The sequence below is a fragment of the Haliotis rubra genome, unplaced genomic scaffold, assembly GCF_003918875.1.
Source record: "Haliotis rubra isolate DU_JTF1 unplaced genomic scaffold, ASM391887v1 Scf332, whole genome shotgun sequence".
NCBI lineage: Eukaryota > Metazoa > Mollusca > Gastropoda > Lepetellida > Haliotidae > Haliotis > Haliotis rubra.
In genome coordinates, this window is record NW_025767005.1 from 131,038 (window position 1) to 419,395 (window position 288,358).

Sequence of the window (288,358 nt, forward strand, 5' to 3'; positions counted from 1 at the left end):
GTAAACATCCACTTTTTATAGAAGTACCTGTGCGGTATGATTATCTTGCTACTGCCCATACTGATGTTGGAATCACTGTTGACGCAAAGCAGTATCCGACGGCAAAAAAGAAGTGTGACAGCCAGGAAGGTACGAATAAATTACATGAAATAAAACCAAATATTGGTTACACTTACTTGGCTTGTCAGTCCAGATTTGACGAAGCCATTCTGCATTGGCCATGCACGATACACTCATGACCTGTTAAAAGGTGAGGATCCCCCGTGTTTTTATCCCTTGTGATGAAAGAGTTACGGTCAAGCATGGCCTTAGATGTGTTAGGCGAATGTGGTTCTCATTCTGACGGTCCGAGGCAAATCTCTCGGGATATGTTGAAAACGTCTCCACAGATATGTGATCGAAGGACACTAAAATGTCCGGCCACTTCATTTTGGGCAATTCCAGCCCCTTGCATACCCTCGTCGCGGAGATGCTAATTTACTTTAAGTCGTGGCATGGCGTGAGCTCAGTTTAGGTTCAAATTAACATGTTTTCCACAACATTCAGAGGAGTGAAAATGATCAATCGTTCTCCAATTTTCAATAGCATGTTTGTGAACTTCATGTGCCAAAAAGCATGCAAAACGTGAGTAAGTTAATTGTGCACGCGGCACGCGCGATCCGTGGCATCAAATTTCATGAAAAGTGCTTTGCTATATTTTTGTTTGTTAAGAGTTATTTTTACAACTATTCCAATAACTCTTATTTTATGCCAACTGTCTTATATACCACATATAGAGGCACTTATAACAACGTGTTTAAATGCATGTTGTGTCCAGTTCCAGCTGGGGTTCTGATTGCAATTCCCTTCTTCATCTACATAGATCATTGATTAGATCAAATTGGACTATGGGTGTGCTGTTTATGGTTCCGCTCGGAAGATCTACTTCAAGATGCTTGATACAATACATAATCAAGGCCAACGACTTAGTCTTGGCGCCTTCATAACACCACCTGTTGAAAGCTTGAATGCAGAAACTAATGGGTCTTCTCTCCCTGACAGACGTGTGAGTGAGTTTAAGTTTTACGCCGCTTTTAGCAATATTACAGCAATATCAAGTCGGGGGACTACTGAACAAACATAGGTTGCAGTAGATAAGTAAACTGGGTTTGAACCAATCTAACCCAGGTTTTGAGGGTGTTTTCAATTCACTCTATACAGACATTTATGAAATAAATAAAACAGCTATCCCATCACTAGGAATACGGATGAAGTCCCAACTTAAAAATGCTGATATTCACGAAAACAAAATGTGCAACTATCAACATTCAAGCAAGTCTCCATGGCTGTATAAAAGTAACAAAAGTCATTCTGGATTTGACACGACAAGTATAATGCTTATATGTATATATACTGATGGTGCGAAAAACACTAACGTGGTTGTAGCATGCCGACAGGCCAGCATACACATTCTGTACGATTTCCAAAAATAGTGCAATATACAGTGCGGAAGCAAAGACCTTTCTCTTAGCATAACAACATATAGACAACTTAAATATTAAAAAAGCCATGATTTTCTTTGGTACCTTGTCATGCTTACAAGCTATTAATTCCTTGAAATTTGATAATCCGTTTGTTTCTGACATTTTGAGCTTCTCAATATTTTTGCTACTCATTATCATGATGTAGCTTGCTTATTGCCTAGTCTTGCATGTGTTTTGTTAACATCAGAGCTGATACTGCAGCCTACACTGCACTTAATCAAACGGTTTCAGATTGCCAACTACTATACTCTGATTTTAAGAACTCTATTATTCGATATGTATCTGCTCAATGGCAGCATTGACAGAATAAAATTGCAGGAAACAAACTTCACACCATATGGGAATAGATCTAGTCATTTGTTTGCTTGTCGCAGGATTTTTACCAGATGTCATATTGGACATTCATATTTTACTCTTTCATATCTCTAAAGGGCGAAGATGCACCCATGCATATTCCTTGTCCTTGTCAAACATCTTTTGTTGGAACATATTGATTCGTCGACGTTTTTATACTGTTCAAACTATTTACGAACCTTTTCACTAAGGTTTCGAAACACTTAGTTTTTTAAGGAAATATACCCGAATGACAAGATGCAGATTTCATGTTTTGAATTTCAGCTTACATTGTTCACTGTGATATATGTTTTGAATTTCAGCTTACATTGTTCACTGTGATATATGTTTTGAATTTCAGCTTACATTGTTCACTGTGATATATGTTTTGAATTTCAGCTTACATTGTTCACTGTGATATATGTTTTGAATTTCAGCTTACATTGTACACTGTGATATATGTTTTGAATTTCAGCTTACATTGTACACTGTGATATATGTTTTGAATTTCAGCTTACATTGTTCACTGTGATATATGTTTTGAATTTCAGCTTACATTGTTCACTGTGATATATGTTTTGAATTTCAGCTTACATTGTTCACTGTGATATATGTTTTGAATTTCAGCTTACATTGTTCACTGTGATAACGGACTGCAGTTTCATCGATCTTCGTCGTCACTTTAGATATTACATAGGAAAAAATATTTGCTTTTCTAGCCACGAATAAGGAACATTTACGCACTCACTCGCCCAAAATTGCTAAAATACTGCCGATATAACTTTAAACTTAAACTCACTCACTTACTCACTCACTCACTCACTCACTCACTCAATCTGTGATAACCTAGTTATTGTATTGCCCTTTGTCATCAAGCTTTTATCTTGTCTAAGTATATCTTTTATTAATATACAACTCTCATAGGCATGCTTTGGCTGAAGCACTGTCGATCTGGCTTTAAATATTAACTCACTAGCGATAGCGTGAGTGTAACAAATTGACACTGTCAGATTCTCTCGCCACGATATGACTGAAAAACTGCCTCTTTTTAACTCTCTCACTCAGCATCGACGAAATATGTACTATCTTTAAAGTAATAAATTACTGGTTGGAACATTATAGCTTATTTTCTCTAAAAACAAACACTTGTCATATCCCCTAAGTCTACGTATTTCACGATATAGAATATCTCCAGACGAATGTATATTATTTTTTAAGTGGCATTTATCATAATGACACAACAACTAAAAACATTATCCATTTGATCATATCAAATGTATGAACATTTGGCAGATGAAGACGAAAATATATATCTTCTGTTGAAGTACTCATTTAATCTTGCTAACATAAGTTTCCCAAAAATGGGATGGTTTCCCATTACAGATATATTTTGCTCCTATTTATCTGTCGAACACACTATTACTCATTTGAAATGAAGACAACAATGGGCAATCATTTTGCACTGACATATTCAGAGTCAAACCAGTTATGTCTTTTCAGAACATAACAATTAGATTTCAGGGACTTCTTAAAGTCATCGATACTTGTTCCAGTTACCCAATAAAAAGTAACATGTGATTTTTTATAGGCATTTGATTTGCAGACTCATTGTTCATCTTTTGTGAACGGTTTTCGCCTGTCTTTAGCAAGCATGCGTTTTCGGGGTCACCCAGCAAAAGTCGTTTTCTAGTACGTAAGTCTTTCCTCAAAGTTTATCAAAAGAACTACAGCCATACACCCCAAATGGGGTTATAGTATTGTAAAATCATTGTTCTCCTGAGTGGATAGGCAAGCCCCAAAACTTTCATAGTATATATAATCTTACCGCGTTTTTTAATTGCAGAATATGTGTTCTTATATTTTTGGATAGATCTGTCTAAATTGCTAACAGCTGATGTGGTATGTAAATCCATCTTCGGTTCATGGAGGAAGTAAATGTACTGTAAGTCTCCATAGTCCTTAGTATGGCGATCTACCTTCAGTTACTGGCGATCTATAGCCTGTTTTATATTATATTGTCTTCTCTGATTAAAAGTTTTAGATTTTTATACTTGTTAAACATCTATATCTCTGGCCTTCTAGTTGTGTTACTGTCCTTCGTTGATAGGAAATATTGCCGATGTGATTTCGTTTTTATATCACTTTAATTTTGTTTTGATCTGGGTACAGCATTTCTGTCTGTTTCGTTTTCAATCCATTCTACTAGATCTTGCCACAGCTTTTTGAATGAATGATCGATTCTGTTTCAACATCACAAAATGTACAAAGTGGTGATTCTATTAGTTTGTGTTTGTATAAATCTTAACTCGCTCACTCAATTCCCCATGTTATGGAGTTCGTCACTACGGAGGGCAAGGGGTTGTTTCCATGTTATGTGAGCGAGCAAGTTAACATTTAGAGTCCCATCGGCAGTATTTCAGCCATACCGTGACTAGAAAGGTTTTGCATACATAATCTATAAATTGCTGTTAAAAATCCAGTCATCAAAGGACTGTAAGTATCTAGACTGCCACAGATGGTGTTTGCAACTCGCATGTTAATCAAAAACTATTTTACTATTGAAGATAAAAACAGGCTATCCGAACCAACGAGCGTCGTAGTTCGCCAACAACTGAAGGCAGATCACCACTCCTGGGACCATGGGGGAGATACAGTTCTTTTGCTGCGTGATAGAGACCCTAACTGTGTTTATTAAGTGAGTGAGTGAGGGTAAATTGTAAGTCACATCGGCAATATTTCAGCCATATCGTGACTAGAAACAAGTTGTGAATTCACCATAAATACATATAAATTATAAAAACCTGACGACGAAGGACAGTAAAATCAACTAGAATATCACAGTATCAAGGAATAAAACTAGCAACTCTCTCTAAAATTGGATTTCAAGTTAGGACAACACAGTATTAAAATGGGCTATAGGTCGCCAACAACTGAAGGCAGATCACCACTCCTGGGACCATGGGGGACATACACAAGTAACATATGTCAACGTCTTTTGATATGACGCGGCCGGGGATCGATCCCGCGAACTTCCGGGCGACGCTCTAACCATTACACTACGGAGGCGGTCAAATACACTTTGAAAGGTCTTATGGTTTTATGGACCCTCCGGTAATTTATTGATACCTTGCTGGTTGTCTGACTTCTTTTTCGTTATTTTGAATATGTTATATAGTGTGTATATACTAGACGTCCACTGCCTTGTTGTCGTTGATCTCTCGTTAATCTAGCCATAGCTGCTGTGTTCAGAAAGCAAGTGAACGATTGCCACTGAAGCCGGCACTTTATGCCTGAATGCATGAATGATGCACGTGCATCTAGATTTCAGTGTTGTGTTTGTGCGAACAGTTCCCTTTCCACAAACAAGAACATTTCTAACCTCAATCTCAAACAATATTTTATTGAGCAAAATATGTTTTTCTCAAACTTGACTTTCAGTGCATATTTAAAAAAAAATAGGTTCAAATAGACAATTTGATGTATATTTAGACAGATTCGCAGCTGCCTCTTGATGGTATGGATAATTCACCATAAGAAACATTAAAATCATCTATCAATTGAATCTTTCGAAATATAGACTAGTCAAATTTCTTAGAAATGTGGATTTTAAGGATGCATGAGGCATTTTTGAGTAAAAGCAAGCAAACAACATTTTATGGGGTAGTTTTTCGTGCTGAATACGAATCTGTTGTTTGCTAAGCTCAAAAATGCCTAATTAGGTCACAAATTGGGTTCAAAGGTCAATGAGTGCAAAATTCAAATTTTTTGAAAAGTGTTTTATTTATCATTCTCAATCCATACAATGAACTCAGTTTACAATATATTGATTAATAATGGTACCACAGGATTTCAAAATGTTGGATTTCATGGAAATGCTGAAGGAAAAATTTCGTATTTTTGCAAATATCTCCCTTATGGAGCCACTTTTAGTTTTTGCGTGAAGAGCTACTTTTTACAAGCTTTTTTGCTCAAAGTGCAAAGCAAGGCTGAATCTTTTCCTTTTGTTGACATAATTTTATTCCAGGCAAACTGTTTAGGTCACAAAAATCGCATATTAAGCGCATAATTACTTCAAAGGTTAATGAGTGTGACAGGATGCGATAGGCATTTTACATGTATGCCACACGAATGCTTTTATACTGCTTCACATGCATGTCAAATGAAACTGCTTTCATTCATGCAGTGAGTTTGATTAATGATTTTAGCAACATTATTACCCACAGAACAGTTCAGGAAATCACAGGAACAGGTGGGAACCCTATCTGATAATGCCATCGATGGCACAGCTCTATGCTAGTTCAAGTCTTATTTGTCGTCCCGTCACCAGCATGTACTGATAGAGTATCATTACTCTAACCCAGCTCATCTATTTCGTGGTGTCCCACAAGGATCGATCTTAGGTCCGGTCTTGTTCAGTCTTTACATCAAAGATCTTGGGAAAATCATGGAAGCCCACCATGTTGATCGCCATCACTTTGCTGATGATTCCTAAAATGTACAAAGTCTTTTTACCTACTATGGATCAAGCAACACCCGCCTTGAACGACCTACAACAGTGCTGTGAGGAAACCAAGAGCTGGCTGTTTTACTACATGCTGAAATTGAACAGCTCAAAGACAGAGTGCATTCTACTGGGTCCTGCAAAACGTTGCTCCCAGTGCTCATTTAATGCTCTTGATTTTGATGGAGAAAGTATTCCATTCTCACAGAAAGTAAGAAATCTTGGTGTCATCCTTGACTCTGACCTCTCTTTGGATGATCACATACCACATCTCTCTAGGATCTGTTTTGCAGCTCTACGCAATATCTGTTCCATTAGGCAATACCTGACTATAGATTCGGCAAATACTCTCACCTTATGCCATGTTATGACCTGCCTGGACTGTTGTAACTGTCTCCTAGCCGGTGCAAACAAATCACAACTCCAGAGACTTCAACGAATCCAAAATGCTGCGGCACGTGTCGTGACTAGATCGAAGAAGTTTGACCACATCTCTCAATTTCTTCATTGGCTTCCAATCGAGAACCGAATCCGCTTTTAACTCCTCTGCCTCACCTACCGCTGCCTGTCTGGATGCGCTCCTGCTTATCTCTCCAATCTTCTTATGCCATTTAAACCAGCTAGATCCCTTCGTTCTCAGGTTAAGCCCATTTCTGGTGTCCCCCGCCGTGATATTGCTGGAATATTGCTAAAAGCGGCGTAAAACTAAACTCAGTCAGTCAGTCAGTCGTTCTCAGGACAAAAACCTGCTGCTTGTTTCTATAGCAAACAGTGTTCGCTACTGCAGCAGATCATTCGCCTACGCAGCTTCAACAGCGTGGAATGATCTTCTCCTCTCTCTCCGGAACACCAGTGACTTCTCTAGCTTCCAATCAAAACTGAAAACTCACCTTTTCCTGATGTCTTTCCAACTTTGCTGAACTCTGAGCATACTTCAGTATGGATATATGCACGTTAGAAATGACCTATTATTTCTATTATTATTATAATGTTTCAAATACATAGTATGAAGATGAAGGCGAAAGTGGAACATAAATGCATACAAGCCATGTGCTATGACTGAAGGATCGAGGCTGTACTAAAAGACTTTGCTATCACATGTTTGGTTTTAGGAATCTTTGTGCCGGAGGATTTTGTTAGTTGATGCACTGCTTGTACTTTTTTATTCAAATGGTGCAGTGTGTGTGTACCAGGAGAGGTCATCAGTGGCGGTATATACGTAGCACTGGTGTAAGTTTCTTTCTATTCACAGGCCGAGGTTTATCATTTGAGCTTTGTATCATATGTCAGGAAACCAGTCAGTCTAAAAATACCCTCTACAACCAGACAGAACTGGGCATCTAATCCATTCTTGAGGCCACCCAGTTGAGGCACAAATTGAAACATTGCAAAGTTCGGTCATCTGTAGACAGGCTTTCGTTCCTCTTTGAAGAATCTCTTAATGGCAACCCTAATCTAAAATGGCACAAACTCTGTTATTCAGCATACACACATTAGGGAAAAATAAATGAAAGGCTTGCCAAGGAACAGTCCAATGCTTCACAAGGCAATGAACAGACTGGTGTTTCAGATGAAGGATACCGATTTTTACGCAGGGGTACTTCAACAGTGAACTTGACGTTGTGTATATTCTGTCACAGCTCCGAAAGGAAGCAGAAGACGAGCCATGTTTCTACCATAATAATACATTCTAAAGTGTGCACAAATGCAAAATATGCACACAAGGTCTTTGAACGTATTATAGACGTGATTGATTTAATAGCAGCCGAATCATGCTATCACATCTAAGTTAATTTCTGTTGGATGCCAAAAGGGCAGAAACTGACAGCAAATGAGCTGATATGACCATGACTTGGTTGTGTCAGGAGTTATGTCACCGTGCAGAGAATGGACACATATTTGAATTGTCTGCTGTGTTCATGAGGTACAAAGAATTAGCCAATGATCATCATATCATCACATTTCAGTAGACAGGGGACTTCAAGGACCCTTATCAAAGTGCATTGGGGTCACTTATGAATTTGTTGTTCATGTCACTGGAGCACGTTGCTCTGGGACTCTGCAGTGATATGTCAGATCCGAGATTCAAATGTTGTGACGTGAGTGAAGAAGTAGAGTTGACCAGTGTACCTCCTTCTGAAGAACGTGAAATAGGCGTGTATCTGATGTTGAACAGATTAGGAACACAGGTGTTTTTAGTATGGGGCAAGACATGGTCTACAGTGTTTGCGGGGACAAGGAAGCATCACCTAAACATGTTGGTATGGGTATGACCCTTCACCAATCAACATGCACAGTCAAGAAAACTAGTTGAACTATACCATATAGAATGCTTGGCACATCATCAGTTACACCCGGGTTCTCCAAGCACTAGATCCACACACTGGGGCAGTGTTTTCAAGGAACTTGGTCTTTGGGAGATTTTTTTTTCATTTTTCTTGGGGGCAGGACACACTTTTTGTGAGAACATCAAACAAGATGGACTTGGTACCTTGGTGCGAAGTGCCCTGTACTTCTAACCCTTTTGTTCTTAACCCGTTCAACATCAGATGGGCCTATTTCACCTTCTTCAGACTCATTATAAACATGACTTTGGCCACCAAGTAAGATGTTCAGAAGCATGTACACTAGCCTACTCTGCTTCTTCACTCACGTCACAACATGTGTCATGATCTCACTGTGGAGTCTCAAAGCAACGTGCACCTGGGACAAGAGTCCACAATGCACTTGTTTCCTTAGGCATTTATTTTTCCCTAATGTGTGTATGCTGAATAACAGAGTTTGTGCCATTTTAGATTAGGGTTGCCGTTAAGAGATTCTTCAAAGAGGAACGAAAGCCTGTCTACAGATGACCGAACTTTGCAATGTTTCAATTTGTGCCTCAACTGGGTGGCCTCAAGAATGGATTAGATGCCCAGTTCTGTCTGGTTGTAGAGGGTATTTTTAGACTGACTGGTTTCCTGACATATGATACAAAGCTCAAATGATAAACCTCGGCCTGTGAATAGAAAGAAACTTACACCAGTGCTACTTATATACCGCCACTGATGACCTCTCCTGGTACACACACACTGCACCATTTGAATAAAAAAGTACAAGCAGTGCATCAACTAACAAAATCCTCCGGCACAAAGATTCCTAAAACCAAACATGTGATAGCAAAGTCTTTTAGTACAGCCTCGATCCTTCAGTCATAGCACATAACATGGCTTGTATGCATTTATTTTCCACTTTCGCCTTCGTCTTCATACTATGTATTTGACACATTATCGGATAGGGTTCACAACTGTTCTTGTGATTTCCTGAACTGTTCTGTGGGTAATTATGTTACGTAATTATGTGGGTAATTATGTGAAAGCAGTTTCATTTGACATGCATGTGAAGCAGTATAAAAGCATTCGTGTGGCATACATTAACCTTTGAAGTAATTATGCGCTTAATATGCGATTTTTGTTACCTAAACAGTTTGCCTGGAATATAATTCTGTCAACAAAAGGAAAAGATTCAGCCTTGCTTTGCATTTTGAGCAAAAATGCTTGTAAAAAGTAGCTCTTCACGCAAATACTAAAAGTGGCTCCATAAGGGAGATATTTGCAAAAATACGACATTTTTCCTTCAGCATTTCCATGAAATCCAACATTTCGAAATCCTGTGGTACCATTATTAATCAATATATTGTAAACTGAGTTCATTGTATGGATTGAGAATGATAAATAAAACACTTTTCAAAAAATTTGAATTTTGCACTCATTGACCTTTGAACCCAATTTGTGACCTAATTAGGCATTTTTGAGCTTAGCAAACAACAGATTCGTATTCAGCACGAAAAACTACCCCAGAAAATGTTGTTTGCTTGCTTTTACTCACAAATGCCTCATGCATTCACATTTCTGATAAATTTGACTAGTCTAATACTCTTTATTGTAATGCTAAACAATGTAATTAGGAGCTATGCGTTCGGTTTTAAATGAAATTTAGAGCTATTATATTTTCGTTATATACCTCTGATTTTCCTACACAGTAGGTTTATCTCCATTCTACCATGACAATTTTATGAACAATTTCAGTTGGAGCTCTTTCTTTGGTTACGAGTCAATACGTGAAGAGGCCTCGCATTCCAATCTCAAGTGGCATCGCCCGAAACGGGGTGATTGGTGGCAAACCGTCAATGACTAACAAACTCCAGATTCAGTAATAACAAATCACGTTTTGTTTTTTCAATGCATCAATCACCAATCATTAACTGATAAGTTGGAAAACATATATCAAACAAGTTTTAAAAGCTTGGTTCACATTTGAAAATTCCACAGTAGACCCTTTCCTCACCAGAATAATGGCAGCAACCTCATGGCCTTGACCTTTTCTCGGAAGTCATTGTTTACATTTACGTGCAAATTTGGAAAGATGCGACAGGAGAGCCCCTGACAGTTTGCGCAAGGTTAACCTGATTGTATGACTGAGATAGTCTTTGATATCTTATTACTGGTACTGGTACAAAATTTAAGAGTAGAGGCGCTTTTGCTGTACATAACGAGAAGTCCGTGTTGTACCGAATTTAGATACTGTTGAATTTTGCGCCCTTTCAACTTGACGATTTCACGCACCTCTACGTCTGCGTGCGACAGCTGTGGTGACTCTTACACACTCATGTGTGTACTTTGTGCTCAAATTCGATTCTACCGATATCATTTTCTACATTTTGGAAAGTGTTTTGTGACCTAGTGGCTTCAAAGTGTAGTGAATTCAAATTGAATCGGATTCGCTTTGTCTGTTGACAAAGAGCCAGATTTGTGGTGATATTTCCGAAAAGATGGATCAGGACATGAGGGTGTACCTCTGGCATAAACACGGTAAGGTAATTAATTATACTTTAATAGACTATTTTAGCTCAAGCTGTGTAATGGATAAGAGGGATCATGACTAAGCTAACTAACTTTTTCTACGATATTATATCCTTTTAGAAAAAAAATATGTTGGGCTAAACAGAACGGTTTGCAGATTCTGTAGTTGTGTTTTACTACCGCTAAATTTGAAACAGTACAAATTATAAAATATCATTTTGTTTGAATTGATAACCCAACTGTTTATTTATGTGGACGGAAGGCATTAAAATTTCTTCGGCGTTCGACGTTAATGCATCCTCCGTTACCGGATCAAGATCAGTGGCGATAGACCATTCTTAGCCAATATGCATGACCTCGAGGTCAAATCAAAAGCGAGGCTTAAATAGGTTGACCCAACCTTGAAAATGGCGACCTCGAAAAGGAAATATTACTGCTGTGTGTCTTTGCGTTGGAGTGATGCCCTTAAGGATTTTACGGTATCTTTTCACCATATTTCCAAGAATAAGATCAGAAGAAGGCAGTGGTTGACGAAAATACAGAGAGATCATGGAAAATGATTCATAGTAAGTACAAAATAATTACGACACATGGCATAGTCTAGATCTGCCGTGTAATGTACAAACTGTTCACTATGCAAGGTTTTAATATCAGGGGCACATGTACAATGTGAATGTCACACACACACAGACACATTCAAACCCCTCAAAGCAAATCAAAGTAACATTTCAAGTACATATACATTTGTATATGCAGGACATACGCATGCTGTTAAAAAATCTTAAATATGTATCTACTTTCAAAAATTACTGCATACTGACCAGTACTTCAGGGATACAGGACATATTACTGGACAATCTAATTACACCAACTGAAATATATTTTAGTGTTTAAATATCCATTTCAGATGCTGCTAATTAAGAGTCAGAGAGCATGTCACCAGCTCAGGAACGTCCCATAAGGAATCTACCACAGTCACCATCTCAGATACAGTAAGAATGTCAGATCGTATTAAGTTAATTTTGCCAACTGACATGGTTTTTAAAGAATTTAATACAACTGAACTTTGACCTATATGCTATGTTATTTACATATAAAAATATTGATTGCCCATACTGTCTAAAATATGAAATGATGTTAGCCTCTATTCCTTGATGTATACTTGTAATTCCAGAGATATATTTATTGTTTGTGGTGTCGAAGAGATAATACTGATGCTTTACAATGCTTATATTACAGTGAAGCAGAGAGTGATACAGCAGCCACTGACCCCAGTCCTACATAGAACAACTCCAGGCAACTCAAGGAAAAGGTTGACAAAATAGAAAAATTGAGCAGAAAACTTGAACTTGAAAAGTTTGGAGTTTGTAAATTCATGTATGATGATAAAAATTGATTGAAAATTTTACATTATTCCATCATTTCAAACACTGGCACTGATTAGCTGGAACTTTTTCATTTGTTGAATATCTTCCCAGGTTTTGTGAAGTACCCTGCCCAAACAGCACAAAAATTGACAGACATGAATGTAAATGAAATTGTTTGGTGCTTTTGTGTTGTGTAAATGATGGATGAAAAAAGAGACAGCTGTAATACATACACGTTGATGGATTTAACTGAATAATAGAAAGGTCTTTCATAATGGCATAGTTGTAGATGTAACTCATTTGCTTCTGTTTAATTAATAACTGATGAAAAAGAATGTATTTCATCCTGTTTGAAAAGAGTTAGTTGGGAATCAGAAAAAAACATCACTGATAGGTAAGAGATTATGATAATGTATAAGGGGAGATAACTATGATAAATTATGAATTGATCCAGCTGTAACTGTTGCCATTTATGTCAGACTAATCTAAAAGGATACTTCTATCAACATAAATATTGCACCCAATATATTTTCAATTTGCATCCTCTGAAAATTTTATTGTTATTCATCAGTATTACAGTTGGAAGCTATTGTGAATGTGTCTATTGTTATTGGACTTTTAAGACACCATTTCAAAATAAATTATTATTAACTGCACTCCAGGTGTTCGTTATTTAATTGGGTTAATCGTTTGCTGTAGTGTGAATCCTGTTATGTTAATCTGATAATATGTTCTTCTTAAAAATCTATTCAGTTACAGTGGTACAGAATAAATACACCTGATCTACAATAAATCAGTTTTATGGTATAGTAACACAGTATTAAAAAATTGGTTAAATTATTAAACAATTATTAAACAATAAAGGTACCACTTGTCCATTTAGGTAAATTAATTATTCAAATCAGTCAAGAAAAAACTTGAAAAAAATCATCCAGTTTTGTCTTGCACATTGTGTCCCACCAGAGACCATATAACAGATATGGTCTCTGGTCCCACTCATGTTGTTTGAAATAAATAGTTTCTACATGATGATGTGGCGATTCGTTTTTCCTCTGCGATTGTAACATGCAGCTACGCGCACATCGCCATCACCACTTGTCCTGTACAACTGTAAATATATGCGTGAATAAATACCCAATATCTATAAAACAGAGTCGAAAGGACAAAACATTTTAAACAGAAAATAATATCAAACAAATAATTTCATCACATGAATAATACAAACAAATTTGTTTGGTCCAGATCCACTCGAGGAGAGCTATCTTGATCTACATATTACTTATAATCTCGATTATCCAGCTCAAGAATTAACAACACTACTCCCATGTGGAAGTGGATGATTTGAATTCAGGTCAGAAAATACGTTGAGTCTTTTGCTTTGTTCATATGTTGATAAAGTAAACGTAATTGACTTCCCTTGGTAATATTTCCACTATTGTGACTTTAGAGTAGCTTCCCTTCATAAATGCTGCGCAACATGGTAAACGTTACCTAGATATCTAGGTCATATGACTTATCGTGATGTATCGTGATGTACAGTAATTATTCACCCTTCAATCCGTGGATATGCTACAGAAACATTTGTGTAGCCCTTTCCCATTTCTCTGCGATTTCCCAGAACTACTGGACAGTTTCGTAATGTACCGTTCAAGGGAAATTTGAAACCAGGAAGTATACATTGAGATTTGTCGCCATTATGCGATTGTGTCCTTGCCCCATTTAGTCTCGTTTTGGTACAGATATGAATATTCATGAGGCCTCATTAAGAATGGTCTATACCGTTGACGAAAGCTGATGTAACGTTATACATACATGCATGCATGCACACACACACACACACACACACACACACACACACACACACACACAATTGCTCGGTCATTGGATGTCCATCACAACGGTACATCGTATTTTCAACCTCAACTCCCTGGGGATCATACAACTCTTGCTGTCTACTAGGCGCACCGAGTTAACGTGGCTTTCCCATCCTTACGAGGTACCCATTCACAGCTGGGTGGACTGGGACAAAAGTCCCAGCACTTTGTCCAAGTTTACTGCACGTTGCTGTACCCGCAACTAGGTGTTTGCACGTATTCATGTGGCCACATCGGAGATCTGGTCATCTACCAACGGATTCGTGGGTTCTTTGAAGTGCACAGGGTTGTGTAATGTACACTAGGGGTTGTGACAACACTGACAGAATCTGCACACAAAGTTGATTCCAAGGTTTTTTACACCCGGTCACACGTGGGCTCGATCCCGGCACCACCAAGCTCGCTGGAATACTAGCCTGACGCCTTAGACAGCTCGCCCACTGCGCCCCCGATATAACTAAATTGCGGTATATAATATCCAACGGTATACCTCCCCAATTCGTCAAACACAGTTCCGTTATCTCCATTCTAATTCAAGAATTTCGCGTCGCCGATATAACTAAATTTAGGGTATATAACCACCGGTATACCTCCCCAATTCGTCAAACACAGTACCGTTATCCCCATTCTAATTCAACTCGTTTCACTAGGTCAAAGGTTGAACTTGAACCTATACCATCGCCCGAAAAAATAGTTCCCTTTTCAAACTTCAACACGTCTATCATGTGTACACTGACTCTGACAATGAGGAATAAATCATAGTATCATAGCTAAAATGGACGGAAACCGCCCTCTAGTTATCAGAAATGAGTCCATGCAGGAAGCAAATGTACTGTAAGTCCCCATGGTCCCTAGTATGGTGATCTACCTTCAGTTGTTGGCGATCAATAGCCTGTTTTTTATATTGTATCGTCTTGTATAGTTCAAATGTTTTAGATTTTGTTACTAGTTTCATATCTATATCTGTGATAATGTAGTTATTTTACTGTCCTTCGTTGGCAGAATTTTATAATTTCACTTAAATTGTTGATATGTTTAGAACTTGCTTTAGTCACGATATGGCTGAAATATTGCCGATGTGACTTTTAATCTTAACTCACTCACTCACTCACTCACTATCAGAAATGAGCGGGCCACTGCAGATGATAACGACGGGCCATTATCAGTTCTGATGTCAAATGACGTCAGAACGGGTGACGTCACGCTACATGATGACGTCATACATCTTGTTTCATGACCTATCAGTGTTGGGTCAACAGCTCGTTGCGAGTTGTGTGAAGTTAACTTAGAATTAACTTTATGATGCTGTTTAGTCTTTTTTAACACCAGTTCCGTCCATTTTAGCGGGATAGGGGAGTTAATTGAGCTAGGGCTTTTGCAAATGATAATAACCTGGGCCCGGTTGTTCAAAACTCGGTTATCTTAAAAACTCGGTTAACTCTTAACCGACTGTTAACCCCCTTGATGCCATTTGGACATATATGTCCCTACACAAAACGCAGTTGGTGTGCCAGAGGGACATATATGTCCTTTTGTAACAACATGGTAAAAGAAGTTAAATTATTAGAAATAAAGACAACCCCAAGTCCAAAACAATGCAACATTTAAAAATTATTGCTTAAAAGTTGGAAAGAATCAAATGTCTACAGTTCTATATAAGAATAAGCTTCTGGAACCAACAAATACCTTGTATATCGATGGTGTAATGTGCGTAATGTTTCTCCTCAATGTTTTCATGCTATGCATCGTTTTTCACTTCGCGTCTCAACGTATATTTGAAATCATGCAGACAGTAATACATACCCATTGACATCTGTTAAGAACATTACTTGTGGATCACTGCCACTTTTCATAATGGTGTGTATACTCAGATATTCCATTATGTCCCCTCATACCTCATATTTAGGAAAAATACGGAAAGGGTACCGAAACTCATTCGCCGGAAGTTTACACAAAATGGCGACCGAAGTTGAAGGTCGCTGACAGTACTTTCCACGAGAAGAAATAACGGAACCTACGGTTCTCAGATGACAAAAGAAATGCAGGCAAGATAGCCTGTGATATCTCCTAGTGGGGACTGTGTTGTTTATTTCTTCGGAACGACCGCGTGTTAGTAATTGGTTTTAGATAATTATAGATGTTTAACTTTCTGAATAGACGTTGAAAAGTACACATTGGTAACAACACCAAAAGCTTACATTTAATACGTGCTAATCGCTGTTATGATTATCCTGAATTAATAGGTTATTTCTCATTTCAACACGAACTTCGAACTTAGTGTAAGTGTGATTTACCACGGAATGAATACGTTTTGTTTTGTAATGATATACATCATAAGTTGTAGCACGGTTGCTCATTCGCTGACTATCATAAAGCTTATCATCTAATTGTTGTTGTTTCTGTTTCAGTGCGTAAAAAATACACTCATACTGGCTGTATGCATTTGTTGGATACCCTGTTATTATTTAGATTCCTATTTCTTATTTTGAAGAATATGTGTGTATCTGTTTCTATTGACACTTTCTAAATTTCCACCGCGTACCGCTTCCATATTGGCGAGGTGGGCGCGGTTAATTTGCGATTGTTCGTCTGGAACAAAATACCGTGACACGCGACCTTTGACATGCCACGTCTAGTCACAGAGGTTACCACTGCCCGAGTCAAAACAATAAAGTTCTACGTTTCAATCGCTAACGTTGATACGTAGATGAATGAAATGTAATTAAAGATACTAATGGCGCTACAATAGTTCATCCTTGTTTTGTATGAGAAATCAGCACAAGGGATGCTCACGGAAATATATAAAAAGGTTGCTTCCCGCCAAGAGTATGAATATTCATGAGTGTAAAAATAGCCCCATGTGACAGACGACAACATATCATCGTTGGAGTGAGTGAGTGAGTTAATATTTAACGTCACATCGGCAATATTTCAGCCATATCGTGACGAGAACATTTGATATACATGTATATTACAAAAAACCTGCCGACGAAGGACAGCAAAACAACCAGAATATCACAGATATATATGTAAAACTAGTAACTGAATCTAAAACATTTAAACTATAGGGGACAACACAATATAAAAATGGGCTATAGATCGCTAACAACTGAAGGTAGATCACCATACTAGGGACCATGGGGACTTACAGTACATTTGCTTCCTGCATAGACCCCAGCTGGATTTACATCATCCCTCAGCTGTTAGCAATTGAGATATACCTAGCCATACATAAAATTACACATATTCTACGATTAAAAACGGAAAGTTGAAATTTACTTTGAATGTTTTGGGACTTACGTACCCTCTCAGGAGGACAATAATTTTACAGTACTTCAACCCCCTCGAGGATACAGCCACTAACAATCTCAGTTACTAATTCAAACTTCCAATCAAAAATATTTAGCTATTTACAAATCAGTCAACAAGTCTAATTCTTTTAAAAAAAGTCAACTATCAAATGATAACCAACATTATAAAAAGATCCTTCAATGTTTTGACATTAAAAAAAACCTATCCTTGTGATGGAATATTCAACACAGTCAAGCAGGACATGCTTGACTGTGATTCTTTCGTCACAAGGGATGCAAAACGGAGGATCCTCGCCTTTCAGTAAATATTCGTGAGTATATCTAGTGTGGCCAATGCGACATCGTCGCATAATGACCTCTTCATATCTGGACTGACAACCCAAGTAGGTGTAACCAATGTAGGGTTTTATTTCATGTAATTTATTAATACCTACTTGGGTGTCCCACTTCTTCTGCATTAGATCGCGAATGTATGTTCTAATGCTTGCTTTATAATCAGAGTATGGGATAAGAATTGTTGTCACAGATTTGTTAAGGGCTGCCTTGGCAGCAAGATCAGCCATTGTGTTCCCAGAAATGCCAACGTGGCTGGGTAACCAACAAAAGACGATGTCGCATTGGCCAGTAGCAAGCTCATTATACAATTCAATAATTTCTACTAAAAGTGGATGTTTACAAGAAATACTTTTAATAGCCTGAAGACACGAAAGAGAATCGGAAAAGATTATGTACTGTTTATGTTTAGGATGTCGTTGAATATATTTAAGAGCCGTTAATATGGCGTTTGCTTCTGCTGTAAAAAATGGAGCTGTTATCTGGTATTCTAGAAGATATTGTTCTGGATCCAATGACAGTGGCACATGACACCGCGCCACCGTCCTTGGACCCATCTGTAAATAAGGATTTGTGTGTATTATATTTAGTTTTTAGTTGATTATATTCTTGTTTATATTGTAATTCATTAGTTTCCGAACATGACGGCAGTAGGAGTAGGTGATGATTACGATTTGGGGGGAGTCGGACTTTGAGTCGGACATATCCGTCGATTCTCTCGATTCCGACTCAGAGTCTGACTCCCAATCAGGAGAAATGAGCGGTAAGTAAAATTATCTGTCATTTTCAAGTCCAATAGACTAAACTGAGGATCGTGTATGGCTATTGTCAGTGACAATGTACATAGCGGGAATATATGAATTATGACTGATTTGCAAGTTTAGTAATTTTAACATATTGGTGCCATTTTGACTTTTCAAATGTTAGACATTTTTACCATGCAATTATTGATACCGCAGAAACAATACATTCCTACATGAATTTTTATTTGAAATAAATAAATCCTCATTTGACTGTGAAGTACAAATATTGTGCAAATTGAAAATTTCAACATGTCCATATGTGGGCAACACTTATTTTTAATAAATCGTAGGAATTGTAGCACTATTCACACAGTAAACAAAGAGAATGTGTATTCTGAAATAGTGTCAACATAAGTACTCAATGTAATAAAAATAACATGTGAATTTTTCATATCAATATTGTCTTTGAATGTAATTATGTACTTTTGACATAGAAGAAAATATGTTTTATGTCAATGAGTACAATTATACAAAAAGGCCTTCTTAATTATTAGTACAAGCATTTTGTGACACAGAGAACATACAGCATATTGACACATATTACAAAATTGAGTAAAGTCCAGTTTTGATAAATTTGGCAACGCTAGAGTTTAGTGATGAATAATAATATGGTGCTTGGTTTCATATGTTTGGTAGGTACATGTATATAAATTATTGTATTTGATGATATTCACAAGTAGATGTGATCTGGGAAATAGATGTTGATGTACATATGTGTTGATGCAATATGTCTGAATTTAAAAATCATAATTAATTACTTGAATTGATGAAACTATAGTTAATACCTAATGTTGTTTTTTTATCTGAGCACATACCATTATTAACAAGGGTTGAGCTTCATTAAGCCTTATGCAACCAACCATAACATGTTGTTGTTTTAAGAGGTCCGTCTGTTGGGGGTCTTTATTATGGGAAGATACCTGTACAATTAATGTGTACTAATTAACTCATCTCTGAATATACTAGCCTCATATAAATATTTACCTAAGTACTCTAACATTGTTAATACAAATGTTACTGATGGACATTTGTAATTATATTGTTAATTAATAAAAACAGTATCTATATCTATGATATGATGGACAATATAACATGAAATGCAATTCATCTTAAATATCATCTTTACTCATAAAACCCTTTCGATTAACAAAAGTTATGTTTTGGTGTTTGCCATTTTCTACTGCGAAGTTATGGAAGCACATTCACAATTTTCATACATACTTCCTACATAGAGATATGGAATAGCTTTATGTACATAATATATAAAGCGAACATTGCTTGATATTCAAAAACCTATGTTTACACTGTTTACTGTGCAATATAATGCCTTGAGTTACTTCACAGAGTAATCATATCAAGTAGGGTTAGCAGGATTAATTACTCCACTCTGCCTAGTAATTTATGTTATTGTAGGGCACAACCAATAAAGTATAATTAACCAAACATAATTTTTTTTATCGTTTCATTAATTATTTTAAATGAATACTTAGAAAATTAAAGTGTTATAAAGTGGGGTATAAACTCAGGGCTCCCACAGGTCAGGCAAAAAGTCAGGGAAATCTGGCATTTCTCTGAAAGTCAGGGAAAATTCAGGGAATTTTGAAATTTCTATGAAGCACAATTGGTTCGATTTCTGAATTAAACAGTATGACACATATTTTCCGGGTTAATATAAAAAAAATTCTTGGAAACAGACATAAATTTGACAAAAGCCTTCTTAGCATGTGATTTCAGATGTAATGCGGGGGGATATAGTCAACGTCTTGTCTGTCTGTCCGTCCGTACGTAATCATATTGTTTCCGGAGCATAACTCGAAAACGGTTCAATATTTTCAACAAAACTTTGCAGATATATCAAACAGAAAATAAAGTGGTGCCTTTGAATATTTACAGATTGTTGTCATTTTATTTTTCTTGGTTGCCATGGAAACGTTTTAGACTTTGTCTAAAAAAATGAAGTTCAACTTTAAGTAACTGTCAGATGATTTGCTGTTTCATATTTGTAGGGGCTGGGGGATTTGTCATATTTTGATGACTCTTGTTTAGCATGGAAAAACACTAGTCCGAGATAGGCATAGTGATTAACAATAGATAATTGTTTGCCATTCAAAACATTTTTCTTTATAGGTCCACCTCGTCTAAAGATAATTATGTTAACTGATAATTTTCCATTCATTTGTATACTGTTCCAAAATATTATAAATAGTATGATGGCTATGGTGGTTTCTTGCAAATTGTGAAAGCCCATTTTGGCCAAAAATACCCATATAAGTTTCTTTGTTAAAGTACAGTCTAGGTTTACAGGGTTCAAAATACCCCATATATTAGTGTGCCATGGCACAGTAAATATTGAAATGGCACGGCTGAAAAATGCTCTCGGTGCCCTTTTGACACGCCTAATGTTTTAGAGACATAACTCACATTTAGTCATTTAATCCCGCAAACAATTATATTTTCCAAACTGAATAATACCATACATATTTGAATGCCAATAAACCCATTTCTTTATTTAACAATAAATTTCAAATGATCATCATCATTGTCATGTATCTAAAAACATGTGGGCATACTTGATTTCTGAAAGGCACACCTAAAATATTTGTCTGGTGCCATAAGGCACACTTAGAAAAAAACGTATTTCTATCCCTGGTTTATAATGTGCCCTATGTTCAGACATTTGCTGTTTATTCACAAAGTTGAAAGTGGTTGAATGGTGTTCATACTCTAGTTGTCATGGTTGTACTGAATGTAAAGTGACATCTTGCATGTTTATTCTTTCCAAATACGCCTTTGATAATTACAACATTTTGTGATAATGAAGAAATGTGTTCCTGACTTTGAATGAAACAATTCAATTAAATCATTAGTTTCACATTTATGCTCTTTGTCAAATGCCCTTGATATACAATACAAAGTTTTCAGATGATATATTACTGACATCAAGTGAGAATATATATTTCATGGTCACAGTCAAATGTATCTAATAGTATTATGTTACATTATGGCAGGAGAGTCAAGGAAAAAATTCTTCATCCCTAATATCAATGTTTTGGTTAATGTAATAAATTAACAAATACTATGTGTATTTATGATATGTGTGAAGGAAATATCTTAACACGCAAACACGGTGGTTAGGACTGACTGAAAGGGAGGGAGGAGGCCAGTTTTTACACTTACATGGTCAGGGAAAATCTATACTTGTCAGGGTAAAGTCAGGGAATTTTTACCTGCCATGCCTGTGGGAACCCGGAAACTACCTAAAACAGAATAGCTGTAGGCCACAGCCCAGATGGTTTTAATAACTATGAGGTCATACCCTTTTTTATTTTTTGTAAATATTTAAGACAATATACTTCTGGTGAATTCAGACTCTTTGCTGAGCTAATTCTCCACTATGACCATCACAACATCATATTAGAAAATCATTAGAAACCACACTGGTGCCATACAGTAGCATCATGATACATCTTTCAGATAATCTGCCAATATAATTTGTATATCTAAGGGAGGTAATACAGTACACAAAGAATTGCATTATCTCCCCTCTAACAGTATGAAAATCCATCATCCAACACTTGTTGAGCTTTAATTCTCACTGTATGAAGCACTGAGCAATAAATGCTGCAGTATTCAGTACAGTCAAGTTATTTTTTCAACGAGGAATGACTAGGGTGAGTAAAGAATGATAATATTTTTCCCAATGATATTAGGATATGTAATCTGAAAAATCAAAATGGTGTCACATCATATATAGGGTGTATTACCTGCCCCATTAAGAAAGTATTATGAACAATCTGGGAAATGCTTTATATGAGCATGTGTCATAAGCCCATTAATATATTTTCCTGTGTTACTTGCATGAAAACACTCTCTAAATGAAAATAAATCTTTCCTTTAATATTTAATTGAGAACACTGGTACATATTACATTTTTTTGTACCCCACTGATGCAAAAAATGATCACAACTTTCAGATGAAGAACTTCAAGAAGATGGAGAAGAAACAGGGGCACAACCAATGGTTCGTGGCCCCTGGCTGCCTGTGCTGGACACAGACAGCTTTGACCTCGGCAATGACATTGACTTTGCCGGGGACTGTGGCCCTGTCAACCCTCCAGGTAGTCATGTCAACAGTACATTAAACAAATAAATGACATACTAACATACATGATTTATCATAAAATGAATGTATTCATTAATGAACATAGGCAATACAATTCATAAGAAATAACTTAATTGTTATATTCTTCAATTTGGTACGTGGCAAAGTTACACATGTTCAGGTATAAATCTGGATATCAATTGAATACTATTGACATTATGCTTGTATCTATCAAAGATATAGGTATGTATGAATGTTTATGAAAGATTTTGATTGTAGGCAAAATGCGAAGATATGATCAATAATGGTTTGTAATAATGATACAGGTTTAGATACAAATAATGATATATTTTTCAGGTGAAGATGCCCCTCCTATCAAATATTTTGATCAACGACTGGGATGAGGGGATGGAGGTGTTGATTTGTTCGACCTGCTGGTCAGGGAGACAAACAGGTATGCAGAGCAGTACATGCAGGGCCGCACTCTAACGCCGCAGAGCAGGGCTCGGGCTTGGAGACCCGATGACCGAGAAGAAATGCGGGCATTTCTTGGACTCTTGTTGGGCATGGGTGTCGTCAGGAAGCCAACCATTTCATCCTACTGGAATGAGGGGGACAAGAACTGGCTGGCATCAACACCTTCCTTCGGGGCAACCATGTCGAGGAACCACTTCAGAATCATCATGCGGTTCCTCCACTGCAATGACAATTCTGCTGCAGTGCCCTGAGGGCAGCCAGGTCATGACCCCCTCCACAAGATAAGGCCGGTCCTTGATCTTGTGAATGGATCCTTCGCAAACACTCACCGGTAAGCTATTTTAAATTTTCCAGTTTAAATTTAACAATTTTTAGGATGAAATGTATGACATGGTGTCTAGACAGTCAATATATCCATTAAAGCCCATCTAAGTAAACGACTAAATGAAATTTAATGATGACATTAACCTTATATTGCATAAATATTGAAATGTTTTCATCAAGATCTTTCACATTATTCAGGCTGGCCCAGAGTGTTTGCGTGGATGAAAGGATGGTTGGCTTTAAGGGACGACATCATCTTGTTCAATACATGGCCAACAAGAAAGCACACAGATGGGGAGTGAAGTTGTGGATCCTTGCCGAGGCGGGTACTGGATACACCCATCAAGTCCGGATCTACAAGGGCAGCAACCTTGGAGGACCACCACCCAGGGCAGGCCTTGGGCACAGTGTGGTCATGGACTTGTTGGAACCGCATCTCGACAAGGGACACCACGTCATCTGTGACAACTTCTTCAGCAGCCCGTCTCTCTGCCATGATCTCTTTGACAGGAAGACGTTCTGCACAGGAGTTGTCGCCGTCCGGAGGAAGGGAATGCCGAGCTCCTTTGTTGGGAAAAGACCACCCAGGGGCTCGACAATTGTGAGAAGACAGGGTCCGCTGCTGGCAGTGCTCTTTTCAGACAGGAGGGTCTTCACAATTTTATCTACCATGGGTAGTCCAAGGTATATAGTATCTTAAACTTTTCAATATCCTGTTTGGCAGTTTAGTCAGTATGATTTCTATTACTTGTGGTTATCTTTCAAGCACATAATATCATGATACAGTTTTATGAGTGTGAAATACCTCAATTTTATTGTGAAGATGTTTTGAATTTACTGACATGATTATTGAATTCTTAACATGTAATGTTTTCTTTACAGAATGGAAGATGGGCTTAACTCACGGGCCGGTCTGTCACTCTCCCTCAGTCGTAAGACTACACAATACCTTGATGGGGGGAGTTGACCTTGGGGATCAACTCATTGCTGTATATGATCCCCAAGTCCGCTCCGTGAAGCTGTGGAAGAAAATTTTAATCAACTTTCTTCTCACAGCTTCAGGTAAGAAACTTTTTTCCCATAGAACTCATAATCATCACTCATTTGTATTATACTGTAGTGTCTGCTTATCATCAGTAAGGTAATAATGGATCTGTTCATATAATTATTGCTATTGCTCTCAAAGTGTACTTGCTGATGACACAATTTAAAAAAAATAGAGTTATTGAATATTAATTGGTACCACTTCCGATATATTTTGATTATAGTGATTCATCAAGAATGAGCTTTTCTGGTGATTATTCGCTATAATTCTTCAATGTTTCTTATCTTTACGTTACAGTTAATGCCTATCAGACCTTCATGAACACCCATGGTAGGACGACCCCCCGTCTGGACTTCCACATGTCCCTTCTCCACTCACTCGTCGGGAACAGTCATGTGACTAGGAGGACTGGCAGACCAAGGACCCAGCCTCCTTCCCGACGACTGACCGGACGCCACTTCATCGAAGTGCTGCCTGAAGGAAGAGGAAACAGTGTGTCCTCTGTAGAAAACGACGGAGGACCACAGATGGCTCTGCAGGGAAGGTCAGGACTTGGTGTCCTGACTGCACTGTAGGCCTCTGTGCCCGCTTTTTCAGCCAGTATCACACAGCCGCTCACATTGAAGAGTGAACGGCTGTATGTACTTGCATATCATCCCTTCAGGCAGTTTCCCCATCTGTCTGCTTAAGTCCACTGTATATAAATTTTTGAGAGCATCACTTACGCCGTTAATTTGCAATATTACAGCAAAATCATTTGATTTTGAGGTTATTGTATAAATCACTAACTATTATTGTCTGTAAATATCCTTCATATTATTTGATTGCGAGTGTATGACTTACGCCATATTTGCAATATTAGAGCAAAATCATGGCGAATTATTGTATATAAATATTTTGATTGTAAATATTCTTGATGTGATTTGAGTGTGAGAGTATGACTTACGCTGTAAATGGTATTATGCAAGAGCACGAACTAAAGCAAAGTCGCGGCGAATTATTGTATATAAATATATTGATTGTAAATATTCTTGATGTGATTTGAGTGTGAGAGTATGACTTAGTATCTAATTATACCAAATGTCTTTCATGTAAATAAATATGTATTATATAATGAGAGATTTCTTTTCATTGTCTTATACATCTGATTAGAACTAAAGTTACAAGTTGTGAGAACTTTACTTTTGAATGAACCAGAAAACACATGCCAATCTCAACTGTTACTAAAACATACTTTTAACCCCTGAAGGTCTTGGATAGAATGAGCCTTCTGAAACCTATCCTGATGTAAGAGGCGACTAACAGGATCGGGTGGTCAGGCTCGCTGGCTTGGATGGCACATGTCATCGTAGCCCAATTGCGTAGATCAATGCTCATGCTGTTGATCACTGGATTGTCTGGTCCAGACTCGATTATTTACAAACCGTCACCATATAGCTGGAATATTGCTGAGTGCGGCATAAAACAACAAACAATAACAATAGACATTAGTCATTATTGGAAAATACTTATTGTAATGGATACTTTGTGACAATACATGTAACTTATATTGTTTTTTTAAATATACTTTGAAAATTGTACTTTACACACAATTTTTTATTATTTATAATTACATTTAAATAACAACCTCATGCAAAGTTTCAAATTACTCAAAAAACAGGAGTCTCGAACACCCTCAATTACTAATTCCTTGTTCAGTAATGAAATGTTGTTTTTATCTGTAATATAACAAGTAATATATCTACCCTAATTACATTTCATGTTTGAAACATATACTTATATCAGTGTAGGAAAGATGTAGTAAAGCCTGTCCAAGTCAATGATATTAGTATATTCCAATTTATCTGATTAAACATGTTTGTATTATGCTTCAAAAGGTTATAATCAATAATATAACAATTTTATATACAGGAATAGGAATAAATACAGTTCGGAAGGTGGACGGGCTATCTTCCTAACACTGCTTATATAACCTGACAAGTCAATGATATCAGTATATTCCAATGTTGAAACATTCACTGGATGCTTGGAAGTGCACAAGATATAACATGATGTATTCAATATACAATAAATAGTTAACAAGTGTAAATGAAACAAAACCATAACCCTTTATTTTGTTGAAAATATAGGATGATGAGAGGATGTTTATTTATATATTAACAAGTGGATTAATACAATTTCTTAAAACATATTTGACAGATTTTAGTCTTATTTCATGGAGTGTCTAAGATATATTTCACTTTTGACCTTGATACCAAGATTTTCTTGTACCAATGACTGAAATGTTGTTTAATTGCCTTATATTTATTTCCATAATACATAACAACTAATACACATCACTTGTGGGATTAATAAAGCTGAAGTTTTGTATAAATCTTTACTCACCTATATACGCATTCGTATTTGTTAATTTTTTTGATAACAAATACTCAGTAATAGTTATTGGTTTTCATCAGTTTTACCATAACCTATCTAAAGTTCACTTTTGAAACTGGAATAACGTAACCAAAATCCATTTGTGCGGTAAATGTCACGAGCAGGCGCGGACCTAAGAGAAGACATCTAGTTCGCGGCGAACTATTTTCACGCCCGTTTTTTCAGCCTATCAAATCATTCAAACATTAACACGTATGCATAGTTAAACAATAATTTAAATTGATATTACCCGCTGAAATGATGTCACCATGTAAATGTAAGATGGACATAAACAGGTCACAACACGACCATGGATTGAAAGAAATATATCAACAAAATGTTTCACACTGTTCAGACTCAGATCTTCATTTCGACCAAATGTTCAACATTCACGAAATACAAAATCACAATTAAATCAAATTTACTGTGCACATATCAGGTAATACAATAACATTGCGATGTATGCCTTTCTTACTGCATGATAGCAACACAAAGTGACGGGAATTGAAAACTGGAAACATAACCTAAGCATAACGTCTAGAACGTTAAGGTCACTGCGTTTATCGTGTACAAAGTACCACAGTATGGCAGATTCCATGCATTACCCAGCCAAATCCCTCACATTTACCCCACGATTACGACATAAGGTTCTGGCACTTACCTTCTCGGTTGCTGTCGAACTGAATAAAACACTACAGGACCAAATAAAGTAAATCCGAATTCCGACACACCGCTGAACATTGTCGGCGACATTTTTAAATATGCAAAGCTGTCGACAAGACAATTGCACATTTGAAGCATTTCTGCTTCAAGTATTTGTTTATTTGTTGTGACATTTCTACTTGTATTTACCATAATGGTTGTAAATGAAAATGAAAACATAAACACGTCTTTCACTAATCATACAGATACGAGTCTAACTCTTTCATTCGTCTGTATGCAAATTTCGTCGACGTGTCCGCCATCGCACGGTAGGAGTGTTTTGAGCAACGACTTAATTGAATGGGACCGTAATAAATGCTTTTGGGTGCCAAAGAAGTAAAAGGAAAACTATTCATTGGGGCATGATTGTTTCAACATTTTCTGAAATACCCATTTTAAACATTCAAGTGAATAATGGCCGCTAATAATATAGATTTACTGCACTGAAAAAAATCCAGCAGTGTGTTCAGTTTAGATTCCGAGTTGTTGATTTGTTTCCCTCTTTCTTGAAAAACGTCAATACTGCTCTTACAGACTATGTTTTACGTCAAATTGTATATGAGAACGAAGGCAATTAACTGCAGATTTCAAGTATAAAATTTCATTCATATATCACGAAAAGTTTTTCCATTCATAAGCGTTTTCCGACAAGACATCCATGGGAAAACATTGCAGTGTAACCAATTTACGGGCCAAATGGCGTCATACAAACTTCAACGAATTTGTAATCGACGATTTCGCTGGCTTTATTTCCGCTACATATTTCATTTTCAACATGGTAATTGTGAATCAAACGAGCTTCCATAACATGTTTTCGTTTTGTTTATTACTGCAAATTTACAAGCTAACGAGACGCACGAATGATCCGATGCGCAATGCACAAAAAATGGCTGCCGTGGAAATTCTGGAAAAAATACATATTCTACATTTTTGACAAGCTATTTCTTACGCATAATGAAGCCAATGCCATAAAATATTTACATAGACATAACGGGAAATAAATGAACTTTTACAGTGTGGATTTTTAACATTGTGAGTAACGCCGATGCTGTTTGACGTACATTTAAGACGAATGTATGCAATTTTCATAACGTCTCGCTCAAATGAACTCGGCACAGCGACAACACACGGCTATTTCTATGTGGCAGCCAGGGGGTAAATCCTTAACCCGCCGTTAGCTAACCGAACGTTAAAAAAGCGTTGAAAAGTCCATGTTTAACACTGCCGTTTACTGACGTCATGGTTATCTTTAACATCATGGTTAAAGTCGTGGTTAAAGTTCTATCAATCCCATAATGCAATAGTTTGTTTACTTCCGTCAATGTCAGAAATGGAGGCACCAAACGAGATATCACCGCCTAAACACCTAAAAACCAAGAAAGAAAAGAAGTAGGAATATTTCGGTGGAGGAAGAAAACACTTTTCAAAGCTGGATGGAGGACAATTCGAAAATATTAAATGAAAAGCACAGTAACGAGGTTACTAGAAAAAAGAAAAATCAAATTTAGATGCAAATTACCAATGAAGTCAATACGAGAGGCGTTGCTTCAAGAACCGTCGACGAGGTAAAAGAAAAATGGACAAATATGGCCCGTAAGGCAAAGAAAGTATTTACAGACTTTCGTATGCAGGCAAGGAAGACGGGAGGTGGCCCGCCTCCACCAGAGCCCAGCCAGGCGACTACTCGAATAATCGAGATCATTCGGGACACAGCCGGCTTCAGCGGAGTGTTCGGTGGAGTCGAAACGGGGTTTAATGAAAGTAAGTTTCCATGGAAGTTTAACATAGTTGACGCATTCTTTTCATGACCGACAATTGTTTTATAATATTTTTAATGAATAGATCTAGCTCAGAATCCGATCTCTTTATCAAGCCTTATATCACTTGTGTCGTCTGTCAGTGCCCGCTGTGTTTACACTCTATTTTTAGTAAATGGCGACCTTGAACTTGGTGTATTTGGGGTGAGAGATGTTGTCAATGTTCAATCGTGAGAAGCTGCATTTGAAATCGAAAGGTTACAATCTGCACTGTGGGGAATATAATATAGATTTGTTAAACAAATTCAATCTTTGAGACACTGTGAGTAGCTTCTAATATCCTATCTGGAACGATTATTGTGTACCTCACTGGTACAACGAGCCCATTAATTGTAACAATTTTATTAGTCCTTCGACAACACAAGATCATAGATGTAATTGGTGCATACAATTTTCTCAGCAAGCGGTCGATCCAAAGTTTTTTGTCGATATTGCTAGAGTATCCATATAATTACCTGGCGTAACCAAAACTCAGTCATTCGTGTCAGTGGTTGCTGCGTGGTGAGTACCCAAAAGACGAAGAAACAAGATTGCATACATTTTACGTATTGTAATTAGACTTAAATATGTAGGGTACAATTACATGTTCAAAAAATACTTATCATTAACGTGTTTCTGTTTAAATTAAACTGAAATTTAATCCCTATAGGTCATGCTTGTATACATTATTTTCATTATCTCTACCAAATTTAAAATGGTATTTTAATTAAAGTTGAAAAAACATATAGATCCTATCATTCAACATTTCAGTTTGCATTACATTTAACAATGAAATACAAATAAATGACGAAGTAATCATATATATGTTAAATTTAATTTGAATCACTAAATTTAGATTTGCCTTAATTTCAAAATTGATATAAAGTTCTGAAATTTAACAAAAATTGAAACATTTTCAGGCAATGAAGAAAGCACATACAACAATCTGCTAGAGGCTGATATTCCTCCAGAATCAAGGATCGTAACACCACCTCACATTATCAACCCTGAGGAAGCTGCACAGCCATCAACATCAGCATCGACATTAGCACCGATGTCAGCACAGACGTCATCATCGACATCAGCATCGACATCAACATCAGCACCGACGTCAGCATCGACATCAACATCAAGCCATCGAACATGTGGTAAATCCTCAAAATCAAGATCTAAAATGTTCAGCAAGAAAGAGCATGGCGTTGATAAAGTATACCAGCTCCAGCAACAAGTGCTGACAGGGGAACTTGAACTTCAAGCAATGAAAAAAAGAAAACTTGTATTACAGATTACACTCTTGGAAAAAAGTCTTGACAGTACTAGTGATATTATGGACAGCCCATCAAAGCTTCTCATGTCCATGTTGAAATAGTTAGTTCCATATTGAAGTAAAATAGGTAAAATCACATAGGTGATAGCTATCAGTGTATTTAATACTTTAGTCATTTTATAGGAAAGGATTACAAACAACACATAACATTTCTTCTCACTATTTTACTTTTTGTATGTCATTTTTCAGTAATACTTAGGTAAATTCATGAACATTTGAGCTTCGTAATGAATTATTGAATATTTAATTTTAGTGTTGGCATAGCAAGCAACATAGACCAGCATGACATATACAGTAGGTAGTGTGTAGTACACTCACAAGAGAAAGTATATTCAGACTACATGCTTTTTTATGGTGAATGTTATAGTGGTGGTCTGATTAATTGAAATAATCGAAGATTGGTTGCATTGAAAAAATGACTAAGCAATTGATCATGTTTTCTCATAATCGAACACAAACAATTCTTGCACACTTGTTTGCATTCACAACATTTTTCACAAGGTTGGTTTAGTATGTTACATTTCATAACTGCTACATGAATTTATCATAAAGATTCCAGGAAAGTTATGTTCCTAGCATACTAGTCATCCTTTAAATATGTAAAATTTGTAAATGGATTTTGTGCAATTTGCCAAAAAAACCAAAAGAACTACATGGTTTTTTCTATATTTTCTTCGATGATTGATCGGTTGTAATGAACCAATCATCCATTGTGAGATTTTAACCATTTCCCAACACTATAATGTAATACAATGAAATATCAATGATGGCATAGCAAACATTATAGTCTAGCTAACCGATACAACATTAAAGTAGTGCATAATACACTTATAAGAGAAGGTATAGTCAGGCTAAGGATATTCCTTGGGCCATTACCTCTGGGACTTTGACGTGTTGTTATTTTTCCAGTGTTCAATGTGATATAATGAAATAACAACTAAATTTTTCAATAAATTGTTATGATGTCTTATATTGCAATATATATTTTTCCTAACAAAAAGAAGGAATGTGTGATATTGAGCTTAAAGCTATTACATTTAGAAGGAGGAGTCGACATAAGGTTTACTGCAAATCCTTTTTACTGTTCAATGAAAAGGAAATATGTTGAATTTAATATTAGTGATTTTTTTTACATGAAATAATAAAGATATGTTTTCACTATCAGACTGTGATAACTTTTTTCATTGAAATATTAATTGTTGGAATTTATGGGGTAATACACGAGAAGAAAATTATGGAGGGTGAACTTGCAGAAAGGTTGATATCTACACTCACTTACCTACTGTTAGAGTGTAATTTAGATCTTGGGTATTTATCATTCTTTATCTTTATATCGTTATTATTTGATAATCTGTTAAAATTGCATTATTTTGTGTTGTATTGAATAAATTATATGTAACAAGTACATTTGTGTTGTTTTGTCCTTTAGATATTGATTGTTCCTAGGCATGTCTATTCCTGTTGCAATAATAATGAGATGCATTCCCACAATATTATATATACACACATATGTACATGTATGTATGTATGTATGTATGTGTGTGTGTGCACGTATATGTTATATATGTGTTTGTGTGTATATATATATATAATATTATTATGTAATAATAATATTTTCCTTCATAATTTAATGTGTGAGAATATTCTTAGGATTGAAACATATCTTTACTCAGTATCAATATTACCTCAGAGTGTAGGACATGGAAACGTCGTTTCCACCTGCCGAATGTCCTCTCAAGTGTCACACGTGTCGCGCATGGGCTGTCATTGTATCTCTGTTCTGGTTGTCCATGGGGGTTAAAGTAGGGCGTGAGGAGGAAAGGCCTACACGGGTATCCGTTGTCTCCTAAAATGAAACCGTCAGCAATCCTTGTGTGATGTTGCTCAAGATGATGACAGAGTGCAGATGTCCGGAATATGTGGCTGTCGTGAGGGGCACCTGGCCACTTGGCACACACGTTTGTTAACCTTCCCGCAAAGCAGGTGTATATACAAGCTTAAAAAAGTCACATTTTAGGTGTGCTTCATTTCACTAAAATACATCAAATTAAGTGTACTTGTCAATCTTTACGATCATTAAATTGATTACAGTTATTCCTCACAATTTATGATTCATATATGTTGATATGAAATGAACTTTAGACAAAAAATACATAAATAGACTGAACACATTCTGGAATGGTCACGTATTGCGTATTTTTTTCAGAAATGGATTTTATATAAACCAAGGGACGTCACTCTCAGGTATATTGCCATACTATAGATCTACCTTCGTGATCACATACAGCTTGAACGTTGATACTGTGGTAACCTTTTCTGTTCACATAAGCAGGTTCATCTCTTGTTGGAGCTTGGATTCTTACGTGTGTACCATCTTTCAGCCTATTACGTTAGGAAACCCACCGAGTTGGTAGAATCCACTCTGAATAGTACGCAGGTGCTCGGCGTCGGTTGGCCAAGTAATGTAAGCGTCCTTGCGTGCAACGAGGGCATCAGTGACATCTCTAACCACTCGTGAAACACAACTCTTGTCCACACCCAAGGTATCCCCAACCACTTGGAGAAAACTCCCACTCGCATAAAATCGCAAGGCAATTAAAACTTGTTGCTCAACTGTAAGTGCGTATCCGCGATTTGTTGGTCTTTTAAGATCGTCTCTCAAAGTATCCACCAAATACTCGATAGACCTCCTTCCAAACCTGTAACGCCGACGCAGTTCACTGTCCGAATAGCCTAGAATGTTTAAATCGTAAGCTCTATAAACCTTCTCTTGTCCTTGGTCCTTTAACGGCACCATGAACGCCGCATTCGGTTGAATGATCAACGCCATCTTGCCGATGTTAAACAACCCGGTTAACTATTTAGCGGCGGTCCGTAGGTATGATAACTTTAACGCCAAGATAAGGAAGGGTTAAAGATAACCGGGTTTTGAGAAACACTTTAGCCACTTGGTTAATTTTAACGGCCGGTTAAGAGTATTTAACCAGTGGCTAAAAGATAATCGAGTTTTGAACAACCGGCCCCTGGATCAAATGACAGTGGCACAAGCAACTGCGCCACCATCCTTAGACCCATCTGTAAATAAGGTTTTGTATGTATTATATTTACTTTTTAATTGATTATATTCTTTTTTATATTGTAATTCATTAGTTTCAGCTTTTTTAAATGCTGTTAATGTTAGGTCAACCTTTGGCCTAACCAACTGCCAAGGAGGAGAAGAAAGAAGACGGGAAGGAGATATATTTTCCAGCTCAATGCCGACAGCATAAATGAATGGTTTAATTCTCAAACCAAGAGGCGGACTAACATAGTCACTCAGTGCTCCTTGAAATAAGATAATTTCGTACCTTGAATAAATATGTTTCTGTTCAATAATGTGAATTTGTATCGACACAAAGTAATGCAGATAACTAACATTGTATTGAATGAGTGATTTAATATTGTACTTCGCCATTGAGATTTTGCAGCCATATAGCAATGAGAACAAGGTGGCTGTTTGTATTAATGCCTGTCTACAAAGGATAGTAAAACAGTAAGGATGGTATCACAGTTTAGTAAAAAACAAATATATAAATAATAAGACAAACAATGTATCGGTATATAATTCAGGAGGAATTTAAACTACTGGCCACAAGCAAACAAACAAGACCACCTTACTGGGATCACTGGGAGTTACTGTGCTTCTGCTTCCTGCATGATTCCGATCTGTATTCTCTTTGGTCACAAGTGGTTGTATGTAATGCCAACCAATATTAAAGGACACATATTATGATCTAGGAATTAAAACACTGGTTGATGTTGATGTAGATTCCTAAGATGAAACTATAAAGTTAGCCAGGAATCAGTCCGTAACAAACTAGATGGGAAACAAACAGACAACTCAGAAATATGCTGTAATTTACAATTCTATTCTAAAATTAACAAAGCAATACAAAACAATGTACAGGTATCACTTTGGCAGTATAATACAAGTGATTATAGCAATAGAGACAATGATTGCAATATTCACCTCTCACGTTAACGGTAATGTAACTTGGAAGAAATGCCTAGAAGGTGTGTCCCGATGTAAAGAATGATCACACAGCAATACTGGTTTTCTTGGGGCTTGAGTTGTAATATGGCATCAGGAGCAATCACTGTCTCCCCTTATACACCCTAGAATCCGTCCAGAAACGTCTTATTCTCAGTGTCTGGAAATGCCTATACGGTTGGATCACAAGTCAAAATGAAGATTTCGCCACTAGATCCGTCGACGTTGATGTAGTCGTTGCAGCACAGGGCCGAAATAGGGTCTCCTGACTCGAAGTTGAGCTACTCGTAAACGGATACGAATGGTTTGCTCCAACACTCTCCTCAAACCTATCGGTCCAATTCACTAATAATTGTACTCCGGTCGACATTTGATCTGTGTGCATTTAGACTGGTTATTGACGTACCTGTTAATATATTTGTTAATATGGCATATTTCTGCTTTTAAAATGGAATTGTCATTTAGCAATATTGAAGATGTTGTTACCGTACCACAATCCTAGGGTCAATCTGTGGAGATTGATTTCTTAACCCATCTATGCATATTGTCCCTTTTTGTGATGGGTACGTAAAAGAGCATTGCCCTCGTATTGTTCAAGATAGAGACTTGCGGTATAGAAGTGAATGAAGCTGAGTAAATTGCTTAGTGGTTGAACCATTCACTTTACTTGTAGAGTCACGTCCCTTTAAGCCACCTCCAGTAGCAAGGCAGATCCCCTGTTAATTCGGTGAAGTGTGAGGTTATGTGGGTTTTTTCTTGGTCCCAATCTTAGCTATGTGAGTTCATTAGAATGTGTTTCAATATTTCGCTATTCAAATGGTAAAATAAAATGAAAATGGTTTACATTGTTTTCCATACTCAACTTTTGGTCAAAATGCCGTCACAAAAACGGGACAATCTGCTGATTCGTGTACGCATTTTAGGTAATTGGTTAGGATCTGTATGAACAACTTCCAAAACCATGTGTCACCATGGGCGATCTGAACGGGCACAGTCCGCTTTGGGTAAGTGTCCATACTAACAATAAAGGTAAAATCCTTGAGGAATTTAACGATGAATCCCAACATGTATCTACATCCAGCTACTGGAACATATTCTGCCCTCGATCTGACACTGACGGATTAAACCTTGTATAATGAATTTGGATGGCCTTGGCCGTGATGACCTACATTGTATCTGGAAGTGATCACTTCCACACTTCTCATTCGTAAAACTCTTAACCTTGTGATGATCCTCCTTTATCAAGAAGGAACTTCATCCAAGGATGATTGGTCATTATATAAGACTCTAAGTATTGAACACGTGACACATGACCTTTTGATCAACAGTGAGGATCCCATACAGCCGTTTTCGAGTATACGTAACAACATTGCTGACAAAATCAATTGCACAGTCCTCTGCAAGTCCACATATTCGTAAACCATGGTTCAAAAAATGAATGCAAACAGGCCAGAATGTGCAGGACCAAATCCTAAAAGTATGGTCGATGACATCCTACCGTGCATAGTTTGAATAAAGTTAAAATCTTAAATGTCAAGGCTCGACGCGTATTTAACGGAATATGAGTCTGTCGTGGAGAAATTATGTTTCTAACATATTTTGACGCACACCAATTTCAAAGGTGTGGAACATGGTACAAAATATAAAGGGCAAAGGTTCGAAATCTACCGTCCACCATTTCAAGGACGGTGATAATCTATTAACTGCTAGAGCTGGCATTGCCACCAAACTTTGTGACACTCTCGCCCAGCAATCGTCTTCATCCAATGTCCCTGAGTTTCAGTACCACCAGAAACAACCTTTGTGATGTACTCTGAGTAAAAATTACTATTTAATATAGCAAACTAAATCTATCATTGTATCAACATATAATACTTACTATGACGTACCAAGAAATTCTTAATCAAGGTCCTTCACTTTCTGGGGGCGGTGGGGTAGCTTAATGGTTAAAGCGTTGGCTCGTCGCGCCGAAGACCCGGGTTCGAATCCCCACATGGGCACAATGTGTGAAGCCCATTTCTGCCGTCCCCCGCCGTGATGTTGCTGGAATATTGCTAAAAGCGGCGTAAAACCAAACTCAGTCAGTCAGTCAGTTCTTCACTTTCTCCACGAAAGATGCATACACTGATACTGCCATTTTATCGAGCTCGTGAATGCACCTACCCAACACTGGAAAATAACCCTGTACCTATCTGTGCATATCGTCTTATTTTAGGACGCACTTTTGCAGTGTAAAGAGTGAGTCAGTGAGTTAAGATTTAAAGTCACATCGGCAATATTTCAGCCATATCGTGACTAAAACTAGTTCTAAATGCAGAATACATACATATAATATATAAAACCCTGTCAACAAAGGACAGTAAAAGTACTAGATTATCACAAAATGATTTACAACTAGCTAGCATATATCTGTTAAAAATAGAAAACTATATTTGGACAATACAATGTAAACATGGGCTATAGATCGCCAACAACTAAAGGTAGATCATCATACTAGGGCCCATGGGTACTTATGCAGTGTAAAGAAAGTACGGAAAATGTATTTACTTGTAAAATGACACCCCATTGCTTTCATTGCTTGCCAATAGAAACTAGCTCACATGTCCCTATTCATTTTTTTCTGTTGTTGGAACAGTGGTAGTGAGTAGGTTTGTTTCAGATTCTTTCAGTTCAGATAATGTTCTAGGTCCACCACTGGCTTTACTAATTGCGATGGGGGAGAAGAGAGTAGGGGCCATGTTTACTGTCAGTACTAATATTGGCTGAAAAATATCTGGTTGTAGTCTTATTCAAGCTGGAGGGATAAGTGTAATTTGTTATTGTATGATGAAGCGACAGTCACATACAGAAATACATTTAGTAGAACATAGTGGAGAAATATACAGTAAAGAAATGGAATGGGACAGAAATTCACAAGATAGGCACCCCTTGAAGAGCAACCTCCTCGTGGTGGGTGCTGGGTAACGCCAATGGCTCTTCGCCCCCGTGTGGACCCGGGGTCGAATAGGTCCACAGCACCCCATTGCTGGTTGTAAGAGGCGACCAAATTGGGCAACCCGTTTGCCGTGGGTTGCATCCCTGTGTCGGCAGAGGAAGGGAGTCTGGTGGTTGAGGATGACGGAACCGGCAATAGTGTTCAATAATCCAACACACCACTTCGACCCTAACTTTGCCTAGACGGGTGGTAGAATAGGCCCGATTCTACCAATCGGCTGGTCACGCCTTGCCCTGTGCATGGAATGTCTATACAAAACGTGGTATCACATAACACTTTTGACCATGTTCAAAATGTTAACAAATATTCCACCAAAACAAACTAGCCTCGCAGACCCATGCACAGAAGGCGGTGGCTCATGGGGCCAATCTGGTGATGCTGACCTCCGATTTCTGTACGTCTCCAATTGATTGTCATGGACAGAACCATCCTGACCTTTAATCTGGTAGGCAGCTACTGGCATTTCATGTCAAATTCGCTGGAGTATAACACCCCCTTATCCCTGGTCTTTGCAGCTTGGAGACTCGCTGCAATATAAGATCGTCCTTGTTGACACTCCACGGTGGGTGGGGAGAGGGGATGCTGAACCACATTACTAACAACATGGCTTCTCAATACCCCGGTTCAAAACGAAGACACATGGATGATGACAATTCCTCGTCTGACGAGAGTACGCCCCTCCGACCTGACTATGGGCCACGTTTCCTGATCATTGAGGCTTGTGACAAGCAACCTTTGCAATTGAACCCTTTCGCAATCTCCAAAGGTATCGCTGGTATCTGCGGAGAGGTTGCCAATGTTACAAAGCTCCGATCTGGCTCTCTCCTGATAGAATGCACCCGGAAACACCAATCCTTGAATCTCCTCAAAATAAAAGAATTTGTCAACATCAAGGTCGCTGTCTCAGCACACAAAACCCTTAACTCGTGTAGAGGCATTGTACGGGACAGAGCTCGATGCCTGTCTGACATGACTGAAGAACAAATTGTCAGGGAACTCTCTCAGCAATCCGTCACAGCCGTCAAACGATTCACCTTCAAAAAGGATGGTGTTGTTCAACCAACGAACACCTATCTCTTCACGTTCGCGCGAGCAAACATTCCTGACTCGATTAAAGCTGGTTATTGTAGCATTGGTGTGGAGGTGTATGTCCCTAATCCCACTCCGGTGCTACAACTGCCAAAGTTTGGACATGGATCCAAGTCCTGTCGTTCCTCTGCTGTCTGTTACGCTGTGGTGACAAGCATGAGGGCCGCGACTGTACTAAGAAGTGAAGTGCACAAACTGCGGTGGTAACCATATGGCCTCTTCCAAGTTCTGTCCAGTATGGAAACGCGAATCTGAGATACTAAAGATCAAGCACAAAGAAAATATCTCCTTTCACGAAGCAAAGAAGGGTTGCAAGTCTAACTGCAGCCCTTCAGCCATCACCTACTCTGCTGCTGTCTCCCGTCCTACCATCACTACTGCAACCATCTCATGTCAGACCGACCTGACATGGGTCACGTCTCCTCAGCCAACTGAACTCAACACAACTCAGCCTATCTCAGCCACTCCATCTCCAACGCCAAAAGTCAAAACTTCTGAATCACAAACGCCAGAACAAATGCCAAAACCAGAGACAGAAACTGCAGCAGAAAAGGGAAAAAAAGAGGCTAGAGACTAGCAAGCTCGAACAACCGCCAAACACAAAACCAAAGGCCACCTCTCCTCAGAGGTCCCCATCGAGTCCATAACTCCTTTGGCACTCTGGATATGGAGGTAACTCCATCTCCACCAGACACCAATAGAGTTCATCAAACGCTTTCTCACGTTCACGTGACATGTCACCAGTGGAAGCACCATGAATCCACAAAACATTATCAATGGAATTGCAGAGGACTTAAGAATAATTATAATGAATTACAGTTATTGATTCAAGACTTCAAACCATCTGCGTTTTTGTCTCCAAGAAACCTACCTAAAAGGACCGATAAATTTGACATCCGTCGGTACAGTTCCTACCACTCCTTTTCTCCCCGGTGTAAAAGCTGCAGGAGGCACTTCTATCCTGGTGAGGCAGGGCACCCTCCATAGCCCTGTTCCACTTAACACCAACCTACAAACTGTTGCTGTCCGCATAACTCTGAACATAGGGTTTACACTATGTTCCCTCTATCTCCCTCCCACCTCAACTGTCCGCCTATCAGATCTTCAGAACTTATCACGATCAACTCCCAAAGCCCTACATAATCATGGGCGACTTCAACGGCCATAACCCCCTATGGGGGAGTAATGATACAAATAGTAAGGGAAAGATCCTGGAAGAGTTTCTCTCAAATAATGATGTATGCATCTTCAACGATGGATCAAACACCTACCTCCATCCTGCCACTGGATCATACTCTGCTCTCGATCTATCACTTACAGATTCTAATCTTTTAAATGAGTTCGAATGGTCGGTCCATGACGACCTTTGTGGAAGCGACCACTTCCCAACAATTCTTACTCCTATCAACCCCACGGATGAACCACCATCAACAAGATGGAATTTTACTAAGGCCAGCTGGCCCTTATTCCAAACCCTATGTTCAGAAAAACTTAAGCCGGACAACTTCAGGAATGTTCCTGACCCCATGGAACTATTTTCAGACGTCCTAAATGCCATCAGAGACAAAAGTATTCCTAAGTCCTCTGCAAACCCGCACATACGCAAACCATGGTTTGATACAAACTGCAAACAAGCTAGGAAAAATAGGAAGAAGGCGGAAAAATATTTCCGACAACATCCTACAGTGCATAACCTGAATGCTGTTAAAATGACAAATGCCAGGGCAAAACGTACCTTCAAACAAACTAAACGCCGGTCATGGAGGAAATATGTGTCCAAAATCAACTCCCGCACACCCATGTCCAAGGTGTGGAACATGATTCAAAAGATCAAGGGCAAAGGGTCAAAATCAGGAGTTCACCACCTTAAAGATGGTGACTCCCTCCTAACAAATAAATCTGAAATTGCAAACAAACTCGGCGAAACTTTGGCAAACCACTCCTCCTCATCAAATTATAACCCTCAGTTCCAGAAATATAAAACCAAACAAGAAAAGAAACCAGTCAATTTTAACTCTGATAATGGGAAGGATTACAACAAAACGTTTTCCCTCCATGAATTACGTACTGCCCTAGGACAAACTCACGATACTGCGGCAGGAGCTGATGAAATCCATTATCAGCTTCTGAAACACCTCCCTGACACAGGCCTGGAAACACTCCTAAATATATTTGATGACATCTGGACATCCGGACACTTTCCCCCTTCATGGCACAATGCCATTATCATCCCTATACCAAAACCCGGTCGCGATCATACTGATCCCTCAAACTACCGTCCTATATCACTAACTAGCTGCGTTTGCAAAACCATGGAGCGCATGGTCAACAATCGATTAATCTGGTACCTGGAGACCAATAACCTCCTCAGTGACCTCCAATGTGGTTTCCGAAAAAACCGAAGTACCATTGACCATCTGGTGCGTCTGGAATCATTCATCAAAAACTCCATTGTCAACAAACAACATGCAGTATCTATCTTTTTCGACTTAGAAAAAGCATATGATACAACATGGAAACATGGTATCCTAAAAGATTTTACACGAGTTTGGATTGAGGGGTAGACTACCTCAATTCATATCTCGGTTTTAAATAACAGACAATTTCAAGTTCGGGATTGGGTTCAACACTGTCTGACTATTTCCACCAAGATCAGGGGCGTCCCCAAGGCAGCATCCTGTCTGTCACACTTTTAGCATCAAAATTAACAGCCTCACTAACGTCCTGAACCGTTACGTTGATGGGTCCCTTTTCGTAGATGACTTCAATATCTCATGTCGTGGTAAGAACATGCATGCAATAGAAAGGCAGCTACAACTCTGCCTTAACAAAATCCAAAAATGGGCCAATGAAAATGGTTTTAAGTTTTCAAAATCCAAAACAAATTGTATTCACTTTTGTCGTAAATACAAACCACACAAGGATCAGACCTAACTTTAGATGGTACTCCCATCAAAAGGTAGTAGAAGAGGCCAAATTCCTTGGACTCATATTCGACCGCCACCTGACATTCTTACCACACATAAAATATTTGAAAACAAAGTGCTTGAAGGCTCTAGACTTGCTAAAAGTAGTTTCAAATACAGAGTGGGGAGGGATCAGACCACCCTCCTTCACTTGTACAGATCATTAGTTCGCAGTAAACTAGATTATGGCTCCATTGTCTACGGTCGAGCCTGCAAAAGCAATTTAGAAAAATTAGACTCTATCCACCACCAAGGACTGAGGCTCTGCCTGGGAGCTTTTAGGACCTCTCCGGTAGACAGTCTATATGCAGAGGCCAATGAACCTTCCTTGAACAACGCCGCATTAAACTCTCACTGCAGTATATCACTAAATTACGTTCAAATGAGTCCAATCCAGCATACAATTGTGTTTTCAACCCGGCTCTATGAAAACTTATTTCCTAAACTGCCAAGCCTGGTTCCACCACTTGGAATCAGGATCAAACCACATAACTGCAGCTAAAATTGATCTCGACATCATTGCACCATACCGACTTCTATCCTCACCACCATGGCAAATGGGTGAAACCACAGGTCGATCTCACCCTCACCAAACTCAAAAGTCTGAAACAAATCCCTTGGTGTTCCAACAGGAATACAACCAGTTACTTTCTAAGTATAACACTCACAGATCCATTTTCACAGACGGATCCAAGGACGATGGCCAAGTTGCCAGCGCTACAGTCATTGGAGCCAAGACTGTCTCCTCTAGGATCCCCGACAACAGTTCCATTTTCACCGCTGAAGCCAAAGCTATCTTCTCAGCTTTGACCTACATTCAACAGCAAAATCAGTCCAAAACTTCATCGTATTTACAGATTCATTATCCTGCCTTCAAGCACTTCTAAATGTGACTTCAAGTCACCCAATCATCCTGGACATATTAGAACTGTACAACGACCTTTCTACTGGCCAATATGACATCATCCTCTGCTGGTTGCCGGGTCACGTCGGCATAGCAGGTAACACTAAGGCCGATGCTGCAGCAAAAGCAGCTCTTGAAAAGCCCCTATCTCCACTGCTAATCCCATACAGTGACTTCAAACCCACTATCAAAAGCTATACTCGGGACCTGATGCAAAAAAGGTGGGACACTCAAGTAGGAAGAAACAAACTCCATGAATTGAAGCCAACAATCGGTTATACCTACTTGGGTTGTCAGTCAAGACGCGATGAGGTAATTTTGCGACGATGTCGTATTGGCCACAGTCGATTTACACATGGCTATCTGCTGAAAACGGATGGGGATGGATCCCCCATGTGTGTCTCTTGCGATGAGGTGTTCACCGTCAAGCATATTCTGCTTGAATGCGTGGACTTGTCGCCTGCAAGGGACTCACATTATGAAGCAACAAACCTAAAAGATCTGTTCTCACGCGTGAGCGCCCATCTGATACTGAACTACCTGAGGGAAGTTGATCTGTATCATAAATTGTAACTGTGAAATGTAACAACCATAAATTGTAACTATGAAATGTAACAAACCGCCTGCCTTTAAATTTGATGCTATGACTTTTTCTGCTTTTGAATGACAATGTAATCAATAAATGTCTTTGAAACAAAACTCATTCCGAGTATGTACTTACAATATTTACTAATGCAGACTTGTTCTCGTCACTATATGGCTGGAAAAATGCCGATGTGACGTAAAGCTCAACTCAACTCAACTCACAAGATAGAATTCCACAAGGTCGAAACAGATTAGCTCACCGTGGCCACAACAGATATAGGAGATAACTTCTAACACGGAACGGCCGACTTATTGAACTCTTTTTAAGTTAAAGATGTTTCACGGACTGCTCAACAGAACCCACATGCGAACAGTTTTGAAGGTTTCAGGGCAAAGCATTTAGTCTTGGTTATGACAGAATCTAATAATTTTAATTTTCCATAAATGACGGAGTCTTAATCAAGTTTAGAACGAATCAAAGCTCTGAGGAGGTTTTTCTGATTGCCTACGCACTTCGAGTTTGAGACAAACTTTAATATATCCAGCACCCATAGGCATATAATTTCTATTTTAGATGAGACCCAAAGGTCAAATGCTGATAGAAAATCTTTCCCAGGACTTTAGCTTCCTTTACAACTTAAATAGTGCTGCCATTCAGTATGAATACATGGTAATGTATTGTGGATCATGTGTATCATGGTTTTACAAACGCAGCTTGTCAATGAAATTTGTCCATAATGTGAGGGATCGGTATGATTACATCCAGGTTTTAGAATGGGTACATCGACGGATTCAAGATTGTCTTTTATTAACATGCACTTTGAATCAGGTATTTCCAATGTTTGACGAACAGTTTTGAATTATCTTCCTTCTTGAAATCATATTTCTTCAAAACTCTTTCCGATAGATAATAGCAATAATGGCATGTGGATTTGTCACATTGTAATGAATGCTCGACCTATTTTATGTTTAACGTGAATAAAGGTTCCATCATTTTGTCCTCTATATATTACTCTTCTTTAGGTCGTCTTGTCACAAGCTGCTAATAGAAACTTGGACATGAAATACAATTCCGTGGCATGAACGTTTGTACAAATATTGGAGATGGAATTCGACAATATTTTCAAATATACATGTATCAATTGCCAAATTGAAATTTACATTCCAAAACACTATCCAGACATATCAGCTCCATTATTTAAATGCCATACGTTTTCTGCTAAGAATTTGTACATTTGTTACCACTATAATGAAAAGTTAAAAAAATGGTTAACCGCTCTCTGTAAAATACTGCTGACACCTCATAAGCCAACACAGGAGGCCTTAGAGAAATAGAGTGCTGTTCTGCTCTGTTGATGAATGTAGATATTTGTAATGAAAATGCAAAAGAGGGAAATCCGTGGAATTCTCACCCCCGAGCAGATCATGATGCATATTTCACGCGCTGGTCCGCCTCCGACATTGTTGTCCTGTCTGTATGGGGTTTTGAAAGCAAAAGCATTGCGTACGTGCCACAATACGTTCAACGTGTTGCTGGAGTTAGAATAGCGCGAAGCGTAGGCTCATTGGTTCGTAATCATCATTTGGCCTCGTAGAACGTTTGACAAATCCCCTAAGCTGGCCCAGCCTTCTGACTGGCACACATTGCGCCAGTTTCGTTTGACAGACTTGGTCGGTCTATTTTAATACATAATGAGAGACACCTGGGTTTTTTTCAAATGGTACTGGAAACATTGGACAAAATAGCAATCATGAATGTATTGTTCCATTCATAATTAATGAACATTTTGTGCTCGGCAAATAGATGAGCTGTCACTTCCAGGTAATGGAGTTGATGGTGGAGATGTCTTTGACTGGTTCGTGTTCGATTATACTCTTCATTAATTACGAACTTTTATGTTCGAAATACCATCATACTTTGAAAATATTATATGTATCGTTTACAATTGATATATCTTCCTGTGAATATATATATATCAACAATTTAAAGGGTGTATTGACAGACACATCGACTTTACGCAGCACTTACAGATCACTTCGTCCAAACAGTTCTGATACAACCTGAGACTGTAGTACACGTGAATCTAAAAATCTTTGAAAGGATGCTTCGCCTAGTTATATTACTCATTCACATGTTCCTCCACAACGGACATTCGGAAGAACACGAAGTAATACATGGTTTAGGGATCAAGCTTTGCAAACTTAAATGCAGCGAAAGAGGCTCATGTATGAGTATTGCTTACGACGCTGACAGACTAGAGTGCCATCTTTCTCACAAGGATCCAAGCCATTGGGAAAAGGGAGATTTGTTAATTTCCCCCGAATCACTGACCAAGTAAGTACTTTTTCTTATGTGTTGAACATGGCAAAATTGAGATGAACAATTTTTTGCATGATTTAAAATACAATTTTAGACTTTCAGAATGTGATTTTATCCTTGAATTTAGAAACTTGAGTGGTAGTTTAGCAACTGGGTTCTATTAGGCTTATTATTGGTTTGGGGATAGTTTGAAGATAAGTATGAGCTGTTGAACGAAACGTATTCAAGTGAACTGTAAGAGCTCTCGTACAGAGCGGGGGCGGGGGAGGTGGGGGAGGAGGGTGTTCATAGTATGGCCATATGTACCCATCATTTTGTGATACATTTAGGGTGCACCTGTGATCTATATTCGCGCTATTGGCTCTATTCCGCTTGAGAGTATCAACAATAGTATAGTGGTTACATTCAACCCGTAAGCCAGGCCCAGATTGAAATAATTATTATTACATGGTCCGTCGTTTTGGTGTAAAAAACTATGACATGGTCCGTGGACTTAATACTGTTGCATATTATTATTATGTTTTACAGATTAAAGATAATATGCAGCAGAGAGGTTCGGGTGATCCTGGCACAGTCAGGCTGGTAAGGCTCATCATCAGCTCAGGGCCCTTGCCCCCTCTACACACAGCCCAGACAGCGAATGGGACTTCTCCCAGGAAACGCTGCCTAGTCGAACCCACCAAGAACTTTCCGGAGAATATGAAGGCTCCCCAACACTGCAGCCTTCTGCATTACCCAGAGTGTCAGAAGGGCTGTACTCCCGGTGGAGAACCCGGGCACTCTCCTGATCTGCGCCAAGAGATCAGGAGGTACCAAACCAAGGGCACCGAGAACAATGGGGAGCCTGACGACAGTGTACTTGGGATGCAAGCGAGACATTTCAAAGGCGAGGTCCGCATATTTATCATGCTTTTCCTGAATCTTGTCAATCACATTCCTGTCAAAAGGGACAGAAAATTCAATGATATATAAATTCATTGGCTTTATCAAAAAGGACAAGATCAGGTTTGTTGGCAGGAATTCTTCTGAGGCTGTATATGGGCCTATTCCACAGAAGTTTGAAAGCATCATTTTCCATGACGCCCTGGACATGTTCAGGGTCGTACCATGGATGGACCACGGAGTCAAAGCCACAGGCATGGCGGAGACGGTAGTAAAAGCAGCGAGCCCTGCCATCATGTCGTTTAAGATATGCTGTTTGTGCCAAGGAAGGGCATCCACTGACAAGGTGTTGGACAGTCTCTGTGAATTCATTGCAAAGTCGACATTTCATGTTAATATTCTCTTTAAGAATCACATTTAAGCGATTACGAGTGGGAAGTGACTGGTCCTGAGCAGCAAAAAGGAAGCCCTCAGTTTCACATTTAAGACCAGCTGACTTCATCCAGGCGAAGGAGTCGGAGGGATTACTATTCTGTTCCACTCACTGCATGTACACACGATGCAATGGCTTCTCAGAAAGCTTCTCCACAAAAGACCGACTCTGGGCAGACTTGGTGAAGAACTTCACCTGGTTTACTCCCATCGCTGTACCGTCCAGCAGTTCATCGCCGTCAGCAAAGTCAACCTCAAATTTCAGATTCTGTCCAACAACCTTGGCACGCTTAAAATAGCTGTGGAATTCCTTGCTTTCATCATGAGTCTTCACATGCATCACCAGAGGATCATCCGATAAATAAATATGTGCAAAAGTACACAATAAAATTCTGTCATGAAGAGCCTCCACATTAATCAAACCCCGACCTCCAGAATTGATTGGCATATATACACGGTTAAGAGAGGAACGAGGGTGGTGGGCTCTGTTATCAGACATGATCCGGTTAAGAGAGGAACGAGGGTGGTGGGCTCTGTTATCAGACATGATCCTATTATTATTATTATTATTATTATTATTAGATACGTATATAGCTGACATATCCACGCAACTAGTACATGTTCAAGGCGCTGGTATTTTTTCCCTCGGTCATTGGATGTCAATCTCAACGGCACATCGTATTATCAATCTCAACTCCCTGGGGAACATACAACTCTTGCAGCAACTAGGCACACCGAGTTATTGCGGCTTCCTCATCCTTACGAGGTACCCATGGACTGGGACGCATAGTCACAGTACTTTGTCCAAGTTAACTGCGCGTTGCTGTACCCGCAACTAGGTATTTGCACGTATTCATGTGGCCACCATCAGTTGAACTGAACTGAACTTTATTTCTCTCTCAAGGCCACTTACATAGTATAATGAGGGTTTACAGAGGTCATGCAAAGTAAGTAATGGCGACATAAAGTTTATTTAAAATTGCATAATATAGTGCGACCAAAAGTTGATAGTTTTATCAAATCCGAGACATTTTTACTTTGAAATAAAGTAGTTTCTTTCTCAGATCGTTGAAATAATTACAATTAAACAAGTAGTGGTATTCATCTCCAATATAATTTGAAACACATAGGGTACATTTCCTATCAAAAATATCAATTTTGTACCATCTACCAGTCTCAAGCGTACATGATAATCTAAACAATGTTAAAGCAAGTTTATGTTTATCAGGTAAATGTTGTAGATTGAATTGAATATCAGTATTAAGTTTAATAGTTTTATAGAATCTACCCTTAGATGATACTTCTAAATCAGAGTGCCATTTCTGTATAAACAAATCAATGATACTATTCTGTACCTTATGCTTTATCCATGCTTTTATTGTGTATCAATTTATGTTTCAAATGTTCCTTAACAGTTGCAAAAATACCACCAGACCGATTAGCACCCTTTGTTCAGTGATGAAGGTTGAAAGATGAAAGATGAAACAGTATATCCAAGTATATCAATTACATCAATTTTGTCAAGTTCTGACCGACATATACCAACGGATTCGTGGGTTCTTGTCAGTGCACAGGGTTGTGTACAGTACACTAGGGGTTGTGACAACACGAAAAGGGTCTGCACACAAAGCTGACTCCAAGGTTTTTACACCCGGTAACAGGTGGGCTCGATCCGACACCTTAAGATCGCTGGATCACTAGCCTGGTCCCTTAGATAGCTCGCCCACCATGCCCCACCATTACTGTACGAAGTGTGAACCGGATAAATCAAACACCCACAACTTTCTTTATTCTAGGTTTCCAGTCACCATCATTCATCCATCCACCCATCCATAAAATATATGTGATATGTGCATGTTACATGCGATATGTTTGAGTATAAAACTAGTTCTTTCAAAATGCAACTAACAGAATAGAACGTTTACAGAGATTCTCGGTTCCTCGACGAATTTTCAGAAAGTCAATTGGTGATTTGATCAAACATCAACAAAAACAACAATTGAATTATGATATACACTAATTTACGTGGTTTAGTAATGTATCAAAACTGGCGCAATTTCCGATGTATGTGAATTTCATTAAATTTGCCCTCCCTACAATAAGCGGATATGATATCAAACATGCGAAGTGCATTTATCTTCGTGATGTATTTGAATATGGTTTGAACATCAATATGAGGGTTGAAGGGGAGGGACATATGCTGTACTATTTATGTAGAAATTAAGTAGCAAATTAAACTTCGAATGCCATTCACATTCACCGATGGCTAACTAGATGTAGTGCATATATACGTTTTAGTTTTGCTGAAAGAAGATACTCTTGGAAAGGCCACAGACTCTGGTTGAATGTTATACAATTTGGTTATGTGGTAACCAAATTTTGTACAATCATTATCCAGCTGTGACTCCACCCACTCTGACACCACGCACTGTGAGTGAGTGAGTGAGTTAAAATTTATCGTCACATCGGCAATATTTCAGCCATATCGTGACGAGAACAATTAATTGGTACACATAGGAAGTAATAGTAAATTATAAAAGCCTGCCTACGAAGGACAGTAAAATAACTAGATCATCACAAAGAATAATTTAAAAACTAGTAATTATATCTAAAACAGTTTAAGTATCCACGCACTGTAAAACCGTCTTGGTGTGACACCACCCAGTTCTGACATCACCCACTGTAGCACCACCCACTATGACGCCATCCACTATAACACTATCCAGCTGTGACACCACCCACTGTGACACCATCCAGCTGTGACACCACCCTCTGTAAAACTATCCAGCTGCGACACAACACACTGTGACACCGTCCAGGTGTGACACCACCAAGTTCTGACATCACCAACCGTGGCACCACCTACTATGACACCAAGCCTAGGAGATGGGAAGCACTTAAATTTTAGGATAAATCACTCAAGGCTGGTACTTGGGTGTAGCCATATTGAATTATTATAATTACGTATATATATGTATTTCAATATGTACGTCACGCTCCCGGGAATCACGAATGGCGAACCTGTTCTGCTGCTGCATGCGTTTGATAACACATCGGGGGAACTCGAAGTAGCGCTCTGCGATCTCACCTACTACCCGCGCTGGTCGAATATCAGCAATAAGAGAAACAACAACAAGCTGTTTATCGATAATAGCTGCCACCTGTTGACCGACGGTTATTATAGCGTGTGTATGCTGGATGACAAACTTTTTAAACCCGTCGGAGCCAGTCTTAAACTCAACGAGTCGGATGGCACGCTCAAGTTGACGAATGGAGACCAACACATCAAACTGGGCTGACCCTTTGCGAGAACACTCGGGTTGACGACTTACGAGATAGCACCTCGAGACACCGTCACTGGCTCGAAATTGCCGAGCCTTGTCCCCTACCGCGAACTGTGCATTCACCTCTATCAGCTGAGCACGACGGACAAAGTTCAAGCAGAATGATCTTCGGCGCTGCTGAGAGCTGTGCCGGTGAAAACGGAAAAGTACAACGACGGCAGAACTGAATCGTTTTTGACCTTGCAGGACAAGAAATTAACGGAAGGCAGCATCACGGAATTGAAACTATCAGTTTTAGGCATAAAATATGAACCCGTTCATATAGGATACGTCAGTGCGACGCTGCACATCAAACAACGATGACTGAATCTTCGGGTCCGGGAATGCAACCGAGAAAATGTGCCAAACTGGCGATCTCCGACCTCGGGGACATGTGTGGTTACGACGAGCCCGGCATCGACAGCAGACTGTATGCTTTGCAACTCAAAAACAACATTTACAAACGCGTCGAAGTGAGCGGCAGATCTGGTGGCGGTGGTAACCTAGGAGATTTAGACGATGTCGAGACCGGAAGTTTCTTAAAAAACATGCAGTACAATTTCGTTCGCAACACCAATAACACATGGGTGATGGTTCCAGCCTTCAGCGGCAAACTGTTCGACCTGGACCTCATCGCTCGAAACACATCGTACACCTGTCTTTACCAGCAACAACCAATGGGTGTTCGTACACCCTCACGAATCGACTGGACTCTCAACATCACGCTAGACTCTCCCCACCTGTTCAAGGAAAACAAAGACCACTACCTCACGAAAGTCGTGAACAACGGAACACTGATCGTGGCTTACGTCCCGATGTAAAGACGCAGCATCATAGTCAGCACGCTGTTGCAACCCATACCTCACATCCTATCGAGTGAACCCGGGACGTCAAACGCGACATTGCAGTTAGTGTCAGAATTCGACAGCACGGTCGACATACTGCAAAATCTGCCGGTGCAATTCACGTTGATCCACCTCGGCGACCCACGTGTTGGTATCATCGAAATCGTCAAAGGCATCAAACTCCAGTGGACCCAACAACACCAATACCACATTGATCCGTTTACTTACAGGTGGGCGTCGATGCCTTCACCAGTCAGCAGGGAGTCAACGTCACTGTGGAAGACACAATATCGCTCACGAAATTTTCCTACATGATAACATACATCTGATGGGTTTGAAATGCACGGCCGAAAAATTATCCGAAAACCAATTAAAATTTCTCTAATATTTCTCCTTCTTCTTTTTCTAATATAAACCATGACAGACGTGACTCCGCAAGCCACCATCGCGTTCTCTGATCTCGGGGACACGCGAGGATTCGACGAACCTGGTATGGAAAATGCCTTGTACGTCCTGCACTTACAAAACAACATGTACCAACGTCGAGAAGTCATCGTCGAATTGAACTGGATCATCAATATCATCCTGACCTACCCACTCTCGTCATGGATCAGCATCGTAATATCCTCGAACTCAAAAACAATACGATTTTACTGGGAATTTTTATTCCGTGTCATAAAAAGGGAATGTACGCATCACAATTACCAGATCAAACGGGTTATATGCTAGTCCCTCACTCGGAAGACGCAACGAAATGGCTCTATTGCAAACGACATAGTGAAGTCCCAGCCTCGTGGATTACTGTGATACCAGGTTCTACCCTTATTATCGACGTTGTTCTTGGAAATGCCTCCGAACAACGGGTGGGACTTCTGTCTGGGTAAAACATACGATGGCACGATCGCCATAAAAAAAAACGCTGACGTATTTATGTACAACTTGGAACAGCTTCCACCACAAGCCTGGAGGGAGTCGAGATTTTCATTGGAGATGAAATTTTACTCAACCAAACTTATGCACCCGAACATGTGTCCCTCATCAGCTTAAAGTATATTCATCAATGATTGATGGAGAACCAATTAAATATCATTTCGTAAACTATATATATATATATATATAGTGCAAGATGGGATTGTATCCGGCCACGGATGACGTGGCTCAAACACTCGAAACCGTGGATGGATTTCGTTTGCGACAGATCAGGGACATTAATCGCAAACTGGAACAAGAATGCAACATGCAACTCGGATTGCACAAAAAATACCATCGACGGTGTGGACACATCTCTCGTGTTTGAAGCGGAACAAGGATCTCATAAAATATTCACCTTAAACTGTAGATTTTCACAACAATTTATAGATCAACGCGACCCTAGACAGTCAGGTGATATGAATGCACATCAAGCCACGTGGCTCACAATAGATTTTGTATAGTACTTGCAGCACAACTATTCACCAATAAACTCTCAATCCCAAACCGTACGCAATTATTTATCGCAATGCAGAAATGTTTGCAATCTTTCATCATTAGAAAATGCCACCCGTTTTTTCAATGTAAAGCTCATGTGATTTCTGGTCATAGTTTTAACTAAAAAATTCCTCCTGAATTTCATTTATAACTGATTGTTTTCGAGAAACTAGCATCATTTCCCGGTCACGTGTGGTGTGTGGAACATTCCACACACACGCCATTACTGGATAGAGCGTGTGGGCCGAGAACGTAAGTGTTAAGTATTTTTTTCCATTACATAATGTCCGATATTGGTGAACCAGGGTATTTGAATGAAGATCAGAAAACAGTATTACGTTCTCATCGCAAATTTTATGTAACCATGATCAAATTCACAGGCGAACTTGAGCGGGAAGGCCCCGAGGGAAAAACATTCCTAGAAAAACCGAATGGAGGTCGTAACAGGACCAAAAACATTCTGACTGGTCAAGATCTTCATGATTAGTTAGCCAGAAATATTACATCATCGGATTCAGTCACATGCCCTTCAGTCTCCGAAGTGGGTGTGTTTAAAAACCTGGATGATATGATAGAAAATCTCAAATCAGGATATAAACTGTTATCAAAACAGAACATATGTTCTTTATCATCCTCTATTGATTATGGAGAATGGATGAACGTAGCGTATGAAATGCACAGACACAATAAAAGGAAAAGTCAACGGTGCATGGAAAGACGGGCTAAAAACTTAAATCGGCATTGATGAAAGGTATGCTGGCAAACTATGGGAAATTTCAGATTATTAGGCAAATATCCTCGTTTCAGGAAAGTTGGGCTTTCATTTTCGGAAATATATCAACGGAGGAAAAACATTTATAGTATGCTCGTTACAGACAGTACTGTGGCCCGATTCTGGCAGCAGGCTAACTGATATAGTTAGTTGCTTACTCTCATTCCTACATAAAGGGATTCTCTCCATGTGCTGCTATGGCCATACAGGGCCGCCGTTGTTAGGCCGCCATCTTGATTGGTGATTCATCAATCGATTGGTGCATTCCATGCATAGACGCTGTGCTGCAGTTATTGCCGCTCGTGGTGGGCACACTAGATACTGAAGTCAAGAGTCTGAATGGACTGCAAACGTTCACGTAATGTCTTGAAATTGTGCTGAGTTATTCATTGATGATTTAAAATATTGTACACAAACATGTTTTGATCCGCTTATTATGTCCATTTCTGTAATGATTTGATTACAGTGCCTATCTTATTTTGAATTCGTACCGACGTTTTTGGGTATATTAAACGTGACATTGGCAATATCTCAGCCATATCGTCACGAAAACAATTTATACAATAAAAAAAGAAAACATTTTGGAGAGTAAACCCTGTCGACGGTGGACAGTAAAAATACTAGAGTATCACATTAAAGAAAACAATACAATATAAAATACTAGGGACACTGTGACATCACCCAGTTGTGTGACACCGTCCAGCTGTGACACTACCAACTGTGACATCACTCAGCTGTTACACCGTCTAGTTGTGACGCTAACCACTGACACCATCCACTGTGACACCACCCACTGTAACACCATCCACTGTGACACCGTCCAACTGTGTCACCATCCACTGTGACACAACCTAGCTTAGACACCATCCACTGTGACGACATCCAGTTGTGACTACTTCCCCTGTGACATCACCCAGCGGGGACACCACACACTGTGACACCATCCAGCTGTGACACCACCCATTGTGACACCGTTCACTGTGACACCACCCAGCTGCGACACAATCCACAGTGACACCACCTATTATGACACCATCCACTGTGACACCACCCAGCTGCGACACAATCCACAGTGACACCATTTACGGTGACACCACCTACTATCACACCACCCACTTTGACACCACCCAGCTGTGACCCCATCCACTGTGACACTATCCATTGAGACAACATCCAACTGTGTCACCATCCACTGTGTCACAACATAGCTGTGACATCACCCAGCTTTCACACCGTCCAGCTGTGACACAACACGCTGTGACCCCATGCAGCTGTGACCCCACACACTGTGACAACACCCAGCTGTGACACCGTCCAGCTGTGACACCACCCACTGTGACATCACCCAGCTGCGACACCGTCCAGCTGTGACAACACCCACTGTGACATCACCCAGCTGCGACACCGTCCAGCTGTGACAACACCCACTGTGACATCACCCAGCTGTGACACCGTTCAGCTGTGACACCACACACTGTGACGCCATGCAGCTGTGACACCACAGACTGTGACATATCCCAGCTGTGACACCGTCCAGCTGTAACACCACACACTGTGACGCCATCCAGCTGTGATACCCCGAAGTGTGACATAACCCAGCTGTGACACCGTCCAGCTGTTACACCACACACTGTGACACCGTCCAGCTGTGACACTACCCACTGTGACATCACTCAGCTGTTACACCGTCTAGTTGTGACGCTAACCACTGTGGTACCATCCACTGTGACACCACCCACTGTGACACCATCCACTGTGGCGCCGTCCAACTGTGTCACCATGCACTGTGACCCCATCCACTGTGACACCGTCCAACTGTGTGACCATCCACTGTGATACCATCCACTGTGTCACAACATAGCTGTGACACCACCCACTGTGACATCACCCAGCTGTGACACCGTCCAGCTGTGACACAACACACTGTGACGCCATGCAGCTGTGACCCCACATACGGTGACAACACCCAGCTGTGACACCGCCCAGCTGTGAGACAACGCACCGTGACACCGTCCAGCTGTGACACCACCCACTGACATCACCCAGCTGCGACACCGTCCAGCTGTGACACCATCCACTGCGAGACCATCCAGCCGTGACACCGTCCACTCTGACACCACCTATCTGCGACAAAATCCACAGTGACACCATTTACGTTCACACCACCTATTATGACACCATCCACTGTGACACCATTCAGCTGCGACGCCAACCACTGTGACACCACCCAGCTGTGACACCACCCACCGTGACGCCATCAACTGTGACACCATCCAGCTGTGACACCATCCACTGTGACACCATCCAGCTGTGACACTGCCCAAATTGACACCATCCAGCTGTGACACCATCCAGTGCAATACCAGCCACAGTGACACCATCTACTGTGACATCACCCACTGTAACACTACCCAGCTGTGACACCATCCAGTCGTGACACCATCTACTGTTTCGCCATCCACTGTGAAACCACGCACTATGACACCATCCTCTGTGACACCATCCAGCTGTGTGACATCATCCACTGTGACGCCATCCAGCTGACACTACCCACTGTGACTTCGCCCAGATGTGACAGCATTCACTGTGACACCAGCCACTGTGATAGCATCCAGCTGCGACGCCACCCACTGTGACACCACCAAGCTGTGACACCGTCCAGCTGTGACACCACACACTGTATGCCATCAAACTGTGACACCACCAACTGTGACATCACCCAGCTGTGACACCGTCCAGCTGTGACACCACCCACTGTGACGCCATCCAGCTGATACCATCCACTGTTACATCACCTAGCTGTGACACCGTCCAGCTGTGACACCACGCACTGTGACACCATCTGGCTGTGACACCATCAACTGTGACAACATCCAGCTGTGACACCACCCACAGTGACACCATCCACTGTGACAACATCCAGCTGTGACACCAACCACAGTGACACCATCCACAGTGACACCATCCACTGTGAAACCATCCACCTGTGACACCACCCACTGTTACATCACCCACTGTAACACTACCAAACTGTGACACCATCCAGTCGCGACACTATCTACTGTTACGCCATCCACTGTGACACCACTCACTATGACACCATCCTCTGTGACACCATCCAGCTGTGTGACACCATCCGGTTGTAACACTTTCCCTAATAATGAACAATAGGAAGTAGATCCTTCGTTGTTTTGACATTGAAATATTGGTCCCTTGTGATGGAAAGCTCAATACAGTCAAGCAGAACATGTTTGACCGTGATTCTTTCATCACAAGGGATACAAAACGGAGGATCCTCACCTTTTGATAAATATTCGTGAGTATATCTTGTGTGGCATATGCGGCGATGATGCATAATGACCTATTCAAATCTTAGACTAACAACTAGTCTCTGAAATGAACATATTTTACAAAAAGAAATGTTCATAGTAAAAAAAGAATAAAATACAATGAAAAGGAGCCCTGAGACTTTCTGAAGCTGTGGAAATCTAGACTTGCCTCATTTTCTAGACTTGCGTGGGCTTGCTTATACATATTTGCTTCAGGGTCTTTATGACAGACTAATCTGGACTGACAGTTCAAGTGAGTATAACCGATCGTTGGTTAAATTGCATGTAATGTATTGAAACCTATGTGAGTGTCAGACTTCATTTGCATTAGATGTCGGATGTTTAATAACAGGTGTATGGTCACTCTATGGCATTAGACGCAGTTTGTTTTAAACATTTTATATTCCTGAAAAAAGTATTGAGTACAAGTTATACAACTAAGAACACCCTCTCCTTAGTATTTACATAATATTATACTTTCCGATGTTTTTTTACATGTTTTAATAGCCTGCAGGCACAAAAGAGAATCTGAGAATATTATGTATTGTTTATGTTTAAACAGTTTATTGATATGTTTAAGAGCTGATAAAAAGGCGCATGCCCAGGCTGTGAACATGGAGCTGCTGTGTGACCTTGGGGAATTTGTTTTGGATCCAGTGACAGTGGCACTAGCCATCACTCTTAGTTTTCGGGGGATGGGTAAATATTCTGTACAAGGAATATACAGTCATGTGTACATATGTTCATTCCTAATACGGGATATTTATCATTAAAAACACACTCTCAGGACGTATTAAATTCTTTACAGCATCGCGTTTCGTTTCCGATATAAACAATAGCATTGCTGGGAGCGGTTTAAGAAACATATGTTTTAGTTTTCAGCAGATGCGTGCTCCCTCCTGAACTGTAAATCAAAGACCCGGTGCGTGGTGAGACGTCGTGGTGACGCAGTATGTGTTGAAGGTAAGATTTACAACCAAACCAAAACAATATTAAAATCTGTATGCCATAATATGAGAGTGAGTGAGTGAGTTAAGACTTGTAGTCACATACGCAATATTTCAGCCGTATTGTGAATAAACAAATCATGTATGATATTAAATAGAAATTGATTGTCAAAAAAATCAACAAAGGACAGTAAAACAACAACTATGTCAGAGATGGAGATATTAAAACTAGCATTTAATTTTTTTTTTTTAAACTATTCAGGACAATACAATGTACAAATGAGATGTAAATTGACATCTACAAACGAGCTGTAAATTGACATCAAGTGAAATAAGAAAACGACTTTGACTTACAGTTCTTAATAAGAAATAACTGTAAACATTCACAGATCACACGGTCATTAGCATCCTTGAAATGAGATGCACAAGAATGTCTGATTGTCCAGAAGCAAGAAGGTTCGTGTGCTTCAAGTAGACCTGCAAGTGTGTACCAGGGTACAACTTCAACCCTGCCAGTAACAGATGTGTCAGACGTAAGTCACTTTAGGAAAGGCAGGTTTTATACAGCACTCTTGTCTGAAGGGTCTCACGTAAATACAGACAGTCAAGCTGTATGACTATTACATATTCAAATTTACTATCTAAGAGGGCGAAAATATCGGGGTTCATATTTCATACGATGCCCTGTGGCAAAATATCACTTTGTCATGGTGACATGACGTCATGAACAAATGCTATGACGTCACGTTTCTTCTATAAGGTTGCGTTCTACATGCGGCCATGGCGGGTAGCCAACCTATGATTGAAAGTAGATTTGGGTGTATTTTCCTCAATTTGACTATTTCGGTATTGAATAGAACATTATATTCGTGTCCATATCATAAGTATTATGTCTACGACACTTGTCGGAAAATACCAACATTTAGGCAAAACCTAATTTTTGGAAGCAGATTAAAAAACATTGTGCCACCTTTCCATGTTTTCCAGAATAAAATTAGACATTGTTACAATTATTATGATAACAAAGTGATCTTCTTTAATGGAGTGTAATATCAGCGCCTTTTATAAGTTTTGTTCTGCATGTCATGAACTGTTCACATAATTTGTACATCATATGCTTGTTGTATTGTAACCTGAATGTCCTTTGCTGAGTTTTCAGAATAGACTGTAAAACATCTCCAAAAACAATAAATTTTTAAAAAAAAACATTTAGGCACTCGTGTCGAAAACACAGTATAACATGGGCACTCATATAATATCCTCTATGTAATCTTAGCATTACGTTCACTAGTAGGTTAGTTATCGGATACCAGTGGTACACTGAAAACGAAAACAATACAAATATATGAGGGAGTATGTATCCCCGTGTTTTACAGTAGCACAATTTCTTTTTGTACAAATCGAGTACATTTTTCCCATGTGTTTCAATGATAACGCATTCTCAACGGTACAACATTGTATTCCCCAGGCTACAAAAAGTATGGTGACGGATTCACGACTTACGCAGGCCTGGGTATCAAAGGACACAACGATGGAACCGGACATGATACAACTGTAAAGGAATGTTTTGACATGTGCATTAGAATGAAGAAGTTTACTTGTCTTACATTGGATTATATGCTAAGGAGCAGGGGCTGCAGACTTTCTCAATCCGGGTACCTGGATGTGTTGGCATTGCAGAGAGAGAAGGGAAACCCAGACTGGGGTCTTGCAGTGAGAAACTGCGCATAACAACATAGAATGTGCTTCAGCGGGATAGAAATGTTCTCGTGACACATGTGAGACGAAATATTCATCCAGTATTCTGCAGAGTGACTTTCGTATGTGTAAAGGCGGCTACCTGACGAACTAAACGTTGTTCATATATATTTCATTTCTTTAAACATGTCGGTAGATGAGTTACCACAGTGTTGGTTCAAATGTCCATGTTACATAAGAATGACACACCCAATGTTTCCATGAAATGCAAAGACAATTTCGTACCTTGCATAGATACGTTTTGTAATTGTACAAAAAAAGCTACTTTGTATCGAAAACACGGTAATGCAGATAACTAACACTGTACTGAATGAGTGACTTAAAATTGTACTTCGCCTCGGAGATCTTGCAGCCATTTAGCAACGAGAACAAGATGGCTATTTGTTTTAATACCTGTCTACAAAGGACAGTAAAATAGTAAGGATGGTATCACAGTTTAGTTATGAAACAAACCATATCAGTAATAAGACAAGCAATGTTTCGGTATATTATTCAGGAGGAATTTACACTATAGGCCACAAGCAAATAAACAAGACGCCCTTACTGGGACCATTGGGAGTTACCGTGCTTCTGCTTCCTTCATGATTCCCAGAGGGATTTTCTTTGGTCGCAAGCGGTTGTATGTAATGCTATCCAATATTAAACGACCAAAATTATTATCTAAGAATTAAAACACTGGTTGATGTTGATGTAGATTCCCAAGATGAAAGTAAAAAAGACTTCTCGGTATATTATTCAGGAGGCCAGAAGCACATAAACAAGACCACCTTATTGGGGATCATTGGGAGTTACTCTGCTTCTGCTTCCTGCATGATTCCCAGCTGAATTATCTTTGGCTACAAGTGGTTGTATGTAATGCTCACCAATATTAAAGGGTTTTTTCCATCACAAGGGATAAATATTTCAATGTCATTGAATGTTTAATAATTACCAGATAAAGTTTGATAAATGGTTTGTAAATAGATTTATATTATATTATTGGTGTTTTAGATAAGTAACTCATTAAGGCCGAGAGCCGCATATATGGGGCAAATTAATCAGCGAGTGACGTGTTTATGGGGCAGGTTATTGTCAGTTTTTCACAGCGAGAGCAACATATATTCGTCACCAGAAAGCACCTCTTATTCAGCGAGAGACGCACATGTGTGTCGTACTTTTAAAAATCGCACGGTACCTATTATTTCAACCAATTTACTACTACTGAGTAAATATTAGCTTTTTTACGAGAGATGCTGCCTTTAGTGTCAATCAGAAGTATTTAAAATGTTTTGATACCAATTGCTAATCATTATCATAGGCTTGTACAGCGTTTGGCAAATGAACACATGTCGGCGAGAAAGGGGATTATGATGTTTTTACAGAGGGGAGTGTCTGGTACTCTTCATTGGGAATGGATACTAAAATACTTCGTACGCACATTGATTGAATTAGATGTAATGGTTTAGAGGTTACTGCAGATTGTATTTTCTTCAACTTCCTAAATAAATAGGAAACAATATACGAAATTTCAAGGACATACCAAAGGTTCAAACACAATAGAATAGTTTGATTTTACTTTTTAGGTATTATTACGCTGTCATGTTTCATATAATAAAACATAATGTATAAACACAAATAATTATACATCCAAGCTCGAATAGATTAGACATAATTGAACCTACTATTTTGAAGCTTACTGAATTGTAACTAGTTATTTTCCATAATCTAAAGTTGATAATGTTACCTAAAGTCATAAGCCTTTGCATCGAATCATGTCAGTGATTACAACAATGAACTCTTTTACTACGTTTGTTACAAAACACAGTAAGTTGGTAATTCAAAAATTGTAACACCTAAACGGGAGTAATATCAAAAGTTATTACATGTAACCACACACAGGTATTTCAAGCTGTTGAAAGCTTCATGTTGATTTGAATTGTCAGTTTCAAATCCGGTGTATTTATCACGTGTATCTATGAACTCAGTCTCTATTGATCCATCGTCACTAAAAGCTGGATAGTATATCAGTTACGGTATCGATACACATGCGTATAATCATTCAATCAGATTACAGTAATGAGATAATTGAACACCTCTGTCGACCTTGAAATAACAGCCTCCGGTAGAGTGCATATGTAGTTACGTCCTTGTTGAAAGGTTTGTACCGTGACAAGTGTAAAATAAACAGATGCGCTGTTATCATTGGACAACTTGCTTTATGGAGGCACGCCCCCTCTCTGTAATGTTTATGCATGCATGCACATCTGTAATCATATGAACCTCGTTTGCATTCAGTATAAATATAGGCACGCCCACCTTCATAAATATTGCGACCTGCAACTTTATACACTATAATAATTCAGTATAGTGTCACCTGGTGAATTCTGTAATACGTGTACTTTAGTTTCGATATTCATTCGTATCAAGGTGAAGATTATATTTTCATGTACAACAAACCACTATGTTTTATGTACTAGTTGTGTGCGTAAAATGTATATGGAAATAAATACTATCTCTACTCAATGGTTGGATTTCAATCGCTTTGTTTCACTTATCGAAATACACTAAAATGAGGACAAAAAAAACCTCGCCAAAGTGTCTATCTATTCCTATTTGTCTTATGTGTCTATTTCATAATCGTTACCAGTGTGTATGTTTACAATACACAAACTGTTACATGATAGCTTGAGTTGATAAAGACGAAACCCAGCAAATCGACTGGTCAGCGATATAGCCAATAATCAATCTCTATCCAAGCTGCTGAGTGACAAAACGCGCTCTTCAGAAATTTCGCCCACGCCCCATCACCTGTCCTTTCCTCTGTGACAGGTATCTCATGAGACGATTGGTCACAGATAACATATGACCAGCCACTATATTGAACAGTTGAGATACCGAACGTTCTATTCGGGAAATTTGATGATGCTCCATCACGTGACTCTTTGTTTTATGTCTGTGCAAGGAATATGTAATATACAATTTCTATATGTATGTTCGTATGATCACGTATGTTTTCTGCATTAAATCTAGATGAAACAAAGTGCCAAGCTATGAATGTGGTCTATGTTAGTCACAGACTAGCGTAATAGTACTTTCATTAAAATAATTCGTATATACTAGAAATGTATCGGCAAAAACGCTATTTTCGTCGAAGATTATAAAGTATGTAAGAAAATTCTCCTTTACAGTATGTCATTGTCATAGATGTTTTGTAAAATTAAACTTCATACAATGATATCAGAGAGATAATTGGTTTATGTGCGTCTCATCTCTTACATACAAAGAATACATGCATATTGTGATAAAATATAAATGTACAAGCCCCCAAAGGTCTACAAGAGAAACTTGCAATCAAATTACATAAAACTTTGCAATACACGATGTGTATTTACACCTGCTTTCTTTCAACATATATCTTTACGACACAATTAAACAATCAGGACTTGTTTGTACGACTAGACAGTTTCCTGTCATCCCCGAAACCTGCCAGGGAAATCAGGTGTGATTAGCACTAATTAGTCTCGGCACAGCGAGTGGGCAATCAGCGAGGGCTTCCAGGTGTTGAGTAGTGAGGTGGCTCTCGGGCTTAATGGGTTAGAAACTGAGATTGTTAGTGGTTGTCCCCTTAAAGTAAGTGAGTGAGTGAGTGAGTTTGGTTTTACGCCGCTTTTAGCAATATTCCAGCAATATCACGGCGGGGGACACCAGAAATGGCCTTAACACATTGCACCCATGTGGGGAATCGAACCCAGGTCTTCGGCGTGACGAGCGAACGCCTTAACCACTAGGCTACCCCTCCGCCCCTACCCTTAAAAGGGGTTGAAGTATTGTAAAATTATTGTCCTCCGGTGCGTAAGTCCCAAAACTTACAAAGTAAATATAAACTTACCAGGATTCTTTAAACGTAGTATTTGGGTGATTTTAACTTTTTGCTAAATTTTACTACAACCACCAGGGGCTGAAGGGACGGTGAAAATCCAGCTAGGGTCCATGCAGGTAGAAAATGTATTGTAAGTCCCCATGGTCCCTAGTATAGTGATCTACCTTCAGTTGTTGGCGATCTATTGCCTGTTTTTATATTGTATCGTCCTCTACATTCTCTTCCCACAGAGGTTACTTGTCATATCTTCCTACGAACCTCTGTTTTAATACGGCCATATTTCCCGGTTCTCCCCTAGCGGAAAAAGATCGCAACACGAATTATCTCCCTTTTTTCTATCCAATCAGAACACGCGTTACATCGACATAGATTCAACTGGACTAACACAAGCAAATGTGGGGCCACACATATCCCCCATCTGCCGGGGACTTGTGTTGATTTTACACACAAGACGTTTAATGGCTAGCTTGTCCGTTGTCAACGAGGGCGAAGGAGACGCCACTGATCCGCCAAAACAGCTCTATCTAGAAGAAACGTTTGCGCATCGCGCAGGGGGAAGAAGTTTGCTTTTCTCGAAGCATACGGAAATTACCGAGGCCTTGCGAATGATCACTTTTGAAACAACGTCGCTGATTGCACAACTAAATCTGATTGCCTCCAATCACGAGTCTTGAACGCTCACACCATGAAAGGGCCGTATTAGAACAGAGGTTACGTAGGAAGATATGACAGGAGTAACCTCTGAGGGAAGAGAATGCGTCCTCTATAGTGAAATTGTTTTAGATTTAGTTACTAGTTTTCAAGATATATCTGTGACAGTCTAGTTGTTTTACTGTCCTTCGTTGACAGGTGTTGATATTTATTTTTTAAGCGTTATAAATCTATAACTTGTTTTAGTCACGATATTGCTGAAATATTAACTCACTCACTCCATATTAAAGGACGAAAATTATTTTCTAGGAATTAAAACACTAGTTGATGTTGCTGTAGATTCCGAAGATGGAACTATAAAGTTAGCCAGGAATCAGCCCATGACAAACTAGATACGAAAGCAACAGACAACATAGAAATGTGCTGTAATTGACTATTCTATTCTATAATTAACAAGGCAATACAAAGCAATGTACAGGTATCACTTTGGCATTATAGCAATAGAGACAATGATTGCACTATTCACCGTTACAGTAATATAACTTGGACGAAAGGCCGAGAAGGTGTGTCCCAGTGAAGAAAATGATCACACAGCAATACTGGTTTTCTTGTGGCTTGAGCTGTACGCTAATATTAGATCAGAAGCACTCACTGTCCCCCCATATACACCCTAGAATCCGTCCAGAAACATTAGCTTAATCTGGAAATGCTTACATGGTTGGATCGGGATTTAGTCAATTTCCCACCCGCACAATACCCCACCACTATGTATATTATTGGTTGGGTATTGTCCGGGTGGGGAATTGACTTGGTGGATAAATGACCAGGTGGGGAATTGACTTGCATATTGGATGGGAAAATGGCAGATGGGGAAAAGACCAGGTGGGTTTGGATAACAAGTTGAAATGAAGCATACCACTGTATCTCACCGGTTCGACAGGGACAGGGGTGGCGGGTTGGAAGAAGTTTTACATTACTTTGACCCCACTGAGTGGCACCGACGTCAATGATCTCAGTGAGATATAATATCTTCATACATTCAAAATTCATCAAACAACTCTATTTCTTGTGAAATGCCACAAAAGAAATGAGCTCTAACATTCAAAGAAGGGCAATGGCTGATATTATACACCTATATACACAATCAAGCCATGCATTACAATAACATGTTATACGATTAAAGACAATGGTATGTCTACATTTACTTTGAATGTTTCGGGATTTACATACACTCTACCTATCATAGAATAACTTACATCTATTTACACAATATATGAATCAACAATTTAAAAAACTATTTATTATAAATAATCAGTAATTAAATGAAAATGAACATTAGTGAAAAGATCCTTGACTGTTGAAATATTTATCCTTTATAACGGAAAAATCCACACAGTCAGGCAGGACATACTTAACCGTGATTGTGTCATTGTCACATACCAAAGTAACCACAATAGAAGATATAATTAAACCCCAATAACTCTACAGATATCTTTCTAACTTCTGCATTGCCCATAAAATGGCTAAACACTCTTTTTCTATTGTAGAATGCGCTCTCTCAAGATCTACCAACTTCCGACTCACAAACAATATTGGAAATCGCTCACCCTCCTGTTCTTGTAGCAGTCCAGCTCCGATTCCAACATCAGAAGCATCTGTCCTTACCAAGAATTGCTTCTCCAAGTCGGGCAGTTTCAAGATAGGAAAACCTGACATGTGTGTTTCAACGTCCTGACAGCTAAATTCCTGACTTTCTGTCCATATTAAATTGCTTTGCTTTCCTTTCTTTGTAAGGGCAGTTAGAGGAACTATGGCTGCATAGTTTAGGATAAATATACCCGGCCAGTCCTAGCAAAGCTCTTACTTGTTTCTTGGTTTGAGGTCGCCGAACATTTACGATTTTTGTCCACGTTCTTACCTTCTGGTTGAATTTGAGCACTATCCACCTTGGGCTAAACACATCCAGATGTTTGTATCCCACTTTTACCTTTAAAGGTCGAACTGTAAGGTTGAATTGTCTTAACCTTGTAAATATGGCTCTCAGACTCACCATATGGAGTGACCAATCCTCTGTTCCATCTATGATGTCGTCTATGAAGTTGTCCGTATTAGGTATGCTGTGTAATACTTGCCTCATCAGTCGGGAAAATACTGCTGGTGCGTTGACTTCACCGAATGGCATCACTTTCAATTGGTATAATCCAACCGGGGTTATAAACGCCGTCAGTTCTTTGCTACTCTCTTCCATTGGAATCTGCCAATATGCCCTGCTTACATCAATTTTGGTAAGATACTTACAGTTTCGCAATCTTGCAAAGATAGAAACAGCTAATGGAATTGCTTCGGCATCAAAGAGTGTCACCTGATTCAATTTGCGAAAATCTGTAAGTCGAGTCAGGCGATGGTTTCCCTCGCGGAGTAGTAGGTGCCAGTCTAGTCCCCTTACTAGGCAGCGGAGACCCTTTGTCTCCTTACGGGCAGAGATATTTCACCTCTCCTTACTCTGAGGATAACCGGCAAGTTCGGGGACACCACAATACAAAACAGGTAACTACAGTTACTCATAAAGGCATGTGTCATTACCTTATACTTCACACATTACTCCGATTTACATTTTTGAAAGTGGAACTGTTTACGTGGAACGGTAATTTCATCTTTATTACGTGGCTATATAAGGTTACATTATATGCATACATATATCTAGAAATAATCCATCAATTAAAAGGTCTCTTGCTACATGTACTAAATCTGTACAAAAGTAATAATAATAATAATAAAAACATACGCCAGCCAGCGTGAGATGTAACACAATATGAATACTTAAACCCATGCAGATTAACACCATGGTGATTCTGGCAGACTGTACAAATTACTACCCTCTCCCACTTTATACTAACCTCACATACTCAAGCCACTCTACACCTCCCTGTTGTTTATCAATGAACTCCCCAGCTCTCTAGACATACCTGGTCACGCTTCCCCGAATACAACCCTGTTCCCATGGTATTACCGGATATAATCTAACACCAAACCCTCCAAGTGTAATAACCCACTTAAACAAAACCATATTACATCTATTTTAAGTACCACAAGCTGATAAATATAGACACAATCATCTGTGATCTTGACAGTCATCACCAAGGATACAAAATAGAGGATAAATATTTATGCATATTTATATGTGTATCTATAGTGGCTAATTATTCGACATAGTTATACGATGACCTCTTAAAATCTGGACTGATTGGCCAAGTAGGTGTAACAGATAGTTGCTTTCATTGCTTGTTATTTAATAATACCTACTTGTGTGTCCCACTTTTGTTGCATTAAATCACGGATATGATTTTTAATAACAGGTCTATAGTCACTACACGGTATCAGAAATGGTGTTACAGACTTATTGGGTGCTGCCTCAGCAGCATAGTCAGCCTTTGTGTTACCAGTGATTCTAACATGGCTGGGCTATCAACAAAAGAAAATGTCATATTGGCCAGTAGCAAGATCTGTACATATACTCTCCCCATGAAGTTGTATTATCACGAGTTTCATCTGCTAACTTTAGAGTGACATGCACATGCAATTCTGGACCAGTTGCAGACGCATTTCAAAGTATAAAGGATAATATGTTTGTAAGCATGTATAGTTTATAAAAGTTCAATATGTGGAGGCGTCCGTTCCCAGCGTTTGGTCTTTGTGAGGAACAGAATATAATAATTTTAATTTAAATGACGTAGTCGTAATCAATTTAGAACGGATCAAGCCTCTGATGAGGTTTTTCTGATTGCCAACCCACTTTGAGTTTGAGACAAACTTTAATATAGCCACCACTCACAGGCATTTATATGTTAGATGCCATGGTTTAAGCCCTTTGTTAGATGAGGCCCAAAGGTCAAGTGCTGATAGAAAATATGTTCAAGGACTTTATGTTCCTTTACAACTTAAATAGTGCTGCCATTTAATACGAATACGTGGTAATGTATTATAGATCATGCGTATCATGGTTTTACAAACGCAGCTTTCTAAGAAATTGATCTATAATTTGAGGGATCGGTATGATTATGTCCAGGTTTTAGAATGGGTACAAGAATGGATCCAATATTTCAATGTTTTTCCTTTTCTTTATTACACTCAGTGAGTTACATACCTTCAAAATAAGATACAGTATAAATCAGAACAGAAACAACTCTAGCTGATGAATCGGCACTCATATCAAGATAAACATTAACACTGGTAGTAACCGCTGATCGGTTAAAACAACTGATCTAAACATATACGAATGGCAATAGAGGAGGACGAGGGGATAAAAAGGTCAAATGCTTGTCAAAAACCAGTCCCCAAAACTTGACTTCCTTTACAACGTTAACTGGAGAGCCATCCAAGTACAGATCGGGATCTTTATGAGGCTTATATTTCCGACAGAAATGTATACATTTGGTCTTTATCTGTGAAACTTTAAAGCCATTCTCAAGTGACCATTTATGAATATTATTTAAGCACATCTGTAATTGTCTCTCGATGGTATGCATATTTTTACCACGACATGAAACGTTAAAATCATCCACAAACAATGACCCATTTATTGAGTCATTTAATACTTTTGAGAGAATATTGATCTTTATGCTAAACAAAGTAACGGACAAAATACCGCCTTGTGGATCCCCCTGATCCTGATTATAATGGTCAGACAGGGTTGATCCAACACGAACTTGAAATTGTCTGTCAGCTAAAAACTGTTATATAAAATGAGGCAAACGGCCTCTCACACCAAAGTCATGTAAATCTCTTGCAATGTCAATTTTATCAGTTAACAGATCGTGGCCATCTTTCAGATGATGAACACTAGAATTTCTACCTTTGCCCTTGATTCTCTGTATCATGTTCCATACCTTCGTCATTGGTGTACGAGAATTAATCTTTGATACAAAGTTCTTCCAAGACTGACGTTTACTTTGTTTAAATGTACGTCGAGCCTTGGCTTTATTCATTTTTAAATTATTGAAATTGTGGACTGTAGGATGGCGGCGAAAGTATTTCTCTGCCTTCTTCCTACACTTTTCTAGCTTGTTTACAATCGTCAGTAAACCATGGTTTACGAATGTGTGGATTATCAGAAGCCTTAGGAATAGTTTCATCGGCAATATTATTCAGTTTGTCAGAGAACAGCTGAATCAAATCTGGAGCATTGACAAACAATTCTGCTTTCAAGTTGTCAGCACATAGTGTCTGAAATAATGGCCAGTTGGCCTTATTAAAATTCCACCTTGTTGCAGATGGGTCATCAGTCGGGATTATAGCTGAAAGTATTGTGGAAAATGGTCACTTCCACAGAGGTCATCATGAACTGACCATTCGAATTCGTTATAAATACTTGGATCTGTGAGCGACAGATCGAGTGCAGAATAAGTTCCCGAACCAGGGTGTAAATATGTGACAGATCCATCATTAAATATGCATAAATTATTGTTTGAAATGAAGTCCTCAAGAATTTTTCCTTTAGTGTTGGTATCGGTACTTCCCCACAAAGGGTTATGTCCGTTAAGATCACCCATGATTATAAATGGTTGAGGAAGCTGTTCAAAAGATCCTGGAGGTCAGACTGCTGAAGAGTTGAAGACGGAGAAGACAAAGTGTAAAGGTTGTCTGTAAAGTAAGACGGACATCAACAGCTTGAAGACTGCTCTTAAGAGTAACCGGGCTATGGATAACACCCTGCCTCACTAGAATAGAAGCGCCGCCAGTTGCTTTATCACCTGGAGGAGAGAATGAATGAAAGGAATTGTATTGACGCAATTCAAATTTATCAGTACTTTTCAGGTATGTCTCTTGTAAACTAAAAGCCGATGGTTTAATATCTTGCGATAGTAATTGTAGATCATTAAAATTGTTCCTAAGGCCTCCGCAATTCCATTGTAGTAATTTCATAAAACAAATTTAAGGAGGTTCGACTGGAGATCGTGAGTGCATGGAAGTGCAACTCCTACACCCTGTATGTGAGTGAGTGATCTCCATATCAAGTGGTTCAAATGGATTTTGAACCATCACAGGAGGTGTCGACGAAGGAGAATCTTCCAAATGATGAAGAGCTCTGGTCTTTCTTCTCAATGTTTTCTTTTTCCTTATTCGACAGTTGGACAACGCTCTCTGTTGCCTGTGTTGAATTAATATCATTTGGCTGTGATTTCTCAGTCTAGGATGCTGATGAGCGTTGACTTTCTTGTGATATTGAAGTATTGTCAATCAGTCTGACAGGAAGTTGAAACTGTTTTTTTAATAGATGGCGAAACAGAAGAAGAAACTGTGGCCGAATATGTTTGACCAAAAGAAGATTTTGACAGAGCGTTAACTAATTTCTTAGCCTCAAAGTACGAGATGTTATTCATGCATTTGATTTTAAGAATTTGGCTTTCATATTCAAACTTTGGGCAAGATTTAGACGAAGCCAGATGCCAACCACTGCAATTTGCGCACTTGATGTTACCAGTGCAATCGGTACTGTCTTGGGTTCCACTGCAGCGTGAGCAGATAGACTTGCCAGTACATGATCTTGCACCATGGCCAAACTTTTGGCATTCATAACACCGGAGTGGATTGGGTACATATACCTCCATTCCGATATTACAGTATCCAACCTTAATAAATTGAGGAAGTATAGTCAGACCAAAAGTGAAGAGGTAAGTGTTTGCTTTTATCACGTTTGAATCCTGTTTCCGGGTGAAACGCTTCACAGAAATAACACCTTCATCCGTCAACTCTGCCACAATATCTTCTTCAGATATGTCTGGTAAACAGCACGACCTGTCTCTAACAATACCTCTACAAGTGTTCAGTGTCTTGTGAACCGAGACAACGACCTGTCTATTCACAAACTGCTGCAATCCCAGCAGATTGACAGATTGCTGTCGTCGTATACATTTTACCAAAAGTGAACCGTTTCGGAGGCGAGTGACATTCTTTACCTCTCCGCAGACACCTTGGATGCCCTTGGAGACGGCAAAAGGATTAATATTCAATGGACTTCCATCATCAATAGAAACAACCACAAATCTTGGCCAAGAATCTTTCATGAAAGGGGATACTTCTTCGTCAGATGATGAAGAAAGATGTCTCCGCTTATTTGTCTTTGATGAACCAGATTGAGTGTTTTTAACCATGGTGTAATAATATAATTCAGCAACCCTGCCCCCCACCCGCCATCGAGTGTCAACAAGGACGGTATTGCAGTGGAAACCGGACAACAATACCAGGGTTACAGGGATGCCATACTCCAGAAAATACAGACTTGAAAAGCCATGATATCTTAAAGAAGAAGTGCCAGGCTGGTTTGGCCCATGACGCTTTTCTAAAGAACAGGGAATTCAGAGGTCTATATAACCAAATTGGCCCATGAGCCACCGCCTTCTGGCATAGGAATCTAGGCAATTAGATACATTCATAATTTATACACTGAAAGTTTAAACGACCAAATACCCAATAATAGAAATGTGCAAAAATATTCACCATGCACAGGGCTTGGCGTGACCAGCCGATTGATTGAACCGGGCCAGTTCAACCACCCGTCTAGGTGAAGTAAGGGGCGAAGTGGTGTGTTGGCCAAGGAACACTGTTCCTGGATTCAGTGCCCTCAACCACCAGCCTCCCGTCCTCCACCGACACAGGGGGGCAACCCACGGCAAACGGGTTGGTGGATCAAACATACGCCCGGGTCCACAACGGGGGGTCGAAGAGCACTTAGCGTTACCCAGCACCCACCAGGAGGAGGTGGCTCTTCATGGGTGCCTTACAGTCCGTCGATGACTGGTTATTTAACTACTTGTATGTATAGTGTATGTAAAACATTTCTCGTCACTATATGGCAGCAAAATTGCCGAGGTGATGTTACATTTTAACTCACTCACTCACTCACTCACCCATAAAAACACATAACCCCGGCGAGGTCTCATTACGTCAAACATTTTCTTTTCTAGGTTATGTTATTTGTAATGATACACAAACCATCGATGCCCCTGGAAACATTAGACAATACAGAAAACGTGAATACATGGTTCCATGCATAATTAATGATCAGCTTGTGCTCATATCACCACAGGCAAATAGATCAGCTCTATCTTCGAGGTAATGGAGTTGATGGTGGAGATATATTTGACTGGTTTGTAATGTACAGATTATGTTCTGTTATAATGGCTCATGTTCGATCATACTACTCATGAATAACAAACATTTATGTTATGAAAGGCTATCACAAAATAATATATGTATCGTGTACAATTGATATCATCCTGTGAATATATGTAGAGGGTTTCTTAACAGACACAATCTCTTGCATGTACGTAGCACCTACTGATCACTTCGCCCAAAGAGTTCAGATAGACACTGAGACTGTAATACACGCAAAGCTTAGGCTCCTTTGAAAGGATGTTCCACCTGGTTCTGCTACTCATTCACATGTACCTCCACAACGGACACTCGGCAGAAGACGAAGTAATACATGGTGTAGGAATCAAGCTTTGCAAACTTAAATGCAGCCAAAGAGGCTCATGTATGAGTATTGCCTACGACGCTGACAGACTAGAGTGCCATCTTTCTCACAAGGATCCAAGCCATTGGGAAAAGGGGAGATTTGTTAATTTCCCCAAAATCATTGACCAAGTAAGTAGGTTTTTTCATTGATGAAAATGGCAAAATTGCAATATTTTTTGCACGAAGCAAAATACAATTTTGGACTATTTTAAAGAGATTTATTCATATGGATTTGCATTTGTGAATGGGATTTTTGAAATTTTGAATTATGATGCTATTTTGAATTTGTGTACAGTTTTACTGTCGTTGAATATAAAGTTCACGAGAAGGGTGTTGTGTTGCGATTATCAGGTCCGCAGAGTAATTGCCGGTAGGGTGTGAGTGAAGGAGTGTGACAGATTTGCTTTATGCATGAGATTAGGGGGTGTGTGTGTGTGTGTGTGTGTGTGTGTGTGTGTGTGTGTGTGTGTGTGTGTGTGTGTGTGTGTGTGTGTGTGTGTGTGTGTGTGTGTGTGTGTGTGTGTGTGTGTGTGTGTGTGTGTGTGTGTGTGTGTGTGTGTGTGTGTGTGTGTGTGTGTGTGTGTGTGTGTGTGATATTGGGTTGTGATACATGTAAAGTGTCTTCTAGATTGTTGTTGTGAAGGACACATCCCGGGTTAGTTATACTGAACCTGAATTTAGTTACATGAGTATTAGTTGGTTTAGTTATATTTGTTTAATAATTCTTTATAAATGTACTTGCGTTGTGTCCAAGTCGGGTGCCAGGTCTTCCTCTCATGGCTATTGTAAGGACTTTATACTTTATACTAGCATTGCTAGTTTAGGGGCGTGGTGGCCGAGCTGTCTGAGGCGCCAGGATAGTGATCCAGCCTACTTGATGGATCGAGACCACCTGTGACCGGTGTAAAAACCTTGGATTCAACCTTGTGTACAGACACTTTCAGTGTTGTCACAACCCCTAGTGCACAGTACACAACCCTGTACATTTAAAAGAACCCTCGGATCGGTTGGTCAATGACCAGGTGGTGGCCACATGAATACGTGCAAACGCTATTTGCGGGTACAGCAACGCGCAGTAAACTGTGTGTCTCAGTCCACCCAGCTGTGAATGGGTACTTCGTAAGGATGGGAATCACACGTTAACTTGGTGCGCCATGTGGCTGCTAGAGTTGTATGCTCCCAGGTAGTTGAAAATTGATAATACCACATGCCTTTGAGACTGACTTCCAATGATCGAGGGTAGAACAAAGAAGCCCTTTGAGCATGCATGTAGATGGAATGGACTATGGCGCTATATATTTTATATATATACATTGCTGAGATCTGTGTGATGTACTCGATACACTGACAGTGCCATAATCAGTTCCATTAGGCTACACCGCTGTTCCAAAACATGGGTATACAGAATGTCAAGTCACACGAATAAAAATGCGAAATCTCCCAGTTCAATATCGTGCATGGCCGCCCCGCGCATTCACCACTGCCAAACACCATCTCCTCATCGACTGCCTGATGCTTGTAAACACGTGGTTGGGGATTCTGCGCCATTGCTCTTGCAAGGCAGCGCCAAGTTCCTGCAAATTCTGAGGTTGGTTCCTAAGACCACGAAGTGCATCCCAAATGTGCTCTATTGGATTAAGGTCAGGGGACCTCGATGGCCAGTCCATGACGTTGATTCCAGCGTTTCGAAGGAAATTTCGTGTCAACATCGCAGTATGCGGCCGAGCATTATCATGCTGAAACTGTAGACCTGGGCCATGAGCCACCATGAAAGGAACGAGTTCAGGGGTGAGCACCTGATCGCGGTAAGCAGCAGCTTTGAGGTTTCCACGGATGACCAGAAGTCGGGAACGGTTGTTCCCACAGAAAGCACCCCACACCATGCAACTTCCGCCCCCGAATCTGTCGACTTCCTGTACACAACATTGGGCATACCGTTCACGATGTCGTCTCCAGACTCTATGCCTGTCGTCCGCGAATCTGAGAGTAAACCTGGATTCATCGCTAAAGACGACTCGATTCCAGTCTCTCTGGGTCCATCGGAGGTGACGTTGGGCCCACAGCAGACGTTGACGTTGATGAAACCGCGTCAATATTGGCCCACGATATGGACGTCGAGAAGGGAGATTGGCAGCCCGCAACCAATTTCGAATGGTCTGTGAGAACAGTCCACCTCTAAACATCTCAATCCTGGTTCGTGTAGCTGGCAGAAATCTGTCACGTAGGTGAAGTAGGACGATTTGACGGTCTTCTGCTCGTGACGTCAAACGTGGACGACCCGACCTTGGGCTATCAGAAGTCGTGCCAGTTTGTTGTAGACGACCTCGCAAGTCATACACAGTACGACGGCTGCATCCCATTGCTCTTATGAAGTCAATAACTGATCTTCCCGCTTGCAACATGCCAACGGCACGTTCACGTTGCACATTGGACAATCGTGGCATTTCAATTACTGTTAGAACTGTGGTTTAAAAGTGTTTTTTCAATTCTTGAGGCCAATGCAAACACGTGCATATGAAGAAAACTTCGATGCGAGAATCACGTGATCGACTGCTCGTGGCACCCATGAAGGGCCACCTCCTCGTGGTGGGTGCTGGGTCACGCTAAGCGCCCTTCAACCCCCCGTTGTGGACCCGGGGGGATATTAGGTCCACCAACCCGTTTGCCGTGGGTTGCGCCCCTGTGTCGGTGGAGGATGGGATTCTGGTGGTTGAGGGCAAGGGCTCCAGGAACAGCGTTCCTTTGCCCAATACACCACTTCGACCCTTACTTCACCTAGACGGGTGGTTGAATTGGCCCGGTTCAACCAATCGGCTGGTCACGCCAAGCCCTGTGCATGGAGTATATAATTATCTTTGTAATTGCACAAATTTGATTTGGAATTGTTTCAATTTGGGTCTTGACTCTCGTTGTTCATTTAATATTTTGCCTAGAGTCTTATGCCCAGAAGGCGGTGGCTCATGGGCCAATCTAGTGGATTAATTATTTATAATTCTTCTGCAGGAGTATATCATCTGAGTATCCTTGGTGCTGCAAGTCGGAAGCCCACTTGTTTTTAGCATTGTCCTTGTGATACTCCATGGTGGGTGGGGAGCTCAGATGATGAACCAAATTAAACTAACTATGGACTACACAACCCCCCTTAAAAGAAACAAACGTCAGCTTGACAGTACTGATGATGAACCACGACCGTCCACGTCAATCGAATATTGGCCACGATTTCTCATGATCGAGACTCTTGACAAGTCACCCATAAATTAAAACCCTTTGCCGTATCAAAAGGTATACATGGTATTGCAGGTGACGTAAAGAATAATCAAAAGATTGCGTTCAGGCTCCCTTCTTATAGAATGTAACAGGAAACAGCAATCAACCAACCTGTTGTCAACCGAGTTGTTTGTTGGAGTTCAGGTTTCCGTTACTCCACACAGAACTCTGAATACCAGCAAAGGGATTGTCAGAGATCGAGATCGATTGTTTACTGATATGACTGAACTTGACATCGTATCAGAAATGAAAGAGCAAGGAGTGACTTTCGTTAAAAGATTTACAACCCGGATTCATTCTGAAACAAAACCTACTAACACCTATCTCTTCCACTTTTCTTCTCCAGTCATTCCAAGATCAGTTAGAGCAGGATATTGCAATATTAGTGTTGATACCTATATTCCAAATCCATTGAGATGTTTCAAGTGCCAACAGTACGGCCACGGTGTCAATACCTGCACAAACGCTGTAACATGTGCCCATTGTAGTGAGAAACCCATGTTACTGAGGACTGCACTAACAACATTAAAAAATGCACGAACTGCTCTGGAACACATTCATCTTTTTCTAAACAATGTCCACTCTGGAAGCAACAAATGGAAATTAACAAAATTAAATTCACACAGAATATCAGTTTTGCTGATGCTAAGAAACTTGTTGTTCCAATAACAGAACCAACTGCATCGTATGCCTCAGTTACGAGAACACCCTCTGTACTTAGCCACAAAGAAACTAATATTACTGTGTCCAAGTCATCAACACTGTGCCAAACTGATCTGACATGGGTGGATACAGCTAACCCTGAAGTATACTCTCCCAACCAGTCCACTCAGACTGCTGAATCACTCCCTCAAGTTCAGTCTCAATCATCGACACAGGAACAATCATCATCAGCAGCAGACTCACAGTCCATACCAAAACATCAATGTCAAAAAAATGGGAAACATCAGTCCAAAGGTAAAATCAAAACTAGTAATGATTCGCACAAATGTCAAAGTGACAGAGCCTCCAAAGGTTCAAATGACAAAATCCAACTGTTTAACAAGTTTGGATCATTAGAGGACATGGATGTGTCCGAAAACATCCACATTAGGGCACACAGCTCGTCGCCCTCAAGGAAAGCAAGGGGTAGATCCCCGATAAACCCACCGAAGAAACAGGTTCTTCACATATTATTCAGTGGAATTGCAGAGGCCTGAAGACTAATCTTCATGAACTCCAGCTATTAGTCCAGGATTTAACGCCATCAGCATTCTGTCTTCAAGAGACGTATCTGAAACAGACAGATAATTTTAACTTACGTCAGTTTGAAGCCTATAATTATTTTTCCCCTCCAGGTGATAGAGCCACTGGAGGTTCTACTATCCTTATACGACAGAATGTTATTCACAGCCCTGTTACTCTTAACACTAATCTCCAAGCTGTTGCAGTGCGACTTACTCTGGGTGTAGCATTTACGTTATGCTCTCTGTATATTCCGCCGTCATCGACACTTCAACAGACTGATCTTCAATCACTCTATGATCAACTCCCGAAGCCATGTGTTATCATGGGTGACCTAAACGGTCACAATCCACTCTGGGGCAGTACTAACATTAATACTAAAGGTAAAATAATTGAAGACTTCATTTCCAAATCTGTGCATATTTAATGATGATTCAAGCACCTATCTGCATCCTGCAACTGGCACTTATTCCTCTCTGGATTTGTCTCTTGCAGATTCTAACCTCCTGAATGAATTTGATTGGGCTGCTCATAATGATCTTTGTGGAAGTGACCACTTCCCAACTATCCTTTCAGAAATAACTCCATCTGATTCTCCATCGTACACAAGATGGAACTTTTCGAAGGCTAACTGGTCTTCATTTCAAACTAACTGTAAATCGATACTGCGACCTGATTATTTCAGTGATATAACTGATCCCATTCAAACCTTTTCTGATGTTTTAAATGAAATAGCTGATGAGTGTATACCCAAGTCCTCTACGACTCCACATGTACGAAAACCATTGTTTAATACAGATTGTAGACAAGCCAGAAAAGCGAGGAAAAAGGCAGAACATTATTTCCGCCATCATCCAACTGTCCATAACTTAAATAAATTTAAAATACTCAATGAAAAGGCGCGTCGTACCTTTAAACAAAACAAACGACAATCTTGGAGAAAATATGTCTCCAAAATTAATTCACGCACGCCAATGTCTAAGGTTTGGAACATGGTTCAGCGAATAAAAGGCAAAGGTTCAAAATCAGCTGTACACCATCTTAAAGATGGTGATAACTTGATAACTGATAAATCTGACATTGCAAATAAACTTGGCGAAACCCTTGCCAAAAATTCATCATCGGCAAATTATGTCCCTGAGTTTCAGAGATATCAGAAACAACAGGAAAAGACCAAACTTAATTTCGACTCAAATAACGGTGAAGATTATAATGAAGTGTTTTCATTACATGAGCTACATACTGCTCTTGAGCAAGCTCATGACACTGCAGCGGGTGATGACAATATACATTACCAGCTACTGAAACACTTACCGGAACCATGTCTGATGACACTTTTAGATATATTTGACAAAATATGGACGTCTGGAGAATTTCCTCCTTCATGGCGTAATGCCATTGTAGTCCCAATACCAAAACCTGGCAAAGGATCATACAGATCCGTCTAATTACAGACCGATCTCTTTAACTAGCTGTGTTTGTAAAACCATGGAACGTATGGTGAATAATAGACTAACTTGGTATCTTGAAACCAATAACCTTATAACCAATATTCAATGTGGTTTCAGGAAAATCGTAGTACCATTGATCATTTGGTACGCTTGGAATCCTTTGTTAAGAATGCTATAGTAAGTAAACAACATGCTGTATCAATTTTCTTTGATCTTGAAAGCTTATGATACGACCTGGAAGCATGGCATTTTGAGGGATTTACATGACTTTGGTTTAAGAGGCCGTTTGCCTCTTTTTATATCACGGTTTTTGAAAGACAGACAATTTCAAGTCCGAGTGGGTTCATCCCTGTCTGATCATTACAATCAGGATCAGGGTGTCCCTCAAGGCAGCATTTTGTCTGTCACTTTATTTAGTATCAAGATTAACAGTTTATCCAAGGTTTTAAACGATTCAATTGATGGATCACTTTTTGTGGATGATTTTAACATTTCTTGTCGTGGTAAAAATATGCATACTATTGAACGGCAATTGCAGTTGTGTTTAAATAAAATAAATACATGGTGTCTTGAAAACGGTTTTAAATTTTCCAAATCCAAAACTAATTGTCTACACTTTTGTAGAAAATATAAACCGCATAAAGATCCAGAACTATCTATAAATGGCACTCCCATCAAAGTTGTTAAGGAGGCCAAATTCTTGGGTCTAATCTTCGACTCCCATTTAACCTTTTTGCCACATATTAAATCACTTAAAGCCAAATGCCTGAAGGCACTTGATTTGTTGAAAGTTGTTTCCAACTCAAGATGGGGAGGGGATCAAGCTACCCTGCTCCACCTATATCGATCATTGGTCCGCTCGAAGCTTGATTATGGCTCCATCGTATACGGTGGAGCCTGCAAAAGCAACTTAAAACTTCTTGATTCTGTCCACCACCAAGGCCTAAGACTTTGTCTTGGGTCCTTTAGAACCTCTCCTATTGATAGTCTCTATGTTGAGGCTGATGAGCCATCCCTTACCCAACGTCGTATCAAACTATCTTTACAGTATATAACAAAACTCTATTCTAACGACTCTAATCCTGCATTTAACTGTGTTTTCAATCCTCTTTATGAGGAGTTGTACAACAAAAAGCCTTCTCTTGTTCCGCCTCTTGGTTTAAGAATTAAACCATTTCTTTCTGCTGCCGGCATTGAGCTGGAAAATATATCTCCTTCCCGTCTTCTTTCTTCTCCTCCTTGGCAATTGGTTAGGCCACAAGTCGACCAAACATTAACAGCATTTAAAAAAGCAGAAACTAATGAATTACAATATAAACAAGAATATCATCAATTAAAAAGTAAATATAATACATATAAATCCTTATTTACAGATGGATCCAAGGATGGTGGCGCGGTGGCATGTGCCACTGTCATTGGATCCAGAACCATATCTTCTCGTTTACCAGATAACAGCTCTATTTTTACAGCAGAAGCAAACGCCATATTAACAGCCTTAAAATATATTAAAAAACACCCTAAATATCAACAATATATCATCTTTTCTGACTCACTTTCTTGCCTTCAGGCTATTAAAAATATTTCTTGTAAACATCCACTTTTATTAGAAATTATTTAATTGTATAATGAGCTTGCAACTGGCCAATGCGACATCGTCTTTTGTTGGTTACCCAGCCACGTTGGCATTTCTGGGAATACAATGGCCGATCTTGCTGCTAAGGCAGCACTCAACAAATCTGTGACACCACTTCTTATTCCTTACTCTGATTACAAAGCCAGCATTAGAGCATACATCCGCGATCTAATGCAGAAGAAGTGGGACACCCAAGTAGGTATTAATAAATTACATGCAATAAAACCCTACATTGGTTACACTTACTTGGGTTGTCAGTCCAGATTTGAAGAGGTCATTATGCGACGATGTCGCATTGGCCACACCAGATATACTCCTGAATATTTATTGAAAGGCGAAGATCCTCCGTTTTGCATCCCTTGTGATGAAAGGATCACAGTCAAGCATGTCTTGCTTGACTGCATTGAATATTCCATCACAAGGGATATCTATTTCACATCCAAAACTCTGAAGGATCTTTTTAATAATGTCAGTCCTCATTTAATTATCGCATTTTAAAAAAAATTAGATTTGTTGACTGATTTGTAAATAGTTAAATATTTTATTATTGGTAATTTATATTAGTAACTGAGATTGTTAGTGGCTGTACCTCAAAGGGGTTGACGTAGCGTAAAATTATTGTCCTCCTGAGGGGTACGTGAGTCCCAAACTTTCAAAGTCAATTTAAGAGTACCAGGTTTTTAATCGTAGCATTCTTGTAATTTTAATTGTAGCTAACATTCCTTACAATCGCCAGCAGCTGAAGGGATGGTGTAAATCCAACTAGGGTCCATGCAGGTAGCCAAGGTACTATAAGTCCCCATGGTCCCTAGTTTGGTGATCTACCTTCTGGTGTTGGCGATCTATAGCCCATTTTTACATTGTATTGTCTTCTTTCATTGGACTATTTTAGCTTTGTTTGCTAGTTTTATATTTTCATATCTGTGATTATCTAGTATTTCTACTGTCCTTCGTCGGCAGGTTTTTATAATATCTATATATATATTCTATTTCTTACTGTCAAATGTTCTCGTCACGATATGGCTGAAATATTGCCGATGTGACGTTAAATATTAACTCACTCACTCACTCACATAGATGTATCATCAGAGACAAATTATTCATTATTTTTCAAATTACATTTTGTGAAGTTTCTTTTTGACTCAGTATATATATATATCTATATATATCCCTCTCTCTATATATAAATATATCTATCTATCTATCTATATATATATATATACACACACATATATACTCAGCAGCAAAAATAAACGTCAGTATGAATCAAAATTAGACAGGCACTGTAATCAAATCATTACTGAAATGATTGATGAAAGCCATTGGCACCTGGAAGCACACTATGAAAAAAAGGCCTGGCGCATTAAATCGGCTGTGTTCGGCCTTGGTATGACATTATTCAGTCTCCTCTGAATTTCATCCCAAAGATGTGCAATTGGGTTTAATCAGGACTAAGGGGTGGCCACTGCATAATGTTGACACCGTTCTGATGTAGGAAGTTCTGTGTAGCTCTACCAGTATGGGCCCGGGCGTTATCATTCCGGTGACGTGCGAAATGTGGTATGATGTGGGGTCTGAGAGCTTGGTCGATGTAACGCACCGCTGTGTTGCTGCCTCCTCTCCCTGGACCAAGGTTCTGGAACACCACAGGACCCACTCTCTGGTTCAGGTCTATTCCACCCCATGCCATGATGCTTGCACCTCCCCATGAGTCTCTTTCCGTAACACATTGGTCTGAGTTAGGCTGGCCACGTAGTCTCCATATTCTTGTTCTGTCATCTGCAGTTGATACGCAGTACCGACTATCATCTGTGATAAGAACAGGTCTCCATTGCCTTTATCGCCAGTTTTGGTGTTATAGGGCAAACTGTAGACGTTCACGCCGATGACGAGGGGTAAGGATAGGTCAAGGGTAATGTCTACGGCAATGGAAGTTCCCGCTCATTAAGACATTGGCGTACTGTATCAGTACTGATTGGTCTGCCGTGTGTTCCCACTGTCTGGCATGTTGCTTCGGATGCCTGCATGAAGGGATTCTGTACATGCTGTCGCACAACATGGTGGTGTTGTCGTCTTGTGGTCACCATTGGTCTGCCAGTACGGCGGCGATTATTTGTGGTGTTGGTGGCCCGGAAACTTAGTTGCAGCCTGTAGATGGTCCGAAAATTGACCTGGAAATGATTGGCAAGGGCTTGTGCAGTGTGACCAGCTTCAAGTCTTCCTAGCGCCTGGTTCCCCTGGGCTGTCGTGCGTCGCGGCATCCTGCTGATGTTGTAGTGTGAATGTTTCAACCAAATTTGGGGGTGCATTTTATAGGGCTGGTCCTTGCGAACAGCACGTGCAGCATGAAAAACATGGAAAACACCGTACCATCTCTGAGATCAGGTTGCTTTTTTGAGACCATTTCCTGGGTTCCATTCTGAGTTTGGGAAGTAATGTTTTTGCTAAGGTAAAGTTGCAGATTTTGTAAAATAAAATACACAATCAAAACATTAAATGAGCTTACAGTTATTCGTTTCTGCGAAGGAAAATTCCAAATTGACGTTTCTTTTGCTGCTTAGTATATATAGCTAGCATTTAGGACCGGAGCAGGTATACTATTGGTTGTACTAGTGTTTTGTAGATATGGTGGAGGGTTTGTTTGTCATCTCCACAGTTTGACCCACGAATAGAGATGTGGAGGCCTGATGTAAGGTGTTTGGCCAAATGATACGCCTGAGACTGTGTCCTTTTTTAAAATGCAATTTGCTCGTCATTTAGGTAAGTTTGGGATTGTGATTTGGCATGCATGTTTCTTTAAATCAAAAGGCAGTGGTTGTTCTACTATTAATTCTGAAGCCCCACTTGGAATCCCAGAATTCTCTTTTCAATTGGTGTTGGGGGATTTGAAAGTGGTCCAATGTCAAAAGGAAATGTAGCAGTGGTTAGATTTTGGATATCTTTATGGAAAATGTCATCAACTATGAAGTTACCTAATGTGGGGAGAGGATGTTTCCTTGTGAGGTGACATTTTCAAAGAGGATTTTGTCTGAGAGTGACTGGTTGAATGTTACTGTGATATTCGTGTCTGTTTAGAAAGAATGAAATTTATATTTCTTCCTTTTATGGCATTATTTTGTAGCGTTTTTAAGAGGCCATTGTGCAAAACAATATCAAAGTTTTACTAAAATCTATGAAGATATGGTATATAGTTCGACGAGTGTGGCGGTTGTGTTTGAACGTTTGAACTTGAACCTGTTTTTAATATTAGCTTCAATGACATTGTAGACATGAGGCGTTAATTACATTGGATTAAAAGTAAGGCTCGTTGAGGGGCTTCCCTCGTATCATGACCGGCACCACTAGAGCTGATTTCTAGGAGATAGGGATTGGGGAGTAGTAGTAGTTCATGAAGGAAAAGTGTCTGGTTGTAGGGTATATGTGCTTGTGCCGGCTTGTGGGTGTATTTGGGGTAGTTATGGTTTTGTTTCTGAATACGGTTGTGTGCTTTGTAGAGGTACTTGTTTCCGAGAATATTTGGTGGTGGTGGTGGTGTAGACGATGATGATGATGATGATGATGATGATGATGATGATGATGATGATGATGATGATTTTAGTATTCGCTTTGTGGCTTCGAATGTTTCTGCAGGATTATTGACTTACGTTTTACTAAATTAAAGGTTGCTACTCAATGAATGTCAATGGTTGGATTTGGCTGCCCTTATAGATTCTTTTTCTTCAGAGTTGTATAGCAAAATATAAGTTGTAATGGCCTCTCTAAGATTGGTTTGGACTCCTTTTTCTAGCATTGCTTGCCTAAATAATTTAAGTCCATCAGTGTATGCTGGGATTGTATAAATGTGACATATAAGTAATCAGAAACAACCTGACAATCTGCGTATTGTCATTTGTTCTAATAGGGAATACTCATAGAATCCGGTGAGTAGGGTCCTCCTTGAGCCCGTCACTTTCAGGTCCGTTTCTAACATTCTGATTACAACCTGAAGGTTGTAAATCTTGAATCAAAAATAGTCAACTGGGTACAAACAAACTTCATGAGATAAGACCTACTTCGGTCGTTTAACGATGATTAACGATGACCGTCCACTGTTACGCCATTCAGTTGTGACACCATCCAGCTGTGACACCATTCAAATTGACACCAGCAACCGTGACACCATCCAGATGTGACACCACCCACATTGACACCTGACACCACTGTGACACCACTCACGGTGACATCATTCGGCTGCGATACCACCAGCTGTGACACCATCCAGCTGTGACACCACCATTCTGACACCATCCAGCTGTGACATCATCCAAATTGAGACCACCCACCGTGACACGATCCAGATGCGACACCACACACTGTGACACCATCCAGCTGTGACACCATCCATTGTGACACCATCCAGCTGTGACCCCACAAACTGCGACACCATCCACTGTGACACCACCCACTGACACCACCCAGCTGTGACACCACCCACATTGACACCATCCAGCTGTGACACCACCCACTGTGACAACACTCACTGTGACATCACCCGGCTGCGATACCACCCACTGTGACACCACCCAATTGTGACACCATCCAGCTGGGACACCACTCACTGTGACTTCACCCAGCTGCGATACCATCCAGCTGTGACACCACCCACTGTGACACCATCCAGCTTTGACACCATCCAGCTGTGACACCACCCAGTTGCGATACCATCCACTGTGACACCATCCAAATTGACACCATTCAGCTGCTACACCAGGCACTGTGTCACCATCAACTGTGACACCACCCAGCTGCGATACCATCCACTGTGACACCATCCACTGTCACATCATCCAGCTTTGACATCGTCAACTGTGACACCACCCAGCTGTGACACCATCCAGCTGTGACAGCACACAATGTTCAACCATCCAGCTGTGACACAATCCACTGTGACACCACCCAGCTGCGATATCATCCACTGTGACACCATCCAGCTTTGTCACCATCAACTGTGACACCACCCAGATGCGATACCATCCACTGTGACACCATCCACTGTAACACCATCAAGCTGTGACACCACCCACTGACACCAACCCGCTGTGACACCATCCAGCTTTGACACCATCAACTGTGACACGACCAAGCTGCGATACCATCCACTGTGACACCACCCCCTGTGACACAATCCACTGTGACACCACCCTGCTGTGACACCATCCACTGTGACACCATCCAGCTGCGATACCATCCACTGTGACACCATCTAGCCGACACCATCCGCTGTGACACCATCCAGCTGTCACACCATCCAAATTGACACCATCCAGCTGCTACACCAGACACTGTGACACAATCAACTGTGACACCACCCAGCTGCGATACCATCCACTGTCACACCATCCACTGTCACACCATCCAGCTTTGACATCGTCAACTGTGACACCACCCAGCTGTGACACCATCCAGCTGTGACACAATCCGCTGTGACACCACCCAGCTGCGTTACAATCCACTGTGAAACCATCTAGCTGACACCACTGAGCTGCAGCATCATCCACATTGACACCATCCAGCTGCTACAACAGCCACTGTGACACCATCCAGCTGTGACACCACACACTGTGACACCACCTAGCTGTGACACCATCCATCTGTGGCAACATCCACATTGACATCACCCAGGTGCGACACTACCCACTGTGACACCAACCAGCTGTGACACCACCCACTGTGACATCATCCAGCTGCTACACCACCCACTGTGACACCATCCACCTGCGACAACACCCACTGTGACACCACCTACTGTGACACCACCCACTGTGACACCATCCTTACTGATTAAATGAGTACTAACCATAGTAAGAAGATTCTTCGTTGTTTTGACATTGAAATATTGGTCCCTTGTGATGGTAAAATAAGTACAGTCAAGCAGAATATGCATGACCGTGATTCTTTCAACGCAAGGGATAAAAACGGAGGATCCTCACCTTTTGAGAAATATTCGTGAGTATGCTTTGTGTCGCCAATTGGCGATGTCGCATAATGACTTATTCAAATCTGGACTGACAGCTCTAGTAGGTAAAGCGCTTTGAGCATGTAGATGGGATAGGCTACAACGTTATATAACCTACTTGAGTATCCCACTTCTTTTGCACCAGATCTAGGATGTAACTTCTAATAACAGGTGTATGGTCACTGTAGGGTATTAGACATGTTGTCACAGCTCATTAGCAGCAGAATCGGCCAGTGTGTATCCGACATCCCAAAAAGGCTGGGTAGCTAACAATAGACTGCCGTATTGACCTTAGCAAGGCAATGGTGTATTTCGATTAAAGGTTGATGGTTTTTTTACATGCTTATAATGGACTGCAGGCATCAAAGTGAGTGAGTTTAGTTTTACGCTACTCAACAAAATTCCACCTATATGGCGGCGGTCTGTAAATAATCGAGCCTGGGCCAGACAATCCAGTATGCGCAATTGATGACATGTGTCAACCAAGCCAGCGAGCCTGACCACCCGATCCCGTTAGTCAAGCATGGGTTACTGAAGATCAACCCGGACCGTCACGGGAAGCAGGCAAGAAAGAGAATCTGAGAATATTATGTGTTGTTATATTCAAACTGTTTATTGATATATTTAAGAGCTGATAAAAAGGCGCATGCCCAGGCTGTGAACATGGAGCTGCTGTGTGACCTTGAAGAATTTGTTTGGGATCCAGCGACAGTGACCCAAACCATTACGCTTGGTTCTTGAGGCGGGTAAATATTCTGTACTGGGAATATACACTCATGTATACATAATGTTCATTCCTATTACAGGGTATTTATCATCAAACACACACTCTCGTGATACCCCTTCGAAAAAAATCAGGAGGTATTATATCTGAAGAGAGTGCCTCTTCCTCACATGCATCGCTTTTCATCTTCGATAAAAACAATAGCATTGTTTGGAGCAGTTAAGGAAATAAATGTTTTAGTTCTCAGCAGATGCGTGCTCCTTCCTGAACTGTAAACCAAAGACTCAGTGCGTGGCGAGACGTCGTGGCGACGCAGTATGTGTTGAAGGTAAGATTTATGACCAAACCATAGCAATTTTAAAATCTGTATGCCGTAATATGAGAGTGAGTGAGTTAAGACTTGCAGTCACACACGCAATATTTCAGCCATATCGGGACAAAAACAGATCATATAATGATATTTAATAGAGTTTCATTCGAAACATAATTCAACAAAGGACAGTAAAACAACAAGAATGTCACTGACAGATTTTAAAACTAGTATTTAACGTTAAAAGAAAACACTATTCAGGACAATACAATCCTCAAACGAGCTCTAGATCGCCATCAAGTGAAAGTAGAAAACAATATTATAGACAGCTGGGCGTTACAGTAATCTAAGTAAAAAATAACTGTGAACATTCACAGATCACACTGTCGATAGCATCCTTGAGATGAGATGTACAAGGCCGTCTGATTGTCCTGCAGCAAGGAAGTTCGTGTGCTTCAACAAGACCTGCAAGTGTGTACCAGGGTACAGCTTCAACCCTGCAAGTAACAGCTGCGTCAGACGTGAGTCAGTCACGCTCTTGTCCGTGGGACTCACGAAAATACAGACAGGTTATTTAGGAGATAATCCTATTCTGTTTACATTTTGGAAGTGATTATAGTTGGTTGAACGCTGCTAAATGAAACATTTAGCAGCGTTCAACACACTATATATAATCACTTCCAAAATGTAAATACAATAGGATTACCTCCATTATACCATGACATATGCACCATGATTAAAGCGCGTTTTAAATATGCACTCATTACCCTTAGACTAGTCAAATTTCTCAGAAATGTGAATGCATGAGGCATTTGTGAGTAAAAGCAAGCAAACAACATTTTCTGGGGTAGTTTTTCGTGCTGAATACGAATCTGTTGTTTGCTAAGCTCAAAAATGCCTAATTAGGTCACAAATTGGGTTCAAAGGTCAATGAGTGCAAAATTCAAATTTTTTGAAAAGTGTTTTATTTATCATTCTCAATCCATACAATGAACTCAGTTTACAATATATTGATTAATAATGGTACCACAGGATTTCAAAATGTTGGATTTCATGGAAATGCTGAAGGAAAAATTTCGTATTTTTGCAAATATCTCCCTTATGGAGCCACTTTTAGTATTTGCGTGAAGAGCTACTTTTTACAAGCATTTTGGCTCAAAATGCAAAGCAAGGCTGAATCTTTTCCTTTTGTTGACAGAATTATATTCCAGGCAAACTGTTTAGGTAACAAAAATCGCATATTAAGCGCATAATTACTTCAAAGGTTAATGTATGCCACACGAATGCTTTTATACTGCTTCACATGCATGTCAAATGAAACTGCTTTCACATAATTACCCACATAATTACGTAACATAATTACCCACAGAACAGTTCAGGAAATCACAAGAACAGTTGTGAACCCTATCCGATAATGTGTCAAATACATAGTATGAAGATGAAGGCGAAAGTGGAAAATAAATGCATACAAGCCATGTTATGTGCTATGACTGAAGGATCGAGGCTGTACTAAAAGACTTTGCTATCACATGTTTGGTTTTAGGAATCTTTGTGCTGGAGGATTTTGGTAGTTGATGCACTGCACTACTTTTCTATTCAAATGGTGCAGTGTGTGTGTACCAGGAGAGGTCATCAGTGGCGGTATATAAGTAGCACTGGTGTAAGTTTCTTTCTATTCACAGGCCGAGGTTTATCATTTGAGCTTTGTATCATATGTCAGGAAACCAGTCAGTCTAAAAATACTCTTTACAACCAGACAGAACTGGGCATCTAATCCATTCTTGAGGCCACCCAGTTGAGGCACAAATTGAAACATTGCAAAGTTCGGTCATCTGTAGACAGGCTTTCGTTCCTCTTTGAAGAATCTCTTAACGGCAACCCTAATCTAAAATGGCACAAACTCTGTTATTCAGCATACACACATTAGGGAAAAATAAATGCCTAAGGAAACAAGTGCATTGTGGACTCTTGTCCCAGGTGCACGTTGCTTTGAGACTCCACAGTGAGATCATGACACATGTTATGACGTGAGTGAAGAAGCAGAGTAGGCTAGTGTACATGCTTCTGAACATCTTACTTGGTGGCCAAAGTCATGTTTATAATGAGTCTGAAGAAGGTGAAATAGGCCCATCTAATGTTGAACGGGTTAAGAACAAAAGGGTTAGAAGTACAGGGCACTTCGCACCAAGGTACCAAGTCCATCTTGTTTGATGTTCTCACAAAAAGTGTGTCCTGCCCCCAAGAAAAATGAAAAAAAAATCTCCCAAAGACCAAGTTCCTTGAAAACACTGCCCCAGTGTGTGGATCTAGTGCTTGGAGAACCCGGGTGTAACTGATGATGTGCCAAGCATTCTATATGGTATAGTTCAACTAGTTTTCTTGACTGTGCATGTTGTTGATTGGTGAAGGGTCATACCCATACCAACATGTTTAGGTGATGCTCCTTGTCCCCGCAAACACTGTGTAGACCATGTCTTGCCCATACTAAAAACACCTGTGTTCCTAATCTGTTCAACATCAGATACACGCCTATTTCACGTTCTTCAGAAGGAGGTACACTGGTCAATCCCTACTTCTTCACTCACGTCACAACATTTGAATCTCGGATCTGACATATATCACTGCAGAGTCCCAGAGCAACGTGCTCCAGTGACATGAACAACAAATTCATAAGTGACCCTAATGCACTTTGAATAGGGTCCTTGAAGTCCCCTGTCTACTGAAATGTGATGATATGATGACCATTGGCTACATTTCTTTGTACCTCATGAACACAGCAGACAATTCAAATATGTGTCCATTCTCTGCACGGTGACATAACTCCTGACACAACCAAGTCATGGTCATATCAGCTCATTTGCTGTCAGTTTCTGCCCTTGGCATCCAACAGAAATTAACTTAGATGTGATAGCATGATTCGGCTGCTATTAAATCAATCACGTCTATAATACGTTCAAAGACCTTTGTGTGCATATTTTGCATTTGTGCACACTTTAGAATGTATTATTATGGTAGAAACATATGGCTCGTCTTCTGCTTGTTTTCGAGCTGTGACAGAATATACACAACGTCAAGTTCACTGTTGAAGTACCCTGCGTAAAAATCGGTATCCTTCATCTGAAACACCAGTCTGTTCATTTGCCTGTGAAGCATTGACTGTTCCTTGGCAAGCCTTTCATTTATTTTTCCCTAATGTGTGTATGCTGAATAACAGAGTTTGTGCCATTTTAGATAAGGGTTGCCATTAAGAGATTCTTCAAAGAGGAACGAAAGCCTGTCTACAGATGACCGAACTTTGCAATGTTTCAATTTGTGCCTCAACTGGGTGGCCTCAAGAATGGATTAGATGCCCAGTTCTGTCTGGTTGTAGAGGGTATTTTTAGACTGGACTGGTTTCCTGACATATGATACAAAGCTCAAATGATAAACCTCGCCTGTGAATAGAAAGAAACTTACCCAGTGCTACGTATATACTGCCACTGATGACTCTCCTGGTACAACACACACACTGCACCATTTGAATAAAAAGTACAAGCAGTGCATCAACTACCACTAATCCTCCAGCACAAAGATTCCTAAACCAAATATGTGATAGCAAAGTCTTTTAGTACAGCCTCGATCCTTCAGTCATAGCACATGGCTTGTATGCATTTATTTTCCACTTTCGCCTTCATCTTCATACTATGTATTTTGAAACATTATAATAATAATAGAAATAATAGGTCATTTCTAACGTGCATATATCCATACTGAAGTATGCTCAGAGTTCAGCAAAGTTGGAAAGACATCAGAAAAGTGTGAGTTTTCAGTTTTGATTGAAGCTAGAGAAGTCACTGGTGTTCCGGAGAGAGAGGGGAAGATCATTCCACGCTGTTGAAGCTGCGTAGCGCTGCCAGAATGATCTGCCGTAGAAGAACACTGCTCTGCCATAGAAACAAGCAGCAGGTTTTGTCCTGAGAACGACTGACTGACTGACCGAGTTTAGATTTTACGCCGCTTTTAGCAATATTCCAGCAATATCACGGCAGGGGACACCAGAAATGGGCTTTAACCTGAGAACGTCAGCGAAATCACCAGGATCTAGTCGCTGGTTTGGAAATGGCATAAGAAGATTGGAGAGATAAGCAGGAGCGCATCCAGACAGGCAGCGGTAGGTGAGGCAGAGGAGTTTAAAGCGGATTCGGTTCTCGATTGGAAGCCAATGAAGAAATTGAAGAATGGGAGAGATGTGGTCAAACTTCTTCGATCTAGTCACGACACGTGCCGCAGCATTTTGGATTCGTTGAAGTCTCTGGAGTTGTGATTTGTTTGCACCGGCTAGGAGACAGTTACAACAGTCCAGGCAGGTCATAACATGGCATAAGGTGAGAGTATTTGCCGAATCTATAGTCAGGTATTGCCTAATGGAACAGATATTGCGTAGAGCTGCAAAACAGATCCTAGAGAGATGTGGTATGTGATCATCCAAAGAGAGGTCAGAGTCAAGGATGACACCAAGATTTCTTACTTTCTGTGAGAATGGAATACTTTCTCCATCAAAATCAAGAGCATTAAATGAGCACTGGGAGCAACGTTTTGCAGGACCCAGTAGAATGCACTCTGTCTTTGAGCTGTTCAATTTCAGCATGTAGTAAAACAGCCAGCTCTTGGTTTCCTCACAGCACTGTTGTAGGTCGTTCAAGGCTGCGGTGTTGCTTGATCCATAGTAGGTAAAAAGACTTTGTACATTTTAGGAATCATCAGCAAAGTGATGGCGATCAACATGGTGGGCTTCCATGATTTTCCCAAGATCTTTGATGTAAAGACTGAACAAGACCGGACCTAAGATCGATCCTTGTGGGACACCACGAAATAGATGAGCTGGTTAGAGTAATGATACTCATCAGTACATGCTGGTGACGGGACGACAAATAAGACTTGAACTAGCATAGAGCTGTGCCATCGATGGCATTATCAGATAGGGTTCCCACCTGTTCCTGTGATTTCCTGGAACTGTTCTGTGGGTAATAATGTTGCTAAAATCATTAATCAAACTCACTGCATGAATGAAAGCAGTTTCATTTGACATGCATGTGAAGCAGTATAAAAGCATTCGTGTGGCATACATGTAAAATGCCTATCGCATCCTGTCACACTCATTAACCTTTGAAGTAATTATGCGCTTAATATGCGATTTTTGTGACCTAAAACAGTTTGCCTGGAATAAAATTATGTCAACAAAAGGAAAAGATTCAGCCTTGCTTTGCATTTTGAGCAAAATGCTTGTAAAAGTAGCTCTTCACGCAAATACTAAAAGTGGCTCCATAAGGGAGATATTTGCAAAATACGAAATTTTTCCTTCAGCATTTCCATGAAATCCAACATTTTGAAACTCTGTGGTACCATTATTAATCAATATATTGTAAACTGGAGTTCATTGTATGGATTGAGAATGATAAATAAAACACTTTCAAAAAAATTTGAATTTTGCACCCATTGACCTTGGAACCCAATTTGTGACCTAATTACGCATCTTTTTGAGCTTAGCAAACAACAGATTCGTATTCAGCACGAAAACTACCCCAGAAAATGTTGTTTGCTGTTTGCTTTTACTCAAAAATGCCTCATGCATCCTTAAAATCCACATTTCTTGTGAAATTTGACGAGTCTACCTTATGTAGAGTAAAGAGTGCAAAATATTCCTACGCGCAGTGGGATCCTGCCTCTAAAAAATATTTCACTTTGATAGGCTCTTTTTTCAGTCATAAAACATGAGCCCTTCTCAAAATTAGAATATTTTCAGTTCATTGCCCAATCCTCCAGATGACTCTTTTATTAAATAACCTCCTGAAAAAGATATTATTTTACAAATTAATTTGGAATGATAAAAAATGATGGAAATAAAAAGAACTCATAATGAAAAAAGACTGAAGGGGAAGTGGGTATGGTTGATATTTAAAACATTTATTGAAGCTCTAAAATTATCAATCCTTAGACTCTACTGTACTGCGATCATCCTTGTAATATACCTTATAATGATATCTCAAGTATGGAGCAAATATTGACTTTAATATTCAACATTGAAAACCTTTATTATTGGCCAAATATTGCAAACAGTTTAAAGCTGATTCTGACAATATTGATCACATTATGGCTCAATCATAATTATAAAACCCTGCCATGTTATTAGACACTGGGCGGATAAGGCTTTATTGACAGTAAAAATATTTCATGTGGGATGGACATGGATTTATGCCTTCGATAAGCTAAACATAAAAATACAAAAGAAGAGGGACACTATTAGACTATAATCATCTACTCTAACATCTTACCTGATATATGGAAATGCTGGAGTAATCGGATACCAGTGCTACACTTAAAACAAAACAACAATGATAACATATGAGAAAACTTTTACAAGAGAGTATTATATCATCAAATCCAAAGCAAATCGAGCACATGTTTCCTCATGCTCAACAATGATCGCGACATTCTCAACGGTAAAAACATTGTATTCCCCCTAGGCTGCAAAAGGTAATGGTGGACGGATTCACGACTTACTCCAGGCCTGTGCATCAAAAGACATTGAACGATAAAACCGTATATGAAAAAAAAATGTAAAGGAATGTTCTGAAATGTGCATTAAAATGAAAGAACCTTTTGTTTGCATTACATAATGACTTTTCCCTTTACCACATCGACCATTGTCAGCTTTCAAAGTCCTGGCAATCTGGATGTTCTACATATTACAGAGACAGAGGAGAGAGTTCCAGACTGGGGTCTTGCAGGAGAAATCTCGTGCATGACAACATGGGTGTGGAAACAGGGAATTTGCTTCAGCAGGGATAGAAAATGATCTCGTGACACGTCAGGACGAAATAACATCCATCCGATATGCTGCAAAAGTAGTTTTCTTTTGTGTAAATGCTGCTGTCTAACGAAATAAATAAGCTTTTATCTTCATTTCTACGATCTTTAACCAAGTCTTTCTTGTAGATGAGTAAAACCTACAATTATGGGTTAAATGTCCATGTTACTTACATAGGAATGCTACACTCAGTAAGTTCTTTGAAATGCATAACCGTACCTGAATAGATGTGTTTCTAGTTCAACGTGAATCCGAATTGTAACAAAACACAATAATGCAGATAACTAAACTGTATTGAAAGAGTGATTTAAAATTGTACCGCCTCGAGATTTTGCAGGCATATAGCAATGAAAACAAGTAGACTATCTGTTTTAATACCTGCCTACAAAGGATATTAAAACAGTAAAGGTGGTATCACAGTTTAGTAATAAAAAAATATATAAATAAAATAAGACAAACAATTTCTTAAAGGCTATTCAGGAGGAATTTAAATCCAGGCCACAAGCAAAACAAAACAAGGAGCACCCTTTACTGGAGATCATTGGGAGTTACCCGGTTCTTGCTTCCTGCATGATTCCAGATGATTTCATCGCAAGTGGTTGTATGTAATGCTAACCAATATTAAAGGACAGAAATTATTATTCAGGAATTAAAACACTGGTTGATGTTGATGTAGATTTCTAAGATGAAACCATAGAGTTAGCCAGGAATCAGTCTGTTACAAGCTAGTAGGTAGTAGCAATAACAGATAGTCCTGGGACCAAGTCCAACAAAGTTTCCGCGTGCTTCTTTATTTCACAAATAAAAGCTCTTTGTTGGCCCCTTAGATCTAACCCACCATTGCCTACTACCGTTTGAATCCCTGCTAACTTCCTGGCCACACGCGGCACTCAATGTGCTGCCATGCCAATCACAGGAGGTAACATTGTACCGTACGGTATGATCAATACCTCTCTAACGAACCTCTTACCTGGCCCATCTCTCAAATAGTACAAGTTCGGCTCGTCGGCTTTGATGGTCCACTTTATCTATGCTGTAAGCCTTGACTGACCATATCGGATCGGGTGGCTCGCTTACAGCGCTATCACCCTCGCGGTTCCTCGGCTGGTATAGGTACCTCGGCCAGGGCCCTATCTGCATCTGTTTCTCCTTCCCATGCAGGGGAAAGAGCAGACCAGCCACTATTGATTTCAGTTTGATAGCGTCTGCCGGGTTTTGCCGTGAGCCGAGTGGTTTACATGGTTGATGCTCTTTAATCTTGAGGTAGCCACGCTTACCCATTCAGTCACCGATCGCTTCCTGGGTTGGCCATCTCTTGCATTACCGATGCCCGAATAAGTGCTCAGCCAAAGTCCCATTCAATCACTAACCATGGCTTATTACATGGCTCCCGCCTGCGCCACGCCCGACCTTGATATCTGTCTGTCCATAGGTGACACGGCACCCATGAACTCCTGCTCAGTCAACTTACAGTTCTGTGAGCCACGTCAGCCGGCTGCGCTTGTATATGCGTTCGAATCATGGCTACCTGGGCTGAGCTCCGCGTCAAGGGTTCGCTTCCTTGTAGCGACTGGCCATGTCCACGCACGGTTAAGACATACTTGTACCTTTATCGTATTAGAACAGGAGGCAGGTCAGCCTGGTGAATGCTATTGGGTATGTTAATTTAACTTCCTTCTAGGCACGGTAGCGTGGTGCCGGTAAATAGATCTGCTACAGGGCTTGTTTTTCCTTCCTCCGGGGGTAATGGCGCCATTTTAGCCAGCTTATAAAATGGCGCTAGTTCTTTTCCAGTGCCAACACAGGCTGTAGTAAATAGGTTCAAACTTTCTTTTGGTTCCGCGGACATGTCGCCTATATACACCTGGCGTTCTTGGTTCAATTTTTCTTTAGCGCCCGTACGCGTACGTGTTTAACCCATCAATAGCTTTCATCCAACGTTTAGTAACCATGTATGACAGGGACGTCTTGTTTATAGTCAGTCCGTATATCCTATGCCTATCACTTCTAAGCGTGTTCATTTGCGCCTAAAGGTACCGGTCTTGAACAGGGGCCTTTGAATCTGGCGTGTTTGATGTGTTGTTTCACCACGTAAATTTTTTAACACCCTCTTCGCCTTCCGGATCTCGCCATTGTCGGTTTCAGGATGGAGTACATCTTGGGTCTCAAACTCCATGTACTCGGCTATGGGCGTAAAGCAGCACACCTGTCCTTCATCTTATCGACCTTTTTATTTACCGCGGTTGTGTATGGCATGGTCCTTGGGGTAGTCACTGGTGTCATACAAATCAAGGTATTTTTCATGTCCTCGTACACGTCCTCAGTTCGAATCTCCATCAGCAGGGAATCTGTGTCAGTGTACAGCAGACTTCACACCTATCGCCCCTACTGTTTCTTCAAGCAGCTTGTTAAAGTCATTAATCAGGTGTTTCACAAATCGAGGATGCTCATCCCCACGTAAACAGGCCGGCTTGAATTTGATGTGGCTTTTCTTCTCGTGTAGGGCAACCAGGGTCGTGAGGGTGATTATTTTCGTTACCGCTGAACGTCGGGTTGACATCAGCCTCCTGAGCTTGTCTTCCCATTCAACCGAACCAGCTTCATGGTCACGTGTTTCCTCAGGTTCTCCATAGTCTTACCAAACACCGAGTTGTTCGCGAGCTTGTAGAGGTTTTTCTCCAAAGTCACCGTGGCAAGCTTCGAGGTCTGTGTTCATTCCTGATGTATCAAAGCTCCATCCAGGGGCTCTGGCTGAACACCTATAACTTGTGTATTTTGGTCAGCCCCATACCCAACCATTACGCAGGTACAGCTGTAGGTTGCTTATAGTGAACGATGTACTTGGTCTCATTCATTAAGTTGGGCATGAGTTTTTCAACGTCTTCCACCCGCCCAATCTAACAAGTTATGTTATACTCAGACATCCATCTGGGTTAACCCTTCATACGTCTAGGGCCAGGGGGTAGCTATTGTGTGATGTACGTCTGGGGGTATTCCAAGTCAGCCTTGAGGATACATCCGCTATCTTAACGTAAGGAAGAAGCGGGACACTCCAAGTGTGGTATCACTGAATTACATGCAATAAAACCTGCCATTGGTTACACCCACGGCTAGTTTTGTCAGTCCAGATTTTGAATAGATCACTCGCTGCGATCGATGTCGCATTGGCCATACCAGATATGCTCATGAAGGCGTGTTTTGAGCTGAGGTGCTTTTAAGATCCTCTGAGTTTATCCCTTTTGCTTGATGAAAGGATAAAATTAAAGCATGTCTTGTTGAATGTGCGGAATATTCTATCACAAGTATATCTGTTTCATGAGCAAACTCTGAAGGGATAGCTTTTTAATAATAATAGGTCCTCATTTACCTTATGTATTTTCAGTATCGGATTTTGTCACTGATTTGTAAAATAGTTGCGTAAATATTTTATTATTGGTAATTTGCGTAAATAGCTACAGCAGGATGCCAGTGGCTGTACTTCCTCAAGGGGGGTTGACGTAGAGCAAAATTATTGTCATCCCGAAAGGGGGTACGTGAGTCCCCAAAACTTCAAAAAGTCAATTTTAAGAGTACCAGGTTTTTAATCGTAGTTATTCTCTTGTAATTTTAATTGAAGCTAACATTCCTTACAATCGCCAGCAGCTGAAGGGATGGTATATGTAACCAACTAGGTCCATGCAGGTAGGTAAGGTACTGTAAGTCCCCATGGTCCTAGTTTAAGTGATCTACCTTCTGGTATTTGGCGATCTATAGCCCATTTTACATTGTATTGTCTTCTTTCATTGGACTATTTTAGCTTTGTTTGCTAGTTTTATATTTTCATATCTGTGATTATCTAGGTATTTCTACTGTCCTTCGTCGGCGGGTTTTATAATATCCATATATATATTCTATTTCTTACTGTCGTAAATGTTCTCGTCACGATATGGCTGGAAATATTGCCGATATAGCGGTTAAATATTAACTCACTCACTCACTCACATACCAGATGTATCATCAGAGGCAAATTATTCATTATTTTTTCAAATTACATTTCAGGAACATTCTTGACTCGAGTATACACCGCCATATATATACAACCATACATAATAATATATCTATCTATCTATCTATCTATATATATATATACACACGCATATATACTCAGCAGCAAAAATAAGCGTCAGTATGAACTGTAACCTAGACAGGCACTTTGATCAAATCATTGCTGACAATGATTGATAGAAAGCCATTGGCACTTTCAGGCACACTATGAAAAAAAGGCCTGGCGCATTAAATCGGCAATGTTCGGCCTTGGTATGATATTATTACTCAGTCTCCTCTCAATTTCATCCCGGGCTCATGCGAATTGGGTTTAATCAGGACTGGAATTGGCCGCTGCATAAATGTTGACACCGTTCCGATGTACGGTAGTTCTTTAGCTCTCACCGGTATGGGCTGGAGCGTTATCATTCCGGTGGGCGGTGCGAAATGTGTGGTATGATGTGGGTCTGAGAGCTTGGTCGATGTAACGCACCACCTTTAATGTTGCTGCCTCCCCTCTCCCTGGACCAAGGTTCTGGAACACCACAGGACCCACTCTCTTTCGGTTCAGGTCTATTCCACCCCATGCCATGATGCTTGCACCTCCCATGAGTCTCTTTCCAAAACACATTGGTCTGAGTTAGGCTGGCCACGTAGTCTCCATATTCTTGTTCTGCCACATCTGCAGTTGATAATGCGCAGTAACCGACTATCATCTGTGATAAGAAACAGTTCTCCATTGCCTTGTATCGCCAGTTTTGGTGTTATAGGGCAAACTGTAGACGTTCACGCCGATGACGAGGGGTAAGGATATAGGTCAAGGGTAAGGTCTACGGCAATGGAAGTTCCCGCTCATTAAGACTTTATTGGCGTACTGTATCAGTACTGATTGGTCTACCGTGTGTTCCCACTGTCTGGCTGTGTTGCTTCGATGCCTGCATGAAGGGATTCTGTACATGCTGTCGCACAACATGGCGGTCTTGTCGTCTTTGTGGTCACCATTGGTCTGCAGGTACGGCGGCGATTATTTCAGCGTGGTGTTGGTGGCCCGGAAACTTGGATTTGCAGCCTGTAGATGGTCCGAAAAATTGACCTGGAAATGATTGGCAAGGGCTTGTGCAGTGTGACCAACTTCAAGTCTTCCTAGCGCCTGGTTCCTGGGCTGTCGTGCGTCGCGGCATCAGCGCTGATGTTGTAATGTGAATGTTTCTAACCAAATTTGGGGTGCAATTTATAGGGCTGGTCCTTGCGAACGGCACGTGCAGCATGAGTTGCATGAAAACATGGAAAACACTGTACCATCTCTGAGATCAGGTTGCTTTTGAGACCACTACTGGGTTCCATTCTGAGTTTGGGAAGCAATGTTTTTGCTGAGGTAAAGTTGCAGATTTTGTAAAATAAAATACACAATAAAAAAACATTAAATGAAGTTTACAGTTATTCGTTTCTGCGAAGGAAAATTCCAAATTGACGTTTCGTTGCTGCAGTATAGCTAGCTAGCATTTAGGACCGGGAGCAGGTATGCTATTGGTTGTACCTGGTGTTTTGTCGATAGATGGGTTTGTTTGTCATCTCCACCAGTTTGACCTAATGAATAGAGATGTGGAGGCCTGATGTAAGGGTAAGTCAATAAATGATACGCCTGAGACTGTGTCCTTTTTAAAATGCAAATTTGCTCGTCATTTAGGGTAAGTTTGGGATTGTGATTTGGCATGCATTTTTCGTTTCTTTCAAAATCAAAAAGGCTGAGTGGTTGTTCTACTAATAATTCTGAACATTTACTTGGAATCCTAGAATCTCTTTCAATTGGTGTTGGGGAACCGGTGCGGTTGAAGTGGTCAAAGGAAAATGCAGCGTGGAAGGATTTTGGATATCTTTATGGAAAATGTGTCATCAACTTTAAGGGTACCCTAATGTGAGAGAGGATGTAAACTTTGTGAGGTGACATTTTCAAAGAGGATTTTGTCGAGAGCGACTGGTTGAATGTTACTGTGATATTCGTGTCTGTTTAGAAAGAATGAAATTTATATTTCTTCCTTTTATGGCATTTATTTTGTAGCGTTTTAGAGGCCGTTGTAGCGAAACAACATCAAAGTTTTACTAAAATCTATGAGAGATATAATTGGTATAGTTCGGCAATTCTGTGGCGGTTGTGTTTGAACGTTTGAACTTGAACCTGTTTTTAATAATGGCTTCAATGACATTGTAGACATGAAACCGGCCATTTGGATTAAAAATGCGTAATTCGTTGAGGGGCTTCCCTCGTATCATGACCGGAAACACTAGAGCTGATTTCTAGGAGATAGGGATTGGGGAGTAGTAGTAATCTGCGAGAGGAAAAGTGTCTATTGTAGAATTTATATTGCTTGTGCTGCCGGCTTGTGGAATTGTATTTTAGAGTAGATATGGTTTTGTTCACAGAATACGGACATGTGCTTCGCCGAGGTACTTTGTTTCCGAGAATATTTGGAGTAAGTGGTGGTATGGGCGATGATGATGATGATGATGATGATGATGATGATGATGATGATGATGATGATGATTTTTAGTATTATTCACTTTGTGGCTTCGAATGTTTCACGGGATTATTGACTTACGTTTTACTAAATTAAAGGTTGCTACTCAATAGATATCAATGGATTTGAAGTTTGGCTGCCCTTATAGATTCTTTTCTTCAGAGGTGTAGCGCAGCCTATAGGTTGTAATGGCCTCTAAGATTGGTTTGGACTCCTTTTCTAGCATTGCGCTTTTTCAATAATTTAAGATGCATCAGTGTATGCGAAGTTGTATAAATGTGACATACCAAAAGTAATCCAAGAAACAAACTGACAATCTGCGTATTGTCATTTTGTCTCTAATATGGGAATACTCATAGAATCCGGTGAGCCAGGGTCCTCCTTTGAGCCATGTCACTTTCAGGTCTGCGTTCTAACATTCTGATTACAACCTGAAGGTTGTAAATCTTGAATCAAAATAGTCAACTGGGTACAAACAAACTTGCGGGATACAAAGACCTACCATTTCGGTCGTTTTGCTGATGATTAACGATGACCGTCACTGTTACGCCATTCAGTTGTGGACACCATCCAGCCAGGACACCATTCAAATTATTTTCCAGCAACCGTGAAAATTCATCCAGATGTGACACCACCCATTGATTTATGACACCACTCAGACACCACTCACGGGTGACATGATTCGGTCAGTGATACGCGCTGTGACACCATCCAGCTGTGACACCGCCATTCTGGACACCATCCAGCTGTGACATCATCCAAATTGAGACCACTCCACCCTGCGACATCGATCCAGACAAGTGGACACCTGCTATTGACTCAGACACCATCCAGCTGTGACAATTCATCCATTGTGGCGACTTTCATCAATGACCCCACAAACTGCGACATTGACCCATACGCTGTGACACTCCACCCGCTGGCACCCTCACCCGAAAACGACACCACCCACATTGACAACTACATCCAGCTGTGACACCACCCACTGTGACAACACTCACCTTGTGACATCACTTACGTTGCGATACACTTGCTGTGACACCACCCACCAGACACCATCGAACGGGGACGCTGCTGTGACTTCACCCAGCTTTGCGATGCACCATCCGGCTGTGACACCACCCACTGTGACACCATCCAGCTTTTGATGTCCATCCAGCTGGTGACACCACCCAGTTGGCGATACCATCCATAATGACACCATCCAAATTGACGCCATTCAGCTGCCACACTCCAGGCACTGTGTCACCATCAGCTGTGACACCACCCGGCTGCGATACCATCCACTGTGGCACCCATCCGCAGCCACATCATCCAGCTTTGACATAGTCGCTTATTTCACCAATCTAACATTAATTCGTCCAACCGCGACGGCACACAATGTTCAACCATCCAGCACAATGACTTCCGTCCACTGTGACGCCACCCAGCCAGCGACATCATCCACTGTGACACCCCATCCAGCTTTGTCACCGTAAGCTGTGACACCACCCAGATCACGGAACCACCATCCGCTGTGACTGCCATCCACTAAAACACCATCCCGAGCTGCTGACGCCACCCACTGACCGCAACCTGCTGTGACACCATCCGGCTTTGACACCATCGGCTGTTACACGTGAGCTGGTGATACCACCATCACTGTTGACACCTGCACCTGTGACATAAATCCGCGGCGACACCACCCCTGCTGTGACAATTCATCCCGCTGTGACACCATCCAGCTGCGATACCATCCACCGTGACGCCATCTGGCCGATAACATCCGTAAACGGTACCATCCAGCTGTCCGCACCATCCAAATTGACACCATCCAGCTGCTGCACTGGAACACTGTGGCACAACGAACCGTGACACCACGCAGCTGCGATACCATCCACTATCACACCATCCGCTGTCACACCATCCAGCTTTGACATCGTCAATCGTGACACCACCCAGCTGTGACACCATCCAGCTGTGACACAATCCGCTGTGACACCACCCAACTGCGTTGATATCCACTGCCGAAACCATCTAGCTGACACCACCGGGCTGCAGCATCATCATCCATTGACACCATCCAGCTGGGCTACAACAGCCACTGTGACCTGCCATCCAGCTGTGCCCGGGCACACACACTGTGACACCACCTGGCTGTGACACCATCCATCTGTGGCAACATCCACATTGACATCACCCCAGGTGCGACACTACCCACTGTGACACCAACCAGCTGTGACACCACCCACTGTGACATCATCCAGCTGCTACACCACCCACTGTGACACCATCCACCTGCGACAACACCCACTGTGACACCACCTACTGTGACACCACACCACTGTGACACCATCCTTACTGGATCGAAAAGAGTACTAACCATAGTAAGAAGATTCTTCGTTGTTTTGACATTTGAAATATTGGTCCCTTGTGATGGTAAAATAAGTACAGTCAAGCAGAATATGCGACCGTGATTCTTTCAACGCAAGGGATAAAAACGGAGGATCCTCACCTTTGAGAGAAATATTCGTGAGTATAGCTTTGTGTCGCCAATTGGCGATGTCGCATAATCGACTTATTCAAATCTGGACTGACTTAGCTCTAGTGGGTAAAGCGCTTTTGAGCATGTAGATGGGATAGGCTACAACGTTATATAACCTACTTGAGTATCCCAAAAATCTTTTGCACCAGATCTAGGATGTAACTTCTAATAACAGGTGTATGGTCACTGTAGGGTATTAGACATGCTGTCACAGCTCATTAGCAGCTAGAATCGGCCAGTGTGTATCCGACATCCCCAAAAGGCTGGGTAGCTAACAATAGACTGCCGTATTGACCTTTAACAAGGCAATGGTGTATTTCGATTAAAGGTTGATGGTTTTTACGCTTATAATGGACTGCAGGCATCAAAGTGAGTGAGTTTAGTTTTACGCTACTCAACAAAATTCCACCTATATGGCGGCGGTCTGTAAATAATCGAGCCTGGGCCAGGATAATCCAGTATGCGCAATTGATGACATGTGTCCACCAAGCCAGCGAGCCTGATTCACCCGATCCCGTTAGTCAAGCATGGGTTACTGAAGATCAACCCGGACCGTCACGGGAAGCAGGCAAGAAAGAGAATCTGAGAATATTATGTGTTGTTATATTCAAAACTGTTTATTGATATATTTAAGAGCTGATAAAAGGCGCATGCCCAGGCTGAGAATATGGAGCTGCTGTGTGACGCTTGAAGAATTTGTTTGGGATCCAGCGACAGTGACCCAAACCATTACGCTTGGTTCTTGGGGCGGGTAAATATTCTGTACTGAGAATATACACTCATGGTATACATAATGTTCATTCCTATTACAGGGTATTTATCATCAAACACACATTTCGTGATACCCCTTCGAAAAATCAGAGGTATTATATCTGAAGAGAGTGTCTCTTCCTCACATGCATCGCTTTTCATCTTCGATAAAAACAATAGCATTGTTTGGAGCAGTTAAGGAAATAAATGTTTTAGTTCTCAGCAGATGCGTGCTCCTTCCTGGAACTGTAAAAACCAAAGACTCAGTGCAGGTGGCGAGACGTCGTGGCGACGCAGTATGTGTTGAAGGTAAGATTTATGACCAAACCATAGCAATTTTAAAAATCTGCATATGCCGTAATATGAGAGTGAGTAGTTAAGACTTGCAGTCACACACGCAATATTTCAGCCATATCGGGACAAAAACAGATCATATAATGATATTTAATAGAGTTTCATTCGAAACATAATTCAACAAAGGACAGCAAAACAACAAATGTGTCACTGACAGGATTTTAAAACTAAGCATTTAACGTTGAGCGCTGAAAACACCATTGAGGACAATGCACAATCCTCAAACGAGCTCTAGATCGCCATCAAGTGAAAGTAGAAAACAATATTATAGACAGCTACGTTACAGTAATCTAAGTAAAAATAACTGTGAACATTCACAGATCACACTGTCGATAGCATCCCTTGAGATGAGATGTACAAGGCCGTCTGATTGTCCTGCAGCAAGGAAGTTCGTGATACTTCAACAAGACCTGCAAGTGTGTACCAGGGTACAGCTTCAACCCTGCAAGTAACAGCTGCGTCAGACGTGAGTCAGTCACGCGCTCTTGTCCGTGGACTCAATGAAAATACAGACAGGTTATTTAGGAGATAATCCTATTCTGTTTACATTTTGAAGTGATTATAGTTGGGTTGAACGCTGCTAAATGAAACATTTAGCAGCGTTCAAACACTATATATATATATATATAATCACTCCTCCAAAATGTAAATACAATAGGATTACCTCCATTATACCACGCCGACATATGCACCATGATTAAAGCGCGTTTTAAATATGCACTCATTACCCTTAGACTAGTCAAATTTCTCAGAAATGTGAATGCATGAGGCATTTGTGAGTAAAAGCAAGCAAACAACATTTTCTGGGGTAGTTTTTCGTGCTGAATACGAATCTGTTGTTTGCTAAGCTCAAAAATGCCTAATTAGGTCACAAATTGGGTTCAAAGGTCAATGAGTGCAAAATTCAAATTTTTTGAAAAGTGTTTTATTTATCATTCTCAATCCATACAATGAACTCAGTTTACAATATATTGATTAATAATGGTACCACAGGATTTCAAAATGTTGGATTTCATGGAAATGCTGAAGGAAAAAATTTCGTATTTTTGCAAATATCTCCCTTAATAGAGCCACTTTTAGTATTTGCGTGAAGAGCTACTTTTTACAAGCATTTTTGCTCAAAATGCAAAGCAAGGCTGAATCTTTTCCTTTTGTTGACAGAATTATATTCCAGGCAAACTGTTTAGGTAACAAAAATCGCATATTAAGCGCATAATTACTTTAAAGGTTAATGTATGCCACACGAATGCTTTTATACTGCGCTTCACATGCATGTCAAATGAAACTGCTTTCACATAATTACCCACATAATTACGTAACATAATTACCCACAGAACAGTTCAGGAAATCACAAGAACAGTTGTGAACCCCTATCCGATAATGTGTCAAATACATAGTATGAAGATGAAGGCGAAAGTGGAAAATAAATGCATACAAGCCATGTTGTATTGCTATGACTGAAGGATCGAGGCTGTACTAAAAGACTTTGCTATCACATGTTTGGTTTTAGGAATCTTTGTGCTGGAGGATTTTGTAGTTGATGCACTGCACTACTTTTCTATTCAAATGGTGCAGTGTGTGTGTACCAGGAGAGGTCATCAGTGGCGGTATATAAGTAGCACTGGTGTAAGTTTCTTTCTATTCACAGGCCGAGGTTTATCATTTGAGCTTTGTATCATATGTCAGGAAACCAGTCAGTCTAAAAATACTCTTTACAACCAGACAGAACTGGGCATCTAATCCATTCTTGAGGCCACCCAGTTGAGGCACAAATTGAAACATTGCAAAGTTCGGTCATCTGTAGACAGGCTTTCGTTCCTCTTTGAAGAATCTCTTAACGGCAACCCTAATCTAAAATGGCACAAACTCTGTTATTCAGCATACACACATTGGGAAAAATAAATGCCTAAGGAAACAAGTGCATTGTGGACTCTTGTCCCAGGTGCACGTTGCTTTGAGACTCCACAGTGAGATCATGACACATGTTATGACGTGAGTGAAGAAGCAGAGTAGGCTAGAGTGTACATGCTTCTGAACATCTTACTTGGTGGCCAAAGTCATGTTTATAATGAGTCTGAAGAAGGTGAAACAGGCCCATCTAATGTTGAACGGGTTAAGAACAAAGGGTTAGAAGTACAGGGCACTTCGCACCAAGGTACCAAGTCCATCTTGTTTGATGTTCTCTACAAAAAAGTGTGTCCTGCCCCCAAGAAAAATGAAAAAAATCTCCCAAAGACCAAGTTCCTTGAAAAGCACTGCCCCAGTGTGTGGATCTAGTGCTTGGAGAACCCGGGTGTAATCAGCTGATGATGTGCCAAGCATTCTATATGGTATAGTTCAACTAGTTTTCTTGACTGGTGCATGTTGATTGGTGAAGGGTCATACCCATACCAACATGTTTAGGTGATGCTCCCTTGTCCCCGCAAAACACTGTAGACCATGTCTTGCCCCATACTAAAACACCTGTGTTCCTAATCTGTTCAACATCAGATACACGCCTATTTCACGTTCTTCAGAAGGAGGTACACTGGTCAACTCTACTCTTCCTCACGTCACAACATTTGGAATCTCGGATCTGACATATCACTGCAGGAGTCCCAGAGCAACGTGCTCCAGTGACATGAACAACAAATTCATAAGTGACCCAATAATGCACTTTGAATAGGGTCCTTGAAGTCCCCTGTCTACTGAAATGTGATGATATGATGACCATTGGCTAGCTGTCTTTGTACCTCATGAACACAGCAGACAATTCAAATATGTCCATTCTCTCACGCGGTGACATAACTCCTGACACAACCAAGTCATGGTCATATCAGCTCATTTGCTGTCAGTTTCTGCCCTTTTGGCATCCAACAGAAATTAACTTAGATGTGATAGCATGATTCGGCTGCTGGGAATAAATCAATCACGTCTATAATACGTTCAAAGACCTTGTGTGCATATTTTGCATTTGTGCACACTTTTAGGAATGTATTATTATGGTAGAAACATGGCTCGTCTTCTGCTTCCTTCGAGCTGTGACAGAATATACACAACGTCAAGTTCACTGTTGAAGTACCCTGCGTAAAAATCGGTATCCTTCATCTGAAACACCAGTCTGTTCATTGCCTTGTGAAGCATTGGACTGTTCCCTGGCAAGCCTTTCATTTATTTTTCCCTAATGTGTGCATGCTGAATAACAGAGTTTGTGCCATTTTAGATAAGGGTTGCCATTAAGAGATTCTTCAAAGAGGAACGAAAAGCCTGTCTACAGATGACCGAACTTTGCAATGTTTCAATTTGTGCCTCAACTGGGTGGCCTCAAGAATGGATTAGATGCCCAGTTCTGTCTGGTTGTAGAGGGTATTTTTAGACTGACTGGTTTCCTGACATATGATACAAAGCTCAAATGATAAACCTCGGCCTGTGAATAGAAAGAAACTTACCCCAGTGCTACGTATATACCGCCACTGATGACCTCTCCTGGTACACACACACTGCACCATTTGAATAAAAAAGTACAAGCAGTGCATCAACTACCACAATCCTCCAGCACAAAGATTCCTAAAACCAAATATGTGATAGCAAAGTCTTTTAGTACAGCCTCGATCCTTCAGTCATAGCACATGGCTTGTATGCATTTATTTTCCACTTTCGCCTTCATCTTCATACTATGTATTTGAAACATTATAATAATAATAGAAATAATAGGTCATTTCTAACGTGCATATATCCATACTGAAGTATGCTCAGAGTTCAGCAAAGTTGGAAAGACATCAGGAAAAGGTGAGTTTTCAGTTTTGATTGGAAGCTAGAGAAGTCACTGGTGTTCCGGAGAGAGAGGGGAAGATCATTCCACGCTGTTGAAGCTGCGTAGGCGAATGATCTGCTGCAGTAGCGAACACTGTTTGCTATAGAAACAAGCAGCAGGTTTTTGTCCTGAGAACGACTGACTGACTGACCGAGTTTAGTTTTACGCCGCTTTTAGCAATATTCCAGCAATATCACGGCGGGGGACACCAGAAATGGGCTTAACCTGAGAACGAAGGGATCTAGCTGGTTTAAATGGCATAAGAAGATTGGAGAGATAAGCAGGAGCGCATCCAGACAGGCAGCGGTAGGTGAGGCAGAGGAGTTTAAAGCGGATTCGGTTCTCGATTGGAAGCCAATGAAGAAATTGAAGAATGGGAGAGATGTGGTCAAACTTCTTCGATCTAGTCACGACACGTGCCGCAGCATTTTGGATTCGTTGAAGTCTCTGGAGTTGTGATTTGTTTGCACCGGCTAGGAGACAGTTACAACAGTCCAGGCAGGTCATAACATGGCATAAGGTGAGAGTATTTGCCGAATCTATAGTCAGGTATTGCCTAATGGAACAGATATTGCGTAGAGCTGCAAAACAGATCCTAGAGAGATGTGGTATGTGATCATCCAAAGAGAGGTCAGAGTCAAGGATGACACCAAGATTTCTTACTTTCTGTGAGAATGGAATACTTTCTCCATCAAAATCAAGAGCATTAAATGAGCACTGGGAGCAACGTTTTGCAGGACCCAGTAGAATGCACTCTGTCTTTGAGCTGTTCAATTTCAGCATGTAGTAAAACAGCCAGCTCTTGGTTTCCTCACAGCACTGTTGTAGGTCGTTCAAGGCGGGTGTTGCTTGATCCATAGTAGGTAAAAAGACTTTGTACATTTTAGGAATCATCAGCAAAGTGATGGCGATCAACATGGTGGGCTTCCATGATTTTCCCAAGATCTTTGATGTAAAGACTGAACAAGACCGGACCTAAGATCGATCCTTGTGGGACACCACGAAATAGATGAGCTGGGTTAGAGTAATGATACTCTATCAGTACATGCTGGTGACGGGACGACAAATAAGACTTGAACTAGCATAGAGCTGTGCCATCGATGGCATTATCAGATAGGGTTCCCACCTGTTCCTGTGATTTCCTGAACTGTTCTGTGGGTAATAATGTTGCTAAAATCATTAATCAAACTCACTGCATGAATGAAAGCAGTTTCATTTGACATGCATGTGAAGCAGTATAAAAGCATTCGTGTGGCATACATGTAAAAATGCCTATCGCATCCTGTCACACTCATTAACCTTTGAAGTAATTATGCGCTTAATATGCGATTTTTGTGACCTAAACAGTTTGCCTGGAATAAAATTATGTCAACAAAAGGAAAAGATTCAGCCTTGCTTTGCATTTTGAGCAAAAATGCTTGTAAAAAAGTAGCTCTTCACGCAAATACTAAAAGTGGCTCCATAAGGGAGATATTTGCAAAAATACGAAATTTTTCCTTCAGCATTTCCATGAAATCCAACATTTTGAAATCCTGTGGTACCATTATTAATCAATATATTGTAAACTGAGTTCATTGTATGGATTGAGAATGATAAATAAAACACTTTTCAAAAAATTTGAATTTTGCACTCATTGACCTTTGAACCCAATTTGTGACCTAATTACGCACTTTTTGAGCTTAGCAAACAACAGATTCGTATTCAGCACGAAAAAACTACCCCAGAAAATGTTGTTTGCTTGCTTTTACTCAAAAATGCCTCATGCATCCTTAAAATCCACATTTCTTAGAAATTTGACTAGTCTACCTTGCGTAGAGTAAAGAGTGCAAAATATTCCTACGCGCAGTGGACCGGCTCTAAAAAACATTTCACTTTGATAGGCTCTTTTTTCAGTCATAAAAACATGAGCCCTCTCAAAATTAGATATTTTCAGTTCATTGCCCAATCCTCCAGATGACTTTATTAAATACCCTGAAAAGATATTTTACAAATTAATTTGGAATGATAAAAATGATGAAATAAAAAGAATCATAATGAAAAAGACTGAAGGGGAAGTGGGTATGGTTGATATTTAAACATTTATTGAAGCTCTAAAATTATCAACTCTTAGACTCTACTGTAAAAATATCATCCTTGTAATATACCTTATAATGATATCTTCAAGTATGGAGCAAATATTGACAAAATATTCAACATTGAAAACCTTTATTATTAACAATTATTGCAAACAGTTTAAAGCTGATTCTGACAATATTGATCACATTATGGCTCAATCATAATTATAAAAAACCCTTGCCATGTTATTAGACACTGGGCGGATAAGGCTTTATTGACAGTAAAATATTTATGTGATGGACATGGATTTATGCCTTTCGATAAGCTAAACATAAAATACAAAAGAAGAGGGACACTATTAGACTATAATCATCTACTTCACATCTTACCTGATATATGGAAATGCTGAGTAATCGGATACCAGTGCTACACTTAAAACAAAACAATGATAACATATGAGAAAACTTTAAGCAAGAGAGTATTAAGTATCATAAATTCAGCAAATCGAGCACATGTTTCCTCATGCTTCAATGATCGCACATTCTCAACGGTAAAACATTGTATTCCCCAGGCTGCAAAAGGTATGGTGACGGATTCACGACTTACCCAGGCCTGTGCATCAAAAGACACAACGATAAAACCGGACATGAAAAAAATGTAAAGGAATGTTCTGAAATGTGCATTAAAGAAAGAACCTTTGCTTGCATTACATACGACTTTTCCCTTACCATCGACCATTGTCAGCTTTCAAAGTCCGGGTACCTGGATGTTCCCATATATTACAGACAGAGGAGAGTTCCAGACTGGGGTCTTGCAGTGAGAAACTGTGCATGACAACATGGGTGTGGAAACAGGAATTTGCTTCAGCAGGATAGAAATGATCTCGTGACACGTCAGACGAAATATCCATCCGATATGCTGCAAAGTAGTTTTCTTTTGTGTAAATGCTGCTGTCTAACGAAATAAATGTTTTTATCTTCATTTCTACGATCTTTAACCAAGTCTTTCTGTAGATGAGTAACCACAATTATGGGTTAAATGTCCATGTTACTTACATAGGAATGCTACACTCAGTGTTCCTTGAAATAAGATAACTTCGTACCTTGAATAGATGTGTTTCTGTTCAACGAATCCGAATTGTAACAAAACACAATAATGCAGATAACTAAAACTGTATTGAAAGAGTGATTTAAAATTGTACTTCGCCTCGGAGATTTTGCAGGCATATAGCAATGAAAACAAGGTGACTATCTGTTTTAATACCTGCCTACAAAGGATATTAAAACAGTAAAGGTGGTATCACAGTTTAGTAATAAAAAAAATATATAAATAAAATAAGACAAACAATTTCTTGGTATATTATTCAGGAGGAATTTAAACTATAGGCCACAAGCAAACAAAACAAGAGCACCTTACTGGAGATCATTGGGAGTTACTCCGGTTCTGCTTCCTGCATGATTCCCAGAAGGATTTTCTTTGGTCGCAAGTGGTTGTATGTAATGCTAACCAATATTAAAGGACAGAAATTATTATCTAGGAATTAAAACACTGGTTGATGTTGATGTAGATTTCTAAGATGAAACTATAGAGTTAGCCAGGAATCAGTCTGTTACAAGCTAGTAGTAGTAGTAATGATAGTCCTGGACCAAGTCCAACAAAAGCCTCTGCAAAGCTTTATTTCACAAATAAAGCTTTTGTTGGCCCCTTAGATCTAACCCACCATTGCCTACTACTGTTTGAATCCCCAGTTAACTTCCCGGCCACACGTGGCACTAATGTGCCGCTATGCCACGTTCACAGGAGGTAACATTGTACCGTACGGTATGATCAATAATTCCTCTCTAACGAACCCTCTACCTGGCCCATCTCTCAAATAGTACAAGTTCGGCTCGTCGGCTTTGATGTCCACTTTATCTATGTTGTAAGTTTTGACTGACCATATCGGATCGGTGGCTCGCTTACAGCTATCACCCTCGTGCTCCCCCGGCTGGTATAGGTACCTCGCTAGGGCCCTATCTGGTATCTGTTTCTCCTTCCCATGCAGTGGTGCAGCAGACTCAGCCACTATTGATTTCAGTTTGATAGCGTCTGCTGGTTTCTTGCCGGTGAGCCGAGTGGCTTCATGGTTGATGGCCGACACCACCTGAGGTAGCCACGCTACCCATTCAGTCGATCGTTTCCCTGGGTTGGCCATCTCTCTTGCATACTGATGCCCGAATAAGTGCTCAGCCAAAGTCCTATTCAATCTCTCAACTATGGCTTGGCTGCGATGGGCTCCGGCCGTGCCACGCCTGACCTTGATATCTTGTCTGTCCAGCAGGTGTGACACGGCACCCATGAACTCCTGCCTGGGGTCAACTTGCAGTTCTGTGAGCCACGTCAGCCGGCTGCGTTTGTATATGCGTTCGAATCCGCGGGCTACCTGGGCCGAGTCTTTCGCGGTCAAGGGTTCGGCTTCCTTGTAGCGACTGGCCATGTCCACGACGGTTAAGACATACTTGTACCTCTTATCGTGGGCTAGGAACAGGAGGTCAGCCTGGTGAATGCTATTGGGTATGTTAATACCGAACTTCCTTCTAGGCACGTAGCGTGGTGCCGGTAAATAGATCTGCCACAGGGCTTGTTTTTCCTCCTCCGGGGGTACTGGCGCCATTTTAGCCAGCTTATGTACGGCGCTAGCTCCTTTCCAGTGCCAACACAGGCTGTAGTAAATAGGTTCAAACTTTCTTTGGTTCCGTGACATGTTCGCCTATATACACCTATGTTCTTGGTTCAATTTTCTCATGCCCGTACGCGTACGTGTTTATCCCATCAATAGCTATCCAACGTTTAGTGTCCATAGGCGACAGGGACGTCTTGTTTATAGTCAGTCCGTATATCCTATGCCCATCACTTCTAAGCGTGTTCATTTTATGCCTAAAGGTACGGGTCTTGAACAGGGCTTCCTTGAATCTGGCGTGTTTGATGTGTTGTTTCACCACGTACTTCTTAACACCCTTCGCCTTCCGGATCTCGCCATTGTCGGCCTTCAGGATGGAGTACATCTTGGGTCTCAAACCTATGTACTCGGCTATGGGCGTGCCAGCACACTCGTCCTTCATCTTACCTAGGACCTTTTTATTTACCGTGCTGTGTATGGCATGGTCCTTGGGGTAGTCACTGGTGTCATACAAATCAAGGTATTTTTTCATGTCCTCGTACACGTCCTCAGTTCGAATCTCCATCAGCAGGGAATCCGTGTCAGTGTACAGCACTTCACACCTATCGTCCTACTGTTTCTTCAGCTTGTTGTAGTAAAAGTCGTACATCAGGTGTTTGGATAAATCGAGGATGCTCATCCCCACGTAAACAGGCCGGTTGAATTTGATGTGGCTTTTCTTCATGTGTAGGGCAACTAGGTCGTAGGTGATTATTTTGCTACCGTTGAATGCCGGGCTGGCTATCAGCCTCCTGAGCTTGTCTTCCTCATTCAACCGAACCAGCTTCATGGTCACGTGTTTCCTCAGGTTCTCCATAGTCTTACCAAACACCGAGTTGTTCATGAGCTTGTAGAGGTTTTTCTCAAAGTCACTGGTGGCAAGCTTTCGGAGGTCTGTGTTCATTCTGATGTAATGCTCCATCCAGGGGCTCTGGTTGAACACGAGCACCCTGTGTATTTTGGTCAGCCCCATACCCAACGACAGGTACAGCTGTAGGTTGCGATAGTGAACGATGTACTTGGTCTTATTCATTAAGTTGGGCATGAGTTTTTCAACGTCTTCCACCCGCCCACCTAACAAGTTATGTTGGTACTCAGACATCCAGTCTGGGTTAACCTTCATACGTTCAGGGGCCAGGGGGGTAGCTGTTGTGTGATGTGTGTAATGCCTTGGGGTATTCCAAGTCAGCCTTGAGGATATAACCTTTGTTCGAATCTGGTGCGATGCTCATAACATAGACCTCGTGCGATGCCCATTCGAATCCCCCTGTGGGTACATACTGGCTCATGGCCCAGCCGTACAGGTTGTTGGCGTCGAGGTAGAGAATATGATTGGTTGGCTTGCTCGGGTCGTAGCCATTCACGTATTGATTATTTGCTTTCGCGTATCGTTTGGTTGCCATGGAAATCCCGCCTCGCAAGCCTTTCTCAATGAATAGGTGCACGTCGTAATCGGTGAGCAATTCCAACTTAACTCCGGTCTTTTTCAGCAAGGCATCCCACGACAGACCTGGGCTGGTGTAGTACCATGCCGGGTCGAGTTGATACTGCTTGAAACATGTCTGCCTAAACGTCTCAAATACATCGGCTAACAGCAGTACATCTGTCCTCAAGTACAGGTCGTGGCAGTCACCCAGATTCTTACAGCCCAGTTTATTCCATACGTTAATCGCGTGCGAGTCATCGTCTTGGGATATTGTCGAGTCAGTCAGGTTGCTGTAAAATTCTCTGATGGGAGGCAGTCTGGTCTCGGTGAACTTGGCCCAGCCATCCATGTACTCGTATGGGTACACACCCTTCCTCATCAGCAGGGGTCGAATCTCGGCATCGGTATATCGATCAGTGATGGGGAAGGTATCGTTGGCCTTGACCAGACTGTCGAGTGAAGACAGGAGGAACTGAACCGAGTCGATGAACCTCAGGCCATTCAAGCTGAAGGAGATGTATCTCTCCATGTTGTTCGGGATGCACGTCAGGTTGCCGTCCACTTTCGCGATGGCCTGCATGATCAAGTGAGAGTCGTACCCTCAAGTTGTGGGAGACCACAGGGATGTTTATTGTCTTGGGGGTGATTCTAAGCTTGAGGTTACACAAGCTGTGAGCGGCGCCTCTATACCTACCGGTGACGTGGCAGTGATCTCTCACCGAATCACCGTTCAGTGGTGAGTCACACACGTGGCAGTTAGTGCTACAGGCGTGAGCTAGCCGGTCGGCTTGGGTCATACGCATGGGAGCGACAGTGTACAGCGCATTCCTGATAGTTTTTTCTTCCTCCTGCAAACACTTTAGAAACTTTTCAGCCGCGTCGGGACCCCTATACACTACCGGAGCTTTCCTTTCCCCATCACATCGGACGACCACGTATCCAAACCCACAGGACTCATGCTCTTGTGTTTTGTGTTTCAGGCTCTCGCCTGTGGGGGTACCCCCGGAAACCTCAACGGGTTTGACCAAGGCTTCAAAGCAACAGCCGACTGAGATGTTTTATCCACGCATATTTGTACTTATCACCTCACTGGATCATGAATATACTGATAACGAGGCGACCCTCCTCCCCCAACACTGGGCTGACCCTGATCACTATTGTTGTGTTACCTTCATGCCCAAAGACGTTTATGGCTAGATTATTCTGTTTTTCTACTTTAGTGATCTGAGATAGGGGGGTTGGTTCATCTATACCCTCCCAGTTAAGCCCATCGTCTTGGGGATAGCTCGAAAGCCTGTCCTAATGAGTGTCAGCTGGAAACTTGGCTGACCTGATAGCTAACCTTAGGCAATCGTCTCCTCTGTTCTTGACGTTGACCATGGCATGTTTTGCTTTGTAGTAGGGGGGCAAGTCTAGGTATGACCCGCCTCTGAACGGCACGTAGTTAGCTATGTCTAGATAGACATTATCGATTTTATCTACGGCCCACCCGGACCCCATGTGTGTGTAGCGTTCTAGGTATTCTCGTATCTGCTGAAAACTGGTATCGATTGATGCGTTTATAGTCTCTGTATGAGTCACGACCTCTTGTTTACCTCCGAAGTAAGGCTGAACGTACTCAGTGACCCCAGTGGGGGTTCCCCCCGCCTGCCTGACCATCGAGTGACATTTTCACTGTGATTTGAAACTTTATACTTCCCAGATTGTTTAGTTCCTGGTTGACTTTATCAGTGATTAGAGGCTTGATATCGGAGATGTCTATGTTCCTATCAACATGCATGCGCCAGCCTCTCAAATAGTTACCTACAGCGTGCTCAGTGGGTATGAACTGTAGATCAATAGCTCTATTCTGCCGTAATAGTTCTACAAGCTGTGGCTTCCTCATACGGGAATAACCACCAAACCCCAAATCGCTTGCCTGAACTTTTAGTTGTTTTACAGTGGGGGGCTTTGCTACGCAGTCATGTGATAATAATGCGACTAACCCGGCTCTCCCCAGGTGGGAATAACCCGTCAACCCTAGCTCTTTTGCTTGGAGTTTTAGTTGTTTTACCGTGCGGAGGGGCTTGCAAAACTAAGTAACCGCAACAAGGCTGGTTTCCTCATTCTAGAGTAACCAATCACACCCGCTGCTGGCGATCTGCTTGAGCTTATGAGTAGTAGACATAGCTGTTGATTTGCACACACCTAAGCATATCAATCTCTAATTGGCCCGCCGGCAAGGGAGGTAACTCTTCCAACCTTGATAAAAAAATAGTGAGGCGCCCATAAAATCAGAGGGTTATATCCTCTCCTTCACCCCAATCAGCCATATACTTAGATGGGTCAAGCTTCGATCCAGTACTTACACTGGTGGATATTGTATTCCTTGAAGTTGTGCAGATATTCCTGTATACTTGTAAAACAATTCTATCTGGTATTGACCGTGATGCCCTCCCACATGTGAAGGAGAGTATACTTAACACCCTCTTTAATCCATGCCACTTCCAATATGACCTGAAATCTGAAGCGTCCCCATAAGTTCAGTTGATCTTTGAGTATGTTTTTGACTAGAGATTCGATGGCGGGTATACTTTCCCTGGGCTCAATTTCCACAAACATAGTTATACCTAGGTGTGCACAGTCTCTGATTGGGGACTTATCCTAAGAAGGTGCCTACGTTCTTTGATGTAGGCCTTTTTATTCTCGTAGATGAGATGATGTCTGCTCCGTGAGCTTTGCATAAGCAGTAGTGCCCTTTCACCCTGATACCACACACAGAACACGTGTAGTTAGGGCTTCCCATGTGGAAACAACAGTACCCCTCAGTCCTGCATCTTCTACCACAGGCTTCTTTCTTCCCCATAAGTATGTATTCGCATCGTTACGGAGCAGGTCTCATCTTTGGCATACTTATATGAGTACTTAGTCTAATTGTTTTGCAACCAACGCAGTTGCTGCTACACCCAGCGCGATGAAGACCAGTACCCGGTCCATTTGCCCCGGGATGGTGTGTAGTACTGAGCGAGTGTGGGCTTATGGAGTGGTTCTAGCTGTTTACCTGTTAGTAGGTAGTATTCTCTCGATGCGTTGTCGACATCGTGGAATGTTTTAACGGCATGGTTCTCACGCCTGAGTTGTTCGTTAATGTAATCGATCCTCTGGACACGTTTTTTCGCATACTTGGATTGTGCAGCTTGTAATCGTTCCACAGCAACGTCATGGCGTTTCCTCTCTGCCTTATCTCAGCCGCGAGTGACTCTCGTAGTTTCGAGAAGAGGAAATTACTCCCTGAAAATGCCAGGGCATTTACTAACGCCCCGTCGACCATCATGGCGATCATAGCCATCCTATATATAATGACATTTACTTCATAAAATTTTCTTGTAGGATCCCTTGTTTTACTAGGGTCTCCTTTGTGGCCATCGTCATACCAAGGTTCATTATGAGCATACCCATATCCTGCAGGTTGAAATCTAGCTTGATAGTCGGTTGTTTAAGCACCATTTTGGTCAATCGAGTGTACCCTACAGCTAGACTGGCGACCACGGTGGCGTAGTTTGCATCGTTGACTAACGTTTTCCCCTCAGACATTATGTATATGATATAAAAATATATATTTTATAACATGATATGTGGGTTGACCTCTAATTGCGGGGGTTCCTCCAGGGGCTCCCTGGGCCATGTATATAACCATGAGATAGCCACGGCAGCAATTGCGCCTGCAATCAACAAGAGTGGAGCCGCGTTCCACGTGATACTTTTATGTTGATTACACCACCTTTTTTTACCGGCAGCTACTCTCTTAGGGTTCTTCTGCCTGGTGACTGTAGGAGGGTTCACCTCGGGAGGGTTCACCTTCCTGGGGGTCTCCCCCATTTGGGGTTCTCCCAACGTGGGGGTTTGGGGTGGGGTCTCCTCTGGAGGGTTCTCCTGTGCAGTATCCATCTATACTATTATTATTATTTTTCCCCTCCTTAAATTGGCAATGCTTTGCCGTGATAATCGCTGCCGTCACCGGGGCTAAAACATACCATATTTGTGGTACAGCATGCAGCTGATAGAGCTCAAGGCATGTTCAATAAAAGGGTCTTTATCGAGGGCCTCCCACAGGTAAAGTCGGCGTTCCTGGGGAATGGGAAGAAAGTACGATGCAATACTAGTGTATATCTGGGTCATAGCCGATCCTATGGTCTTTGTCATCTCGGCCCCGAGTCTAGCCTCGTATCTCACGTACAGCTTATCGATTTCTTCGGCTGACATTTTGTGAATTTTATCTGGAGTGTAGTCCCCAAAGTAATGTTTGGCTTTGCCACCAACAGCCAACGCCACCAGTCTCTCTCGTTTATCATCGCCCCCTCGCTTATCATCGTCCCCTGGCACCAACAGTTGTTCGAGCAGTTCATCACACTCCATCTTATAATTTTACAAGCAAGTTTTAGTTTTAACAATATAATACCCGATGCAGGCAAAACACAGAGAAATGAAGGTTAAGTTGCACATGACGAACACTTCAAAAACCATAGGTTAGCTTTGCTTAGCTTTGCTTAGCTTTTACTTAGCATTGCTAAGCTAAAACACCCTATAGGCCATGGGTTGGTCGGTCTTGAGCACAAGCTTAGCATGCTTAGTTTCAGCGAGCTTTTCTTCACCCGTTCCCATTCTAAATTACTCATCACATCGTTCTCTCTCAAACACTCCTCAAACGAATCCCTGTCCTTGCAGTGGAATCAGGCCACCCATCGCGTCTGCTCCCTGAGGTCTTTCAACACCGAGTTGAACTTCTGCGTTAGCACCCAGACGCTGTGATTTGCATGTCGGACGGAGAAGGCCAGGTACGATAGCATGTCTCTCTTTTTTGTTATCTCGATTAGCTTCTGCAGTCGTCCAGCATTAACAGCATCGACTACGCTTTAAATTTGTTGTGATAAGCTTTCAACCAGTCCTGCAGACGCAGACGCAGTTACCCCGCTGTTGTTGTCGATGCGTAAGCGACCGCTACCGCAGTTTATCGCCATCCCGTGGATTGCGATGTCCAACCACAGCGCTGCGATTGGTGGTCAGGTATTCACCGATCTGCACGGAGGATAGGTCCAAGTCTTTGGTTATGTATGGTTATGCCGGTAGCTTTTTATCTCATCCCACTGCTGGTATGCCCTCATACCATGACTGAACAGTTGGTTAGGCACCCTCGATGGTCACCTCCACCTTTTCAATCTCTGGGTTGTAAACTCTCTCGCTGTCCCTCTGAACGCTCAGTAATCCTCCCACGGGACGCACCAGGATGCCTTTCATCGATCGCTACGCACGCTCAGGTTGATATTCCACCACAGTGTCGCCTCTTATCCGCGCACGACAGATCTATGCCACAGTATCGCATCGCGACAGGATGGCTACCTTCCCAGAGTACTGGCTTCGAACCTGCCTGGCCAGCTCCGGGCTAGTGACAATGTCGAACTCCAAAAGTATGGTCAATGTCACCCTACCGTGCATAATTTGAATAAAATTAAAATTTTAAATGTCAAGGCTCGACGCGCATTTAACAGAATATGAGTCTGTCTTGGAGAAATTATGTTTCCAAAATATTTTGACGCACACCAATTTCAAAGTTGTGGTGCATGGTACAAAATATAAAGGGCAAAGGTTCAAAATCTACCGTTCACCATTTGAAAGACGGTGATAATCTATTAACTGCTAGAGCTGGCATTGCCACCAAACTTTGTGACACTTTCGCCCACCATTCGTCTTCATCCAATGTCCCTGAGTTTCAGTATTATCAGAAACAACAGGTAGTTCACAACTTCCAAAACCTTTGTGATGTACTCTGAGTAAAAATTACCATTTAATCAAGCAAACTTAATCTATCATTGTATCAACATATACTACTTACTATGTCGTACCAAGAAATTCTTAATCAAGGTCCTTCACTTTCTCCATGACAGATGTATACACTGATGCTGCCATTTTATCGTGCTTGTGAATGCACCTACCCAACACTGGAAAATAACCCCTTCACCTATCTGTGCATATTGTCCTATTTTAGGACGCACTTTTGCAGTGTAAAGAAAGTACGGAAAAATGTATTTACTTGTAAAATGACACCCCATTCCTTTCATTGCTTGCTAGCTCACATGTCCCTGTGCATTTTTGGGTTAATTCATTGTTTTCTGTTGTTGGTACAGTGGTAGTGAGTAGGTTTGTTTCAGATTCTTTCAGTTCAGATAATGTTATAATATAATGGCTTTACTAATTGCCATGGGGGAGAAGAGAGTAGGGGCTATGTTTTCCCTCAGTACTAATATTGGCTGAAATATATCTGGCTGTAGTCTTAGTCAAGCTGGAGGGATAAATGATGATTTGTTATTGTATGATGAAGCGATAGTCACATACAGAAATGCATTTAGTAGAACATAGTGGAGAAATATACAGTAAAGAAATGGAATTTCACAAAAAAGAATTCACAAGCTCTAAACAGAACAGCTCATGGTGGCCACTACAGATATTGAAGACAGCTTCCAACTGGGAACGGCCGTCTTCATTTATGGAACATTTTTTAAGTTATACATGTTTCACGGACGGCTCAACAAAATCCACATGCGAACAGTTCTGAAGGCTTCAGGGCAAAGCATTTGGTCTTGGTGATGAACAGAATCTATTAATTTTAATTTGCCATAAATGACGGAGTCTTAATCAAGTTTAGAACGAATCAAAGCTCTGAGGATATTTTCTGATTGCCTACGCACTTCGAGTTTGAGACAAACTTTAATATATCCAGCACCCATAGGCATATCATTTATATTTTAGATGAGACCCAAAAGTCAAATGCTGATAGAAAATCTTTCCCGGGACTTTAGCGTCCTTTACAACTTAAATAGTGCTGCCATTCAGTATGAATACATGGTGATGTATTCTGGATCATGTGTATCATGGTTTTACAAACGCAGCTTGTCAATGAAATTGGTCTATAATGTGAGGGATCGGTATGATTACATCCAGGTTTTAGAATGGGTACATCGACGGATTCAAGATTGTCTTTTATTAACATGCACTTTGAATCTGGTATTTCCAATGTTTGACGAACAGTTTTGAATTATCTTCCTTCTTGAAATCATATTTCTCCAAAACTCTTTCCGATAGATAATAGCAATAATGGCATGTGGATTTGTCATATTGTAATGAATGCTCGACCTATTGTATGTTTAACGTGAATAAAGGTTCCATCCTTTTGTCCTTTAAATTACTCTTCTTTAGGACATCCTGTCATCAGCTGCCAATAGAATCTTGGACAAGAAATAGAATTCCGTGGCATGAACGTTCATACAAATATTGGATATCAATTCGACAATATTTCAAATATACATGTATCAATTGCCAAATGGAAATTTACATTCCAAAACACTATCCAGAAAGATCAGCTCCATTATTTAAATGTCATACGGTTTCTGCTAAGAAATTGTACATTTGATACCACTATAATGAAAAGTTAAAAAAATGGTTAACCGCTCTCTGTAAATTACTGCTGACACCTCATAAGCCCAACACAGGAGGCCTTAGAGAAATAGAGTGCTGTTCTGATCTGTGGATGAATGTAGATATTTGTAATGAAAATGCATATGTGCAAAAGTGTGAAATCCGTGGAATTTCTCACCTTCGAGCAGATCACGATGCATATTTCACACGCTGGTCCGCCTCCGACATTATTTTCCCGTCTGTATGGGGTTTTGAAAGGAAAAGCATTGCGTACGTACCAAAATACGTACAACGTGTTGCTGGAGTTAGAATAGCGCGAAGCGTAGGCTCATTGGTTTGTAATCATCATTTGACCTCGTAGAACGTTTGACAAATCCGCCAAGCTGGCCCAGCCTTCTGACTGGCACACATTGCGCCAGTTTCGATTGACAGACTTGGTCGGTCTATTGTATTACATAATGAGTGACAACTGTTTGTTTTTTCTAACACGAACAGTGCATGGTACTTGAAACATTGGACAATATCGCAATCATGAATGTATTGTTCAATGCATAATTAATGATCATCTTGTGCTCGGCAAATAGATCAGCTGTCTCTTCGAGGTAGTGGAGTTAATGATGGAGATGTTTTTGACTGTTGTGTAATGTACAGATCATGTTCTGTTACAATGGCTGATGTTCGATCAAACTCTTCATCAATTACGAACTTTTATGTTACGAAAGGCCATCATACTTTGAAATTATTTTTTGCATCGTGTACAATTGATATATCTTCCTGTGCATATATATGTCAACAATTTAAAGGGTGTATTGACAGACACATCGATTTCTATTTACGCAGCACTTACAGACCACTTCGTCCAAACTGTCCTGATACACCCTGAGACTGTAATACACGTAGTCTAAGAAACTTTGAAAGGATGCTTCGCCTACTTTTGCTACTCATTCACATGTTCCTCCACAACGGACACTCGGCAGAACACGAAGTAATACATGGTGTAGGAATCAAGCTTTGCAAACTAAAATGCAGCCAAAGAGGCTCATGTATGAGTATTGCCTACGACGCTGACAGACTAGAGTGCCATCTTTCTCACAAGGATCTAAGTCACTGGGAACAGGGGATATTTATTAATTTCCCCCGATTCACTGACCAACTAAGTGCTTCTTTTTCATGTGATAAACATGACAAAATTGCCTTGAATGGGGTTTTTTTTGGCATGATTTAAAATACATATTTAGACTTTTAGAATGTGATTTTATCCATGAATGAGAGTTGAGGTTTTGAACTTGAATTTAGTTACTTGAGTGGTAGTTTAGCAGTTGCGTTGTAGCAACCCACTATGTAATAACAACGCACTATGTAATAAAATTTTCAGAGTCCAAAAACATTTCGGACTTAGGCGATTTTATTACATAACGGGTTATTACAAACTGCGTTACACCAGTAGCAACCCACTATGTAATAACAACGCACTATGTAATAAAATTTTCAGAGTCCAAAAACATTTCGGACTTAGTTGATTTTATTACAAAGCGAGTTGGTACTTTTGCCTAAGGCTGGAAAATGACTGAAAATCAAAGTTGAAGATATTCCTTCCGGTCAGGACAATATGTGTTCTACCCCCTTAATTAAGTGTAAACTTCAGCTTAAACCCGTTCCATCTTATGAACTGTTAATATTTCGGAGTTTTCTGATGGTTTATTACAAACCGGGTTGAGTAGCGAAATGTAATAAGATTTTGCACATCTTAACGCACTATGTAATAAAATTTTCAGAGTCCAAAAACATTTCGGACTTAGGCGATTTTATTACATAACGGGTTATTACAAACTGCGTTACACCAGTAGCAACCCACTATGTAATAACGACGCACTATGTAATAAAATTTTCAGAGTCCAAAAACATTTCGGACTTAGTTGATTTTATTACAAAGCGAGTTGGTACTTTTGCCTAAGGCTGGAAAATGACTGAAAATCAAAGTTGAAGATATTCCTTCCGGTCAGGACAATATGTGTTCTACCCCCTTAATTAAGTGTAAACTTCAGCTTAAACCCGTTCCATCTTATGAACTGTTAATATTTCGGAGTTTTCTGATGGTTTATTACAAACCGGGTTGAGTAGCGAAATGTAATAAGATTTTGCACATCTTAACGCACTATGTAATAAAATTTTCAGAGTCCAAAAACATTTCGGACTTAGTTGATTTTATTACAAAGCGAGTTGGTACTTTTGCCTAAGGCTGGAAAATGACTGAAAATCAAAGTTGAAGATATTCCTTCCGGTCAGGACAATATGTGTTCTACCCCCTTAATTAAGTGTAAACTTCAGCTTAAACCCGTTCCATCTTATGAACTGTTGATATTTCGGAGTTTTCTGATGGTTTATTACAAACCGGGTTGAGTAGCGAAATGTAATAAGATTTTGCACATCTTAACGCACTATGTAATAAAATTTTCAGAGTCCAAAACATTTCGGACTTAGGCGATTTTATTACAAAGCGAGTTGGTACTTTTGCCTAAGGCTGGAAAATGACTGAAAATCAAAGTTGAAGATATTCCTTCCGGTCAGGACAATATGTGTTCTACCCCTTAATTAAGTGTAAACTTCAGCTTAAACCCGTTCCATCTTATGAACTGTTAATATTTCGGAGTTTTCTGATGGTTTATTACAAACCGGGTTGAGTAGCGAAATGTAATAAGATTTTGCACATCTTAACGCACTATGTAATAAAATTTTCAGAGTCCAAAACATTTCGGACTTAGGCGATTTTATTACAAAGCGAGTTGGTACTTTTGCCTAAGGCTGAAAAATGACTGAAAATCAAAGTTGAAGATATTCCTTCCGGTCAGGACAATATGTGTTCTACCCCCTTAATTAAGTGTAAACTTCAGCTTAAACCCGTTCCATCTTATGAACTGTTAATATTTCGGAGTTTTCTGATGGTTTATTACAAACCGGGTTGAGTAGCGAAATGTAATAAGATTTTGCACATCTTAACGCACTATGTAATAAAATTTTCAGAGTCCAAAAACATTTCGGACTTAGGCGATTTTATTACAAAGCGAGTTGGTACTTTTGCCTAAGGCTGGAAAATGACTGAAAATCAAAGTTGAAGATATTCCTTCCGGTCAGGACAATATGTGTTCTACCCCCTTAATTAAGTGTAAACTTCAGCTTAAACCCGTTCCATCTTATGAACTGTTAATATTTCGGAGTTTTCTGATGGTTTATTACAAACCGGGTTGAGTAGCGAAATGTAATAAGATTTTGCACATCTTAACGCACTATGTAATAAAATTTTCAGAGTCCAAAACATTTCGGACTTAGGCGATTTTATTACAAAGCGAGTTGGTACTTTTGCCTAAGGCTTGAAAATGACTGAAAATCAAAGTTGAAGATATTCCTTCCGGTCAGGACAATATGTGTTCTACCCCTTAATTAAGTGTAAACTTCAGCTTAAACCCGTTCCATCTTATGAACTGTTAATATTTCGGAGTTTTCTGATGGTTTATTACAAACCGGGTTGAGTAGCGAAATGTAATAAGATTTTGCACATCTTAACGCACTATGTAATAAAAATTTCAGAGTCCAAAAACATTTCGGACTTAGGCGATTTTATTACATAACGGGTTATTACAAACTGCGTTACACCAGTAGCAACCCACTATGTAATAACGACGCACTATGTAATAAAATTTTCAGAGTCCAAAAACATTTCGGACTTAGGCGATTTTATTACAAAGCGAGTTGGTACTTTTGCCTAAGGCTGGAAAATGACTGAAAATCAAAGTTGAAGATATTCCTTCCGGTCAGGACAATATGTGTTCTACCCCCTTAATTAAGTGTAAACTTCAGCTTAAACCCGTTCCATCTTATGAACTGTTAATATTTCGGAGTTTTCTGATGGTTTATTACAAACCGGGTTGAGTAGCGAAATGTAATAAGAATTTGCACATCTTAACGCATTATGTAATAAAACTTACAAAGTGCCAAACGTCACCCTTAAGAAGATATTCCTTCAGGTGTTTTCTGATAGTTAATTGGTTGGACCGAACGCACTTGCCGCCCCGCCAATAAAAAAACCATACCGTACATAAAAGTGGTGTTTATTTTTCTTTGTGGGCGTTGTTACGCCGCATAGAGCTTAGGCCGTATAGAGCTTACGTACGTAAGCTGTATTCGGTGGTTGACAACGTATAGAGCTTACGGTGAGCTATATTCGTTGGTTGAAAACGCATACCAGAACGGCATGCAGGGTTCACGTAACACCTAATGACGTCGTAAATGACGTCAAAGTGTATGTCATTTCAGCATAATCAGTCATTTTCAAGTAAAGAAACATACCATATAATGTCATAAACGACGTCATAAGACGTTACGATAACGTCACATCACTTTTTGGCATACTTTACACAAAACCTTTCAGCTTCAAACTGATATATAGGACATGATACACTTAATCTCTAACTATTACAATATTTTTCTTTATTAGCGGGACATATATTTTTGGACACTGTACAACTTACTTAAGCTCTATACGTTGGATATATGCATACATATTTTAAATAACGTATAGAGAGTTCACATCGTGGGTGAACAGTATCGTAGCAGTAGTAAAAGAATATATGATGGCAGTAACAGTAGTAGACGTAGTAGCCTTAACAGTAGTAGAGCAGTAGCAGCAACAGCAGTAGCTGTAGCAGTAGAAGTTGCAGCAGTGGCAACAGTAGTGCTGGTGGTGTTGGCTGGTGGTCGTCGTCGTAGTAATAGTAGCAGTAGGGATATTTGTAGTTGTCGTCGTCGTAGTAGTCGTAGCGGTAGTCGTAATCGGTCTAGTAATAATTGGTTTATTCCATTAAGGGGCCACAGGCCAATTATACAGTTACATGAGTCATATCATGAAAGTGGAAATCTGGAGCATCATAACACTGTACAAGGTCAATAAACATACACTTAATGGGTTGTACAAGTTTTGTTAAGGTAATTGTTACGTTGTTTGAATGCAAGGAACAGAAACTTCGCTAAACGATTTATAATACCTAAATCGTGTGATGTGCAAAGTAATACCAGTTTATCATAAGAAGGATGAGTACAATAGAACTCAGGCAAAATTGTACGTCTGAGATTATAGTAAAATTGACATTCCAAACACAGGTGTTCGAGAACGGATGGAGACGGCACGGCACAGGTTAATGAATAAATAACGTCTGTGAACGTGCTTCTCGAACACCTGGCTGTTGGTATGATGTTTTGATTATGATCAGCGTTTCATTGAGTATGTTATGTTTATTAGTTTTCGAGTTAGATTGCAATTCATCGGTCCGCTTTTGAGCCAAGCGGACTGTAGTCGTGGTAGAAGTCGCGGTGGTCTTACTGGTGGCCGTAGTGGTAGTCTAAGTGGTAGAAATTGTAGTGAGGCGAGGTGAAATTGGGTTTAACGTCGCACTGTAGAATATTTCAATCATATGACGACGTGCATGCGTGTGTATGTGTAGGTGCGGTTGCTTGTACTAGCCCTGACTGAAGCTGGTTTTATAGTGCCAAAACGTCTTTGGGTCCCTAGCGACTGTTTTTTGCGCCGCTATTAACTTATGCCCTTCCCATTAAATGTATCTAGTTATTTAATATACAGTACTTGAAGAATTCTAGATGTTTTCCGCCATATAGCTGGAATATTGCTGAGTGCGGCGTAAAATTAAACTCATTCACTCACTCACTCACGAGATGTGTTCATCTCATTTAGAGCTTACCTCTTTCCGAACAATTGGTAAGATCATCTATATAACCCGACCATAAAATGACCCGAACCATACTTGGACTTACAAGTGTTTATCTTTATTGGGATCGCTTATTTTTGTCTTCGTTACATGTCAATTTCTCTCTGCTTGTTGTTGCCTGGGTGCTGTGCTGTGCTAAAGTGTTATTACAAGGGTGCTCAGATTGGTGCTTGGGAATTATGGGAATTTGAAATTAGCCAATTAAAAGCTAGGAATTAGAGTCATGTGATAAACAATAATCCAGAATGAGACCATACTTTAGATCCAGCATATTTTGTGAATCCTAAACATAATAAGAACGTTTCAGATGAATGAAATTCATTTGAAATACTTGACAAATACAACCAAATATCAATATGATTGACATATGCATAAAACCACAAACTTTAGAACACTACCACCAACCTTCAATATTTTTAGTGACCTTTTTTATGACTTATATAATATTTTAATTCTTATTTTACTTGCAAACAATAAAACACTATAACACCATTTTATATTCAATAATTGTTAAATAGTTCTATACACCCAAACCAAGCTGACTTATTAAAAACATGAAAAATGTCTCTGCTACATAAAACGTATGACATAAGCAAGGTCCTTGTGTAACAGCTCGTCTGGAAAGACTTTACTTAGGGTAAGTAATTATACCTGATGTCGAATGTTTACATTTTCTTAATGCAGACGTACTTGTTTAACTAGGTTCTGAAAGAGCCTACACTGAACGTTGTTTGCTGTTTAGTTTAAATGGATGGTTGAGTCCGTTCTATAACATGAACATAAAATTTTCGAGTCAAAAACGTATGTCATAGGCAACCTCCTTTTTGAACATCACTTCAATCGAATGAACTTGGCTCAGAAAATATGCATTTTGTCAAAGGTTTACATTTTTTGTTAATTCTGGCGTACTTTCGTAATTTGTTCAAGTTGAAGCTACACTGAACATTTGTTGATGCTTGACTTGCTGGTTTTTATGTAGGTACACAACAACAGTGAGAAATGAGGCCTCTAGACATCGACACATACAGTGTAATTGTACAGCTTGTAAAGGGTACTTATCAAAAGCCGGTGAAAGAGAGATCAAAGAATGAAAGAAGTGCAATTGTTCGGTTTTGGCGGAACCGAGAGAGTCTTACTTTGAAGACTGTAAAAGGAGAAGATGTTTTGTTTCACGAAAACAAACGTGTATTGACAAAGGGCACTTTTGAAAAGCAGGTTCAAAAAAAGGTTCAACAGACAAAGGGTGCAGGGCCAGAGTAGTAGCATATGTTCTAAAGAGAAAATTCGGAGGATGTAGTGAACGGAAGGTCTTGAGTGTTCTGAAAAGAGACAAAATCATGGTTATTTACATGCCCGGTTTACAAACCGGGCACCAATTAAAGCTGTTACTGCCAAATGCATATTTGATAGGGTTCAGATCGATCTGATTACGATGAAGGAACAAGCTGTTGTACACAATTCGAAAACGTACAGGTACATTTTAACGGTTGTAGATGTATTTTCAAGGTTTCTGTTCTTACGGGCATTAGAACGTAAAACGGCGGACGATGTCGCTAAAGCGTTACAGTCTATCTTCATAGAACACGGGTTTCCGAGGATTGTACAGTCGGACAATGGGCCAGAATTCAGAGGGGAGGTTCAAAGGTTGTTAGACCGCAATGGAGTCAAGGTAGTGAAGGGAAGGCCCTACCACCCCCAGTCACAGGGCAAGGTTGAGAGGCAAAACCGCCTTGTCAAAAGTAAATTAAGATATGATTCACTAAGGAAGGGTAGCCGCGGTTACAACTGGGTGGAGGCCTTACCCAGCATAGCCAGATCCCTCAACAAACAACCGAAAGAAGTACTTGCATACCAGTCACCATTTTGCGTTTACTTCGGTGGTCGAGGTCCGGTATCAGCAGATGAGATAAGACGAAAAGCTACGCTGTCATCTGACAGATGTGTTCTCAGAGCATCGCTTCAATTTGCAAAACGACACGGCTGTTCCATTTATAAGAAGGGTGACAGGGTCCTTGTGAAATACCCAGACAAGGATAGAGTGCCACACAAAAGGCAAGTACTGAAAGGGACAGTGCTGAAAAGGAGCAAACTTTTTTGACAGGTATCTTGTACATGTGAGAAAATGCAATGGGGACTTGGTGAAACAATGGATAGGCGTGCAATCCATAACAAGTAGGACCGTTGAAGAAGAGGCTATTCGTAGAGAAAATTCTAAACGCAGGTTTGAGAGAATGCATAGAAGGCGTTTGCACCGAGACAAATACTATATATTGCAAAATGAGTTTGAAACAGAACAAGAGATACTCGAGACTCGACGAGTTGAAAACAATCAACAAAGAGAAGTGATCACAAAGCAGCCACAACATCTGAAGAGATCTGCACAGCGGTTCTTCTGTGAGAACAGAAATGTAATGGTTTCAAAAGACCCAAAAGGATCTGGCAACTGCCAGTTCGAGGCAGTCGCAGACCAAATAAAAAAAAATTGGAATTTGCCAGGATCCTAAAACTCTACGAAGAACAGCTTGTGAGCATATACAACTACACTCTGAACATTATCAGAACTTTGTTCCTCAAGATTTCAACACTTACGTAAGAAACATGAGAAAAGAATCAACTTATGGTGATAACATTACCTTGCAGGCTCTTGCGCGGACATACAATTGCCAGTTTCTGGTATTTCATGCCCAAGGCGATCTCTACCACTGTGTGGTTTCGAACACAAACACTTACGACGAAAATGTCCCAGTACTCACTTTAGGATACTTTCCAGAGGAGCAAGGTGAACACTATGTGTCTGTCGAAATACAACACGCTTATCTCTTGCGCTTATTGCGAACCTTTCTACAAACGTTGTCCAGTGAATCTGAAGCCAGTTGTGAAATTGATGGCACGAGGAAACACGTAGAGAGCAGCTGTGGAGAAGCAAGGTACACAGACAACAATGAGGATAGAGAATATTTGAGAGATAGCCTCGGACAACGAGTTGGATTATCAGAAACGGAATGGGATGATGACGCACATGCAGGTGAGTACAGTGATCGAGACATCGAAAGATATAGCAAAAAAGAAATGCTGGACGAAATATAGACAGACACAGGCACACTGATCACGATGCAAGTACAGATGGAAATACAGATGAAGATAGAGAAACTGAGCTAACTACAGATGAAAATAGAGACACAGATCAAAGCTCATATGGAGATAGAGACATAACTCAAAAAAGAGACGAAGACACAGACATAGATCGCGATACAGATGATGATGTAAACATAGATAGAAGTTCAGACTCGGTTCGAAAAACTGATGAAGATAGAGACATAGATCGGAATACAGAGGAAAACAGCGACTCAGATCATGATACAGATGGAGATAGAGACACAGATCAAAGTACAGATGAGGACAGTGAAATAGATCAAGGTACAGATGAGGACACAGACTCAGGGACAGATAAGTATAGGGCCATAAATCAAAGTACAGATGAAGACAGAGACTCGGATCAAGATACAGATGTAAATAGAGAAATAGATCTATGTAGAGATGAGGACAGAGACACAGGTACAGATAATGATAGAGACATAAATCAAAGTACAGATGAGGACAGAGACTCAGATCAAGATACAGATGAGGACAGAGACTCAGATCAAGATACAGATGAGGATAGAGACTCAGATCAAGATGCAGATGAAGACAGAGACTCAGATCAAAACACGGACAAATATAAAGTTGCAGATCGAAATATAGTCGAGGAAAGAAACACTGATCGAAAACCTGATGAAGAAAGAGACTCAGAGCAAAACACAGACGAAGATAAAGACCAATATCGAAATGCAGATGAAAACGGTGGCGACGAAGGTAAAGATTCAAACAGCGACAGCGCACACGATCGAGCAGATACGAACGGCGCAAGACAAGTAGATGAATTAGATTCAATGGAGTCGGGTAATGGAAACAGTGGGGAGGATTACCCTTTTCTTCCTGATTTAGTTCTAGATAGAATTATCAGGACAACTGTTCAAAGGTATCCTTTTATGGTATTTACATTGAGGCAAGTGTGCACTTTCTTCAGAAATACAGTAGAAGCAATAGGATACCCAATGATCCACTTGAATCCCGCTGTAATTGGTCACGTTCCTGGACATATAAGTGTACGTAGATTGTACGTCAGATATGGCAGAGGAAGTGGATTAGTCATGTATGTCAGAAGTGTCTGTTCTGGTTCAAATAGACCATGGATTCATGCATGGCTTACACTTCGCCACCTTAACCATGACTGGTACGAAATAACGGCAATTCATTGGCGCTGATTGCATTCCCTCGAGACACTGAAACTTACTTACAGACTAGACGAGTTCATTCATGGGAATTTGTGTTTGGGATCTTAGTTTTGTTGCAAGGCAGCAACAGTAGAGAACTTTGATGTAAATTAACATTTGAAATACCCTGTATTCTTGAAACAATTTTCACACATGAACATGTACATTAAATTTCGTTGACTCGGTTTCTTCCACATAACACGCACTCATACTGTTGAAAAGCAAAACATATTTTGGTAATTATTCAGCTTGACTTTAGACGTCTTCTTCATATTTTCAAATGACACCAAGTATTTAAACAGTAGAACACATCACCATGCTGACTGCTGAGAAGAAAGCTGTGTCTGGACAAAAGACAAATCTCTTACATTCTCGAAAATGAAGTTAATATATCTGCCCAAACAAGGCGATGCCTGGCTGAAAACTTTCAAAGTTGCATAAAAACAACACCACCTTTAGTCGAGTATATTTGATTAGATGTTGCAAAATCCAATAAAGGTATATATGTGCTATTTAAAATTCATAGATATAATATTATGCTTGTATTGTAACTTTCATATGTTTGTGATAAACGTTATTATCTGTGTTCTATACTGTGACATAATTTTAAGGTTTGTCTCTTTCCGAACAATTGATAAGATCATTTATATAACACAATCGGGGCTATATGACCTTTTCGGTGTCGATGCGCCGTAAAATTCAACAAACAAAGACATAATTTTTCGCTTTCCCCCTCTTGTTTATGTGGGAAAGAATGGCATAGTACTGGTTAGGAATTCCAGGAACAGTGTTAGGATATCTGATCGTCTTTACGTAACTTAAAACCCATTGGAAAGGGCATTAAATGCAACAAAGAAATAAATAAAATGAAGGAATATGAGAAGTAAAATGAAGGAAGATGTTATATAAACAGACCGTCCCTAATGTCGTCCAAGTTTTTAACATTACTGACTGACTGAGTTTGGTTTTACGCCGCTTTCAGCAATATTCCAGCAACATCACGGCAGGGACACCAGAAATGGGCTTCACACATAGTACCCATGTGGGGATTCGAACCTGGGTCTTCGGCGTGACGAGCCAACGCTTTAACCATTAGGCTACCCCACGGCCCCTTTTTAACATTAAATCAGATCCTTTATCACATATCTTGAAAACATACCCGTAGCTGCTATTATAACATATTCATATCCATGCTCAGCATGCAATACAAGATATCAATGTGAACAATGCACACATAACTTTACCACATTAAAACTAGATTCAACAATATAGTTATTGGATATGTGATATCCTAGTGTTAGGCACACGTGTTTTCCTTTTTAAAAATTAAATAAAAAATAATAAATGAAAAGAAATAAAAAAAAAGAAGAAAAAAATACAAAACAAAACAAAAAGCAAACACAACAACAAAAAACAAAAACAAAAACAAACCTGCCACATAGTTCTCGACCTTGCCGCGGTTGGTAGGCTTTTACTAACGGAAAACATTGCCAGCTGGTAAGTTCTATTATAGCAGTATGGGTTTAGGGAACGTTACGGGTGAGCCACAACACATATATATCAACACGGAAACACAAATGCATACACAGGTACTAATACACAAACACACCAACATACCCGAGTGGATACGGGATAGAATGGATCCACGGCAAAGCCCACTTGTCGTACCTGTCACAATAGGCGGATAACGCCGTTACAGGGTAGGATGGCACTTACAGCATCGTAAAAGGCGATCCAAGGGGCACATAGTGCATAGTGCTTTGTAATAAAATCAACTAAGTCCGAAATGTTTTTGGACTCTGAAAATTGTATTACATAGTGCGTTAAGAAAATCTTATTACATTTCGCTACTCAACCCGGTTTGTAATAAACCATCAGAAAACTCCGAAATATCAACAGTTCATAAGATGGAACGGGTTTAAGCTGAAGTTTACACTTAATTAAGGGGGTAGAACACATATTGACCTGACCGGAAGGAATATCTTCATCTTTGATTTTCAGTCATTTTCCAGCCTTAGGCAAAAGTACCAACTCGCTTTGTAATAAAATCAACTAAGTCCGAAATGTTTTGGTCTCTGAAAATTTTATTACATAGTGCGTTAAGATGTGCAAAATCTTATTACATTTCGCTACTCAACCCGGTTTGTAATAAACCATCAGAAAACTCCGAAATATCAACAGTTCATAAGATGGAACGGGTTTTAAGCTGAAGTTTACACTTAATTAAGGGGTAGAACACATATTGTCCTGACCGGAAGGAATATCTTCATCTTTGATTTTCAGTCATTTTCCAGCCTTAGGCAAAAGTACCAACTCGCTTCGTAATAAAATCAACTAAGTCCGAAATGTTTTTGGACTCTGAAAATTATATTACAATGTGCGTCGTTATTGCATAGTGGGTTGCTACTGGTGTAACGCAGTTTGTAATAACCCGTTATGTAATAAAATCGCCTAAGTGCGAAATGTTTTTGGACTCTGAAAATTTTATTACATAGTGCGTTAAGATGTGCAAAATCTTATTACATTTCGCTACTCAACCCGGTTTGTAATAAACCATCAGAAAACTCCGAAATATTAACAGTTCATAAGATGGAACGGGTTTAAGCTGAAGTTTACACTTAATTAAGGGGGTAGAACACATATTGTCCTGACCGGAAGGAATATCTTCAACTTTGATTTTCAGTCATTTTCCAGCCTTAGGCAAAAGTACCAACTCGCTTTGTAATAAAATCAACTACTGTAAACGTATTATATTTCGCGCAGGTTTTATTTTCGCGCTTTTCGCGCAAAACATTTTAGCGCGAAAATTTATACACCGCGAATAAACCTGTCATTCATTCAGTCTAGCCACGCTCGCCCCTGAGTTGTTACCATAACACATCACGTTTGAAGACAGAAATCAACGGGAATCTTAAAATGACGACTGATCATACTTAACTGTCGCTGTAATGGATTTCTCAAAACATAATTAAATAATGAGCCAAATCCCATTGCCGAATTAGCGAAAACAGCAATGTGTGTTGTGGCCGCCATGGAAATTGGTCACATGACATGGTTTGATACAAAACAGATTACCGTGAAACGACTCGGAAAGAAATAATACAGCAGTATTTTATTTATTCATTAAGATTTTATTCACCAGTACATCATGAAGTGAATAGTCACTAACACTCAATCATCTCATTCACAACAACCCGGCTTGTTTGAAATCACAAAGAGCTTCATATACAGTATACTAGTAAGTTAATTCGTCAAATCGTCAGAATTCGGAACATAAGACTGATGTGTTTTTCATCTCTTCCGGGAGTAAACGGATTACTGTGTACTAGTATATCGCACAGATAGGGATTTCCTGTGATCAAGCAATAAACGCCGCCTGACAGGTTAAGCCACTCTGTTTGTTTTCACTGCTATTAGTGGCAGCCAAAGAGACAGCCGGCACATACTGATTGCGCGAATAATTGACCGCGCGAAGTAGTCTAAACTGTCAATTCCGCGAAAATTGCACCACGCGAAAATAAGTACGTTTACAGTAAGTCCGAAATGATTTTGGACTCTGAAAATTTTATTACATAGTGCGTTAAGATGTGCAAAATCTTATTACATTTCGCTACTCAACCCGGTTTGTAATAAACCATCAGAAAACTCCGAAATATCAACAGTTCATAAGATGGAACGGGTTTAAGCTGAAGTTTACACTTAATTAAGGGGGTAGAACACATATTGACCTGACCGGAAGGAATATCTTCATCTTTGATTTTCAGTCATTTTCCAGCCTTAGGCAAAAGTACCAACTCGCTTCGTAATAAAATCAACTAAGTCCGAAATGTTTTTGGACTCTGAAAATTATCTTACAATGTGCGTCGTTATTGCATAGTGGGTTGCTACTGGTGTAACGCAGTTTGTAATAACCCGTTATGTAATAAAATCGCCTAAGTCCGAAATGTTTTTGGACTCTGAAAATTTTATTACATAGTGCGTTAAGATGTGCAAAATATTATTACATTTCGCTACTCAACCCGGTTTGTAATAAACCATCAGAAAACTCCGAAATATCAACAGTTCATAAGATGGAACGGGTTTAAGCTGAAGTTTACACTTAATTAAGGGGGTAGAACACATATTGACCTGACCGGAAGGAATATCTTCATCTTTGATTTTCAGTCATTTTCCAGCCTTAGGCAAAAGTACCAACTCGCTTTGTAATAAAATCAACTAAGTCCGAAATGTTTTTGGACTCTGAAAATTATATTACAATGTGCGTCGTTATTGCATAGTGGGTTGCTACTGGTGTAACGCAGTTTGTAATAACCCGTTATGTAATAAAATCGCCTAAGTCCGAAATGTTTTTGGACTCTGAAAATTTTATTACATAGTGCGTTAAGATGTGCAAAATATTATTACATTTTGCTACTCAACCCGGTTTGTAATAAACCATCAGAAAACTCCGAAATATTAACAGTTCATAAGATGGAACGGGTTTAAGCTGAAGTTTACACTTAATTAAGGGGGTAGAACACATATTGACCTGACCGGAAGGAATATCTTCATCTTTGATTTTCAGTCATTTTCCAGCCTTAGGCAAAAGTACCAACTCGCTTTGTAATAAAATCAACTAAGTCCGAAATGTTTTTGGACTCTGAAAATTATATTACAATGTGCGTCGTTATTGCATAGTGGGTTGCTACTGGTGTAACGCAGTTTTGTAATAACCCGTTATGTAATAAAATCGCCTAAGTCCGAAATGTTTTGGACTCTGAAAATTTTATTACATAGTGCGTTAAGATGTGCAAAATATTATTACATTTTGCTACTCAACCCGGTTTGTAATAAACCATCAGAAAAACTCCGAAATATTAACAGTTCATAAGATGGAACGGGTTTAAGCTGAAGTTTACACTTAATTAAGGGGTAGAACACATATTGACCTGACCGGAAGGAATATCTTCATCTTTGATTTTCAGTCATTTTCCAGCCTTAGGCAAAAGTACCAACTCGCTTTGTAATAAAATCAACTAAGTCCGAAATGTTTTGGACTCTGAAAATTGTATTACATAGTGCGTTAAGATGTGCAAAATCTTATTACATTTCGCTACTCAACCCGGTTTGTAATAAACCATCAGAAAACTCCGAAATATTAACAGTTCATAAGATGGAACGGGTTTAAGCCGAAGTTTACACTTAATTAAAGGGTAGAACACATATTGTCCTGACCGGAAGGAATATCTTCAACTTTGATTTTCAGTCATTTTCCAGCCTTAGGCAAAAGTACCAACTCGCTTTGTAATAAAATCAACTAAGTCCGAAATGTTTTTGGACTCTGAAAATTGTATTACATAGTGCGTTAAGATGTGCAAAATCTTATTACATTTCGCTACTCAACCCGGTTTGTAATAAACCATCAGAAAACTCCGAAATATCAACAGTTCATAAGATGGAACGGGTTTAAGCTGAAGTTTACACTTAATTAAGGGGGTAGAACACATATTGACCTGACCGGAAGGAATATCTTCATCTTTGATTTTCAGTCATTTTCCAGCCTTAGGCAAAAGTACCAACTCGCTTCGTAATAAAATCAACTAAGTCCGAAATGTTTTTGGACTCTGAAAATTATATTACAATGTGCGTCGTTATTGCATAGTGGGTTGCTACTGGTGTAACGCAGTTTGTAATAACCCGTTATGTAATAAAATCGCCTTAAGATGCGAAATGTTTTGGACTCTGAAAATTTTATTACATAGTGCGTTAAGATGTGCAAAATCTTATTACATTTCCGCTACTCATACTGTAAACGTATTATATTTCGCGCAGGTTTTATTTTCGCGCTTTTCGCGCAAAACATTTTAGCGCGAAAATTTATACACCGCGAATAAACCTGTCATTCATTCAGTCTAGCCACGCTCGCCCCTGAGTTGTTACCATAACACATCACGTTTGAAGACAGAAATCAACGGGAATCTTAAAATGACGACTGATCATACTTAACTGTCGCTGTAATGGATTTCTCAAAACATAATTAAATAATGAGCCAAATCCCATTGCCGAATTAGCGAAAACAGCAATGTGTGTTGTGGCCGCCATGGAAATTGGTCACATGACATGGTTTGATACAAAACAGATTACCGTGAAACGACTCGGAAAGAAATAATACAGCAGTATTTTATTTATTCATTAAGATTTTATTCACCAGTACATCATGAAGCGAATAGTCACTAACACTCAATCATCTCATTCACAACAACCCGGCTTGTTTGAAATCACAAAGAGCTTCATATACAGTATAAGTTAATTCGTCAAATCGTCAGAATTCGGAACATAAGACTGATGTGTTTTTCATCTCTTCCGGGAGTAAACGGATTACTGTGTACTAGTATATCGCACAGATAGGGATTTCCTGTGAGTAAGCAATAAACGCCGCCTGACAGGTTAAGCCACTCTGTTTGTTTTCACTGCTATTAGTGGCGGCCAAAGAGACAGCTGGCAGTTCCGGCAATTACTGATTGCGCGAATAATTGACCGCGCGAAGTAGTCTAAACTGTCAATTCCGCGAAAATTGCACCACGCGAAAATAAGTACGTTTACAGTAATCCGAAATGATTTTGGACTCTGAAAATTTTATTACATAGTGCGTTAAGATGTGTAAAATCTTATTACATTTCGCTACTCAACCCGGTTTGTAATAAACCATCAGAAAACTCCGAAATATTAACAGTTCATAAGATGGAACGGGTTTAAGCTGAAGTTTACACTTAATTAAGGGGGTAGAACACATATTGTCCTGACCGGAAGGAATATCTTCAACTTTGATTTTCAGTCATTTTCCAGCCTTAGGCAAAAGTACCAACTCGCTTTGTAATAAAATCAACTAAGTCCGAAATGATTTTGGACTCTGAAAATTGTATTACATAGTGCGTTAAGATGTGCAAAATCTTATTACATTTCGCTACTCAACCCGGTTTGTAATAAACCATCAGAAAACTCCGAAATATTAACAGTTCATAAGATGGAACGGGTTTAAGCTGAAGTTTACACTTAATTAAGGGGGTAGAACACATATTGACCTGACCGGAAGGAATATCTTCATCTTTGATTTTCAGTCATTTTCCAGCCTTGGGCAAAAGTACCAACTCGCTTTGTAATAAAATCAACTAAGTCCGAAATGTTTTTGGACTCTGAAAATTTTATTACATAGTGCGTTAAGATGTGCAAAATCTTATTACATTTCGCTACTCAACCCGGTTTGTAATAAACCATCAGAAAACTCCGAAATATTAACAGTTCATAAGATGGAACGGGTTCAAGCTGAAGTTTACACTTAATTAAGGGGGTAGAACACATATTGACCTGACCGGAAGGAATATCTTCATCTTTGATTTTCAGTCATTTTCCAGCCTTAGGCAAAAGTACCAACTCGCTTTGTAATAAAATCAACTAAGTCCGAAATGTTTTTGGACTCTGAAAATTGTATTACATAGTGCGTTAAGATGTGCAAAATCTTATTACATTTCGCTACTCAACCCGGTTTGTAATAAACCATCAGAAAACTCCGAAATATCAACAGTTCATAAGATGGAACGGGTTTAAGCTGAAGTTTACACTTAATTAAGGGGTAGAACACATATTGACCTGACCGGAAGGAATATCTTCATCTTTGATTTTCAGTCATTTTCCAGCCTTAGCAAAAGTACCAACTCGCTTTGTAATACAATCAACTAAGTCCGAAATGATTTTGGACTCTGAAAATTTTATTACATAGTGCGTTAAGATGTGCAAAATCTTATTACATTTCGCTACTCAACCCGGTTTGTAATAAACCATCAGAAAACTCGAAATATTAACAGTTCATAAGATGGAACGGGTTTAAGCTGAAGTTTACACTTAATTAAGGGGTAGAACACATATTGACCTGGACCGGAAGGAATATCTTCATCTTTGATTTTCAGTCATTTTTCCAGCCTTGGGCAAAAGTACCAACTCGCTTTGTAATAAAATCAACTAAGTCCGAAATGTTTTGGACTCTGAAAATTTTATTACATAGTGCGTTAAGATGTGCAAAATCTTACTACATTTCGCTACTCAACCCGGTTTGTAATAAACCATCAGAAAACTCCGAAATATTAACAGTTCATAAGATGGAACGGGTTCAAGCTGAAGTTTACACTTAATTAAGGGGTAGAACACATATTGACCCGACCGGAAGGAATATCTTCATCTTTGATTTTCAGTCATTTTTCAGCCTTAGGCAAAAGTACCAACTCGCTTTGTAATAAAATCAACTAAGTCCGAAATGTTTTGGACTCTGAAAATTTTATTACATAGTGCGTTAAGATGTGCAAAATCTTATTACATTTCGCTACTCAACCCGGTTTGTAATAAACCATCAGAAAACTCGAAATATCAACAGTTCATAAGATGGAACGGGGTTTAAGCTGAAGTTTACACTTAATTAAGGGGTAGAACACATATTGACCTGACCGGAAGGAATATCTTCATCTTTGATTTTCAGTCATTTTCCAGCCTTGAGCAAAAGTACCAACTCGCTTCGTAATAAAATCAACTAAGTCCGAAATGTTTTTGGACTCTGAAAATTATATTACAATGTGCGTCGTTATTGCATAGTGGGTTGCTACTGGTGTAACGCCAGTTTGTAATAACCCGTTATGTAATAAAATCGCCTAAGTCCGAAATGTTTTGGACTCTGAAAATTTTATTACATAGTGCGTTAAGATGTGCAAAATATTATTACATTTCGCTACTCAACCCGGTTTGTAATAAACCATCAGAAAACTCCGAAATATTAACAGTTCATAAGATGGAACGGGTTTAAGCTGAAGTTTACACTTAATTAAGGGGTAGAACACATATTGTCCCTGACCGGAAGGAATATCTTCAACTTTGATTTTCAGTCATTTTCCAGCCTTAGGCAAAGTACCAACTCGCTTTGTAATAAAATCAACTAAGTCCGAAATGATTTTGGACTCTGAAAATTTTATTACATAGTGCGTTAAGATGTGCAAAATCTTATTACATTTCGCTACTCAACCCGGTTTGTAATAAACCATCAGAAAACTCCGAAATATTAACAGTTCATAAGATGGAACGGTTTTAAGCTGAAGTTTACACTTAATTAAGGGGGTAGAACACATATTGACCTGACCGGAAGGAATATCTTCATCTTTGATTTTCAGTCATTTTCCAGCCTTGGGCAAAAGTACCAACTCGCTTTGTAATAAAATCAACTAAGTCCGAAATGTTTTTGGACTCTGACAATTTTATTACATAGTGCGTTAAGATGTGCAAAATCTTATTACATTTCGCTACTCAACCCGGTTTGTAATAAACCATCAGAAAACTCCGAAATATTAACAGTTCATAAGACGGAACGGGTTCAAGCTGAAGTTTACACTTAATTAAGGGGGTAGAACACATATTGACCTGACCGGAAGGAATATCTTCATCTTTGATTTTCAGTCATTTTCCAGCCTTAGGCAAAAAGTACCAACTCGCTTTGTAATAAAATCAACTAAGTCCGAAATGTTTTGGACTCTGAAAATTATATTACATAGTGCGTTAAGATGTGCAAAATATTATTACATTTCGCTACTCAACCCGGTTTTGTAATAAACCATCAGAAAACTCCGAAATATTAACAGTTCATAAGATGGAACGGGTTTAAGCTGAAGTTTACACTTAAGTGGGGGGTAGAACACATATTGTCTGACCGGAAGGAATATCTTCAACTTTAAACCATCCGGATTTTCATAGTCATTTTCCAGCCTTAGGCAAAAGTACCAACTCGCTTTGTAATAAAATCAACTAAGTCCGAAATGTTTTGGACTCTGAAAATTGTATTACATAGTGCGTTAAGATGTGCAAAATCTTATTACATTTCGCTACTCAACCCGGTTTGTAATAAAACCATCAGAAAACCCGAAATATCAACAGTTCATAAGATGGAACGGGTTTAAGCTGAAGTTTACACTTAATTAAGGTAGAACACATATTGACCTGACCGGAAGGAATATCTTCATCTTTGATTTTCAGTCATTTTCCAGCCTTAGGCAAAAGTACCAACTCGCTTCGTAATAAAATCAACTAAGTCCGAAATGTTTTTGGACTCTGAAAATTTTATTACAATGCGTCGTTATTACATAGTGGGTTGCTACTGGTGTAACGCAGTTGTAATAACCCGTTATGTAATAAAATCATAAAATAGAAGTCCTAAATGTTTTTGGACTCTGAAAATTTTATTACATAGTGCGTTAAGATGTGCAAAATCTTATTACATTTCGCTACTTCTCAACCCGGTTTGTAATAAACCATCAGAAAACTCCGAAATATTAACAGTTCATAAGATGGAACGGGTTTAAGCTGAAGTTTTACACTTAATTAAGGGGGTAGAACACATATTGTCCTGACCGGAAGGAATATCTTCAACTTTGATTTTCAGTCATTTTCCAGCCTTAGGCAAAAGTACCAACTCCTTTGTAATAAAATCAACTAAGTCCGAAATGTTTTTGGACTCTGAAAATTTTATTACATAGCGTTAAGATGTGCAAAATGTTATTACATTTCGCTACTCAACCCGGTTTGTAATAAACCATCAGAAAACTCCGAAATATTAACAGTTCATAAGATGGAACGGGTTTTAAGCTGAAGTTTACACTTAATTAAGGGGTAGAACACATATTGTCCTGACCGGAAGGAATATCTTCAACTTTGATTTTCAGTCATTTTCCAGCCTTAGGCAAAAAAAGTACCAACTCGCTTTGTAATAAAATCAACTAAGTCCGAAATGTTTTTGGACTCTGAAAATTTTATTACATAGTGCGTTAAGATGTGCAAAATCTTATTACATTTCGCTACTCAACCCGGTTTGTAATAAACCATCAGAAAACTCCGAAATATTAACAGTTCATAAGATGGAACGGGTTTAAGCTGAAGTTTACACTTAATTAAGGGGGTAGAACACATATTGTCCTGACCGGAAGGAATATCTTCAACTTTGATTTTCAGTCATTTTCCAGCCTTAGGCAAAAGTACCAACTCGCTTTGTAATAAAATCGCCTAGGGTGCGAAATGTTTTGGACTCTGAAATTGTATTACATAGTGCGTTAAGATGTGCAAAATCTTATTACATTTCGCTACTCAACCCGGTTTGTAATAAACCATCAGAAAACTCCGAAATATTAACAGTTCATAAGATGGAACGGGTTTAAGCTGAAGTTTACACTTAATTAAGGGTAGAACACATATTGACCTGACCGGAAGGAATATCTTCATCTTTGATTTTCAGTCATTTTCCAGCCTTAGGCAAAAGTACCAACTCGCTTTGTAATAAAATCAACTAAGTCCGAAATGTTTTTGGACTCTGAAAATTTTATTACATAGTGCGTTAAGATGTGCAAAATCTTATTACATTTCGCTACTCAACCCGGTTTGTAATAAACCATCAGAAAACTCCGAAATATTAACAGTTCATAAGATGGAACGGGTTTAAGCTGAAGTTTACACTTAATTAAGGGGGTAGAACACATATTGTCCTGACCGGAAGGAATATCTTCAACTTTGATTTTCAGTCATTTTCCAGCCTTAGGCAAAAGTACCAACTCGCTTTGTAATAAAATCAACTAAGTCCGAAATGTTTTTGGACTCTGAAAATTTTATTACATAGTGCGTCGTTATTACATAGTGGGTTGCTACTGGTGTAACGCAGTTTGTAATAACCCGTTATGTAATAAAATCGCCTAAGTCCGAAAAGTTTTTGGACTCTGAAAATTTTATTACATAGTGCGTTGTTATTACATAGTGGGTTGCTACACAGCTCGCCCACTATGCCCCTTATTACTGTACGTGGTGTGAACCGGATAAATCACTTATTACTGTACGTAGTGTGAACCCGATAAATCACGTATTACTGTACGTGGTGTGAACCGGATAAATCACTTATTACTGTACGTAGTGTGTACCCGATAAATCACGTATTACTGTACGTGGTGTGAACCCGATAAATCACGTATTACTGTACGTGGTGTGAACCCGATGAATCACGTATTACTGTACGTGGTGTGAACCCGATAAATCACTTATTACTGTACGTGGTGTGAACCGGATAAATCAATTATTACTGTACGTAGTGAGAACCGGATAAATCACGTATTACTATACGTGGTGTGAACCGGATAAATCACGTATTACTGTACGTGGTGTGAACCCGATAAATCACGTATTACTGTACGTAGTGTGAACCTGATAAATCAATTATTACTGTACGTGGTGAGAACCGGATAAATCACTTATTACTGTAGGTGGTGAGAACCGGATAAATCACACATTCACAACTTTCTTTATTCTAGTTTTCCAGTCATCTTCATTCATCCGTCCACCCATCCATAAAATAATTGTGATATGTGCATGTTACATGCGATATGTTTGAGTAGAAAGACTAGTTATTTCTTTATACAACTAACCGAATAGAACATTTGCAGAGATTCTCGGTTCATTGACAAATTTTCAGAAAGTCAATTGGTGATTTGATCAAACAACAACAAAAAAAACACTTGAATTACGATATACACTAATTTACGTAATTTAGTAATGTGTCAAAACTGGCGCGATTTTCGATGTATGTTATTCTCAGTAAATTTGCCCTCCCTACAATAAGCGGATATGATATCATAGAAAAGCGAATTTCAAAATTCCGAAGTGCATTTATCTTCGTGGTGTATTTGAATATGGTTTCAGTTGAGTTGAGTTGAGTTGGGCTTTACGTCACATCGGCATTATTCTAGCCATATAGTGACGAGAACAAGTCTGCATTAATATAGATTGTAAGTAAAAAGTGGTTTCATTTCAAAGACACACTTTCATTACATTGTCATTTTGGAACAGAGAATGTCATAGCACTAAATTGAAAAGCAGGTAAATTCGTTAGGGACATTACACAGTTACAATTTATGATATAGATCAACTTCCCTCAGGTAGTTCAGTATCAGATGAGCGCTCACGCGGGAGAACAGATCTTTCAGATTGGTTGTATGATAATGCGAGTCCCTTGCAGATGTAAAATCCACAAAGTCCACACAGTCAAGCAGAATATGTTTGACGGTGAAAGCCTCATCGCAGGAGAGACATATGGGGGGTCCATCCCCATCCGTTTTTAACAGATAGTCATGTGTAAATCGACTGTGGCCAATACGACATCGTCGTAAAATTACTTCATCACGTCTTGACTGGCAACCCAAGTACGTATAACCGCTTGTTGGCTTCGATTCATGGAGTTTGTTTCTTCCCACTTGAGTGTCCCACCTTTTTTGCATCAGGTCCCGAGTATAGCTTTTGATAGTGGGTTTGAAATCACTGTACGGGATTAGCAGTGGAGATAGGGGCTTTTCAAGAGCTGCTTTTGCTGCAGCATCGGCCTTAGTGTTACCTGCTATGCTGACGTGACCCGGCAACAAGCAGAGGACGATGTCATATTGGCCAGTAGAAAGGTCGTTGTACAGTTCTAGTATGTCCAGGATGATTGGGTGACTTGAAGTCACGTTTAGAAGTGCTTGAAGGCAGGATAATGGATCTGTAAAAACGATGAAGGTTTTGGACTGATTTTGCTGTTGAATGTAGGTCAAAGCTGAGAAGATAGCTTTGGCTTCAGCGGTGAAAATGGAACTGTTGTCGGGGATCCTAGAGGAGACAGCCTTGGCTCCAATGACTGTAGCGCTGGCAACTTGGCCATCGTCCTTGGATCCGTCTGTGAAAATGGATCTGTGAGTGTTATACTTAGAACGTAACTGGTTGTATTCCTGTTGGAACACCAAGGGATTTGTTTCAGACTTTTTGAGTTTGGTAAGGGTGAGATCGACCTGTGGTTTCACCATTTGCCATGGTGGTGGGGACAGAAGTCGGTATGGTGCATTGATGTTGAGATCAATTTTAGCTGCAGATATGTGTGGTTTGATCCTGGTTCCAAGTGGTGGAACCAGGCTTGGCAGTTTAGGAAATAAGTTTTCATAGGGCGGGTTGAAGACACAATTGTATGCTGGATTGGACTCATTTGAACGTAATTTAGTGATATACTGCAGTGAGAGTTTAATGCGGCGTTGCTCAAGGGAAGGTTCATTGGCCTCCGCATATAGACTGTATTCCGGAGAGGTCCTAAAAGCTCCCAGGCAGAGCCTGGCTAGCAGGCTCCACCGTAGACAATGGAGCCATAATCTAGTTTACTGCGAACTAATGATCTGTACAAGTGAAGGAGGGTGGTCTTATCCCCTCCCCACTCTGTATTTGAGATTACTTTTAGCAAGCTAGAGCCTTCAAGCACTTTGTTTTCAAATATTTTATGTGTGGTAAGAATGTCAGGTGGCGGTCGAATATGAGTCCAAGGAATTTGGTCTCTTCTACTACCTTGATGGGAGTACCATCTACAGTTAGGTCTGGATCCTTGTGTGGTTTGTATTTACGACAAAAGTGAATACAATTTGTTTTAGATTTTGAAAACTTAAAACCATTTTCATTTCAACGTTAGTGAGGCTGTTAATTTTGATGCTAAAAAGTGTGACAGACAGGATGCTGCCTTGGGGGACGCCCTGATCTTGGTGGAAATAGTCAGACAGTGTGGAACCCACCCGAACTTGAAAATGTCTGTTATCTAAAAACTGAGATATGAATTGAGGTAGTCTACCCCTCAATCCAAACTCGTGTAAATCTTTTAGTATACCATGTTTCCACGTTGTATCGTATGCTTTTTCTAAGTCGAAAAAGATAGATACTGTATGTTGTTTGTTGACAATGGAGTTTTTGATGAATGATTCCAGACGCACCAGATGGTCAATGGTACTTCGGGTTTTTCCGAAACCACATTGGAGGTCACTAAGGAGGTTATTGGTCTCCAAGTACCAGATAAATCGATTGTTGACCATGCGCTTCATGGTTTTGCAAACGCAGCTAGTTAGTGATATAGGACGGTACTTTGAGGGATCAGTATGATCGCGGCCGGGTTTTGGTATAGGGATAATAATGGCATTGTGCCAGGAAGGGGGGAAGTGTCCGGATGTCCAGATGTCCAGATGTCCAGATGTCATCAAATGCCTGTGTCGGGGAGGTGTTTCAGAAGCTGATAATGGATTTCATCAGCTCCTGCCGCAGTGTCGTGAGCCTGTCCTAGGGCAGTACATAATTCATGGAGGGAAAACGTTTCGTTGTAATCCTCCCCATTATCAGAGTTAAAATTGACTGGTTTCTTTTCTTGTTGGGTTTGGTATTTCTGGAACTGAGGATTATAATTTGATGAGGAGGCGTGGTTTGCCAAAGTTTCGCCAAGTTTGTTTGCAATTTCAGATTTATTTGTTAGGAGGGAGTCACCATCTTTCAGGTGGTGAACTCCTGATTTTGACCCTTGCCCTTAATCTTTTGAATCATGTTCCACACCTTGGACATGGGTGTGCGGGAGTTGATTTTTGACACATATTTCCTCCATGACCGGCGTTTAGTTTGTTTGAAGGTACGTTTTGCCCTGGCATTTGTCATTTTAACAGCATTCAGGTTATGCACTGTAGGATGTTGTCGGAAATATTTTTCCGCCTTCTTCCTATTTTTCCTAGCTTGTTTGCAGTTTGTATCAAACCATGGTTTGCGTATGTGCGGGTTTGCAGAGGACTTTGGAATGGTTTTGTCTCCGATGGCATTTAGGACGTCTGAAAATAGTTCCATGGGGACAGGAACATTCCTGAAGTTGTCCGGCTTTTTTTCTGAACATGGGGTTTGGAATAAAGGCCAATTGGCCTTAGTAAAATTCCATCTTGTTGATGGTGGTTCATCTGTGGGGTTGATAGGAGTAAGAATTGTTGGGAAGTGGTCGTTTCCACAAAGGTCGTCATGGACCGACCATTCGAACTCATTTAAAAGATTAGAGTCTGTAAGTGATAGATCAAGAGCAGAGTATGATCCAGTGGCAGGATGGAGGTAGGTGTTTGATCCATCGTTGAAGATGCATACATCATTATTTGAGAGAAACTCTTCAAGGACCTTTCCTTTACTATTTGTATCAGTATTCCCCCATAGGGGGTTATGGCCGTTGAAGTCGCCCATGAATATGCAGGGCTTCGGGAGTTGATCATATAAGTTCTGAAGATCTGATAGGCGGACAGTTGAGGTGGGAGGGAGATAGAGGGAACATAATGTAAACCCTATGTTCAGAATTATGCGGACAGCAAAACTTTGTAGGTTGGTGTTAAGTGGAACAGGGCTATGGAGGATGCCCTGCCTCACCAGGATAGAAGTGCCTCCTGTAGCTTTTACGTCGGGAGGAGAAAAGGAGTGGTAGGAACTGTACCGACGGATGTCAAATTTATCAGTCCTTTTTAGGTAGGTTTCTTGGAGACAAAACGCGGATGGTTTGAAGTCTTGAATCAATAACTGTAATTCATTATAATTATTCTTTAGTCCTCTGCAATTCCATTGGATCATGTTTTGTGGATTCATGGTGCTTCCACTGGTGACATGTCTCGTGAACGTGAGAAAGCGTTTGATGAACTCCTATTGGTGTCTGGTGGAGATGGAGTTACCTCCATATCCAGAGGGCCAAAGGAGTTATGGACCTCGATGGGGACCTCTGAGGGAGAGGTGGCCTTTGGTTTTGTGTTTGGCGGTTGTTCGAGTTGCTTTAGTCTCTCTAGCCTCTTTCTTTCCCTTTTTCTGCGCGCAGTTTCTGTCTCTGGCTTTGGCATTTGCTCTGGTGTTTGTCATTCAGAGGTTTTGCCTTTTGGCGTTTGAGATGGAGTTGCTGGGCTTAGTTGCGTTGAGTTGAGTTGGCTGAGAAGACATGATCCATGTCAGGTCGGTCTGACATGAGATGGTTGCAGTAGTGATAGTAGGACGGGAGACAGCAGAAGAGTAGGTGATGGTTGAAGGGGCTGCAGTTAAACTTGCAACCCTCTTCTTTGCTTCGTGAAAGGAGATATTTTCTTTGTGCTTGATCTTTAGTATCTCGGATTCGCGTTTCCACACTGGACAGAACTTGGAAGAGGCCATATGGTTACCATCGAAGTTTGTGCGCTTCACTTCCTTAGTACAGTCGTTGCCTTCATGCTTGTCACCACAGCGGTAACAAACAGCAGAGGAACGACAGGACTTGGATCCGTGTCCAAACTTTTGGCAGTTGTAGCACCGTAGTGGATTGGGGACATACACCTCCACACCAATGCTACAATAACCAGCTTTAATCGAGTCAGGGATGTTTGCTCGCGCGAATGTGAAGAGATAGGTGTTCGTTGGTTGAACAACACCATCCTTTTTGAAGGTGAATCGTTTTACAGCTGTGACGGATTGCTGAGAGAGTTCCTTGACAATTTGTTCTTCAGTCATGTCAGACAGGCATCGAGCTCTGTCCCGTACAATGCCTCTACACGCGTTAAGGTTTTTTTGTGCTGAGACAGCAACCTTGATATTGACAAATTCTTTTATTTTGAGGAGATTCAAGGATTGTTGTTTCCGGGTACATTCTATCAGGAGAGAGCCAGATCGGAGCTTTGTAACATTGGCAACCTCTCCGCAGATACCAGCGATACCTTTGGAGATTGCAAAAGGATTCAATTAGAAAGGTTGCTTGTCACAAGCCTCAATGATCAGGAAGCGTTGCCAGTAGTCAGGTCGGGGGGGCGTGGTCTCGTCAGACGAGGAATTGTCGGTATCCATGTGTCTTCGTTTTGAACCGGGGTATTGGGAAGCCATGTCATTAGTAATGTGGTTCAGCATCCCCTCTCCCCACCCACCTTGGAGTGTCAACAAGGACGATCTTATATTGCAGCGGATCTCCAAGATGCAAAGACCAGGGATAAGGGGGTGTTATACTCCAGCGAATTTGACATGAAATGCTGTAGCTACCTACCAGATTAAAGGTCAGGATGGTTCTGTCCATGACAATCAATTGGAGACGTACAGAAATCGGAGGTCAGCATCACCAGATTGGCCCATGAGCCACCGCCTTCTGTGCAGGGGCCTGCGAGGCTAATTTGTCTTGGTAGGATATTAGTTAACATTTTGAACATGGTCAAAAGTGTTATGTAATACCAAATTTTGTATAGACATTCCATGCATAGGGCAAGGCGTGACGGCAAACGGGTTGCCCAATTTGGTCGCCTCTTACAGCAATGGGGTGCTGTGGACCTATTCGACCCCGGGTCCACACGGGGGCGAAGAGCCATTGACGTTACCCAGCACCCACCACGAGGAGGTTGCTCTTCAAGGGTGCCGAATATGGTTTCAACATCAATATGAGGGCTGAAGGGGAGGGACATATACTGTACTGTACTGTAGAAATTAAGTAGCAAATTAAACTTCGAATGCCATTCACATTCACCGATGGCAAGCCAGATGTAGGGCATATATACGTTTTAGTTTTGCTGAAAGAAGATACTATTGGAAAGGCCACAGACTCTGGTTGAATGTTATACAATTTGGTTACGTGGTAACCAAATTTTGTACAATGTAAATGTGTTTTCAAACTGCAACATCATCACAGTTTGGAACTGATCGGTACACAAAGCCAGCTGACGGTGAGACAACAAGAGGGTTAAAACAGTAGGGTGCTCATCGAGACACACGAACCACACCTATACCTGCACCACGTGAAATGGGTCTAATAGGGTCTAATGACGTCATTTGTTTATCTGTTTGGCACCAAAGACGTCATTTGCAAGGGGCAGACGCCATGGCGCGTTTTATGTGTCCAGTTAATCCATCCATTAATCCATCAGATGATCTGTTTATTTGTATCTGTTCAAATTTGTTTATGGTTAACCTCAGGTTACCTAAATAGATTCAGGGCCAATGTTATTGTTTTAACATACTTGATAGGAAAGCAGGGAAGTATAACACCTTCATCTTGATAAACCAACGCCTATAGTAAGTCTACCGTACTTTCCATGAAAAATCGTCACCTCAATGACAATATCAAACATGTACAGCAGTATTGACGTTGGCAGCGACAGGTGTTCACAAAATGGCATCTTAACCTACATGAATATGCATGGTTTACGAAACGGCTTTTCGTTAATGCTGGGATTGTATGAGCATGAATTTGACATGTAAGTAATTGGAAACATTTTGACAATCTGCGGATTGTTATTTGCTCTTACACGGAAAAATCATAAAATCCGGTAAATAGGATCCGTCAGCTATAAATTCTGTTCTAACAATATGATTACACACTGCGGTTATGAATCTTGGATCAAAAATAATATTCAACAATTAGGGCAAAGAAACTGGAACACCCAAGTGGCTATAAACAAACTTCATGAGATAAAACCTACTTAAGTGGTTAAACGATGATAATGCCAAAAACCCACGGTGACACCATCCACCTATGACACAACCCACTGTGACACCACCCACTGAACTGTGACACCACCCACTGTGACACCACCCACCTGTGACACAACCCACCCACTGTTACACCACCCACTGTGACACCACCCACTGTGACACAACCCAGGGTGACACCATCCAACTGTGACATCACCCACTGTGACACCACCCACTGTACTGTGACACCACCACCTGTGACACCACCCATTGTGACACAACCCACGATGACACTATCCACCTGTGAAGACACCCACTGTGACACCACCCACTGTGACACCACCCACAGTGACATTACCCACAGTACTGTGACATCACCCACTGTACTGTGACGTCATCACCTGTGACACCAACCACTGTACTGTGACACCAACCACTGTACTGTGACGCCACCACCTGTGACACCACCCTCTGTGACACAACCAACGGAGACACTTTGCACCTGTGAAGACACCCACTGTTACACCACCCACTGTGACACCACTCACAGTGACACCACCCTCAGTGACACCACCAACTGTACTGTGACACCACCCACAGTGACACCACCAACGGTGACACTACCCACTGTACTGTGACACCACCCACTCTACTGTGACACCACAAACTGTACTGTGACACCACCCACAGTGACACAACCCAGAGTGACACCACCCACTGTGACACCAGCCACTGTGACACCACCCACAGCGACACCACCCACTGGGACACCACCCACAGTGACACCACCCACTGTACTGTGACACCACCCACTGTACTGTAACACCACCCACATTACTGTGACACCACACACAGTGACACCACCCACTGTGACACCACACACAGTGACACTACCTACAGTGACACTACCCACAGTGACACTACCCACAGTGACACTACCCACAGTGACACCACCCACAGTGACACCACCTACAGTGACACCACCCACTGTGACACAAACCACTGAGACACAACCCACAGTGACACTACCCACTGTGACACAACCCACAGTGACACTAACCACTGTGACACTACCCACAGTGACACTACCCACAGTGACACTACCAACTGTGACACCACCCACAGTGACACTACCCACTGTTACACTACCCACAGTGACACCACCCACATTGACACCGTCCACTATGACACCACCCACTGTGACACTAACCACTGTGACACCACCCACAGTGACACCACCCACAGTGACACCACCCACAGTGACACTACCCACAGTGACACTACCTACAGTGACACCACCCACAGTGACACTACCCACAGTGACACCACCCACAGTGACACTACCTACTGTGACACCACCCACAGTGACACTACCCACTGTGACACGACCCACAGTGACACTACCCACAGTGACACCACCCACTGTGACACCACCCACTGTGACACTAACCACAGTGACACCACCCACAGTGACACCGCCCACTGTACTGTGACGCCACCACCTGTGACACCACCCACTGTACTGCGACACCAACCACTGTACTGTGACACCACCTCCTGTGACACCACCCACTGGGACACAACCCACTGGGACATCACCCACAGTGAAACAACCCACAGTGACACTACCGACAGTGACACCACCTACAGTCACACCACCCACTGTGACACTACCCACTGTGACACAACCCACAGTGACACTACCCACTGTGACACAACCCACTGTGACACTACCCACTGTGACACTACCCACAGTGACACTACCCACAGTGACACCACCCACAGTGACACTACCCACTGTGACACCACCCAGAGTGACACTACCCACTGTGACACTACCCACAGTAACACCACCCACAGTGACATCACCCACTGTGACACCACCCACTGTGACACTAACCACAGTGACACCACCCACAGTGACACCGCCCACTGTACTGTGACGCCACCACCTGTGACACCACCCACTGTACTGTGACACCACCCACTGTACTGTGACACCACCACCTGTGACACCACCCACTGTGACACAACCAACGGAGACACTTTCCATCTGTGAAGACACCCACTGTGACACCACCCACTGTGACACCACCCTCAGTGACACCACCCTCAGTGACACCACCCACTGTACTGTGACACCAGCCACAGTGACACTACGCACTGTACTGTGACACCACAAACTGTACTGTGGCACCACCCAGTGACACCACCCAGAGTGACACCACCCACTGTGACACCATCCACTGTGACACCACCCACAGCGACATCACCCACTGTGACACCACCCACAGTGACATCACCCACAGTGACACCACCCACTGTACTGTGACACCACCCACTGTACTGTGACACCACTCACTTTACTGTGACACCACACACAGTTACAAACACCCACTGTGACACCACCCACAGTGACACTACCTACAGTGCCACTACCCACTGTGACACTACCCACAGTGACACTACCCACAGTGACACCACCCACTGTGACACCACCTACAGTGACACCACCAACTGTGACACGAACCACTGTGACACAACCCACAGTGACACTACCCACTGTGACACAACCCACAGTGACACTACCCACTGTGACACTACCCATTGTGACACTACCGACAGTGACACTACCCACAGTGACACTACCCACAGTGACACCACCCACAGCGACACCACCCACTGTGACACCACCCACTGTGACACCACCCACAGTGACACTACCCACAGCATTGTGACATCACCCACAGTGACACTACCCACTGTGACACCACCCACAGTGACAGTACCCACAGTGACAGTACCCACTGTGACACTACCCACAGTGACACTTCCCACTGTGACACTACCCACAGTGACACTTCCCACTGTGACACTACCCACAGTGACACTACCCACAGTGACACCACCCACAGTGACACTACCCACAGTGACAGTACCCACTGTGACACTATCCACAGTGACACTTTCCACAGTGACACCACCCACAGTGACAATACCCACATTGACACTACCCGCAGTGACACCACCTGTGACACCACCCACTGTACTGTGACACCATCCACTGTACTGTGACACCACCCACTGTACTGTGACACCACCCACTGTACTGTGACACCACCATCTGTGACACCACCCACTGTACTGTGACACCCTCAATCTGCGACACCATCCACTGTGACACCACCCACTGTGACACCATCAAGCTGTGACACATTCCACCTGTTACACCACGCACTGTGACGCCATCAAGCTGTGACACCACCCACTGTGACATCACCCACCTGCGACACCGTCAACCTGTGACACCACGCACTATGACACCACCCACTGTGACACCATCCAACTGTGTGACCATCCTCTGTGTCAATATCCAGCTGTGTGACCATCCTCTGTGACACCATCCAGCTGTGTGACCATCCTCTGTGACACCATCCAACTGTGTGACCATCCTCTGTGACACCATCCCGCTGTGACACCATCCTCTGTGACACCATCTAGCTGTGTGACCATCCTCTGTGACACCATCCAACTGTGTGACCATCCTTTGTGACACCATTCCGCTGTGACACCATCCAGCTGTGACACTATGCAGCTGTGTGACCATCCTCTGTGACACTATCCGTAATAATGGACTATAGTAAGAAGATCCTCCGTTGTTTTGACATTGAAATATTGGTCCCTTGTGATGCAAAACTCGATACAGTCAAGCAGAACATGCTTGACCGTGATTCTTTCATCACAAGGGATACAAAACGGAGGATCCTCACCTTTTGATAAACATTCGTGAATATATCTTTTGTGGCCAATGCGGTGATGTTGCATAATGACCTATTCGAATCTGGACTTAAAGTAGTCTCAACTAGTCTCTGAAATGACCATATTTGACAGAAATGTTCATAGTAAAACAAAATATAATATAATGAATAGGAGCCCTGAGACTTTCTGAAGCTGTGGAAATCTAGACTTGCCTCATTTTCTAGACTTGCGCGGGCTTTCTTGTATATAGTGTCAGACTTCTTTTGCATTAGATCTCGAATGTTTAATAACAGGTGTGTGGTCGCTCTAGGGTATAAGACGTTGTTTGTTTTGAACATATTATATTCATGAGAAAAGTATTGGGTACAAGTTATACAACTAATAACACCCTCTCCTTAGTATTTACATAATATGATTTACATTCATTATACAAGACGGACAGGTCCATGTTTCTGTGTATTTGAGCAACTTTCCGATGTCATTTCCGATGGGTTTTTTTAAAAATGTTTTAATAGCCTGCGGGCACAAAAGAGAACCTGAGAATATTATGTATTGTTTATGTTTAAACTGTTTATTGATATGTTTAAGAGCTGATAAAAAGGCGCATGCCCAGGCTGTGAACATGGAGCTGCTGTGTGACCTTGAAGAATTTGTTTTGGATCCAGTGACAGTGACAGTAAATATTCTGTACAAAGAATATACAGTCATGTATATATATGTTCATTCCTAACACGGGATATTTATCATTAAAACACACTCACAGGACGTATTAAATTCTTTACACGCATCGCTTATCATCTTCGACAAATACACTGACATTGCTCGGAGCGGTTTAGGAAGTACAGTGAAGCCCCGTTAGTCCGGACCCCGATAATCCGGATGTCTCGCCTCCCGGACGATTTCAGCTTGTTACCAACCTATGCCTATTTATGTTTAGTTTTCAGCAGATGCGTGCTCCTTCCTGAACTGTAAACCAAAGACCCGGTGCGTTGTAAGACGTCGTGGTGACGCAGTGTGTTGAAGGTAAGATTTTTCATGCAAACCATAGCAATATTAAAATCTGAATGCCATAATATGAGAGTGAGTAAGTGAGTTAAGACTTGTACTCACATGTGAAGTATTTCAGCCATATTGTGACTAAACCAAACCATGTAATGATATTAGATAGAGATTGATTAAAAAATATTTCAACAAAAGACAGTACAACAACAAAAATGTCACAGATGGAGATTTTAAAACTAGCATTTAATATTTTAAAAGAAAACACTATTCAGGACAATATAATGTACAAACGAGCGGTAAACTGACATCAAGAGAAAGAATAAAACGACTTTGACAGTACTTACTTAAGAAATAACTGTGAACATTCACAGATCACACGGTCGACAGCATCCTTGAGATGAGATGTACAAGGCCATCTGATTGTCCAGAAGCAAGGAAGTTCGTGTGCTTCAACAAGACCTGCAAGTGTGTACCAGGGTACAGCTTCAACCCTGCCAGTAACAGCTGTGTCAGACGTAAGTCACTTTTGGAAAGGCAGGTTTTTTTAAACGCTTTTGTCTGTAGGGTCTCACGTAAATACAGACAGGATATTATCAGTTATAAGTCAAGCTGTATGACTATTACATATTAAAACTTATTACCTACGAGGGTGAAATATAAGGGTTCATAGTTTTCATACCATGTCCTAGGGCAAAATATCACTTTGTCATGGTGACATTACGTCAGGAACAATGCTATGACCTCACGTTTCTTCTATAACGTGGCGTTCTACATGCCGCGATAGCGGATAGTCAGCCTGTTTGAAAGTAGATTTGGGTTTATTTTTCTCAGTTTGACTGCTTCGGTATTGAATAGAACATTATATTCGTGCCCATATTATAATTATTATGTTTACTACACTTGTCGGGAAATATCAGGCACTCGTGTCGTAAACATGGTATAACATGTGCACTTATATAATATCCTCTATGTAATCTTAGCATTAAGTTGAATGTACACATATCACTTCATTAGTAGGTGAGTTATCGGATACCAGTGGTACACTAAAAACGAAAACAATGAAAATATATGAGAAAGCATTAAGCCAGAGAGTATGAATCCCCGTGTATTACAGTAGCATAATTTCTTTTTGTATAAACAGAGCACATGATTTCCCGCATATTTCAATGATATCGCATTCTCAACGAAGCCAGACATTATTAAACTTTAAAGGACTGTTTTCAAATGTGCGTTAGAATGAAGAAGTTTACTTGTCTTACATTTGATTTCATGCTAAGGAGCAGGGGTTGCCCGCTTTCTAAATCCGGGTACCTGGATGTGTTCGTATGGCAGAGAGAGAAGGGAAACCCAGACTGGGGTCTTGCAGTGAGAAACTGCGCATGACAACATGGATGTGGAAACAGGAATTTGCCTCAGCGGGATAGAAATGTTCTCGTGACACATATCAGACGAAATATTCATCCAGTATGCTACAGATTGAGTTTCGTATGTGTAAATGCTGCTACCTGACAATATAAACGTTGTTCATATATTTGATTTCTTTAAACATGTCGGTAGATGAGTTACCACAGTGATGGTTCAAAAGTCCATGTTACATAAGAATGACACACCCAGTGTTTCCATGAAATGAAAAGACGATTTCGTACTTTGGATAGATACATTGCTGTTCAAAGAAAGCTACTTTGTATCCAAACACACGGCACAGTAGATAATTAAAACTGTATTGAATGAGTGATTTAAAATTGTACTTCGCCACATAGCAATGAGAACAATGTAGCTATTTGTTTTAATACCTGTCTATAAAGGACAGTAAAATAGTTCGGTTGGTATCACAGTTTAGTTATGAAACAAACCATATCAGAAACAAGACAAACAATTTCTCGGTATATATACAGTGCTTATGCTTCCTGCATGATTCGTAAAAGGAGCCTCTTCAGTCACAAGTGGTTGTATGTAATGCTTACCAATACCAAAGGACAATAATGAATATCTAGGAATTAAAACACTGGTTCATGTTGATGTAGATTCCCAAGATGTAAGTAAAACCAATTTCTCGGTATATCATTCAGGCCAGAAGCAAACAAACAAGACCACCGATCATTGGGTGTTACTGTACTTCTGCTCCCTGCATGAACCCCAGCTGGACTCTCTTTATTTATTTATAATATTTTTGTATTATTATTTATTGATTAGCCACAAGCAAGCAAAACAAAACAAGACTACCTTACTGGGTAGTTACTGTGAGTTACTGCTTCCTGCTTCCTGCATGGACGGATTTACGCCATCACTTTCGTCACAAGGGGTTGTATGTAATGCTTAACAATATTAAAAGGCCAAATATATTATCTGGGAATTAAAGCACAGGTACAAGTGATGTATGACGTACAAATGATGTATAAGGTACAAGTGATGTATAAGGCATAAGTGATGTATGAGGTACCAGTGATGTATGATGTACAAGTGATGTATAAGGTACAAGTGATTGAAGTAATGTATAAGGTACAAGTGGTGTATCAGGTACAAGTGGTTAAAGTGATGTATAAGGTACAAGTGATGCATATGATACACGTGATTGAAGTGATGTATAAGGTACAAGTGATGTATGAGGTACAACTGATGTAACAGGTACAAGTGATGTGTGAGGTACACATGATTGAAGTGGTATATGAGGTACAAGTGATTGATATGATGTATAAGGTACAAGTGATATATAAGGCACACGTGATTAAAGTAATGCATAAGGTACAAGTGGTGTATCAGGTACAAGTGGTTAACATGATGTATAAGGTATAAGTGATGAATATGATACAAGTGATTGAAGTGATGTATGAGGTACAAGTGATGTTTGAGGTACAAATGATTGAAGTGATGCATGAGGTACAAGTGATTGATGTGATGTATAAGGCACAAGTGATGCATATGATACAAGTGATTGAAGTAGTGTATAAGGCACAAGTGATGTATAAGGTACAAGTGATGTATAAGGTACAAGTGATGTATAAGGCACAAGTAATACATAAGGTACAAGTGATGTATAAGGTACAAGTGATGTATGAGGTACAAGTGGTGTATGAGGTACAAGTGATCTATCAAGTACAAGTGATTGAAGTAATGTATAAGGTACAAGTGGTGTATCAGGTACAAGTGATATATAAGGCACAAGTGATGTATAAGGCACAAGTGACGTATGGGGTACAAGTGACGTATAGTTGAGTTGAGTTGGGCTTTACGTCACGTCGGCATTATTCCAGCCATATAGTGACGAGTTTGCATTAGTAAACATTGCAAGTACATACTCGGAATGAGTTTTATTTCAAAGACATATATTGATTACATTGTCATTTAAAAGCAGCGAAAGTCATAGCATCAAATTTAAAAGCAGGCAATTTGTTAGTCACATTTCATAGTTACAATTTATGGTTGTTACATTTCATAGTTACAATTTATGTTACAGATCAACTTCCCTCAGGTAGTTCACTATGAGATGAGCGCTCACGCGGGAGAAGAGATCTTTTAGGTTTGCTGCATCACAATGTTAGTCCCTTGCAGACGATAAGTCCACGCATTCAAGCAGAATATGCTTGATGGTGAAAACCTCATCGCAAGAGACACACATGGGGGGTCCTTCCCCATCCGTTTTCAGCAGATAGTCATGTGTAAATCGACTGTGGCCAATACGACATCGTCGTAAGATTACCTCATCACGTCTTGACTGACAACCCAAGTAGGTATAACCGATTGTTGGCTTCAATTCATGGAGTTTGTTTCTTCCTACTTGAGTGTCCCACCTTTTTTGCATCAGGTCCCGAGTATAGCTTTTGATAGTGGGTTTGAAGTCACTGTACGGGATTAGCAGTGGAGATAGGGGCTTGTAAAGAGCTGCTTTTGCTGCAGCATCGGCCTTGGTGTTACCTGCTATGCCGACGTGACCCGGCAACCAGCAGAGGACGATGTTACATTGGCCAGTAGAAAGGTCGTTGTAAAGTTCTAATATGTCCAGGATGATTGGGTGACTTGAAGTCACAGTTTGTAGTGCTTGAAGGCAGGATAATGGATCTGTAAAAACGATGAAGTTTTTGGAATGTTTTTGCTGTTGAATGTAGGTCAAAGCTGAGAAGATAGCTTTGGCTTCAGCGGTGAAAATGGAACTGTTGTCGGGGATCCTAGAGGAGACAGTCTTGGCTCCAATGACTGTAGCGCTGGCAACTTGGCCATCGTCCTTGGATCCGTCTGTGAAAATGGATCTGTGAGTGTTATACTTCGAACGTAACTGGATGTATTCCTGTTGGAACACCAAAGGATTTGTTTCAGACTTTTTGAGTTTGGTGAGGGTAAGATCGACCTGTGGTTTCACCATTTGCCATGGTGTTGATGGTGCATTGATGTTGAGATCAATTTTAGCTGCAGATATGTGTGGTTTGATCCTGATTCCAAGTGGTGGAACCAGGCTTGGCAGTTTAGGCAACACGTTTTCAAAGAGCGGGTTGAAAACACAATTGTATGCTGGATTGGACTCATTTGAACGTAATTAGTGATATAAGGCAGGGAGAGTTTAATGCGGCGTTGTTCAAGGGAAGGTTCATTGGCCTCCGCATATAGACTGTCTACCGGAGGATCCTAAAAGCTCCCAGGCAGAGCCTCAGCCCTTGGTGGTGGATAGAGTCTAATTTTTCTAAATTGCTTTAGCAGGCTGCATCGTAGACAATAATATAGTTTACCATTAAAGTAAACCATAATATAGTTTACTGCGAACTAATGATCTGTACAAGTGAAGGAGGGTGGTCTGATCCCCTCCCCACTCAGTATTTGAGACTACTTTTAGCAAGTCTAGAGCCTTCAAGCACTTTGTTTTCAAATATTTTATGTGTGGTAAGAATGTCAGGTGGCGGTCGAATATGAGTCCAAGGAATTTGGCCTCTTCTACTACCTTGATGGGAGTACCATCTAAAGATACGTCTGGATCCTTGTGTGGTTTGTATTTAAGACAAAAGTGAATACAATTTGTTTTAGATTTTGAAAACTTAAAACCATTTTCATTGGCCCATTTTTGGATTTTGTTAAGGCAGAGTTGTAGCTGCCTTTCTATTGTGTGCATGTTCTTACCACGACATTAAATATTGAAGTCATCCACGAAAAGGACCGTCAACGCAACTGTTCAGAACGTTAGTGAGGCTGTTAATTTTGATGCTAAAAAGTGTGACAGACAGGATGCTGCCCTGAGGGACGCCCTGATCTTGGTGGAAATAGTCAGACAGTGTGGAACCCACCCGAACTTGAAATTGTCTGTTATTTAAAAACTGAGATATGGATTGAGGTAGTCTACCCCTCCATTCAAACTCGTGTAAGTCTTTTAGGATACCATGTTTCCACGTTGTATCGTATGCTTTTTCTAAGTCGAAAAAGATAGATACTGTATGTTGTTTGTTGACTATGGAGTTTTTGATGAATGATTCCAGACGCACCAGATGGTCAATGTTACTTCGGTTTTTTCGGAAACCACATTGGTGGTCACTGAGGAGGTTATTGCTCTCCAAGTACCAGATTAATCGATTGTCGACCATGCGCTTCATGGTTTTGCAAACGCAGCTAGTTAGTGATATAGGACGGTACTTTGAGGGATCAGTATGATCGCGGCCGGGTTTTGGTATAGGGATGATAATGGCATTGTGCCACGAAGGGGGGAAGTGTCCGGATGTCCGGATGTCATCAAATATCTTTAGGAGTGTTTCCAAGCCTGTGTCGGGGAGGTGTTTCAGAAGCTGATAATGGATTTCATCAGCTCCTGCCGCAGTGTCGTGAGCCTGTCCTAGGGCAGTACATAATTCATGGAGGGAAAACGTTTCGTTGTAATCCTCCCCATTATCAGAGTTAAAATTGACTGGTTTCTTTTCTTGTTGGGTTTGGTATTTCTGGAACTGAGGGTTATAATTTGAGGAGGAGGAGTGGTTTGCCAAAGTTTCGCCAAGTTTGTTTGCAATTTCAGATTTATTTGTTAGGAGGGAGTCACCATCTTTCAGGTGGTGAACTCCTGATTTTGACCCTTTGCCCTTAATCTTTTGAATCATGTTCCACACCTTGGACATGGGTGTGCGGGAGTTGATTTTTGACACATATTTCCTCCATGACCGGCGTTTAGTTTGTTTGAAGGTACGTTTTGCCCTGGCATTTGTCATTTTAACAGCATTCAGGTTATGCACTGTAGGATGTTGTCGGAAATATTTTTCCGCCTTCTTCCTATTTTTCCTAGCTTGTTTGCAGTTTGTATCAAACCATGGTTTGCGTATGTGCGGGTTTGCAGAGGACTTTGGAATGGTTTTGTCTCCGATGGCATTTAGGACGTCTGAAAATAGTTCCATGGGGTCAGGGACATTCCTGGAGTTGTCCGGCTTAAGTTTTTCTGAACATGGGGTTTGGAATAAAGGCCAATTGGCCTTAGTAAAATTCCATCTTGTTGATCTTGGTTCATCTGTGGGGTTGATAGGTGTAAGAATTGTTGGGAAGTGGTCGCTTCCACAAAGGTCGTCATGGACCGACCATTCGAACTCATTTAAAAGATTAGAATCTGTAAGTGATAGATCGAGAGCAGAGTATGATCCAGTGGCAGGATGGAGGTAGGTGTTTGATCCATCGTTGAAGATGCATACATCATTATTGGAGAGAAACTCTTCAAGGACCTTTCCCTTACTATTTGTATCAGTACTCCCCCATAGGGGGTTATGGCCGTTGAAGTCGCCCATGATTATGCAGGGCTTCGGGAGTTGATCATATAAGTTCTAAAGATCTGATAGGCGGACAGTTGAGGTGGGAGGGAGATAGAGGGAACATAGTGTAAACCCTATGTTCAGAGTTATGCGGACAGCAACAGTTTGTAGGTTGGTGTTAAGTGGAACAGGGCTGTGGAGGATGCCCTGCCTTACCAGTATAGAAGTGCCTCCTGTAGCTTTTACGCGGGGAGAGAACAGGAGTGGTAGGAACTGTACCGACGGATGTCAAATTTATCAGTCCTTTTTAGGTAGGTTTCTTGGAGACAAAACGCGGATGGTTTGAAGTCTTGAATTAATAACTGTAATTCATTATAATTATTCTTTAGTCCTCTGCAATTCCATTGGATCATGTTTTGTGGATTCACGGCGCTTTCACTGGTGACATGTCACGTGAACGTGAGAAAGCGTTTGATGAACTCCTATTGGTGTCTGGTGGAGATGGAGTTACCTCCATATCCAGAGGGCCAAAGGAGTTATGGACCTCGATGGGGACCGCTGAGGGAGAGGTGGCCTTTGGTTTTGTGTTTGGCGGTTGTTCGAGTTGCTTAGTCTCTCTAGCCTCTTTTTTTCCCTTTTTCTGCCCGCAGTTTCTGTCTCTGGTTTTGGCATTTGCTCTGGTGTTTGTGATTCACAGGTTCAGACGGGAGACAGCAGAAGAGTAGGTGATGGTTGAAGGGGCTGTAGTTAAACTTGCAACCCTCTTCTTTGCTTCATGAAAGGAGATATTTTCTTTGTGCTTGATCTTTAGGATCTCGGATTCGCGTTTCCACACTGGGCAAAACTTGGAAGACGAGGAATTGTCAGTATCCATGTGTCTTCGTTTTGAACCGGGGTATTGGGAAGCCATGTCATTAGTAATGTGGTTCAGCATCCCCTCTCCCCACCCACCGTGGAGTGTCAACAAGGACGATTTTATATTGCAGCGGATCTCCAAGATGCAAAGACCAGGGATAAGGCGGTGTTATACTCCAGCGAATTTGACATGAAATGCTGTAGCTGCCTACCAGATTAAAGGTCAGGATGGTTCTGTCCATGACAATCAATTGGAGACGTACAGAAATCGGAGGTCAGCATCACCAGATTGGCCCATGAGCCACCGCCTTCTGTGCAGGGGTCTGCGAGGCTAATTTGTTTTGGTAGAATATTAGTTAACATTTTGAACATGGCTAAAAGTGTTATGTAATACCAAATTGTGTATAGACATTCCATGCATAGGGCAAGGCGTGACCAGCCGATTGGTAGAATCGGGCCTATTCTACCACCCGTCAAGGCAAAGTTAGGGTCGAAGTGGTGTTTATGATTATTGAACACTATTGCCGGTTCCGTCATCCTCAACGACTCCCTTCCTCTGCCGACACAGGGATGCAAGCCACAGCAAACGGGTTGCCCAATTTGGTCGCCTCTTACGACCAGCACCGGGGTGCTGTGGACCTATTCGACCCCGGGTCCACACGGGGAAGTGATGTATAAGGCACAAGTGATGTATAAAGTACAAGTGATGTATAAGGCAAAAGTGATGTATAAGGCACAAGTGATGTATAAGGGACAAGTGATGTATAAGGCACAAGTGATGTATAAGGGACAAGTGATGTATAAGGTACAAGTGATGTATAAGGTACAAGTAATGTATGAGGTACAAGTGATGTATGGGGTACAAGTGATGTATAAGGTGCAAATGATTGAAGTGATATATGAGGCACAAGTGATTGATGTGATGTATAAGGTACAAGTGATGTATGAGGTACAAGTGATGTATGAGGTACAAGTGATGTATAAGGCACAAGTGATATTTGAGGTACAATTGATGTATGAGGTATAAGATACACGTGATGTATGAGGTACAAGTGATGTATCGGGTACAAATGATTGAAGTGATCTATGAGGTACAAGTGATGTATAAGGTACAAGTGATGCATAAGTTACCAGTGATGTATGAGGTACAAATGATATATAGGGTACAAATGACGTATAAGGTACAGATGATTGAAGTGATGTATAAGGTACAAGTGATGTATAAGGCACAAGTGATGTATGAGGTACAAGTGATGTATAAGGTACTTGTGATGTATGAGGTACAAATGATTGAAGTGAAGTATGTGGTACAAGTGATTGGTGTGATGTATAAGGTACAAGTTATGTATGAGGTACAACTGATGTATAAGGTACAAGTGATGTATGAGGTACAAGTGATGTATGAGGTAACAAGTGATGTATAAGACACAAGTGATGTATAAGGTACAAGTGATGTATAAGGTACAAGTGACGTATGAGGTACAAGTGATGTATGAGGTGGAAATGATTGAAGTGGTGTATGAGGTACAACTGATTTATGTGATGTATAAGGTACAAGTGATGTATGAGGTACAAGTGATGTATATGGCCCAACTGATTGAAGTGATGTATGAGGTACAAGTGATGTATAAGGTACACGTGAAGAATAAGATACAAGTGATGTATAAGGTACAAGTGATGTATGGGAACAAGTGATGTATATGGTGCAAATGATTGAAGTGATGTGTGAGGTACAAGTGATTGATGTGATGTATAAGGTACAAGTGATGTATGAGGTACAAGTGATGTATAAGGTACAAGTGATATTTGAGGTACAATTGATGTATGAGGTATAAGATACACGTGATGTATGAGGTACAAGTGATGTATCGGGTACAAATGATTGAAGTGATCTATGAGGTACAAGTGATGTATAAGGTACAAGTGATGCATAAGTTACCAGTGATGTATGAGGTACAAATGATATATAGGGTACAAATGACGTATAAGGTACAGATGATTGAAGTGATGTATAAGGTACAAGTGATGTATAAGGCACAAGTGATGTATGAGGTACAAGTGATGTATAAGGTACAAGTGATATTTGAGGTACAATTGATGTATGAGGTATAAGATACACGTGATGTATGAGGTACAAGTGATGTATCGGGTACAAATGATTGAAGTGATCTATGAGGTACAAGTGATGTATAAGGTACAAGTGATGCATAAGTTACCAGTGATGTATGAGGTACAAATGATATATAGGGTACAAATGACGTATAAGGTACAGATGATTGAAGTGATGTATAAGGTACAAGTGATGTATAAGGCACAAGTGATGTATGAGGTACAAGTGATGTATAAGGTACTTGTGATGTATGAGGTACAAATGATTGAAGTGAAGTATGTGGTACAAGTGATTGGTGTGATGTATAAGGTACAAGTTATGTATGAGGTACAACTGATGTATAAGGTACAAGTGATGTATGAGGTACAAGTGATGTATGAGGTACAAGTGATGTATAAGACACAAGTGATGTATAAGGTACAAGTGATGTATAAGGTACAAGTGACGTATGAGGTACAAGTGATGTATGAGGTGCAAATGATTGAAGTGGTGTATGAGGTACAACTGATTTATGTGATGTATAAGGTACAAGTGATGTATGAGGTACAAGTGATGTATATGGCCCAACTGATTGAAGTGATGTATGAGGTACAAGTGATGTATAAGGTACACGTGAAGAATAAGATACAAGTGATGTATAAGGTACAAGTGATGTATGGGAACAAGTGATGTATATGGTGCAAATGATTGAAGTGATGTGTGAGGTACAAGTGATTGATGTGATGTATAAGGTACAAGTGATGTATGAGGTACAAGTGCATGAAGTGTACTGGAGGGCAAGAAATCATGAATTGATCTCATATCCGGTTTCCTCTGAGGGAGGATCTCTTGGAAACAGCCGAGGCGAATATCTCGGGGTCATGTACCTATCAAGTAGTCATGGAGAAGAAATAACATGATGTAGCTGAGCTGTTGTGAGGCCAATTCTTAAAACAAGTAGTGTTCTGGAATCTGCAGGACCTGAGCATTAAACTTCCTTGGAATAGACCCATATACAGTCAACAAAGCTGATCCTGTCCTTTTTGATAAAGCCAATGAATGTATTTACATCATTGAATTTTCTGTCCCTTTTGACACCAAAGTGAATGGCAAGATTTAGGAAAAGCATGGATTTCCTTCGTATGAATAACAGAAGCTGATCATTTTATGAAAAGCTACATGCTTCCTTGTGTTCTTTTTAACACAGGCAAATACATCATATGATAATAGCTTCTAAGTAATGGAGATGTCTTTGAATGACAGAGCGACATAAATCGTATACTTTGATAACACTAATTCCATGTGGTAATATACTGAGTCAAAAAAGAAACTTCACATTCTTTCTTCAGGGCACTATAAAATGAACAAAAGATGGTAAGATGGTTAAATTATTATTATTTCATTGCTGAGATCTGTGTGATGTACTCGATACACTGACAGTGCCATAATCAGTTCCATTAAGCTACACCGCAGTTCCAAAACATGGGTATACAGAATATCAAGTCACAAGAATAAAACATGCGAAATTTCTCAGTTCAATATCGTGTTTGGCCGCCCCGCCAAACACCGTGTCCTCATCGACTGCCTGATGCTTGTGAACACGTGGTTGGGGATTCTGCGCCATTGACTCTTGCAAGGCAGCGCCAAGTTCCTGCAAATTCTGAGGTTGGTTCCTAAGACCACGAAGCCTTCTTCCAAGTGCATGCCAAACGTGCTCTATTGGATTAAGGCCAGGGGACCTCGATGGCAAGTCCATGACGTTGATTCCAACGCTTTGAAGGAAATTTCGTGTCAACATCGCGGTATTCGGCCGAGCATTATCATGCTGGAACTGTAGACAGCCATGAAAGGAACGAGTTCAGAAAGCACCCCACACCATGCAACTTCCGCCCCCGAATCCTTCGACTTCCTGTACACAACATTAGGCACACCGTTTACGACGTCGTCTCCAGACCCTATGCCTGCCGTCCGCGAATCTGAGGGTAAACCTGGATTCATCGCTAAAGACGACTCGATTCCAGTCTCTCTGGGTCCATCGGAGGTGACGTTGGGCCCACAGCAGACGTTGACGTTGATGAAACGGCGTCAATATTGGCTCACGATATGGACGTCGAGAAAGGAGATTGGCAGCCCGCAACCGATTTCGAATGGTCTGTGAGGACAATCGACCTCTAAACATCTCAACCCTGGTTCGTGTAGCCGGCAGAAATCTGTCACGTAGGTGACGTAGGACGATTTGACGGTCTTCTGCTCGTGACGTCACACGTGGACGACCCGATCTCGGGGGATCAAAAGTGGTGCCAGTTTGTTGTAGACGACCTCGCAAGTCATACACAGTACGACGGCTGCATCACGTTGCTCTTGTGACGTCAATAACTGATCTTCCCACTTGCAACATGCCAACGGCACGTTCACGTTGCACATTTGACAATCGTGGCATTTCAAGTACCGTTAGAACTGTGGTTTAAAAGTGTTTCAATTCTTGAGGCCAATGCAAACACGTGCATATGAAGAAAACTTCGATGCGAAGATCACGTGATCGATTGCACGCGCAAAACCTGATTTGGCACGACGAATGGATGGTTTTGAGTGGGTTTTGCCATATTTTTCTAGAGTCGAAAGATAGGGATCCCATTTCGGATACATAGATTTATCATCAGAGAAAAATTATTCATTATTTTTCAAATTACATTTTGTGAAGTTTCTTTTTTGACTCATAAGTTTAATATTTAATGTGCTACTGAATGCAGACGTCAACATTTAGAGTGGTATTTTGCCAGTTGCATTAGCAGAACACGTTTACACTGCACAAGGGCCATTATAACTGACACTGAGGTATTTGTAATGAGCACACAAGAGAACGGTGATACACTCTGAGAAGACTTATCTGCTTCGATGGCAACGCTGTGGTGCAACTAATAAGAGACGTTCAAAACATTCTGAGACAGTACAACTTAAGCCTGGACTAATTCTACTGTTCATATGTACCGTTGCCATATACAATCGCCAGAACAGAAGTGGTGTGTGGTATTGGAATCATGCATTGTATCCAGAGACTCATTTTTGTGCTTTGCACAAAACATTTTGTTGACTTTACGTGCAATCTATCGCCCAAGGATTCAAGGCGGGGGTCTGTTCTGTTTCCAAAGAAAAACGAACATGTAATTTTCTCTGTCGTCAATAAAAAAAATAGATGTCATGTTTGTTTAAATAGAACAGGAATAGTAAATTCAAAGACATTTTACATTAGGTGCTTTAGGAACTGAAGAAAAATAAAACACTCACATACATACCATTACAAAGAAGAAGTATCTCTGCCCTGAAAAACAGTACCCTACATATAATTACCCCTATTAGGCCAGTCAAATTAGCAAAAAGGTCGGAAAAAATGATGAAGAAAGGAAACTTGGCAGATATGTTCTACAAACCTTCCTACATACTAAATAGTCCCCTAAAATCCCACTTGAGGTAAATCCATAGTTCACGTGCAAACATGGCTACCCTATGGAACCTTTTGCTAACCAAGAAGATCAATTGTGCTTGATAGAATATCACATAAGTACATAAATATTTGACGACTGAGGGTGAAGGTGTAGATGAGGGTGAGGTTGTAAATGAGACTGAGGGTGTAGATGAGGGTGAAGGTGTAGATGAGCGTGATGGTGTAGATGAGGGTAATGGTGTAGATGTGGGTGAGGTTGTAAATGAGGGTGAGGGTGTAGATGAGTGTGAAGGTGTAGATGAAGTTGAAGGTGTAGATGAGGGTGAAAGTGTAGATGAGGGTGAGGGTGTAGATGAGGTTGAGGATGTAGATGAGGGTGAAGGTGTAGATGAGGGTGAGTGTGTAGATGAGGGTGAGTGTGTAGATGAGGTTAAGAGTGTAGATGAGGGTGAAGGTGTAGATGAGGTTGAGGGTGAAGGTGTAGATGAGGATGAGGGCGATGGTGTAGATGAGGGTGAAGGTGTAGATGAAGGTGACGGTGTAGATGAGGGTGACGGTGTAGACGAGGGTGATGGTGTAGATGAGGGTGAGGCTGTAGATGAAGGTGAGGTTGTAGGTGAGGGTGAAGGTGTAGATGAGGTTGAGGGTGTAGATGAAGTTGAAGGTGTAGATGAGGGTGAAGGTGTAGATGAGGTTGAGGGTGTAGATTAGGGTGAAGGTGTAGATGAGGTTGAGGGTGTAGATGAGGGTGTAGATGAGGGTGAGGTTGTAGATGAGGGTGAGGGCGTAGATGATGGTGAAGGTGTAGATGAGGTTGAAGTGTAGATGAGGGTGAGGGTGTAGATGAGGTTGGGGGCGATGGTGTAGATGAGGGTGAAGGTGTAGATGAAGGTGACGGTGTAGATGAGGGTGACGGTGTAGACGAGGGTGATGGTGTAGATGAGGGTGAGGCTGTAGATGAAGGTGAGGTTGTAGGTGAGGTTGAAGGTGTAGATGAGATTGAGGGTGTAGATGAAGTTGAAGGTGTAGATGATGGTGAAGGTGTAGATGAGGTTGAGGGTGTAGATTAGGGTGAAGGTGTAGATGAGGTTGAGGGTGTAGATGAGAAGGTGTAGATGAGGGTGAAGGTGTAGATGAGGGTGAGGTTGTAGATGAGGGTGAGGGCGTAGATGATGGTGAAGGTGTAGATGAGGTTGAAGTGTAGATGAGGGTGAGGGTGTTGATGAGGTTGAAGGTGTAGATGAGGCTGAGGGTTAATATGAGATTGAGGGTGTAAATAGGGGTGAGTGTGCAGATGAAAATGACGGTGTAGATGATGTTGAAAGTTACATGCTGTTCTTAATGTTAATCTGATGTTTTTCGCAACATACCATGTACATATACTTTTCATCATTGGCTTGTGATATGCTAACAAAACCTTAACAGTGCACAACATAAAAGTACAAACTAAGAGTTATTTGAAAAGTTAATGAAAGTTAATGATGTCACCGCGCGTGGCATGTGGACTTTGTGCACAATGAACTAACTCACTTTGTGCATGCTTTTTGGCAACTCAAGTTGGTACCAGATATTTGCAGCCTTTCATTCAAGGACAGAGGAGTAAGCTTCTGCAAGATAATGCCCGTCCACATGTCGCTCGTGTTGTGACAGATTTCCTGAGTCAGCAGAACATTCCGGTAACCCCCTGGCCAGCGTTTCTCCGGGCCTGTCCCCTGTCGAGCACACTTGGGATGAAAGTGAACAACATTTACTTCAAGCCAAGCATCAGCCATTGATGTCAGCTGAATTGGGTCAAGCGTTGATTTTAGACATGGAACAACTTTCCCCAAGCTTTCCTCAATCGCTTAGTGTCGTCTGTGCGAACTGACTTTTTACACCGCATCTTTTCAGCCTCGTGTCGGGATGCCTAGTGTCATATCATACAGATTTCTGATATTATCATGTCAACAGATAAACAGTGATTAAGGAAAACACCACAAATCATTTTATTACCTTTTTGCATAACTAAAATGGCACAACATCAAATAATGTATAGTTACTTAATACCAGTAGTACCGAAATGTTGCTCAGTGCAATAATCAGGAAGTTGTTATCCATTAAGTCGTATGCTTTATTTTACTACAGTTTATCTTATTATACAAATACGTAAATACACAATGACCCCGTCACAAAGAACATGGAGCAGATATGAGCATCAGCTGGAAATGCTTGTTCCAAAGATTTGTGAAACAAAGCTACACATCATTAAAGAAATGAAAAGGAAACATGTCCTTCTCCCCTTTTTTAACATCCAGGTTCAATACAGACAAACTTTGTGGATAACAACTTCCCTTTTTCGTGACGGGGACGTTTTGACGGCGACGGTGACGGCGACGTTACCAAGCGGCACAAAAATCTGTATCAAAACGTCGCACCTATGAGTTGAGTTGAGTTGAGCTTTACGTCACATCGGCATTTTTCCAGCCATATAGTGACGAGAACAAGTTTGCATTAGTAAATATTGTAAGTACATACTCGGAATGAGTTTTATTTCAAAGACATTTATTTATTGCATTGTCATTCGAAAGCAGAAAAAATCATAGCATCAAATTTAAAGGCAGGCGGTTTGTTTCATTTCATAGTTACAATTTATGGTTGTTACATTTCACAGTTACAGTTTATGATACAGATTAACTTCCCTCAGGTAGTTCAGTATCAGATGGGCGCTCACGCGTGAGAACAGATCTTTTAGGTTTGTTGCATCATAATGTGAGTCCCTTGCAGGCGATAAGTCCACGCATTCAAGCAGAATATGCTTGATGGTGAACACCTCATCGCAAGAGACACACATGGGGGGTCCATCCCCATCCGTTTTCAGCAGATAGTCATGTGTAAATCGACTGTGGCCAATACGACATCGTCGTAAAAATACCTCATCGCGTCTTGACTGACAACCCAAGTAGGTATAACCGATTGTTGGCTTCAATTCATGGAGTTTGTTTCTTCCTACTTGAGTGTCCCACCTTTTTTGCATCAGGTCCCGAGTATAGCTTTTGATAGTGGGTTTGAAGTCACTGTACAGGATTAGCAGTGGAGATAGGGGCTTTTCGAGAGCTGCTTTTGCTGCAGCATCGGCCTTAGTGTTACCTGCTATGCCGACGTGACCCGGCAACCAGCAGAGGATGATGTCATATTGGCTAGTAGAAAGGTCGTTGTACAGTTCTAATATGTCCAGGATGATTGGGTGACTTGAAGTCACGTTTAGAAGTGCTTGAAGGCAGGATAATGAATCTGTAAATATGAAGAAGTTTTTGGACTGATTTTGCTGTTGAATGTAGGTCAAAGCTGAGAAGATAGCTTTGGCTTCAGCGGTGAAAATGGAACTGTTGTCGGGGATCCTAGAGGAGACAGTCTTGGCTCCAATGATTGTAGCGCTGGCAACTTGGCCATCGTCCTTGGATCCGTCTGTGAAAATGGATCTGTGAGTGTTATACTTAGAACGTAACTGGTTGTATTCCTGTTGGAACACCAAAGGATTTGTTTCAGACTTTTTGAGTTTGGTGAGTTTCACCATTTGCCATGGTGGTGAGGACAGAAGTCGGTATGGTGCAATGATGTCGAGATCAATTTTAGCTGCAGATATGTGGGGTTTGATCCTGATTCCAAGTGGTGGAACCAGGCTTGGCAGTTTAGGAAATAAGTTTTCATAGAGCGGGTTGTCGCACCTATGAAATATAGAGGTCGTTATCCATAAAGTTTGACTGTATTGCACTTCCCAACTTCTCAAATGACACTCTAAGAAGACATATAGGTTGCTATGAACAGTTTCTCACTGACAAGTTCCATCCTCGCACATCCACCATTCTGAGGAAAGAGAATACATCGAGATACCCGGATTTTGAAAGATCGCAAGATCCGAACTCGCTATGCTCGTATGTGACACAAGTAAATGTCTTTTCTGTAATGCACATTTTTGAACATTCTTTTGCAGTTGTATTTTTCGCTATTCTATTGTTGTGTCCTTTGATACCCAGTCCTTGGTACGTCGTGAATCCGTCACCATACGTTTTGCAACCTGAGGAATACAGTGTTCCGCCGTTCATATTGAGTTTAATATTGAAGAATAGATTACTGGATTTGTAAGAAAAGATATTGAATTTTCGAACATGTCGTATTTACTTGTTGCGTAATTTAATATAAGTTTAGATATTCTTCTAGTGCACAGTAATTAGCTGAACGTTTGACAGCATTCCACTTTAGGGTGGGAACCACACGTGTTCAGCAGATATACACCCCATACCAGCAAGTCACATTTCGCCTAGAAGCAATTTATGACTACGCCCAACAAGATGATACGAGCTAGAGATCTGTAAAATGCCTGTCCCTACTAAGTGAGAAAAATACCATTTAATACTAAAACTAGCTTTGCCTACGTTTATTGAGACAATACGTAACCACATATCAAACAACATACCGTGATTACTGCCAAAAACGTATCTGCATTTTCTGACTTCGATTTATACAACCTATATTTCCAAAACTGACTCACGTCTGACGCAGCTGTTATTGGAAGGGTTGAAGCTGTACCCTGGTACACACTTGCAGGTCTTGATGAAGCACTCAAACATTACTGGGCAGTCGGTGTTGATTGTGCATCTCATTTCAAGGGTGCTGCTGACGGTATGACCTGCGGGTGTTTTTAGAAAATCAAGGCTGCATTGCATATGAGCGATACAGGACACAGTTACACTCTCTCCGTTAACTACTTACATTGTGTGGAGCAATTTTCAGGTCTCGAGCTAAATGAATCAAAACATCCAAGTTTTCATTATCTGATCCCGTGTCTGTGTGCAAACTCACACTTAGTTTCATCGTCACCCTCATGATTAACTTTAATTTCCAAATCAGTTTCACTCAAATTCCATTCACACCCTCAACTTCTAAACATTTACTCCCACTTGCAACTTCACAACACCACCACAACTTTACCCATCAGCCATCTACACTAAATAAGTAGGCAATACTTTTTGCAGATGACTGTTTATTCACGATCGATCATAAATGATGGAGATCTGCAATGAGAATAAACACATCATGTATAACATGGATAATTAAATAACATATAATCCTCTATCCCTCCCCAAGTCATTGTCGGATCTTGACAAAGTTGTGGCAAGGACTGAAAGAAACAGTTCTGACTAGAACTCACGTTTGAGTTAAATGTAGCATAATGTCTTGAATTGTCCTCAAGTGATTGGGAAAAGTCTAAACGTTTGGAACAAACTGAAATAAAGAGAGAAACTGGCAATAAAACATTCAGGGCTTTCAATGGGTAGACTGTCCTTTGGCCCAGGGATTATTCTGATTCAACCACATGCACGTAATCAGACAGCCAGTTCGGCTTTTTCTTGGTGTGGGTAGAACGTCGTGGGTGGATCACACTTGTGTCTACTGTTAGGGTCGGTGAAGGATCGATGCTTGGTGACTCTTTCAGGACAGTGGGTTCTCTGATCACAGGACAGAGTGGACAGAATCTATCAGGTGAGGGTGGTGGGGATTGTGAGACATTAGGTGTAGCAGCTGGTCTGGTCGGCACTGGCTGTTGATGCGGAGTGCGCTGTTCGTCACCGGTAAAGACTGTTGTAGGTGTGGTCAAGTGTTCTGATGTTGACTGAGCCGGATGTGGACTAAGTATGGGGGGGGGTGGGGGTGGGGGTGGTGGGGGTGGTGGTGGTATTGTCAAGGGTTTGTTTGTGCCCTTGGCAAGACATCAGCGATTTAGCGTCTGGATGGAGGTTGGAAAGCAGGGGTGTACTTCCTCAGAAACTTGACCCCAATTTGAAGGGTCACTCTACCTGATCCGTCTACCCGTAAAACATACTGGTCGAATTGACGAACTTCGACAACACATCCTGTTTTGTCCCATTTGAGCGGGTGAGGCCCTGTCTGGTTCTGGATTCTGACAAAGTCACCAAGTGCGAGAGGTGGGAGCTGTTTGGTGTGCTGAGTGAGACGTTCTGCCATCTTCATATGTCGGTTTCTGAGTGCCTCCTCCCTCAGTAATAGTTTATCGCTCCATGTCTCATGAGGTTTGTACCGGCCAGGTAGGATGGAGATGAAGTCCTTTATGGCTCTGCCAAAAACACACATAACAGGATATAACTTTGTGTCTCTGTCTGGGGTGTTCCTGTACTGAAGCATTGCCCGCTGGAAAGCATCCGTGTCAAGTTCACCCCGGGGTCCAGTGTTCTCAGTGATCATGCGTTTGACTGTCTTCAGGTCAATTTCTGCTCTGCAGTTGCTGTGGGGGAGGGCGACAGAAGATAGGCGATGATGTACTGACCATGTGTGAAGGAACTCTCTGGTTGCAGAGGCTGTGAACTCGGGTCCCCCATCAGAGGAAAGTTCATCAGGTATGCCAAATGTGACAAATGTGCGTCGTAAGCAGTTGATGAGTCAAGGTGAACCTCCAGCAGTTCTCTCAACTATTGGCCAGTTAGAGTATCTGTCGACCAGCACCAGGTAGTTGACACCCTTGTAATGAAAGAAGTCAGCGCATAGACATTGGATGGGGTAGGATGGGGATACTAGTGGTGTTGGTGGGGCTGATGGTTGTGATGGAGCCATCCGACTGCAGTGAGCACAGTTGGTTCGGAGGGTTGTGACGGCCAGTGTGAGTCCGGGCCATAAGTTAGATGCTTCGGCTCTGGACATCATTGACACGCCTTGGTGTGCAGAATGGGGGGCAGTAAGGGCATCTTCACGTAGTGCTGGTGGGATCACAATCCGGTCCTTGTATAGCACAACTCCGTCTACCATGTGGAGATGCTCTCTGAACTGATGATATTCACGTAGTGCAGTAGGAAGTTCAAGGCGGTATTCTGGCATCCCAGTTTCGAGTTTGGCCATGGATACATCGCTAGTGGTGGCAACTTTCACCTTGTTCCACGTGATGGGTTCCCACGAGCTGATTGCAGACGCAGCAGACTGGAGAGTGGCATCCTCTATACTGTGGTCAGGTTCTGCAACTGATGGAGGCGAGGATGTTATGACAAACATCCAGAAAAGTGGAAAGTTCAGTACAGTCCATGGCTGCAATATCATCCACTGGAACTATCCTCTCAGGGTTACCAGTTGGGTGACGAGATACAGCATCAGCAGCTCTGTGTTTGGCTCCAGGGATGTGAACCATGTGGAATTTGTACCGCAGGGTCTTTTCCTTCAGGTTATTTAGTCGAGCATTCGAGATGCATTCAAGAGATCGATCCCCAAAGATCTTCAGTAGAGGTTTGTGGTCAACTGCAATGGTCAAATCACCACATAACCTTGCTTTCTCCAGGGCACCAACCACTGCTAGTGCTTCCCCTCGACCGGTGCATAGCAGGATTCCGCAGCGTGGGTGAAACGACTTTCCATCAGAGTGACTTTCCATCCATCTCTACAGCAAAATGGCAGGGTCTTTGGGCATTGACAGTGTTTCTGGAAGAGCCAAAATCCAATTCCGTGTTTCGACCAGTCTGTTGCAAGACAGGTTGGTTTGTTTGCGTCAAAGATGCGCACACCTTTCTCAATTTCATTGACAATGATGGTCTTGGATTCTTGAAACAAGCGGTCCAGATTGCCATCCCAACGAAATGGTGTCCCAGGCTTTAGGAGTTGGTGGAAAGGCTGCATCCTCTCAGCCATGCTGAATGCATATGCCACTTGATTGACGAGTCCAAACCAAGAACGCATGTCCGTTATGTTCTTTGGTGTAGGAAAGTCCATGCTGGCTTGAAAGTACTTTGAGCAAGGTCGAACACTGGTATGAGTAATCTCAAAGCCTGCAAACTCCACGCTGTCTTGTTCAAAAGTGAACTTTTCAGGGTTTTTGCCATTCCTTCCACAGATGTTAAGCCAATTGCATGCCTGGAAGAAGGATATCTCAATGTCATCAGCCCACAGGAGTGCGTCATCCACACACTGGTTTTGTTTGGCACATCGGATACAATCTCGTCAAAGCGTCTTGTGTATCCATCTCCAGAGGCGATATATCCTTGTGGAGCAGTGTGATATCTATATCGGCCCCATCGGGTGATAAATGTGGTTAGGTGTTTGTCCTCATCTCGAATGGGGACACTGTGGTAGCCATTCCATGCATCGAAGACAGTTTTCTTCTTATTCTGTGGCACTGATCTGGCTTGGTGGAAGGGGGATTGTGTGTGATGTGTGTCTCTCTACTGATATGGGCATTGAGTGCCTGAAAGTCAACAGTGCGTCGCGGCTTGCCATTCTTCTTTGGATAGACGACCATTCTGTGGCACCATATACCTGGTTCTCCAATTGGGACTGGCTCCAGCACACCAAGTCTGACATCCTGTTCCAGTCCGGCTGTGACGTCTTTCTGCCAGTGAAGTGGGACAAGGACAGGAGTGTGGTGAGGAACAGGCTTGGCGTCCAGATCGACCATCAGTTTCATGGGAGGTCCATCCATGACAGGGAGAGGCTGGTGCTCGCAGATGTTGAATGTGCTGGAGTTAAAGAGGTCAAGTAGGTATTCCTACAATTTACTGCGGTTCTCTTCTGTTGCGGGGAAAGGTCGTTTGGTTGGCACTTTAGGAGGTGGTCGACACTTTGGGCAGTCACATTTCACATCATTTATCTGTGAAGCATCGTTTAGTGTAGAATCGTCATTGAAGCTGTCATTTCTGGGCACTTCCCCAATTGTGGGAAAATTTCCTGTGATCATCCCCAGTGAGATACACGCCTCACCGAGGAAGAACTTGTCAGAGTTGTCTGTGATATAAACTACCTGTTTGGTTTCAATTGTTTTCCCTGCTGGACTCCTGCCAGACATCCGTGAGATGAGGGCATCAAGGATATTGATACCCCTGTTATTGGCAGTACGCATCTTGAGAGTCGCTGGAATGAGATTCTGTGTTTTCAGTCCAAATTTGTGTACGACCTTAATACCAACAAGGCAACTCTAACAACCTGTGTCTGCCATGACAACAACAGAGGCTCTTCTTGGTCTTGAGGATAACATTGAGCCGAAGCCTAGTCTGTCATAGTCTTCTGCATGGACAGCCATCGATAGGTTGAGGAAGGGCTGGGGCCGGGAGGCTTGTTTAGTCCAGGTGTCCATCAGCTGATCATATAGGTGGTGATCAAGGTGAAGTGTCTTCTTTCCTTGGCGCCAGTTGATGTTAGTGACTGAGCAAAGCATGTCAAAGACGGCACTTTCATCTCCCTCAACCGTCCTTGAAGGCTTCTCAGCTCACAATTTCACTTTGCTCTGGCACACTGTGTCAAAGTGATTGTAGCGGTTACAGGATGAACACATGCAACAGAAGGCGGGACAATGCTTTTTCCTGATTTTCCATGACCCTTTCTTCCACAGTAGCAGCATGACTCGGACGTATCCAGTTTCATGGATGCATTAACAGCTGCGTTCTTGCTTCTTCGGTACCCACTGCTAACAGCTTCAACAGACTGGGAGTCTAGAAGTCGAGATGCCGAGCGTTAATGATTCCTTGGCTTCCACAAATTGAAACACCTGTTCGAGATTCATGTCTTGGTTCTTGTCTCCGAGGAGATCTAACTTGATTTCAGAATCATTTAGTCCACGGGTGAGTACATCGCGAAGGATCGTCTCAGTGTAATTCAGCCCCCGATGGCACCCTGTTGAATTTGCAGACGCCAGCCTGACCTCTTAGCCTTGCACCGAAGGAACGAACAGTTTCATCTCGATCCTGAGTCATGCTGTGGAGGGTAACGCGAGCTACCATGGTGTTCTCCTCTCTGACAGCAACGAGTCTAATGGCCTTCAGGACATCTTCCTCGTTTTTTCTGTGGGGGATCCTCCGGACGAACGTGTGAGATCTCTGCGCAGTGTCTCGTCACAGCATTCAAGAAGATGTACAACGAGGTCCTTTCCTTTGACCTTGGTCGCTGGACATAGTCTTCCATTCTGGATGACCAATCTTCGCTTGTTCTAGCAGATGATATGCTTGGTCGTTTCACTGTTTCTACTTTTGCAGAGATTGCAGGTCCTGTAGTGTGGGCTGTTAAGAGTGCTGCTACCACCACAGAATCCGGGTCTTCTGTCACAAAGCCACAAGGCGGAATAGGGCATCCAACGACTGGCATGTTTGTGTCTTGAAACTGTAGCTTAGATTCTCTGATGAACCAAGTTGTAGAGGTGAAAGATATCCATCATAAATAAGTAGGCAATACTGTTTACAGATAACTGTTTATTCACGATCGATCATAAATGACGGAGACATGCAGCTGCAATGAGAATAAACACATCATGTATAACATGGATAATTAAATAACATATAATTCACTATACACCTGCACTCCCAAAATAGCCTAGATCGATATTCATGTTGTTGATCACTGGATTGTCTGAACGTGATTATTTACACACCGCCGCCATATAGCGGGAATATTGCTGTGTGCACTCACTCCCTCATCCTCACAGCTTCACCCATCAACTTCACTCATCAACCGTCAAACCCTTCACAAACCCTCACCCTTATCAACACCCTTAACCCCCTTTACAGCCTGACTCTCATCTACAAGCTCACCCCAATCTACACTGTCCGTCGTCTATGCTCTGACCCCCATCTACAACCTTATGTCCATCTGTACCATAACCATCATCTACATTCATCCACATGAACACCATCACATTCAATTGTCATACAGTGAATGTTTCACAAACATAACAAAATGACCTTATCTGGATAAAAGTAGGAATCTTACCATCAACACAGAGTGCACCACCATGGCGTTTCTCGACACACGAGGTGTTAGATTTACAGTTCCTGAAGGGGCACGCACCTGTTGAAATCTAAAACAAACATAATAAATAATACCACTTAAATTAGAGATTATTTTTGTCAAGGGTGTGATGTGAAAAAGACAATGTGTGGCAAAAGGTTTATCTGTATCACCTTCCCGTTCTAAAATTCTCAATTGCTTCGAGGGGGTCAACCAAATAAAATTTCAAGCTGGTTCGGCTAATAACAAGAAAGTGGAGACATAGAGAATTCAGAGGTCTACATTACCGAGAATTGGGGTCCCGATAACAATGCAGCTGTCTGATGGGAAAGCTATCAACAATATTGTGTTACCAGTACCCATTGCTTTGATAATCATTTCCTGTGTATACTTTTGTTTAAATATATTTGATATTACGGTGGTTCCTTGTTTTATGCACATATTCAGACATGTATACACAATGACACATCGTAAGTCCCGAAACATTCAAGGTCAATTTAAACTTGCCAGATGTTTTAATCGTAGCATTTTTGTGATTTTAAATTCTGGCTATCTTTGACTACAATCGTCAGCGGCTGAAGTGATGGTGCAAAACCAATATAGGGTCCATGCAGGTAGCAAAGGCACTGTACGTCCCCATGGTCCTTGATAAACTTCCTCTAGGTGCTGGTGATCATTAGCCCGTATGTAGAAAGTAATGTTTCTCTAGTGATAATTTTTTTATAATAACTTTCAAGTTTTACCTTACTGTCTGTTATACTCTAGTAGTTTTACTGTCCTTCGTCGACGGGTTTTAGTCTTCAAACTATATTCATCTTTAATTTATAAAATGTCCTCGTCATGATATGGCTGAAATATTGCCAAAGTGACGATAGATATTGTTACGGTTAATAATTTGCCGTGACGTACGGTTTAAGAGTCCCCTTTGAACAAGCAAGATAGAACACAGACAAGTCTAAAATATTCAATAATATATTGAACAAACAATGAGCAAGCTACAATGAATGACAATACAGATTTCTAGTACAATGCAGTTGAGTCAAAATCTGAAATATTAGGTCACAAATATAAAATATCCTGACATTTACAGTGAGAGCAGATATACTGATTGAAGGTTGTTTACAATGACAGTAGTTGATTAGACAAGCATAGTCTTGAAATGTTGTCAGACTCGACGATGTAGGTCAGCTGTGTATCAGCTTGATGACGGGAGACAGATGTGTATAACTCCAGTCATGTGATAAATCCGACGCACAACACAACAACCAGCCCTTATATAGCTCTTACACAGTTCTCGAGCATTCTAGCAAAGCTAGGTTGTATCATTATTCTCTCAGAACGTTATGGAATCATGTGGAACACGCGACATGACTGAACAAAATAAATAAGCCAAGGGAGGCAACTCTGGAGCGCTATCAAATTCTATTGCCATTGAAAATATATGATGAGAGATGCAAGTCAAAACCCACACTCAAAACTTTAAACACTGTGACCCATAATAATTATCACTTAATCAATGTGATATTTTGTTTGAGTGGCATTTTAGAAGTTGAGACGTACAATATATAACAAGTTTTATGGATAACAACTTCTTTATTTTCGTGAGTGCGACGTTTCGATACAGATTCTTGTACCGTTGTCAAGCAAGAGTGATACATGAAGTGTAGGAGCTGCATATATATACTGTATATAACAATGAAACAACATAATAGACAAAGGAAACAACATAATTGCCATGATTGGCTAAGCAGTAAGCTGATGAAGCCAGTAAGTACATAAAGGATAGTGAGTGGAAGCCAGAGATGTAGTTACAATGAGATGTTTATACAATGGATGCGATGTTTATACAATAGACTGGGCTTGGTGGAGGAGTGGATCATAAGCAGATGGAATGAAGTATCCTTGGTCACAGTTGATGGTAGGCTTGTGGCGTTTGATGTGAATGGCTTCTGTGAGCTTGCGTTTAGTGAAGTCCGTTTGGTTGTTGGCGAGAATGGTGATGTCGGACCACTCTATTTGATGATTGGGGTTGGCTTTGATGTGGTCAGAGATAGCTGATTTGGTGTCGGAATTAGCAACAGAGGTGCGATGTTCTTTGACTCGGGTGTTGATGGGTCGGGATGTTTCACCTATGTAGCATTGTCCACAATCACAGTCTATTTTGTAAATAACACATTTCGGGTTGTTGTTGTTGACGGTGGGTTGTTTTCTTCCGTTGGCATGGAGGAGGTTGTTGAGGCTGGAGGACGCTGAGAAGGTAGTGTCTATTCCTGCCTGTTGTTTCAGGAGTCGGCTGATTTGGTGTGATGGTTTACCAATGTAGGGAATGGATATCTTGATGGGGGCTGATTCTGGTTTAGACCTTTGGCAGGAGGTGAAAGCGTTGCTTCGATGGTTCTGTTGACTATTTCAGGTGGGTGGGTAGTGGTTGCGTTCCACAAAGACTTTCCTCAGGTGTTCATTTCCTCCTGTAGGTTTGTTGAGCAGATGTTTTGGCTCTTCTGGTCAATGTAGAGATGACGCCGGTCTTGACTTTAGGTGGGTGGTTGGAGTTGTAGTGGATGTATTGATCCGTATGGAGTTGGTTTTCTGTACACGGAGGTCTGGAGTTGGTTGCAGGAGGTGCGGGACACAAGGACATCAAGGAAAGGTAGTTGGTTGTTCTGCTCTGTTTCAATGGTGAATTTGATGCGGGGATGTTGGCTGTTGAGATGGGCGAGGAGCTGCTTTGGATCTTGCTGAGGTTGGAGGACGACGAAGGTGTCATCCACTTTGCGGTACCAGCAGGACGGTTTGAAGGGTGCAGTTTCTAGGGCCTTCTCTTCCAGGTCGGCCATGTAAATTTCTGTAAGGATGGGGGATAGTGGGGAGCCCATGGGAAGTCCGTGGATTTGCTCATAGATGGCATCGCCCCAGGTGAAGCCAACCCCAATCATCAAATAGAGTGGTCCGACATCACCATTCTCGCCAACAACCAAACGGACTTCAATGTGATATTACCAAATTACAAAAACACAAGCCTCTCATGAACAATATTAACTCTTACTCCACTCCTCACAACGCATCCGTTGGTCCTGGTTAGAAGATTGATCTTCTGGCTTCCAACCCAACTGGCTTCATCAGTAAGAGGCGACTAACTTTGTCTATTATGGATTGTTATATACAGTGGTCATGCAGCTCCTACACTTGGCTTGGTTGACACATGTCATCGGTTCCCAATTGCGTAGATCGATGCTCATGATGTTGATCACTGGATTGTCACTGGTCACAACGAGTCGATTATTTACGGACCAGCAACCCCGCAGTAAGATATAACGGATCGAGTGGTCAGGCTCGCTGGCTTGGTTGACACATGTCATCGGTTCCCAATTGCGTAGATCGATGCTCATGATGTTGATCACTGGATTGTCTGGTCCAGAGTCGATTATTTACGGACCGCCGCAATATAGCTGGAATACTGCTGAGTGTGGCGTAAAACTAAACACTGGATCCATCCGTCTCCTCGATGCTCTTAGGGCCATCACGTGTTCTATGGCAGGAAGCAAACATGAAGAAATCTTCAACACATTCAGTCTGGCAAAACGTCATGTCTATGTTTCTAAAAACGACAGACCTGCCTCTCATTTCCTCAGTTATCTGAAGTCCACATTCCTCTGCGCTGCATGTCGAAAGTACAATCAAGAAGTAAACAGCTCCTGCTGAAGCAGTCAGCAGACTGATTGAACAAAGTGGCATCATAATGAAGTTTTTCACAGAAGATTGCCTGCACCACACACTGGTAAGAGCTCTACCAGAGTCTGTGCCCCGATAAAGAGATTAGCTTCTGGCAGACCGAATAGTGATTCTAAGCGGTGTTTTGTGACACCAGTGGGCTACATATTATATATATTTCATACAGTCATTTGGATATGGTATGGCATGTATTTAGAAAGGGTGGGCTATTACGGGAATATGAAAAGTGGTTCTATAATTGTAATCCTATTGAAACTGTATCCTTATATAAATATCTAGGACTCGTATTTACACCAAAACTTGTTTGGAATAAAGCTTAGAGCTGTCTGGTATCTCAAGCCAACAAGGCAATATTTTCTATAAATGGTTTTCAAAAAAAGATGTGAAGAGTAAATTGTAAAGAGTTGTTTAAGATTTTTGACTGTATGGTTTCATCTATTTTGTTTTATGGGTCAGAGATTTGGGGTACTAACTATTGTAGCATCATTGAGTCTGTGCAGGTAATATTTTGTAAATATTTCTTAAAAGTTGGTAAATCTACCTGTAATAACATGGCTCTTGGTGATTGTGGCAGTCTCCTCTACAAATTACCTATATGACTAAAGTAATTAAACACTGGTGTCACTTATTGTATATGCCTGATAATAGACTGACAAAACATTGTTATATTATGCTCAAATCCTTAGATGATGTTGGCCTCACTACTTGGACAACTTGTGTCAGAAATATTTTATTCAAGTATGGTTTTGGCTATGCATGGATCAGTCAGGATGTTGGCAATGTTGATTATTTCATATCCTTGTTAAAGCAGATACTTTCGGATAACCTTAAACAATGTTGGTTCATTAATAAATGTTTTTATTACTCCCAATTTAAGACATTTTTAAATGTGGACAGATATTTAAATTCTGATATTCCATCTCAGATCTGCACTCTCGAAATTTAGATGTGGTAAGTTTAATTTAGCAGTTGAAACGGGACGATACAATAAAGTTAATTACAATGAGAGATCATGTTTATTTGTAAATTGGATGACAAAAATATTATTGAAGATGAATTTCATGTACTCCTTAAGGGTGAACGTTTTTCTGATTTTAGGTTAAGATATATTCAGAAATATTTGACTGCTTTTGATCCAAATGCCAATCCTATTAACATTATGAAAACACGTTATGAGTGTATCATAAAAGATGTCAGTATTCTTCTGTATCATATACTTCAGTGCATTAGAAATGTTCCTCTTACACGGCATGTGGGGGCGGTGGGGTAGCCTAGTGGTTCAAGCGTTGGCTCGTCACGCCGAAGACCCGGGTTCGATTCCCCACATGGGCACAATGTGTGAAGCCCATTTCTGGTGTTCCCCGCCGTGATATTGCTGGAATATTGCTAAAAGCGGCGTAAAACTAAACTCAGTCAGTCAGTACACGGCATGTAAGTAAACTAGCTAAACCTTTTACATGGATCTCCTACAAATGTTGTAAAAGACACAACATTTATGAGACTTTTATTTGATAGCAAACTGACTTTTAGACCACATACAAAGGAACAAAGTGTTTAAAAGCATTAGATCGATATTTTAAAAGTTGTGTCCAATCAATTTTAGCTTGGGTGCTGACTGTAGTCCCCTTCTTCATCTATACAGATCATTAATTAGATAAAACTATGGGTGTGTTCGGAAACCTACACACAAAAGGACTAGGACGTACTCTTGGCGCCTTCAGAACACCACATGTTGGACGCTTGTGTGTTGAAGCTTCTGAATCTCTTCTCACGCTGACAGACGAACTAATCTTAGGTTGCAGTACACTAGTAAACTTGGTTCAAACCAATCAAACCTAGCCTTTAAGAGTGTTTTCCATCCACGCTATACAGACTTTTATGAAAGAAATAAAACAGCCATCCCATTACCAGGAATACAGATGAAGACCCAACACAAAGATGCTGATCTTCACCCAAACCAAAGTTTGTAGCTATCAAATTACGTTCCATGGTTATATAGAAACCCAAAGTCATTCTGGATTTGACACAGCACGGAAAGTGTAATGCTTGGTACTTCAACAACATCACAGTGAAATTATATCTACATACTTCTCTGACATCTGAATATATACTGATGATGGCACGCCAGCATACTTATTCCTATTAAGCAAAGGCATTTGTATTTCCATCTGTGTTACATTGTGATAAACATGGCCATTATACAACTTGAATACAAATCTTGTACTCTACGTTAACGTAACTCTACCATATCTATATAGAAATTTAGAAAAAATTACTGGTGAAATGTTACTGTTCCATTACACAGAGTTAGATTAAAAGATACAAAAGAGATTAACTGTTTCTTCCTTCCATTCATCATTTAAAGTACAGACAGTGCATAAGCACAGTGAAACTTCATCTAAACTGTAATCACGTTTAGTTTGATGTAGAATTATATCAACAATAATTAGCCAATTAAAAGTAAATAATTATTTAACGTTTAGAAGGGTTCATTCCTTACCTTTAGATCCGTAAAACGGTTTTACCTGAGTAGCGCAGACAGTGTTTGATCAGCTGTACTCAGGTAAGACAGTCACTGGGCAATCGTGCACATTTCAATCACGCTACTAAACAAACTGTCCGTCATGCCATGTGCTTTTGACTCCGCCTATACTACTTCTGAAACCAGTGGACGGTCAGTGCCAAAGGTACATAACTATTGTGTGCAATCCGAGAAAATGATGATGCTCCTTTGGAAATGAGGTCACGTAGATTACATAACGTAGATTACACAGACGCCCTTCAGCCCCCACTAAACGTTAAAGTGTAATGGAGGAGCATCTATTACTACTGAATAGGCCCGTTAATTTTAAAACTCTTTGGGTCACACTGGATTACAGTTTTTATCTTATGGTGGTCACGTAGATTACATCCTTATTTATTTTTTTTACCTGAGTCACATACGGGAATAACAGATCATTAACAATTTCTATGTCTCGAGTACCTACTAAGCCTGTAGCCTAATATAAACATGAAATGAACAAGTCAAATCAGTAAAAGGTTGTTTGTAATGCGGAGACGCGTAAAATTACAAATGGGGCACATTTCGTGAGAATATGTGGTTAGATTGTTTCTGTTTAGAATAGTAGAACCTCATCGCGTACTAATCATAATTGTCCTCAATCCATTACTATCTAATGTAAGCAGTGTGAGTGACTATAGTTTGAGACTTTTCAAGTCATGTGTAATCTAGGAACCCTTCGGAACAGCAAAATACTAATCCATCATATTACGAAACTTACTTGAAGAGTTTCACACAGAGTGCGTAAGTGAACAGGCGTATGCCCCCGCTCATATAACATGACATCAAGAGTATGTACAACATTTCTATATGGCTGAAATATTGCCGAGGTGACGTTCAATTTTAACTCACTCACTCACATGACATCAAAAGATTTAACCGTGAAAATCCAAGTTAGAATTGATCTTCAGAAACGCATGCTTGTTGTAAGAGATTGTTGTGAGGAAGAAACTTTTGGAAAGGTTAGTGAGCAGCACCTCTATCTGACTGACATATTTTCCGAATAATATCAACCAAGTTGTGGTGGTTAGGCCCGCTAATTTGGTTGACATGCCATCGCATCCCAATTGCGTAGATCATGCTATTGAACACTGGATTGATTTGCAGACCACCACTATGCAGCTGGAATATTGCCGATTGCGGAGAACAAACAAACAAACATCAAGAGACAATATCGTCACCCTGGACATTCAGCATTTATCTATTTAGTCCAGGTTTGCTGCGTCCGTTGCTCTTACCACTGCTATATATATACGACAGCAGTAAAAACAATTATTTGTACCCCATGATAAGTGTGCATTTACATAGCAATCAGTTAAACCTACAGGTCAGATTGTAATAACAGTGTAGACATGTTGGACCATAAAATAATTGGGCCAATTACATTCAGTAGGGTATTGCATTTTCTCTTGAGATGTGTACGCACTGGCACACAGAACAGTGAGCCAGTGCACTCCGTCGCGGAGACCAACGATGGTGTTGACGAAGCACCTACACACCATCTTAATGGAGACGGTGCTGTCAGCGTAGATATCTGTCCGCCGTACCAGACAAGGCACCTAAACGCCAACCTGCTGTAGACGGTGTTGTAAACGTAGATTATCTGTACGCCGTAAACCAGATTATCTGTACGCCGTACCAGACAAGGCACCTAAACACCAACCTGCTCTAGGCGGTGTTGTAAACGTACATTATCTGTACGCCGTACCAGACAAGACACCTAAACACCAACCTGCTGTAGACGGTGTTGTAAACGTAGATTATCTGTACGCCGTAACAGACAAGACACCTAAACACCAACCTGCTCTAGACGGTGTTGTAAACGTAGATATCTGTACGCCGTACCAGACAAGACACCTAAACACCAACCTGCTCTAGACGGTGTTGTAAACGTAGATATCTGTACACCGTACCAGACAAGACACCTAAACACCATCTGCTGTAGACGGTGTTGTAAACGTTGCCGAATTTTATGCTGTACCAGACAAGACACCTCAACACCAACCTGCTGTAGACGGTGTTGTAAACGTTGCCGAACTGTATGCTGTACAAGACAAGTCAAACGAAATACAGAAGGGCACATGTAAGTAAGTTTGACGAAAGTATGGAGTACTGTTTGTCGGTAGGCCACAGAAATGTTTGACCGGGGTTTGTTTGTTATACAGTGTATATATGGGGCTGTGGGGTAGCTCAGTGGTTAAAGCGTTAGCTCGTCACTCCGAAGACCCGGGTTCGATTCCCCCGATGGGTACAATGTGAAGCCCATTTCTGGTGTCTCCCGCCGTGATATTGCTATAAGCGGCGTAAAATCACACTCACTCACTCACTCAATCACTCTATATGGCTCGGCTGGTCTTGTTCGGTGACTTGCATCATTTGGCAACGGAAATTTGAGTGGCCAGGCTCGGTAGCAGGAATCGTTGGGTTACCCTAGTGGTTAAAGCGTTCCCTCGTCACGCAAATGACCCGGGTTCGATGCCCTACATGTGTACAATGTGTGAAACCCATTTCTTGTGTTCCCCGATATGATATTGCCGGAATAATGCTGCAAAAACAGCGTAAAACCAAACTCACTCAATCTGTGACATGGTTGATGGTGCATAATGTCGCATTCAGATCGCGCAGATCGAGGTTTTGCATGGCAATCACTAGAATGTTTCACATTTAAGGTTATTCGTGACCTCTCCGTAAAGCAGGTATGGAAATGAAGTATTTAGAAGAAACATGACATGATCGATTGTGTATAATTGTACATGAGGGGCGTTAAACGGTTTTCATAACATTAACCATTGGTCGAGGGTCACACTCGACTATTTCTAGGCTGCTACCAGGACTATTCCTGACTGTGATGTAAAACAGCAAGTATATCACAAGGATTGAGGGATGTGTGCTGGAAAGAAAATGTGGAATGTTGGACTTAATGTGTATGGATTGTGAAACATATTGGTGTTGCAGATAGTGTAGGAATCTACAGTGAATTTGTATAGATGATAAAACATATTAGTGTTGCAGATAGTGTAGGAATGTGTGCTGGAAAGAAAATGTGGAATGTTGGACTTAACGTGTATGGATTGTGAAACACATTGGTGTTGCAGATAGTGTAGAAATCCACAGTGAATTTGTATAGATGATAAAACATATTGGTGTTGCAGATACTGTAGAAATCCACAGTGAATTTGTATAGATGGTAAAACATATTGGTATTGCAGATAGTGTAGGAATCGTTTATGTTTGAAAGGTACTGACAGTAACGATAAAATACAATCGAAGCACAAATAAAAAGTGAGTGAGTGAGTTTAGTTTTCCGCCGCACTCAGCAATATTCCAGCTATATGGCGGCTGTCTGTAAATAATCGAGTCTGGGCCAGACAATCCAGTGATCAACGGCATGAATATCTTGTTGAGTGGCATGTTTAGAAGTTGGTGAATCAGATAAGGAACAAAATGTATGGATGAACAATGAAGAAGTTGTTCATCCATAAAGTTTGTTCCTTATCTGGCATGAGCATCGATCTACGCAATTGGGAACCGATGACATATGTCAACCACGTCACCGCGCTTTGACCACCCGATCCCGCTAGTCGCCTCTTACCAAAGATAAAAAGTGCGCTTAAAATTACTTTTTTGCTACAAAATTGCACCGATGTAAATAAAGGTAAAGGGGCAGTATTGAGTGACTGTCCACGATTTGGCCACTTGCTACAAACCCAGCTCACAAACATGACCATTATGACATTTCATCGTTTAATTCCTATATAGTACATTTTACCATAGTGATGCACAGTGCTCAATCTAGGAACGATCGGTCGTTAGGATGATGATAACATCCAGCTCATACGAGGAAGATGAGTGTTCCATCTTCATCGGGGATATAGAAAGAATTATTTTTAGCAGTACACAACGTTATGCATAAGCTTATGAAGGTACCGGAAAGTATGTCATCTGTAATGAACTAGTTTCATTTTGGTCTTCATCAGTGTATGCAGTGACATCCAGGATATATTGCCCCCTGCGTTGCTGTATAGGCCGTTCAGGTTAACCTTGCTGCAGGATCCGAACCACCAGCCGCCTCCGCTAAGATCCGTACAGTGTGAGGAGTTTGCATCGAGGTCAGTGTCACAGACCGAGAAGGGCAGACCCATGAGACATTCCAATCCATTCCCTTAAATCAAAGAAGAAGATATATGCATTACGCCGCTTTTAGCAATATTCTAGCAATATCACGGCGGGTGACACCAGAAATGGGCTATAAGCATCGATCTACGCAATTGGGAACCGATGACATATGTCAACCACGTCACCGCGCTTTGACCACCCGATCCCGCTAGTCGCCTCTTACCAAAGATGAAAAGTGCGCTTAAAATTACTTTTTTGCTACAAAATTGCACCGATGTAAATAAAGGTAAAGTGGCAGTATTGAGTGACTGTCCACTATTTGGCCACTTGCTACAAACCCAGCTCACAAACATGACCATTATGACATTTCATCGTTTAATTCCTATATAGTACATTTTACCATAGTGATGCACAGTGCTCAATCTAGGAACGATCGGTCGTTAGGATGATGATAATTTCCAGCTCATTTGAGGAAGATGGGTGTTCCATCTTCATCGGGGATATAGAAAGAATTATTTTTAGCAGTACACAACGTTATGCATAAGCTTATGAAGGTACCGGAAAGTATGTCATCTGTAATGAACTAGTTTCATTTTGGTCTTCATCAGTGTATGCAGTGACATCCAGGATATATTGCCCCCTGCGTTGCTGTATAGGCCGTTCAGGTTAACCTTGCTGCAGGATCCGAACCACCAGCCGCCTCCGCTAAGATCCGTACAGTGTGAGGAGTTTGCATCGAGGTCAGTGTCACAGACCGAGAAGGGCAGACCCTTGAGACATTCCAATCCATTCCCTTAAATCAAAGAAGAAGATATATGCATTACGCCGCTTTTAGCAATATTCTAGCAATATCACGGCGGGTGACACCAGAAATGGGCTTCACACATTGTACCCATGTGGGGAATCGAACCCGGTGACGAGCGGACGCATTAACCACTAGGCTACCCCACCTCACAATACACAACGGAAGAGTGTTGAGTTTATCAATCAATCACACTTCGCTACATTTAGCTGTAATCACTAGTTTAATAAATGCCGACAGGTATCCCAGTTCCGTTTATGATAGTTAACGTTGCAGTGTGCAATATCCTAGTAGCTGTCTGGAAATAATCGAGTCTGGACCAGACAGTCCAGTGATCAACATCATAAGCATCGATCTACCCGGTTGGGATACGATGACATGTGTCAACCAAGTGGGGCGGTGGGGTAGCCTAGTGGTTAAAGCGTTGGCTCGTCACGCCGAAGACCCGGGTTCGATTCCCCACATGGGCACGATGTGTGAAGCCCATTACTGGTGTCCCCCGCCGTGATATTGCTGGAATATTGCTAAAAGCGGCGTAAAACTAAACTCAGTCAGTCAGTCAGTCAACCAAGTCAGCCAGACTGACCACCCGGTCGCGTCAGTCGCCTCTTACCAATTCTATCCTGGATCTTTACGGGTTCAGCCTGCTACATGCGGGTTAAATACTTTGAATCTGTACTCTGGCCTATTCATCCCTTAGTTCCTGGGTCAACTATAACACAACATAATACTACTGCCTATTCTATTCTGCAAACTGTAAACAAGACAAGCTTTAATGTTCCATGTTAGCTACCTGCAGTACCGGTGTACCACCCTGTCTGCAAAGCGTAGTTCATGGACGAGTTCCCTATGGAGAAATCCTTGTAAAACGCCTTCCATCTTGTTTTTTTGAGAGTCCCATATCTGTATGAGTAATGAAGTACTTCCTTCTTCGGTCAAACGCCATATCTTCTCATTCCCTGCAACATAAAATCAAATTGTGCCTGGTGCTATCCTTCTTCAGTGGGCGGTTGTATTAATAAAATGTCAGTACCCAGGTGAGACGTATATGCTGCTTTGTTTTAACGTCCAATTTTGGTTTGGTGAATGAGCGAGTTAAAATTTAAATTCAATATTTCAGCTTTATTGTGACAATAGTAACACCAGTACTCACTACGAATACATCAATCAGATTATTAAAAACATCAGCATTCTGTCCTCTAAATATAGACGGGAGTTCAGCATCAATGTCATTTAGAATGGTCTAGACATCAGTGATCCAGTTAATTGCCGTTGGGCATCCATGATCAACCTTCCAAAGTGAAGAAGAAACTGCAGGGGAATGGATGAGTTCTCCTCTACTACTTCCTTTGCTTCTATAAAAGAAGTACTTGGCTGTAAGAATTTTATTTTGCTTCACGTATCAGGGGCATGAGCTTGACAAGAACATGTGGTCACCTTCTACCAAAAGAAATCGTGGCCGTGATCAGTATATGTACCTTCTCTTAGGTTTAGATCGAGAACCAGCTTATTGTGGGGTAGCCATATTGAGAGAACAGGCCTTCCCCCACCTGCCATGGAGTGTCAACAGGGACGGTGCTGTAGTGGAAACCAACCATAAACACTAGCGCTACAGGGATGCTGAACTCCAGCAAAATGGACACAGGTGTCCAGCTAACAATTTCGCGTTGTCATTACGTTATGTTACCATTGTTGAAACATTATGATATTACGTCTGCACAACGTAATGGACTCCGATTTATGTTGTCACAACGTTATGACATGACGTTGTGATACGTCATTTTCACAATGTTATGGGAACGTTATAAGTACGTTGTGATAACGTTGCATTTTAAGTTGTGGGGACGTAATGATAGTACGTCCATACAACGTTATTCTGTGGATACATATTAACGTTGTCACGTCACTGACGCCTGACGTTGTGAAACCCCAGATACCATTCTGACGTTGACCAACGATGTTTAGACAATGGTTTCTGGGGTATCCCAAGATTAGGCCAAAACAGTGTGACAACATAAATACGAATCCACAGAACTCGTTGGCCTAATGTTGGATAAACGTCTGTTTGTACAAATCCAACAATGCTATCTCATAACAAGCGATACATTCTTCAAATTGTATTCACTTTGGGCTCTATCCATGAAACAGCCACACAACTAAATGCGCTCTCCCTGTCTTGGCTTGACACCTCTGGATGGCTTGATGTTGGCTCGAGAAAAATGAATGCAATTAGTTAATGAGTGAGTGAGTGAGTTAATATTTAACGTCACATCGGCAATGTCTCAGCCATATCGTGACGAGAACATATTTGACATTGAAATGGAATATATGTATATGATAAAAACCTGTCGACGAAGGACAGTAAAACAACTAGAATATCACAATTAGAACTAAAACTAGTGTGGGAAGTTAAAACTGATAGCACTAAGTGGACAATACAATATAAAAACAGGCTATAGATCGCCAACAACTGAAGGTAGATCACCATACTAGGGACCATGGGGACTTACAGTACCCTTGCTATCTTGCATGGACCCTAGCTGGATTTACACCATCCCTTCAGCCGCTGGCGATTGTAGGATAATTGAGCCCAAAATTTACAAGAAAAAATACTACGTTTAAAAACTTGGTTTGCGAAAATTTTACTTTGAAAGCTTTTTGGACTTACGTACCCTCTCAGTAATAAGTTAATGTATTATTCATATTTCAAAACAATTTTCAAGGCATAATTGATTTATACCAATCAGACACCAGGCCCTACAAAAAAGCCCAACACAGTGTTGTGAGACATGTTTTTTCCTGACCTTACCCCAGAAAGTTCACACTGAGGGCAAGAGTGGGAGCTGCAAAATAATCTATGCATCTGATGTCCCACAATCCATTTTCTGGATCAGTTAAACTTTGATTGTAACAGCCACATAATGAACAACATATAATTCTGGTTCAGATTACCTTTATTTATTTATTAAATTACAAGTTAGAAATTGGACTGAGTGGCAGGGGATTATTATATTTTCAGTCCTCAAATAATGACGGGGAAGAAATAATTAAAGGAGATCTTCATCTGAAACCAAGGTCTGTCTTTGTGCCTTGGCCTCTGAAAAAACAATAACATAAACATCTAATGACATGGGCATCTAATTTTTATATAAACAGACATTGGTAATAATGAGATGTCTGGTGTCATTGGATCGTAGGAGCATAAAAACCCACTGATTTGAATTAAAAAAAAGTATATATTTCGACATTTTCATTCCGGAAGATGTTTCTATTTATTATTGTATTGTGCATACCCTTATTGTGGGTACGGTCGTTGGAATCTTCACTTTTCTCTGTTCTGTACTTCAAGTAAGCATCACCTGCACAGAAACCACAAGCGATCACATTCTTAATTTAACGAATAATTATAAATCCCATTTACTAACAGTATGTCACTGGTGTCAGTTGTAGAAAATAGTATCTAAAGCAGTACATTTAGCTTTTTATTGTGTGTCACTTTCTAATGAAACTGGTTTTTCAAATATAGAATACAATATTAAAGAAACTAGATAAAGCTTGGTGTTGAATATGAAGAAAATCCAGTGAACGGTTCTTAAGATATCTCGCTGACAAGGGTAAAACGTTAAAGTCCCCTTGTGACCTTGAAATGAAGGTCAAGGTCACCAAACCTGACTGGGGCCTTTCTTGTACTGTGTTGAACCTAGATACCAAATATGAACAGAATCCAGCCAACGGTTCTTAAGATATTCCAATTCGGACGGACGTACCTACGTACGTACGGACGGACGGAGCCTAATACTATATCCCCCGCTTCGCGCTTAACGCGCGGCGGGGGATAAATATACATGTATTGTAATGATTTGGATGTTGGGGAAATCTTAAAAATATGATATCTTAGATAACATCAGGAAAAGTCGAAACAACAATACAGTCGTGTTAACTGAATATATTTCCCATAACTGAACATGATTCCATAACCACATTGTACCCAGTTTAATTAATCCAATGTTATGCGCAACGTTTGTGTTAACCATCGCTCACACTGTTGATCATAAATTGCTTCGTATACACAATAACGCACCCCACGTCCACTCTTCGGTGATCAAAAGATGAACTCGCGGTTCGGCTTTTAGCAGTGAATTTTCACCCAGGCGGAAAAGCATAATTTTAATATTTCCCGCAATAATTGCACACGTGGAAATAATCGGGCTGCCTGGTTTTCGATGAGGTTTTTAGCATCGGGAGTGTCACCCCTTGTGTATTTCATACAATAGTGTAGCAGTAGAATTTTATTAAAATCTATATTTCTTCGTCGATTTCGTTCAAATTTGAAATTTGAAATATACCTTATTCATAACATATAAAAACAATATATGATTGCAACAGTCTATAGTTTCATTTAAAAAAATAAATATAGTTCAAACAGTGATTCGAACCCATGTGTACACTGCAACGTATTTACGCGCGGCGCAGCGAGCATCACGTGGAACTTACATCTCTCCCGATCACGACCAACTAAATGAGTGGGCACAGTTCGGAAATAAAGTTGAACATAATAAAAACATAAAATGAAACACTTACCGCTATATATTCGAGGAGACCTGTACCCCGAAGGCCAAGCTTGTGATCATGTCGCCGCGTCTGCTTGAAGAGAGGTGTACACACCACAGAGCGCTCTATGAAAGGCTACCAGTTTGGAGTAGCGTCCCTTGAATAAAATTTCCGCGACGCCACCAGAGGTTTTGCCAACAACGGGCCAAATGGTAAAGTTGCGTAATATACGCGGTCGGAACGTATTTTGTTTTATCGTTCTGTTTAACGTTCATAGTTGAATAGTTTCCTCAGTAGAGAACACTACATAAGAAACAAAGCAGAAATTCACTTCAATGTGCGTGTTGTTTGGTCGTGTGTTTTCTGGTGCTGTAGCTGAATAGTGAAGAAAGAATTTCTAAATGAAAAGTTTTAATGAAAACTCCGTCGTGACACCAAATTATAAGAAACGCTGTTATAAGGAGCCCAAAGCATAACGTTTACTCTACGTAAATTTGCAAATTTGTTATTACGTTTTGACATGACGTTGCACAGTGACGTGATATTAACGTTGTCAGAAAGAATGGAAATTACGTTACTGTGATTTCAGTATATTTATGGGATGGAAATCACAAAGTGTAATATGATAGGTAATAATGCACTATGGTCTTGTTTTCCGCAGAAAGTAAGAATAATTCGATAAACACGTTTGTTCTTACAATTTTCGGAAATGAGACAGTTTACGTCGCAACAACGTTTCAGAAACGATGAAACAACGTTGTGTCAATGTCGATACACGATGTGTAATATTGCTGTAACTAATGTTGTGACAACGTTGTATCATGACGTTACCAATGTACAACCATCCCACGTTGTGATATAACGTTATGAAATGACGTATTACTAATGTTGTGACAACGTTGTATCATGACGTTAACAGTGTACAACCACCCCACGTTATGAAATAACGTTATGAAATGAAGTATTGCTAATGTTGTGACAACGTTGTATCATGACGTTAACAGTGTACAACCATCCCACGTTGTGATATAACGTTATGAAATGACGTATTACTAATGTTGTGACAACGTTGTATCATGACGTTACCAATGTACAACCATCCCACGTTGTGATATAACGTTATGAAATGACGTATTACTAATGTTGTGACAATGTTGTATCATGACGTTAACAGTGTACAACCACCCCACGTTGTGATATAACGTTATGAAATGACGTATTACTAATGTTGTGACAAAGTTGTATCATGACGTTAACAGTGTACAACCACCCACGTTGTGATATAACGTTATGAAATGACGTATTACTAATGTTGTGACAACGTTGTATCATGACGTTACCAATGTACAACCATCCCACGTTGTGATATAACGTTATGAAATGACGTATTACTAATGTTGTGACAACGTTGTATCATGACGTTAACAGTGTACAACCATCCCACGTTGTGATATAACGTTATGAAATGACGTATTACTAATGTTGTGACAACGTTGTATCATGACGTTACCAATGTACAACCATCCCACGTTGTGATATAACGTTATGAAATGACGTATTACTAATGTTGTGACAACGTTGTATCATGACGTTACCAATGTACAACCATCCCACGTTGTGATATAACGTTATGAAATGACGTATTACTAATGTTGTGACAACGTTGTATCATGACGTTAACAGTGTTAGGTGGGTAGCCATTATTGCCAAACAGGTTACAAGTCAGACTGGTTCTGCCCTAGACAGATCCCTGAAGACAAATGAACCGGAGGGCAAACTTGACAGGTTGGCCCAAGAGGCGCCGCCCTCTGGTATAGGACTCAAGGCTCAAAATGGATGAAAAAGGACTATTTTATGGTCGTAACAAATGGTATGTTTAGACTTTCAAGTTGATCATTTCAAGTTGATGCCCCTACGTGGTAGCAGCTACACGAAGGCCTGATGCAATGCCCTGCACTGTTGTCGTCAGCAGGCCAACAAGTATTTAGTGTCTGGAACAACACATATCGGCCCCACGTGGTATTTTGGCTTGGCAGCTACACGAAGGCCTAAAGGAAGGTTGCAATGCATGCTGCACTGTTGTCGAAACGTCAGCAGGCCAACAAGTATTTAGTGTCTGGAACAACACATATCGGCACCTAAAAGAATCATCGACAACGAAGACTACTTCGTCAAAAATACCCTCACCTCCTGGAATATGACCATCACAGTCAACTTAAACCAAATCGGTGACAATGTGCAAAGCCACCTGCAGTTGTAATTGATAAGTATATGACATTGGGGGTGATATCCTTAAAATGATTCAAAGCCAACAGTCCACTACACAATGACGACCACAAGATAGGGTTCAGTCGTGCTAAAGGCACCATTTGCACAGTCTGCTGTGGTGCTAGTAGCATCGTGCAGAGACCACTAACTAACTTCTTTGCCATGCAATAGATGTTGACAGCCTTATGAAAACAACAATGATCAAAATCATGGTGCAGACAGGAAATAGTAATAACTGTGATTTGAACACTCGATGGGTTTATTCTGGAGTGCGCTAATATGCAATGTGATAAAGTGATCTACACTTCCGAAAAATGTCAAGATCTAACAATGATATTATAATCGTGTTTCCTGGTTATTGTGATACCCGTCCTCACTGACGTATTTTGTCATAGAAAACACCACCAAACACCCACTAAATTCTGCATATGGTTATCGAATTGACTACAAACATATTGATTCCGGCTGCTTCTTACCTAACCAAAACTCCTTGTTAAGGTCACCAAATCCTTCTTTGTACTCGTCCCAGGTGCGATCGAATCCTTCCGACCCATCGTACCGGTATTGAATCACCTGCAAATAAATATATGCGACTGAATATATACTGGCTGTCCAACAGTTTAACCAGCTGAATAATATTACTCTTCATAACACCATCCGCGTCATTGTATCCTCCACGACGACCTCACCATTGGGAACCAGGGTACAGTAGTCAGCTGTATTTAAGCACAACTCTGGAAGCTACTACAGAGTAGTAGAAAGTTAAGGGCATCTCCGCTATATTCTGATTAGGGAGTTGGAGAATCTCCTGGAGTCTTTTTCACTGATATGTAAAAGGAGCAAAATCTTGCCTATCCTCATATCACATGAAGTTCAGTGACAATAATCATAAATAATTGATTTCTGTGGTGCCTGATATCCAACTCGAAGCTGTTCAACGGCGCATAACAAAGGCTGATTATTATTACCCCAGATAACCGGAGTTGCATCTGAGGCGCTAGAAGGTTCATGGCCACATGACTTATCCCACCGGGTACCCATTTTCTGATTGGTGAACAACAATTCTGTGGAGATCAATATTACCCTGGATACTTGGGCAGTACAGTTAGGTGACAATTACAATCATTGTATTTATTGTTATAATCACTGCTTTTGTATCATACTGCTGTAATACCTCTGTTGTTAATAATGTATAAACTATAGACGGTTGTTAATTAAATTACATTGCTTTGTTCTCTCTAGGTGTCACACTGACTTCATTATGGACAGATTCCTGGTCAGCTGTAAGTCCCAACTTGAGAATCAAAGTGTAACATTCTTCAGTGTGAGGTGCTGAACATTGTTCCTGATGCAGCAGAGATGACAGCGGGTAATGATAAGTACAAGGGTAATTCCGTACCATAGAATAAATGAGCAAATAGTAATAATAATAATTGATTTATAGAGCGCCTATTTCCAAAACATATTGCTCAATGGCGCTATGATGAGAAAAGATTGTAAACAATATCTATGGAAAAGAGAGTTTGAACAGATGAGTTTTGAGGGCAGTTTTGAAAGCGTTAGCAGATTCTATTTCTTTTAGGGCGAGTGGTAGAATGAGATAGGGGTCTGCAGCAGAGAACGCTCTTGATCCCATGGCTGTTTTGACGTGAGGCTGTGTAAGCAGTAGGGAGTTTGACGAGCGGAGCAATCGGCTTCGAACATGGAGATGAATGCGGCTTTTACGATATTGAGAAAACATGTTTTCATAGATGCAGCTGTGTGTAAGAAGAAGAAGTTTGTATTGATATTCTGCTTGATACAGGAAGCCAGTGAAGAGTTTGGAGGATAGGTGTCACAGTTTGGTAGCGTGGTACTTATCAATAATACTCCTTGGCATGATTATACACAACTTCTAATCAAATGTCATATAGAACCGATCTGATCGAGATAACCCAAACAGATGAATCGCAAGGGACTAAAATATCATATTCATTCTATTAGGGATTGATCAATGGAGAAGTGAAAAGTCAAATGGGTCCGTACCGTCCATGCGTAGTTGTTGATGTTGTCAGGAAAATTACAGTAGGCCTGAAATGGTCCTTGTGGATGGTTGATAGTGTAGACTCCGTTATGTGATGGTTCGTAGTTGTAGTAGGCTCCGATTTCTGCACAGTTGGATAAACCTTGAAATGAAACAGTTTCGAAAAGAAAATCAAAATGAAAACATACATTTATAGACACTGGTCACTCTTGACTTGTGAAATCTAAAAACACGAAAATGTGTTTTCAAAACACATATATGTCCACAATGTAAACTGGTAACACGTGTTAATGAATTCATAGTTTGCTTTACTAATGACTAAGGTTACGTCTATTTCTGGTCCGCTGATATCTCCACTGCACTGTCGATACACACGACTGCGCCATTGCTCACAAGTACTTAACTCTTCTAAGGCAGCGTTTCAAGGACGTTTCTTAAGAACCGTACAACACTAGTTTAAAAAACTCTTGCTTAACTCTCTTCTCAGATCCAATTTATATTCTCTGAATTTATAGATTGTATATTTTACACCACTATCCCTTTTGAAAAACTGAAGTAAAAACTGAATTCCATCATGCATGGGGCATTCGATAATGAAGATGGTGACCATGTGAAAGTTATCTACAGGATTTCAAGGAAATTTTACAAAAGTAAAACAAAGTAATTTTTCTACGAAATATATTAATGATGGTTGGTGGGTTTGTTGTTTAAAGCCGCACTATTCGAGCTATATGGCGGCGTTCTGTAAATATTCGAGCCTAGACCATACAATCCTGTGATCAACATCAGGAGCATCGTTCCTCGAAATTGTCAGCGAGCCTGACCACCCGATCCCGTTAGTCGCCTCTTACGACAAGCATGGGTTTCTGAAGACCAGTTTTAACCCGGATCTTCACGGGTAAACTATGAATGAAATGCTGGTCTTCTTCATGGATACGATGTATGTAAACTAAGGGGTAAGACATTAAGGCAAGATGTGCGCATATCCATGGGAAAGAGTTGTGGTCCTCTTCTCGCCCACGTGTTTCCTGAAGAATATGAGTCGGGCAATCTCCTCGCATTGCTAACGATAAACACAAGCATGTGTCTATTACGTTTTACTGAGCCTTGCGTGTATCGATAATATGTAATTCACTTCAGTTGACTTACGAACTATAATGGAAAGACTCGCTTCGATTTGTTTCAGATGAATGACGTATGCATATCAGGCATATCCTGAGTAAAGCTTTCAAAGAGTGTAATGGTTGATATGATGAGGACAGTTACAAATTTAATGCATAAATATCAAGATACGCTCACTGTGTTTTGCACTTTCTCTCGTCAACATGTGATTCACGTGTAATTGTGACATCGACTGCAGGGTACTTTGCCGGCAACTGGAATATGTCTCAAATTGCCAAATCGTGCTTAACGCCGCACTGTCTGATGCCACGAGGATTGTATGTGACAATCTTGAAAATGGCAGTGCCTGTTAACGCCATAAAACCAGCACTACATGTTAGCTTCTATGAATAAGCTGCTTTTGTGTGTTCTTTTTGCGTTGAGATTTGCCATTTTGGTATTTCTTAAAGGTCAAAGTATCCACATAGTGTGTAAAGTTGAGGAAGTGAGTTTAGTTTTACGCCGCACTCAGCAATATTCCAGCTATATGGCACTGACCTGTAACTTATCAAGTCTAGACCAGACAATCCAGTCATCAACAACATGTGCATCGATCTACACAATTGGTATACGATGACATGTGTCAACCAAGTTAGCGAGCCTGACCACCCGATCCTGTTAGTCGCCTCTTACGACAAGCATGGGTTGCTGAAGACCAGTTCTAAACGGGATCTTCACTGGTTTCATAATGATACAGTAAACGTCATTACTCCAGATTACTACTGGTTCAAAGCGACCAAACCCTGTGAATAACAGACACTTCTCTTATTAGAACGATGAACGATGTTTCAGTCTATGTAAAAGCAATACTTACGAAATCCCTCTGGGTAGAACCTGAAGTACTGAAATCCATCGTTCCGGGTCACCCTACTCGGATTCGTATATAAGAAAGCATGGGCTTGACATGATCCAGTAAACTCGTTGTGGAAAAAGGACATGCAGTGTTCATCGTCTGAGCACAGCTTCGCGCATTTGGCAGCAATGAATTCTTCTCTTTTTTCCCACATAGGCGGGTCTTTGGCAATGTGACCTTTGAACAATTTGATCCGGCGATATTCATGTGCTTCACACTGCGGTTGTTCATCCGCAGCATAGACCTCAACCAGGATTGCCAGGCTGAGAACCATGCACCACATCACAAAAGACGTCATGCTCTGAGTAGAGGCTAATAGCAGAGTGAAGCTTCACTTTGGTCTTTGTAATACATTGGATTTGAGTAAACGTTCAGGGTGGTCAATAATATTTATTAAGGATAGTTGATTGTGTTTACATTTCCATCAACTCAATACTGAAGTAAACATGCCTTTTTGGCGTGTGTAATGGATGCATGTTTAACAACAACACTCTGTGTTTGCCCTTAAGAGCTTTTACGTTCCTGAAGAGTCTGGAAGAGACTTCCAAACCGCTGGTCCATTAATGACTGTATAGTGGGTTTTAGATTACTTCAATCCATAGTTTCCAGAGTTTGGTTTCTGTTTGAGAACTGTTGTGCATGAAAGTACTGTAAGTTCAGAAACATTTACTTTATTACATGTGTAAATCATTCAGTCTTACTCGGATGAACGTCCATCCACTGTATATATGACATTTGTCATTTCCTGTGAAAAAAATAGATCTTCATCTTTTTTGAAATAACAAATAGTAGTGTCCTATTGATTACGATTTTAATGATCGTTTTCCATCACTCACTAAATATGTTTTCGTAATACATATAGATCGACATGAACTGATACTAAACACACCAAATTAAGCAAACATAACCGAGTTCCACATCAATACAGATACCACATCTGTGGAAATTTGAAAATACCTGAAAACATGAAAAATTTCACAGGAAGGATTCACCCTTTTGCAGAAGCACAAGACTACATTCTTTAATGTTCAGTGGCGTGATAAAAATAGAAATGGTTTTCATATCGCCGCATGTCCAATAGAACGGACCTAAAATCAGTCGCGTATAGAGCCCGACCTATCAGGTGTCCGGAGAGCACAAAGCACGGAGCACGTTTAGGACATTATGTCAGTGAGATTGCTGATCACAAAATCTTGAACTATTGAAAGATAATCCAACATCCAATAATGGAACGCAATACATCAACGTCAAATTCACGTATGGTACAGCCAATGAGGTGTGTGAGTTTAGTTTTAGACCGCTTTTAGCAAAATTCCAGCAATATCAAGGCAGGGGACACCAGAAATGTGATAACTCGTACTTATTCTATATCTTCACGTTTATTTTGTCTTTGGTTGAGCCATCGACGGATGTTGAAGTACTATAAACGTTTGGTACCTGATAGTTTACGTAAGCCCATGCCATGTACATAAAAGGGGCATACAACAATCTACCTGCCAGGTTTCACATGAGGTTTGAAAATTACACAAGAGTTTCATCGCGTGTGCATCTACAGATTCACAAGCTGTATACACGTGTTCGTGTGAGATCATTTTCTAGAGATGGGGTGGTATTGTGATTTAAATATGTTTAAAACCTTCAGGATCTTTGCTCCCATTTGTAATATAGATGTTTCGTACCAACTGCCTCAACTTCTAAATGCCTCTCAAAAATGTAATTCGTTTAAAGTCCTCAGTCTTGTTACACGAAGATACCGAACAAGTACGTGCTAGAGAACGCCATCTTACGCTTAACTGGCAGATCTCGCCATTCAGTATTGGTTTTTGTAAGGTACGTTCTATTTTCAAATACGTAATCACAATTGCTAGAAAACACGTCTTCTTTATGAATTTGATTTGATTTTTTTTTCATTTGATGGTTAACGTCATGACCGGAATCCGGAAGTCTGATGCCTTTTAGTTAGTTTTGGTATCTTGGTCTAAATTAAGTATCAAGATCAAGTATCTAGAAAGACCAAAACTGATATAAGCTAAAACAGATATAAAGCCTCTATACTGAACGATCTGTCAATCAGTAGGTTCTCCTATACAGTTCTTGATCTCCAACAGCAACTTGATGTATTGTACAACTTTTGTAACAAATTTGGGACTTCGTGTCAATTTGAAAAAAAAAGACAAATATTATTGTATTTCGAAATGGTGGTGTATTGAAACGTAAATGAAAAATGTTACTATATGGGTTCTCAATTGAAGTCAGTTATTTACTATAAATACTTAGGTATCATGTTGTCATCTAGACTAAACTGGCCTATGGCTTGTAAATTATTAGCATCTCAAGCAAGTACAGCATTACATTATACTTTCAGTCTGTTTAGAAAAACTCCATATACAGTGAAGCCTCGTTAATCCGGACAGTTGCGTTTCTCAGTAAATTCGTCCGGATTGCGAATAGTCCGGACTACTGAATCAAGACCCAAGTTGCTTCCCTAAGAATTACAAAAACGACACGAATCTGGATAAAACAAATAAGCATTGTCTTTCAACACTGCATGTAATATATTTGACAGAAACATAGCCCCAATATTATTATATGGAGCTGAAGTATGGGGAGTAGAATACTATAGTGACATTGAAAACGTTCAAACTGCTTGCTTCAAACGTTTTCTTTCTACTGGTAAACATGCTTCAAATAAGGCAGGAGAAACTGGTCGTTGCAATGTTTGTAAGCAGTAAAATACGAGCTGTTAAATACTGGATACAAATTTTACATATGTGTCCTTCTAGGTAACCATACCAGTGCTATATAATGCTTAAGTCAATGGTTGAGAGTGGTAAGCATAGCTGGGTTTCTCAAATTCGCTCTTTATTTTTTGATTGTGGTTTCTCATTCGTATATTTTTGCCAAGATGTTGTGAATGAAAATCTATGTATACATAATCTACAACAACGTTTATCAGGATTGGCAAAATAATATTTTTCTCATCCAAATATCTGTCATTTGATGCAAGTGTTAAATCTGTGTTACAACCTGAGTACTACCTGTTCATCATAAGTGATAAATCTTTAAGAAGAAGATTATGTAAATTCAGAATGTCATTATATGTTTTAAAGATTAATGGATATCGTAAATTAAAATCATGTGACGGCAATATTGTGGATATAATTTTGCAAATTGTGATTTACTTGAAATTGAAGATGAGTACCATGTATTCTTTGTTTGCCCAAAATATACTCATATTCGGGAGAAAAGTATCATGTGAAGTATGAGATGACTAAGAATCCGCCTGACACTTTCCAAATTCTGAGGGTTCAGTTTCGGTTTTCTAGCTAATTGGACAAATGACATTTTTGCGGCAAACAAGGGTGAACCAAATTGTCGAAGACACAGCATAATACATACGCATAAGTGTTAAAATGTCTTCTACTGTGATTTTATTTGTCGAAAATATGCGTTCATGAATCAGAAAGATCAGATTGAGGTGATTATATATACTCACAAAGAGACAAAGGGCACGAATATCTTGTCATACCATTTCACACGCGTACGTCACAAAACACGTGAGAGGTCATCTGATTGTCACGGGGAAATAACCATCAACGTGTACGTAATATATTTGAACATGTAGTGACAACTGGAAACATACATCAAATCCCATAGTTAAAAAAGCACACAATGTCATTTTGTTTCATCTTTATGAAACATTATACTGAATGTGGTCATGTGTTCATATTGATGTGTTTGATGTTGGAGCCTTACCACGTATCCATTCTTCACCAAGTGCTGTACTGGTGTGTTTGATGTTGGAACCTTACCACGTATCCATTCTTCACCAAGTGCTGTATTGATGTTGGAGCCTTACCATGTATCCATTCTTCACCAAGTGCTGTATTGATGTGTTTGATGTTGGAGCCTTACCACGTATCCATTCTTCACCAAGTGCTGTATTGATGTTGGAGCCTTACCAAGTATCCATTCTTCACCAAGTGCTGTACTGGTGTGTTTGATGTTGGAGCTAACCACGTATCCATTCTTCACCAAGTGCTGTATTGATGTTGGAGCCTTACCAAGTATCCATTCTTCACCAAGTGCTGTATTGATGTTGGAGCCTTACCAAGTATCCATTCTTCACCAAGTGCTGTATTGATGTGTTTGATGTTGGAGCCTTACCACGTATCCATTCTTCACCAAGTGCTGTATTGATGTTGGAGCCTTACCAAGTATCCATTCTTCACCAAGTGCTGTATTGATGTTGGAGCCTTACCAAGTATCCATTCTTCACCAAGTGCTGTATTGATGTGTTTGATGTTGGAGCCTTACCAAGTATCCATTCTTCACCAAGTGCTGTACTGGTGTGTTTGATGTTGGAGCCTTACCATGTATCCATTCTTCACCAAGTGCTGTATCCATTCTTCACCAAGTGCTGTATTGATGTGTTTGATGTTGGAGCCTTACCATGTATCCATTCTTCACCAAGTGCTGTATTGATGTGTTTGATGTTGGAGCCTTACCACGTATCCATTCTTCACCAAGTGCTGTATTGATGTTGGAGCCTTACCATGTATCCATTCTTCACCAAGTGCTGTATTGATGTGTTTGATGTTGGAGCCTTACCAAGTATCCATTCTTCACCAAGTGCTGTATTGATGTGTTTGATGTTGGAGCCTTACCATGTATCCATTCTTCACCAAGTGCTGTACTGGTGTGTTTGATGTTGGAGCCTTACCAAGTATCCATTCTTCACCAAGTGCTGTATTGATGTGTTTGATGTTGGAGCCTTACCATGTATCCATTCTTCACCAAGTGCTGTATTGATGTTGGAGCCTTACCATGTATCCATTCTTCACCAAGTGCTGTACTGGTGTGTTTGATGTTGGAGCCTTACCATGTATCCATTCTTCACCAAGTGCTGTATTGATGTGTTTGATGTTGGAGCCTTACCATGTATCCATTCTTCACCAAGTGCTGTATTGCTGTGTTTGATGTTGGAACCTTACCATGTATCCATTCTTCACCAAGTGCTGCATTGATGTGTTTGATGTTGGAACCTTACCATGTATCCATTCTTCACCAAGTGCTGTACTGGTGTGTTTGATGTTGGAGCCTTACCATGTATCCATTCTTCACCAAGTGCTGTATTGGTGTGTTTGATGTTGGAGCCTTACCATGTATCCATTCTTCACCAAGTGCTGTATTGGTGTGTTTGATGTTGGAGCCTTACCATGTATCCATTCTTCACCAAGTGCTGCATTGATGTGTTTGATGTTGGAACCTTACCATGTATCCATTCTTCACCAAGTGCTGTATTGCTGTGTTTGATGTTGGAACCTTACCATGTATCCATTCTTCACCAAGTGCTGTATTGATGTGTTTGATGTTGGAACCTTACCATGTATCCATTCTTCACCAAGTGCTGTACTGGTGTGTTTGATGTTGGAGCCTTACCATGTATCCATTCTTCACCAAGTGCTGTACTGGTGTGTTTGATGTTGGAGCCTTACCATGTATCCATTCTTCACCAAGTGCTGTACTGGTGTGTTTGATGTTGGAGCCTTACCATGTATCCATTCTTCACCAAGTGCTGTACTGGTGTGTTTGATGTTGGAGCCTTACCATGTATCCATTCTTCGACAAGTGCTGTACTGGTGTGTTTGATGTTGGAGCCTTACCATGTATCCATTCTTCACCAAGTGCTGTACTGGTGTGTTTGATGTTGGAGCCTTACCATGTATCCATTCTTCACCAAGTGCTGTACTGGTGTGTTTGATGTTGGAACCTTACCATGTATCCATTCTTCACCAAGTGCTGTACTGGTGTGTTTGATGTTGGAGCTAACCATGTATCCATTCTTCACCAAGTGCTGTACTTGGTGTGTTTGATGTTGGAGCCTTACCATGTATCCATTCTTCACCAAGTGCTGTACTGGTGTGTTTGATGTTGGAGCCTAACCATGTATCCATTCTTCACCAAGTGCTGTACTGGTGTGTTTGATGTTGGAGCCTTACCATGTATCCATTCTTCACCAAGTGCTGTACTGGTGTGTTTGATGTTGGAGCTAACCATGTATCCATTCTTCACCAAGTGCTGTACTGGTGTGTTTGATGTTGGAGCCTTACCATGTATCCATTCTTCACCAAGTGCTGCATTGATGTGTTTGATGTTGGAGCCTCCATTCTTCACCATGTATCCATTCTTCACCAAGTGCTGTATCCATCACCAAGTGCTGTACCAGTGTGTTTGATGTTGTTTGAGCCTTACCATGTATCCATTCTTCACCAAGTGCTGCATTGATGTGTTTGATGTTGGAGCCTTACCATGTATCCATTCTTCACCAAGTGCTGTACTGGTGTGTTTGATGTTGGAGCCTTACCATGTATCCATTCTTCACCAAGTGCTGTACTGGTGTGTTTGATGTTGGAGCCTTACCATGTATCCATTCTTCACCAAGTGCTGCATTGATGTGTTTGATGTTGGAGCCTTACCATGTATCCATTCTTCACCAAGTGCTGTACTGGTGTGTTTGATGTTGGAGCTAACCATGTATCCATTCTTCACCAAGTGCTGTACTGGTGTGTTTGATGTTGGAGCCTTACCATGTATCCATTCTTCACCAAGTGCTGTATTGGTGTGTTTGATGTTGGAGCTAACCATGTATCCATTCTTCACCAAGTGCTGTACTGGTGTGTTTGATGTTGGAGCCTTACCATGTATCCATTCTTCACCAAGTGCTGTATGTTCTTCGCTCCATTCTTACTGGTGTGTTTGATGTTGGAGCCTAACCATGTATCCATTCTTCACCAAGTGCTGTATTAATGTGTTTGATGTTGGAGCCTTACCATGTATCCATTCTTCACCAAGTGCTGTATTAATGTGTTTGATGTTGGAGCCTTACCATTTATCCATTCTTCACCAAGTGCTGTATTAATGTGTTTGATGTTGGAGCCTTACCATGTATCTATTCTTCACCCAGTGCTGTACTGGTGTGTTTGATGTTGGAGCCTTGCCATGTATCTATTCTTCACCAAGTGCTGTACTGGTGTGTTTGATGTTGGAGTCTTACCATGTATCCATTCTTCACCAAGTGCTGTATTGATGTGTCTGATGTTGGAGCCTTACCATGTATCCATTCTTCACCAAGTGCTGTATTGATGTGTCTGATGTTGGAGCCTTACCATGTATCTATTCTTCAGCAAGTGCTGTACTGGTGTGTTTGATGTTGGAGCCTTACCATGTATCTATTCTTCACCAAGTGCTCTATTGATGTGTTTGATGTTGGAGCCTTACCACGTATCCATTCTTCACCAAGTGCTGTACTGGTGTGTCTGATGTTGGAGCCTTACCATGTATCCATTCTTCACCAAGTGCTGTACTGGTGTGTTTGATGTTGGAGCCTTACCATGTATCCATTCTTCACCAAGTGCTGTACTGGTGTGTTTGATGTTGGAGCCTTACCATGTATCCATTCTTCACCAAGTGCTGTATTGATGTGTTTGATGTTGGAGCCTTACCACGTATCCATTCTTCACCAAGTGCTGTATTGATGTGTCTGATGTTGGAGCCTTACCATGTATCCATTCTTCACCAAGTGCTGCATTGATGTGTTTGATGTTGGAGCCTTACCATGTATCCATTCTTCACCAAGTGCTGTACTGGTGTGTTTGATGTTGGAGCCTTACCATGTATCCATTCTTCACCAAGTGCTGTACTGGTGTGTTTGATGTTGGAGCCTTACCATGTATCCATTCTTCAGCAAGTGCTGGTGTGTTTGATGTACCATGTATCCATTCTTCACCAAGTGCTGTATTGGTGTGTTTGATGTTGGAGCCTTACCATTTATCCATTCTTCACCAAGTGCTGTATTGATGTGTTTGATGTTGGAGCCTTACCATGTATCCATTCTTCACCAAGTGCTGTACTGGTGTGTTTGATGTTGGAGCCTTACCATGTATCCATTCTTCACCAAGTGCTGTATTGGTGTGTTTGATGTTGGAGCCTTACCATGTATCCATTCTTCACCAAGTGCTGTATTGATGTGTTTGATGTTGAGCCTTACCATGTATCCATTCTTCACCAAGTGCTGTATTGATGTGTTTGATGTTGGAGCCTTACCATGTATCTATTCTTCACCAAGTCTGTGTTTGATGTTGGAGCCTTACCATGTATCCATTCTTCACCAAGTACTGGTGTGATTGATGTTGGAGCCTTGCCATGTATCTATTCTTCAGCAAGTGCTGTATTGATGTGTCCTTACCATGTATCCATTCTTCACCAAGTGCTGTACTGGTGTGTTTGATGTTGGAGCCTTACCATGTATCCATTCTTCACCAAGTGCTGTACTGGTGTGTTTGATGTTGGAGCCTTGCCATGTATCTATTCTTCACCAAGTGCTGCAATTGCTGTATTTGATGTTGGAGCCTTACCATGTATCCATTCTTCACCAAGTGCTGTATTGATGTGTTTGATGTTGGAGCCTTACCATGTATCCATTCTTCACCAAGTGCTGTATTGATGTGTTTGATGTTGGAGCCTTACCATGTATCCATTCTTCACCAAGTGCTGTATTGATGTGTTTGATGTTGGAACCTTACCATGTATCTATTCTTCACCAAGTGCTGTACTGGTGTGTTTGATGTTGAGTGCTGCCTTACCATGTATCCATTCTTCACCAAGTGCTGTGATGTTGATGTGTTTGATGTTGGAGCTGCCTTACCATGTTGCTATCCATTCTTCACCAAGTGCTGTATTGATGTGTTTGATGTTGGAGCCTTACCATGTATCCATTCTTCACCAAGTGCTGTACTAATGTGTTTGATGTTGGAGCCTTACCATTGTATCCATTCTTCACCAAGTGCTGTACTGGTGTGTTTGATGTTGGAGCCTTACCATGTATCCATTCTTCACCAAGTGCTGTACTGGTGTGTTTGATGTTGGAGCCTTACCATGTATCCATTCTTCACCAAGTGCTGTAATTGGTGTGTTTGATGTTGGAGCCTTACCATGTATCCATTCTTCACCAAGTGCTGTAATTGTGTGTGTTTGATGTTGGAGCCTTACCATGTATCCATTCTTCACCAAGTGCTGTACTGGTGTGTTTGATGTTGGAGCCTTACCATGTATCCATTCTTCACCAAGTGCTGTATTGATGTGTTTGATGTTGGAACCTTACCATGTATCCATTCTTCACCAAGTGCTGTACTGGTGTGTTTGATGTTGGAGCCTTACCATGTATCCATTCTTCACCAAGTGCTGCATACTGGTGTGTTTGATGTTGGAGCCTTACCATGTATCCATTCTTCACCAAGTGCTGTACTGGTGTGTTTGATGTTGGAGCCTTACCATGTATCCATTCTTCACCAAGTGCTGTACTGGTGTGTTTGATGTTGGAGCCTTACCATGTATCCATTCTTCACCAAGTGCTGTATTGATGTGTTTGATGTTGGAGCCTTACCATGTATCCATTCTTCACTAAGTGCTGTATTGATGTGTCTGATGTTGGAGCCTTACCATGTATCCATTCTTCACCAAGTGCTGTACTGGTGTGTTTGATGTTGGAGCCTTACCATGTATCCATTCTTCACCAAGTGCTGTATTGATGTGTCTGATGTTGGAGCCTTACCATGTATCTATTCTTCACCAAGTGCTGTACTGGTGTGTTTGATGTTGGAGCCTTACCATTTATCCATTCTTCACCAAGTGCTGTATTGATGTGTTTGATGTTGGAGCCTTACCATGTATCTATTCTTCACCAAGTGCTGTATTGATGTGTCTGATGTTGGAGCCTTGCCATTTATCCATTCTTCACCAAGTGCTGTATTGATGTGTCTGATGTTGGAGCCTTACCATGTATCTATTCTTCACCAAGTGCTGTACTGGTGTGTTTGATGTTGGAGCCTTGCCATTTATCCATTCTTCACCAAGTGCTGTATTAATGTGTTTGATGTTGGAGCCTTACCATGTATCTATTCTTCAGCAAGTGCTGTATTGATGTGTCTGATGTTGGAGCCTTGCCATTTATCCATTCTTCACTAAGTGCTGTATTGGTGTGTTGATCATGCATTTTTCAATTGATGCATGATAAAAGTATTATAGATTATATTTACGAACGTTATATACATACTTCACAAAAACAGTATTGATTTGTTGAAACTTTTCTTATTCTTCCAAATATAGAAAACCGATGTACAAATTGTGAAAGCTTTCAAGAAACCCAGTTTATCATCCAGTCAATAAGAAATGCCTAATCTCTTCATTATGATCTCTATTGTTTACTTTTGTTAAAACGCAAGGTTGAATGCAACAGAGTTGAGAGAGCACATACAAGCTTCTTCTCCTACACACATTTATTTGGGTCTTTGTACGAATCAATAATGACGTATCAAGGACAGCCCTTGAAACATAACACCAGTACCGTATTGAACAAACATTTCAAAACTGCCATAGATAATGGACCTACAGGTCGGTTGATGTGGTCACGTCAGTGTTGAGTACCACCTTGATAAAGCATATTGTCTGACATAACGTGTAAGTATCATTAGGAGAAAATCCATCAAGTATAACAGTAAAGTTTTTACAATTAGAACTTAAAGATACGCCATTTTTAACCAATTGTGACTTTTTAAACCGAACTTGTCAGGTGAAGAGAAACGTTTGTTTCAAATGTTTAAGTAGGTAATGCAACATTAAACACTTGACTTAATTCCAAGGAACCATGCGCCCGTTCAGTAACACAACTACTGCTTCAAGGTGGCTGTGACTAGGCTATCCTGCAAATGCAACAAATTGGGAACTGGATTGTGCCTTGACACAGACCTCACTGCAGAAATACATTCTTCTCGAACAGGAGTAAAGAGAATCATGCTACTGTAAAACTAGGTTCATTCATTTCTTCCGTACACAGAGATATATATTGCTGAGTCCAGCATATGTCGCACAAACTCCCTCTCTCAGTGATTAGCTAGGAAGCAAAAGTACTGTAAGTCCCCATGGCCTTCAATATGGTGATCTACCTTCGGTTGTTGGCAATCTCTATAGACTGTTCTTATATTGTATTGTCAACTATAGTTATATGTTTTAGATTTAATTAGTGGTTTTAAATTCATATCTGTGATAATCTAGTTGTTTTATTGTACTTCGTTGGCATTTTAAAAACAAACAAACATTAAATTACTATAAATCTTTAATTTGATTTAGTCACGAGATGGCTGAAATACTGCCGATGTGACTTAAAATCTTAACTCTCTCACTCACTTACTCAGAGATTAGCTATAATCCTCAAGACTATCAGGGAAGGACGTTCTTGATATTCGCAGAACGTATTTGAGCCAAGCGGAATGAGATATACCTCTCCACAGGGCTGTATGGCGCAAGGGATGGTTTCAAGTTTCCAATAGTCAACTTTACTTTGATTCGAGCAATATTTCAACAGCTCCAACCCAGTGTTTGCCCTTAACCCTGAAAGCTGCAGGCCTTAAGGACCCAGAACCATACAATGATGTGGGTCCTGATCAGAATGTGTAGGCCCTATATTTCAATATGGAAATTATAGTTATTGGGGATTTATAAGCTGTCTGACATAAGGACCTGCAGAAAGCCAACGCTGTTGATCCGAATGGTTTTCAGTCGGTTTCGGGCCTAAGGACCAACGTTGATATCGAACGCTGCTCCATCCTTTGATGTTATCTCACAATTTCCAGGTACAATCGAGCACGCTCTTTTTACCGACTTGACTTCCGTATGTTTAAGACGGTACTACCGACCGAGCAGCATACGTTCACCTTATCGCGAACACCTGGTATCATCATTATTTGATAGTGACACCTGTTCTTTCATCATGTCACGTGGTGACATTCACTGGATTGTCTGGTCCTGACTAGATTGTTTACAAACAAAATCGTACAGTTGTAATACTTCTGAAACGAGTACGTGCTCCTGACATATTCAGAATTGTACAATCGACTCTGCTTTTAACAGATTTCTTCTGGATGCGGACGGATTTTGTCGCAAGAGAAGTGGAGTCATGGCAGATAGATCCGAAAGACATTAAACTTGTTTCCTGTCACAGTTTATTTATTTCGGCCTCACAAAAACGCGGTAACTTAAAATGTAAATTTAACACGTTCTATATTAAACAGAAATATCCACTGAGGACACTGTCCGCTTGTCGATTCTGATTATATAATAGGGGGGGTGTTTATGAATCACTGATGTGGAACACAACTATTCTATGTATATTTTGCCCTTCTCTGATGGTAACTTTGGCGAGAAAAGTGATAAAAACTGTTTCTTACTGACAAGAAACATCCGCTAAAACGACAGCCTATTTAACGATTCCATAAATATCATGAGCAGGAGCGCTGTACATATATCGGAAGGCATCCATTAGACATTTTATCCGACCAGTCAGGGCAGAGCGTTCTCTAACGATAAACCCCTCACAAGGTTGACACGGAGATACTCCGAACGACAGTTATTGGCTGTCTACGTCAAAATGCTCATATATCGCGCTACAGTGAGATGGACACACACAGAATACCTTCCATGGTACAGACTGTCGATCATAGATGAGAATTCTACAATTCAAACTTGAATATGGAAAAATGTGACAACATAACTCCCAAATCGTTGTGTGGAATACAAGACCTCAGACTGAACCAAATACCGTGCAGTTCGAAAACAGTTGCCATATGATTTGCATATGTCACCTAAGTGGTAGCCTTTCATTGATCTGTCAAGATTTGCAAAAGTATATCTGCTGTAACCTGTAATGGGATGTCCTCAGAAATGCGTGCGCGGTAGCAAACACTTCAACGTGATTATAGTGACACAAGCTACGTCTTAACGATGGGATAAATTTGTAGAAGGAAAATCAATGTTAGAACGCATTTCCTTTTGAGGACAACGAGACAACTCCTTTGAAGCATAATATAGGAAAGTTTGGGTGAGTAAGTGAGTTAATATTTATCGTCACATCGGCAATATTTCAGCCATATCGTGATGAGAACAATTATTGTATTATAGAAAAATAAAATTTGAAAGTAAAAGCCTGTTGACGTAGTACAGTAAAACAGATACCACAGATATTAGAGTAAAACATGAGGACTTTCAGTACACAATCGACGGCAACATACGATAGATATATCAAAAAACAAAACGCTGTTTCGAATTTCACATTTTGTATCGCTGAAAGCTTATAATATACTTCATGTTGTGTTACATTATGTTACTTGTAACCGATTTCATGTGGCGGGTATAACACTGCGATCATACTCTTCGAACTGAACAGTGGAAGTCTTCTTCAAAGTTCTGTATTGTATATACACTCAACAAAGAGGTCCAGTAAGTAGGGAACTGCTGCCCCTCCATTATCAGAAGAAATCATATATAACGTGAAACACACAACGGCAACTTATCCCACAAAACACACTGCCAACACGAGTTATAATTTTCTTAAAGTGGTCTACTTTGCAACCATGTTTTACATGGAATGTTTGAGAACACAAACTTGACCGCCTGCGTGATACTTTTAAATATAACATACATTACTATAGTGCGTTTGGCTGAAAAGCAGACCGATGAATTGCAATCTAACTCGAAAACTAATAAACATATAATACTCAATGAAACGCTGATCATAATCAAAACATCAGACCAACTCTGTGATTTGTTTGCAGAATTTATGTCCTACAAATAAAAAAAGTTGTTTAACAAACTATCATTGAAATATTGACACAGTTCACTATTTGTTACAAGGGAGGAGTGCAGGGAAAGGGACAGCCAGGTGTTAGAGACGCACGCGCACAAGTGCCGACAAAGTTATTGATCAATGAACCTGTGCTGTGCCGTCTCCATCCTTTCTCGCACACCTAGCTGTCCCTTTATCTGCACTCCTCCCTCGTAACAAATAGTGAACTATCTGTATGTTCATGCATGATTATTTTACCATCCCGGCACACAATACATTGATATTAGATATACACGCGCGCGACCAAATTCGAGCATCACGTGCAATACATGTACCATTCATTAACCAAATATCAAGTTTCAGTAAACTGCTATTCCAGATCGATAACTTGAAAAATCGATTGTTTTCGTTGTTGATAAGAAAACATGGTGTCTCTTCAATTGACAACTGTTTAAAGATAGATAGTTATTAGTATGCGGGAAGCTGGTTGTCATTGAGGCCTATTGCGAGAGATGCTGGTTGTCATTGAGGCCTATTGCAAGAGAAGCCGGTTGTTATTGAGGCCTGTTGCAAGAGATGCTGGTTGTCATTGAGGCCTATTGCAAGAGATGCTGGTTGTCATTTATTAACTAAAAGCGGATTGGCCAGAAAACATCAGCAAAGTAAGAGCCCTCAGTGTTCAGGTTGACAACGGGTGACGAGTAAGGATGCAGTCCTTCTCAGAATCACAGGACTTCATCCATTGATCATCCATTCATGTCAGTTGACGTGTTAAACACATTGTCGCTTGTCCATCTTGTCCAACGCGTGGACTGCCTAAAACTGTCTAAAATCGGTCTGTGATACAGCCGAACGACCTATCAGAGGTCCATTGTTATCCTCACCCGGATTCGATCCTTCACATCGGTACAATGTGTGAAGCCAACTTCTGGTTTTCCCCACTATGATATTGCTGGAATATGGCTAAAAGCACGGTAAAACTAAACTCAGTCAAACCCGACGTCAGTGGAAGCTGACACCATAGATGCACTGGTTGTTGTACCACACTTTGATTACCATCCCCTGATCATAGGGCCAGTCTTCGTGCACGACAACGCTAGGCCACATTAATTGTCCACGTGTCGTTGGTTAAATCTGACGGAAGCATCTCTACCTTGACCCACCACGAGTCCAGACCTAAATCGGATAAAACCATCCTCTAGTTCAAAGTCTTGATGTACTGGAACAGCCCCAAATCATGAATGAAACACAATGAGTCAACGTCAAATCAAACGTCTGATGTCACCAGGGAGAAGGAGGTTCAGGGATGTTATTGCAGCTGGCGGAGGTTACATCAGAGATTGACATTATGCTCGGTTACCGACACTTGTAGGATGCTACGAGGATTGTATGTGACAATCTTGAAATTGGCAGTGCCTGTTAACGCCATACAACCACGGTTAACAGCACTACATTTTAGCTTCTATGAAAAAACTGCATTTGTGTGTTCTTTTTGCTTTGAGATTTGCCATTTTAGTATTTCTTGCAGGTCAACGTATCCACATAGTATGGAAAGTTGAGTGAGTGAGTTTAGTTTTACGCCGCACTCAGCAGTATTCCAGCTGTATGGTGGCGTTCTGTAAATAATCGAGTCTTGACCAGACAATCCAGTGATCAACAGCATGATCATCGAGCTACGCTATTGGTAACCGATGACATATGTCAACTGAGTCAGCGAGCTTGACCACCCGATCCCGTTAGTGGCCTCTTGCGACAAGCATGGGTTACTGAAGATCACTATTCTAACCCGAATCTTCACGGATTGTGTTAAATTGAGGTTTGGATAGGTACCTGCCTGTGCTATGGTTAATAAAAAATTGTAACATCTGTCCATCTCAGCACCCCTTGCAAAATGACAGATGGATTGTCTTGACTGAAGGCAACACAACGGCGACATTTTGTACGAAGGTTCTCATTCACAGATTTGCTCAATATATTTGGTACAATATTTACAATTTTGTGAGGATTTTACGTCATATGTTGAATATTTACGCCACTTCCAACGACGATAACTAGCATTTTGATTTTACACTCAACGTTTTCATGTGCTGTGAAGTGAAGATGCAGGCTAGAATTGGTCTACAGCAACCCATACGTGTCGTAAAAGGCGACTAACGGGAACGGGTGGTCAGGCTCGCTGACTTGGTTAACACATGTCATCGTATCCCAGTTGCGTGGATCGATGCTCATGCTGTTGAATTGTAAACAATGTCTATTTCGTGAATTCCTATCTGACCATTATTCTTTTTTCCTTACATACCACATTCAACAGGTACTGTTCAAATTTTAAATATACCTTATGCCTAGGTCACATATACCTAATTTTTCAATGGTCGTCGGCTGATGCGGGGCCATCGGTGCGTTTTACCGATGTTTTGACGTGCCACAGATTTTTGCCCACATCTGCGTCACATCGGAGCAGTAGTCACAAAACCAAAGATGATCGGAAGATACCCTTCCAGTCACCAGCAGGTGGCTGGCAGGGTATCTGAAGTACTTTGGATAAAATGGAACCTTTAATCGTCAAGTGTCTGACGGGTCATCCGGCAGGAATCGGCAGGCCATCTCCTAGTACCCGGACGATATCTGATGCAAATCGTTCGGTTCCCGAACAATATCGCCCGGTTTCCACTCGCTAGAACAGGGGCCCGCTCAGTGCCCGGTCAATCAAATTTGGTGTTCGACTGCAAGTTATGTCTCACAATCTACAGTCCAGTAATAATGCGTGCTGTTGTGAATTTGAACAAGGGGAGAAAAGGGGAAAGAGGAAGAGGGGCCGGTGGAGGAGGTGCCCCCGTTGACGCTGCACTAGTCTTGCCACCTCAATGGAATGAATCATGGGTAATATTTAGGTGAATCCCCAACTTCATGAATGTTTTCCTATGTCACCTTCTGAAGAGCTCTCTATCCTAGCTAGGATCGGTAGCTCAAGTTAGGACAGGGATAGGATCGTTTTGAGAATGGGTTTTATCCTAACGGTAAGATGCCCTAATTCCTGTTCTAACTAGTTAGGATCTGCCTTAGCTGGGACACTTTCGAGGATAGGCATCCAGGCTAACAGGCCAGCACACACATTCTGTTCGATTTCCAAAAATAGTGCAATATACAGTGCGGAAGCAAAGTCCTTTCTCTTAGCATTAAAACATATAGACAACTTAAATATTTAAAAAGTCATGATTATCTCTGGTACCTTGTCACGCTTACAAGCTATTTATTCCTTGAAACTTGATAATCCATTTGTTTCTGACATTCTGAGTTTCTCAATATTTTTGCTACACATTATCATGATGTTGCTTGCTTATTGCCTGGTCTTGCAGGTATTTTGTTAACACCAGAGCTTATACTGCAGCCTAAACTGCACTTAATCAAACGGTTTCAGATTGCAAGCTACTATTCTCTGATTTTAAGACCTCTAGTATCGAATATGTAGCTGGTCAATGGCAGGATAGATAGAATGCAAATGGCAGGAAACAAACTCCATGCCATTCAAGTTGGGAACAGCTGTAGTCATATATAAATATATAAGCTTGCCATATGGTTTTTTACCAGATGTCATATTGGACATTCATATTTTACTCTTTCATATACCTTAAAGGGCGAAGATGCAGCCATGCATATTCCTTGTCCTTGTCAAACATCTTTTGTTGGAACATATTGATTTTGCTCTAATTCGTCGACGTTTTTATACTGTTCAAACTATTTACGAACCTTTCACTAAGGTTTCAAAACACTTAGTTACATAATATTTTTAAGGAAATATACCTGCATGACAAGATGCAGATTTCATGTTTTGAGTGAGTGAGTGAGTTAAAATTTAAAGTCACATCGGCAATATCTCAGCAATATCGTGACTAAAACTAGTTCTACATTCATAATACATACATATAATATATAAAACCCTGTCAACGAAGGACAGTAAAGGTACTAGATTATCACAAAATGAGTTAAAAATAGCTAGCATATATCTTTTAAAGTAGAAAACTATTTTTGGACAATACAATGTAAAAACGGGCTAGTAATCGCCAACAACTGAAGGTAGATCACCATTCTAGGGACCATGGGGACTTACAGTGCCTTTGCTACCTGCATGGACCCTAAATGGATTTACACCATCCCTTAAGTCATTAGCGTTCATGCTGAGATTTAGCCATACATTAAAATGACAAAAATACTACGATTAAAAACCTGGTATACTTAAATTTACTTGAAATGTTTTGGGACTTACGTACCCTCTCAGGAGGACAATATTTTTACGTTACGTCAACCCCTTTCTAAGGCACAGCCACTCACAAATTCAGTTTTCCATTTAAATCACCAATACTAAAAAAGCATGTGTGTACAAAAGATATGAATCAAAATTCATCTATGAGTTCTATTTCTTTTAAAAATTCGATAATAAAATGATAATTGCCATTATTAAAAAGATCTTTAACAGTTTTTACTTTGAAATATTTATCCCTTATGATGGAAAATTCAACACAGTCAAGCAGAACATGCTTAACCGTGGTTCTCTCATCACAAGGGATACAAAATGGAGGATCTTCACCTTTTAACAGGTATTTGTGAGTATAACGCGTATGGCCAATGCGACATCGTCGCATAATGACCTCCTCAAATCTGGACTGACAAACCAAGTAGGTGTAACCAAAATATGGTTTTATTTCATGTAAGTTATTAATACCTACTTGGGTGTCCCACTTTTTTTGCATCAGATCACGGATGTAAGTTCTAATGCTAGGTTTGTAATCAGAGTAAGGAATAAGAAGTGGTGTCACAGATTTGTTGAGTGCTGCCTTAGCAGCAAGATCGGTCATTGTGTTCCCAGAAATGCCAACGTGGCTGGGTAACCAACAAAAGACGATGTCGTATTGGCCAGCAGCAAGATCATTATACAATTCAATTATTTCAATTAAAAGTGGATGTTTACAAGAGAGATTTTTTATAGCCTGAAGGCAAGAAAGAGAATCTGAAAATATGATATACTGTTTATATTTGGGGTGTCCAGTAATATATTTAAGAGCTGTTAGTAGTGTCAAGTTTTGAATTTCAGTTTACATTGTTCACAGTTTCAGTGATCTTCGTCGTCGCTTTTAAATATACTGAGTCAAAAAAGAAACTTCACAAAATGTAATTTGAAAAACAATGAATAATTTTTCTCTGATGATACATCTATGTATCCGAAATGGGATCGACCTATCGTTAGCAAACCCACTCAAACCTATCCATTCGTCGTGCAAATGACGTTAGTGCCAAATCAGGTTTTGCACGTGCAGTCAATCACGTGATCTTCGCATCGAAGTTTTCTTCATATGCACGTGTTTGCATTGGCCTCAAGAATTGAAAAAAAAACTTTAAACCACAGTTCTAACGGTACTTGAAATGCCACGATTGTCAAATGTGCAACGTGAACGTGCCGTTGGCATGTTGCAAGCGGGAAGATCAGTTATTGACGTCGCAAGAGCAATGGGACGCAGCCAGTCACGAGCAGAAGACCGTCAAATGGTCCTACGTCACCTACGTGAAAGATTTGTGCCGGCTACACGAACCAGGGCTGAGATGTTTAGAGGTCGACTGTCCTCACAGACCATTCGAAATCGGTTGCGGGCTGCCAATCTCCATTCTCGACGTCCATATCGTGGGCCAATATTGACGCCGTTTCATCAACGTCAACGTCTGCTGTGGGCCCAACGTCACCTCCGATGGACCCAGAGAGACTGGAATCGAGTCGTCTTTAGCGATGAATCCAGGTTTACCCTCAGATTCGCGGACGGCAGGCATAGAGTCTGGAGACGACGTCGTGAACGGTATAATGCAATGTTGTTGTGTACAGGAAGTCGACAGATTCGGGGCTGGAAGTTGCATGGTGTGGTGTGCTTTCTGTGGGGAACAACCGTTCCTGACTTCTGGTTATCTGTGGAAACCTCACAGCTGCTGCTTACCGCGACCGGGTACTCACCCCTGAACTCGTTCCTTTCTATGGCGGCTCATGGCCCAGGTCTACAGTTCCAGCATGATAATGCTCGGCCGCATACCGTGATGTTGACACGAAATTTCCTTCAAAACGCTGGAATCAACGTCATGGACTGGCCATCGAGGAGTCCCCTAACCTTAATCCAATAGAGCACGCTGGGGATGCACACTTGGGAGAAAGCTTCGTGGTCTTAGGAACCAGCCTCAGAATTTGCAGGAACTTGGCGCTGCCTTGCAAGAGCAATTGCGCAGAATCCCCAACCACGTGTTCACAAGCATCAGGCAGTCGATGAGGGGAGACGGTGTTTGGCAGTGGTGAATGCGCGGGGGCGGCCACATACACGATATTGAACTGAGAAATTTCGCATTTTTTATTCTTGCGACTTGACATTCTGTATACCCATGTTTTTGGAACGGCGGTGTAGCCTAATGGAACTGATTATGGCACTGTCAGTGTATCTAGTACATCCGCACCAGATCTCAGCAATGAAATAATAACAATTTAACCATCTTACCATCTCTTGTTCTTTATAGAGTGCCCCTCAGTATATTACACTTAGCAAAAATATTTGGTTTTCAAGCCGCGAATAAGGAAGTTTACGCACTCATTCAATCAATATGGCTAAAAATGCTGCCGATATAACTTTAAATTTAAAGCTCACTCCACTCACTCACGAAATCTGTGATAACCTAGTTATTGTATTGCCCTTTGTCAGCATGCATTTATCTTGTCTAAGTTTATCTTTTTATTAATATACAACTCTCATAGGTATGCTTTGGCTGAAGCACTGTCGTTCTGGCTTTTAAATATTAACTCACTAGCGATAGCGAGTGTGACAAATTGACACTGTCAAATTCTCACGCCACAATATGACTGAAAACTACCTCTTTTTTAACTCTCTCACTCGGCATCGACAGAAATATGTATTATCTTTTAAAGTAATAAATGTACTGGTCGGTACATTATAGCTAATTTTTGCTCTAAAACAACCACGTGTCATATCCCTTTAAGTCCTCGTATTCCACGATATAGAAAATCTCCAGACAAATGTATATTATTTTTTAATTGGCATTTATCATAAAGACATATAACAACTAAATGCATTATCCATTTTGATCATATAAAATGTATGAACATTTGGCAGATGCAGACGAAAATATATATCTTCTGTTGAAGTACTCATTTAATCTTGCTAACATAAGTTTCCAAAGATGGGATGGTTTCACATTCGAATATCTTTTTCTCCCATTTATCTGTCGAACTCACTATTACTCATTTGAAATGAAGACAACAATGGGCAATCATTTTGCACTGACATATTCAGAGACAAACCAGTTATCTCCTTTCAGAAGATAACAATTAGATTTCGGAGACTTCTTAAAGTCATCAATATTTGTTCCAGTTACACAATTAAAAGTAACATGTGATTTTTGATAGTCATTTGATTTGCAGACTCATTGTTCATCTTGAGGTGCAGCTCCAGTTTGCTGGACTATTTGTAAACGGTTTTCACCTGTCTTTAGCAAGCATGTGTTTTCGTGGGTCATCCCGCCTAAAATCCTCTTTAGTACGTAAGTCTTTTTCCTCAAAGTTTATCAAAAGAACTACAGCCGTGCACCTCAAATGGGGTTATAGCATTGTAAAATCAGTGTCCTCCTGAGGAGGATACGCAAGTCCCAAAACCTTCAACGTATATTTAACCTTACCACGTCTTTAATCGCAGAATATGTGTTCTTATATTTTGGCTAGATCTGTCTAAATTGCTAACAGTTCAAGGGGTGTGTAAATCCATCTTGGGTTCTGTGGATGTCACGCACTGACATCTAAGATTTGATGTAAAGCTTAACTAGATTTGCTTCCCCTTAGATTGAGGTTGATTACCTCCCTTGGCCAGCCATGTTGTACCATTGTGCTCGTCAGCCACAAAGTGTGGCTCTCAAGCTGTTGTGAAGTGTTTTTCCTTTGCATTAAGCCCTCGCACCAAGACGTTAGTTTATTTTACAGTGTTAAAGGATTCGTTCCTGGTATTTTTGTGATAATTATTCCATGGTATCTTCTGTATTTATGCATTTAGATAGAAACATACATCTCTGTACTTTGTGAGGCTCTCTATGCAAGTGGGCTTAACATTCGTATTATATATTTTATGGAATTTATCATTGTTTATGGAAACAACTTAGAACTGTCATGGCATTTTGATATCGCAAAATGTTTTTAGTGAACCAAGTAAATTAGGCTCAATGTCTGGTATTGGTGTTTTTTACACAATTTAGTATAATTTAGCTAAAGTGTGTGATTACACTCATCCAATGTGCAGGAATATCACACTTATAGTTCCTTTGTTATTTTACAGCTTTTTACTTTTACCACGTCACGTGATTGACTCACCATGCATAGTCTTCTCATGATCGTACTTCTTTGGTACAAATAAAGGCAATCGAGGTTAAACTAGCTGTTGAAGACTCTTCTTTATAGTTGGAGAACAGTATAGTAAAAGGTCTTGAATAGGAAAATGCAAAAGAATCCACGTCAAAGAAAAATGACTGAAAAAGGGCAAGAATATTATGAAGCTGAAGTTTGCAATTACTACAGGAAGTTTTCCTCAATAAAGAAAAACATTGAAAAGTGTTTCATTAAAGCTGAGAATGCTCAACAAGAAAATGACTTTGAATTATTATGGGAGCTGAAAGACAAAATAGAAGGAGACTTGGATACTTACCTTTCTGTTTCTAGAACATTTGTAGACTATCTCGAGAGATGTGCAACACAAGAAAGTTCACTACAACTCTCATCTCACATCATGATTTCCGATGATCTTGCTAAGAGAGTTAATGATACCGTGAACAGTTTCAAGTTCCTAAAAAATGAACATGTTGAAGTTATTGATGATGTACATGTGTCGTCCAAAACTGAAGAAGCTTCCGTTTGTTCTGGAAGGAGCAGACACTCACGAAGTTCAAGTCGTTGTTCAACCAGCTCAAGTGTTCTTCTCGCTAAGAGTAAGGCTAAGGCAGAAGCTGCTCGAACTCGTTTACAGTTTGCTGAAAGGGAATTTCGGTTGAAATTGAAACAAGCAGAATGTGTGGCAGACTAAGAGTTACTTACACACAAGAAAGAGCTTGCTGTAGCAGAGGCAGAGCTTTCAGTGGTGCAAGAGGAGATTGGGGAGCAAACGTTTGTCAAAGATCGTAACGTCACTACGGTTACGGAGAAATTAATTCCTACTGAGCCAAGCTATACAATTCTAGCTGAAAACCAACAGTCATTAAGTGGAAATCATATTCCTCCAGGACATGTGAACCATGAAACAGTTAGATCTAGGAGCTTGGACCGTGACCTCTCATTCAATGTAAATGCTCCGGGAATTCGTCCCAGTTCGATGAGATCCGATGCCAACACAAGCTTCAGTTCTCACAAGTTACCTTTTAAAAAGGGATCTTCTCAATCTCAGGTTAACTAAATTCAGCGACAATCCTGCTGAATACCAAATGTGGAAAACAGGGTTTAGGAACATAGGAAGTGAACTGAACTTGTCTCCATCAGAAGAAATGGAACTTCTCGTTAGGTGGTTAGGTGTAGAATCTGGAAGGTATGCAAGTAGTATACGATCGTCCAACCCTCATGATCAAGTCACAGGACTCAAGCGGATATGGGCACGACTGGATGAACGCTACGGCAGTCCTGAAGCCATGGAAGCCACGGTCAAAAAGAAATTGTTCAAGTTTGAAAGGGTCACAAGCAAAGACTATCAGAAACTGTATGATTTGTGTGACATCTTATGTGAAATAGAGTCCCTAAAAGAAGATGAACACTTCAACAATGTATTTGCTTATTTCGATTCATCAATGTCAATCAACCCCATATTGCAGAAGTTACCACCCTTTATTCAAGGCAAATGGACTGACAGGGCCTCACAGCACAAGAGACAGAACAAGGTTACGTTTCCTCCTTTTACCTATTTTGTGAAATTTATTCAGGATATAACTTCCACCTTGAACGATCCAAGTTTCAAGTTTGAGGTTCAGGATAAAGTTTTTCCCCAGAAAGATTTCAGGTTCAGACCTCCAGTGTCAGTGAAAAAGACAGATGTTGAACAAAATGGAAATCCCTCTCTCCAACAAGCACGGTCACAAGCCAAGGATGAACCATATTGTCTCATTCATAAGGCGCATCACCCACTGGGAAAGTGTCGCACCTTCAGGGCTTTTCCGTATGATGAAAAGAAACAGTTTCTTAGCAAGCACCGCCTGTGCTTCAGGTGCTGTGAATCGGACAAACATTTAGCAAACAACTGTACCCAGTTTACAAGGTGTGATGAATGTAACAGTGATAAACATTGCACTGCGATGCATGTTTCCTGCTCCTTGCGTGAAATGACCTCTCAAGGTGCGGATTCTCACGGCGGGGAGACACAGGTGAAGGTTGCCTCCCAAATGCTCACAAGTTTTTGGTGGCAGATTTCAGGAAAATCTTGCGCAAAAACAATATTGGCTAAAATCTACCCTCAAGGGCATAAGATGAATCCCATCCATGCTTATGTGATCATTGATGGCCAAAGTAATAGAACTCTAGCACAGCCCGAGTTATTGGACAGGTTAGATGTGACATCTCAGACTCTAGCATATCTTTTATCTTCGTGCAATGGAAGCACTACAACTTATGGAAGACAAGCTTCAGGATTGGTGATAGAGTCCATGGATTGTATGACAAGCTTTCAACTTCCTCCTGTTCTGGAATGTAAGCATATTCCAGACACGAAAGACCAGATACCGTCCCCAGATGTCGTCGCACATCATTCTCATCTTGAACTTCTCACAGGCTTCTTCCTTCCAGTAAACAAGGATGTTCCCATTCTTCTCCTCTGTTTGGGACAGACACATTCGCCTCAGAATCATGTCCAAATAACTTCAAAGTAGAGAAAGAGGTAATTGAAGATGATATCTTCACTCAAGACACTATTGGTGACACAGTGTTTGAAAGAACCAAGGATTACAATAAGATTGGACAGTCAACAGAAAACCGCCTGTTCCTTGAAATGATGGATGCTGGAATGAAAAAGGGTAACAATGGAAACTGGACAGCTCCAGTACCGTTCAAACATGGCAGAACCAGATTGCCAAACAACAGGTCTCAAGCCGAAAAGAGAGCATTTCTTTTGGATAAGAATCTGAAGAAAAATCCTCAGAAATTAAAAGATTTCGTTGAATTCATTGGTGACATATTGGATAAAGGCCATGCAGAGAGGGCACCGCACCCTCGACCTGATGAAGAATGTTGGTATCTTCCACTTTTCGGGGTGTACCACCCAAAGAAACCAACCCAACTCAGAGGGGTCTTTGATTCCTTAGCTACATTTGATGGAGTGTCACTAAACAACGTCCTGATGACTGGACCAGACTTTACGAACAGTCTGTTAGGTGTGTTATTACGATTCAGGAAAGATAAAGTTGCAGTTACAGCAGACATTCATAAAATGTTTTACAGTTTCTTCGTGAATATGGACCATCGCAACTTTCTGAGGTTCTTCTGGTATGAAGACAACAACCCTGATGCCGAAATCATTGAGTATCGAATGTGTGTACATGTGTTTGGCAACAGTACATCACCCGCAGTCGCTACATATGGTCTTCGCAAAACTGTCAGTGATGTCGATGACGCTCTCACCTCTGTAGAAACCTGTGGAAAGGCTGTAAGTCTCTTGAAAAGAACACAAAATGTCCTCCAGTCTGAAGGTCAACTACGCCTCCACAAAATTGCTTCCAACAAAACAGAGGTCATGAAAGCTTTCCCCAAGGAAGATCTCGCCAAACATCTGAAGACCGTGGATCTCAGCAAGGAACTCCTTCCTTTATGTCACAGTCTTGGATTAGCATGGGATTTAAACAGAGATGTGTTTCGGTTTCTCATTCAAGAAGATCAACTAGACAAGCCATACACCAGAAGAGGTCTTCTATCGGTTATAACAGCCTATTTAACCCTCTCGGCTTTCTAGCGCCATTCACAGTTAAGGGCAAAATTCTTCTTGGGGAACTTGCACGTAAAGGCACAGACTGGGACGAAATACTTCCTCCTAATCATCAGGGTGAGTGGACCTGTGGAGAAAGTCTCTTAAGGCTGTAGAAGAGTTGAGTGTTTCACGTGCCTTTGTACCCATATCACCATCTGAGCCAGATTTAAGACAAGTTAACATTTACTGTGATGCCTCTAAAAAGGCAATTGCTTCAGTTGCCTATCTAATGGCTGTGAAGGATGGACAAACTCATGTAGGCTTTGTGCTGGGTAAGGCTAAAGTAACCCCTCTGCACTGCAACACCATTCCCAGATTAGAGTTGTGTGCTGCCGTGTTGTCCGCTGAAATTGCAGAGTTCATCAGTGAACACCTGATCATATCACTCAAGAATATGAAATTCTACACAGACAGCAAGGTAGTGCTCGGGTATATTGGCAATGATACAAGGCGCTTCTTCATTTACGTGAGCAACCATGTTCACAAGATCAGACAAGTATCTACTCCAAGCCAGTGGAGTTACGTTCACACTTCATCAAACCCTGCAGATGCTGCTACGCGATGTGTACAAGATATGAACTTTACAGCCACCAAGTGGTTGTCTGGACCGCAACAGTCACACAGGGACAATCCTGAATCAAAAGAAGTTGTGTATCCACTTGTGAATCCTCAATCGGACAAAGAAGTGAAGCCTAAAGTAGTTACAGCCAAGACAGAAGTCAACAGATCTCTTGGTGTTAAGAATTTCGAGAAATTCTCTTCATGGACCAGACTAGTAAATGCCATCGAATTACTTAAGGATCTCGTTCAAAGGAAAAAAGGGAAGGTCGTCTCTCGGCAACAGAACTTTCTATCTTCAGAGAGATTTATTATCCTAGAACTTCAACGAGAAGTGTATGGTGCTGAAATCTCTTGTCTTGACAATGGTAAACCTGTTCAAAGACAAAGCCCCATCGGCGACTTATGTCCATTCCTTGATCAACATAGCCTACTCAGAGTAGGTGGACGACTCTCTAGGTGTAATCTTTCCTCAGAGGAAAAGCATCCTATCATCATTCCTGGTGGCAGTTATATAGCACAGTTGCTTGCTAAACACTTTCATGAACATGTCCAACATCAAGGAAGGCATCTCACAGAGGGCGCAATCAGAAATGGTGGATTCTGGATTGTTGGCGCCAAAAGACTGATTTCGTCTCTTTTACATAAGTGTGTTCTGTGTCGATCGCTGCGTAGACCTCTGAACATCAGAAAAATGGCAGACCTGCCATCAGATCGGCTCACACCAGGAGTTAACCATCAGGGCAATACACATTGAGGTAATAGAGGATCTAAGCAGCTCATCCTTTATCAACGCTCTCAAAAGGTTCCAATCCATCAGAGGTAAAGTGACATTATTCTGTCTGATAGAGGCACTAATTTTGTCGGAGCCACAGATGATCTGGTGGCAGAAGGCCCAGTCCAGCGATACTTGTGGCAAGTCAGGGTGTCAATGTTTTTTTTTTTTTTTTTTTTTTTTTAAATATTTTTATTTCCCATCAGTATGTTGTACATAGCATTTCAGAATCAAATACAATTTTTACATGTTATAGGATACAGTTTTGCGTTACACACCAGTTTCAAGCGATATACACATAACCTTTTTACAGTATTGATTTTTGCTATTTTCAGTTTTGTAAACACAGTAGTATGCATAGTAATAAATCTGCGTAATTGCAGTGATCATGAATCGTATTCATTGCTTAGCTGATACATAATAGGGACACTGTTCCATATACATACATATACTTCATCTATATATACCTTGAGTGCATATACATTATATGTGTTCATATATACTTCTACACACATACATACACATGCATATACACATACATACACATATACATATGCATATATACATACACATTACATGCATATACCCGCATGTATATACTGCGATTGTTTATATAGATACGTCATGAGTAATGATATTCGAAAATAGTGTATGGAAGGAGGACCAGAATGTAAAAAATTGTGTTTGCCTCGCGTTTGAAAAGGCAATGTATTTGGTGGATTTATAATAGTTTAATATTTCCCTCTGAAAATATTGGAAGTTTGGCTTCGTATTTTTTAAACTCATCTTATATAGTGTATATTTCACAATAAGGAAGACCACGTTTAGTGGATTATTATTTTGCCCTTCCAGCCAAATAATATATTTTTCAGTAGAAAGGTTGATACTTCCTTCGGATAATATATCAAGCCATCCGGACACCTCCTTCCATATTTTTACAGTATATGGACATTCACATAATAGATGTATTATCGTTTCAGGAGTGGATTCACAGAAAGCACATGGGCGAATCAGTATATTTCATTAAATGTAACCTGTACTTAGTCATTAAAATGTTATGAGTGATCTTAAAGTGAAACCATCTTAACTGTACGCTCTCTGTGCATCTGTTTGCCATTAAATAAATATTAGTCCACTCTTCTTTGTCATAATGTTGCTTCAGAATATCCTCCCATTTATTTTGACCACTGGGATTGACGTGACTTTGTGGCAAGAGAGTATTGTAAAAAGCTTTACTCCTTTGTTTTTTTCCACATATACAAGAGATATTAAACGGTAATATTGGGTTTTGGAATTCTGAACTGGTTTTTCCTATATCAGTTATATGTTTAGACCTGCAGTACGCCAATACAGCAAATTTTATACCCTCTAAATGCAGAAAGTTTATTTTGGGTATTCCATATTTTTTTTCTATCTCAACTTTTTGTAGGAAAATCCCATTATAGTCAATAATATCTTTAAGAAGATGTATTCCCTTTTTGGCCATATATTCATAATAAACAAATTTTCCCTCTATCTGTATATTATTGTTGAACCATAAAGACTGACGGAGAATTTCTGAAATTTCTTTCACCTCTGAATAACAGTTCCTAAGGTAGTAACACCATGCCAATAATGCATCTTTCCAAAAAGGATTCGTAACATTTGGCATGATATAGTTGCATACATAATCTGTATCAGCATAACATAACTTAATCCTATCAAGTATACATACATTGGCAATAGAGATACATTTAGAATTTTCGGTAATGAGCCTCTTTATCCACATTAGTTTCTGCGCATATATAGTATTTTTTATATCTGGTACGCTAATGCCTCCATTTTTGGGTTTTTGAAACATGGTTTCTCGTTTTACCTTATCCTTTTTTCCTTGCCACACAAACATGAAGCATTTTTTCTGAAAGTTTTGTATTATATCGTCCGGTGGGCTTGGAATTGAAGAAAGAGATGATTTAGTTTTGGTAATAGCAAGGATTTTAAAATAGTGTTTCTACCCATTGGTGTCATGTATCTTAGGGACCAGAGGTTCATTTCTTTGTAGATTTTTCAAGTTTGTCTTTATAGCTGTGGTCTATCATAGCGTCTAACTCGACATCAAAGTCTATTCCTAATAGCCTAAAGTTTGACTGCGTCCAGTCTAGATTCCATTCTTTGCACATCTTATACCTAGATATTTTTCTGGATCCTATCCATATCAGCCTAGTTTTATCTGTATTTACTTTTAGCCCTGAAAATCTTGCAAAGAAAGCCAATGTGTTTCAAACTGCGTAGAGACTTGATTCTGATCCATCCAAGGTTACTGTAGTATCATCAGCAAACTGGGCAAGTAAACTTTTGAATATTTCCTATTTTTATTCCCTTAATTTTCTTATTTTTCCTAATTAGTAAAGCTAGTACTTCGGCGCATAGAATAAAGATATACGGTGATATTGGGTCTCCCTGGCGGCATCCCCTGGTTATCTTGAAAAAAATCGCTTGCAAAACCGTTTACTATTACGCTAGATTCAATATCATTTGAAAAAATATTTATCCATTTCTGTATGCTTGGCCCAAAGTTAAAAAACTTTAGAACATTCTGCATGAAATTTCTGTCAACTGAGTCGAAGGCCTTTTGAAATCGATAAGTAATAGTAATCCTGGAATTTGGTATGATTCTGTATAATCCATAATTTCATATATTTGTCTTGTGACTTGCCCTATGTACCTTCCAGGAACGAAACCTTTCTGGTCTTCATTGATAATATTCGGAAGTATTATTTTTATCCTATTTACAATTACAGCCGATGCTAATTTGTATGAAGTATTTAGTAGTGATATAGGTCTCCAATTCTTTAGGAATTTTTTACTTTTGTTACCCTTTGGCAAGCATGTAATGAGTTCTTTTTTTTGTTATACAGACAGCGAAGCATTTTCATAAGCATAATTCAACGAATTTATAAGGTATATATTTAGATCATTCCAGAAAAATTTAAGAAATTCACTTGAAAATCCATCTGGGCCTGGGCTTTTTTTCATTTTTCATTTTCTTTAAAGCAGATAGTGTTTCATAGTAAGTTAATTTCCCTTCCAGGGAAGATGCTACATTTTGAGACAGTTTTGGTATATCATCACCTGTAAATAAATCTTTTAAATTTATCTGTGTACGCTCCTCACTTGAATACAATTTTTTATAAAATAATTTAGTCTCCATAAGTATTTCTGTTTAGTCTTTTATCACTGAACCGTCATTTTTTTCCAATTCCCTTATTGATTTATTAAGGAAGTTTCTTCTTTCAAGTTGCAAGAAATATTTAGTTGGTTTCTCCCTTATTCGATCCATTTTGCTTTGGAACTTATATATAGCCCTTTCGTCTTTTGGCTTATGATATCATCTAGATCATGGTTTTATTTCATTTATTTCTTTCATTATCTCTGTCTTTTTATCCTCTGACACCGTATATAGTTTAATTTCTAATTCCTTTAATTTATTTTCTAGAACTTTCTCTCTATTCAATGTTTTTTTTGGGGGGGGTAGATGAATAATATATGGTCATACCTCTTATTTCAAGCAGTAACATTTCCCATAATAATTGGTCGTTTATGGTATATTTCTTTTCATTTTTTTTTTTTTTCTTCATATTGCTGTAGAGTATTTTTAATAGTGTTTTTACATGTTCCACATATTTTTCATCGTCAAGTAATGAGTTATTAAACTTCCAAAACCCTTTTCCTCGTGGTGTGTCTCCCAGAGAAAGAGTTAGTGAAATTATTGAATGATCTGATTTGATACTTGGGGATATATCTGTTTGTATGATAGATTGCATAAGGTTCTGTGAGACTAGAAAAAAGTCAAGTCTAGATTGTTTGAGTCGTGTTGTTGGTTGTCGCCAGGTGAAGCGTGTTTCGTATGGATTTGATTCTCTCCATGGATCTTTCAAATCCAATACATTTATTATGTTAAGTAATTCCTTTCTAGCTTTGGGATTATTTACATGCTTGTACTTATATGTATCAAGGTTACTATCTAATGCTATATTCCAGTCTCCGCATATTATATATCTATTACTCTCTTCAGACTCTAGCATGTCTTTGATATTCTGAATAAAATCAGGACAATCTTGGTTTGGCCCATATATGTATATTATTGTATAATCATTATTGTTTATCTTTACTCTCAGCAAGATGTAGTTTCCATTTGCTTTATCAATTTGTTGGTATATTACTTTGAATTCAAATTATTATTAAAAGGATAGAGGTTCCTCTTGCATTACTCTTGTAATGACTAAAATAACATTCATTGTATCCCCACTGTTGTTTAATTAATTGTTCTTGCTCATTAGTAAAGTGAACATCCTGGAGACAAAATATATTTGCCCTTTTTTGCTTTAAAAATCGAAATATCTGTTTTCTTTTAAATGCACTGTTTAGGCCTCTGCAGTTTAGGGACACTACTTTCAATTTTTCTTTGTTTACATCGTGATTCATCGTCCTACCTATAAATAATGATATATTTAGGTTTTTAATTTTTAAAGGTTTTTGGGGTAACTTTATGGCAGTTCCTTTGTGACAACAATACATTTGGGAATATTTTTGGTACAACAATAGAGAAAAATAAATAAATAAAAGCGTGTTTGCACGTACATTTTTACTTCCATATGTCCGCTGAAATTGCAGAGTTCATCAGTGAACACCTGAACATATCACTCAAGAATATGAAATTCTACACAGACAGCAAGGTAGTGCTTGGGTATATTGGCAATGATACAAGGCGCTTCTTCATTTACGTGAGCAACCATGTTCACAAGATCAGACAAGTATCTACTCCAAGCCAGTGGAGTTACGTTCACACTTCATCAAACCCTGCAGATGCTGCTACGCGATGTGTACAAGATATGAACTTTACAGCCACCAAGTGGTTGTCTGGACCGCAACAGTCACACAGGGACAATCCTGAATCAAAAGAAGTTGTGTATCCACTTGTGAATCCTCAATCGGACAAAGAAGTGAAGCCTAAAGTAGTTACAGCCAGGACAGAAGTCAACAGATCTCTTGGTGTTAAGAATTTCGAGAAATTCTCTTCATGGACCAGACTAGTAAATGCCATCGAATTACTTAAGGATCTCGTTCAAAGGAAAAAAGGGAAGGTCGTCTCTCGGCAACAGAACTTTCTATCTTCAGAGAGATTTATTATCCTAGAACTTCAACGAGAAGTGTATGGTGCTGAAATCTCTTGTCTTGACAATGGTAAACCTGTTCAAAGACAAAGCCCCATCGGCGACTTATGTCCATTCCTTGATCAACATAGCCTACTCAGAGTAGGTGGACGACTCTCTAGGTCTAATCTCTCATCAGAGGAAAAGCATCCTATCATCATTCCTGGTGGCAGTTATATAGCACAGTTGCTTGCTAAACACTTTCATGAACATGTCCAACATCAAGGAAGGCATCTCACAGAGGGCGCAATCAGAAATGGTGGATTCTGGATTGTTGGCGCCAAAAGACTGATTTCGTCTCTTTACATAAGTGTGTTCTGTGTCCCATAGCTGCTTAGACCTCTGGAACATCAGAAAATGGCAGACCAGGAGTTCCATTTTCATCAGTAGGTGTTGACACTTTCGGTCCATTGCAAGTTGTGACAAGAAAAACCAGAGGAGGCAGCGCCAATAGTAAGCGTTGGGCAGTTCTGTTTACTTGCTTAACCATCAGGGCAATACACATTGAGGTAATAGAGGATCTAAGCAGCTCATCCTTTATCAACGCTCTCAAAAGGTTCCAATCCATCAGAGGTAAAGTGACATTATTCTGCTCCGATAGAGCACTAATTTTGTCGGAGCCACAGATGATCTCAAGATTGATACTATCAAGGTGGAAGAAGGCCCAGTCCAGCGATACTTGTACAAGTCAGGGTGTCAGTGGACCTTCAACGCCCCACACTCTTCTCACATGGGTGGAGTGTGGGAGAGAATGATCGGTGTGGTGAGGAGGATTCTGGACTCTCTTCTCGCCCAGACCCAAATCATCTTACGCACGAAGTGCTTGAAACGTTTATGGCAGAAACATGTGCTATTGTGAATTCAAGACCCATCAGCCCTGTTTCATCATATCCGGATTGTGCAACAGTGTTATCTCCATCAATGATTCTGACACAGAAATCTGATTCTGTAGCTATCCCATCAGGTGAATTCACTCTGCCAATCATGTATACACTCCAATGGGCACGTGTCCAGCAGTTGGCTGATATGTTCTGGGAACGTTGGAAGAGAGAATATCTCAGTTGCTACAGTTCCGCAGGAAGTGGACTGATGTGAAACAAAACTTGAAGGTCAATGACATTGTTTTGCTCAGGGACAAACCGACACACAGAAATGAGTGGCCAATGGGTTTGTTGTAAACGTGTACCCAAGTGACGATGACATTGTGCGGAAGATTGGAGTTGAAGTGTTCAAAGACAATAAGTTTGTTGTGTTCACAAGACCAGTGGCAGAAGTAGTTTTGCTGATTTCTGAGTGACTTTTTGACATTGTTTAATGTAGTAGTTCAGATCTGAAACTAGTGAATTTTAGATAACTATGTGTTATTTCAGTGTTAATTGGTTATGTTAGAGTATAGTAGTCGGTAGTGATATTTCATTAAATATTAAATTAAAAGTGGATGTTTACAAGAGAGATTTTTTATAGCCTGAAGGCAAGAAAGAGAATCTGAAAATATGATATACTGTTTATATTTGGGGTGTCTAGTAATATATTTAAGAGCTGTTAGTAGTGTCAAGTTTGGAATTTCAGTTTAAATTGTTCACTGTGATAATGGGCTGCAGTTTCAGTGATCTTCGTCATCGCTTTTAAATATTACCTAGGAAAAAATATTTGGTTTTCAAGCCGCGAATAAGGAAGTTTACGCACTCACTCACTCAATATGGCTAAAATACTGCCGATATAACTTTAAATTTAAACTCACTCACTCACGAAATCTGTGATAACCTAGTTATTGTATTGCCCTTTTGTCAAAATGCATTTATCTTGTCTAAGTTTATCTTTTATTAATATACAACTCTCATAGGCATGCTTTGGATGAAGCGCTGTCGTTCTGGCTTTAAATATTAACTCACTAGCGATAGCTTGAGTGTGACAAATTGACACTGTCAAATTCTCTCGCCACAATATGACTGAAAAACTACTTCTTTTTAACTCTCTCACTCAGCATCGACGAAATATGTATTATCTTTAAAGTGATAAATTACTGGTCGGTACGTTATAGCTAATTTTCTCTAAAAACAACCACTTGTCATATCCCCTAAGTCCTCGTATTCCACGATATAGAAAATCTCCAGACGAATGTATATTATTTTTTAATTGGCATTTATCATAAAGACATAACAACTAAATGCATTATCCATTTTGATCATATAAAATGTATGAACATTTGGCAGATGCAGATGAAAATATATATCTTCTGTTGAAGTACTCATTTAATCTTGCTAACATAAGTTTCCAAAGAATGGGATGGTTTCACATTACAAATATCTTTTTCTCCCATTTATCTGTCGAACTCACTCTTACTCATTTGAAATGAAGACAACAATGGGCAATCATTTTGCACTGACATATTCAGAATCAAACCAGTTATCTCCTTTCAGAAGATAACAATTAGATTTCGGAGACTTCTTAAAGTCATCAATATTTGTTCCAGTTACACAATTAAAAGTAACATGTGATTTTTTGATAGTCATTTGATTTGCAGACTTGAGGTGCAGCTCCAGTTTGCCCACTTTTTGTAAACGGTTTTCACCTGTCTTTAGCAAGCATGCGTTTTCGTGGGTCACCCCGCCAAAATCCTTTTTAGTACGTAAGTCTTTCCTCAAAGTTTATCAAAAGAACTACAGCCGTGCACCCCAAATGGGGTTATAGCATTGTAGAATCAGTGTCCTCCCGAGAGGATACGCAAGTCCCAAAACCTTCAACGTATATTTAATCTTACCACGTCTTTAATCGCAGAATATGTGTTGTTATATTTTTGGCTAGATCTGTCTAAATTGCTAACAGCTCTAGGGGTGTGTAAATCCATCTTGGGTTCTGTGATGTCACGCACTGACATCTAAGATTTGATGTAAGCTTAACTAGAGTTGTTTCCCTTAGACTGAGGTTGATTACCTCCCTTGGCCAGCCATGTTGTACCATGTGCTCGTCAGAGACAAGTGTCGCTCTCAAGTTTTGAAGTGTTTTCCTTGCATTAAGCCTCGCACCAAGACGTAAGTTGATTTACAGTGTTATAGGATTCATTCCACGTATTCTTGTGATAATTATGCCATGGTATCTTCTGTATTTTATCCGTTTAGGAGTAACATGCATCTCCGTAATTTGTGAGGCTCTATCTAAGTAGGGTAATGCTACACAGTAAAAACGTACATCTCTGTACTTTTGTGAGGCTCTATGCAAGTGGGCTTAACATTCGTATTATATATTTTATGGAATTTATCATTGTTAATGAAACAACTTTGAACTGTCAAGGCATTTTGATATCGCAAAAATGTTTTAATTGAATCAGTAAATTAGGCTCAATGTCTGGTATTGGTGTTTTTTACACAATTTAGTATAATTTAGCTAAAGGTGTGATTACACTCATCCAATGTGCAGGAATATCACACTTATAGTTCCTTTGTTATTTTACAGCTTTTACCACGTCACACGTGATTGACCTCATCATGCATAGTCTTCTCATGATCGTACTTTTGGTACAAATAAAGGCAATCAAGGTTAAACTAGCTGTTGAAGACTCTTCTTCATAGTTGGAGAACAGTATAGGTTCATTGAGGAAGCAAATGTACTGTGAGTCTCCATGGCCCCTTGCATGGCGATCTACCTTCAGTTGCTGGCAATCTATAGCCTTTTTTATATTGCATTGTCTTCTCTGGTTAAAATTTTTAGATTTTTATACTAGTTAAATATCTACACTAAACGCCAAAAGAAACGTTACCCCCATTCCTAATGACGGAGGTACCTATCTTCAGCTGGCGTTGTGATGCGTGGACGTCAACTTTTTGGTCTGTCTACGGTGACCCCAGTCTGTCTGAATCCCTGAATAAGTCTCATAACCGTGATACGGTGGCATCCGAGGGCGTTGCAAACAGCATTGTATGTCGAGCCCATCTGCACCATCCAAATGGCTCTTTCTCTCTCTGTTAATCATGGCATATGTCTCGTACTCATATCATGCATTCTAGGCTCTCTTCATACCATATAGAATCATTCTACATGTGAAATGGATGCAAACACTGTTTGGGTATTGCTGCGTTTTGGCGATTGATATTGCTAAGTGCAAGCAGAAAATGAAAAATGTTACCTTGCAAGCAAAAATGTTAACAAAGATAATTTTAGATGTTCATAAACATTGTTTCACAATATCAAAGACACGTTATACTTGTTTTCACTAATGCAAATCAGCAGAAAATGTTTTAAACGACTGAAATCATAGGAATGATTATTTTACAATTTTACACACTCTACAGCAGTTGTTTCTTGTTTTAATGGTTTTAATGTTGAAAAATGGTGACTTTAAATGGTTTATCATTGTCCCAAAGCAGAATGTTATTTTAACCTTTCTTTGGACATCAAAATCACTGTTATTGGTTTATTTCGGCATGGACTAATATAGGACAATTTAACTCTTTTGAAAAAGATGCATTTCACCTAAATATGAATGTTGTTAAGCTTTCTTGTAAACTGATACCATCTCACATATCTTTGATAGTTTTGAAGTAGTTCATAAAGGTAGGAGGATAACGTTTCTTTTGACGTGTAGTGTATATATGTGGCCTTCTAGTTGTTTTACTGTCCTTCGTTGACAGGGTTTTATAATTAAACTTTATATTTGAACCTTTCTTATAAATCTGAAACTTGTTTTAGTCACGATATGAGTGAAATATTGCCGATGTGACTTAACATCTTTTTGTCATTTTTATATCACTCTATTTTTTATATTTTGTTATTTTCATGTTATATTTTTTAATTATTCTATATTTTTTTGGTTTCTTTTCTTTTCTTTTTTTCTTTTCTTTTTTTTATTTATTTAATTAGTTTATTTTTATTTATTGGGGGGGGGGGGGATGGATCTGGGTACAGCATTTCAGTCCGATTCATTTTCAATCCATTCTAGTAGTTCTTGCCACAGCTTTTTGACATATTCGCATTTATATTGTTGATGTATGATCAATTCTGTTTCAACATAAAAAAATGTGCAAAGTGGTGATTCTATTAGTTTGTAATTTGTATAAATCTTAACTCACTGACTACAACCACACTCAATTCCCCATGTTATGGTGTTCGTCACTACGGAGGGCAAGGGGTTGTTTCCATGTTATGTGAGCGAGCAAGTTAAAATTTGGAGTCTCATAGGCAGTATTTCAGCAATATCGTGACCAGAAAAGTTGTGCATACATAATCTATAAATTGCTCTCAAGGACTGTAAGTAACTAGACTATCACAGATGGTGTCTGCAACTCGAATATAAAACAAAAGCTATTTTACTATTGAAGACAATACAAGATAAAAACAGGCTATACGAGCCAACGAGCCTCGTAGGTCGCAAACAACTGAAAGCAGATTAACACTCCAGGAACTATGGGGACATACAGTGCTTTTGCTGCGTGATGGAGATTTATTAAGACGTTGGCGATTTCGACAAATTAGCCTAAGAAAAAATGAACATTGTATAGTATTGTACAAATAACAATGAGGTTGAAATAAATACACTTTGAGGTGACGTGAAATGGGGTTTAACGTGGTACTTGAGAATATTTCGCTCATATGACAGTCTAAGAAACTTAGGCTCTGTGTTATTCGTTACACTGCAATACTGAGTCTAACGGAACCTAGTAGAATGTCGCGTCAGCTAACCTTTTGGACTGACCAATCAGAACACAGCTTACCAAATCGCGAAAGTTAACATTCGCAATTACCGTTTGAACCTTTACCTCAAAAGCTCGAACGATTCCGAATGCTATTTTCCGCACGATCGCTTCCGGGTGATACACGCAATGAGTAAACAGTCGCTGAAAATAGCGTTTTTGGTCAATATTCAAGGATGTCATCTTGCGCAAATCTGAGCAAATAGTTACCGTGTCATTAAAAACCCATCAGTGTATATACTGCAGGTTAAATATCTGTGTTTTGGGCGGATTTTCGTTTGTTGATAGATCAGTGTCAGCGACCAGGGAAGAGAAAATCCCAGAAATGTTTTGTAAGTCCCGCCGAACCCTAATTAACAAGTAGTCGTTGTCTGATTGGTTAAACCTGTTCGGCCGTCTCGAGTTTGATTGGACGATCATCAAAGGTTAGCTGACGCGACCTTCTACTATGTTTTGTTAGAATCAGTATAGCAGTGTAATGAATAATACTGAGCCAAAGTTTACTTAGACTGCTCATATCACGACGGGCATGCTTGTGTGGCTCCTTGTACTAGCCCAGACTTAAACTGGTGTTATAGTGCTAGCCCACTGAGATAACATGCCGCAGTGAATCATGAATACCCCTCCCAGACACATTATACTGACTCCGAGCCGACCAGTCCTTGTTGTACCCATTAATGCCGAGCACCAGGTAAGGACCAACAAGTAACATATTTTAACGTCTTTTGATATGACGCGGCCGGGGATCGAACCCTCGAACTTCCGGGCTACGCTCTAACCACTACACTACGGAGGCGGTCAAATGCACTTTGAAAGGTATTATGGTCTTATGGACCCTCCGGTGAATTATTGATACCTTGCTGGTTGTCTTACTTCTTTTTCATTATTTTGAAAATGTTATATAGTGTTTATATACTAGACGTCCAATGGCTTGTTGTGGTTGATCTCTCGTTAACCTAGCCATAGCTGCTGTGTTCAGCAAACAAGTGAACGATGCCATTGAAGCCGGCACTTTATGCCTGAATGCATGCATGATGCACGTGCATCTAGATTTCAGTGTTGTGTTTGTGCGAACTCTTCCCTTTCCACAAGAAAGAACATCAATCTCAAACAATACTTTTTTTTAGCAAAACAGGTTATACGACCACTATTAATGTTTTCCTCAAACTTGACTTTCGGTGTATATTTAAAAAAAATATGTTCAAATAGACAATTTGTTTTTTATTTAGAAAATGTAAAGCCGTTTTCAAGTGACCATTTGTGATTTTTATCTAGACAGATTTGCAATTGCCTCTTGATCGTATGGATAATTCACCACAAGAAACATTAAAATCATCCATCAACTGAATCTTTCGAAATACTCTTTATTTTAATGCTAAACAATGTGATCGATAATATGCAGCCTTGTTGAACATCCTCATTGTGATGATCAGACAGGCCTCACATCACTCGTACTGGAAATCGCATGTCTGTTAAAAACTGTGATATAAACTGAGGTTAACGACCTCTCAAAGTTTATTAGCAATGGCAGATTTATCAGTTAATAAATTGTCGCCATCGTTCGGATTGTGGTCAGTAGATTTTGAACTTTTACCTGTTATTATTTGTATCATGTTCGCCACCTTTGACATAAATGTAATCGAATGTATTTGGGAAACATACTTTCTACAAGACTGAGTAGTTTCAAGGTCTGTGTTAAGGGATAGCGGGCTGTGTATGAAAATCGAAGCACCAAAGTTGAAGCACCCCCTGTTGTTTTATCTCCAGAGTGAGTGAGTGAGTGAGTGAGTAAATATTTAACGTCACATCGGCAATATCTCATTCATATCGTGACGAGAACAATCCATACAATAAAAGGTGAAAACATTAGGAACATTAAAACCTGTTGACGATGGACAGTAAAAATACTAGAGAATCACAGATATGAACATAAAACTGTACTGGTACAGCAGTGAAATGTCATCAGCCGGCCGTTTCGGCTGTCTCCCATGGTAGCATCAAGAACTGCTCATTTGTGACGTCATTCGGAGTTTACGTCACAATATGATTTGACTGACGTCACCACTGCTGACAACGTAACAATAAAATGGTGTGTGCGATGTTTGTACATAGAGAATACTACACGAGGTCTCATTACATACGATTTATACGAAACGAGTGTCCTTCCTATGGTATCTGACCGAGCGAAAGCGAGGTCAGAAACCATAGGAAGGTCACGAGTTTCGTATAATTCGTATGTAATGAGACAAACCGTGGTATTTTATTTATTACTCACGTCTTACATGCATTGAATTGACAAAATAGCGTATTTTGTTATTGTTATGGTTTCAAACCGAAACCGGTTTAGATATCAAAGAGGTTGCGGAAGAATTTGTTGACTGTATTGACGTCACTACGCCATTCCCGTCTGTCCCAAAATAAAAGATTGGTAACTGAATGGACGTCACGATGCATGTCAGTTGTCATCGCCTCTCGTACAGCCTCCTACAGTAAACTACTCCGTAGCACTGGTTTCTTGGTTTGCAGTTGCTTCATTCGGCTAACATCACTGGTGGAAACATTGCGTTTATGTTTTGGACGGATATGTCTCAGTTCGACTCACAATTAAACAGCGACACGGCAACGTTCGCAATGTTTACATTCCCACAATGCATCTAAGTTGTAGAATGAATGAATTCACGTGTTTGTTATGAATGAACAAGTAGTTCCGTTACAAGGTGACCTAACTGAGAGGTCATGGGTTATCCAATCAAATCGTTACAATGTCAGGTCAAGTCGTTACGACACAGGTCACCGCGATACGACACTCGTGTGACGTACGAGATTAGTATGCAACTACCTATACGTTGACCACGTGGGTAACAAATATTAATACGCAGTGAAAAGTCTTGCAATGACCTAACAGTGTTGGGTCAACAGCCCGTTGCGAGTTGTGTGAAGTAAACTTACAATTCAATTTATGATACTGTTTTGTCTTTTTTAACACCAATTCCGTCCATTTTAGCGGTATAGGGGAGTTAATTGACCTAGGGCTTCTGCGGATTTCACGTGCGCTTATTTGGTAGGGGATTCTAAATTTTAAGGCAGGCCGCGTGTTTTTCAAGAGCACTGACAGATTCTAGATACGTTATCAGATGATGTGCTTGTGGCGAGGTAGAGGCGTTCACGCGCACTTGCCCCTTGGTTCCAAAACTATTCCTCGCATTTCTCTATCTCTCGCACGAAAGAGTCTCGATATAAGCTTGGATCGGATCGTAAGATCGGGACCGGCTACGATCGGCCTAAGATCGGTTAGTGGAACGGGTGGAACTTTTAGCTAAGACGATTGTAAAATTGGCGTAACTTGCTAAGATTGATCTTAGATAAGATCGGTTAGTGGAACGGGTATAACGTTTAGCTAAGACGATTGTAAAATTGGCGTAACTTGCTAAGATTGATCTTAGATAAGATCGGTTAGTGGAACGGCACCAAGCTGAACAACAGCGTTATCCCAACAGTGTAGGGATGCATTCGAAGGTTTGGGTGAATCGATTTTCAAATTGCGACCGTATATGCTGATTATACGGTCGGAAATTTATAGCGTTGACCAATCAGAACTCGTGTTACATATTAAGTTGAATTAAAATCCTGTATCATTAATTAAGAAATACACTTCGCTCTACCACCATGTATAGTGTAATAAAACACACTTTCGCCCTGAACTATTATAGTTAAAGCACGATGACGCTTATAGTTAAAGCACGAGGACGCTTGCGTCCCAGTGTTATAATAGTTCAGGGCGAAAGTGTGCTTTAACGTTATAATAGTTCAGGACGAAAGTGTGCTTTCTAAGATACATTTAATACTTTCTAAGGAAAATTACGATTAATCTAAGGCAGAAAACAAACGACGGTGTCGGTGACCTAAATTAAGAATCCTCGCACAGGGCTAACTGGCGCGCTGTTCTATTGATGTGACTGCCCCCTACGTTCAGACGAACGTTACCAGAAAGAAACAAATGATAACAGCTCGATGACGGGTTACGTTCTGATTAAATATCCTTCCAAATTATTTTACTTACATCTGTGATTAACGTAAACCATATGGGGCAATATGAACGTCGCAATTCTACTATCAACGTAAGTTTTGATCAGTACATCCAGATGAAGCTGAGTAGTCTTGCGACTTTGCACGATTGCATTTTTGGTTAGTAACCTTTGCGAACGTTACCGTGTCGCTGAAAACTTGTGAGTCGAATTGACACATTTTAAACGTCGGAAAACATAAACGTAATGTTTCCACCAGTGACGTTAGCTGCGTGAAGCAACTGCAAATCAAGAAACGGGATGCAACGGAGCAGTTTACTGTAGGAGGCTGTACGAGGCGATGACATTGCTCAGGGCCATTCACTTCCTCACATGCATCGTGACGTCGCTTACCTTGTGACGTATTTGCAAAATTGTTCGATTACGAGGGGGCAGATTAGAATGACATTACATTGTGACGTAATGCAAAAAGTGCACATTATCGTCTGATGAAGTACTGTCGGCGTCTTTGATCTTTCACCGAAGCATCTTAGAATTGTATTTCAATGAAGTTATGTTTCAGTCCTCTGCAATTCCATCGCATTATGGTAGATTCGTCACCACTCGCCCCTTTCCGTAAACTCCAAGAACACTCATCCTCTTTCAGTGAATGTTATGTGCGAGAATAGGACCAATCAGGCTGTCCGTAAGGATTGAGGTACTTTGATGATTGAACTCTTTTCATGAAAATAATTCCAAGAACTTAAATCATTTATAGCATTTTGTGATTGTTTCAGTGGAACAGATACATCCGATTCGTCATTTTGTCATTATGCAGAATAGCACTGAATTGTGTTGCCCAATTTGAAGTTGTTTGTAAGGATAGGGCTATGGACTGTGAGAGATTTAAATACACACGTGCGTGTGTGTCACGTTTTCAATTAACGGCTTTTATCTTTCTAATTGAGTGATGTGTCTAACAATTGTGCGGGCATGCTTTCGAGATTTTACGTGCGCTTTCTGACATGTTCTGGTAATGGAATAGTATATGGCTACGAGCTTCAAAACTATATATTTATATATACGTAATCATCAACACTGTGCTTACGTTTAACCTGACTGGGAATATTTTAATCTGACGTTTCTTTCAGTCTAAGTAAACTTACGCTCAGTATTATTCGTTACACTGGTATCAGCAGAGTACCAGTACAGTGTTTTTCGGTGTATTTATTTTAAATTTCACCAGGTTTTTGGAAAACAAAGTTCAAGTTTATACAGGAGAATTCAGACATCTAACTCATATTTAGACTCTTCACGAATTCTTTTGTTTGAGATTATTTGGACTTATTTTGTTTATCCTTTTTTGGACTGTTAACAGCTGAAATGGACCAAAAAAATCATATTTGCGATTGATAGGAAATTGGCAGGATTTAGCCGACAGTGCTGGTGATATGGTTTGTGATTTGAACAGCCATGATGTGTTGTCTCAGCCAAGTAAATACCAATGTTCTTATTCGGACTAAGTGATGGATATCTAACAAGTAGGTTGTCTCTCCAGAATGAAATATTGTGTTTGAACAGTGGTGGTGGAGGTGAAATTGGGTTTAACGTCGTACTTGAGAATATTTCGCTCATATGACGACGTGCATGCGTGTGGCTGCTTGTACTAGCCCAGACTTAAGCTGGTTTTATAGTGCTAGCCCACTGAGATACCATGCCGCAGTGAAGCATAAATACCCCACCCAGACACATTATACTGACTCCGAGCCGACCAGTCGTTGTTGTACCCATTAATGCCGAGCGCCAGGCAAGGACCAACAAGTACCATATTTTAACGTCTTTTTTATATGACGCGGTCGGGGATCGAACCCGTATTCCGCTCTCGGGCGGACGCTCTAACCACTACACCACGGAGGCGGTCGTTTGAACAGTGAAACACCCATACTAAAGCAAGAGAGTATGATTGTTCGAAAGTTCCTAAACATACGTAATGAGCACATTTATCAAGGATACTTTAAATTAACTTTTGTTATTTTGATTTTCCACAGATGTTTGATATAAATAGATAAATATACATTACGACACCAAATGTCCTGTGAGGAGAGGCGAGGTGAGGTGCAATTGGGTTTAACGTCGTGCTTGAGAATATTTCGCTCATATGACGACGTGCGTGCGTGCGTGTGTATGTGTATGTGTGGCTGCTTGTACTGGCCCAGACTTAAGCTGGTTTTATAGTGCTAGCCCACTAAGATACCATGCCGCAGTGAAGCATGAATACCCCACTCAGACACATTATACTGACTCCGAGCCGACCAGTCCTTGTTGTACCCATTAATGCCGAGCGCCATATTTTAACGTCTTTTGGTATGACGCGGTCGGGGATTGAACCCGCGACCTTCCGCTCTCTGGGCGGACGCTCTAACCACTACACCACGGAGGCAGTCCCAAATGTCCTGTATTTTAACAGATATTATTTGTGTGAAATCAAACTGACATATTTCTTCAGAAATACGACCTGTGAAGGTCCGGGTCTATTAGAATAGCCCTTCAGCAAATGCTTGCTATAAAGGCGATATGCTTGTCGTAAAGGCGACTAACGGGATCGGGTGGTCAGGCTCGCTGACTTGGTTGAATGTCATCGGTTCCACGTTACGCAGATCGATGCTCATGCTGTTGATCACTGGATTGTCTGGTCCAGACTCGATTATTTACTGACCGCCGCCATATAGCTGGAATATTGCAGTAAAACTCAACTCACTCACTCACTCTTCAGAAATACTGATGATTTTGTTTGTACTTTAAATTTGACCCATTTACATGTTACTTACTGAAATAAATATGTCTACTGTTACCAAATATAATCCCTCATGTTACTGTTCTTTGTGGTAACAGGAGAGATAGTAACAGGAGGGGGGGATTCGAATATTTATTGGTCTTCAAGATAATGAACACTCCCTTCAAACAAAAAACACATGGCCTTTGATTGCAATCAAGCAAGTCATCCTTTTCTGTAAATCTATGATGAGAATGTAGTCATGATTATGCCAGAATGACCGGTAACAGAAGGGATATGTGTTAAGAGTACGCATGTGATCTCACTTACATTCAGGTTGACATTTTTTGACAAAATGCCCCCAGTGTCGTGCAAGTTGCATGACTTGTAGAAAAGGAAGTAGAAATAGAATTCTGTGTAAAAGGTGTTCCACAAGCTGGAATGGGGGAGGGGTTATTGCACAATGTTTGTTCTGGTAACAGGAGGGAAAGAAAATTATGAACGCAAAAAATAGTTCTTTATTCTTAAGTTTCAAAAAATGTATAACTAAGTTTCAAATTGGACAGTATTACGTTTTCTCCAGCGAGATGTTGTACCTTCAATCAATGGTTAATTCATGGGGTAAATTCTGAGTTATTAAAATTCTATTGAACAGTTTTCTTGATGTACAAATGCACAGCAATATTTGGTCAATTTTGGACACTAAATGTGATATTTTTATCAAAAAAATATAACAGAAAGTTAGATATTATGCTGTGGTATTGTTGGTAATAATTAGTACCGATAAATATTGTATAATGGTTGTGATTTCAGTTGCAAAAGAAATGTCACCTTTTGTGAGAATTATCCATAGGCAATTTGCACAAAAACACGAAACTCGAGAATGCTAGATCGCGACAAGTCAATTCCATTCGTTCATGGCGTTTATTCATGAGTTTTTCATAAAGGGTCAAGCTCTCTTTCAAAACTATCGACACAGATGTGCCTAGTACATTGGTCATTAGGATGCTTTCTTGACCTCATAAGACAACAACAGCGTTCATTTGCAGTGCTGAAATTACAAGATCATGTACATACCTCCTACAATGGCTGACCATTGCTTGGTTCCACATTCTGCAATATTTCAAATATACTGAGTCAAAAAAGAAACTTCACAAAATGTAATTTGAAAAATAATGAATAATTTTTCTCTGATGATACATCTATGTATCCGAAATGGGATCCCTATCTGTCGACTCTAGAAAAACGTTAGCAAAACCCACTCAAACCCATCCATTCGTCGTGCAAATGATGTTAGTGCCAAATCAGGTATTGCACGTGCAGTCGATCACGTGATCTTCGCATCGAAGTTTTCTTCATATGCACGTGTTTGCATTGGCCTCAAGAATTGATAAAAACACTTTTAAACCACAGTTCTAACGGTACTTGAAATGCCACGATTGTCAAATGTGCAACGTGAACGTGCCGTTGGCATGTTGCAAGCGGGAAGATCGGTTATTGACGTCGCAAAAGAGCAATGGGACGCAGCCGTCGTACTGTGTATGACTTGCGAGGTCGTCTACAACAAACTGGCACCACTTCTGATCGCCCAAGGTCGGGTCGTCCACGTGTGACGTCACGAGCAGATGAAGACCGTCAACTACGTGACAGATTTCTGCCGGCTACACGAACCAGGGCTGAGATGTTTAGAGGTCGACTGTCCTCACAGACCATTCGAAATCGGTTGCGGGCTGCCAATCTCCATTCTCCACGTCCATATCGTGGGCCAATATTGACGCCGTTTCATCAACGTCAACGTCTGCTGTGGGCCCAACGTCACCTCCGATGGACCCAGAGAGACTGGAATCGAGTCGTCTTTAGCGATGAATCCAGGTTTACCCTCAGATTCGCGGACGGCAGGCCTAGAGTCTGGAGACGACGTCGTGAACGGTATGCCCAATGTTGTGTACAGGAAGTCGACAGATTCGGGGGCGGAACTTGCATGGTGTGGGGTGCTTTCTGTGGGAACAACCGTTCCCGACTTCTGGTCATCCGTGGAAACCTCACAGCTGCTGCTTACCGCGACCCTGGACTCATTCTCACCCCTGACTCGTTCTTTTCATGGCGGCTCATGGCCCAGGTCTACAGTTCCAGCATGATAATGCTCGGCCGCATACCGCGATGTTGACACGAAATTTCCTTCAAAACGCTGGAATCAACGTCATGGACTGGCCATCGAGGTCCCCTGACCTTAATCCAATTGAGCACGTTGGTGATGCACTTGGGAGAAGGCTTCGTAGTCTTAGGAACCAACCTCAGAATTTGCAGGAACTTGGCGCTGCCTTGCAAGAGCAATGGCGCAGAATCCCCAACCACGTGTTCACAAGCATCAGGTAGTCGATGAGGAGACGGTGTTTGGCAGTGGTGGTGAATGCGCGGGGCGGCCATACACGATATTGAACTGAGAAATTTCGCATTGTTATTCTTGTGATTTGACATTCTGTATACCCATGTTTTGGAACGGCGGTGGCCTAATGGAACTGATTATGGCACTGTCAGTGTATCGAGTACATCACACAGATCTCAGCAATGACATAATAACAATTTAACCATCTTACCATCTCTTGTTCTTTTATAGTGCCCTGAAGAAAGAATGTGAAGTTTCTTTTTGACTCAGTATATGTTACGGCTGTCTGTATATAATCATGTCGGGACGAGACAATCCTGTGGTTTAAGTAATAAATATCATTGCAATGCGCTGAGTAATTATCTTGGCAACTGAAATACGATTGTATGCATTAAAATGGCATAGAGTATGTATGTCTGATGTCTCTCGCGACAAACGGAGGATACTTAAGGCCAACCAGGATCTTTGAACGGTTTGCCTAAGGTGGTAATTAAGGCCAACTTCAACCAGGATCTTTGGCCAGTTTCTCTAAGCTGATAAATAAGAGCGACTTAAAGCAATATATATTAACAGTTTGCCTAAAAACTGAGTTGGGGAAGTGGGTCGATGGTATATGTGCCACTGTGTGACTGAACACTACACACTACACATTGCACACTGCACACACTGCATACTACAAACTGCATACCGCACACTACACAGCGCCACTGCACACTACACACCAAACACTACACTGGACACTACACGCTACACACCGCACACTACACATTACACGCTACACACTGCATACTACACACTGTACAATACAAACTGTACACTAAACACTGTACACTACACACTGCACATACCGCACACTGCACTGTACACTACATGCTGCACACTAGTCTGGACACTGCACACTACACACTACACACTGTACAATACACACTGTTGCACACTACACAATGTACAATACACACTGTAAACTGCACGCTACACACTACACACCACACTGCACAGTGTACTGCACGCTACACACACACTGCACGCTACACACTGCACCCTGCACTGCTCACTACCCGCTACCCGCTGCACACTACAAACCGCATGCTACACACTGCACACTCACACCGCACTGCACTGCACTACACGCCACACACTACATGCTACACACTGCACACAACACACTGCACTACACACTTCACAACGCTTCACACACTACCCACTACACACTTCACAACGCGCACTACACACTGCACACTACACGCTGCACTGCACACTGCAAGCCACTTACTACATTTTACTCGAATTACACGCGTTTAATGTTGACAACGTGCGACATTATATACAGCAGTTCAGGTCAGAGAGTGTAGTAAAGGCTAAATACGTCAAGCGATGTTGCAGCAACAAAATAACTTGCAGATGTTGTCAAGCACTCTAAACATGACATCAACCTGCAATTGCTCTTCTGACACAAAGTCCAAAGGGATGTTGTGTGTTCCGGCGCTGTCTGAATATATTGACGAATGGCATCTGATGGTTCTAGAGCGCTTAAGTGCTTCATTAATTAATTCTGATAATCGACTAACTGCATCCCTTTGATGTTCGTAGTAGTTATTACACTCTCTACCGTGAAAAGATGCTATTGCTTCAGCAAATTAATTAGAAATTAAAAAACCTTACGAAGATTATTTTAGGCTTGTCTAGGGTGTTAAAAAGCAGGATGGATGTGTCCACCCACACAGGTGCAAACTGTCCGTACCACTTATGTGGTACTTCAATCAGCACTTGTTCCCTATCAGGGAGATGACGGAGTAAATATATCTTCTTCTTGGAGACAGCGAAGGCAACTGAATTATCATAATTCCACTTTATGTACAGAATCTCCCCAAGTCCTTCTACATCCATCGACCCGTTGAAAGTAAGTTTACCTTCGACGCCTTGGACGGGGTGCATTCGTAGTGTTGTATGGGATTTATCAAAAGCATAAACAGCCTTTCCGGTCAATCCATGGCATGCAAAAGTAAATGTATTCTTCGTATAGTCAATTACGCCCCTGTAAACAAAGAACCGACACATGTAATACACATTGAAATAAACACGACAGGTATTATGCAAATGATTATTAAATTAATACTACACGCACAATTAAACCCCCTTCCTCTCCTCCCACCCCTCCCCTCTCTCCCTCTATAAGCATCTCTAGGTTCCCTGGAGGTGGCTATGACAGCGAGCCCCCTCTCTCTACCTTCCTTCCTTCCTTCCCTCCTTTTCATTGTCTGATCCAGACCGCCAGTTTGGAGTGAATAAATGAGTTTAGTTTTACCATGCTTTGAGCAATATTCCAGCAATATCATGGCGGTGGACACCAGAATTAGACTTTACACATTGTACCCATGTGGGAATCGACCCCGGATGTGGTGTGACAAGCGAACACTTTAACCACTTGACTACCCCACCGCCCCAAAACCAACGTGGGGAACTGTATCAATTTAGATGCAATCACATTCAATGTATGGCCACTTGCAGATGTTGTCATGCACTCTAGCAATTGCTCTTCTGGAGCCCTCTTGGACACAAAGTCCAAAGGCATTTTCTGGGTTCCGGCGCTTTCTAAATATAGCGTCGAATGGCAATTGCTGGTTCTAAGGCATTTATGTACTTCATTGTTGCGTGTTATAATTGTAATAAATTCTTTTGAGAACGTTCATGGTCTACGGCCTTCGTTAGCCCTATAGGAACTGATACTTTGGTTGGCTGCATTCAATAATATTACAGCTATAAAGGGCTGGTCAGTAAGTAATCGAGTCTTGGCCAGGTAATCCCGTGATCAACAGCATGAGCATCGATCTACGCAGTGGGGATACAATGACATGTGTCAACCAGGTCAGCGAGTCTGACCATCCGATCCCGTTAGTCGCTTCTTAAGACCAATTCTTACCTGGCTATTCACGGGTTGAACTGGTACGTATGGAATCCTGGAAGGGACATTGTCGCGTTGTCGCATTGTCGCGTTGTCGCCCTCTTAAATACAAGCAAAATTAAACAAAATCCGACACGCGACAACGCGACATTTCGCCCATTTGTCGCATTGTCGCGATGTCGCGTGTCGCGTTTTGAATAATATATTTTTTCATTCCTACAAAGGGCGACACGCGACATAGCCACAATTTTCAAGGTCAAAATATGTCGCATTGTCGCGCGTCGCCCCTATGTAAGTTGTGTAAAACAGCCTAAAAATTTACTAAAACGCGATTATCGATAATGCGACAACACGACATGAAATGTCGCGTTGTCGCATTGTCGCGTGTCGCGCTTTTTCAAAATATTGAGTATAGTATGTATTATAAATATGATTAAAACGCGACACGTGACAATGCGACATAGTATATGTCGCATTGTCGCGTGTCGCGTTTTAGTGAATTTTGTAGGCTTTTTACACATCTTAGATATGACGCGACGACAACGCGACATATTTTGACCTTGAAAATTGTCGCTATGTCGCGTGTCGCCCTTTGGAGGAATAGAAAAATATTATTCAAAACGTTGTCGCATTGTCGCGTGTCGCGTTTTAGTATATTTTAGGCTGTTTTTACATCATACATAGGGCGACGCGCGACAATGCGACATATTTTGACCTTGAAAATTGTGGCTATGTCGCGTGTCGCCCTTTGTAGGAATGAAAAAATAATATTCAAAACCCGACACGCGACATCGCGACCATGCGACAAATGGGCGAAATGTCGCGTTGTCGCGATGTCGCGTGTCGCATTTTGGTTTATTTTGCCTCACTTTACTTGTTTTTGACAACGCGACAATGCGACAACGCGACAATGTCCCTTCTAGGATTCCATAGGTACGTTCTTAAGGACGTCATTTAAGTTTTGGAGAGTATCAGCTATCAATGGATATCGTTGTTTTCTAGTTAGGCAGACTGGTTTTGTCCTGACGTGATTGTGAACCTGTAACTTTCCGTAAAATGTTGTAAATGTTTGCTTCCAAGGGGACAGAAACTATTCGACCTTTGAAACTTGTAAGACTTTAAACTTTGATAGGATTTTTGAAAGTTGAAAGGCATGGTAACAGAACAGTAAGAATCAACACCTGATGAATGGCCAAGAAGTATCAGATTGATTGATTGATTGATTATTGTTTAACGCCCCACTCAGCAGTATTCCAGCGTCTGTAAATAATCTGGACCAGACAATCCAGTGATCAACATCATGAGCATCGATCTCCGTAAATGGGATACGATGACATGTGACGACCAAGTCAGCGAGCCTGACCACCCGATCCCGTTAGTCGCCTCTTACGACATGCATGATTTGCTGAAGACCATTTCTAACCCGGATATTCGCGGGTTAAAAAAAATTCATAACTGTTGGGTATTTTTCACAAAGAGTTCCATCATGCCACATGTGCAAATACATAAGGGTCGTTTGTGGCGTGGGGTAGCCTAGTGGTTAAAGCGTTGGCTCGTCACGCCGAAGACCCAGGTTCGTTTGCCCACATGGGTACAATGTGCAAAGACCATTTCTGGTGTCCCCCGCCATGACATTGCTGGAATATTGCTAAAAGCGACGTAAAACAACTCACTCACTAATGCTGGTTTGTCAACTAATGCAACACTAAGAATACTTTTCTTGCACGTACTCTTTTATCTGATGTCTTTTGTCCAACACAAGGTGACGTGGACTCGTGATTTCTCGGAAGGAACGTAACTGCAATGTGCAGTCACCGAACATTGCAAGGCCAAATACATATACGCAGGTCATGCCGTCATTGTCGGGACAGAGTCCTGTGTCAACTGCGCTCCAGAAAAACTTTCTTGCCATTTTAATGGGAAATAGTTTATGCAGTGAAGGCTGTTTCTGAAGTACATTTCTTTTGTACGTAAACAGTTCAATGTTGAAAACATATTTCTTTGCCTTCAGTAGACCGTAGAAATCACCAGCAAATAATGGACTTCGAGCCAACGATTGTATAAAATCTTGTCTTTGAATCCTGGTTGTGGTCCAATTGACTTTAAAATCTGAAATGTAAAATGTATTCTCAAATATTGTGTTCCATGCTTTCATGGAACTGGGCGGTTGCAGATTGGGGGATATGGGTTAAGTTGTTTGTGCAGTTAAGTTGGGGTTTAAGAGTGTGGGGCTGAGAATGGGCTTAGGGGTGTAGGTGTTTGGTATGGTTATGAGATGTGGGATAATGGTGAAGTTAGATGTGGGTTGAGAGGTGCGGTTTGTTGTGGCGCTAGGTGTGGGTTTAGAGATGTGGGTTGAGGGGTGCGGCTTGTTGTAGCGCTAGGTGTGGGTTGAGGGGTGTGGCTTGTTATGGCGCTAGGTGTGGGTTTAGAGATGAGGGGTGTGGCTTGTTGTGGCGCGCTAGTGTGGGTTGAGGGGTGTGGCTTGTTGTGTTGTGGCGCTAGGTGTGGGTTGAGGGGTTGAGGGTGGTTTGTTGTGGGTTGAGGGGTGTGGCTAATGGTGAAGTTAGATGTGGGGTGTGCGGGCTGGCGCTGAATTTGTTGTGGCGCTAGGTGTGGGTTTGAGGGGATGTGGCTTGTGTGGCGCTAGGTGTGGGCTGAGGGGTGTGGCTTGTTGTGGGGTTAGGTGTGTTTTGAGGGGTGGCGGCTTGTTGTGGCGCTAGGTGTGGGTTGAGGGGTGTGGATAATGGTGAAGTTTAGATGTGGGTTGAGAGGTGCGGCTTGTTGTGGCGCTAGGTGTGGGTAGATGGGGATGAATGGTGGTGTGGGTTGAGGGGGTAGCTGGCTTGTTGGTGGCGCCAGGTTGTGGGGGGTGGGCTTGTGGAGAGGGTGTGGCTTGTTGGCGCTAGGTGTGGGTTGAGCTAGGTGTGGGTTGAGGGGTGCGGATTGTTGTGGCGCTAGGTGTGGGTTTAGAGATGTGGGTTGAGAGGTGCGGCTTGTTCTGGCGCTAGGTGTGGGTTTAGAGATGTGGGTTGACGGTGGCTTTTGTGGCTTGTGGGTTCAAGAGGGTTGGGTTCAGAGATGTGGGTTGAGGGGTGTGGCTTGTTGTGGCGCTAGGTGTGGGTTTAGAGATGTGGGTTGAGGGGTGCGGCTTGTTGTGGCGCTAGGTGTGGGTTTAGAGATGTGGGTTGAGGGGTGCGGCTTGTTGTGGCGCTAGGTGTGGGTTTAGAGATGTGGATGAATGGTGAAGTTAGATGTGGGTTGAGGGGTGTGGCTTGTTGTGGCGCTAGGTGTGGGTTTAGAGATGTGGGTTGAGGGGTGCGGCTTGTTGTGGCGCTAGGTGTGGGTTTAGAGATGTGGGTTGAGGGGTGCGGCTTGTTGTGGCGCTAGGTGTGGGTTTAGAGATGTGGGTTGAGGGTGCGGCTTGTTGTGGCGCTAGGTGTGGGTTGAGTTGTTGTAGCGTGTGGTTTTGGTGAGGGGTGAGCTAGATGGGTTTGGGTTGAGGGGGTGCATCTTGTTGTGCAGCTGTATTTGTGGCGTTGAGGGGTGCAGCTTGTTGTGGCGCTAGGTGTGTGAGAGGGTGGCTTGTTGAGGCGGTGTAGAGATGGATAATGGTGAAGTTAGATGTGGGTTGAGGTGATGGTGCTTGTTGTGGCGCTAGTGTGGATGTTGAGGGGCGCGGCTTGTTGTGGCGCTAGGTGTGGGTTGAGGGTGTGCGGATTGTTGTAGCGCTAGGTGTGGGTTTAGAGGTGTGGGTTGTAGAGGTGTGGTTTAGAGATGTTGTTGTGGCGTTTGTTGGTGTGGGTTTAGAGATGTGGGTTGCTTGCGTGAGGTTGTTGTACGGCTTGTGGGTTAGAGGGAGGTTGAGGTTCAAGAGATGTGGGTTGAGGGGTGTGCAGCTTGTTGTGGCGCTAGGTGTGGGTTTAAGATGTGGGTTGAGAGGGTGCGGATTATTTGTGGGCGCTTGTTGTGGCGCTAGGTGTGGGTTTAGAGATGTGGGTTGATGTGGGGGTGCGACTTGTTGTGGCGCTAGGTGTGGGTTTAGAGATGATGTGGATGAATGGTGAAGTTAGATGTGGGTTGAGGGTGTGGCTTGTTGTGGCGCCAGGTGTGGGTTTAGAGATGTGGGTTGAGGGGTGCGGCTTGTTGTGGCGCTAGGTGTGGGTTTAGAGATGTGTGATAATGGTGACGTTAGATGTGGGTTGAGGGGTGCGGCTTGTTGTGGCGCTAGGTGTGGGTTTAGAGATGTGGGATAATGGTGGAGTTAGATGTGGGTTGAGGGTGCGGCTTGTTGTGGCGCTAGGTGTGGGTTTAGAGATGTGGGATAATTGTGCGGGATGTGTGTGTGTGCGGGGGAGGGGGGGGCGTATGGTGTGTGGGTTTTTTTGTTGATTGAAAGATGAATGTGTCGGTGAACAAACGTATGTTGTTGGTGAGGTTGGGTTTATTGTGGGGGTTGTTTGTGGATTAAGGTGTGGGTTGATGGGTGGTATTTGTGTGAGTGGGTGGGTGGGTGCACGTGTCTGTAGTGGGTTAGGGGGTGGTGTTGGAGTGAGTGAGTGAGTATTGGAATGAAAATTTTAACGAATGTATGTTGTTGTTGAGGTTGAGTTTATTGTAGGGTTGTTCTTGGTTTTAAAAGAGTGGGTTAAGGGGTGGTGTTTGTGTGAGTGAGTGAGTACACAGAAAGAGTTGGATAACTATAAGAAACATTTATCTCCAAAGAACAGTAAAACAAGATATCAAATTTGAGTCATATAATATACTGAACAATATTAGAAAAGCACCACACTAAAATACACCGACGATGCTCAGATATCATGTGTACATTTCAGTCTGACGGGGATATGTCGTATTATATGGGCGGTGCGTTACTAATGCTGTTCAGTATATATTCAAGACAAAGGTCAATCTGACATGTACTGTCATTATATTAAGAGCCATAGATCACAAGCTATCAGAACTAGACCACGTCACTTGGGATCTTCCCAGCAGGAGTGAGTGAGTTTGGTTTTACTCAATATCAAGGCGGTGAACACCAGAATGGGCTTCACACATTGTACCTATGTGGGGAATCGAACCCGGGCCTTCGGCATGACGAACTAACGCTTTAATCACATGGCACAATATAGTAATTACAATATTTTCCTACTAATTTTTTAAGAAACCATTCATCGAACATGCAACAAATTACCTCGTGGTGTTATGTTGAAGAAATTAACCTTTCTTTCTGGTTGTGACTTTTGTACTTTCCCTGCAAAGATAAAATGAGCTCTGATTTAAACCAAAACTACAAAGAACAGAACATTTAGCAATAAGCCTCTTTGACACATACATATTTTTTCTGGAAAAATATAGGTAAGCAAAATGTTGACACTGGACGCTGCCTTTCTGATATGACAGATACCGACATCGTGAAAGAATTGTGCTCCCAAGGAGTTCCTGTTGTAAAACGTTTCACTGTCAGAAAAGGAATGAAATCTCAAAAACTAATACATATCGTTTACGTTTTGCCTCCCCACACATCCAAAATCACTTAAAGCTTGGTACTGCAACTTGAGGGTGGATACTTTTATCCCTAATCCCTTGATTAATGGCCACGGTTCTAAATCGTGCCCTAATGAAGCTGTTGCCATCGGTGTGCAGAGTCATTTGAAAATGCTAACCTTTGTGACAAAACCTCCCAGCTCTTTAGCATTGCCGGAAAAACGGTCACTTCCACAGAGGTCGTCGGACCGACCATTCGGAATCTCGGCTAATAGGTTGGAATCAGAAAGAGACAAATCAAGCAGCTTAGGTATGTTCCTGTGCCAGGATGTAAATATGTCTTGAACCATCATTATAAATGCATGATCATTATTTGAGATAAAATCGTCCAGTAATTTTACCCTTGGTGTTTCAGATTTAGTACCAATCTCTAGAGTTGGTTGTGGCCATTTAAATCACCCAATGATTAAACAGAGGGCTTTAGGCAGTTGACTCAAAGAGCTTGTATGATCACGAGTGTATCCCAAAAGCCCTCTACAATTCCTCACATACGAAACCATGGTTTAATGTTGACTGCAAACAGGCTCTCGCAAGATGGGCAAAAGGCCGGAGCATTATTTCCGAAGTATTTTCGACTCATGAGCTCCATAATTGTTTTGACTAGATCGCCTGTAACATCCATTATCAACTTCTTGAAGCATTTTGCCGGACCATGTTTTAGAGACCCTTTGAATATTTTGATGATATTTGGACTTCGAGAGTTTCTTCATGGCGTGATGCTATAATTGTCCCGATCCCTAAACCTGGACGTGATCATACCGATCCTTTGAATTATCGACCGATTTCACTAACTAACTGTGTTTGCAAAATCATGGAACTTATGATAAATAATCGACTTGTTTGGTACTTGGAAACAAATAACCTTATAACATATATAAAATGTGGTTTCCGTAGAAACAGAAGTACTGTCGATCACTTAGTACGTTTGGAATCAATTGTTAAAAACGCTCTTTTTTTCATCTTGAAGAAGCATATGACACTACGTGGAAATATGGCATTTTAAGAGATTTACATGGCATCGGTTTGCGAGGCCGTTTGCCCCAATTCATAGTCAACTTTTAAATGACAGATAATTTCTTTAAGTTTGGTGGTTCTACCTTGTCTGATCATTATAATCAGGGACTAGGGTTTCTACAAGGCAGTATTTTGACTGTCACAATATTTAGTATAAATCTTTAAAATAATTAGATTTGTTAAATGATTTGTAAATAGATAAATATTTTATGATTGGAAGTTTAAATTAATAACCCAGATTGTTAGAGGCTGTATCCTCAATGGAAAGCAAAGAACTGTAACATTATTTTCGTCCTCCTGGAGAGGATACGTAAGTCCTAAAACATTCACAGTAAATTTAAACCGGCCTTTAATCGTATGATATGTGTACTTTTAATGTATGGCCAGATGTGGAATTGCTAACAGCTAAAGGATGCTGTAAATCCAGTTAGGTCCATGCAGGAAACAAATGTACTGTGTCCCCATGGTCCCTAGTATGGTGATCTACCATCAGTTGCTGGCGATCCATAGCCCGTTTCTTTTATACTGGTATTGTCATGCCAGCCAAAACGTTTTAGACGAAGCCACTAGCCTTTAAATCTTGAAACTGTGATAATTCAGTTGTTTTACTATCCTTCGTCGACAGGTTTTCTGGCCATTTCAATTCTTTACCCTATATTAATGCATAACTTGATCTAAACACCTATCGGGCTACCGAAACAATGCTTTAATCTCCCAAAATCCCAACCCCACCACCAAATCAACACAACAGATCTTTAACCTCGATTCCATCACGACCCGTCCCTCACAACCAAATAAGCCCATTCGCAGCCATGTTGATCAGCTCCTGCAACATCAACGAACCCAGTCTCACCAATCCACCAAAACTGCATAGTCCCCAGGACCAATCGCCAATGATCAACACCACGACATAGCCGCGAGACAAGAAACCGACAATAGCTTCAGCACAATAGCCAACATTAATTCATTCCACCAGGACCAAAGCCACCACAATCGTCCGGTTTTAGAGAGGCGTGATCCAGTCTCGACAACCATACCGAACAGCAAAAAGAAAGCAAGTCCGGTCGTTTTGTCCACAGCTTTAAATAGAAGATAACCAAAATTATTTCCACACTTATTCTACAGAAAATACCGTCAGCTCTGGCCAGCCGAGAGTTGCCATGACATTGAATTGCAATAGCGACTGTCTCAGTAGCGCGCCATCATCTGAGCTTGCACAGGCGTGCAACGTCGCCCCTCGTTGAGTTCACATCAGAGTTCAGAAAATGCCTGAGGTGAATTGGTTCCGCTCAAAACACCAATCTCTGGGTTCCAACTGTGCAAGTGTGAGTGGCCGTCTACCTGCAGCAATCCTACGTCCAATTTCTGTCCCAGAATGTTCAGTGTTTCATATCCGGGGAAAGAGACGGCAATGGAAAACGTTAATGTTTGTTCTGCCATAATCCATCGCCCCGTGGTGCGGGATGTCAATCGCTGCTGGCGTTGTTGACGTGTCAAAATTCAATTTGCACATATGGCTGCCGGCAGTGGATTCCAGCAGCCCGGCGATGACGCCTTCTTAATCGTATCACTACTGCTCCTTGACCTGTGGAACTAAGGCTGCTTTACTGCTTTGCTGCTTTGAGCTCGGTTCCTTAGATGAGTGACCGAATGAACCTATCTTGCGCATGAGTGGTCGTGGTCGTCCGGTACGGGAACGATCAGCAGCAACCCTGGTTTGCTGATGACGTTGAGCAAGTCCGTAGTAATGGTAAAGATGACAGCCCATTGTCTAGTTGCAGTGGTTGCAGAGTTACTTCCGTGCAACTTTCCAGTGATCATTCCTCTGCTCAGTCGTTAGTCTAAGTATCATGTGTGTGGCGTGTACAATTCCTCCTTGCGTCAATACTGAACTGTTTTTTTAACAAACCTTTATAAGCGATACCTTTAGAGGAAATGCATGCTTTCCATCCAGAACTGTCGATGCACGTGCTATAATTATGGGTTTGCTGCACTGTGGGTGTGTTTTGTGCGAATGTTTCGTGTATGGACGTGAAATTGAATGAGACATCATGTCATATGAGATCATTACGTCACTTTACTATGAACGTCCTAAGCATGAACGGGCTACTTTGTTGAGATTAAATTTTTTCGAACTTGCGTTTCTTTTGCTGTACAGTATATGCGCAATAATTTTTACTTGTGTTTGCGTAGATTCCTCAACGTCGTCGCCTAATTGGTCTTCAGCAACTCCATGCTTGCCATAAGGGTTGGTCAGGTGGTCAGGCTCACTGGACTTGGTTGACAAATGTCAACGCACTCTCACCACGCAACGCTTGCAATAATATTGTTATCTTTTGTACTTTCTCCCTCCTTGCATTGTGTAAACACATGTTTATTCGATACATATTCACTCTTTGTACTGACTGACATTCACCTGATTTGTACGCATTAAATTGTATTCCAAACGCCCCATTAAATGCCATTATTATTTATTACATCTCACACCACCACCCAAATACGCTCACCGCATTTCGTTCGCAAATCATCTCAAAACATCTGCCGACAAAGCACAGTAATTAAAACCAGTAATTAACCTAAAATAATTTAACTATAGAGGACGACATCATGAAAACAGGCTATAGATCGCCATCGCTTCACCGCAAGTACATCCGGGTCGCGATGCATGCTGGTACATGAGCAGAACTGGTTACAATAACAAAATGCGCTAACGCAATCATCTGCACCAACACATACCATAATGGACACACTGTGCTTCACCACTTCGAGACCTAAGACAGATACTTCCTGGCTGACATTCGGGACGGGGAACCTGTGAGACGAAAGAACGGTCATTTATTAAAAGTCCACTTGCGGAAAACGTTATGTGTAATGTCACATACATTTGGAAAATGGACGTACGTGTTTCCTATTTCAGTCCAACCCAAACGGTGAAGGCAGAGCAAGGATAAAGAATAGTTCAAACTCGCAAAAACCTGACCTGTCTTCAAGAAAAAGTTCTTCAAGTCGAAGACTGTACGGATGCCATGTGATCAGTGACCATAAGCACAACATAATTATTTTCAGGTCTATGACACAAAAAAAACATTACACCATTGTCTTTCAGCAAAAGGGGCGGTGGGGTAGCCTTATGGTTAAAGCGATCACGTCGAAGACACGGCGTAAAACCAAATCACTGACTCTTTCAGCAAACGGTGTACAGTGAGACATTATCGCCAGATATGGTATACAACCATGTCTGGCCTGTCACGTACACTGTAATCATTCCAGATGTGTTCCAAGACATGAACCCTCATGGAAATACAAAATCTTTAATGAGAACCTTGCAGCCATTTACATATAATTTTACCCATGCCTGAACGGGTCTTTGATCCAAAAACATTAAACTGAGCATGCCGCAAAGCAATGTTCCTCCTTTCCCGTGGGGGGCGGTGGGGTAGCCTAGTGGTTAAAGCGTTGGCTCGTCACGCCGAAGACCCGGGTTCGATTCCCCACATGGGCACAATGTGTGAAGCCCATTTCTGGTGTCCCCCGCCGTGATATTGCTGGAATATTGCTAAAAGCGGCGTAAAACTAAACTCAGTCAGTCAGTCCTTTCCCGTGTCTCTTCTGTTCTGAATTGCTGGCTTTGGCTTACTACCACATTTAAGGAGAACATCAGGCAAGGTGTCTTCCTCTTCGATATTGCAATAAATGTAAAAATATACCCAGCTAATGGTGTTTATCAGAACTGCTGGAGGGAGCCTATGATGATATATGTTGTAAATATCAATCTTACTTAAGTCCATACCCGTGAAGATCCGGGTTAGAACTGGTTTGGGGTAACCCAGGCTTGTCGTAAGAGGCGACTAACGGGATCGGGTGATCAGGCTCGCTGACTTGGTTGTCACATGTCATCGTATCCTAAATGAGTAGATCGAAGCTCATGCTGTTGACCACTGTATGGTCTGGTCCAGATTCGATCATTTACAGACCGCCGCCATATTGCTGGAATATTGCTGAGTGCGACGGTAAACAACCAAGCTAAAACTAAAGTCCAAAATTCAATAACACTATCCAGCACTTAGACATTTCATGGTTGCAAAGTATTTAATGGCTCGCACGTCAAGCCATTGGTCCTGTTTGCTTTCGCATGATGGATACAACGATGCAATGTATAATCTATAGTAATTACACCAATCATTGAAAAATTACTGTCAATACAGCTATCAATACATAATATGTTAATATATTTACATTTAGTTGCAGATTAAAAGGAACATATTCTTGTCCTTACTATACGTGTTTTCTTCCAACAAATCCAGTGTTCATCACTCTGTGAATATTTGGGTTCATCGGACGGCACACACTTTGATGTTCTGCAGATCAGTTCCTTTGGGTGGAAGCTTACATGACTGCAATCTGCAAGATGCAAACATTTGTCGAAGCACTGAATCATCCCTAATGGCTTGAACCGATCAAAGGACGCGCTATGAACACATTCCTGGTCCTCTGCATATGTTCTGAATGCAGGCATATCGTTGATGACATCAATACCGTGCACAGAAACCCAGGGCAAGATAAAACATAACAACTGGACTTGTGTCATTGTTGGACAGCAACGTACAATCACACAGTAGAGAATCAGTAGTATGGGTAGGTAGGTGGTGTCGCTGGTCGATATACAAGTTGGCCGATTCGACAGTCAGCGCAGTCAGCGATCGATACCACAGTAGGGTGTATGTTGGGCTGGTTGGGCAGATCTGTGAACAGTCAGCGCAGTCGATATCAACAGTTAGGGGTGGATGTTAAGGCTGGTTGGCCAGATCTGTGAACAGTCAGTGCAGTCGATACCCACAGTAAGGGTGCATGGTGGGCTGGTTGGCCAGATCTGTGAACATTCAATGCAGTCGATACCCACGTAGTAAGGGTGTATGTTGGGCTGGTTGACCAGATCTGTGAACAGTCAGCGCAGTCTAAACTCACAGTAGGGTGTATGGTTGGCTAGTTAGCCAGACCTGTGAACAGTCAGCGCAGTCGATACCCACAGTAGGGGTGTATGGTTGGCTAGTTGGCCAGATCTGTGAACAGTCAGCACAGTCGATACTCACTATAGGGGTGTATGGTTGGCTAGTTAGCCAGATCTGTGAACAGTCAGCACAGTCGATACTCACATAGGGGTGTATGGTGGGCTGGTTGGCCAGATCTGTGAACAGTCAGTGCAGTCGATACCCACAGTAGGGTGTATGGTGGGCTGGTTGGCCAGATCTGTGAACAGTCAGCGCAGTCGATACCCACAGTAGGGTGTATGGTGGGCTGGTTGGCCAGATCTGTGAACAGTCAGCGCAGTCGATACCCACAGTAGGGTGCATGTTGGGCTGGTTGGCCAGATCTGTGAACAGTCAGCGCAGTCGATACTCACAATATGTTTGGGCTGGTTGGGCAGATCTGTGAACAGTCAGCGCAGTCGATACCCACAGTAGGGGTGCATGTTGGGCTGGTTGGCCAGATCTGTGATCAGTCAGCGCAGTCGATACTCACTATACGGTTGCATGTTGGGCTGGTTGACCAGATCAGTGAACAGTCAGCGCAGTCGATACCCACCGTATAGGGTGCAGATCTGTTGGCTGGTTGGCCAGATCTGTGAACAGTCAGCGCAGTCGATACTCACAGTAGGGGTGTATGGATGGTGGGCTGGTTGGGCAGATCTGTGAATGATCAGCGCAGTCGATACCCACAGTAGGTCTGGTGTATGGTTGGCTGGTTGGCCAGATCTGTGAACAGTCAGCACAGTCGATACTCACAGTAGGGGTGTATGGTGGTTGGCTACGATGAACAGTCACGGTGCTGTCGATATGGTATGGTGGGCTGGTTGGCCAGATCTGTGTACAGTCAGTGCTGTCGATATTACCACAGTATGTGGTGGGGGTGGCATGATTGGGCTGCTGTTGTTCCACAAGATCTGGTGAATCTGTGAACAGTGCTGTCGATACCCACAGTAGGGGTGTATGGTGGGCTGGTTGGCCAGATCTGTGAACAGTCAGTGCTGTCGATACCCACAGTAGGGGTGTATGGTGGGCTGGCTCGCAAGTGCGGTGCACAAACAAGCGCTCTCAATGCCAACAAGAATATTTTAAGCATCCGTTTCTCACTAAACATAATTATTTTCAGGCCTATGACACAATAAAAACATGACACCATTGTCTTAAGCAAAAGGGGCTGTGGGGTAGCCTTATGGTTAAAGTGTTCACGCATCGAAGACGCTGGCGTAAAACAAAATCACTGACTCTTTCAGCAAACGGTGTACAGTCAGACATTATCGCCAGATATGGTATACAACCATGTCTGGCCCTCTCACGTACACTGTAATCATTCCAGATGTGTTCCAAGACATGAACCCTCATGGAAATACAAAATCTTTAATGATAACCTTTCAGCCATTTACATATAATTTTACCCATGCCTGAACGGGTCTTTGATCCATAAACATTAAACTGAGCATGCCACAAAGTAATGTTCCTCCTTTCCCGTGTCTCTTCTGTTCTGAATTGCTGGCTTTGGCTTTCTACCACATTTAAGGAGAACATCAGGCAAGGTGTCTTCCTCTTCGATATTGCAATAAATTTAAAAATATACCCAGCTAATGGTGTTTATCAGAACTGCTGGAGGGAGCCTATGATGATATATGTTGTAAATATCAATCTTACTTAAGTCCATACCCGTGAAGATGCGGGTTAGAGCTGGTTTGGGGTAACCAAGGCTTGTCGTAAGAGGCGACTTACGGGATCGGGTGATCAGGCTCGCTGACTTGGTTGTCACATGTCATCGTATCCTAAATGAGTAGATAGAAGCTCATGCTGTTGATCCCTGTATGGTCTAGTCCAGATTCGATCATTTACAGACCGCCGCCATATTGCTGAAATATTGCTGCGTGCGACGTTACACAACCAAGCTAAAACTAAAGTCCAAAATCCAATAATACTATCCAGCAATTAGACATTTCATGGTTGCCAAGTATTTAATGGCTCGCACGTCAAGCCAATGGTCCTGTTTGCCTTCGCATAATGGATACAACGATGCAATGTATAATCCATAGTAATTACACCAATCATAGAAAACTTACTGTTTGAGTTCAGCTATCAATACATAATATGTTAATATATTTACATTTAATTGCAGATTATATTTCAACCAATCACGTCGCAAGACGTGATCACGTGAGATAGCGAAAGCGAGCAGGGGTCATTGCGATTCCGAGCCTTAACAGGAGAACACGTTTTTTTTACGTGGACGCTTCTTAGAGATACTCTGTGTCCTTTGGGCGTTAGTTCGATACCTTTACAAAGTGATCTCTGATCAGTTGTGAGGTTGTGAAGAAGAAAACTACGTTTAGAAGTTTACTGACCCTACGTGGTGGAGCTTCTCCAGCTCCCTGGCCAGGCTTTGAGACCAGAGCTTCAAGATGGCTGATGCCAGGCTGAAGTCGCCACTCAGCTCTACCCGTTTGCCTGATTGCGAAGGTGAAGATAGAGAGCGGGAGAACACGGGACAAACATGTTGTGATGACATGCTAGCTCAAACCTCTCAGCAATCCCATATGGGTGGAGGAGAAGCTTCTAACACAAATCAGTTATTCCAGCTGATGATGGAACAGGCACGCCGCACCAGGAATTGTTAGCAGGGTGTCGGATTCCCTGGAGCGTGCCAGCTTTGTTCCCGCCAAGCGCGCCAGGGAGCGGGAGGAGGGGAGAGCAGCCAGAGAAGCGGTCACGCAGCCGCAGCCATCCCTCGGGGAAACCCCCAGGCGCCGAGTTCCACTGCTAAGTCAGCGGCGTAGCTGCTTTGATGACCTCCTGCAAGATAGCAGCAGCTCCAGTGAAGAGGAGGTGGACGCTGATGGGGATATACTCTGAGTGTTTGGTGCAGGAATTCACTGGAGCTGCAGCTGTTGGGAAGGATGTTCATCCTAAGATTGCTAAGGTTTTGGATACTCTGCTGTTTCGAAGCATGCCTGATGACAAGTATAAGGAAAAGGCCGCCACCTACAACCGCCCCAGAACTGTGAGAGACTAGATGGGTCAAAGGTTAACCCGGAAATCTGGCCGTCCTTGAACAAGGACTCAAAAGCCGAGGATGTGAAATGGCAAAGACTTCAAGGAACCCTGATCAAAGCTATGATTCCAATCTTAGAAGTCTTGGATACTGTGTACAGGGTGAAAACCAAAGAAGTGTCAGTTGACAGCATCGACTTTGGTGGTGTCGTGAGACGAACAACAGATGCCCTTGCTTTGATGTCACACGCCAATACACACCTGAACCTGAGACGCCGGGGAATTGCAAGCGCCTTTCCTCAATATACAATACAAGCAGTTGTGTGTGGACCCAATACACCAATGTCCAACCTGTTGTTTCAGGATGACATTGCTGACACCATTAAGACGGTGGCAGCAACACACAAGCTTGGCTCAGAAATCTCTTCCCGCGGCGGCCGGAATGATCACAGAAAGAGCTTCACGCCACGCCCACGTGACCAAAGATCTGGGCACTACAACCGCCCTAATAAACTACAATCCCTCGACACGAGGTAAAGGGAAGGGTTTTTTATACCGACCCCCAGCGTTCAAGAACAGGAAGCCGCAGGACGGGGTGAGGAGATACTAGAATCACGGAGTAGCCCAGAGGAGGTGAGGAACAATTCTGAATGTCCTTTTATTGATCCTAGGGATTTTATAGGTGGACAGCTTCAGTTTTACTCTGATGAGTGGGAGAAACTAACATCTGACCCTGTTATCTTACAAACTGTGAATGGTTGTCCTATCAATTTTGATGACATTCCAACTCAGACTTTTCAGCCAAATGAGATAAATTTCAATGATTTTGAAAGGCAAATCATAAATACTGAAATAGGGAAAACTGAGATTACATAATGTAATCGTTCCTTCTAACCATGAGCATGGAGAATATGTGTCCACAATCTTCATTCGGAAAAAGAAAAACGACACTTATAGACTCATTTTGAATTTGAAACATCTGAACAAACATGTTGAGTATGCTCATTTTAAAATGGAAAGTTTAAATTCTGCTATAACCCTCGTCAGGCCTGGCTGCTACATGGCATCTATCGACTTAAAGGACGCTTACTATTCGGTGCCGATACATCCTTCACATCAGAAATATCTCAAGTTCACTTGGGGTGGGGCTCTGTACCAGTTTACGTGCCTTCGAACGGACTAGCCTGTGCACCCAGATACTTTACAAAACTGTTGCGTGTTCCGTACTCACATCTGCGGTCAAAGGACACATGAACGTTGGATTCATTGATGATTCCTTTATAACTGGGGATAATCATCAAGAATGCCTCGCGATTCGTTATGGAAACTGCTGAACTTTTCACTGTCTAGGCTTTGTCATACGCCCTGAGAAGTCAGTCCTTAAACCTAGTCAACAAGTTGTTTTTCTTGGTTTTATCATTAACTCTCTTTCTATGAGCGTGTCATTAACGACAGGGAAAGCTGACAAAATTCAGAAGGCGTGTATTCAGGTGATGCGACAGTCCTGTGTAAGTGTGAGACAATTAGCAGAGGTGATCGGGTACTTAGTAGCCAGCCTCCCGGGGGTGAAGCTCTGACCGCTGTATTACAGACGGTTAGATAACCACAAGTCACGTGTTATCAAACAGACGCGGGGTGACTATGACCAGTGTATGACATTAACCGCGGAGGACAAGCGCGACTTAAAATGGTGGATTGGAAATTTACACACAGCCAGTAAGCCCATATCTGTTGACCCGCCATCCTTAACCCTGTCTGCTGATGCCTCAAAGAAAGGCTGGGGAGGGGTACGCGACGGACAGAGCACTGGCGGACACTGGTCACGTGACGAAGCGGATAAGCACATAAATTATTTGGAACTGTTAGCTGCATTTCTGACGCTCCGTGCTTTCTGTGGTAGTGAAACGAACTGTCACATCCGTTTGCTACTCGACAATAGTACAGCTGTTGCATACATTAACCACATGGGCGGGAAGAAGTGCCTACTGAACAGTCTAGTGCGTCAAATGTGGGGAATGGTGTATCTCACGGGTATATGGATAAGTGCAGCTCACCTCCCTGGGAAGTGCAATGTCTTGGCAGATAAAGCGTCGCGGCTGATCAAAGACAATACAGAATGGTACCTTACAGCGAATGTGTTTAATGGCGTATGTTAGCAATTTCGGCAAACCAGAAATTGATCTCTTTGCTTCGCGTCTGAACAATAGATTACCAAAATATGTCTCGTGGCAGCCTGACCCAGACGCACAAGCAGTTGATGCCTTTTTCTATGCCATGTTGGAAACAGTACTTCTATTATGCTTTCCCGCCTTTCAGTGTGATCAACGCTGTCCTGAAGAAAACGGAGGAGGACCAAGCCAGAGGCATCTTGATCGCTCCTCTGTGGAGCACACACAGCCGTGGTTCCCCGACTTCTCAGACTCATCACTCGGCCGCCTTTGATCCTACCGCCAGCTCGAAGAATTCTACGACTGCCACAACAACGACACTCAGACTCACCCACTGACAAAGATGACACTAGCTGCGTTTCTCTTGTCAGGCGATCTCAGAAGGCGAGGAGTTTCGCAGAGAGCTACCCAAATCATCATTCAGTCCTGGAGAACTAGCACGAGAAAGCAGTATGCCACCTATGTCAGCAGGTGGATGGTGTTTGCAGTGAAAGGCAGACTGATTCGTTGTGTCCGGATGTAAGTGATGTGCTTGATTTCATGTGTGAACTATACGACCAGCAGCTTGATATAGTGCTCTGAACACGGCACGGTCAGCCCTGTCATCTGTAGTTGTGTTAGATAGTGGAACCATTGGTAGTCACCCTTTGATAAACAGGTTCATGAAAGGAGTGTACAATGCTAGACCTGCTTTTGCCCAGAAACACTGTCACGTGGGACACTGGAACGGTCCTTAATTATCTTCGCTCAAAATCACCTGTCCGGAAATTGACCTTGAAAGACCTAACACTTAAAGCTGTGACTTTGATAGCAATTTTAACTGGGCAAAGACTGCAAACTGTACATTGTCTGGACATACGAAACATGACGCTTTCAGGCAATAGTTGTAAATTTAGAGTAGGTAGTCTGTTGAAACATAGCAGAGTAGGCAGTCATCAACAAGAACTGTGCATTGCAGCATACGCGCCAGACAGAAGGTTGTGTATTGTGACTGTGCTTCGCGAATACCTCGCGAGGACGGCCCCCTCTCAGAGGTGTGAACACTCAATTGTTCCTCAGCTATAATCGGCCACACAAGCCCGTTGCCAAAGACACAGTAGCTAGATGGGTTAAACGAGTTTTAGAGCTAAGTGGACTGGACACTACTATATTCAGACCTCACTCCACTCGTGCTGCATCAACGACAGCAGCAAAGAACTATAGTGTGCCTCTGCAGACCATTCTTAAAACTGCAGGCTGGAGTAATGACTCTACTTTCGGGACATATTACAACAAACCTGTTTTAGAAACAACTTTGTTTTCACACACTTTGCTTGAAAATGCCTAGATTTGATTGGATTGTACGTTCATATGCTTGTACCTGTGTTACGTTGTCAACACAAATAAATGTAAATATGTTTCATATTTGTCGGTGTGGTTATTTGAAACCTTGGCTTTAAATATCTCACGTGATCACGTCTTGCGACGTGATTGGTTGAAATATAATTGAAAATTAAACGAAACTTACCTGGAAGTTGAAGGTTGATTGAGATTATATGAAACCAATCACAAGCAGAGGGATCACGTGCCCTCCCTACTGGTTGGTATTACCCTCCCTTGTTATGGGCGGTTTTCAAATAACCCTTTAAAATATGACCCCTGCTCGCTTTCGCTATCTCACGTGATCCCTCTGCTTGTGATTGGTTTCATATAATCTCAATCAACCTTCAACTTCCAGGTAAGTTTCGTTTAATTTTCAATTATAAGAACATATTCTTGTCCTTACTATATGTGTTTTCTTCCAACAAATCCAGTCTTGATCACCCTGGGAATATTTGGGTTTATCAGACGGCGCACTCTTTGATGTTCTGCAGATCAGTTCCTTAGGGTGGAAGCTTACGTGACTGCAATCTGCAAGATGCAAACATTTGTCGAAGCACTGAATCATCCCTAATGGCTTGAACCGATCAAGGGTCGCGCTACGAGCACATTCCTGGTCCTCTCCACGTGTTCTGAATGCAGGCATATCGTTGATGACATCAATACCGTGCACAGAAACCCAGGGCAAGATACAACATAACCAGTGGACTTGAGGTGTCATTGTTGGACAGCAACGTACAACCACACAGTAGAGATCTCAGTAGTATGGGTAGGTGGTGTGCTGGCTTACAAGTGCTGTCGACATTCAGCGCAGTCGATACCCACAGTAGGGGTGTATGTTGGGCTGGTTGGGCAGATCTGTGAACAGTCAGTGCAGTCGAGACCCACAGTAAGGGTGGATGGTGGGCTGGTTGGCCAGATCTGTGAACATTCAATGCAGTCGATACCCACAGTAGGGGTGTATGTTGGGCTGGTTGACCAGATCTGTGAACAGTCAGCGCAGTCGATACCCACAGTAGGGGTGTATGGTTGGCTAGTTGGCCAGATCTGTGAACAGTCAGCACAGTCGATACTCACTATAGGGGTGTATGGTTGGCTAGTTAGCCAGATCTGTGAACAGTCAGCACAGTCGATACTCACTATAGGGGTGGATGTTGGGCTGGTTGGCCAGATCTGTGAACAGTCAGTGCAGTCGAGACCCACAGTAAGGGTGTATGGTGGGCTGGTTGGCCAGATCTGTGAACAGTCAGCGCAGTCGATACTCACTATAGGGGTGTATGGTGGGCTGGTTGGCCAGATCTGTGAACAGTCAGCGCAGTCGATCCTCACAGTAGGGGTGCATGTTAGGCTAGTTGGCCAGATCTGTGAACAGTCAGCGCAGTCGATACTCACAATAGGGGTGGATGTTGGGCTAGTAGGGCAGATCTGTGAATGATCAGTGCAGTCGATACTCACAGTAGGGGTGTATGGTTGGCTGGTTGGCCAGATCTGTGAACAGTCAGCACAGTCGATACTCACAATAGGGGTGGATGGTGGGCTGGTCGGCCAGATCTGTGTACAGTCAGCACAGTCGATACTCACAGTAGGGGTGGATGTCGGGCTGGTTGGGCAGATCTGTGAATGATCAGTGCAGTCGATACCCGCAGTAGGGGTGTATGGTGTGCTGGTTGGCCAGATCTGTGAACAGTCAGTGCAGTCGATACCCACAATAGTTGGCCAGATCTGGGGTGGATGGTGGGCTGGCTCGCAAGTCGTGCAGTAGGGGTGTATGGTGCACAGAAACAGCGCTCTCAATGCCAACAGAATATTTACATCCGTTTCTCACTAAATCATCATTATTTTCAAAACACCATAATCTTTGTTGTTAGCAATGATGAATAAGGGCTGATCATGACCCTCAATCATCACACCCCGACCAGTTCCCTGCCCAGTAGAAGTGGACGCCTCCTCCCGTATACTGACATTTATGAAATATTTGTTTTCCAGAAAGAAATATTACCGAAATAGAAATTTAATGTGCCATTGATTTATTGCATGTGCTGTTTAATATATATCAAATGGAACGTTTGTGATCAGATATAGCATGTACTTATTAGTTAATAGGTATCTAAGCGCGTTGTTATGAATATCAAAATTATAACATAGCACATGAACATAAATATCACATATGCCTCCAAATGCCTAGGCTCAATCTAATAATCATATGAGAGCTTGTAGTGTTAAAAGATGGTTAAAGCTCTGAAATATTGATCCCATGTGATGGAAACGTCAATGCAAGGAAGCAGGACATGAACATGGTTTAATTTCATATAACTTATTTATACCCACGTGCTGTCCCACTTGTTTTGCATTCTATCCCAGATGTACGTTTTGATAAAAGGTTATGTTCACCCCAAGGCTCAGAAGTGGTCTCAATCATTTGCTGGGTGCTGTTTTAGATGCAGCTTAATCTTCAATAACCCACGCTTGTCGTAAGCGGCGACTAACGGGATCGGTTGGTCAGGCTCTCTCACTTGGTTGACACATGTCATCGTATCCCAATTGCGTAGATCGATGTTGTTGTTGATCACTGGATTGTGTGGTCCAGGCTCGATTATTTACAGGCCGCCGCCATATAGCTGGAATATTGCTAAGTGTGGCGTAAAACTAAACTCACTCACTCACTCACTCACTAATTCACTCACTCACTCACTCACTCACTCACTCACTCACTCACTCACTCACTCACTCACTCACTCACTCACTCACTCACTCACTCACTCACTCACTCACTCACTCACTCACTCACTCACTTACTCACTCACTCACTATAGCTGCAGCATCAACTATGGTTACCAGTGATTCCAAACTAACAAAAGACAAAATGAAACCTCATTATGCATCGATTGAAAGTATTTATTTTCAGGACATTTTTATAATGGGTTAGTGGTACAAATAAAAACGGATATAAAGGTAAGTGGTACAAGTAAAACGGTTATACTATGTGAGTGGTACAAGTAAAACGGTTACACTATGTGAGTGGTACAAGTAAAACGGTTATACTATGTGAGTGGTACAAGTAAAACGGTTATACTATGTAAGTGGTACAAGTAAAACGGTTATACTATGTAAGAAGAAGAAGAAGAAGAAGAAGAAGTTTATTCAGTATTTGAGGCCACATGGCCAAGAGTACAAACATATAAGAACAATATTGTGCGGATGGACAGACAAAAACAATGTAATTAGTTCATTTTCATACAGGCAAGTTACGCTTTAGAAATAATGCTATTGACTTCAATAGATGTGCATTTGTTGTTGTTCAAAGTTGTTTAAATTTTAATCTTGATGGAAACGTATGGTAATAACTAGGTAAGTACAGTTTTCTTTGTACAGAATAGAATGGACACACAAGTAAAAATGAAATTCATCCTCTGTAACATTAAAATCACATTTGTCACATATCAATACATTGGAATTTATATTATTAGTATAACGTTGTTGGTGAACATTTAACTTATGGCTTAAACAGCGGAATTTGCAAATGACAAAGATCCAATATGTATTTTTCAGGTTCGAGGGCGGACTTGATTGCTCCATAGTCTTTTAGAAAAGATGATGTTATCCTAGAGTGCCAATTTTGAATTTCAATATCTTGACATATACTCCTCACAAAATGTTAAGCAACACAAATTTGTAGTCTCATTACAATTTCATTTATTGAAATTGCAAATCACTGAATGATGCAATAGAAAGGTGAAACCTATGTACACACGATTAACAAAATGAAATGAAATAGTTTTGAGCAATAATAGACTTACAAATCATCAAAAGCATGTACCCGCGAAACAGTCGTGCAAAATGTGCTGCATTGATGGAGCAAAATGTTAACATTAAGGTTCAAGTCAGCTTTGGACAGTGAAGCAGTGTTCAGTAACGAGTATGACTACCATGAGCACAAATGCAAGCCTCCACAGGTCTTTGCATTGACCAAATGAGCCTTTAAAGTTGCTGTTGTGGAATGTTCTGCCATTCTCTCTGTAACGCCTGCTCAAGGTCATCCCAGAGTCTGAGGGTGAACATGGAGACCGTAAACACGACTACCAATAATGTCCCAAGCATGTTCAATGGGATTCAGATCAAGTGACCTTGCAGGCCAGTCCATATGTGTGATGTTGTTGATCTAAACAACATCGTTAACAACTCTTTCTCGGGCATTATCATCCATAGACAGGCATTTTCATCCATAAAAATGAAGTTAGGACCCGCTTGTTGTGCCAGAGGAATGATTACAGGTAGGTTTACACCAATCAGGGTGCATGTGTGAAGAGGGGGGAGCACATTCATGCCACACATTTTGCATGTTGTTTCTGAGGGTGGTTGTGTTCGAGTGATGTTGTCAATGTTATGAGATAAAACAATTTGACAGTCACTTAATGTTATGTATTCTTTCAATATTTACCTTTCAGTAACATGTCGGCAAAAAATCGCTATCGAGATTGATAAGAATATTACACTGAAAATACTTGTTGCTTAATATTTTGTGAGGAGTATATTTGTCTAAATTCACTTATAAACGTTTCTATATTCCCACATTCCTGTGTAATCCAAACGCAAGACAATCCAGTTCGGGATACAAGTAGACGCACATGCGTAACCCAGTTGCAGCTGCCACTATCGTCTTGCAGCTTTAACATTTCATAACATGATCTGGGATGTCGATTATTGTCCATATGTAATATTCTGCACCAATATTTGATACATCTGCCGTAATATTTAACGCATAATTGGGTCCTGCCAATTTCACCAAGTACAGCATTGGAAGAAAGATTTTTATTAACACACAGAAAACGTTTGAAAAAGAAACATTGGATTTTCGCAATATGAGGACGATATAAATGCCCCCAGATTTCACTACCGTGCAATAATATTGAGGATATCTTACTATCAAATATTGCTGAAGCAACTTTCAAAGATATATGTGGAAGATCTTTAAACATTTTAAATATAGGGAACGAGGCTTTTTTGGCTTGAAGACTTAGTGTTTCACATGTCTTCGACCATATCAATTTTGTGGTAAAAACAACACCTAGATATTTATAGTGTGATACAACATTCATTTGGTTTCCATTATAGAACCATTTTTCTGATTTCTTAAGATATCCACCATTTCTAAATACTACTATACAAGATTTGTCAAGATTAACTTCTAAACCCCATTTTGAGCAAAAACGATATAATGTATCAAGTTTTCTTTGTAAACCAATAACAGTGTCATCAAGTAAGGTAACATCATCTGCAAAAAGCAGTAATAGAATATCATTTAAACCATCTTTGACAAATATTCCTCTTAATCCACAGTTATTCATTTCATCCACACGCTCGTTGATAAAAAGTATAAACAGAGCTGGGCTAAGCATGCAACCTTGCTTTACCCCAGATGATGTGTTAAAGATTTCAGATCTCTTATTTCCAACTTTAACACAAGCTGATACCTTGTCATACATATATTTCAGCAACTTGAACATTTTACCATGGACACCTTTGGTGAGAAGTAAATATAAAAGCTTATTTCTATTTACAAAATCAAAGGCTTTTCTAAAGTCAATAAAAGCTGCATAAAATCGATGTTTGGGTTTTCTGAGATATTTTTGGCATAGAGATTGAAGGACAAATATGTTATCGACTGTTGAATAGTCAGCTCTAAATCCTGCTTGACACTCATGTACAATCTCCTGCAATTCCATCCAGATACGAATTCTGGAGTCAAGGATAGAAGTGAAAATTTTACCCATCACATTCAACAATGATATGCCACGATAATTATTCGGATCATGCTTATTACCTTTCTTATACAATGGTATAATCATACCGATGTTCCAATTATCTGGAAATACACCGGTGTCTAATACAGCGTTAAACAGCAATTCTAAGTATGGAATAATGAAATTTCCATTTTTTTAAATACTCAGGTGGTATTTCGGGGGATTTTCCGGTCTTAAGGGATTTGATAGCCTGTTCTATTTCATTTTCAGTTATTGGGTCTGATAAGAAGTCTTCATTGTCACAGTCTGAACAGTCATGACTTGATATATATTCACGAGCGGTTTCATCAAAACCTTCGTCATTTACATTGGTTGCAGGATTAAGTAATTCCTTGAAATATGTAACCCATTTACAAATGGGAATACATGTTATTAAATTGTCGAGATTTATCCCGGCATACACTTTTGAAATTCCTCTTTGCATCAATATAGCAATTGAGAGTTTCTCTGGACCGACACCTCCGAAATGTGTTTAAGTAGAAGAATTTTTTTCTCTTAGCACGCTCACAGTCTTGGTCAAACCACTTAGGTTGTACAGACTTTTGTTTAGCTACTTTAGGCACGTCAGTTACACGTAAATGGCTTCCTACATGCTGCATTAGTTCTGCCAGCTTGTCCGCTGCAGCATTGATATTTACGTTTACCAATTGTTGAAAGTCATCAACAATATTAGATGCTACATCAGACGTTATGTTGACATCAAATTGATAGTCTTTGCTCTTACATGCCTTGAATTCGTCAATTTGATAACACCCTATGCTTCCTTCATTATCGTTGCTATGGGCTTCTATCCCTGCAACAACACCGAGGTTTATAGTGCATGATAATGGTAGGTGATCCGAGTCTGGTCGAGAATGCACAAACATGTCTAGAATAGCACTAAAACAGTTTGTTGAAGTCAGTATGTAGTCTATAAGACTCGATCCATTATGAGTAATACAAGTAACGGACCCCCTCTCGTCCCCTTGCTTTCTACCATTTACAATGTGTATGCCCCAAAGCTTGCACAGTTCTAGGAGAGCGAGACCAAACTTATTAGTTACACTGTCTTCAGTTGTTCTAGGTTCGTTGAAATAGTCGGGTAAATAGAAATCTGATAAAGGGAGATAATCAGTGTCATTATCATTTTCAATCAAATAATCGTCATTTGAACCAACCCGAGCGTTAACATCTCCGAAGAGTACTATAGGTATGTCTTCATTATAGTTTACTCTAATGGATGTCAGTTTTGATTCTAGTTCATCAATATCGTTTGAACCAGTGTCATTGTAGAGCGGGGAACCTTCAGGGAGAATGTGGAGAAAAGCAATAATGCCAATATTATTAATATTGAAATATACACAATTTTGCCAGGTAGAAAAGATTCTCATGTATAAATGGCTGAAAGTGCTTCTTATATAGACGGCAACTCCGCCAGAATATCGTCGATAATTTCCCAATCTTCTCGCAGCAGAGGTATGGCAAACGTATCCAGTAAAGAGTGATTCAGTCTCGCTCATATCATGTTTCATGGTTTCTACTAAGCCAAAGATGTCAAATTGTTCACAAAACCGCATGAATGAATTGTCATGCAGGTGGGAATGGATCCCCTGAACATTCCAGACACAAATGTTCTGGATCAGGTTGGACGTTGTAGCTTTATCTTCTAACATTGGTGATGCATCCGGTTCCAGTGGATGGCCACGGCCGTCTTCCTACGCTGAAACTGACGCCGCTTGGGTACCCCCGGTGTCGTTCCCCCAAGGCCCAAGTGGCGACCCTCCGTGGGCCCCGCGGGAACCGCGACCCGGTGTGCCCCGGCGGGCGGTAGAGGATCGATTACTGATCTTTCTTAAGGCATCATTGTCAAGGACATAAACATCGCCCTATGTAAATGTTACAAGTAAAACGGTTATAATGGGTGAGCGGTACAAGTAAAAGGGTTATAATATGTGACTGGTATAAGTAAAAACGGATATAAAGGTAAGTGGTACAAATAAAAACGGATATAAAGGTGAGTGGTACAAGTAAAAACGGATATAAAGGTAAATGGTACAAGTAAAAACGGTTATAATGGGTGGGTGGTACAAGTAAAGACGGTTATAATGGGTGAGTGGTACAAGTAAAAGCGGTTATAATATGTGAGTGGTACAAGTAAAGACGGTTATAAAGGTAAGTGGTACAAGTAAATCGGTTATAATGGGTGAGAGGTACAAGTAAAAACGGTTATATGTGAGTTGTACAAGTAAAAGCGGTTATAATATGTGAGTGGTACAAGTAAAGACGGTTATAAAGGTAGATTACAATATCCACATCACTGTAAAACAGAATATTGTAATTTTGGAAATGGATAGTTTTTTGGATATAAATTGTGATATCTTGCTAACATAGTACTTTTCTTTGTGACATATGTTTCATATATTTAACAAACTTCTTCTCGTCACTTTATGGCAGAAACTGAGGTGACGTTAGATTTAAATTCACTCACTCACTCATTCCACAGCTGCAAGTTTCCAATAAGCTTCCTGCTATACAACCCTGGTAGGCTATCATGCCCTACCTGGTTTCAATCGCCACGCTGAAGTGGTGATCCGTGGGTGTCACTTTGGACACTCTCATCCATTTTTATTGAAAAAGGAGGATCCCCCTCAGTGCACCACAGACGTATGCCTGTCACAGTTTTTGTTGGAATGTGTGGATTTTTAGCTCATTCGCCAACGATTTTATACTGTTCAAACTATTTCTGAATTTTTCAATAACGTTTTTAATCATTTAAATTTAGGGGACGGTGGGGTAGCCTAGTGGTTAAAACGTTCGCTCGTCACGCGGAAGACCCGGGTTGGATTCCCCACATGGGTACAGTGTGTGAAGCCCATTTCTGGTGTCCCCCGCCGTGATGTTGCTGGAATATTGCTAAAAGCGGCGTAAAACCAAACTCACCCACTCACTTAAATTTAGCGTACTTGAAGGAAATTAAACTATGTGATAAGATGAAGATTTTTTATTCTGAATGTCGGCTTTCACTGTTTACCGTGATAGTCGACTGAAGTTTTAATGATGTTCGTCATTACTTTTATTCTTTATTCGTGTCTATAGGAAAATATGTTTTCGAATAGCAGTAAAATTGCTGATGCGGTTTAAAGCAACACCTACTTTGACGTTTAAAATGCATTTTGCATCGTGCATTTATTAGGTAGGGTTGAATATATAAAGCTATATAGTCTGTCAACCATATAAAGCTATATAGTCTGTCAACCTAACTTTTGGGACTGCATATTTTGCAGACATTACATCAATTAAACCCATGCCCGGACTGAGTTGAGCAAAACAATCACGAAAATATAAAGATAGTTATATAGATAACTTTTTTAATAGGCGATCACTGTGATGTTGATGATAGGGAGAAACATGAATATACATGTAAACAACTTTACACTAAAACGAATAACGGAAAAAAACATTTTGCAAAATATGCAGTACGTTAAGTTACGGCATGATATCTCCGTCGGCTACAACTATATCAAACATTAATCGGAACAAGCACAAGCAATTGTGTAGTTATTGCATACGGTACATTAGCTACATAGCACACCTGTCACACACCAACAGGTGAGGTGAGGTGAAATTGGGTTTAACGTCGTGCTTGAGAATATTTCGGTCTTATGACGACGTGCATGCGTGTGTATGTGCATGTGCGGCTGCTTGTACTAGCCCAGACTGAAGCTGGTTTTATAGTGCTAGCCCACTGAGATACCATGCCGCAGTGAAGCATGAATACCCCACTCAGAGTCATAATACCGACCAGTCCTTGTTGTACCCATTAATGCCGAGCGCCAGGCAGGGACCAACAAGTATCATATTATAACATGTTTTGGGTATGACGCGGTCGGGGATCGAACCCGCGACCTTCCGCTCTCCGGGCGGACGCTCTAACTACTACACCACGGAGGCGGTCCACACACCAACAGATGTTTGTACATACGGTGACTGACTGAATATGGTTTTAAGCAATGTTCCAGCAATATCACGGCGGGGGACACCAGAAATGGGCTTCACACATTGTACACATGTTGGAATCGAACGCTTCAACCTACGGTGAGACTATTCAGGTGTGAACTAGAGACGATCTCAAGTATGCACAACACAATGATTCATTGGTCAAATGCACCTGTCACCAACACGTACTCCCGCAAACTTTGGAGTGTAGATATGAGTCAATGTTTACGCTATGAAAAACTGCAGTGACATGTCGCTATTTATAGCTGACTATTCATGGGATCTCACAGCCTACTTTCGTTTTACTGTTTACAACTACGCAGTTCGCATAGCGATGGCGTGGGAGGGCAGCAGAGAAGGTTTGACTCGTTGTTTAGCTGTCCTGTTTGGCTGTTTGTTTCTACTCATATCGTGGGCTTATCTCTTTCTGACCGTGTGAATGTGTCTGTATATACCACGTGAGTTAATTTTTGGGTCAATATCTGGAGTTATTTATTGTTGTGACCTACCTCTCAAGGGGTTGGTCCTCAGACGTCGGTTGCCATATAACCCCCTAGGGTGGTTATCTGACCAACTCATGCAGTGATACAGCGAACAAGGCTCGGCTTCGCCTCACCTTCTTCCAGGTATCGTATCTCGAGAAGAACTGTCCCTTGTCATATCGGGTTTGACAAGCCTATGCCTCTACGTCAGTTATCTTATTGGAAACATCTTCAATAAATAAATGCAGAACTATTAAAAATAATATTTTATTATAATATCTGCACATTTTAGTGCATATTAATTCAACTAAAATAAGTATGCATTTGACCTTGTGGTATATGTGAAATAACAACGTTAAGCTCGTGAATCGCTTCGATAAGCACCTCTAGGTTCCCTGAAGGTGGCTATGACAGCGAGCCACACGCTTGCTGGTTATTATTTGACCCCCACACGCTTGCTGGTTGTTATTTAATATCTCAGTTCCTCTCTCTCTCTCTCTCTCTCTCTCTCTCTCTCTCTCTCTCTCTCTCTCTCTCTCTCTCTCTCTCTCTCTCTCTCCTCTCTCTCTCTCTCTCTCTCGCTCTCTCTCTCTCTCTCTCTCTCTCTCTCTCTCTCTCTCTCTCTCTCTCTCTCTCTCTCTCTCTCTCTCTCTCTCTCTCTCTCTCTCTCTCTCTCTCTCTCTCTCTCTCTCTCTCTCTCTCTCTCTCTCTCCTGTCGGATGTCATACATGAGGATGGTCACTGAGTATGACATACGGAAACTGAACTCCAAACACTATCATTCCATTTTGTTTGACAGCAATGGACGATGTCTACTGTGATGAAGAAATATTTGACATGCACAATCTGTCTAGAGCTCTACACTGATCCCAGAGGCCTGCCTTGTCACCATGCGTTCTGCTATGCGTGTCTGAACAGCCATATTAACACTACGGTTGAAAAAGGAAAGAAAAGCTTCAAATGCCCGCTTTGTCGAAAGAGAACAAAACCAGAACGTCCCCAAAAACCAATAACGACCTGGGCCAATCAATTCAAACACGATTTCAAGCTGACGTCCATGCTTGAAGATTTGGAACGATGTGGTGACCAGTTTTATTTTATTTACGAGTTACAATTCGTGAACGATTTACTTGGAAACAATTTTGTAATATGTTGACCTCGCTTGTGAGTAATTTGGCTGTTACATGTGTTTTGAAGACCAGCTACTTGGTCCTAATTTGAAACACTGCGCGGAATGATATACGTTTAATAAGGGGTTTTGTTTTGAATCGGTTTGGTTTTATGTTTGCGGGGGGTTGTGTTATGTTTTCGGTTGTTGTTTTTTTTAATACTGCTTTGTGTTGTTTGGGGTTTTATTGCTATTGTTCTTTTTATTTGCCGATCTATTTTGTTTTATTGATTAGTTTGTTCTGTTGTTTTTGGTTGTTTTGACTGTAGGTTTTAGTTGTATTTTGGTTGTTTTTTTTATTGTTTTCTTTTTTTGGGGCTGGTGTTTTTTTCCGCGGGCGGGGGGTTATTATTCAGGTGTCCGTGTAACACCCATTACATAGTGCGGAATTATACGGGTTTACTATGCGTCTTTGTGTTATCGGTTTGGGGTTTTTATTTGCGGGGATTCATCCGGGGGTTGGGGGTTGTCTGTCTTGATTTGGGTTTTTATTAAAAAAAAAGTATCTGTTTTTGTTTTGTTTAGTTTTTGTTAATTTATGTGTTCTTGGGTTTTGTTTAGAGTCTTTACATTATTATTAATAATTATATTCATTAATGTGTATTTTATTGGAGGGGGGGGGGGGGAGCATTCAGGAATCGGTGCAGTGCAAGGTTTTGGTTTTAAGTTTCACGGTGCATATTTCTTTATGTTCACAGTCCCAAAGACCACTTTAGAGAGTGAGCCAGTTAACAACGCCGCTACATCAACAACAACGGAAGCAGCAGCAGCAGCTTCAGCAGCACCCAAATCGGCCATGCCTTCTTCGCAGATGGGCGCACCTGAAATGGGCCCAACACCCAAGTTGAGACAGCAACCACGACACTTGTCAGCTGCAACAACTCAGGATAATGCCCGTACTTCGCTTCTGGACGGCCCCGAACGTAAGGAAGGGACCCAATATCATGATACGATCCCTAGTTCCATATTTCACCCAGTTGATACAAAGGAAGAAGACAAAAGCATCCGTGCAATAGCGGGATCTGTTGAGAGATGTATCGTCCTTGCCGCTGCAGATCAGGTGAGCTATGACCTCACGGTACTTGTACAGGGTGAGAAGAGAATAATACTGACGCCTCATTACGAAAGGAAGAGTATTCTTGCCATCACACTTAATCCACAAATGGATGAGGTCAGCAGATGTTCCCTCGACCTTCAGGCAACTCCTAGTCGTATCTGTCACCTCGATAACACTACTGTGGCTGTAACAACGTCAGATCCAAATACAGTTGCAGTCTATGGGATGCAGGATGAGCTACTGTTGCGGAATCGAATTCCAACAAAGAAAACGTATGATGGAATTGCGTGTTTAGATGGTAGGTTATTTGTTGTAACCACTGGAACAGATGTTGACATCCTTGACTGGGATGGTAGAGTACTAGCCGAGCACAAACTCACAATTCCCAATGTGTTACGACCAGACAATTGCTACGTCTCTGTGACCCCTGATGGGGCGATGATAGTTACTGATCTTTTTGGACATGCCCTGTCGTGTCTAAAACGGGACGGTAAATTGTTTTGGCAGAAAAGAAAAAGATTTTTAAAAACCCAATGGGAACTGCTGTTGACTACAGTGGTGCTATTTTCTTGGCTGACCATGACTCTGAAGCAATCTTGCAGCTGAACAAAATGGGTTTGGTGGTTTCTAATGTTGTGGTGAAATCGGAGCAGTTCAGAAAACCATCCGCTGTTGTGGTGGACAATACGGGGTATATGTACGTGATTTGTGACTATAATTTCATCGCTGTGGTGAAACTATCGAACCGTGATTCGTAGCATGGCCATCCACGCACTACACAATAATATAGATGATTAGTCCTAGGCCAAATGTTAGAAAAGTCCTTATCTTTTAGGGTCTCTCAGCAGCAGTAAAGACGTTATCCAGTAATTGGTATGACAACTCCCACCCTCCAGAGATTCTTGTCAATGTGGAACTAGACACAGAATGTATCAGGTTACTAAAACACACAAGGTTTACCCTGCTGTTGAAACAGTGTCCACATGTTCATAGACCAACTGCATGAGTATTAACCACATGGTTTAATGGACGGTGACAAGCACTGATGTTCAACATGATCAGGATATGCAGTATGGGTGATAAGGCCTGGTGTATCATATTACCTGATAATGATGTTATCTCTACATTTGGCCTAGGAGTATTATGAACAGAACAGAACATAGACTTTATTAAGACTTGAACCAGCTGGTCCCTCGTCTTGACACTGGATACACATATGTACATAGGCATATTGTATTAAACATTTACCTGATTTTACAATGTTTTTGTTATTATCACATGCAAGTATTGTACAAGTTTATAGACACTATGGGTTTGACAATAATATTTATTAATGTATAACAAGTACGTTCTTTAATATAATATATTATCTGGGAAAATGAGTGAGTGAGTCAGTTTAGTTTTACGCCGCACTCCGCACTATTCCAGCTATATGGCGGCGGTCTGTAAATAATCGAGTCTGGGCCAGACAATCCAGTGACCAACAGCATGAGCATCGATCTACGCAATTGGGAACCGATGATATGTGTCAACCAAGTCAGCGAGCTTGACCACCGATCCTGTTAGTCGCCCCTTACGACAAGCATGGGTTACAGAAGATCAATATTCTAACCCGGATCTTCACGGGTGAAGACAAGCATGGGTTACAGAAGATCAATATTCTAACCGGGACCGTCACGGGTGGAGACAAGCATGGGTTACAGAAGATCAATATTCTAACCCGGATCTTCACGGGTGAAGACAAGCATGGGTTACATAAGATCAATATTCTAACCCGGATCTTCACGGGTGGAGACAAGCATGGGTTACAGAAGATCAATATTCTAACCCGGATCTTCACGGGTGGAGACAAGCATGGGTTACAGAAGATCAATATTCTAACCCGGATCTTCACGGGTGGAGACAAGCATGGGTTACAGAAGATCAATATTCTAACCCGGATCTTCACGGGTGGAGACAAGCATGGGTTACAGAAGATCAATATTCTAACCCGGATCTTCACGGGTGAAGACAAGCATGGGTTACATAAGATCAATATTCTAACCCGGATCTTCACGGGTGGAGACAAGCATGGGTTACAGAAGATCAATATTCTAACCGGGACCGTCACGGGTGGAGACAAGCATGGGTTACAGAAGATCAATATTCTAACCGGGACCGTCACGGGTGGAGACAAGCATGGGTTACAGAAGATCAATATTCTAACCGGGACCGTCACGGGTGGAGACAAGCATGGGTTACAGAAGATCAATATTCTAACCGGGACCGTCACGGGTGGAGACAAGCATGGGTTACAGAAGATCAATATTCTAACCGGGACCGTCACGGGTGGAGACAAGCATGGGTTACAGAAGATCAATATTCTAACCCGGATCTTCACGGGTGAAGACAAGCATGGGTTACAGAAGATCAATATTCTAACCGGGACCGTCACGGGTGGAGACAAGCATGGGTTACAGAAGATCAATATTCTAACCGGGACCGTCACGGGTGGAGACAAGCATGGGTTACAGAAGATCAATATTCTAACCGGGACCGTCACGGGTGGAGACAAGCATGGGTTACAGAAGATCAATATTCTAACCGGGATCTTCACGGGTGCAAATCGAAATGAAATGGTATTTGTCTTGTATTCGATTAAGATTTAAAGATAAACAATGGACAGATATTCTTTCTTCCCTCGGTACATTATGGTATTTTCCAACTTCAATTAGTAATTTATGTGACGATGTTCTTAGGGAGTAACAATTTTTCTAATGGGATTATTGTTAACATTTAAGTAAATTTCACAGCCAAATTGTTGCTTAATATGTTCATAAATGAAAACATTTCCATTATTAGAGGTGCCGAGCATGAGGTGCCGGGATCGAGCCCACCCGTGACCGGGTGTAAAAACCTTGGAGTCAACTTTGTGTGCAGACTCTTTCAGTGTTGTCACAACCCCTAGTGTACAGTACACAACCCTGTGCACTTAAAAGAACCCACGAATCCGTTGGTATATGACCAAATGGTGGCCACATGAATACATGCAAACACCTAGTTGCGGGTACAGCAACGCGCAGTAAACTTGGACAATGTCCTGTGACCATGTGTCCCAGTCCACCCAGCTGTGAATGGGTACCTCGTACGGATGGGAAAGCCGCAATAACTCGGTTCGCCTAGTGGCTGCAAGAGTTGTATGATCCCCAGGGAGTTGTGATTGATAATAAGATGTGCCGTTTGAGATTGACAGGGAAAAACTACCAGCGTCTTGAGCATGCACTAGTGCGTGGATATGTCCGCTATATAAATAGCCAATAATAATAAAAAAAATAGTTAGTCTTAGCTGACAGGTAACAAGAAATGCATTATGATTAACACACCAGGAGAGTGTCCCACGCATAACCAAATCTATTTTTATAGAGTAGATTCTTCACGTCGCTTGCCTAGGAAAGGTTGTTCTTAGGGGAACCAATTAAAGATGTATCATACATTATACTCAGTACACAGTTATTTGTTGCCAACAGTTTGAACCAATAATTGATGATGCGAACGTATGTGTTTATACGCATACAGAGCTTGTCTTCTGATTTACTTACAGTATCCGTTTGCAGAATTTCAGATGAATTCTTTCCATATCTGTACAGTTGGTGATTCTCCATATCTCACTTCCAAAGTTCATGGTGGATAACACGAATGCATCAAATAATTCACACTGGGTTTTCGGAGTGAACTAAAACTTCCTTATATTTTTCAACGGCACATTTAAACATTTCAAACCCTTTACTGTTAAGGTTTTTTTGTAAGCTGAGAGAACCATTATTTTATAAAAAACCTCCCAAGATAGTTGAAATGGTCACCATATGTCCATTCTTCATTTGATTTGAGCTATCCACCATTTCGGAAAACAACAATCTTTGTCTTGTTTTTATTCACTTGAAGTCCCCACTGCATACAAAAATGTCTTAAGTAATTTGGTAACAGTTGTAATCCCTCAGGTGTGTCCGACAGCAGAGACCATGTCGTCAGTGAATAGAATTCAAAAGACGTTTATATATTTCAATAGAAGACCGTTTTCTATATTTTCTTGAAGGGCAAGTGCCAAGTCCTCTAAGTATAATGAAAATAGTATCGGCGACATTGCTTCTCCCTGTCTGATGCCTATGTTACCGAGGAAGTGATCTGATTGTGCTTCACCGTGGATTTAACGTTGTGGTACATTGTCTTTATAACGGACCACAATTTCACCGTTATGCTAGTTGGTTTAGCTTATATAACAGGCAGTCTCTGTCTGTCGTGTAAAATGCCTTGGACAAGTCAACAAAACAACAGTTTAACCTTTGTTTCTCACTCAGACATTTAGATACTATGGTTTTTAGCGCATAAGTAGCATCTGTTGTCGAGTGCCGAGATTTATATGCAAATTGCGCATGAGATGTGATATTATGATTTGCTGCCCAAGTGTTGAGTTTGCATGTCAATACTGATGTGAAGAGCTTGGAAAAACAAGTGTTCAGTGTTATGCCTCGAAGATTGTTAGGGTCTTTATCATCCCCTTTATTGGTATATCGGAACAATTATTCCTTCACTCCAGCTTTCTGGGAATGTTCTACTGTCAAAGATTTTATTGAATAGAGCCGTATTCCTTCACTCCAGCTTTCTGGGAATGTTCTACTGTCAAAGATTTTATTGAATAGAGCCGCATTCCTTCATTCCAGCATTCTGGGAATGTTCTACTGTCACGGAGTTTATTGAATAGAGCCGTATTCCTTCACTCCAGCTTTCTGGGAATGTTTTACTATCAAATATTTTATTGAATAGAGCCGCATTCCTTCATTCCAGCTTTCTGGGAATGTTCTACTGTCACAGAGTTTATTGAATAGAGCCGTATTCCTTCACTCCAGCTTTCTGGGAGTGTTCTACTGTCAAAGATTTTATTGAATAGAGCCGTATTCCTTCACTCCAGCTTTCTGGGAATGTTCTACTGTCAAAGATTTTATTGAATAGAGCCGCATTCCTTCATTCCAGCTTTCTGGGAATGTTCTACTGTCAAATATTTTATTGAATAGAGCCGCATGCCTTCATTCCAGCTTTCTGGGAATGTTCTACTGTCACAGAGTTTATTGAATAGAGCCGTATTCCTTCACTCCAGCTTTCTGGGAATGTTCTACTGTCAAAGATTTTATTGAATAGAGCCGTATTCCTTTGCTCCAGCTTTCTGGGAATGTTCTACTGTCAAAGATTTTATTGAATAGAGCCGTATTCCTTCATTCCAGCTTTCTGGGAGTGTTCTACTGTCACAGAGTTTATTGAATAGAGCCGTATTCCTTCATTCCAGCTTTCTGGGAATGTTCTACTGTCAAATGTTTTATTGAATAGAGCCGCATTCCTTCATTCCGGCTTTCTGGGAATGTTCTACTGTCACAGAGTTTATTGAATAGAGCCGTATTCCTTCACTCCAGCTTTCTGGGAATGTTCTACTGTCAAAGATTTTATTGAATAGAGCCGTAATGTTCGGACACATGAGATCTGCTGCTGGTGTCTAGTCGCTTCTTAAGACAAATATGGGAAGCGGAAGACCTATTCGAATCGTCACGGTTTTATATCCATTTGGTGAACCCTCAACAATGGGTGCTGATTGGCCTGGAAGGATATTCAGGAGAAACCTACTTTCATTTATAGTCCGTCAACCAAACTTTTGGAACACTTTTTTTTCAAGTTACGTTTAGATAACAGAAGGTATCCAACTTTAATTGGCTCAGTTGAGAATGATATCTGACGACCTATTTGGGTGTTGAATTTCAAAGATTTATATCAACCATTAAATATTTTACTTAAGAAACTATCATATAAAGTTTCTGTCAACAACATCATTTTCACAAGGGAATACTGGCAAGTACTGGAATAGCTATCAACAATGTCGCAATGTGTGCGGCACGTGCAGGTTTGGTAACGTCATGATTGTATAAGGACA

General features: G+C 40.9%; 6 protein-coding genes across 8 annotated transcripts; 4 read left to right on the top strand and 2 right to left on the bottom strand.

Annotated features, from left to right (window-relative positions):
- Window positions 1-23,721: 23,721 nt before the first annotated feature.
- Window positions 23,722-24,728, top strand: LOC124284251 (the record flags this gene model as incomplete). The annotated part of the gene is made up of 3 exons (XM_046720318.1): window positions 23,722-23,795; window positions 23,987-24,472; window positions 24,671-24,728. Coding segments are annotated over exons 2-3 (513 nt in total), but the record flags the coding sequence as incomplete, so codon positions are not given.
- Window positions 24,729-24,741: 13 nt separating this feature from the next.
- On the top strand, window positions 24,742-25,423 carry LOC124284261. Its single transcript, XM_046720329.1, has 2 exons — window positions 24,742-24,850; window positions 25,131-25,423. Exons 1-2 carry the CDS (start codon window positions 24,742-24,744, stop codon window positions 25,406-25,408), a joined length of 387 nt encoding a protein of 128 aa, XP_046576285.1. The 3' UTR covers window positions 25,409-25,423.
- A 7,296-nt stretch (window positions 25,424-32,719) lies between these two features.
- On the bottom strand, window positions 32,720-33,903 carry LOC124284252 (putative nuclease HARBI1). Its single transcript, XM_046720319.1, has 2 exons — window positions 33,456-33,903; window positions 32,720-33,069 (listed from the first exon to the last, which is right to left on the bottom strand). Exons 1-2 carry the CDS (start codon window positions 33,901-33,903, stop codon window positions 32,720-32,722), a joined length of 798 nt encoding a protein of 265 aa, XP_046576275.1.
- Window positions 33,904-65,086: 31,183 nt separating this feature from the next.
- LOC124284253 (dentin sialophosphoprotein-like) lies at window positions 65,087-169,731 on the top strand. Its single transcript, XM_046720321.1, has 5 exons — window positions 65,087-65,109; window positions 152,253-153,106; window positions 156,305-156,448; window positions 163,332-163,355; window positions 169,373-169,731. The coding sequence occupies exons 1-5, from the start codon at window positions 65,087-65,089 to the stop codon at window positions 169,729-169,731; spliced, it is 1,404 nt and encodes a 467-aa protein (XP_046576277.1).
- Window positions 169,732-194,023: 24,292 nt separating this feature from the next.
- LOC124284254 (fibrinogen beta chain-like) lies at window positions 194,024-202,130 on the bottom strand. The gene is made up of 6 exons (XM_046720322.1): window positions 201,794-202,130; window positions 199,821-199,942; window positions 198,272-198,368; window positions 197,715-197,717; window positions 194,270-194,335; window positions 194,024-194,073 (listed from the first exon to the last, which is right to left on the bottom strand). The coding sequence occupies exons 1-6, from the start codon at window positions 202,128-202,130 to the stop codon at window positions 194,024-194,026; spliced, it is 675 nt and encodes a 224-aa protein (XP_046576278.1).
- A 77,851-nt stretch (window positions 202,131-279,981) lies between these two features.
- Window positions 279,982-283,315, top strand: LOC124284262. 3 transcript variants are annotated; one of them, XM_046720331.1, is made up of 3 exons: window positions 279,982-280,057; window positions 280,980-281,262; window positions 282,047-283,315. In XM_046720331.1, exons 2-3 carry the CDS (start codon window positions 280,989-280,991, stop codon window positions 283,009-283,011), a joined length of 1,239 nt encoding a protein of 412 aa, XP_046576287.1. In that variant the 5' UTR covers window positions 279,982-280,057; window positions 280,980-280,988; the 3' UTR covers window positions 283,012-283,315. The 3 variants fall into 3 exon arrangements, with proteins under 3 accessions (XP_046576287.1, XP_046576286.1, XP_046576288.1); XM_046720330.1 differs by having other exon boundaries at window positions 280,023-280,156; XM_046720332.1 differs by lacking the exon at window positions 279,982-280,057 and adding an exon at window positions 280,244-280,324.
- Window positions 283,316-288,358: the final 5,043 nt, after the last annotated feature.

Coding starts and splice junctions, on each gene's coding strand:
- LOC124284261 (XM_046720329.1), top strand. CDS start 24,742: ATGGGGGGAGTTGACCTTGGGGATCAACTCATTGCTGTATATGATCCC. Junction 24,851..25,130: donor CTTTCTTCTCACAGCTTCAG/GTAAGAAACTTT, acceptor TTTACGTTACAG/TTAATGCCTATCAGACCTTC.
- LOC124284252 (XM_046720319.1), bottom strand. CDS start 33,903: ATGGCGTTGATCATTCAACCGAATGCGGCGTTCATGGTGCCGTTAAAG. Junction 33,070..33,455: donor TGGGTTTCCTAACGTAATAG/GCTGAAAGATGG, acceptor GACTTTTTTAAG/CTTGTATATACACCTGCTTT.
- LOC124284253 (XM_046720321.1), top strand. CDS start 65,087: ATGGCAGATGGGGAAAAGACCAG. Junction 153,107..156,304: donor CCACAGTGACACCGCCCACT/GTACTGTGACGC, acceptor GAACATTCACAG/ATCACACGGTCGACAGCATC. Junction 156,449..163,331: donor CAGTAACAGCTGTGTCAGAC/GTAAGTCACTTT, acceptor TGTGATTCACAG/GTTCAGACGGGAGACAGCAG.
- LOC124284254 (XM_046720322.1), bottom strand. CDS start 202,130: ATGACGTCTTTTGTGATGTGGTGCATGGTTCTCAGCCTGGCAATCCTG. Junction 199,943..201,793: donor GTTCTACCCAGAGGGATTTC/GTAAGTATTGCT, acceptor CCAACTGTGCAG/AAATCGGAGCCTACTACAAC. Junction 198,369..199,820: donor TCAACAACTACGCATGGACG/GTACGGACCCAT, acceptor ATTTATTTGCAG/GTGATTCAATACCGGTACGA.
- LOC124284262 (XM_046720331.1), top strand. CDS start 280,989: ATGTCTACTGTGATGAAGAAATATTTGACATGCACAATCTGTCTAGAG. Junction 281,263..282,046: donor TGAAGATTTGGAACGATGTG/GTGACCAGTTTT, acceptor TTATGTTCACAG/TCCCAAAGACCACTTTAGAG.